Source organism: Diadema antillarum, unplaced genomic scaffold, assembly GCF_040938485.1.
Source record: "Diadema antillarum isolate AM-2024a unplaced genomic scaffold, OU_Dant_1.0 scf00000112, whole genome shotgun sequence".
Taxonomy (NCBI): domain Eukaryota; kingdom Metazoa; phylum Echinodermata; class Echinoidea; order Diadematoida; family Diadematidae; genus Diadema; species Diadema antillarum.
The window spans coordinates 2,582,500-2,870,857 of NW_027271001.1; the positions used below are offsets into that span (position 1 = coordinate 2,582,500).

The 288,358-nt window shown below is 38.5% G+C and overlaps 7 protein-coding genes across 7 annotated transcripts in view; 1 reads left to right on the forward strand and 6 right to left on the reverse strand.

Annotated features, from left to right (window-relative positions):
• Window positions 1–3,873: 3,873 nt before the first annotated feature.
• LOC139719648 (transmembrane ascorbate-dependent reductase CYB561-like) lies at window positions 3,874–6,817 on the reverse strand. The gene is made up of 4 exons (XM_071631053.1): window positions 6,521–6,817; window positions 5,550–5,770; window positions 5,023–5,180; window positions 3,874–4,231 (listed from the first exon to the last, which is right to left on the reverse strand). Exons 1-4 carry the CDS (start codon window positions 6,699–6,701, stop codon window positions 3,874–3,876), a joined length of 918 nt encoding a protein of 305 aa, XP_071487154.1. The 5' UTR covers window positions 6,702–6,817.
• A 6,043-nt stretch (window positions 6,818–12,860) lies between these two features.
• Window positions 12,861–27,781, reverse strand: LOC139719650 (transmembrane ascorbate-dependent reductase CYB561-like). The gene is made up of 5 exons (XM_071631055.1): window positions 27,738–27,781; window positions 21,028–21,323; window positions 19,334–19,542; window positions 15,178–15,314; window positions 12,861–13,888 (listed from the first exon to the last, which is right to left on the reverse strand). Exons 2-5 carry the CDS (start codon window positions 21,242–21,244, stop codon window positions 13,708–13,710), a joined length of 744 nt encoding a protein of 247 aa, XP_071487156.1. The 5' UTR covers window positions 21,245–21,323; window positions 27,738–27,781; the 3' UTR covers window positions 12,861–13,707.
• Window positions 27,782–36,688: 8,907 nt separating this feature from the next.
• Window positions 36,689–158,820, reverse strand: LOC139719581 (uncharacterized). The gene is made up of 48 exons (XM_071630993.1): window positions 158,754–158,820; window positions 152,823–155,767; window positions 152,114–152,213; window positions 151,219–151,377; window positions 149,850–149,941; window positions 149,567–149,580; window positions 149,448–149,457; window positions 148,315–148,477; window positions 147,443–147,686; window positions 146,693–146,831; window positions 145,931–146,236; window positions 144,529–144,937; window positions 143,732–143,969; window positions 143,028–143,217; window positions 142,233–142,330; window positions 140,647–140,693; window positions 139,594–139,935; window positions 138,839–139,041; window positions 138,010–138,137; window positions 136,271–136,380; window positions 135,590–135,730; window positions 134,990–135,083; window positions 134,393–134,439; window positions 133,768–133,878; window positions 132,458–132,574; window positions 131,341–131,463; window positions 130,536–130,685; window positions 129,273–129,451; window positions 120,021–124,640; window positions 117,859–119,652; window positions 115,251–115,258; window positions 114,756–114,916; window positions 51,589–51,732; window positions 50,054–50,212; window positions 49,380–49,547; window positions 48,415–48,655; window positions 47,476–47,601; window positions 46,316–46,477; window positions 45,441–45,652; window positions 44,427–44,597; window positions 43,462–43,629; window positions 42,444–42,574; window positions 40,963–41,138; window positions 40,346–40,392; window positions 39,885–40,058; window positions 38,313–38,632; window positions 37,591–37,648; window positions 36,689–36,969 (listed from the first exon to the last, which is right to left on the reverse strand). Exons 1-48 carry the CDS (start codon window positions 158,818–158,820, stop codon window positions 36,689–36,691), a joined length of 16,287 nt encoding a protein of 5,428 aa, XP_071487094.1.
• Window positions 124,774–126,140, reverse strand: LOC139719545 (uncharacterized). The gene is made up of 2 exons (XM_071630958.1): window positions 124,998–126,140; window positions 124,774–124,959 (listed from the first exon to the last, which is right to left on the reverse strand). The coding sequence occupies exons 1-2, from the start codon at window positions 126,111–126,113 to the stop codon at window positions 124,774–124,776; spliced, it is 1,302 nt and encodes a 433-aa protein (XP_071487059.1). The 5' UTR covers window positions 126,114–126,140.
• A 5,910-nt stretch (window positions 158,821–164,730) lies between the features above and the next one.
• LOC139719582 (tRNA (cytosine(72)-C(5))-methyltransferase NSUN6-like) lies at window positions 164,731–170,065 on the reverse strand. Its single transcript, XM_071630994.1, has 6 exons — window positions 169,911–170,065; window positions 169,452–169,612; window positions 168,473–168,670; window positions 167,651–167,805; window positions 166,556–166,681; window positions 164,731–164,910 (listed from the first exon to the last, which is right to left on the reverse strand). The coding sequence occupies exons 1-6, from the start codon at window positions 170,063–170,065 to the stop codon at window positions 164,731–164,733; spliced, it is 975 nt and encodes a 324-aa protein (XP_071487095.1).
• A 70-nt stretch (window positions 170,066–170,135) lies between these two features.
• Window positions 170,136–175,125, reverse strand: LOC139719583 (tRNA (cytosine(72)-C(5))-methyltransferase NSUN6-like). The gene is made up of 4 exons (XM_071630995.1): window positions 175,009–175,125; window positions 171,522–171,692; window positions 171,025–171,222; window positions 170,136–170,183 (listed from the first exon to the last, which is right to left on the reverse strand). The coding sequence occupies exons 1-4, from the start codon at window positions 175,120–175,122 to the stop codon at window positions 170,136–170,138; spliced, it is 531 nt and encodes a 176-aa protein (XP_071487096.1). The 5' UTR covers window positions 175,123–175,125.
• A 6,213-nt stretch (window positions 175,126–181,338) lies between these two features.
• Window positions 181,339–288,358, forward strand: part of LOC139719624 (uncharacterized) — a 233,238-nt gene continuing 126,218 nt past the window's right edge. Inside the window, exons 1-4 of the mRNA XM_071631032.1 lie at window positions 181,339–181,482; window positions 191,505–192,071; window positions 276,847–276,948; window positions 283,436–283,672. Of these exons, the coding sequence (XP_071487133.1) occupies window positions 191,787–192,071; window positions 276,847–276,948; window positions 283,436–283,672 (624 nt within the window). The 5' untranslated portion in view covers window positions 181,339–181,482; window positions 191,505–191,786. The remainder of the gene's footprint in view (window positions 181,483–191,504; window positions 192,072–276,846; window positions 276,949–283,435; window positions 283,673–288,358) is intronic.

Here is a 288,358-nt window from a genome sequence, read left to right on the forward strand (position 1 = left end):
TACTTCCCCATCATGGCGTGTACAATGGTTAATAAACCTGACATGTATGTATGTATGTAACATATGTAATACATACGAGTATGCATGAAATACAGAAATCATACAAATTGGCTGTTCTGTGTGATTTTGTTGGCTCGGTTCACTCCTCTTTAGTAAAGTGAGTCGTGCTGTGAAGCATTTTGTGGTTGCAACCCTCATGACAATTTCCCATGGATACCACTTGCATCATATTTATGCCTAATATTCAGATGGTGCAGATTTTGTGAAGATTAAAGTGGAATGAAACCGAAATAAGATTGTGGATGGAGTGAATGCAGCAATTTAAGTTGAACACACCAGCAAAGTTTGAGAAAGATTGGAGAGTTTATGTTCAAAAGTTATTAATTTTTAAAGTTTCAGTGTAGAGATTGCTGGATGAGAAGACTACTACAGTTGCTGACGTCATGTATAAAAACAATATAAAAAAAAATATTAAGAGAATTCCACAATATGTATTTGTGTGTGTGCATGTGTGTGTGTGTGTGTGTGTGTGTGTGTGTTTCGAAAGTGCACATTCCCTCAACTTGTTACTGACTTATGTTGCAGGTAATATTATTCCCCTTGCTTTCTGAAATAGGCAAGTCGAGGGATCTTTCATTGAGCTAGAAAAGTGAAAATACTGATTGTTCTTTATATTGTCTTCATGTCGTTTTCCGTACGTGGCGTCACAAAATGATGCAGTCTTCTCATCCGGCGATGGCTACACCAAAACTTTAAAAATTCATAACTTTTGAATGGATTCTTAATTTTTCCCAAGCTTCGCTGTTGTGTACTACTAATAATGCTTCATTGGATCAATATAATATTATATACATTATTTGGGATCCACGGTAACCCCCGAAGTTCAAGGGGGATTCCCCAATCCCTCAATAGAACTCTACCGACTGGTGAACAAGTAACTGCCGACTAGATTGGACAGGCTGAAGTACAAGTAACGTACATGTGCATATGTTATGGAAGTCGTCAATAGTTTAGCCTTTTGCAAAAGCAGCTCGCAATGGACTCGCACACAGCGATCGGAGCGAGCTTGCAAGCTCGCTCCGAACGCTGTGACTGCACGTCCACAAATTATTGGCAGCTGCCTTTGCAAAAGGATATCAATGATTAGGTTTTTAATCCCCTGTTGATAGCTGGGCCTGTAGCCCAGATTTATAATGAAACATTCAAATCAAATTTTCGAATAACTTTGCTCAATTCATATGGCAACGAACAAGTCTCATAAACTGGCTTATTGCTCTACTGTATTTCATCGAGAGGCAAGTCCTGGGGGCATTTCATGAAGCATTTTTGTCCGACAACTTGTCGGACAAATTTGCTCTCAGCCAGTCAGATGCAAGGATTTCAGTAGCTTTTTAACATTTTGTTAGACGAAATATCTGACAAAACGCTTCATGAAATGCCCCCAGGGCTGACCTTTTCCTCTTGTTTTTCCCTTCATGAATAATAGGAGGCCTTGTGTGAAGCAGGCTCTCGGCAAATTGAGTTGCAGAAAGCAGAACTATTCTTAAATCGAACTGAACAGTTACTGCCCATGCAGAAGTACAGAATGTGATCTTTTTTTTTTAAAGCTAAAGTATATCACTTCGCTGATCCCTTGTATTTACCATTAAGTTCATTCTAATATCCTTCGAATTTAGGTTTACTGGTATAATAGCTTCTGACCGCACGAACACTGAAAATTGATGGGGATTTCAGGGGTGAATATCGTATTCCGGCTTTCCATATGAGCTCAGTCGGTAAGAGCACCGGTCTAGCAATCCGGAGGTCCCGGATGTGAATCCCGATGGAATCCCGTTTTCTACGCCTATTTTTATTTTGATATTGTTTGACAGTACTATCATGTTTTAAGTTACAGTAATTTCTGTAAGTAAATACCGAAATGTGAAGTATAAATCGCTCGATAAAAAAAAAAAGATAAAAAGGGTTTACACTACATTGTGTATGCAGTATGTCTTTATTCTTCCACCCTTTTCCTCTTTCTCTCCCTCTTTCAGCCCTTTCTTTCGCTCACCTTCTTTCTTTCTTTCTCTCTCTCTCTCTCTTTCTACCTTTCGCCTAATCTACTTATCCAGTTATATTGACGAATTTAAGAAGAATCGGGAAAACATGACTCTCTATAGTATTATGTATATTTTGTATTTTCCTTTCATATAATAGCAAAGTGAAAATTAACAACGCAATGGTCGCAGTCGCACAATGAGTGTAATATCTTCAGACAAAAAACAAAAAACAAACTGCGTTTTTATCAAAAACATATACTCCTGGTAGTGGTATTGAATACCCTTTTTTCACTGCCGTGTCTTGTCAGAATTCCAGTCCAGTCAAAAGTTAGTCTGAAAGGAAAGTGTATAAAATTCTATACCCACAACAGAGAAAATTGTAACAAAATCGGAAACCAAATTTATAAAAGAATGAAATTGTGAAGTTTCGCTAAGTTTTGTAAAACAGCTGTCGAACAGTTTATAGGGATATGCAAATTTTTCCATTGATCGTGATTATGTCTGACAGAAATTCAATTTTCCGTTGTAAAAGTGTAAAACATTATCTTGTTCCTAGTTGAATAACTTCAAAATCATGACCTGTGAGAAATAATAGCATTTGAGACTACGGAGGATACTTGCTTTTGAACAAGAAAAAAAAAACCCGGAAATTTCAAGAATTTGTGTTCAAATTATATGGAAACTTATGAGGCAATGTCATCAACTCACTCAATATATCATTCCTATTGATTGTTCAAGAACTGTTTAGGGAAAATAGTCGACACTTCACAATTTCATAACATCCTTAGATTTTATCCCAATATGATCAAATTTTTACTGTTGTACTTGTTAACTTTTACTCTTTCTTTTCAGACTATTAACTGGAACGAAATTACGAACCAATAGTCCATTCACCATGACATAATATACAGGTATCAGCCGCCAATTTTTAAAGTTTTAAATATGTTTTGTTTTATTGTGTACTTGTAAAAGAATATACGTTGCAAGACGGTCTTAATGACGCAAATACTGCAAATGATGTGGTATACACAGTGGTTGAACAGCACAACGTATGTGTTATGGTCAGTTCACAAAGGGCATGCAGGTCACTGGATACCTTCCAGTCCTGCAGGGCGAATACATTTAATTCCACGCAAATCAAACTCTACTACAATGAAATAAGTGGTTCACTCTGTCATGGTGTTTGTTTTGGGTTTTTTTCTGTCATTTGTCTGACTGTGCTATGGCGGGGCTATTTCATGTACTGTATATCCGTCGACGAATGATCGTTTAAAGAGGCTACGAGAACGGACGAAAAAGCGAAAATAAAAAGGATAATGGGGAGGACTAGTTTAGGAAGGGCGGGGAAGTATATAGCTTCCACTGCCACCAGACAAAAGACTTCCGCAAAAGACGTGTCACCGCGCAGTAAGTTTTCCTTTTGTTCATAACATGACACATAATAAATGTATAATACTGTTTTTGACTGAAAAAAAAAAATGTGCCATCAACACTGCTCTGAACATCGTCATATCTCTGGTTCAGAGGTACATGCATCGTATCAGTTGCATCGAACCAGACTCGATTTATCCTCTTCTCCATCTGTAGCTTCTTTTCCTCATCCAATCCCAGCCACGATGCAGCCAAACATTGCTCCAGCTACGGATGATGAGATCCATCTCTTCATATAGGAAGAAGATGTAGTGTGATCATCTTCATCACGTTCCGTATCTAAGTTTTCTCTCTGAGAAACTTTTCACACTTACAAATCCTTTTTCATGTAGAATTTACACAGGTCTGGTTAGCGACTCTCATCGACATAATCAACGCACTTTTTCTAGCCATCACATATACTTCACACTTCATCGTTTGCGTCTTTTTCGCGCAGTTCTTTAAATGACGTCTGCTCCGTAGCTCCGTAAGTCGTGTGCGGTTCCGCGCCCGCTTCCTGGCTGAGTCGATCATGCTGATGGTGGTCGTGGTGATCAAATTTTTCCGCTGTGACCTTGCTCGACCCTGAGATGGAATATGCTGCCACTGCAGCGTGTTCGGATGTCGGCACCGCAGTGGTCCCCTCAGGGTGCCTCCTGCTCTCCGGTATCTGGAAGTCGGGCCTGTAGGCCACGAAGGACACGATAGCGGCAAAGACGACCAAGCAGATGCCATAGGCGTTGGCGAGGTGTCCCGCTGGTACGATCTGCTTGTAGCTCTCACTGCGAGACGAACAAGAACAAGCACACATATTAACAACGCAATGCAGCGGTGGCGAACCGTTTGCAATAATCAGTATGACCAGCAATGCTGCAAAGCAGATAAACGCGCTGAATTATCAGGTAGACTGCGGCTCCGTAAAGATCTGTTGCGGCTATCTACAGTTGATAGACTAGTGCGGGATACAAAATTGATGGCCGCTGGCCGCTCAAGACAGGTGGTCACTTTGCACAGTCTTTAGCATGGCATTCCTCTCGTGGGTTTTTCAGTGGCCGCATACGGCAGGTAGCCGCTAAGGTAGGGATGACTGTATTTAGCATTTCATATAATCTTTGGGTGAATTTCTACATCAATTTCAAAAGTGAATTCTAGGTTTATGCTCAAAGGCATATCTCCCTCCTCGTCCTTCTTCTTCTTCTTTCTCTCTCTCTCTCTCTCTCTCTCTCTCTCTTTTTTTTTTTTTGGGGGGGGGGGGGGGGGCAGCTGCCCTTGCTGCCTATATATATATACACAGCCCTTATTGATTGCTTATATTAGAGGAATTGTAAATAAAAGCACAATAATTGGAAACAATCATGTTACCCGTGGAAGAAAGTAGGCCTACAATACGAACAATCCAGCATAAATATTTGTACCACGGACCTCGGCTTTGTATTGACCAGGGTGGCTAAAAAAAGGGGGGAGAAAGAAAAGAAAAGGGCTTCGTAATAACTTTAAATTAAGGTAGAATGGAACATTGAGTAATATTTGAATATTGTGGTGTTACATATTACACGCTCGAATCGAAACTTACACGAAATATATGGCCATCTCATTGGCACCCGTCACGCAGGAGCCTATGGAGAGGGCAAATACTAAGAGTCCAAAGAAGGCGTGGTTGGGAAGCAGTCGATCCTGCCAGGAGCGATCCAGTCTCCTCAAGGCTACCGTCATCACAATCCCGTATATCCACTACAAGCAATAATAGTATAGATAGCAATTCAGTAATTCGGAGCAAACTCGACTAAAACTGTTGTTCTACATCTATTCAATGTTCTTACTAACATGTTCTTTGACAATTCATACGTAAAATGGAGTACTATACATACTGCAGTTCAATACTACGATCTCGAAATTCAGTGGTCTTGAGGATGTATGCCCTGAGCATTTTAAACAACAAAAATCAAATCATTTCTTCTTGATTTAATACGCCATTGTGGTATCACAGCGTAAAATCAACAACAACAACAACAACAACAATGATGGAAAGGATGGTGTCATAGATCGATGACAACATTCATTTCAAGCTGAGATGAAAGTTACTATATAGAGAAAACTTACCTGACCAAAGAAGAGAACAATGGTGCCCATGCCAAGCCAGCTGTGGAGTGAGTACATGTCCTTTCCCGCCAATTCCGTGGGTCGTGAGTCCTTGCAGACGAACGCCGCATGAATACCGATACCGATCAAGATGATCACGATTGACTGTATCGTGGCGTGCACCGCCTTCTCGGCGACATACGAAAGGCGAAGTCGGTGACACACACGGAACGACAGAATGCCTAGGAAAGAAGAAGAAGAAGAAGAAGAAGAAGAAGAAGAAGAAGAAGAAGAAGAAGAACAACAACAACAACACACACACACACACACACACACACACACACACACACACACACAAATAATATTAGATACGGGACTTTAGAGAATGCAAACTCTTATCGATTGATAATGTCTAAACATCATGTGCAGACGAGTTATTCAATTTTGAACTTTTGTCACGAAAATGACTGGTGAATTGACTGATGCTGGAGTCTGCTGAGAACTTGGGGTATCTTTTTGCTTTAAACTTGTTTTCTACATCGAGTTCTCGTTACGATAAAGGATTATTATCAAATGATAATATGATGGTAATAGAATAATAACGAAATAACTTATGAATATCCAACGTGATGTCTACGTTGTTTCAAGCGAATATTTGTTGACGATCAATCAAAACAAAGTAGTTCATCACAATAACACAGAGATTCAAATTGCAATCCAAAATCCATGCAATGTATGGGCCTATAAATGAACCATTAATAATCCAGGTTACTGTTTGCCATTTTCACCATCTGGGACATTAATAGACGCTGCAGTGTATAATCATCTAAAGCAGTATTCCGTCAACATTTTGGTTTTCATTCTTTTCCCACATTAAGCCTATGGAGTCTCTATATTATAGAGACTCTGACCCTCATTGTTCGGAATGTAAGCTGGTAACAAAACCATATTAAAGTGAAGATGAAAAGGCAGTGGTCAGTTCCTCGACTTACCTTCCGCATAGAGAAAGGCCATGCCGATGGTCATCAGGAGGTAATGGTAGCCCCCGATGCCGCTGCGACACTCCCAGTCGTAGCCGCCTCCATGCTCCGACAACCATGTAGCGATGAGAATGACCCCGGCCAAGCCCAGGACTTGCGACAGGAGGACGAGTGTCCAGAAAAGCGCCTCCATGGTGACGTCAGAGAGAGGTCAGCGGTGAGAGGTCAGAGGTCTCGTGAGATGCTACTATTTCCCGTGAGACTGTGTATTCCTTCATGAGCAAACACATGAATACACTATAAATCCATTGACTTAATTAAACGATTTACTACTTTATCCAATTGATTTTCACTTTTAAAACCACAGTGGCTTTGTACGGCAATCATAGAATTATACCCCAGACTTATGTCCGACTTAGGAACAGCTACAAATAGCAACTAATATTACCGGTTTCATTTTTAACAAATATAATAAAACGATATATATAACAAGATTTAACAATGATTAATTCATTCTTAAATCTATAAAAGCACAAGTAAACCAACCACTGGACTCTATTCAGTTACTAACTTCAAGAGCGGATATGTAAAGAGGAGCACCTTTATATAACTAAAGGGGGTGTAGGCACCTCCCCCCCCCCCCCCATTTTCACTTCTTTTGTTTTAACTGAAAATGAATGGGGCGCGCTAACACTAAGCAACGTCACGGTAAAAAAATTATTAAATAAAAAAGTTCTTGTCGAAGAGTGGCATGATATATATCACTGGATACATGGGGGTGTTTCATCAACGTTTGTCAGCACTGACAAGTGTCAGCGCTGACAATTTCAGCAAAATCCTTGGTTTTGACTGGCTGAGATGCTCTGGTCACTGACTGTTACTGTGGTGATTGTCAGCGATGACAACTTTTTGCGCTGACAAACGTTGATGAAACACCCCCCCCCCCTGATCAGTGATGCAACAAAGTTAGCACCCTTTAAACACTATTACGCGATACCCGCTATCGCAAAGGAAAGTGCAATGATTATGCATGATGTGTTTTTATTGTCTCGACACATGACGTCTCATTTCATTGTGATGTCATCACAACAGTCAACAGGAAATGGACGGTAGCCAGGTGCATACTACCTGCTCGTGTTGCCAAGTCCCTTTCTAAACATCCCCCTCATGTTCCCTTAGCCCTCCCGTAACCCCTCCCCCTCCAAACCCGGCGCCCTCATAAAACAAAATGACAGTTGCGCGAGTTCAATATCCCCTAAAATTATTTCGTCGAAACCTACACCTCTCGTTCATGACCCATTTTTATCGCACTGTGACCTGAATAACACGTCATGATGCCTCTTGTCTCAGCAGTACTCTGGAAATGCATGTGACGATACAGCCAACGGCCTATATAAATTGAAGATAAATTCCAGATGAATGGGTAGAAACAAAAACGTCTTAACTTGTCAAAAAAAAACCTTCCGTGTTAGTATCACAGAATCGGGAAAATCAGAATGTTATAAGTAGAACGTTCATTCGCTTTGGTGTTCCGTACTTTTACCATCCTATACTATAGGTCATGCCGATGACCATGTTATTTTGTGTTTATGTATATTACTCGTAAGACCTTTCTGCAAAATCATACCATAACGCAATGATTAGCATGTCCTGAAGGACAATTTGAGGCTATATAACAAATCGTACGCAAGAAATCAAGTACATTTCACTGCAGCATTAAATACAATACACATTTCACAACAAATCATTGTCACTTATTGATCCCTAACAAACACACTGATTCTTCATAAAATGGCCGAACCGCTTAAAGCAATGCACAAATTATACTGCTCTTGTTGTGCAGTTAGATGATAAAATCATCATTCAAGTATAGTTGAAGAGTAATAATTAAAATTCCACTGATGACTGATGTACTACGGTACACTTGGTCATGACTAAGTTAGGCCTACACTTTTCAGACTAATTCACAAACCGAAGTCATATTAAAGTCAAGATGAAAAGCTTCATCGGTACTGTGAGCATGGGGAGTTTAATCAATATCTACAATTAGCGTTGGACTAAACTAAAGAAGTTAATCCAACAGCTCAGTACGACATCACAATAACGAGTCGGATGAGAGTACAGTACTTTGTGTATCAACACTTACCCTCTGTATAGGAGTTTTACAGGCCGTGTGAGAGAGAGAACACGCACCCCTTTGTTGTGGTCGAGAGGAGTTTGAAAGGGCGGTTTCACAGGAAGTGTAGTGGGGCAGTCAGTGAAATTCTGTCGCGTTATCAGCTACAGGATTAATGCAATGGAACTATACTACACGGCAAGACGACCAATAGTCAGGTTAAATCCCTTGAAAACCGTTTCACACTCAGGGTATATAAGCCAGTGACGCATAGTGACAATACATGCTGGGTGTATAGAGTTCGCTTTGTTCCCGACACTGTTTCTCGGCAAGTATAGGTCTGCCTGTATCAGCGCGATTTATCGCAAAAAGTTAACCGGCGACCTTTCGTGATCCTGTCAACTTTTCCGACCGCGATCCCGGCGGAGTTTACGTGACGAAACTAGTGTTTCTAGTCACCAGAGAACGTGCAATAATGTCCTCGCTTTTGCGACTGGGGTTTCACTAACCCCGGAGCACTCCAAATTTCAAAGTTCATCCAAGATAAGGGTAACGTTCCCACAATAGTTCACAATTATGTAAAGAGCACTTCGGTGATGAAGTCTAGGAGAATGATCATATAGAGTCATACCTTTATGCCAATTATGGCAGATCATCTGCTTCGGAAGAATTGCGTAACATGTAGTACTGCGATCTATTTGTCACCTATAGCAGCAGCGAAGCTCCGAGAGCATTGAGTATTAGAAGGGAAGTGAATATACGAGCGCACGGAGCTGAGGGACAAAATGCGCACGCGTATTATTGCAATTTAAAAACTCTCGGTCAACAGTTCCCCTTCCCCAAAAGTAAACTTTGTGAAATTCACAGGGTACTTTTCTTTTGTCGCTAGTCGTACGTTATGCTAAACCGGTTCAAAAGCATGCTATAGGCCCAACTGTCACTGTATGAAAATCCTCTCTCTCGGTCGACAAATGATTTAGGCTTGGTGTGTGCTAATCTTGCCATCTAATATAGACTTGGACGAGCATTATCAAAAAGAACCTCTGTGGCTTTGAGGGGGAAACTTCAACGGAAGAAATCAGACAGAACCGTACTATGATAATGATAATAAAAATGATAATGATAATATGAAGAAACCTAATAAAAAGTGACACTTGTAGTTTATAGTAGTGTTTTTGAATTCCCAATTTTCTTTATCTGTTTTAGGTGCGCCGATTTAACTCCCTAGCTCTCTCCCTCCCTCTCCCTCTCTCTCCCTCTCTTATAATCTATCTATTTTTCTATCTATGTTATCTAGTGAATTTTCATGCATTCCCCATTTATGTGTAATGATATATGCGCAATGCTGTGATCAGGTGAGTAAAATTCAAAGTTCTAAAATCGCTCAGAAAAGGAAGGTTGTTAACTTGTATACCACTGAGTTTCATGACGAAACAGTACCTCTGGTAGCATGTGGCACGGGTAACTGTATCATAGTCAGAGTGGTAATAGTGCGTCCAACGTTTCCCATTCACTTTGTACACAAGTCTTTACTAATTAAGTGTCCTTGCATTCTAAAGGAACTCAATTACGAAAACGGTACATAATGATAGCATCAATCGTTCTAGACCTGCATGTGATAATTTGGCAATCAATGGCATCATTAAAAGGGTTGTAGGCCCAGTCTTAATCAGGGAGGTGAGAGGAAATTAAGGGTTAGGTTTCCTCTCACCTCCCTGTCTTAATACAGTGAACTCCCGTTATAACGAACACGGTTATTACGAAATTCTGTTTACAACGAAATAAAAATTCGGGAAGCAACATTACAGGCTTTTTGTTTTTTATTGGGGTTTTTTCCGGTTATTTCGGTTATCCCGAAATTTCTATACAATGTTAGAAAAAAATGCCGGTTCCGAGGACTTTGTTATAATGGGAGTCCACTGTACTGCACAATATCATACCACTGACATGCAAAGTTACGGAAGAGTGTATACAATAACCGTGTAGTCCCACATCAATGCAGAAGTGTGAAGTGACGACTTCGTCACATCCTCTTATTTTCACGTGTCTATTATGTTAGTTGCGCCTAACCTATCACTGCTTCTTAGAACCATGGTTAACGATGCGAAACAATAAAATTCCATAAATTTCGGATTTGAGTGCTTTAATGTAGCCTATACCATTTTAGTTTAGGCCTAGTTTATTTGTGAAAGCCAATTTGATAATGGCGTGGCATGGGGTTGCACTGGAAAACTATATCGAGAGGTCTACCTTTGGAGCACACACCTCACGAACTCGTTTTTACCCTCATTAATCAACTGATATTGTACCAGCTGAAATTAATTAGATTCTTTACCATTGATTTTGTATTAGTTCTTGTGAACACGGCTGGTTTGTCACGATTGCTAGCTCGTCTTATCTGTCTTCGCAGTCTACGGTTACATTTCTAAAGTTCATTGATCATCATTGTTTAGCTCTACATCTCTGTAGCGGCTTGTATGATTGTCATTCAAAGGACTTGCGGAGAATGTGTAGCATCTTGATAATGTCAAACATTTAAGTGTATATTAATGGTTTAGGATTCGTTAAGGTAGATGCCACTTCTGCTAACCAAATCAGATATCTCATAATTTCATTTCATTTATTTCATTTCCAACAAGAATATAATTGCAGTATAAGAGTTCACATATTCATATATAGTTTTAAGAAATCAGTGCAGCAGTTCATGTCATAATATGATAAAGGTAGATATTGTGTATAGGAAAACAATCATAAACTGTTACTTTCCTGTATCACAGAAAATAATACATGGCTGCAGGTAATAGTGAACCGTAGTTATTCCTTTTGGAGACGAACTTTTAAGCAAATGTATGGTCGAATGCATGAAAATACGTACGTTACATAAACTTGATTCAAATGGTAAATAACGACATTAGATGCACAAATGGGCAGAGTCGTGTGGAGATTTTCTTATTGATAGTCATGAAAACTGCACTCCATTAGTACTTGAGTAAAATTACCCTAAAGTTTACATTTGCCCTAACATCTTGTTGATGGTAGATACAATTCCAATAGGATATTACATATTTTGCAGCATTTAAGCCTATATTGATTGATAATCGCCAATAATTGTTCCCTCTCAGAACGAACTATTGCACAAGTCCACAACAATGTTTATTACATTATTACACTCATAGGCAAAATTATGTCTCTATAACAAAATATATCTGCTATATCAATTGCAGATTCCCAATAGAGTATCGTATTGTTTGTATGCCTTCTTCACAACACGCTTTGTATTAAAAAAAAAGTGCAAGAGAACGAAGTTGCTCATCAATATCAAGAGAAAAACGTAGTACTGTATTATCACATGTCACGTGCACAAAACGATCGCTTACATTAGTACTAACAAATACTATGTAGTATCAAACTTTGAACTTGCATTGATTCTCAGCTACGGATTGAAGCACGGCATGGTATACAAGCAAAGTCCAACATTATAAAATAAATGTTGATACCCGTCAATAGTTGTTCCTTCTTAAAACGAACTACCGAGCACAATGGGTAGTTGCTGTTGATAAACTTGTGCATAACTGAGCTTGGTCATATTATATGAGGCACATGGTATAATACTTTGAGCATTTAGTTGTTCCTTCTCAAAACGAACTATTGCACAACTTCACTGATTCACAAACACAGCAAACAGAAAACATTAACTGGACGTGATTATAGAAAACAAGCAAACAAATAAACAGAGATGACAGTCTATCAACATGAAAGGAAAATAACAAACTTATGTAATGATTTGATATCATGAGACAGGACTCTGCGTCACAAAACTCACACAAATAAGTTGCCAGATATATAAGAGACCTTTTTTGTCAAGATCAAAATCCGAAAGAGGAGACTTTCATGTTTGAAATGACATAGTGACGTGATTCTCCTAACTCATTAAGGCAAATAATGAAATGTGATACATGTAGGACTGCCTTATATAGGAGATTAAGCTAAGGGTAAATTCAAGTGTGCCGAGTCAACCTTGTGTGTGTGCTTGGAGAAAAATCGCGATTCAGAACTCCTTTGCAACTACTATTACAGAGATTATTAAATTAGCCTTTAAGATTTGGTATGTTAATAACGTAATTTTCGTGAATTCGACGAAGTATCAAAGTTACTGCTGAATGTTTTCAAAGTACCTGAAATGGCATTTATGCACACTTTCACATACTTTCAGGTTTGTGGGTGGCCATCGGAGAATTGGAACAGACATGGAAAATCTAGATCAACAAAACATGTTAAGCACGACATTCATTACATTCATTTTACGCATACAAACTTCTGAATATCAGAAAACACTGAAACTCCCATACCACCCTATATTGACCTAAATAGCTCTTTTCAGGCCCACTGGAAAACGAAAATGTGTGACTTTCGTGATTTTGTGACGCAGAGTCACAATAGCGACAGTAATAATAATAAGAGTCAGAGTGATGATAACATTAATGTTGATAATAATAATAATAACACTAACAATCTAGCTGTTATTATTAAATTCAGTAAGTACCTTCTTTTCATTGTAGGATTAGCCAACCTTCGGAGTAACACAACACAATGTTCGGAATAGTGAACCTTCGGAATAACGAATATTTACCGACTTGATACAACCAACTTTAATATGGTAAGGAATATATACCGCTGTAAAGAATGCCAGTCCCAAACTTACCACAAAAAAAGGGGGACTAACGATCATGAGTCAAACGAGACCGAAGTGTTTGCGTCAATTTGCATATAAGTTATTAAGAGTTAATGACACCCATTCTAAATATTCCTTCCTGATGAAAAAAGATCAACTGTGTTTCTTGAATTTTTTACCAAATTTCGATCATTGTTTACAAGCATCAGTAGGTATACGTATCTTTTTGATTTTTTTCTACATTCTTTAAGTTTCTTTGACTTATAAACGATAATAAACAGACAACAATCAGTTACCATTCAAAATGTAAAGGACATCATTCTGGGGTGATAACAATTTCTTTTATCTTTGGTGACTTTCATCAGATAAGAAAAGAGAACTATGGCAGACATTGAGGACTGGCCAACTTCTTTAGGCATCCCCAACGACGTCCTTGTTGATAAGGCTCTGGTTGATGGTTGGGTCTGGCCGGATGGCCTGGTATTGGTCCCTGGACAAGATGTAGATGACGGTAACCACGAAGGTGACCATAAAGAATCCAGCCGAGAGGTAGACGGCCGCTGGTCCGGTCAGGAGGCCGAAATCCGTGCTCCTGTCATCGCACACGAAAGTGACGAAGGAAATCGAAAAATTAGAATAAAGAAAGAAGGACAAGGAAGGGGAAAGAGAAGAGAGAGGGATTACAGGAGAGGTGGATAGAGGAATAGACAAAATGTGGAAGACAGAGAGAGAGAGAGAGGGAGAGAGAGAGAGAGAGAGAGAGATCTGTGGTGGTTAAAATGAAAATAAACACAATACAAGGGTATACTTTGATCTCTGAACTCGCGCTACGTGGAATGAGTAAAAAAAAAGAATCAAAATACACAGTTTTCTTGGCGCAGCATAAATGAAAATGAAATGAAATGATTCAATGAGGTAAATCCATTATATCACCTTCTCTTTGTGGGAAAGAACTTACACTACAAAGTTGGAGAATGAGGTCGCTATTTATGAATTTGACAGGTTTTTTCAGTGGCTGTTGTGTTTTGATTTTTAGGGAGAAGTATAGCAGCAGTCGTTAATTTTCATTGTAAAGGCCCTTGCCGTTTTCATATTTAATGTTTTAGGACTATGAATAGTCTAAATCTGCTCTTTTTGTATAGCGCCTCCTCTTTCTCTATTCAGTTCCATCTTCGCCAGTATCTTGTCGCCATTTTTCGTCATTTTCGTCCACCCAAGCTCCTCCTCCTTCTTCCTCTCAGCCCTCCCCCTTTACTATTGCTTCAATCTACTATTCTATTAGATTAGTATTATTTGTGAGGCTGATCATGTCATATTTTGCAAATTTGCAGAAGCCTGAACAAGTTGAGTGTACTTTAGTTAAGAAAGAAAATATTGTAACTCGTACTGGTAGAAAAATTAAGCATCCAGTGATACTCGATCTATAGTAGTTGTATGTTACGATTGTTTGGTCGTATGGTTCATACGATTAGTTAACATTGCTTGCCAATTTGTATATCATTGTATATATGTGTAGTAGGTATAGACTATTTTCTATACATCATTGTAATATATCACAAACATGTATTCTTTGTTAATGTAATGACCATATCTTGTATTTATGTGTTGTACTCTCATACCCCGGAATGGGGTCGGAAGAGTCAATAAAATCTTTCTCTCTCTCTATTCTTCTTCTCCTCCTTCTTCCTTTTCTTCTACTTCTACTACTACTACTACTACTACTACTACTACTACTCTTACTACTACTACCACCACCACCACCACTACTACTACTACTACTACTACTACTACTTCTACTAATACTACTACTACTACTACTGATACGACTACTGACTACACTGTATACTACTACTACTACTTGCCCTGTCAGAGCTAACTCACCACTGCATACCGGAGAATGACGTCGCGGCGGCTAGAGTGAAGGCTAGTGTCCCAAAGAAAGCGTGAGTTCGCATGTACGCTTTCCTTATCCACTGCGGCGACATTGGGCAGACAAAAATGGCGGCAGCAAAAATAAACTACAAAGGACATACAAAGGACATACAAAGGACATATAATTGAACTGAATTGAATACACATGTTGAATGTACAACAACCATGTCGAAAATCGTCACGTTTTCTGCACGAAAGTCATCTTTTGGCCAATGTCATGCACGCTATATATTTGTGCATTCAGCAAGATATTCTGCAGGTACGATAACGTAATTTAGTAAAGACCAGTCTAACATAAAAGAAGAGGAATTTCACGATATTTAACGACACATGACACGGAGAGAGGAGGCAGTTTAGAATGATAGGTCTACTTAGAAGTTGTTTCTTAAGACTATAACTTACGTAATATCTTTACAATAGGTTAAAGGTTCCGACGAATACTCTAGAACTAGGTGCACATCACGAGCTCATCGACACCCACGAGTTATACAGCCCAAGACCTGAACACTAAGTGAATTATGGCCTTCGAGCTCGACATCAGCTAAGATAGACCGACGAGCTATAGGCCTATATACAGTTCATGAGCTATACACCCTGGTTAAAATAATAAGGCCCATGAGCTCGACACTACGAAAACAAGGTTCACGAGCTCAACACAAGGGGAAAAGGCTCATGAGCTCGGCATTGCTTCTTAGGGCTTAGAGTACGTATTTCTGCTGATAGCGTCGACCTCCTGGGCCTTATAGTATTTGCCTGGTGTACAACTCCGATGGGCCTGTTTCACTAATGATAAGGTCTTCTTTATCCAGGGCAGCCTCTTCAGTGTTGCCACTGCTCTACCAGAGGGCCCTGTCATTATCATTACCCTAAAGTGTTGCCAGGTACCCATTTATACACCTTGGTCGAGAGGGACGTGGCGGGTAAAAACACATCTTGTCCAAGGACGTAAGCACTAGCCTGGAATCGAACTTGGGTCTTTCGAGTGGGAGTCGGGATTCTTATCCACTATGCCACAGCGCCCCCATTTACTTCATGGCTAGCTAATGGACCTGTTTTACTTGGTTTCGAGCTCGTGGGATATCGATGCCCCCCCCCCCCTCCCCTTCCCCTTACTTCCGGAAAAGAATAATTCAGATTGAAACAGAATGTACAGCCTTCATTTCTGTCCTTGAATTACGAATTGACAAGGCAAGGAGGCAAAAGGCAAGGAGAAGGAAAGAAGACAAAGAATAATAGTGGCAACAATAACACTGGTCAACAACAAATTTGTTGTCTGCGTTTTTTCAGCTGATTTAGGGTAAACCTGATGCGCTGAATCCAAAAATCACATTGGTTTTGCTCAATCAGGTCAAGTTTTTGAGCTACGGCCACATGTCGTTTTTTACGTTTTTGTTCACATTAACACATGTGTGGAGCATTTTAGAAAAGGTCAGTGGGGGTAAAATGCCATTTTGATTAATAGTTTTGATTGGAAATGTTTATTTTAATGACAAAAAGTATTCGGGTCCAATAGTTCTGGGTGATTATGTCGCAAAGGGATCAGTTTGTAGTCATAAAAACCTTGAAATCTTCCAAAAATTAGTGCAGCAAGGCATAAAGTTGATGCAGGTGAATGAGATGGCTTTAACCAGAAGATCGTGCAGAAATAAGCCCGACGTGTTCTGCTACATATGTGGAGAATACACCATTGCTCCTAATAGGAAGCCAGTCACAAGTTTCATAAGGCGTGCTTACCATGCTTATTTTGGTACTAAGCTTGGTGACCAGGATAAAGCTTGGGCACCACACATGGTGTGCAAGGCATGCACCGAGACTCTGCGTGGGTGGACCAATGGCAAGAGGAGTCTGAACTTTGGAATTCCCATGGTTTGGAGGGAGCCGACAAACCATGTCACTGACTGCTACTTCTGCGCTATTGATGTAACTGGGATTAACAGAAAGAATCGGAGCAGCCTCAAGTATCCTGATCTTCAATCAGCACGTCGTCCTGTAGCTCATTGTGATGAAATTCCAGTACCCATCTTCAGAGAACTTCCTGACATTAGTGACGAAGATGCCTCCAGTGTTGAAGGACATGAGGCAGAAGAACAAGAAGTGGTTTTTGAAGATGATGCTCCACATCCATTTTCCCAAAAGGAATTGAATGATCTAGTTCGCGACCTCAGCTTGTCAAAGGACTCTGCCGAACTGTTGGCATCCAGATTGAAGGAAAAAAACCTCCTCTCTGACAGTGCTCGCATCAGCTTCTTCCGCAACAGGCATCAAGAGTACCTCCGTTTTTTCTCTGAAGAGAATGACTTGGTGTACTGTGTAGATATTGCGCAGCTTCTACTTAAGCTTGGAGTGTCACAGTACGAACCCAAAGATTGGAGACTCTTCATTGACAGCAGCAACCGATCACTGAAATGTGTTTTGCTACACAACGGCAACCAGTTTGCCTCTGTACCCATCGCTCACTCAACTACACTGAAGGAGAAGTATGAAGCGGTGAAGTATGTGCTGGAGAAAATTGGTTATGATCAGCATAAGTGGTTTATTTGTGTTGACCTGAAGATGGTGAACTTTCTGTTGGGACAACAGAGTGGCTTCACCAAGTACCCATGTTTTCTGTGCATGTGGGATAGTAGGGATCGTGCTCAGCATTACACTAAGAAGGACTGGCCTGTACGAGAGGAATTGGTGCCTTGCAAAGAAAGGAATGTCATCAACGACCCTCTGGTGGACCGAGACAGAATACTCTTCCCACCGCTGCACATCAAGCTCGGCTTAATCAAGCAGTTCACTAAGGCTCTGGACAAGGATGGTGACTGCTTCACTTACTTGTGCCAGGCTTTTCCAGGATTGTCCATGGAGAAAAAGAAAGCTGGCATCTTTGATGGTCCTCAGATTCGTCAGCTCATCAGAGATCCAGAGTTCGAAAACTCAATGAATGAAGTGGAACTGGAAGCATGGAAAGCATTTGTTCTGGTAGTGAAGAACTTTCTTGGCAACATTAAAGCCAGAAACTACACAGAACTTGTCAACAACATGCTGACTGCTTTCAGAAACCTTGGCTGCAACATGAGCATCAAGATGCACTACCTATTTTCACATATGGACCGGTTTCCTGAGAACCTGGGTTCAATGAGTGACGAGCAGGGGGAAAGATTCCATCAGGACATGAAAGAGATGGAGACCAGGTATCAGGGTCGCTGGGACGCAGTCATGATGGCTGACTACTGTTGGACTCTGAAGAGAGACCTCCCTGATGCTGAGCATTCCAGGAGTTCGAAGAAACGGAAGTTCAAGCCCTGACGTTTGAACAATGGTGAAGCAACATGCAATTTACGTGTACTTACCTTTATCAATGCCCACCATTCAGTTTAGAGCAATTGATGTTTCTAAGATCAGGTAATCAATATATGTCGCTGGAAAAACATTTTTTTCTCTTAAAGATATATTTAGCGTGATATATGTGACAAAAATCAGCTGATAATACCACAAAAATGTAATCGATTTTGTCACAAGATCTATTTTTTTTTTTCAAATCATCTTAGCCTGTTGGCCACTTGAACCGAGTGGTCCCTGTACAAAGTCTATGGGAACTACAGAATTGAGTATTCAAAGGGTTAACACAAAAACTTGACCTGATGGAGAGAAACGGATGCCATTTCCTGATTCGGCACTACAAAAATACCCTAAATCAGTTGTAGAAATCAAGACAACATTCAAAAAGTTAAAAATTGTTGCCCAGTGTAATCAAAAGGGTGAAAAGTGGAAGAAGGAGATAGACGAATAGGCAAATTCTGTCCCTTTCATGAGATAAACTTTAAAGTTGGATTGATCATAATTTATTTTACTTTGATTTTTGATCAACAGCTTATAAAGGAATTTGGCTGTGAACACCGGCTGTTGACATAATGTACGGGTCATGGGCCAACGCTCTTTGTAATGCTCCATCTTCGATTGCCTTGTCGTGAGCGAAATTGTGTAGATTTTTAAATTTTCATATAGAATGAGAAAGTTCTGAAAAGAGGGCGTAGGAGATCAATTGATAAAAGAACAAGAAGAGGAGTGGAAGAAAAAATACATTAAAATGAAGAAGAAAAGGAACAAAAATATTTACCTGCAGACCGAACAGGGCTACTGTTGAAAGCCCAATCATTCCATGAAAACTGTTGAAGCCGCTGTAACCTGTCGAGTGCGCATGCGCCACGGCAAAATAGATGCCCAGTCCCGCGCAGACGGCCACTGCGAGCATCAGGGCCCCATGGAGTGCCTTGATGACTTTTCGCTGGAAGGAGAGTCGGCTGAGAACGCGGTATGTGATGAGCGCTATACGTGAGGACAGGATGGAGCAATATTGAGAATGTATCAATCTGCAACAAAACTTTGAAGAATATACTCCTACATGCGCTCTCAGTCAGCTGATTGAGTCATATAGTTTTATAATACAGGGGAACCCGGGGCAAAGTGGACCAAAAATTTCTGTCCAGCCAAAACGGGAATCCAAAGCAGAGTGAAGCATGAGATTTTTGGTTTATATTACCTTGGTACTGCCGCTAACAAATGGCAGTAAAATTTGGTTTTCAAATTATCAGTTTTATCAATTACTGTGACCTTAAAAAAGTATGAAAATTCCATTTTGCCCCAAACCACTGGGGCAAAGTGGAAAAGTGAAACACTTCTTCTAGAGGTTATAATCTTCTATGTAAAGACCTATTTACACAGTTTTGACATTCAAGAGTATCTGTAGGCCCTACATAAATGACCTTTTTTTTTTATGGGTGGTAAATTTCCATTAGATAAATTTAAGCGTTTTCTAAAACTGTACTTGAAAACACAATTTGTAATGATAATTCGAGGAATTATGCAATTTTCGTGAACTGTTATGTCACGTGACCAATCCCAGAATAGTGATTGATGACGTGTAAGCACGAAGTTGAGATCAGATTCTGCCAGCAATTCATTGTAGCAACTGTAGGAGAACATAGCTGCAGCAAGGCATGCGGCGTGCGGCCCTGCTGCACGGTGTCGAGGGTGGAAACGTACCAAACTTCATTTTACCCATAAGCCCATTAGTTAACATGATCCACCATGCGTAATCCACTTTGCTCCAACCATGTAATTTTCCCGACATACATCACTGTGATGTCGGTCAATATTTGCTAGCCCTGATACCACGATTTATGGCAGCTTAGACCCATGCATCGTTACCACTGTTTTCGAGATATTTCAGATAAGCATGATAATTTTGACATGAAATATATGATTATCAATTATTGGTTTTGAGGTATGAAAAACAGACATTTTCCCTAAAAGCGCACATACAATGACTTATCTACACGGCTCTAACATCAAAAGATGCAGCCTCCTTTGAGGGTCATTCGTGCATAAGCTTTAGATTTAAGACTGAATATCCATAGGTTTAGTGGGGGTGTTTCACTTTGCCCTGTGTTATTCTCTGCCCCCGCGGGTTCCCCTACATTTACTGGTATATTCACTGAATGTGGGTTTTCATTGATAATTTTGGTCGTAGTATTATGTAATGCCATACTTACAACATTATACTAGCCATTACAATCCTTCATGCGATGTACAATCAAATTTGCCTCAGTGGCCACCTATTTTATACGGCCACTGAAAGAAAAGAAAATCTCCCTCCCTGAGAGAAAAGCCATGTAAAGACTCTGTCTCTAGGGCCACCTTTTATAGCGGCCACTTTTTCCGTCTCTCTTTGGTGGCCGCTATAGACAGGTTTGACTGTATATTTGCCAGATTTATTATTTTGCATAATTATTTCATTTTGCTGCTTCTCACCGTTACCGAAGACAAAGACCATCCCGAGGGTCATGACGAAGGGGTGGAGGTTCATCATACCAGTCGACGTCCACTGGAAGCCGGGTGTCGAGTAGTATCCCGCCCATAGCGACGTCAAGATCAGGGCAAGCAGACCGAAGATCTCGGCAGCGATCACCAGGAGCAGCAACAACCGCCTCGATACCGCGTCCACGAATGATGGTGCCGGTGCGTCCATCGCGACGAGGGTGAGTTACGGGTTGTGCCTTCAATGGTACCTCTCTTTTCCTCTTAAATCCTGACTACTTTAAGAGAAACTGGGGAAAATGTAGGTGATGACAAACGTTACTATGTCGAGTATTACAAATGGTAATGCTGGTTGGATATATCTAGCGGTTAATGGACGCATACACTCATTGGTAGTCAGATAGACAAACTGGTGGATTATGTGTAAAATGATAGAAAAAGAAAGAGCTTCATTAAATAATAATGATAGGTACCACCCACAGGTTACCTGCTGGATTATATTATTTCCTTTGGAATCTCACAGTCTCTCAGTCAAAAAAAAAAGACTTAAAAGAAACCCAAACTCGAAGAGAAATGTGGACTGAGTGAAAGCAGCAACATTAGAAGAACACATCAGTGAAAGTTTGGGGAAAGTCGGACAATCGGTGCAAAAGTTATGAATTCTTTAAGTTTTGGTGGAGGAACCACTGAATGAGGAGACTACTAGACTACTAGAGATTGTGACGTATGTTCGGACAACAATATAGAAATATAAACGGAATTTAAAAAAAGATTACTTTTCTAGCATAATGAAAGAGCACTTGACTAACCACTTTCATGTAATAATTGCTACCCCTAACTATAGGTTTTCCCAGTCCATTTCATACTTTTGTCATTCAAATTTATGAATGTGCATTCAAATTCACACAGCGCACGAACGCGAAAATATTCGGGCATTCAAATTCAGAATCCGAGCGATCAATTTCATTGATGGGCATCCTATCTCGTTTTCGTGAAATCAAATTCACGATTGGGCATTCAATTTCAAAATGCGAGCACCGACTTTCCTACTCGTGCATTCAAAGTCATGCGATAGTCATGTCATAGTCCCAATGAGCTTGTTTGGAGCGTTCAATTTCATTTTTAGGCGATCAAGTTCCCATATATTTTGTGCAATCAATTTAACGAGGAAATGGAGTAGACTTATTAAGAAAGGAAAAAGGGACAACACAACCAATGAAGGCTTGCATATAGTGTAATCATGATTGTTTACTTTTTCTACATTGTTCTCTGTTTCATTTTCCATCAAAGAAGATGGCTGGATAACCCATATTCAGCTGCAATAGCTGGTCTTCCATGTGGGGCCAAGTTGGATGTAAGCCTGCTCTTTGCGATTAATAAATGAAGTGTGATCTTTTACGTGCATGTGTTGTGATTCTCTCACACATGGGACCTCCATTTTATGTCCAATCCTAGGGATATGTGCCTGTATATTCCTTTTCGCTAAGCGCGAGTTCAAAATTTTCACTAAACAGGTGGACCTCTACTGCAAAATAAATAATCATCATAAATCCCAATATATTCAAAGCCAAATGAAAAACACATGCATACACGGCCCCAAACTAACTAAATTCAGGACTTCTTTTAGATTGAATGCAGTTATTATTTTGGAACGTGGTTGTCTATTCACGAATTTGAATGACCGACGAGATTCCGTCGCCAGCTTGACATGAATTTGTATGCTCATTGATGAAATGCGTGCTTCTCTCTTTATTGTGAATGCTCCGATAGTGAATCTGAATGCTCCGACAGTGAATTTGAATGCTCGGGTAGTGAATTCGAATGACCGGACTTTGAATTTGATTGCTGATTAAGTGCTGCGAGCGTGGAATGCATGAAATCGAAAGCTCGGAATAGTAACTTGAATGACAAAAATATGAAATTGACCGGAAAAACCTATATTATGTCAGTATCAAGTTGATGGATTTTGTGGAATTCCCTTTATACTTTCTTTATATTGTTGTCCAAACATGACGCCTTAGTCCTCTAGTAGTCTTCTCATCCAGTAGTTCCAACACCAAAACTTAAAAATTCGTAACTCTTGCATCGATTGTCCGATTTTCCTCAAACTTTCACTGATGGTGTTTTACTAATGTTGCTGCTTTCACTCAATCCACATTTCTCTTTGGGTTTGGGTTTCATTTGATTCGCCCTATAACCCAAATCTCGACAAATTCGCTAAATCTGATCATGAGATGGAAATGGATATGGAAATCCTTGGTATCACATAAATTACTATACGGTACCGTGACGTGATTTTTACCCACATGAAGCAAAATTGCACGAAGAGAGTGATTGGTTCACATTATCCAAATGAAGTAAAATGGTAGGAAGATGAGGGGCCGGATTGGATAACAAGTGTAATATACGGTAAACGAATGGTTTCAAAGGTGCTGTCTTATTGTCTGATATTGTAATAAGCGCCATGACGATGAACCAGGTTAATTCCAAGCTTATTCCCGTCCTTGGCATCTTCCAGGGGACCCTTTTGTTCTCAATGTTCTCTTTATACCACCTTCACAATAACGTATGAGGATATTCAACTGCCCATTCAAAGATGTCAAACATGAATAATATTTCATTCAATTGCAAATACAGTTGGGTCCCCTGAAGTGCAAATACATGTTGATATGTGTTGATCTATGATACCCTCAACATCACTTTTTGCGATGAAACAAATATCTAGGAACATTCCATATATCTTTAACGATTTTTTTCTTCTATTTTTGTTCAGATACTTGGAAACGCCCACAAAAAAAAAAAACCCTTTCAAACCAATATTCCTCAGATGACCTCATCTGCCAATCATTACTATAGTACTGATATGCTAAGCAAAAGACATTGGCATGCACCCTTCCCTAGACTCAGCATAACTTGCATGTTTCTGTGATACTAAGCAAATAAGACTTTAAGGTTCAGTTTAAATTCTTATTCATTTCATATTTCCACTTTCTCAATGATGAGATTACAAAAATGATTGAAACTAAAACAAGAATACAAAATATATACAATCATGTCTTTTGATTGAAGAAGAAGAAGAAGAAGAAAAAAACCACACTGACACAAGTGCATAATCATGGTCATATCATATAAAGATGTCACAAAAAATATCAGAAATATGATGGGGCCTACATGAAAGCAACAACGCTTGTAAAACTGTAGGTTCCCGAATTCATAGGCATATAATAATACGGAGAACGGATATGTATGTCTTGACCAACTAAAATTATACCAGTACAAAAATCGATATAAAGAATAAACTAATGAACCACATGGATATCCAGACTGTATGCGGATCTCGCCGTGTTTGAAAAAGAATGTTATATATTTGATTTATAGGTACCGTTAAATATCTTGGTGCTGCGGACAAAGACAAAAGACTTGGAGTATTAAAAAAAATTGCTAAAAACTTGGTAGTGTGTATCCACTAAGTAATAGCTGTTTCAATTTGCGTTTGAAGGTGAATAAAGATAAGGAAGAAGTAATATCTTGAGGGAGGTCATTCCAATATCTGGGTCCAGTAAATATAATTGCTTTCTTTGCAAAAAATAGTGCGAGTACAGGGAAGGTGATAGGCGTCACTCTGGCGAGTGGGGTAACAGTGAATAGAGCGATTCCTTTTGAACATGTGGATAAAGATAGATGGTAATTCATTAGTTGTTAGTTTATACATGAAAATGTCGAGATTATGATAAAATAGGTCTGGAATTTTCAGAATTTTTTTTTGATGAAAAAAGCAGTTGGTATGAGAAAAATATCCGGCGTGGTTTATGATTCTTATTGCACGCTTTTGAATACGGAGAAGGGAATCTAATAATGAGTGAATTGCATTTCCCCACGCCAGAATTCCATAATCAAAGTGTGGAGATATTAAAGAAGAATATACACTCTACTCCGATATTTCTGGACAAGATTTTATTTTATTAACCTGCTTTAAACATAATATCATTTATTATGATTTTCATGTGGGACAACATTCAAAGAATTACTAAATACCATGTTGAATTTTTGCTACGTTCAAGGATAATTTGTTTGCATAAATACAGGATTGCACAGTCCTGAGCTCAGTATTCATCATATTAATTAATGTATTAGGGTCTCGATGTAAAAAAACAAGCTTGTGTCATTGGCAAAACAAATGAATTATACAATTTGCGATGATCTTTGAAGATCGTTTACGTATAAGATGAATAAAAGTGTGTAATTATTGTTTTCATTAGTGAGCGTTTTACTGATTTTTTAACCTTTGCGGAATGAGCAAAAGTCTTACATTTTGTCCTTATCGAGATTCTAGCATAACACAGTATGTAAATTTGTGCCAAATAGTGATATTTTCTTTGAATGAGAGAGCGACGTGTTGCAATATTTATTAATCTACTATGTGACCAATATGCCTTAATGCGGTCCTTCAGCACGTTACTTTAAGTTTAATAACATAGTGGAAACGGTGGAAGAGACGCTTGAACTTTTCATGAAACATTGAATTCAGGCCTACTAAGTATATCATGGGAATATAGGCCCTTCGTTACGTGAACAGACATTTAGCTGTTACTTTTGGTGTGTTTCTTTTTTAATTGTTGTGATTATCATCAGTTAGTTGGAATGTTTTCAAATATCTTATTAACATGCTTAATCAAATTTCATATTGTTCTGCATAGATTATGAACTTCCCTCGACTTGAACTTTGCCCGTCATATAGGATTCATTGAACCCATTGAATAGAAATCGCAGTATCACTGAGTAAATAATCCTCCGAACACTGTAGGCCTACTTCGTTGACAATGTAGCACGTGCTGATGGCGTGTTGCTTGATTTATATAGGGATGACCCCCCCCCCCTTTAACGAACTCTCTTTATAGCAAAACTCACGCCCTATTAACGCCTAATATACCCTCTGCAAAATGTCACCCGGAACAGAAAAGAAGAAGACAAAATAAAGAGAAGATAGACCATTTTGGTCTGACAGCGCCAGATCGACGAATCAAGAACAGTTGTTTTAAAACACCGTGTGTTTCCTTCCGGGAACGATATCCTGAATGTGACGAGGGTGAAACAGTTATTTGAAATGCCTCAGTAATTGAGATTATCCAACAACAAAATTTCTCTGCCATTAGAGGGACTGTACAGTACTTGTTTAGATGGGGATTCATGTTTTGAACATTCCTAAGTGAGATAATGAGAAACCTTTTATGAAATATGATAGAGCATCTAATTCTAAGAAGGATTCAACGTTTATTTGATGAAAATTGGTTTTCAGATGGCTGAGGAATATCAAAAAAGTAATGATAATAAAAGGCGACAGGCCAGGCCTGGATCTCTTTGTTTCACTTTGTTTGTGGATATCTCAGCCATTTCAAAACCGATTTTCATCAAATAAACTTTTGATACCCCTTAGAATTGCATGCTCTTTGACATCTCATAGAGTGGTTTCTGAAAACGTTAAAAGCTAAATCCTCACCTCGACAAGAACTGTAGACACCCTTTAAAGCCTAGCAGCGAGATGACCACACATAACTGATCTGGTGACCTTTGAGATGTCCATTCATTGTACCAGAGTAATAATCGCAATCGTAGATATACATCAAGCAGTGTAATAACAACGATGTGTCATGCGATTCAAGACTATCGCTGGGCTGTAGCTACCACTCTTGAGGAAAAACAAATAAGCTTGAGAAAATACGATTGACTGCAAAAAGGACATCGCTGAAAACTTACAAATCTAGATTTCTTGATACCAGGCATGTGTTGAAATATGCAGGTGGAATTATACGTTTGTTTGCTTGGATATACAGTAGTGGGATGGATTACAGGAGGAGAGTTTATAGCAGCTCAACTTTTCTCTGCTTCTCTCTCCTCCTCTCTCTCTTTCTCTCCGCTCTGATCTCTCCGTCTTTCCCACTCTCTCGCTCCTTCTCTCTCTGTGGGTCATCGGTCATCTCCGCTTGTTCTCCTAAACAATCAGTTTCCCTGTATTTCTTCACCCCCTTGTTTTCCTGCCTGATACCAGAGAGGTGAGTGACTGCTCTTTGTGTTCCGACAACTCGCCTCAGTGCAGAGCCTCTAATAAAACCTCCTATCATTGTATGCCCGGCGGAGTGCCTGATGTCTCGTTCCTCTCTCTACAACTTTAATTAGTGAGTAGGTGTTGTTGTGGAGTGTATACTTGCAGCAGTGCAATATGAACAATACACACAAACACATACATCTATATCATCACTAAAAGTTCGTACGAGAAAGAACTTAATATTTTTCAAAGCCACATTCCACATACGAAGATGGCAACATTCATCACTGACATGACTGAGGCCTAATTAATGCTATCATCTTTCGTACCCGCGTTGCTTCATATTGTCATCATTCTCCAACGCCTTTCAGCCTCCTCATCCATGTCATTTTCACATCATTTCGACCGCGGCTGCGTATTTTAGTCTATACAAATCTACAGCATCATAAATGCGCTCCTATCTCTCCTTACCCCCCATTGAATATACCCGATACACATTTAGTTCTAGATATATACGAATCACGAATCTTCTCCAGATTAAATTCTGGATTAAAACTCTTCGCGTAAACCTCACTTCACAGATGATGATTATGAACCATATTTTTGATTGATAAAATGCATTTCATTCCAGCAGACGACAATAATAAGGACAAAAACTTACCCGCCCATTTCCGAATGTGCGAGGACGCACCGTCTCAAGCTGGTGGCACCCCAAACACTGAACCGCGCATTCGCTTGATTGACTTCAATCTGTGATCGTGATAATTGTACATGATCGTATCCACAAATACGAACTGCGGGTGAACTTTAGACTTGTCAAGAATGTAGGCCTGACGGTGGCCCTCTTTATAGTATTTCATGTGCGCAGGTTCGCTACTGAAAACTGCATGGAACTTTATGAGAAGACATAATGATGGCTCATAATGTTGGATATTGGCAGCATAAAAACAAAAGAAGTCAAAACAATGTATATCATAATCTCATCAAGAGCCATTGAAGGTCTACCGACCTCGGTGGTAAGACCGTGGAAGTGTGTATATTGGCTATCATTGGCTTACGTTGTCGGTTGCCTGTGTGAATTTATGCATGTTCAGGTAACGAATCCACTTTTTACCTTATATACTTTTTCAAAAGCAATTGCGACTTTTTGTAGCCAAAAGTCTATATATGTGTGCGTGTGTGCGCCCCCTCCCCCATGTTTTATACCTATATAGTGTGTAATGTGTAAACCACGTGTCCTCTCACGGTCACATGCACTAATCAAATCATAGTTTTGAACCAGGGAGGTGACTCACCTCCCCGTTTGAACGAACGTTATAAATATCTCATATACAAGCATTTTTGTTTGCATTTCCTGACATCAGACAGTATAATTCTGTGTCATGAAATAGGCAAAGATCATACATTTGATCCGATGTGCATATACAAATAACGCTGTGATAAATTAGGAGTGGTGGGTGGTTCCGTGGTTCCAGCATCGTTTTTTTTTTTCTTTGCCAACCATGTCCACAAACTTTTTATTGTTTTGAACTTTCATCCGTGCAATAATGTTACACTGCTGGCAGAAGGGATGATTTCGTGTAACACTGACAATCCAAATAGGCCCTAAAGATAATTTAAACCTTACTTTACCATTAAAAAAATAGAACATCAGACAAAAGCATAACAACGCTATAGTGGATACATACGTATTATGTTGTTGTTGTTGTTGTTCGACAGAAAGAAGAAGAGGTATCCGTGTTCATCAATATCATATGAGCTCCCTCGTGGAGACTTAATGAGCTCCTTTGTTGAGACAATATGAGCTCCCTCGTGGAGACTTGGTACATTTAATATTCTAGTTTGTATATCTCTCTAAAATTTATGATGTTTGTTTTATGTTAAATGCTGTCTAGGGCAAATTATTTGTATAGGACCCCATTTTTTTCTCTTTCTTCTTTCTTTCTTTAAATTAACAACAACATTGTTGTTGTTGACGAAATCATTTTAATGCTTGTAAAAATCGGCCGAGTTGACAGAAGGCCAATCACAGGTCGAGGATGCCAAACAGAAGGCTATGTCATACGATGTCCAATGTTGAAACATTCGTCGCTAGAAATCCGGTAGCCAGCTAATGGAACAATGGCTTTCTTTCTAAATACAGAATAGATATTTCAGAAGTTGTCTTACAGAAGAGAGACAAAAGAAAATCCATATCATTCAAAACAAATCTTCATTTCGAATGTAAAGCGAAGAAAGAAAAGAAAAGCGAGAAGGAAGGCCGGGTTGACGCTCACGCTCAAGAGAGCTCCAAGATGAATGTTTTATTTTAATCAGAGGTGCTATTGAAGCTTTTTTTTTTTTAAAGAAAGAAATCAGAAATACATACATTTTCGGGGGATTTTGATACGTAAAAAAAGCAACATATGTACAGACTTAGAAGAAGAAGAAGAAGAAGAAGAAGAAGAAGAAGAAGAAGAAGAAGAAGAAGAGTAAAAAAGGAAATCAGATTTCAATCTACAGGATAGCATGCCTGTATGTAGGAAACTAGATGTTGTGCCTCTCTATATCAAGGTGCGTCATAATTATGTTGCAACTAGGCAGTACCGCTTACGGAACCCTATATGAGCCCTATAGCGAAAAAGCACTAACATATTCTATCATACTCTAGTATATACCCATTAAGGAATCCACAGACATTACTGTACAACCTATTTGAACTACTTCTGCATAGAGACAGAGCAGTGCGTAGAGCAATGCGCACCATATCCCAGAACCATCATGGGGACCTCGTATAAACTGGGGATAACTCCGCATTCCCTAACGAATGGTAAGTGTCGGATCTGATCTGGATGCATTTCGAAGGAGATGAAGGCAGGTTTTGTTGTCGTTGTTGTTGTTTGTTTTGTTTTGTATTTTGCTTTTGAGTCACACAAGCACTTGTCATAAACATCATTATCCTGTGCAGGTACAATGGTATAATAACAATAATAATACAGCTGTAATATGAACACTTGTAATGCGCCGGTATCCATCATGAATAGATACTCATGGGCCTCATGGCGCAAGAAAGAGAGGCAGAGAGAAAAAAACAGTGAAAAGGAGGTATGAGAAAAGGAATAAAGGAAATGTTTACAAAAAAGCTTGTCTAAATAACCAGGTTTTAAGCGAGCTCTTAAACTCACTTAGAGAGGACAGATTGCGAATGTTTTGTGGGAGTCTATTCCATAGGAATGGGCCAGCATACAGAAATCACCCCAATGATGCACAACAGTGTAATGTGTACCATTTCTATCATTAACAGGAGATGCTTTACTCATCAATAGTGCTCTGGCTTGTTGGGAATTGCTTCTAGGCACCAATGTTGGATAAAAATATACATTGCAATTTTTTTTTTAAAGGAATGACTGTGGTAAGCAGTAACGGAACAATTTATACTACATCAACTATGTAAATCTATACTGTATGATACTTTATCTATCATACACTACATACACATATATCCCTGACACATCTAATCACATATAATTACAGTGTATTATGTTGCCCTCCTCATTCCCCCATTTTGTTCCTGTATGACTGCATGTTAATCTACTGTGGACTGATACAATGTAAGTGTTATTTTATGTACAGATTTTGACATAATTTATGGGGTGTGGGGCAGAAGATCTGCAGGTCATGGTAATTAAGTTTACCTTTTCTTGCCCCTGGCAGCCCTGTTTTCTATGTCATGATCTATTTTTTTTTTCTCTCTCTCATTTGTGCTTTGTCTGTGTTATCATTTATTTTAGTTTTGTTATGCTGAATCAAATTTGTTTTGTGTTTACCCATGTACATGTGCAATGTCTGAAATGCTGAATAGAATAGTAGTAGTAGTAGTAGTAGTAGTAGTAGTAGTAGTAATAATAATAATAATAATAATAATAATAATAATAATAATAATAATAACATTAATGAAAATGATAATAATAATAATAATATTGATGATAATAATAATAATAATAATAATAATAATAATAATAATAATAATAATAATAATAATAATTTAGGAGAACTGGAGAAGGAGAACTGAAGAAGGAGACAGAAGGAAGAAGAAGAAGAAGAAGACAGAAGACAGAAGAAGACAGAAGGAGACAGAAGGACTGATCATCGCTGCCCAAGAGCAAGCACTGTCAACAAATGCTCTGAAAGCCAAGATACAGAAGAGAGATGTGGATGCCGCATGCAGGATATGCCGAGAAAGAGACGAGACAGTGCAACATATCGTATGTGGCTGTAGTAAATTGGCGCAAAAGGAGTACAAAAGACGACATGACAAACTGGCACAAGTCGTTCACTGGGAGCTTTGCAGAAAACATGAAATACCATGTGAGAGCAAATGGTATATGCACGAACCACAAAAAGTTTCTGAAAATGATCAAGTTAAAATCCTGTGGGATTTCGATGTTCAAACTGACAATGTCATCCAGAACAGGCGTCCGGACATCATCGTCGTAGAAAGGGCTCGACAGATGTGCACAATCGTCGATGTCGCGGTACCGGGAGACAGCAGAGTAGCCGAGAAGGAGAAGGAAAAGATAGAGAAGTACCAAGACCTTGCCAGAGAGCTTGGCCGCCTGTGGAATATGAGAACGAAGGTGATCCCTATTGTCGTTGGAGCACTCGGAACAACGCCAAAGCAGCTGCGACGGCACTTGGACGACGTTGGTGTGCCAGATCGAGTGCAAACGCTCCAAAAAGTAGCATTGCTGGGGACGGCACGAATCCTGAGAAAAGTACTGGAAGTCTAAGGTTCCAGGATGGAACTTGACGTGATATTAATCTCCAAGAGATATCTTGTGAAGATAGAGATAACAATAAATGATGATAATAATATTAATATTAATAATATTAACAATCATCATCATCATCATCATCATCATCATCATCATCATCATTATTATTATTATTATTATTATTATTATTATTATCAGTATTATTATTTTAACCACAATCATTATACATTGGTTATACAACTTCTGTTCCTGGAAAGGAAGATCTTGTTCACTTTACTCATTTTTGGGATACACAATTGGACCATTCGAGCAACCATGTATCTCCTGCCCATTAGAAATTCCTGCCATCGTGTGTTGGGCAAATCTGACCACGTACTGTAAAAACAAAAAGATGAAACTAAGTTTGACCACTGAGCTTCCCCCCAACTTGGTGTCACCTTTAATAGGTGCTTTATTTGGCTACCACTATCACTGTCATGTACAGCTGATGTCATTAACATCTAAGAATATGTATATCATCTGACCTGGCTGTATTGCTTTTTGGTCTGGAGATCTTTGATTTCACATTTTGGCCCCTGAGACCCTGAACCCGAATCTACAGCAGGGCCACTTGTTTCTATTCAAATAACTTTTTGTACTCCCAGCCAAAGGGAATAATTCCTGGTAAGATGGTTACAATGACCTTATGTTTACTGGAACATAAAAATTGGGAAAACCTAATGTAAAAAATGAGATGAAAAGGCAAAGACAGCAGATGTCAGGCAATCGATGGCCAGCAGCAAAAGGCCAGCAACAGGTGGCAGGCAGCTCATGGCAAACAACTAATGACAGACAACATATTGACCGATTCAGGTTCGTTGAGGGCAGCAGACAATTTGTGGCACTGGGCGCAGCCATTAGCTCAAATTGCAGTGTCCCAGCCGACCCCCCCTCCTCTCCCCCACCCCCCGGGCAACATGTTTATCACACAATTGTTACAAAGGTTTGCGCATTGAGCAAGCGTACGTGCACTCAGTACGAGACCCCTATTGGCTAAAGCAACCATGCATCAGTTTTTCATTCCGTGCGCGTGCTAATGTAGGGAGGGGGTGGGGGAGTGGAGAGGGGGGGGGGCCGACAGAGACACCGCAGTAATGGCGCTGCCCATGCCGATAATACATAAAGTGCGACACAGAATCGGTCAATAGCAGGCAGTCAATGGCAGACACACAATGGCAGGCAACCGATGGCCCATAACCAATGGCCAACAACGCAAGGCCAGCAGCTCATGGCGCACAATCTCATGGCAGATAACACATGGCAGGCAAGAAGTACTCACACAAACAAACACACACAAATGTGATATGATACAGAGAAATGCACAAAATGGCATTTTACATGCCATGCATCGCACACTGCACAAGTGCACAACAAAATATCAGCACACTAGCTTACTTCTGTTAACACATGCTCAAATAAATGACTCTGAGGCAGCATATCTTTTGATTGCACTGTTTGTTAATTATTTTAATAGACTCTGGTATGATGTACAATTACAAAGAGCAAGAAATCACACATTCAAAATACAGGTTTTGTACACAACTCAAATACAATTTAAAGGGATCGTACAGTTCTGGTTGAGACCTAATTTCAGGTTTCAACATTTTTAGGTGAGATAATGAGAAATCTCATATGAAATATGAAAGAGCATGTAATTCTATGAGGAATTCAACGTTTATTTGATGAAAATTGGTTTTGAAATGGCTGAGATATCCAAAAAAGAACGATCGTTACAAAGTGTGGGACCCACACTTTGTAATGATCGCTTTGTTTTACTTTGTTTTTGGATGTTTCAGTTATTCCATACCCGATTTTCATCAAATAAACTTTGAATTCCTCTTAAAATGGTATGCTCTGTGCTATATCATAAGTGTTTTCTTGGTATCTTGCAAAAATTTGAAAGCCTATTTCTCATCTCAACCAAAACTGTACTATCCCTTTAACATTTTGGGAACTATGCATGTCAGACCATTCTTTAAAAACACAATTCGGTACCAAAACAATACAGGATGCTGAGTTTACTGTAATGTATTCCTCATACCATTTCAATGTGAATTCAAATTACTGAACTAACTGTAAAAATGGACATTTTTGCAATGTTGAAATTTTCGTGCATTTCATGCAACCAGAAATTAGGACACACAAATATATTTGCTTGCCATATATTCCAGTAGTTGATGTCTTGATTCCGCGGAATTAAAAACACATGTAACTCATCTTACCCGGCTGAGTGTGAAAAATTAGTCACGCGAATATATCCACTTTTACAGTAAGTGACACTCATGAATGTCTTCAAAGAAGTTTTACCACGACTTTAATGTCATTGGTTATCTAACAGGCTTAGCGCAAGAATTGATGATTCCATTGAAGATATGCTGTCGCATGGAGAATGCAAGAACATATATCTCTGGTGTACTAAAGTGGGATCCACATCGTTTCTATTTTTTTCAGTCCTTTTTCTGTGAAATCAGTTGAACACAGTGATCCAAAGTGCACTGGAGCAAGCTAAAGTCAGGGGCATCACTTTCACAGTGTTACAGTATTTTTGCTCATACATGTGAAAAGAAGGCAATGAATCTTAATGGAATACTTGTTGCAAACATGTTTACAAGCTGCTGCAGTGAATTACTTTGAATCACGTACAAATGCTTTCTTGCAGCTATATGATCAAATCAAATCTAAGTCAACATGATTTTATATTCTTTATTTCTTATCTACTTCTTTTTTTTTTCTGATCCATGATGACATCTCACCAGAAACAAATTTCTGTGTGATTTTAGTTTGACTTATCAAACACAAATGGGGGATGTACAGTTTGGCTAGCTTTCATCAGATGTGATATGACACTTCTGTAAATATACCTTCCTGCCTCAAAGTATATAACAAATAATGCAAGGGTGAGAGGGCATGAGTGGAGATGCAGCACACTCGAGGGTATTTACAATGGTGTAACATATGTAACATGCACAGGGCACAGTCGACTGCATGTGGCACAACATTGTGAATACCCGAGAGTAAGCTGCATCTCCACTAATGTCACAAACTTAAAACCTGTGCATTATTTGTTTTATAAAATGCTTCTACGAACTATTTTTCATTTACCTTCATGGGTAAATATCAGTCAGCTACATGTAGAACTTTTTCAAAAGTCAAGATGTCCAAAGAAATGTTCCAAACACACTGTCCAAATGTGAACTTAAAAATTGTTAACACTGAAGAAGTGATTGAGCACGTGTGGTCTGTAAGTAATTGAGTGCGCACTGCTAAAGTATGCAATTGTGACGTCAGTGAGCGTATCTCAAAAGTATGTGGTCAATGGTCAAAATTTATGCCTGCTGGGCATGTTAGGCAAAATGAAAGACTGGTCATGTCATTGCTCTCAGCCAATCATTTGATTAGGATCATATATCACCATCTTATAGATTACAATGTCCCCAAGATCGTAAGCAGAGGGTTAAGCAGATATTGATATATAAAAAGTAATGCTTTGCACATCATTAGTGCATAGGCTCAAAAACTGAATGCTCAATAGATAAAGACATTGCAAGGCAAGTTCATAATGCTCTTTCGGTTCCAGGCCCTGAGCCATGACAACAGACTCCATCAACTCAATCAACGGCATGCCAGACTCAAATTGTGCTCAGTGGACCAGGTTTTGTAGAACAGAACAGACAGAGCTGGAACTTGAGCTGTATGCTAATCTTGATTATGTGGCAATATTTAACACAAGTCATTTACAAGCTTCTCCATCCACGAATAGCATTCTCTCATCCACGTGGCTTATAAAGGTATTCTAAGATTCTGAAATCCTTGTCTGATTTGTGTAGGACCCATTAGTTTCTCGCATGCAATGGGTTTAAAGAATAAAATAATGCATCATGAAATCTTCCAGCAGTATCATTGAGGTAGAGGTAGCCTGTTTACAGGCACCGTGACACCCATAAATTGGCGTGCCCACTCTTCTGGCACATTTCACTCAGCGATAATGGAATGTTCTGATGTAGATTTGGGAATGGGATTGCCTTTAAGACACCTCAGCTCCAGCTGGCAAGCCATACAACCCAACTAGATGATGCTGCCAGCAGATTATTGGTCTATTCCATCTGTGACAATGCAGGCCTGACAAATGTTTCCTTTATATTGGCAAATCTCAAACCACTACAGGATGCTTGACATTACCAAAGCCTTAATCTTAGCCTTCGCCAAAAATATCAACATCTGCTGCATTTTTCAACAGTATCAAATAGTACTTGTTCTGAATCAACTGGAAAGGATAACACAAATTGTGCAGGTATACAGCAATCATGGAAGTTAGTTACAGACGTATCAATTACATTTAATACCTACATGACTGTACATGTACTACCAAATCATAAATACTTACAGGTGTGTATGATTGCTCAATAGTAATTATTGATGACCAACTGCCACTGGTAATCATGAATAACAGTACAACTGAAGGACCATGTACATTGTAAAATCATTAAAATCATCCCTTTTATCTCCTCCAATAGATTCCCGTATCATCTTTTCAAAGAGGAAAGCACATCCTGTCTTTTTTGGACATTACAAGAATCATTGATAAGAGCTTAAAAGGACAAAATACCAATATTCTCACATCTGAATCCAGAAGTCTCCCTGACTACAAGAAAGTATAATGTGCACCTTCTCCTTGGAGACAAAGTTTCTCCTTAGACTTGGGGGGTAAAGACATAGTATGCAACAACAAAAACAAGACTGTGCACTGCTGACACAGTATCGTGGATGAAATATTTGAATTAACTACACTTTGGATCACTGGTTACAGCGGTCGTGTGACCTAGGCGGTGCATTCTGTTGCCATGCACTCGCAGCGCTCAATCACCGGCAGTCTGCCCACTACCGAGCTTCCGTCTGGACACTGGAGTTCGATCTCGCGCACCTGCGTTCCGACGATGCCACGGCAACAGCTGCAGCCCAGGTCCAGGGTCAGCTGATTGAGAATGATGTTGCTGGTGGATGGGCAGTGGCCCGCACACAGGGTCACGTTCACATCCGTCGCAATGCAGTCATCCAGAGTGAAGTTATGTGACCCACTGGTCAGCTGACACTGGTTGGGAGCTGTCATCAAATAAAAATTATACAGATTTCATTCATTCAGTTCTCATCAATCATTTTCATACATCCATTCCCATTGTCATTATGAACACTTTTATTCATTCACTTTTCCATCAAAGCTACTATTGGTTTGCTGCAAGATTACTTTACTATCTACTTCTGATATCACAGCTTTCCATAGATCGATTTAAGAAATTAATCATACAGTCATATTTACAACTACATGATTTCGAAATAAAAAGATTCAAATAGTTTAGACAAAAAAACTATTGCTGAAAACCATGTGTGAATTGTTAAGAGCCCCAGTGAACACAGGATGTTTGGCATAAGCAACAAAATTTTAACAAATGTAAGATAGCTATCAACTAGTCTGAATGAACTTTTCAGGCTGCACCTATGCTTATCAAGTCTCATTTCAACCAACCTCTCTTCAAAACAAAATTCATGTCCATTTATTTTCTTGATATCAGGCAAAGGGACATTGCAGTTCAGATGATATAACTAGAGTTCATACATAATTGAATACTGAAACTGTCCATGTTTAAAGCTCCAATGCATCAAGCCAATTCATTCTGTGCATTGGATTTGAACTGAAATCAAAGAATCACACTGAAGTAAACTTACTAGATATGTGTCTACACACAGGGCAGCATTCGCCATCCTCCTCCACAGCAATGTAACCCTGCAGTGGAAACAGGGTGAAAAAATATTTAAACTGGGAACAATATGGTAAAAAAGATCAAACAAGCAAAAAAGCAAGAAAAATATAGAAAGCATTGATGAAAAGAAAGACATTGGTCCACTTACCAGCATGTAAAAAAAAAAGAAAAAAAGAGAGAAAAAAAAAGCAAAAAAGAGAGGAAAAAAAAAAGAATGAATAAATCTGTATGCATGACCTGAAATGACATGGATTTTTGTTTACTGAATAAGAGACTCCACTTGTTTAACATACCTATTTGCAGAGTATACATGTATTTCCTCTGGCAAAATTTTTGCAATGGCTAGTAATTAGGGATAGATATTTGAAAATCAGAATGGATTGGTACTACCTGTAAATCCCCAGATGTGACACTTCAATACTCTTTCCCATTATCAGGTCCCTATAATACTTATGATCTCAGCATATACAGTGAAAGCTGGTGATACTGGAGATGAAAGAGAAGCCTTCCCCAAAGATTGATGTGCTGGTGATTGGTACAGTGTATATATCATTAACCCTTGTTATGAAATTTCCTCCTTTTAGTGTCTTATGCAGCATACATCGTAACTTGTCAACCCTGTCACAATTTCAAGGCACCTGAAAGCAATATCAAAATTAAACAGAAGCTAACAACAACGTTTCATACCTCCTCACAAACGATGGGCTCGCACTCGGTGTGGCAAACTGTGGCGCCGTTTTCGCAAAGGCAAGTTTCACACTGGCCTCTGGACCAGACCTCTCCAGCATTCCGCACCAACCCGAGGTCATCCAGGCACTCACAGTCAGATGGGAGTACACACTCGTCCTGGAGATTGCGGTAGTAGCCCGGGGCACAGACGCAGGCCTCCTCCAATGGAGATGATGGTGTCGGGCAGGTAGTATTCTGGTGGCCATTGGCCAGGTCAGAGCAGGTGACCATACCACAAATGGACGGTGGGATGGACCACACCTCATTGATGTCACATGCTGTATGTACAAATTGAAAGTTGCACATCTATAAGACACAGTATAAACTCACACACACATACACACACAAAAAAGACTACAATGAATGGACAAATGGATTGATGATGTGATCGATGGAGTTATGGTTCAAAACAGATATGAGGAACAAATCAACTGAAATTACAGCTTTCCTCTGCTTTTTCACAGTATGTACACAAAATAACAGACATAAAAATAGTAATGAGAGAATAGCAATTTTCATACTTTTAACACAGAGACTTGAATTATTTTTGGTCCATTCCCCCTCCCCCTCTTATTGAAGAAGAACCTGTCATATAAGCATGATGCATGAAAGAGCTTAGTATATTTCAGTCGAATGGCTAACCATTCTGGTGTCTCTGAAAGAGCCAAAATTGTCTATGGTGCCCTTCTGGGAGACGTATATGAGAATACTAGAGGTTTGTGATGACTGAAAAACACATCACTGGTCCATTCAAGAAAATTCTCTGTCAACTTGCATACTCTCACTACCGTACATTCTCATAAACTCTCCGATTTCTGCACTCTACAGACCACTGATCACTAGCAGGGACAGTGTAGCCTGGTAAACGAACTTATGCAATGCCAAAATGAATGAAATCCCAGTCTAGTTACCTCCGCCAAGGGAGGAGGTTATGTTTTCGTTACCGTTGGTTTGTTACCTTGTAGTTAGTTAATTAGTTTGTCCGTGTGCAAAATAACTCAAAAATTAGTCAATGGATTTGGATGAAACTTGCAGGAAAGGTTGAGAATGACACAAGCAACAAACTATTAACTTTTGGTAGTGATCCAAGAATTTTTGGGGAATTTATGAAGGATTTTTGATATTTTGGCAGGTAGGGTCAATGAACTTGGGAGTTCAGGCTGCACGTATTTGAGGTTTGCATGCACGCACTAAAGTGCGTGCTCTAGTTTCTGCAAGGGCGAGGTGTGCCGTGCAGCTGACGGTTTATGACGTAACAAAGGCTTCTATATTGGGAAATCGGGCGATTTTTCAGCATGAGTGGAAATCACGGATCTCTATGGAAGAGCCCAAGGAGCTTTTAAAATCTCTTTGGGAAGAGCAAGATCATCGGTGGAAAGTAGCTGCTTGGCGGAGGTCTGCGCTCTCAGAGTGCTTTTCTAGTTAATTCTTTTTCACTTCATAATAATTATATAAATAGCACATTCAATGTTATTCACAGGGAGAAACAGCAAAAACAAGAAAAGGAAAAGAAAACTGCTGTAAACTTACGACAGTCTCCCCTGTTGCAGTCGGCAAATTCAATGGTCTCCCCTTCACACTCGGCTCCTCCATATGCTGCTGGTGGGTTGTTGGCATAGCGCTCGCGGTAGACGCCGTCGGTCACATGACCACAAGTTTGGGGGCATTCTGACCAATCAGTCCATTCGCTCCATCCACAGTCAACTGGATTATAAACACAGGTGAGGCATGTGTCAGCCATTTGTTGTTGCAACATTGTTACCAATACTTCTTTGGGAAAACTCATACTTTGCCTTCTACACTCACCAACCCCCCACCATCTTTATGGACAAAGCCATGTAACAAGTCAAGCACAGAGTGGTATACATTAGCAAATCTGACATGAGGTTTCACATTTTTGATGAATTAACAATAGACCATAGAGAAAAACATCTACTGCCGGAATTAAATTAAATTCTATTTGGACGTACATAGGAAAGTGGTGTACTTACCTGCACAATTGACATCAGTACATGAGAATGTCCCATCTGTGCATGTGCTGTTGAAAGAATAGCCAAAGAAAAGCTTTCGGTATACAACAATGTTGTCAATGGGAAGAAACTATAATATACATGAATAATGTAGATTGTTAACATTTTCAGACATGCAGGGTTCAGTCTTCATTTCTAATACAATCATGTTTCAGTAAATATGCCACGAAATTACACAACACAGACACAAACATAATGCATATGCATTTGCCTTCCAAAATGAAATCTTCAGACTAGGTATCATCACTCCTTAGCATACATGACCCTAATTCAGCAAATTTTGCTGCGACAAATGATGGATATAATTTAATCTGTCAGTCTAAGTTTCCTTGATATATTGAACTCTATAATACTTCCATGATTTAAAACATCCATATCTCCACATCTCTGGATGTGTATTTGGTTATGCTCCACTCACACACAACACCACCATAACCACCATCACCACCATTACCACCACCATCATCACCATCACCACCATCACCACCATCACCACCATCACCACCATCACCACACGCCCATACCCATGCCCATTACCACCTCAACAGCAATGCATCCACAATAACCACAAGTCTCACCAATTGTTGCAGTCCTTGATGACTATGGCCCCTGTTGGGTACTCTACAATGCCGTCATCATCGATGACAATTGTTGATCCGTCGATGAGGATGATATCATCGGTGTCCATCATGTGAGAGGCATCCATTAGGCAGCGACACTCACTAGGGCTAACACACTGCCCATCTTGGAGGACCTGGATGAAGTTAAAAGCATGGGGGATGTTCGCTATGAAACCTAAGTCACTTTCAAACCATGCAAAGAATAACATACTATACAGACATGTCTTTTTAAGCAGGCCATTTAGGCTACCAAAGCAATCTGACTCTATGACAGACTTGGTTCTACCCTGTTCACCTTGTGAATACATCACATGACAATATGTGACCCTGCACCTCAAAACAAACAAAAAGTCGCCAGACATGAATTTTTAGTTAAGACCATATTCTGAAAGAGCAGACTTTAAGCTTTAAAAAGATGTATAACTCACGCCAAATGGACTCTCCTAACCTATCTAAATATTGGAAAGAAAGCACAAACCCAGGAAAAGTGTGAACTGAGAAAAGAGGCTCTGCAGTACAGTGTCTATTCAAGGGCTTAATCTTTACCAAACCGTGCTGGCTGTGCGATGAATGGGACAAAAAAGAGGAAGTAAACCACCAGAGTAACAACAATGAAGGGATTATCAGATTAAACTGAAATTAAGCATGCCTAATTAACACATTTTGTCCATAATTAATGCCAACTTTCAAAGCAGTAGCGTCGTCCTTTCAAAAGTTATTAGAGTTGAAAGTGAAGAGTGTGGACAAGGTTTTTCAGAAATGAAAAAAGAATTCTAAAGGCACACCTAATCACACTATTCTACCAAAAATGTTCGAGATAAACTGCTAAAAAAACGCACTTCCCTGTCCGTTTTATGATACCAAATTTTAGCATAATGTAAAAGAAGACCCGCTCTTTCAGAAAATATGAAAAAGTCAAGTTCGGCTAGGTTGACCCATTTCACTTATTTTCAGTCCTCACGCAAAATCAGTGTGTGCGACTTTATGTTCGTTTTGAGGTGCACGGTCACATATGATTCCCTATGCTCTGCCTTAAAACCAAACAAACACTGCATGCAGATTTGCCTTGCTGTCCTCTCATGCTGAATGATTTTATTTTTCCAGGCTGATGAGCCATTTTCTTTGACACAGAGTATCTCATATTAGTCCAGTGCTCCTCCAAACTGTAAAAACACTTACTTTTCTGGCTTTGCAAATGAACACAAAATTGGTGATTTGACTTACTACAGAGGTATGGAAAATGATTACATAACAGTGTTAAGGGAGACACAAGTTCCACACAACTTTGCAAACAAGTTGAGTTAGGATCTACTGAGTCCTTAGAAACAAACAAAAAAAGAAGAATAGTTTACTTAAGAATTTTTTTAAAGTGTTCCCCTGTCAATGACAATAAATGAACACATTGTGGTATGTTGTAGAAAGTTTTCACAAATGCTTACCATGTCATCTGGACAGGCGCACCCAGAGGTACAATTGTCCTGGATACACTCTGTGCCAGACTGGAGGTCAGCACAGGTCAGGGGGCAACGGTTGGCGCAATCACTGACCACCAAGTCTCCTTCACATATGGCTGCAAGATTGGAGGTACGGCAGTTACACTACAATAGGTCAGCTGAAAACCATTACTGTTAGCATGACTGTACAGTGTTGGGGCGATCGTTAACGTTTCAAAATCTGGGCCGTTAATGATTGCCCCGACACTGTACAGTCATGCTAACTTTGAAACATTGAATTGCACATTACTTCAATATGAGACCAATCTGAAGCAAATAATTTTCACACAATAATAGATATATAATATACTCTAAAATGAATCCCACAAGGACTGGAACAATTATCCCCCAGCATTCCCACTGATTCCCACTGATCAATTACTAGCCATCCCCATTAAAGAAGGACATCTAATTCTTTTCTTCTTTTCCCTCAGTTTGAAAAAAAAAAATCACTTTTGGATGTCACACTAAAGGCTAAACCAAGATCAACACAAATGATTAACACTACAACAAATGTTTCCTAATTGATAACAATGAGATTGTATCATTTATATAATTTCTTTCCTCTCAGAACAAAGTCTGTGAGGAATGTTGGAAATTGCTACCCTCACTGACATCAATTACTTAGTTTACTGCATAACAAAATTGTAGAAGCATGTCTCCCTGATTTGGTTTGCGGTTGTTGACAAAACTCGAATGTACCTTGGAGTCACTGCTTCCAATGACATCACCCTCCTGAGGCCGTTATAAAAAGCAATGTTTTCTCCAACCAATCCATAATACACAAGTCTATCACTGCATTAAAACAACACTTGTGTGAAACAATAGACGCAAATTTAATGCTGGCATTTTCCACCAATCCACTATAACCTTCAATACCATTGGGTAGTGATACTGCACAACATATGCATAGTATTTGGTGATCATGAGGAGGTTAGATATGACAAGTTCTGATTCTACTCACGTCCACAAGGTTCCGTGTTGCAGCCATGTGTCTCCAGAATGGGGCCACTGCAGGGCAGTCCACCATAGGATGCAGGTACTGTGATGTTACGATGTCGCCTGGTCACTCCGCCGTCACAGAGGGCACTGCAATTAGTCCACTCCGTCCATTCACTGAGAACACAGTCCACTGATGACAGGGAGTAACACAAAATTTTCCCATTACTGGCTGATTTATTTCTACTCCACTTCATCATGCACTAGATACGCACATCGCATTGCTGATTTTCACTGGCATTTATTCAGCCATCCACACTTCACCTAGTTGTAGATCAGCAAGCCCACATGGGTGTATCATTTACCAATGTGCCTTGGTCGAACAAGAAGGCAATGGTGGCACAAAACGGATTAGGGAATCTACATTCATTGACAAAGAGTTTCCGTATGTGCCAATAGGCAAAGAAAACACTCCAGAGAGCATGCCTTTTGGCAAGCAAAGCACAGTATAGGTTGATAAACTGAAAGAGGGTTGGAGCATTGGTCAGTCATACAATAAATGGATGCGTTTGAAAGTTAAGAGGTTAAGGTCAAAGGTTACCTCTCTGTAGTACTGATAATCTTACACGTTTGCCAACCTGCCTCCCTCTGAAAACAATTTTTAATAGTCAGCACAAAAATGTATTTATTTACGCCAATCAAAATGATTTTATTAAGCTAGCTATTTTCCATCACATAGCCTCAATATGATAATGATAATGATGATGACAATGATTATGATAATTATTATCATCATCATCATTCTCATCTCCCTCATCATCATCATCATCATAACACAGGTAATAGTAATGATAATAACAATTAAAATATTGATGATAATGGTACTAGGGATAGCATAAAGATGGAGAAAACGTAGAAGAGGAGGCAAAGAAGAGATTAAAATATGATATTAATGACAAAAAGATGTGCCCTATTCATGCATGTATTTACCTGGACAGGGAGTGTCATTGCAGCTTGCCGTCTGTCCAGCAGGCCCCTGGCACTCAGCCCCACCGTACTGGGCAGGGGGACAGTCACATACTCTGGTGCGGTTGTGGTAGCCACCAGCACAGGACTCTGTACAGTCACTCCATGGCTCCCAATCACACCACTCACCATCAACTGGGAAAATGGCAAAAAGGATTGAAATTTCAAACCTTTGCTAAACAAAGCACTGCTTTATTTTCTACTAATTAGATTTTCTGTTCAATCCCTATAGTTATTGGTATTATACTAGGGGTGTGTGTTTTACACTTGATTTCTTTATTGTGTACAAAGTTCCTATGTGCTACAAACTTCAACTCAATTATTTGAATTCTTTCATGCTAAAATTTGCATATTGTTCCCCCAAAGCAATGTTTGGCAGAAGTTCCCCTTTAAAAAGATAAGAAAGTCATTATGATTTCGAATATGCTCTAGTTAACCCGTTGAGGATTAGTCCCGAGTATACTCGGGCAGGTGTCTATGGGAAATGCGTGTTGTAGCAAAATCAAACCATCCTCAACAGGTTAAGAGTACATTAAACTTTACTTAGCAGGACAAAATCAAATGAATTTGCGCTAAACAGAAGTATACATTCTTTTTTTAACTTTTGCATCTTGTGTGTTGTTCCATGGGAATCCTGCAGAGGATTATAATCTTATCTTTCATGCCACCTGTCATTGAATTTTGTGGACCAATTGAAAGCAATTAAGTGGAAATGCTCTTATTCATGCATATGTATCAGATATCAGGTTCTGACATATATTCCTCATAGCACAATTATGGAACTTAAACTGTAATTATACAGCTGACCATTGCAACAACTGAACATCAGATAATACAGGACAAACATTTTTTACATCCACACTGAATTAAGTTTAAGATACAGTTGCTTTAGCCAGGAGCCGACAAAATCTAGCAGAAATGAGACATGTGATTGGAAACGGTTGTCCAATGAAAAAAAAAAAAAAAGACTCAGCTTACTTGGACATGGATCTGCATTGCAGTCTTCTACTTCTATCGAGTCCCCCTCACAGTCCACGCCCCCGTTGCTAGGGGGCGGCATGGAGCAGGCTCGGCTTCTCACGACCACACCCCCTCCACACGTTGCATTGCAGGAGGACCATGGAGACCAGGTGGACCAGTCTCCATCACAGGTGTTGTTGGAACAGACCAGGGAGCCGTTGGTGCAAGTACTGCACCCAGACAGGTGGGACAAAAAACAATGTCATACTCTCAAAGTGGGTCTCTTTAATTCATGCATCACACTATACTGAACATGGCATGCCAATGATATCTTGTTGCTGTACTTATCTACACTGTGAACTTGTACTTTATTGTCTCTAGAAGACACATTTTTTTTTCTTTCTTTCTCCTTTTTTCTTGGGGGGTGCATACACAACAATCAGTGTGTTACTGATGTACATTTTACCTGGAAAGTCTAAATCACAAGATCACAAATCATCACAAGCATTCAATTGTCATTTGCTTGAAAACAATGACAATGATGACAACAACATTTGTTTCACTATGAAAAAAAAAATGAACATAACAATAACAATAGAAATGATATAATGTTGGCAGAAATTTTGACACCTGCTCGTCACACTGTTGCACTAACTGTTGGCTAATGACTACACTGTACACTGTACCAGCCATCTCGCTTAAAATAAACCCACAAGTTCCTACAAAGATTATTTCCTCTCAGTTGAAGATAATCTGAAACATACAGCACTAGCTCACAATCAAATCTGTTGCATCCTCAATAACTTATAAACTACTGCTTCCAACCCAAAATGTCAGGCTTAGCATTGCAATGACAAGCACTGAAGCTAACAAGTCAGAAGACATAAGCTTACCAGCTGTTACACAGATCTTGTGAGACAACAGCACCCGTCTCATACATTGTTCCTCCCACAATGCAGTGGGTGGGACACTCTTCCAGGTCACATGACACCTCTTCGGAGTCCGGCCCCTTACACTCTTCCCCACCATTCTCCGCTGGAGGGTTGTTTGCTGATCTGCAACGCACCACATAAGAATGAATAGGAACAAGAATAGAAATTAGTAGACATTCTGTTTTCATTCCATGTGAAAGATATAAGATGAGTAACCACATCTTGTTCCAGAACAGAAGTAGCATCAAAGGTAGACTGAAAACAGCAAAATGTAGCTTGAATGACAATTAGAGTGGTAAATACAACAAGGAAAAGTAGAAATTACGCGGTGCGTAATATATGTCCCCGCCGGAAGTAGCATTTTGTAGTAAAATGTACAAAATAGGTAAAAAATCAAGGTCAAAGGTCAAAGAAGTCAAAGGTCAAAATTCTGTGTAGAAGTATTGAAGCCTTCACCTAGTGCCATCACATAAAGCAAACGGAATCGAAATCGGGAAATGGCGAAGGAGTAGCATTTTGTAGCAAAATGTACAATACAGGTCAAAAAAATCAAGGTCAAAGGTCAAAGAAGTCAAAGGTCAAAATTCTGTGTAGAAGTTTTGAAGCCCTCAACTAGTGCCACCACATGGCATTTTGTAGCAAAATGTACAATACAGGTCAAAGGTCAAGGTCAAAGGTCACAACTGAAATTCAGTGTAGCAGTTTCAAAGCTCCCATGTATTGCTCTCATATAAAGCAAACAGAATCAAAATCGGCTCATAAATGACAGAGAAGTAGCAAATTGAACATTTTGATCAAGCACACACGGACACACACACGTACGGAGCCCGTTTCATAGTCCCCTGCTCGAACTTGTTCCGCAGGGACAACAACCTCAGCATTCAATCTAAACATATGATGGAATAGTCACATTGAAAAAAAAAAAAAAATCAATTATTCAGATCTAACAAAAGGTGGCTAACATTGTCAGCATATTCTGGTACTTAATGATATACTGGCACAGCTCACTGTTAATGGTAGACATGAAAAGGGATTGCAGAAAAGAGATACATAATTTCATGGCCAACATTAACCTCTAATCTATGGTCACTTCTTTAATCCTATCATCCTGTTGAACTCACCTAAATCTTGTCTTTGTGCTGTCTCCACATGTAGCTGTGCAATCAGTCCAGGAGGACCAGCTGCTCCAGCCACAGTCCTGTGGACACGCCTCCTCACTGCATGTCACTGCTCCATTTACACAGGAACTAGCATAAAGAAGAAAGGTGCAGGGGCATGTATATCACATAAGACAAAGAAATTTAAAATCCATATTTAGATTACGTGTATAGCCAAAAAATGAATAATGGCGAAGATTAGGAGAGACTTATGATTTCCTTTCATTTTTGCTTCTCAGGACAAACACAACAGAGCTACCTATTTGATGATATATAATACACAGTGCATGGACTAATATGAGTGATCAAGACAAGTTTTTGTTTGGTTTTGCATTTTGCAAGGGTTTTTGACATTATTTATCAGTTTACAGCAAAGAGGCTCCCATAAGAAGTACAAACACAATCTGATGAATACCGACTCCCTTATGGACAGTTTGATCAACAGCAGAGCATTAACACGTCTAGCTGAATTTCACATGGAGTGCAACAAACAAGAACAAGAAACAAGCTCTCCAAAGATCAAGAGAAAGAATTAAGTGACAAGCTGAAAAAGACAACAACAAAGTCATGATGTGTTCAAGTCTACTTCTACACCTCACTTCAGAGAAGTTTAACCAAACTAAAAACAAACAAATAGACAGACAACTGTGTGATGGCACAAATTGTCTTATTGTAAGTCAACTGACTGGTACTGTAGAAACAGAATATTTGGCAACACAGAAATTTTGAGAATTTTGCACATGACTGAAGCATGACAAAAATGAACAAAACAGGACTTTCTTTTTGTAACTACATACTAACACAAAAATATTCTCACTCATATATTATAAATGTGAGAAAAGAAGCCCAGCATTTCAACTGATTAACTTTGAAAAGATTGCATTCTATACAGTAGTTTCTCACCAATTCCTGCAGTCTTCAGTGAAGCTGGATGCGGGTGGATACGAGGCACCAAACTCATCCAGGCAGTCACACTGCTGCTGGAGGACACACACCCCTCCCTGCTCCAGGGTCCCATCTGGACAGTGGCATCCCGCTACACACTCTTCCTCCACACACACCAGTCCCACCTGGAGGTCAGAACAGCTGGAGGGACATCGGTTGGCGCACTCCGAGTACACACGACCCCCTTCACATGATGTTTCTGCTCAATGAGAACGGCCCCATGTTATTTGCCTGTTCTGCTCGTTCAATGGTCAATGCTTGTGTCAAAATCATTTGAGCTCTTTGAAAGACTACACCCCAGAAACATTTCTGTGTCAAGAAAATTTCATGATCACTCCATGTAAACATTGCAATACACATTGGTTTCTAGTTGTGCTTCTGATATTGAATACTCCTCATTACAATAACCTCTGTTTCTACATTTCTTGTCCCAACTCAATTAACACAACGTAACTAACTAACAATCGGGCTAAAAAACTACACAGTATACTTAATAAATCATGCAAAGCTTATGCATGATGTACAGTCACATATCTTACAAACATATTTTCTCTTTTTTTTTTTCAATTTGATGTGTATTTCTGATGTTGCATTCACTTAGACCACATGTACATTTGGGGTAAATTCCCCTCTAACATAATCATCACATTCATATTCTGAATTGCACTACAGTGAGTCTTTACGATTAATTGGACTATGACGATGATCATAACCTTTACTGTTATCAATGCTGCTGTCATCAATATTGTCTTAAATATTACAAATTTTGTAATCACACATACAGCTTGTATTTGTATATTATTGATTTTCATAGATCAGATCTCTAAATCACACAAATCATCTGTGGCAGATTCACGGCTGTTGTCATCCTGTACATGCACTACACCATACAGCAAAGACTCAAACAGAAATCCAAGACCTACCACACTCCTGTGTGTTGCATACAATGGTTTGGATGGCCTCCCCTACACAAGGTGCTCCTCCATTCTTAGGCACTGGGTTGCTGCAGTTCCTGTACCTGAAGGCAGTCCCTCCGTTACAAGTAGCACTGCAGTTCGTCCATTCTGTCCATGGACTCCAATTACCATCCGCTGCAAAGTGAGAAAAACAAATCTTTAATGATTTAGTTCATTCAAGTAAAAGTCTTTAATCAGACATATATTGCATAATGCACTGCAACTTCAGTTTGAATTGTGTGGTATAGTTTTACAAATATATGATTATGAGTCATCATCTCATCCCATGTAGTAGCAAGTTAAATAATCAATTCCCCTGTACTCATGGTAATGCCCAACAAATTTGTATGACACATTTTCTTCCTTCAAGCAACTGAATAGCATTGATTGGACTCTTCATTCAAATTGTTCATGCCTGTCGAGTGGATTGGCACACATACATATCTCCTTTCATGGGGCTGGGGGCCAGGTGAAGAAGTGGAAAGGAAACAATAATGGCAACTCTTATTTTCAACAAACCATTTTTTTCTGACTTCAATTCCTGAATTTCATATAACATGGTGATGGTGAGGCAGATTCTATTACAAAATATGTTACAGTCTAGAAATTAAGTTTTCAATGTGAAATGCAGCAACACTCACTCGGGCAAGCATCTGTGTTGCAAAACTCAGATTCGTGAGAGAATTCATCGGAGTTCTGGCAGTAGCCGTTGGAGGTCCTATCGCGGTACCTGGTCCCAACACCACAAGTGACTGTGCATGGGCTCCAGGATGTCCATGGGTTCCAGGAACAGGTGGGTGCTGGGAAAAAAATAAAAAAAATATATATTTACATGGTACAAGAATGCTGCAAGCTTAATCGTTGTAACATAGTGCAATGCCCCTTGTCTCTAAGAAACATTTTTGCAATGAGCATCCCATAAATATCAGATGTTCCTAGCTGACATTCATTTCCTTTGTTTGTAGATTTGATATGGACTACTAATCAAAATACCACTGCCCAACACATGCCTATCGACCTCTTGACTGGAAAATAAGATTGAGTGTACATAGTTAAAATAGTTCCACTAGAAGTTATGTCTCTGTTCCTGAGCAAGTACTGTACTTAACAGTTAGCACTCTATGTTCTAACCTTTAGTCACTACTCATTATAGAATTTGTGAGCAGTGATATGGAGGAGAAAAAACACCCAAGTAATAATGAATTACTGGCAGTAATGCGTATTTAGTTATTATTCTTATGACCATTATTTCATCTAGAAATCGAATATTTCTGTTGGCCCATTCACAAATATTTTGTTTGTTTGTTTGTTTCATTTCCATCTGAGAAGATGACTGGATAGCCCATATTTAGCTGCAATAGCTGGTTTTCCATGGGGCCCAGTTGGATGTAAGGCGGGAACACTTAACCAAGTTAAATACCCTGCTCTTTGGGATGAATAAATGAAGCAGGATCTTTTAAGTGCGTGAATTGTTACTCTCTCACACATGGGACCTCCATTTTATGTCCTATCCGAGGGACAGAGTGATTTGACTCTTTAATTCTGGAGGGGACGGCATGATTACTCACATCATTGCTCAGTGGGACCCGGGAATTGAACCGCGGTCCTTTGGATTGTGAGGAAAGCTCGCTACTGACTGAGCTAACTCACTTTCTTGCTCAAGGAACATAACATTGCACTTGTTCATACCACAACACATGACTCCAACATCATTCAGATCTTACCTGTTGTAGTGACTGCTGCTGTTGTAGTGATTGCTGCAGTTGTAGTGTACACTGTAGTGAGTTCGGCCGTTGTGTAGCTTGCTGTAGTTGTACTTCCTACAATATTGAGGAGATCAGAGTTTAGGGTGTTTTTTTTTCATTACATATCATATTATCGTTATTACTCATCAATTTTAAAACTCAAGAAGAGAGTCAGCTGTGACAGCACAGTCAATACATACACTGTACATTTTTTTTTAAAAGGAGATTTTCATATTTCTGTGTCCGGATACAAAGATATCTGATTTTTCTAGGAGCCTCCTGTAGTACTTGGGAAGATGTGGTAGTCCTGCTTATGCGACGTATAGTTGGCAGTAAGATTGCCAGAGAAAGTATATTTTAGTATCAAAACTGACATACACAAATGAAAAGCATGTATAAGGAGATTATTGGAGGGAAACTGTTGCACCCACCACATAGCGCCTCATCTGAACAGTCGCCACAGTCACACGTTCCCTGGCACACAGCATCACCCGGTACACACGCTCCATCGTTGCAGGTAAACTCATCACTGAAGCAGTGGCGAGTTGTGACCGATGGAACTGTTGTTACACGACCTGTCAGTAGAGGGCAGTAGGCAAGAAATAAAGAGCTTGGGATCAGGTCATATGCACTGGTATCTTGAGCTAGATTAGATAAATCGGTGATACCATGCTGTAAAGGATAAACTAATTTTTAACAATCACATTAAACCTAGAGCAAATATGCACCTACTTTTTCCTGTTTAGCCTTGTCTTCCTGGTCATCAACACAACTCTAAAAAAATACGATGACCTAAATGATCGTCAGCAATGCCACAGCATTGAGATGAGAAGAAAGCAAGGAAATGCAATGTTTCATAGTCTTTGGAAGACAAGTCATGCAATCCTTAAAGTTTTATGGATGAAAAACAGGGAAGAAATCAAAGAAATACACTCAAGTAGGAATATTAATGATGTATAAATTAACTGGTCATATTTATGGCCGACCTCATAAACCTCTATCATTCTCCATCACTGTAATATGCAGAACTACTATAAACTGTTGCTTTCATTTGTAGGATTTCATCTTTCACCATACCTTCTACAGGGCATCCTAGAAGTTCCACCCTCATAGTTGCACGATTGTTATACTCAGTGGGGTAGAGGCGGATGAATCTCGCAAGAAGAATTACTGGGAACAAAACTTCCCTTTCTGCCCCTGCGTCAAAGCTACCAGTGAATTCCTTTACAAAGAACAATATAGACATACCAAATAAAAATCTGCTTGTAGCTGGAATGCACATAAAATCATCAAAGATGGCCTATTTTTGTGAAAATTTCACTGAGGAAACATGTTTGTTTCAAATATTGTTTGTTTATTTTTGGTAAAGAAGATTGTGACTAGCATGCTTTAAATCAATCTTGAATTAGATATTTGGTTCAATCAAAATAGTATGTATTTAGACTGTGAACCCTGAAATGTAAAACTTTAAAATGAAAATCCCAACAATCTGTGCTCCTTCATGGCTTTCACTATGTTATCCAAGACTGTATTTTGGGGGGTTTATGCTGGGAGCAACAACAATTTTGTTTAAAAAATATAACAAGTCATCAATAAACACCTCCTCAAAATTTATGACTCATTCATTATCACTCATTAGAAAGAGAAAAAAAAAGGTTATTCTTACCTGCAAGTTATTGGCTGAGTCAGAAACATTGAGGTAGTCCTCTCCATCTACACTGAAAGACACTGCAAACTTTGTCACATACTCATCACTCTGAGACCCACTTCCTTGCAAGATGACTCCCGACACCTGCATGACCTCCTTCAGGTCAAAGGTCACATGGGGCGAGGGGTCCTGGCCAGTGGGTGACCAGCCGACATAGCCATCAGAGTTTAGCCCACTGTTGAGGCGAACATTTACAGCAGAGCTGCCTTCATGGATGGATGAAACAGCGATGTCTTCTTCTGGAATCATCCCACTCTCGATTCCCAAACGGTCGTGGCAAACAACATTCACTATAGAGAAAGAAACAGTGAGAAGGGTGTAAGCATTTATCATAATCATAAATGGTACTTGATCACATGATTGCATGATACTCACAGAAAAGAGGCAACACATCTATGATGATAATAATAAAGGACATTTATACTGCGCAGCTATTATAACAATATACTCTACTATCTATGATACGCTTTCAAGGATTGTACTGAAATAATGCTAAAAAATACACACATACTATGAGTTAGGTGGGGACGCATTTAGTGAGTGTTGACCCTGTAGTGTTGCCCCTGTGGTGGCAGGCACACGTCAGGGACATAAAAGTTCACTCCCCATAGGATATAGAACAGATACGATTTAGGCAGATTTTCTCTATAGAGTAACAACTGGCATTGCCGATACCCACACACATTATCAATAGAGATTCCAAAAAATATCTCAGAACTGGACAGAAAAATGTAAATTGAGCACCAAGATAAATAGCTACCCCAGTTGTGGGACAGGATCTTAACCCACTGGGGACCAGTTCCTAGTACAATTTACAATTACAATGTGGATTTTTCCAAAAATGGGCCATAAAACAGGTTTTCTTCAATAAACTGGCTTCAAAATAACCTAAAAACTTGATTTTGACATCAAAACCAACATTGCCCCAAATTTGAGTACAGTTGCTTCAAATTTAAGGAAGACACCTTGGTGGGTACAAACGCAAAATATGTCTTGCATATAACTCCACCTCCAGATCATTATGCATACCAAATTTGAAATAAACTAATAAAATATTGTAGAAGTAGTCTACTCCAAAGGGATTTAGGGAAATTTTGGTTACCATGGCAACACTTTCTCGGACAAAAAAAAATAAACTTCTTGCACATCTACCTCAATGTCATCATGTATGTCAAATTTGAGTTCAAATGCTTTAAATTTGTGAATGTAGTTCACTCCACAAGATATCCAAGGAAATATGCCATTACCATAGCAACGCCTCATCTGGTACAAACAAAAAATGCGCCTTGCAGAACTACACCTATAGATAATTGTACATACCAATTCAGAAATAAATTGCTTAAAAACTGTGGAAGGAGTTGCCTCCAAAAGGCTTTGAGAAATTTTGGTTACCATGGCCATGCCTTCTCCAACAAACACACACACACACACACAACACACACACACACACAAACACAGGCTGATTCGTGTATGCGGGTATAATGAAAGGGTTTACACAGAGCTGGGAATGAAAGGGTTATAGAAATTGTACTGCCAAATGAAAGGGTTTACAATTAGCTGGGAATAAAAGGGTTATCAAAATTGTAATGCCAAATGAAAGGATCCCCAATTAGCTGGAAATGAAAGGGTTATAGGAAACTGTCTTGCCTACACTGTCTACACTGAGCTGGGAATGAAAGGGTCATAAAAATTGTACTGCAATATGAAAGGGTCTACTCTAAGCTGGGAATAAAAGGGGTTGTAGAAACTGTAATGGAAAATGAAAGGGTCTACTCTGAGCTGAGAATAACAGGGTTATAGAAATTGAACTGCCAAATGAAAGGGTTTGCACTAAGCTGGGAATAAAAGGGAAATAAAACTGTAATGTAAAATGAAAGGGTCTACTCTGAATTGAGAATGAAAGGGTCATAGAAATTCTTCTGCCAAATGGAAGGGACTACACTGAGCTGAGATAAAAAAGGTTATTCAAATTGTACTGCCAAATGAAAGGGTCTACTCTAAATTGAGTATGAAAGGGTTATAGGAACTGTCCTACCAAACGAAAGGGACTACACTGAGCTGGGAATTAATGGGTTATAGAAACTGTTCTGCCAAATGAAAGAGTATACTCTGAGCTGAGAATAAAAGGGTTATAGAAATTGTACTGCCAATTGAAAGAGCCTTCACTGAGCTGGGAATAAATGGGATATAGAAAATGTACTGCCAAATGAAAGGGTCTACTCTGAATTGAGAATAAAAGGGTTATAGAAACTGTCCTGCCAAATGAAAGGGACTACACTGGGCTGGGAATGAAAGGGTTATAGAAACTGTCTTGTAAAATGAAAGAGTCCACTCTGAATTGAGAATAAAAGGGTTATACAAACTGTCCTTCAAAATGAAAGGGTCTACTCTGAGCTGAGAATAAAAGGGTTATAGAAATTGTACTGCCAAATGAAAGGGACTACACTGAGCTGGGAATAAAAGGGTTATAAGAAAATGTCCTGTCAAATGAAAGGGTCTACTCTGAATTGAGAATAAAAGGGTTATAGAAACTGTCTTGCCAAATTGAGAATAAAAGGGTTATAGAAACTGTCTTGTAAAATGAAAGAGATCCAATCTGAATTGAGTATAAAAGGGTTGTACAAACTGTCTTGCAAAATGAAAGGGTTTCCACTGAACTGAGAATAATCAGGCAGGTCGATACGGTGCAATTAACTAGCCAAAAGCATTACATGTCGAAGCCTCATTTGGATAAAGTAGACAGCTTGTGTACGCAAAACCCCTGGGAAAGTGTTGCAGGACAATCGCAATATCTCACCTCAGAAGCCAACAAATGATTAAATCTATACAGCAAATTGACGAGGAAAGTATTCTCTCACTTGCGATGTTTGTTATTTTGAGTTTTATTTAGGATAAACCTGTGAAAATAACATCGAAACTTAGCTTCTAAAACAGAAAATTTTGGTCTTTAAAAAAAGTGTTATTTTTTTTTCACTTTTTCCTTCGTTGCTTCAAAATGAAACTTCCGTCTATGACTTAAGGTAGGATACTATACCCATACTGTGTTCAAAATATCTTTTGTGTATCATTTGGCGCAAGGATAAACGTTGTATGTCCAGAAAAAATTGAGATCATTGTCACTTGCGACCCATGCAAAATCCATGGCGTAAGCGGTACGCAGTACGATGTATCGGTTTTGGTGCTGTGTGAAACAGTTGAAGCACATTGCAGGGTTCCTCTCTTGCCTATTCACCACCCTGTGGACCGAAAACCGAAACCTGTCGCATTGCGCCCAACCTGACACCGCTGATTGGCTATAAAGCGTCCACTGACGAGAAGAGAACGCATGCGCAGGAGGATGAACTAGCTGTGCATGTCCAGTATATTCTCTTAAATTCTGTTGTCTTATTCTGTGCTCTTATTTTCACCTTACTACTAATTGCTTCAACACGAAACTTTGCAGATAGTCAGTCTGATGTATACAGACTAGCAATATGTTAATCAAATGCATATTCATGCAGGCGCAGCCTTATGTCCAGAAAAAATCGTAACCCTTTCTCACGGTCAACTCAAACAGAAAAACACACATATCTTGAAAGATACATCAGCACTTTCGCCCAAAAATCCTATGAGGGATGATATCCGTATTAGATATATGTCTGAAGTTTCAATGGATTTGGTGATAAGATAAGGAAGATACGAGGAGGTGAAGTTTCAAGATTTTTTTGTCCTTCCCTCCGCATAGTGCTCGATGACCGTTAGGAATTCAAAAGCTTTGGCCTCCTATCAGTGAGTAAATTACACCGTATCGCAGGGACTCTAAAAGGGTTATAGAAACTGTCCTGCAAAATTAAAGGGTCTACGCTAAGCTGGGAATGAAAGGGTTATAAAATTGTACTGTCAAATGAAAGAATTGTAGTGTCAAATGAAAGGGTGTACAATTAGCTGGGAATGAAAGGGTTATAAAAATTGTACTGTCAAATGAAAGGACCTACAACAAGCTGGGAATGAAAGGGTTAAAGGAAACTGTATTGCCTACACTGTCTACACTGAGCTGGGAATGAAAGGGTCATAAAGATTGTACTGCAATATGAAAGGGTTTACACTGAGCTGAGAACAAAAGGGTTGTAGAAACTGTAATGAAAAATGAAATGGTCTAATCTAAGCTGGGAATTAAAGGGTTATAAAAAGTGTCCTGCAAAATGAAAGGGTCTACTCTGACCTGAGATCAAAAAGATTATAGAAATTGAACTGCCAAATGAAAGGGTCTATGATAAACTGGTAATAATAAGGGTTATAGGTAACTGTCCTGTCAAATAAAAGGGTCTTCACTGAGCTGGGAAAGAAAGGATTATAGAAATTGTACTGGAACATCAACGGGTTTGCACTGAGATGAGAATAAAAGGATTATAGAAACTCTCCTGCCAAATGAAAGGGTCTTCACTGAGCTGGGAATGAAAGGGTTATAAAATTGTACTGCAAAATGAAAGGGTTTACAATTAGCTGGGAATAAAAGGGATATAGAAAATGTCCTGCCAAATGAAAGGATCCACAATTACCTGGAAATGAAAGGGTTAGAAGATACTGTCGTGCCTACACTGTCTACACTCAGCTGGGTATGGAAGGATCATAAAAATTGTACTGCAATATGAAAGGGTTTACACTGAGCTGAGAATAAAAGGGTTATAGAAACTGTCTTAAAAATGAAAGAGTCCACTCTGAATTGAGAATAAAAGGGTCATACAAACTGTTTTGCAAAATGCAAGGGTCTACTCTGAGCTGAGAATAAAAGGGTTATAGAAATTGAACTGCCAAATGAAAGGGTTTCCACTAAGCTGGGAATAAAAGGGAAATAAAATTGTAATGTAAAATGAAAGGGTCTACTCTGAATTGAAGGGTTATAGAATTGAAGGGCCTACACTGAGCTGAGATAGAAATTGTTCTGTCTACTCTGAATTGAGTATAAAAGGGTTATAGAAACTGTCCTGTAAAAGGGACTACACTGAGATGGGAATTAATGGGTTATAGAAACTGTTCTGCCAAATGAAAGGGTCTACTCTGAGCTGACAATAAAAGGGTTATAGAAATTGTACTACCAATTGAAAGAGCCTACACTGAACTGGGAATAAAAGGGTTATAGAAAATGTCCTGCCAAATGAAAGGGTCTACTCTGAATTGAGAATAAAAGGGTTATAGAAACTGTCCTGCCCAATGAAAGGGACTACACTGAGCTGGGAATGAAAGGATTATAGAAACTGTCTTGTAAAATGAAAGAGTCCACTCTGAATTGAGAATAAAAGGGTTATACAAACTGTCCTGCAAAATGAAAGGGTCTACTCTGAGCTGAGAATAAAAGGGTTATAGAAATTGTACTGCCAATTGAAAGAGCCTACATTGAGCTGGGAATAAAAGGATTATAGAAAATGTCCTGCCAAATGAAAGGATCTACTCTGTTTTGAGAATAAAAGGGTTATAGAAATTGTACTACCAATTGAAAGAGCCTACACTGAACTGGGAATTAAAGGGTTATAGAAAATGTCCTGCCAAATGAAAGGGTCTACTCTGAATTGAGAATAAAAGGGTTATAGAAACTGTCCTGCTAAATGAAAGGGACTACACTGAGCTGGGAATGAAAGGATTATAGAAACTGTCTTGTAAAATGAAAGAGTCCACTCCGAATTGAGAATAAAAGGGTTATACAAACTGTCCTGCAAAATGAAAGGGTCTACTCTGAGCTGAGAATAAAAGGGTTATGGAAATTGTACTGCCAAATGAAAGAGCTGGGAATGAAAGGGTTATAAGAAAATGTCCTGCCAATGAAAGGGTCTACTCTGAATTGAGAATAAAAGGGTTATAGAAACTGTCCTGCCAAATGAAAGGGACAACACTGAGCAGATCTGGGAATTAATGGGATATATAAACTGTTCTGCCATATGAAAGGGTCTACTCTGAATTGAGAATAAAAGGGTTATAGAAACCTTCCTGCAAAATGAAAGGGTCCACACTGAGCTGAGAATAAAAGGGTTATAGAAACTGTCTTAAAAAATGAAAGAGTCCACTCTGAATTGAGAATAAAAGGGTTATAAAAACTGTCTTGCAAAATGCAAGGGTTTACACTGAACTGAGAATAATCAGGCAGGGCGAAACAGTGGAAGCACATTGCAGGGTTCCTCTCTTGCCTATTCACCATCCTGTGGACCGAAAACCGAAACCTGTCGCATTGCGCCCAACCTGACACCGCTGATTGGCTAAGCGTCCACTGACGAGAAGAGAACGCATGCGCAGGAGGATGAACTAGCTGTGCATGTCCAGCATTTTCTCTTAAATCCTGTTGTCTTATTCTGTGCTCTTATTTTCACCTTACTACTAATTGCTTCAACATGAAACTTTGCAGATAGTCAGTCTGGTGTATACAGACTAGCAACATATTAAGCAAATGCAAATTCATGGAGGCGCAGACTTATGTCTAGAAAAAATTGTAACCCTTTCCCACGGTCAACTCAAACAGAAAAACACACATATCTCGAAAGATACATCAGCACTTTCGCCCAAAAATCCTATGAGGGATGATATATCCATATTATATATATGTCTGAAGTTTCAATGGATTTGGTGATAAAATAAGGAAGATACGAGGAGGTGAAGTTTCAAGATTTTTTTGTCCTTCCCTCCGCATAGTGCTCGATGACCGTTAGGAATTCAAAAGCTTTGGCCTCCTATCAGTGAGTAAATTACACCGTATCCCAGGGACTCTAAAAGGGTTATAGAAACTGTCCTGCAAAATTAAAGGGTCTACGCTGAGCTGGGAATGAAAGGGTTATAAAATTGTACTGTCAAATGAAAGGGTATACAATTAGCTGGGAATGAAAGGGTTATAAAGATTGTACTGCCAAATGAAAGGACCTACAACAAGCTGGGAATGAAAGGGTTAAAGGAAACTGTATTGCCTACACTGTCTACACTGAGCTGGGAATGAAAGGGTCAAAAAAATTGTACTGCAATATGAAAGGGTTTACACTGAGCTGAGAATAAAAGGGTTGTAGAAACTGTAATGAAAAATGAAACGGTCTACTTTAAGCTGGGAATTGAAGGGCTACAAAAAGTGTCCTGCAAAATTAAAGGGTCTACTCTGACCTGAGAATAACAGGATTATAGAAATTGAACTGCCAAATGAAAGGGACTATGATAAACTGGGAATGAAAGGGTTATAGGTAACTGTCCTGCCAAATAAAAGGGTCTTCACTGAGCTGGGAATAAAAGGGATATAAAAATTGTACTGCCAAATGAAAGGGGTCTACACTGAGCTGGGAATGAAAGGGTTATAGAAATTGTACTGCAATATGAATAGGTTTACACTGAGATGAGAATTAAAGGGTTATACAAACTGTCCTGCAAAATGAAAGGGACTACACTGAGCTGGGAATAAAAGGGTTATAGAAAATGTCTTGTAAAATGAAAGGGTCTACTCTGAATTGAGAATAAAAGGGTTATAGAAACTGTCCTGCCAAATGAAAGGGTTATAGAAACTGTCTTGTAAAATGAAAGAGTCCACTCTGAATTGAGAATAAAAGGGTTATACAAACTGTTCTGCCAAATGAAAGGGTCTACTCTGAGCTGACAATAAAAGGGTTATAGAAATTGTACTGCCACATGAAAGGGACTACACTGAGCTGGGAATTGATGGGTTATAGAAACTGTTCTACCAAATGAAAGGGTCTACTCTGAGCTGACAATAAAAGGGTTATAGAAATTGTACTGCCAATTGAAAGAGCCTACACTGAGCTGGGAATAAAAGGGTAATAAAAATTGTACTGTCCAATGAAAGGGTGTACAATTAGCTGGGAATGACAGGGTTATAAAGATTGTACTGCCAAATGAAAGTACCTACAACAAGCTGGGAATGAAAGGGTTATAGGAAACTGTCCTGCATACACTGCCTACACTGAGCTGGGTATGGAAGGGTCATAAAAATTGTACTGCAATATGAAAGGGTTTACACTGAGCTGAGAATAAAAGGGTTGTAGAAACTGTAATGGAAAATGAAACGGTCTACTATAAGCTGAGAATTAAAGGGTTATAAAAAGTGTCCTGCAAAATTAAAGGGTCTACTCTGACCTGAGAACAAAAGGGTTATAGAAATTGAACTGCCAAATGAAAGGGTCTATGATAAACTGGGAATGAAAGGGGTATATGTAACTATCCTGCCAAATAAAATGGTCTTCACTGAGCTGGGAAAGAAAGGGTTATACAAATTTTACTGCCAAATGAAAGGGGTCTACACTGAGCTGTGAATAATAGCGTTATAGAAACTGTCCTGTAAAATGAAAGGGTCTGCTATGAGCTGAGAATAAGAGGGTTATAGAAACTGTCCTGCCAAATAAAAGGGTCTACACTGAGCTGGCAAAGAAAGGGTTATAGAAATTGTACTGCCAATTGAAAGAGCCTACACTGAGCTGGGAATAAAAGGGTAATAAAAATTGTACTGTCAAATGAAAGGGTGTACAATTAGCTGGGAATGACAGGGTTATAAAGATTGTACTGCCAAATGAAAGGACCTACAACAAGCTGGGAATGAAAGGGTTATAGGAAACTGTCCTGCATACACTGCCTACACTGAGCTGGGTATGGAAGGGTCATAAAAATTGTACTGCAATATGAAAGGGTTTACACTGAGCTGAGAATAAAAGGGTTGTAGAAACTGTAATGGAAAATGAAACGGTCTACTATAAGCTGAGAATTAAAGGGTTATAAAAAGTGTCCTGCAAAATTAAAGGGTCTACTCTGACCTGAGAACAAAAGGGTTATAGAAATTGAACTGCCAAATGAAAGGGTCTATGATAAACTGGGAATGAAAGGGGTATATGTAACTATCCTGCCAAATAAAATGGTCTTCACTGAGCTGGGAAAGAAAGGGTTATACAAATTTTACTGCCAAATGAAAGGGGTCTACACTGAGCTGTGAATAATAGCGTTATAGAAACTGTCCTGTAAAATGAAAGGGTCTGCTATGAGCTGAGAATAAGAGGGTTATAGAAACTGTCCTGCCAAATAAAAGGGTCTACACTGAGCTGGCAAAGAAAGGGTTATAGAAATTGTACTGGAATATGCATGGGTTTGCACTGAGATGAGAATAAAAGGGTTATAGAAACTCTCCTGCCAAATGAAAGGGTCTTCACTGAGCTGGGAATGAAAGGGTTATAAAAATTGTACTTCCAAGTGAAAGGGTTTACAATTAGCTGGGAATAAAGGAGTTATAAAAATTGTACTGCCAAATGAAAGGATCCACAATTACCTGCAAATGAAAGGGTTAGAGGAAACTGTCCTGCCTACACTGTCTACACTCAGCTGGGTATGAAAGGGTCATAAAAATTGTACTGCAATATGAAAGAGTTGTTGTTGTTGTTGTTCATTTTCCATCTGTAAAGATGGCTGGATAGCCCATATTCAGCTACACTAAGCTGGTCTTCCATGGGGTCCAGTTGGATGTGGTGTAGGACCACTTCACCGGGTTAGACACCCTGCTCTTTGCGATGAATGAATGAAGCGGGATCTTTTACGTGCATGAGCTGTGACTCTCTCATACACGGGACCTCCATTTTATGTCCTATCCGAGGGACAGAGTGTTTTGCCTCTTGCTAGAGGGGACGGTATGTTTACACACAACATTGCTCAGTCCAGACTCGGGTTCGAACCCGGGCCGCGTGATCGTGAGGCAGACGCGCTACCGACTGAGCCAACTCACCGCCCTATTTTTTTATAACCCTTTTATTCCCAGCTCAGTGTAAGCTCTTTCATTTGGCAGTACAATTTCTATAACCCTTTTATTCTCAGCTCAGAGTAGACCCTTTCATATTGCAGGACAGTTTGTATAACCCTTTTATTCTCAATTCAGAGTAGACCCTTTCATTTTATAAGACATTTTCTATAACCCTTTTATTCCCAGCTCATTGTAGTCCCTTTCAATTGGCAGTACCATTTCTATAACCCTTTTATTCCCAGCTCAGTGTAGGCTCTTTCAATTGGCAGTACAATTTCTATAACCCTTTTATTGTCAGCTCAGAGTAGACCCTTTCATTTGGCAGAACAGTTTCTATAACCCATTAATTCCCAGCTCAGTGTAGTCCCTTTCATTTGGCAGTACAATTTCTATAACCCTTTTATTGTCAGCTCAGAGTAGACCCTTCCATTTGGCAGAACAGTTTCTATAACCCTTTTATTCCCAGGGAATAAAAGGGTTATAGAAATGGTACTGCCAATTGAAAGGGACTACACTGAGCTGAGAATAAAAGGGCTATAGAAACTGTCCTGCAAAATGAAACGGTCTACTCGAAGCTGGGAATAAAAGGGTTATAGAAACTGTTCTGCCAAATGGAAGGGTCTACTCTGAGCTGACAATAAAAGGGTTATAGAAATTGTACTGCCAAATGAAAGGGACTACACTGAGCTGGGAATTAATGGGTTATAGAAACTGTTCTGCCAAATGAAAGGGTCTACTCTGAGCTGACAATAAAAGGGTTATAGAAATTGTACTGCCAATTGAAAGAGCCTACACTGAGCTGGGAATAAAAGGGTTATAGAAATGGTACTGCCAATTGAAAGGGACTACAATGAGCTGGGAATAAAAGGGTTATAGAAAATGTCTTATAAAATGAAAGGGTCTACTCTGAATTGAGAATAAAAGGGTTATACAAACTGTCCTGCAATATGAAAGGGTCTACTCTGAGCTGAGAATAAAAGGGTTATAGAAATTGTACTGCCAAATGAAAGAGCTTACACTGAGCTGGGAATAAAAGGGTTATAAAAAAATGTCCTGCCAAATGAAAGGGTCTACTCTGAATTGAGAATAAAAGGGTTATAGAAACTGTCCTGCCAAATGAAAGGGACAACACTGAGCAGATCTGGGAATTAATGGGATATATAAACTGTTCTGCCATATGAAAGGGTCTACTCTGAATTGAGAATAAAAGGGTTATAGAAACCTTCCTGCAAAATGAAAGGGTCCACACTGAGCTGAGAATAAAAGGGTTATAGAAACTGTCTTAAAAAATGAAAGAGTCCACTCTGAATTGAGAATAAAAGGGTTATACAAACTGTCTTGCAAAATGCAAGGGTTTACACTGAACTCAGAATAAATCAGGCAGGGCGAAACAGTTGAAGCACATTGCAGGGTTCCTCTCTTGCCTATTCACCATCCTGTGGACCGAAAACCGAAACCTGTCGCATTGCGCCCAACCTGACACCGCTGATTGGCTAAGCGTCCACTGACGAGAAGAGAACGCATGCGCAGGAGGATGAACTAGCTGGGCATGTCCAGTATTTTCTCTTAAATCCTGTTGTCTTATTCTGTGCTCTTATTTTCACCTTACTACTAATTGCTTCAACATGAAACTTTGCAGATAGTCAGTCTGGTGTATACAGACTAGCAACATATTAAGCAAATGCATATTCATGCAGGCGCAGACTTATGTCTAGAAAAAATTGTAACCCTTTCCCACGGTCAACTCAAACAGAAAAACACACATACCTCGAAAGATACATCAGCACTTTCGCCCAAAAATCCTATGAGGGATGATATATCCATATTAGATATATGTCTGAAGTTTCAATGGATTTGGTGATAAAATAAGGAAGATACGAGGAGGTGAAGTTTCAAGATTTTTTTGTCCTTCCCTCCGCATAGTGCTCGATGACCGTTAGGAATTCAAAAGCTTTGGCCTCCTATCAGTGAGTAAATTACACCGTATCGCAGGGACTCTAAAAGGGTTATAGAAACTGTCCTGCAAAATTAAAGGGTCTACGCTGAGCTGGGAATGAAAGGGTTATAAAATTGTACTGTCAAATGAAAGGGTATACAATTAGCTGGGAATGAAAGGGTTATAAAAATTGTACTGCCAAATGAAAGGACCTACAACAAGCTGGGAATGAAAGGGTTAAAGGAAACTGTATTGCCTACACTGTCTACACTGAGCTGGGAATGAAAGGGTCATAAAAATTGTACTGCAATATGAAAGGGTTTACACTGAGCTGAGAATAAAAGGGTTGTAGAAACTGTAATGAAAAATGAAACGGTCTACTTTAAGCTGGGAATTAAAGGGCTACAAAAAGTGTCCTGCAAAATTAAAGGGTCTACTCTGACCTGAGAATAACAGGATTATAGAAATTGAACTGCCAAATGAAAGGGACTATGATAAACTGGGAATGAAAGGGTTATAGGTAACTATCCTGCCAAATAAAAGGGTCTTCACTGAGCTGGGAATAAAAGGGATATAAAAATTGTACTGCCAAATGAAAGGGGTCTACACTGAGCTGGGAATGAAAGGGTTATAGAAATTGTACTGCAACATGAATAGGTTTACACTGAGATGAGAATAAGAGGGTTATAGAAACTGTCCTGCCAAATGAAAGGGTCTACACTAAGCTGTGAATGAAAGGGTAATAAAAATTGTACTGTCAAATGAAAGGGTGTACAATTAGCTGGGAATGACAGGGTTATAAAGATTGTACTGCCAAATGAAAGGATCTACAACAAGCTGGGAATGAAAGGGTTATAGGAAACTGTCCTGCCTACACTGCCTACACTGAGCTGGGTATGGAAGGGTCATAAAAATTGTACTGCAATATGAAAGGGTTTACACTGAGCTGAGAATAAAAGGGTTGTAGAAACTGTAATGGAAAATGAAACGGTCTACTCTAAGCTGAGAATTAAAGGGTTACAAAAAGTGTCCTGCAAAATTAAAGGGTCTACTCTGACCTGAGAACAAAAGGGTTATAGAAATTGAACTGCCAAATGAAAGGGTCTATGATAAACTGGGAATGAAAGGGGTATATGTAACTATCCTGCCAAATAAAATGGTCTTCACTGAGCTGGGAAAGAAAGGGTTATACAAATTTTACTGCCAAATGAAAGGGGTCTACACTGAGCTGTGAATAATAGCGTTATAGAAACTGTCCTGTAAAATGAAAGGGTCTGCTATGAGCTGAGAATGGAAGGGTTAAATAGAAACTGTCCTGCCAAATAAAAGGGTCTACACTGAGCTGGCAAAGAAAGGGTTATAGAAATTGTACTGGAATATGAATGGGTTTGCACTGAGATGAGAATAAAAGGGTTATAGAAACTCTCCTGCCAAATGAAAGGGTCTTCACTGAGCTGGGAATGAAAGGGTTATAAAAATTGTACTTCCAAGTGAAAGGGTTTAGAATTAGCTAGGAATAAAGGAGTTATAAAAATTGTACTGCCAAATGAAAGGATCCACAATTACCTGCAAATGAAAGGGTTAGAGGAAACTGTCCTGCCTACACTGTCTACACTCAGCTGGGTATGAAAGGGTCATAAAAATTGTACTGCAATATGAAAGAGGTTACACTGAGCTGAGAATAAAAGGGCTATAGAAACTGTCCTGCAAAATGAAATGGTCTACTCTAAGCTGGGAATAAAAGGGTTATAGAAACTGTTCTGCCAAATGAAAGGGTCTACTCTGAGCTGACAATAAAAGGGTTATAGAAACTGTACTGCCAATTGAAAGGGACTACACTGAGCTGGGAATAAAAGGGTTATAGAAAATGTCTTGTAAAATGAAAGGGTCTACTCTGAATTGAGAATAAAAGGGTTATAGAAACTCTCCTGCCAAATGAAAGGGACTACACTGAGCTGGGAATGAAAGGGTTATAGAAACTGTCTTGTAAAATGAAAGAGTCCACTCTGAATTGAGATTAAAAGGGTTATACAAACTGTCCTGCAAAATGAAAGGGACTACACTGAGCTGGGAATGAAAGGGTTATAGAAAATGTCTTGTAAAATGAAAGAGTCCACTCTGAATTGAGATTAAAAGGGTTATACAAACTGTCCTGCAAAATGAAAGGGACTACACTGAGCTGGGAATGAAAGGGTTATAGAAAATGTCTTGTAAAATGAAAGGGTCTACTCTGAATTGAGAATAAAAGGGTTATAGAAACTCTCCTGCCAAATGAAAGGGACTACACTGAGCTGGGAATGAAAGGGTTATAGAAACTGTCTTGTAAAATGAAAGAGTCCACTCTGAATTGAGAATAAAAGGGTTATACAAACTGTCCTGCAAAATGAAAGGGTCTACTCTGAGCTGAGAATAAAAGGGTTATAGAAATTGTACTGCCAAATGAAAGAGCTTACACTGAGCTGGGAATAAAAGGGTTATAAGAAAATGTCCTGCCAAATGAAAGGGTCTACTCTGAATTGAGAATAAAAGGGTTATAGAAACTGTCTTGCCAAATGAAAGGGACAACACTGAGCAGAGCTGGGAATTAAAGGGATATATAAACTGTTCTGACAAATGAAAGGGTCTACTCTGAATTGAGAATAAAAGGGTTACAGAAACCTTCCTGCAAAATGAAAGGGTCCACACTGAGCTGAGAATAAAAGGGTTATAGAAACTGTCTTAAAAAATGAAAGAGTCCACTCTGAATTGAGAATAAAAGGGTTATACAAACTGTCTTGCAAAATGCAAGGGTTTACACTGAACTGAGAATAATCAGGCAGGGCGAAACAGTTGAAGCCCATTGCAGGGTTCCTCTCTTGCCTATTCACCACCCTGTGGACCGAAAACCGAAACCTGTCGCATTGCGCCCAACCTGACACCGCTGAGTGGCTAAGCGTCTACTGACGAGAAGAGAACGCATGCGCAGGAGGATGAACTAGCTGTGCATGTCCAGTATTTTCTCTTAAATCCTGTTGTCTTATTCTGTGCTCTTATTTTCACCTTACTACTAATTGCTTCAACATGAAACTTTGCAGATAGTCAGTCTGGTGTATACAGACTAGCAATATATTAAGCAAATGCATATTCATGCAGGCGCAGACTTATGTCCAGAAAAAATTGTAACCCTTTCCCACGGTCAACTCAAACAGAAAAACACATATATCTCGAAAGATACATCAGCACTTTCGCCCAAAAATCCTATGAGGGATGATATATCCATATTAGATATATGTCTGAAGTTTCAATGGATTTGGTGATAAAATAAGGAAGATACGAGGAGGTGAAGTTTTAAGATTTTTTTGTCCTTCCCTCCGCATAGTGCTCGATGACCGTTAGGAATTCAAAAGCTTTGGCCTCCTATCAGTGAGTAAATTACACCGTATCGCAGGGACTCTAAAAGGGTTATAGAAACTGTCCTGCAAAATTAAAGGGTCTACGCTGAGCTGGGAATGAAAGGGTTATAAAATTGTACTGTCAAATGAAAGGGTATACGATTAGCTGGGAATGAAAGGGTTATAACAATTGTACTGTCAAATGAAAGGGTATACGATTAGCTGGGAATGAAAGGGTTATAAAAATTGTACTGCCAAATGAAAGGGTATACAATTAGCTGGGAATGAAAGGGTTATAAAAATTGTACTGTCAAATGAAAGGACCTACAACAAGCTGGGAATGAAAGGGTTAAAGGAAACTGTATTGCCTACACTGTCTACACTGAGCTGGAAATGAAAGGGTCATAAAAATTGTACTGCAATATGAAAGGGTTTACACTGAGCTGAGAATAAAAGGGTTGTAGAAACTGTAATGAAAAATGAAACGGTCTACTTTAAGCTGGGAATTAAAGGGCTACAAAAAGTGTCCTGCAAAATTAAAGGGTCTACTCTGACCTGAGAATAACAGGATTATAGAAATTGAACTGCCAAATGAAAGGGACTATGATAAATTGGGAATGAAAGGGTTATAGGTAACTGTCCTGCCAAATGAAAGGGTCTTCACTGAGCTGGGAATAAAAGGGATATAAAAATTGTACTGCCACATGAAAGGGGTCTACACTGAGCTGGGAATGAAAGGGTTATAGAAATTGTACTGCAATATGAATAGGTTTACACTGAGATGAGAATAAGAGGGTTATAGAAACTGTCCTGCCAAATGAAAGGGTCTACACTAAGCTGGGAATAAAGGGGTAATAAAAATTGTACTGTCCAATGAAAGGGTGTACAATTAGCTGGGAATGACAGGGTTATAAAGATTGTACTGCCAAATGAAAGGATCTACAACAAGCTGGGAATGAAAGGGTTATAGGAAACTGTCCTGCATACACTGCCTACACTGAGCTGGGTATGGAAGGGTCATAAAAATTGTACTGCAATATGAAAGGGTTTACACTGAGCTGAGAATAAAAGGGTTGTAGAAACTGTAATGGAAAATGAAACGGTCTACTCTAAGCTGAGAATTAAAGGGTTATAAAAAGTGTCCTGCAAAATTAAAGGGTCTACTCTGACCTGAGAACAAAAGGGTTATAGAAATTGAACTGCCAAATGAAAGGGTCTATGATAAACTGGGAATGAAAGGGGTATATGTAACTATCCTGCCAAATAAAATGGTCTTCACTGAGCTGGGAAAGAAAGGGTTATACAAATTTTACTGCCAAATGAAAGGGGTCTACACTGAGCTGTGAATAATAGCGTTATAGAAACTGTCCTGTAAAATGAAAGGGTCTGCTATGAGCTGAGAATGGAAGGGTTAAATAGAAACTGTCCTGCCAAATAAAAGGGTCTACACTGAGCTGGCAAAGAAAGGGTTATAGAAATTGTACTGGAATATGCATGGGTTTGCACTGAGATGAGAATAAAAGGGTTATAGAAACTCTCCTGCCAAATGAAAGGGTCTTCACTGAACTGGGAATGAAAGGGTTATAAAAATTGTACTTCCAAGTGAAAGGGTTTACAATTAGCTGGGAATAAAGGAGTTATAAAAATTGTACTGCCAAATGAAAGGATCCACAATTACCTGCAAATGAAAGGGTTAGAGGAAACTGTCCTGCCTACACTGTCTACATTCAGCTGGGTATGAAAGGGTCATAAAAATTGTACTGCAATATGAAAGAGGTTACACTGAGCTGAGAATAAAAGGGCTATAGAAACTGTCCTGCAAAATGAAACGGTCTACTCTAAGCTGGGAATAAAAGGGTTATAGAAACTGTTCTGCCAAATGAAAGGGTCTACTCTGAGCTGACAATAAAAGGGTTATAGAAACTGTACTGCCAATTGAAAGGGACTACACTGAGCTGGGAATAAAAGGGTTATAGAAAATGTCTTGTAAAATGAAAGGGTCTACTCTGAATTGAGAATAAAAGGGTTATAGAAACTCTCCTGCCAAATGAAAGGGACTACACTGAGCTGGGAATGAAAGGGTTATAGAAACTGTCTTGTAAAATGAAAGAGTCCACTCTGAATTGAGAATAAAAGGGTTATACAAATTGTCCTGCAAAATGAAAGGGTCTACTCTGAGCTGAGAATAAAAGGGTTATGGAAATTGTACTGCCAAATGAAAGGGACTACAATGAGCTGGGAATAAAAGGGTTATAGAAAATGTCTTGTAAAATGAAAGGGTCTACTCTGAATTGAGAATGAAAGGGTTATAGAAACTGTCTTGCCAAATGAAAGGGTTATAGAAACTGTCTCGTAAAATGAAAGAGTCCACTCTGAATTGAGAATAAAAGGGTTATAGAAACTGTCCTGCAAAATGAAAGGGACTACACTGAGCTGGAAATTAATGGGTTATAGAAACTGTTCTGCCAAATGAAAGGGTCTACTCTGAGCTGACAATAAAAGGCTTATAGAAATTGTACTGCCAATTGAAAGGGACTACACTGAGCTGGGAATAATAGGGTTATAGAAAATGTCTTGTAAAATGAAAGGGTCTACTCTGAATTGAGAATAAAAGGGTTATAGAAACTGTCCTGCCAAATGAAAGGGACTACACTGAGCTGGGAATAAAAGGGTTATAGAAAAGGTCTTGTAAAATGAAAGGATCTACTCTGAATTGAGAATAAAAGGGTTATAGAAACTGTCCTGCCAAATGAAAGGGTTATACAAACTGTCTTGTAAAAGGGTTATAGAAATTGTACTGCCAATTGAAAGAGCCTACACTGAGCTGGGAATAAAAGGGTTATAGAAAATGTCCTGCCAAATGAAAGGGTCCACTCTGAATTGAGAATAAAAGGGTTATAGAAATTGTACTGCCAATTGAAAGGGACTACACTGAGCTGGGAATAAAAGGGTTATAGAAAATGTCTTGTAAAATGAAAGGGTCTACTCTGAATTAAGAATAAAAGGGTTATAGAAACTGTCCTGCCAAATGAAAGGGACTACACTGAGATGGGAATGAAAGGGTTATAGAAACTGTCTTGTAAAATGAAAGGGTCCATTCTGAATTGAGAATAAAAGGGTTATACAAACTGTCCTGTAAAATGAAAGGGTCTACTCTGAGCTGACAATAAAAGGATTATCGAAATTGTACTGCCAAATGTAAGAGCTTACACTGAGGTGGGAATTAATGGGTTATAGAAAATGTCTTGTAAAATGAAAGGGTCTACTCTGAATTGAGAATAAAAGGGTTATAGAAAATGTCTTGTAAAATGAAAGGGTCTACTCTGAATTGAGAATAAAAGGGTTATAGAAACTGTCCTGCCAAATGAAAGGGACTACACTGAGCTGGGAATGAAAGGGTTATAGAAACTGTCTTGTAAAATGAAAGCGTCCATTCTGAATTGAGAATAAAAGGGTTATACAAACTGTCCTGTAAAATGAAAGGGTCTACTCTGAGCTGACAATAAAAGGGTTATAGAAATTGTACTGCCAATTGAAAGGGACTACACTGAGCTGGGAATAAAAGGGTTATAGAAAATGTCTTGTAAAATGAAAGGGTCTACTCTGAATTGAGAATAAAAGGGTTATAGAAAATGTCTTGTAAAATGAAAGGGTCTACTCTGAATTGAGAATAAAAGGGTTATAGAAACTCTCCTGCCAAATGAAAGGGACTACACTGAGCTGGGAATGAAAGGGTTATAGAAACTGTCTTGTAAAATGAAAGAGTCCACTCTGAATTGAAAATAAAAGGGTTATACAAACTGTCCTGCAAAATGAAAGGGACTACACTGAGCTGGGAATAAAAGGGTTATAGAAAATGTCTTGTAAAATGAAACGGTCTACTCTAAGCTGAGAATTAAAGGGTTATAAAAAGTGTCCTGCAAAATTAAAGGGTCTACTCTGACCTGAGAACAAAAGGGTTATAGAAATTGAACTGCCAAATGAAAGGGTCTATGATAAACTGGGAATGAAAGGGGTATATGTAACTATCCTGCCAAATAAAATGGTCTTCACTGAGCTGGGAAAGAAAGGGTTATACAAATTTTACTGCCAAATGAAAGGGGTCTACACTGAGCTGTGAATAATAGCGTTATAGAAACTGTCCTGTAAAATGAAAGGGTCTGCTATGAGCTGAGAATGGAAGGGTTAAATAGAAACTGTCCTGCCAAATAAAAGGGTCTACACTGAGCTGGCAAAGAAAGGGTTATAGAAATTGCACTGGAATATGCATGGGTTTGCACTGAGATGAGAATAAAAGGGTTATAGAAACTCTCCTGCCAAATGAAAGGGTCTTCACTGAACTGGGAATGAAAGGGTTATAAAAATTGTACTTCCAAGTGAAAGGGTTTACAATTAGCTGGGAATAAAGGAGTTATAAAAATTGTACTGCCAAATGAAAGGATCCACAATTACCTGCAAATGAAAGGGTTAGAGGAAACTGTCCTGCCTACACTGTCTACATTCAGCTGGGTATGAAAGGGTCATAAAAATTGTACTGCAATATGAAAGAGGTTACACTGAGCTGAGAATAAAAGGGCTATAGAAACTGTCCTGCAAAATGAAACGGTCTACTCTAAGCTGGGAATAAAAGGGTTATAGAAACTGTTCTGCCAAATGAAAGGGTCTACTCTGAGCTGACAATAAAAGGGTTATAGAAACTGTACTGCCAATTGAAAGGGACTACACTGAGCTGGGAATAAAAGGGTTATAGAAAATGTCTTGTAAAATGAAAGGGTCTACTCTGAATTGAGAATAAAAGGGTTATAGAAACTCTCCTGCCAAATGAAAGGGACTACACTGAGCTGGGAATGAAAGGGTTATAGAAACTGTCTTGTAAAATGAAAGAGTCCACTCTGAATTGAGAATAAAAGGGTTATACAAATTGTCCTGCAAAATGAAAGGGTCTACTCTGAGCTGAGAATAAAAGGGTTATGGAAATTGTACTGCCAAATGAAAGAGCTTACACTGAGCTGGGAATGAAAGGGTTATAAGAAAATGTCCTGCCAAATGAAAGGGTCTACTCTGAATTGAGAATAAAAGGGTTATAGAAACTGTCCTGCAAAATGAAAGGGACTACACTGAGCTGGGAATTAATGGGTTATACAAACTGTTTTGCCAAATGAAAGGGTCTACTCTGAGCTGACAATAAAAGGTATAGAGAAATTGTACTGTCAATTGAAAGGGACTACACTGAGCTGGGAATAAAAGGGTTATAGAAAATGTCTTGTAAAATGAAAGGGTCTATTCTGAATCAAAAATAAAAGGGTCATAGAAACTGTCCTGCCAAATGAAAGGGACTACAATGAGCTGGGAATAAAAGGGTTATAGAAAATGTCTTGTAAAATGAAAGGGTCTACTCTGAATTGAGAATGAAAGGGTTATAGAAACTGTCTTGCCAAATGAAAGGGTTATAGAAACTGTCTTGTAAAATGAAAGAGTCCACTCTGAATTGAGAATAAAAGGGTTATAGAAACTGTCCTGCAAAATGAAAGGGACTACACTGAGCTGGAAATTAATGGGTTATAGAAACTGTTCTGCCAAATGAAAGGGTCTACTCTGAGCTGACAATAAAAGGCTTATAGAAATTGTACTGCCAATTGAAAGGGACTACACTGAGCTGGGAATAATAGGGTTATAGAAAATGTCTTGTAAAATGAAAGGGTCTACTCTGAATTGAGAATAAAAGGGTTATAGAAACTGTCCTGCCAAATGAAAGGGACTACACTGAGCTGGGAATAAAAGGGTTATAGAAAAGGTCTTGTAAAATGAAAGGATCTACTCTGAATTGAGAATAAAAGGGTTATAGAAACTGTCCTGCCAAATGAAAGGGTTATACAAACTGTCTTGTAAAAGGGTTATAGAAATTGTACTGCCAATTGAAAGAGCCTACACTGAGCTGGGAATAAAAGGGTTATAGAAAATGTCCTGCCAAATGAAAGGGTCCACTCTGAGCTGGGAATAAAAGGGTTATAGAAAATGTCTTGTAAAATGAAAGGGTCTACTCTGAATTAAGAATAAAAGGGTTATAGAAACTGTCCTGCCAAATGAAAGGGACTACACTGAGATGGGAATGAAAGGGTTATAGAAACTGTCTTGTAAAATGAAAGGGTCCATTCTGAATTGAGAATAAAAGGGTTATACAAACTGTCCTGTAAAATGAAAGGGTCTACTCTGAGCTGACAATAAAAGGGTTATCGAAATTGTACTGCCAAATGTAAGAGCTTACACTGAGGTGGGAATTAATGGGTTATAGAAAATGTCTTGTAAAATGAAAGGGTCTACTCTGAATTGAGAATAAAAGGGTTATAGAAAATGTCTTGTAAAATGAAAGGGTCTACTCTGAATTGAGAATAAAAGGGTTATAGAAACTGTCCTGCCAAATGAAAGGGACTACACTGAGCTGGGAATGAAAGGGTTATAGAAACTGTCTTGTAAAATGAAAGCGTCCATTCTGAATTGAGAATAAAAGGGTTATACAAACTGTCCTGTAAAATGAAAGGGTCTACTCTGAGCTGACAATAAAAGGGTTATAGAAATTGTACTGCCAATTGAAAGGGACTACACTGAGCTGGGAATAAAAGGGTTATAGAAAATGTCTTGTAAAATGAAAGGGTCTACTCTGAATTGAGAATAAAAGGGTTATAGAAAATGTCTTGTAAAATGAAAGGGTCTACTCTGAATTGAGAATAAAAGGGTTATAGAAACTCTCCTGCCAAATGAAAGGGACTACACTGAGCTGGGAATGAAAGGGTTATAGAAACTGTCTTGTAAAATGAAAGAGTCCACTCTGAATTGAAAATAAAAGGGTTATACAAACTGTCCTGCAAAATGAAAGGGACTACACTGAGCTGGGAATAAAAGGGTTATAGAAAATGTCTTGTAAAATGAAAGGGTCTACTCTGAATTGAGAATAAAAGGGTTATAGAAACTGTCCTGCCAAATGAAAGGGTTATAGAAACTGTCTTGTAAAATGAAAGAGTCCACTCTGAATTGAGAATAAAAGGGTTATACAAACTGTTCTGCCAAATGAAAGGGTCTACTCTGAGCTGACAATAAAAGGGTTATAGAAATTGTACTGCCAAATGAAAGGGACTACACTGAACTGGGAATTGATGGGTTATAGAAACTGTTCTACCAAATGAAAGGGTCTACTCTGAGCTGACAATAAAAGGGTTATAGAAATTGTACTGCCAATTGAAAGAGCCTACACTGAGCTGGGAATAAAAGGGTAATAAAAATTATACTGTCAAATGAAAGGGTGTACAATTAGCTGGGAATGACAGGGTTATAAAGATTGTACTGCCAAATGAAAGGACCTACAACAAGCTGGGAATGAAAGGGTTATAGGAAACTGTCCTGCATACACTGCCTACACTGAGCTGGGTATGGAAGGGTCATAAAAATTGTACTGCAATATGAAAGGGTTTACACTGAGCTGAGAATAAAAGGGTTGTAGAAACTGTAATGGAAAATGAAACGGTCTACTCTAAGCTGAGAATTAAAGGGTTATAAAAAGTGTCCTGCAAAATTAAAGGGTCTACTCTGACCTGAGAACAAAAGGGTTATAGAAATTGAACTGCCAATTGAAAGGGTCTATGATAAACTGGGAATGAAAGGGGTATATGTAACTATCCTGCCAAATAAAATGGTCTTCACTGAGCTGGGAAAGAAAGGGTTATACAAATTTTACTGCCAAATGAAAGGGGTCTACACTGAGCTGTGAATAATAGCGTTATAAAAACTGTCCTGTAAAATGAAAGGGTCTGCTATGAGCTGAGAATGGAAGGGTTAAATAGAAACTGTCCTCCCAAATAAAAGGGACTACACTGAGTTGGCAAAGAAAGGGTTATAGAAATTGTACTGGAATATGAATGGGTTTGCACTGAGATGAGAATAAAAGGGTTATAGAAACTCTCCTGCCAAATGAAAGGGTCTTCACTGAGCTGGGAATGAAAGGGTTATAAAAATTGTACTTCCAATTGAAAGGGTTTACAATTAGCTGGGAATAAAGGAGTTATAAAAATTGTACTGCCAAATGAAAGGATCCACAATTACCTGCAAATGAAAGGGTTAGAGGAAACTGTCCTGCCTACACTGTCTACACTCAGCTGGGTATGAAAGGGTCATAAAAATTGTACTGCAATATGAAAGAGTTTACACTGAGCTGAGAATAAAAGGGCTATAGAAACTGTCCTGCAAAATGAAACGGTCTACTCTAAGCTGGGAATAAAAGGGTTATAGAAACTGTTTTGCCAAATGAAAGGGTCTACTCTGAGCTGACAATAAAAGGGTTATAGAAACTGTACTGCCAATTGAAAGGGACTACACTGAGCTGGGAATAAAAGGGTTATAGAAAATGTCTTGTAAAATGAAAGGGTCTACTCTGAATTGAGAATAAAAGGGTTATAGAAATTCTCCTGCCAAATGAAAGGGACTACACTGAGCTGGGAATGAAAGGGTTATAGAAACTGTCTTGTAAAATGAAAGATTCCACTCTGAATTGAGAATAAAAGGGTTATACAAACTGTCCTGCAAAATGAAAGGGACTACACTGAGCTGGGAATAAAAGGGTTATAGAAAATGTCTTGTAAAATGAAAGGGTCTACTCTGAATTGAGAATAAAAGGGTTATACAAACTGTAATGCCAAATGAAAGGGTCTACTCTGACCTGGGAATGAAAGGGTTATAGAAACTGTCTTGTAAAATGAAAGAGTCCACTCTGAATTGAGAATAAAAGGGTTATACAAACTGTCCTGCAAAATGAAAGGGTCTACTCTGAGCTGAGATAAAAGGGTTATGGAAATTGTACTGCCAAATGAAAGAGCTTACACTGAGCTGGGAATGAAAGGGTTATAAGAAAATGTCCTGCCAAATGAAAGGGTCTACTCTGAATTGAGAATAAAAGGGTTATAGAAACTGTCCTGCAAAATGAAAGGGACTACACTGAGCTGGGAATTAATGGGTTATACAAACTGTTTTGCCAAATGAAAGGGTCTACTCTGAGCTGACAATAAAAGGGTTATAGAAATTGTACTGTCAATTGAAAGGGACTACACTGAGCTGGGAATAAAAGGGTTATAGAAAATGTCTTGTAAAATGAAAGGGTCTATTCTGAATCAAAAATAAAAGGGTCATAGAAACTGTCCTGCCAAATGAAAGGGACTACAATGAGCTGGGAATAAAAGGGTTATAGAAAATGTCTTGTAAAATGAAAGGGTCTACTCTGAATTGAGAATGAAAGGGTTATAGAAACTGTCTTGCCAAATGAAAGGGTTATAGAAACTGTCTTGTAAAATGAAAGAGTCCACTCTGAATTGAGAATAAAAGGGTTATAGAAACTGTCCTGCAAAATGAAAGGGACTACACTGAGCTGGAAATTAATGGGTTATAGAAACTGTTCTGCCAAATGAAAGGGTCTACTCTGAGCTGACAATAAAAGGCTTATAGAAATTGTACTGCCAATTGAAAGGGACTACACTGAGCTGGGAATAATAGGGTTATAGAAAATGTCTTGTAAAATGAAAGGGTCTACTCTGAATTGAGAATAAAAGGGTTATAGAAACTGTCCTGCAAAATGAAAGGGACTACACTGAGCTGGGAATAAAAGGGTTATAGAAAAGGTCTTGTAAAATGAAAGGATCTACTCTGAATTGAGAATAAAAGGGTTATAGAAACTGTCCTGCCAAATGAAAGGGTTATACAAACTGTCTTGTAAAAGGGTTATAGAACTTGTACTGCCAATTGAAAGAGCCTACACTGAGCTGGGAATAAAAGGGTTATAGAAAATGTCCTGCCAAATGAAAGGGTCCACTCTGAATTGAGAATAAAAGGGTTATAGAAATTGTACTGCCAATTGAAAGGGACTACACTGAGCTGGGAATAAAAGGGTTATAGAAAATGTCTTGTAAAATGAAAGGGTCTACTCTGAATTAAGAATAAAAGGGTTATAGAAACTGTCCTGCCAAATGAAAGGGACTACACTGAGATGGGAATGAAAGGGTTATAGAAACTGTCTTGTAAAATGAAAGGGTCCATTCTGAATTGAGAATAAAAGGGTTATACAAACTGTCCTGTAAAATGAAAGGGTCTACTCTGAGCTGACAATAAAAGGGTTATCGAAATTGTACTGCCAAATGTAAGAGCTTACACTGAGGTGGGAATTAATGGGTTATAGAAAATGTCTTGTAAAATGAGAGGGTCTACTCTGAATTGAGAATAAAAGGGTTATAGAAAATGTCTTGTAAAATGAAAGGGTCTACTCTGAATTGAGAATAAAAGGGTTATAGAAACTGTCCTGCCCAATGAAAGGGACTACACTGAGCTGGGAATGAAAGGGTTATAGAAACTGTCTTGTAAAATGAAAGCGTCCATTCTGAATTGAGAATAAAAGGGTTATACAAACTGTCCTGTAAAATGAAAGGGTCTACTCTGAGCTGACAATAAAAGGGTTATAGAAATTGTACTGCCAATTGAAAGGGACTACACTGAGCTGGGAATAAAAGGGTTATAGAAAATGTCTTGTAAAATGAAAGGGTCTACTCTGAATTGAGAATAAAAGGGTTATAGAAACTGTCCTGCCAAATGAAAGGGACTACACTGAGATGGGAATGAAAGGGTTATAGAAACTGTCTTGTAAAATGAAAGGGTCCATTCTGAATTGAGAATAAAAGGGTTATACAAACTGTCCTGTAAAATGAAAGGGTCTACTCTGAGCTGACAATAAAAGGGTTATCGAAATTGTACTGCCAAATGTAAGAGCTTACACTGAGGTGGGAATTAATGGGTTATAGAAAATGTCTTGTAAAATGAGAGGGTCTACTCTGAATTGAGAATAAAAGGGTTATAGAAAATGTCTTGTAAAATGAAAGGGTCTACTCTGAATTGAGAATAAAAGGGTTATAGAAACTGTCCTGCCCAATGAAAGGGACTACACTGAGCTGGGAATGAAAGGGTTATAGAAACTGTCTTGTAAAATGAAAGCGTCCATTCTGAATTGAGAATAAAAGGGTTATACAAACTGTCCTGTAAAATGAAAGGGTCTACTCTGAGCTGACAATAAAAGGGTTATAGAAATTGTACTGCCAATTGAAAGGGACTACACTGAGCTGGGAATAAAAGGGTTATAGAAAATGTCTTGTAAAATGAAAGGGTCTACTCTGAATTGAGAATAAAAGGGTTATAGAAAATGTCTTGTAAAATGAAAGGGTCTACTCTGAATTGAGAATAAAAGGGTTATAGAAACTCTCCTGCCAAATGAAAGGGACTACACTGAGCTGGGAATGAAAGGGTTATAGAAACTGTCTTGTAAAATGAAAGAGTCCACTCTGAATTGAAAATAAAAGGGTTATACAAACTGTCCTGCAAAATGAAAGGGACTACACTGAGCTGGGAATAAAAGGGTTATAGAAAATGTCTTGTAAAATGAAAGGGTCTACTCTGAATTGAGAATAAAAGGGTTATAGAAACTGTCCTGCCAAATGAAAGGGTTATAGAAACTGTCTTGTAAAATGAAAGAGTCCACTCTGAATTGAGAATAAAAGGGTTATACAAACTGTTCTGCCAAATGAAAGGGTCTACTCTGAGCTGACAATAAAAGGGTTATAGAAATTGTACTGCCAAATGAAAGGGACTACACTGAACTGGGAATTGATGGGTTATAGAAACTGTTCTACCAAATGAAAGGGTCTACTCTGAGCTGACAATAAAAGGGTTATAGAAATTGTACTGCCAATTGAAAGAGCCTACACTGAGCTGGGAATAAAAGGGTAATAAAAATTATACTGTCAAATGAAAGGGTGTACAATTAGCTGGGAATGACAGGGTTATAAAGATTGTACTGCCAAATGAAAGGACCTACAACAAGCTGGGAATGAAAGGTTATAGGAAACTGTCCTGCATACACTGCCTACACTGAGCTGGGTATGGAAGGGTCATAAAAATTGTACTGCAATATGAAAGGGTTTACACTGAGCTGAGAATAAAAGGGTTGTAGAAACTGTAATGGAAAATGAAACGGTCTACTCTAAGCTGAGAATTAAAGGGTTATAAAAAGTGTCCTGCAAAATTAAAGGGTCTACTCTGACCTGAGAACAAAAGGGTTATAGAAATTGAACTGCCAATTGAAAGGGTCTATGATAAACTGGGAATGAAAGGGGTATATGTAACTATCCTGCCAAATAAAATGGTCTTCACTGAGCTGGGAAAGAAAGGGTTATACAAATTTTACTGCCAAATGAAAGGGGTCTACACTGAGCTGTGAATAATAGCGTTATAAAAACTGTCCTGTAAAATGAAAGGGTCTGCTATGAGCTGAGAATGGAAGGGTTAAATAGAAACTGTCCTCCCAAATAAAAGGGACTACACTGAGTTGGCAAAGAAAGGGTTATAGAAATTGTACTGGAATATGAATGGGTTTGCACTGAGATGAGAATAAAAGGGTTATAGAAACTCTCCTGCCAAATGAAAGGGTCTTCACTGAGCTGGGAATGAAAGGGTTATAAAAATTGTACTTCCAAGTGAAAGGGTTTACAATTAGCTGGGAATAAAGGAGTTATAAAAATTGTACTGCCAAATGAAAGGATCCACAATTACCTGCAAATGAAAGGGTTAGAGGAAACTGTCCTGCCTACACTGTCTACACTCAGCTGGGTATGAAAGGGTCATAAAAATTGTACTGCAATATGAAAGAGTTTACACTGAGCTGAGAATAAAAGGGCTATAGAAACTGTCCTGCAAAATGAAACGGTCTACTCTAAGCTGGGAATAAAAGGGTTATAGAAACTGTTTTGCCAAATGAAAGGGTCTACTCTGAGCTGACAATAAAAGGGTTATAGAAACTGTACTGCCAATTGAAAGGGACTACACTGAGCTGGGAATAAAAGGGTTATAGAAAATGTCTTGTAAAATGAAAGGGTCTACTCTGAATTGAGAATAAAAGGGTTATAGAAATTCTCCTGCCAAATGAAAGGGACTACACTGAGCTGGGAATGAAAGGGTTATAGAAACTGTCTTGTAAAATGAAAGATTCCACTCTGAATTGAGAATAAAAGGGTTATACAAACTGTCCTGCAAAATGAAAGGGACTACACTGAGCTGGGAATAAAAGGGTTATAGAAAATGTCTTGTAAAATGAAAAAATGAAAGGGTCTACTCTGAATTGAGAATAAAAGGGTTATAGAAACTGTCCTGTCAAATGAAAGGGACTACACTGAGCTGGGAATGAAAGGGTTATAGAAACTGTCTTGTAAAATGAAAGAGTCCACTCTGAATTGAGAATAAAAGGGTTATACAAACTGTCCTGCAAAATGAAAGGGTCTACTCTGAGCTGAGAATAAAAGGGTTATGGAAATTGTACTGCCAAATGAAAGAGCTTACACTGAGCTGGGAATGAAAGGGTTATAAGAAAATGTCCTGCCAAATGAAAGGGTCTACTCTGAATTGAGAATAAAAGGGTTATAGAAACTGTCCTGCAAAATGAAAGGGACTACACTGAGCTGGGAATTAATGGGTTATACAAACTGTTTTGCCAAATGAAAGGGTCTACTCTGAGCTGACAATAAAAGGGTTATAGAAATTGTACTGTCAATTGAAAGGGACTACACTGAGCTGGGAATAAAAGGGTTATAGAAAATGTCTTGTAAAATGAAAGGGTCTATTCTGAATCAAAAATAAAAGGGTCATAGAAACTGTCCTGCCAAATGAAAGGGACTACAATGAGCTGGGAATAAAAGGGTTATAGAAAAGGTCTTGTAAAATGAAAGGATCTACTCTGAATTGAGAATAAAAGGGTTATAGAAACTGTCCTGCAAAATGAAAGGGACTACACTGAGCTGGAAATTAATGGGTTATAGAAACTGTTCTGCCAAATGAAAAGGGACTACAATGAGCTGGGAATAAAAGGGTTATAGAAAATGTCTTGTAAAATGAAAGGGTCTACTCTGAATTGAGAATGAAAGGGTTATAGAAACTGTCTTGCCAAATGAAAGGGTTATAGAAACTGTCTTGTAAAATGAAAGAGTCCACTCTGAATTGAGAATAAAAGGGTTATAGAAACTGTCCTGCAAAATGAAAGGGACTACACTGAGCTGGAAATTAATGGGTTATAGAAACTGTTCTGCCAAATGAAAGGGTCTACTCTGAGCTGACAATAAAAGGCTTATAGAAATTGTACTGCCAATTGAAAGGGACTACACTGAGCTGGGAATAATAGGGTTATAGAAAATGTCTTGTAAAATGAAAGGGTCTACTCTGAATTGAGAATAAAAGGGTTATAGAAACTGTCCTGCAAAATGAAAGGGACTACACTGAGCTGGGAATAAAAGGGTTATAGAAAAGGTCTTGTAAAATGAAAGGATCTACTCTGAATTGAGAATAAAAGGGTTATAGAAACTGTCCTGCCAAATGAAAGGGTTATACAAACTGTCTTGTAAAAGGGTTATAGAACTTGTACTGCCAATTGAAAGAGCCTACACTGAGCTGGGAATAAAAGGGTTATAGAAAATGTCCTGCCAAATGAAAGGGTCCACTCTGAATTGAGAATAAAAGGGTTATAGAAATTGTACTGCCAATTGAAAGGGACTACACTGAGCTGGGAATAAAAGGGTTATAGAAAATGTCTTGTAAAATGAAAGGGTCTACTCTGAATTAAGAATAAAAGGGTTATAGAAACTGTCCTGCCAAATGAAAGGGACTACACTGAGATGGGAATGAAAGGGTTATAGAAACTGTCTTGTAAAATGAAAGGGTCCATTCTGAATTGAGAATAAAAGGGTTATACAAACTGTCCTGTAAAATGAAAGGGTCTACTCTGAGCTGACAATAAAAGGGTTATCGAAATTGTACTGCCAAATGTAAGAGCTTACACTGAGGTGGGAATTAATGGGTTATAGAAAATGTCTTGTAAAATGAGAGGGTCTACTCTGAATTGAGAATAAAAGGGTTATAGAAAATGTCTTGTAAAATGAAAGGGTCTACTCTGAATTGAGAATAAAAGGGTTATAGAAACTGTCCTGCCCAATGAAAGGGACTACACTGAGCTGGGAATAAAAGGGTTATAGAAATTGTACTGCCAATTGAAAGAGCCTACACTGAGCTGGGAATAAAAGGGTAATAAAAATTATACTGTCAAATGAAAGGGTGTACAATTAGCTGGGAATGACAGGGTTATAAAGATTGTACTGCCAAATGAAAGGACCTACAACAAGCTGGGAATGAAAGGTTATAGGAAACTGTCCTGCATACACTGCCTACACTGAGCTGGGTATGGAAGGGTCATAAAAATTGTACTGCAATATGAAAGGGTTTACACTGAGCTGAGAATAAAAGGGTTGTAGAAACTGTAATGGAAAATGAAACGGTCTACTCTAAGCTGAGAATTAAAGGGTTATAAAAAGTGTCCTGCAAAATTAAAGGGTCTACTCTGACCTGAGAACAAAAGGGTTATAGAAATTGAACTGCCAATTGAAAGGGTCTATGATAAACTGGGAATGAAAGGGGTATATGTAACTATCCTGCCAAATAAAATGGTCTTCACTGAGCTGGGAAAGAAAGGGTTATACAAATTTTACTGCCAAATGAAAGGGGTCTACACTGAGCTGTGAATAATAGCGTTATAAAAACTGTCCTGTAAAATGAAAGGGTCTGCTATGAGCTGAGAATGGAAGGGTTAAATAGAAACTGTCCTCCCAAATAAAAGGGACTACACTGAGTTGGCAAAGAAAGGGTTATAGAAATTGTACTGGAATATGAATGGGTTTGCACTGAGATGAGAATAAAAGGGTTATAGAAACTCTCCTGCCAAATGAAAGGGTCTTCACTGAGCTGGGAATGAAAGGGTTATAAAAATTGTACTTCCAAGTGAAAGGGTTTACAATTAGCTGGGAATAAAGGAGTTATAAAAATTGTACTGCCAAATGAAAGGATCCACAATTACCTGCAAATGAAAGGGTTAGAGGAAACTGTCCTGCCTACACTGTCTACACTCAGCTGGGTATGAAAGGGTCATAAAAATTGTACTGCAATATGAAAGAGTTTACACTGAGCTGAGAATAAAAGGGCTATAGAAACTGTCCTGCAAAATGAAACGGTCTACTCTAAGCTGGGAATAAAAGGGTTATAGAAACTGTTTTGCCAAATGAAAGGGTCTACTCTGAGCTGACAATAAAAGGGTTATAGAAACTGTACTGCCAATTGAAAGGGACTACACTGAGCTGGGAATAAAAGGGTTATAGAAAATGTCTTGTAAAATGAAAGGGTCTACTCTGAATTGAGAATAAAAGGGTTATAGAAATTCTCCTGCCAAATGAAAGGGACTACACTGAGCTGGGAATGAAAGGGTTATAGAAACTGTCTTGTAAAATGAAAGATTCCACTCTGAATTGAGAATAAAAGGGTTATACAAACTGTCCTGCAAAATGAAAGGGACTACACTGAGCTGGGAATAAAAGGGTTATAGAAAATGTCTTGGAAAATGAAAGGGTCTACTCTGAATTGAGAATAAAAGGGTTATAGAAACTGTCCTGTCAAATGAAAGGGACTACACTGAGCTGGGAATGAAAGGGTTATAGAAACTGTCTTGTAAAATGAAAGAGTCCACTCTGAATTGAGAATAAAAGGGTTATACAAACTGTCCTGCAAAATGAAAGGGTCTACTCTGAGCTGAGAATAAAAGGGTTATGGAAATTGTACTGCCAAATGAAAGAGCTTACACTGAGCTGGGAATGAAAGGGTTATAAGAAAATGTCCTGCCAAATGAAAGGGTCTACTCTGAATTGAGAATAAAAGGGTTATAGAAACTGTCCTGCAAAATGAAAGGGACTACACTGAGCTGGGAATTAATGGGTTATACAAACTGTTTTGCCAAATGAAAGGGTCTACTCTGAGCTGACAATAAAAGGGTTATAGAAATTGTACTGTCAATTGAAAGGGACTACACTGAGCTGGGAATAAAAGGGTTATAGAAAATGTCTTGTAAAATGAAAGGGTCTATTCTGAATCAAAAATAAAAGGGTCATAGAAACTGTCCTGCCAAATGAAAGGGACTACAATGAGCTGGGAATAAAAGGGTTATAGAAAAGGTCTTGTAAAATGAAAGGATCTACTCTGAATTGAGAATAAAAGGGTTATAGAAACTGTCCTGCAAAATGAAAGGGACTACACTGAGCTGGAAATTAATGGGTTATAGAAACTGTTCTGCCAAATGAAAGGGTCTACTCTGAGCTGACAATAAAAGGCTTATAGAAATTGTACTGCCAATTGAAAGGGACTACACTGAGCTGGGAATAATAGGGTTATAGAAAATGTCTTGTAAAATGAAAGGGTCTACTCTGAATTGAGAATGAAAGGGTTATAGAAACTGTCTTGCCAAATGAAAGGGTTATAGAAACTGTCTTGTAAAATGAAAGAGTCCACTCTGAATTGAGAATAAAAGGGTTATAGAAACTGTCCTGCAAAATGAAAGGGACTACACTGAGCTGGAAATTAATGGGTTATAGAAACTGTTCTGCCAAATGAAAGGGTCTACTCTGAGCTGACAATAAAAGGCTTATAGAAATTGTACTGCCAATTGAAAGGGACTACACTGAGCTGGGAATAATAGGGTTATAGAAAATGTCTTGTAAAATGAAAGGGTCTACTCTGAATTGAGAATAAAAGGGTTATAGAAACTGTCCTGCCAAATGAAAGGGACTACACTGAGCTGGGAATAAAAGGGTTATAGAAAAGGTCTTGTAAAATGAAAGGATCTACTCTGAATTGAGAATAAAAGGGTTATAGAAACTGTCCTGCCAAATGAAAGGGTTATACAAACTGTCTTGTAAAAGGGTTATAGAAATTGTACTGCCAATTGAAAGAGCCTACACTGAGCTGGGAATAAAAGGGTTATAGAAAATGTCCTGCCAAATGAAAGGGTCCACTCTGAATTGAGAATAAAAGGGTTATAGAAATTGTACTGCCAATTGAAAGGGACTACACTGAGCTGGGAATAAAAGGGTTATAGAAAATGTCTTGTAAAATGAAAGGGTCTACTCTTAATTAAGAATAAAAGGGTTATAGAAACTGTCCTGCCAAATGAAAGGGACTACACTGAGATGGGAATGAAAGGGTTATAGAAACTGTCTTGTAAAATGAAAGGGTCCATTCTGAATTGAGAATAAAAGGGCTATACAAACTGTCCTGTAAAATGAAAGGGTCTACTCTGAGCTGACAATAAAAGGGTTATCGAAATTGTACTGCCAAATGTAAGAGCTTACACTGAGGTGGGAATTAATGGGTTATAGAAAATGTCTTGTAAAATGAAAGGGTCTACTCTGAATTGAGAATAAAAGGGTTATAGAAAATGTCTTGTAAAATGAAAGGGTCTACTCTGAATTGAGAATAAAAGGGTTATAGAAACTGTCCTGCCCAATGAAAGGGACTACACTGAGCTGGGAATAAAAGGGTTATAGAAACTGTCTTGTAAAATGAAAGCGTCCATTCTGAATTGAGAATAAAAGGGTTATACAAACTGTCCTGTAAAATGAAAGGGTCTACTCTGAGCTGACAATAAAAGGGTTATAGAAATTGTACTGCCAATTGAAAGGGACTACACTGAGCTGGGAATAAAAGGGTTATAGAAAATGTCTTGTAAAATGAAAGGGTCTACTCTGAATTGAGAATAAAAGGGTTATAGAAAATGTCTTGTAAAATGAAAGGGTCTACTCTGAATTGAGAATAAAAGGGCTATAGAAACTCTCCTGCCAAATGAAAGGGACTACACTGAGCTGGGAATGAAAGGGCTATAGAAACTGTCTTGTAAAATGAAAGAGTCCACTCTGAATTGAAAATAAAAGGGTTATACAAACTGTCCTGCAAAATGAAAGGGACTACACTGAGCTGGGAATAAAAGGGTTATAGAAAATGTCTTGTAAAATGAAAGGGTCTACTCTGAATTGAGAATAAAAGGGTTATAGAAACTGTCCTGCCAAATGAAAGGGTTATAGAAACTGTCTTGTAAAATGAAAGAGTCCACTCTGAATTGAGAATAAAAGGGTTATACAAACTGTTCTGCCAAATGAAAGGGTCTACTCTGAGCTGACAATAAAAGGGTTATAGAAATTGTACTGCCAAATGAAAGGGACTACACTGAACTGGGAATTGATGGGTTATAGAAACTGTTCTCCCAAATGAAAGGGTCTACTCTGAGCTGACAATAAAAGGGTTATAGAAATATTACTGCCAATTGAAAGAGCCTACACTGAGCTGGGAATAAAAGGGTTATAGAAACTGTCCTGCAAAATGAAACGGTCTACTCTAAGCTGGGAATAAAAGGGTTATAGAAACTGTTTTGCCAAATGAAAGGGTCTACTCTGAGCTGACAATAAAAGGGTTATAGAAACTGTACTGCCAATTGAAAGGGACTACACTGAGCTGGGAATAAAAGGGTTATAGAAAATGTCTTGTAAAATGAAAGGGTCTACTCTGAATTGAGAATAAAAGGGTTATAGAAATTCTCCTGCCAAATGAAAGGGACTACACTGAGCTGGGAATAAAAGGGTTATAGAAACTGTCTTGTAAAATGAAAGAGTCCACTCTGAATTGAGAATAAAAGGGTTATACAAACTGTCCTGCAAAATGAAAGGGACTACACTGAGCTGGGAATGAAAGGGTTATAGAAAATGTCTTGTAAAATGAAAGGGTCTACTCTGAATTGAGAATAAAAGGGTTATAGAAATTCTCCTGCCAAATGAAAGGGACTACACTGAGCTGGGAATAAAAGGGTTATAGAAAATGTCTTGTAAAATGAAAGGGTCTACTCTGAATTGAGAATAAAAGGGTTATACAAACTGTCCTGTCAAATGAAAGGGACTACACTGAGCTGGGAATAAAAGGGTTATAGAAAATGTCTTGTAAAATGAAAGGGTCTACTCTGAATTGAGAATAAAAGGGTTATACAAACTGTCCTGCAAAATGAAAGGGTCTACTCTGAGCTGGGAATGAAAGGGTTATAGAAAATGTCTTGTAAAATGAAAGAGTCCACTCTGAATTGAGAATAAAAGGGTTATACAAACTGTCCTGCAAAATGAAAGGGACTACACTGAGCTGGGAATGAAAGGGTTATAGAAAATGTCTTGTAAAATGAAAGAGTCCACTCTGAATTGAGAATAAAAGGGTTATACAAACTGTCCTGCAAAATGAAAGGGTCTACTCTGAGCTGAGAATAAAAGGGTTATGGAAATTGTACTGCCAAATGAAAGAGCTTACACTGAGCTGGGAATGAAAGGGTTATAAGAAAATGTCCTGCCAAATGAAAGGGTCTACTCTGAATTGAGAATAAAAGGGTTATAGAAACTGTCCTGCAAAATGAAAGGGACTACACTGAGCTGGGAATTAATGGGTTATACAAACTGTTTTGCCAAATGAAAGGGTCTACTCTGAGCTGACAATAAAAGGGTTATAGAAATTGTACTGTCAATTGAAAGGGACTACACTGAGCTGGGAATAAAAGGGTTATAGAAAATGTCTTATAAAATGAAAGGGTCTATTCTGAATCAAAAATAAAAGGGTCATAGAAACTGTCCTGCCAAATGAAAGGGACTACAATGAGCTGGGAATAAAAGGGTTATAGAAAATGTCTTGTAAAATGAAAGGGTCTACTCTGAATTGAGAATAAAAGGGTTATAGAAACTGTCCTGCCAAATGAAAGGGACTACACTGAGCTGGGAATGAAAGGGTTATAGAAACTGTCTTGTAAAATGAAAGCGTCCATTCTGAATTGAGAATAAAAGGGTTATACAAACTGTCCTGTAAAATGAAAGGGTCTACTCTGAGCTGACAATAAAAGGGTTATAGAAATTGTACTGCCAATTGAAAGGGACTACACTGAGCTGGGAATAAAAGGGTTATAGAAAATGTCTTGTAAAATGAAAGGGTCTACTCTGAATTGAGAATAAAAGGGTTATAGAAACTGTCCTGCCCAATGAAAGGGACTACACTGAGCTGGGAATAAAAGGATTATAGAAACTGTCTTGTAAAATGAAAGAGTCCACTCTGAATTGAGAATAAAAGGGTTATACAAACTGTCCTGCAAAATGAAAGGGACTACACTGAGCTGGGAATAAAAGGGTTATAGAAAATGTCTTGTAAAATGAAAGGGTCTACTCTGAATTGAGAATAAAAGGGTTATAGAAACTGTCCTGTAAAATGAAAGAGTCCACTCTGAATTGAGAATAAAAGGGTTATACAAACTGTCCTGCAAAATGAAAGGGTCTACTCTGAGCTGAGAATAAAAGGGTTATGGAAATTGTACTGCCAAATGAAAGAGCTTACACTGAGCTGGGAATGAAAGGGTTATAAGAAAATGTCCTGCCAAATGAAAGGGTCTACTCTGAATTGAGAATAAAAGGGTTATAGAAACTGTCCTGCAAAATGAAAGGGACTACACTGAGCTGGGAATTAATGGGTTATACAAACTGTTTTGCCAAATGAAAGGGTCTACTCTGAGCTGACAATAAAAGGGTTATAGAAATTGTACTGTCAATTGAAAGGGACTACACTGAGCTGGGAATAAAAGGGTTATAGAAAATGTCTTGTAAAATGAAAGGGTCTATTCTGAATCAAAAATAAAAGGGTCATAGAAACTGTCCTGCCAAATGAAAGGGACTACAATGAGCTGGGAATAAAAGGGTTATAGAAAATGTCTTGTAAAATGAAAGGGTCTACTCTGAATTGAGAATAAAAGGGTTATAGAAACTGTCCTGCCAAATGAAAGGGACTACACTGAGCTGGGAATGAAAGGGTTATAGAATCTGTCTTGTAAAATGAAAGCGCCCATTCTGAATTGAGAATAAAAGGGTTATACAAACTGTCCTGTAAAATGAAAGGGTCTACTCTGAGCTGACAATAAAAGGGTTATAGAAATTGTACTGCCAATTGAAAGGGACTACACTGAGCTGGGAATAAAAGGGTTATAGAAAATGTCTTGTAAAATGAAAGGGTCTACTCTGAATTGAGAATAAAAGGGTTATAGAAAATGTCTTGTAAAATGAAAGGGTCTACTCTGAATTGAGAATAAAAGGGTTATAGAAACTGTCCTGCCAAATGAAAGGGACTACACTGAGCTGGGAATGAAAGGGTTATAGAAACTGTCTTGTAAAATGAAAGAGTCCACTCTGAATTGAAAATAAATGGGTTATACAAACTGTCCTGCAAAATGAAAGGGACTACACTGAGCTGGGAATAAAAGGGTTATAGAAAATGTCTTGTAAAATGAAAGGGTCTACTCTGAATTGAGAATAAAAGGGTTATAGAAACTGTCTTGTAAAATGAAAGAGTCCACTCTGAATTGAGAATAAAAGGGTTATACAAACTGTTCTGCCAAATGAAAGGGTCTACTCTGAGCTGACAATAAAAGGGTTATAGAAATTGTACTGCCAAATGAAAGGGACTACACTGAGCTGGGAATTGATGGGTTATAGAAACTGTTCTACCAAATGAAAGGGTCTACTCTGAGCTGACAATAAAAGGGTTATAGAAATTGTACTGCCAATTGAAAGAGCCTACACTGAGCTGGGAATAAAAGGCTAATAAAAATTGTACTGTCAAATGAAAGGGTGTACAATTAGCTGGGAATGACAGGGTTATAAAGATTGTACTGCCAAATGAAAGGACCTACAACAAGCTGGGAATGAAAGGTTATAGGAAACTGTCCTGCATACACTGCCTACACTGAGCTGGGTATGGAAGGGTCATAAAAATTGTACTGCAATATGAAAGGGTTTACACTGAGCTGAGAATAAAAGGGTTGTAGAAACTGTAATGGAAAATGAAACGGTCTACTCTAAGCTGAGAATTAAAGGGTTATAAAAAGTGTCCTGCAAAATTAAAGGGTCTACTCTGACCTGAGAACAAAAGGGTTATAGAAATTGAACTGCCAAATGAAAGGGTCTATGTTAAACTGGGAATGAAAGGGGTATATGTAACTATCCTGCCAAATAAAATGGTCTTCACTGAGCTGGGAAAGAAAGGGTTATACAAATTTTACTGCCAAATGAAAGGGGTCTACACTGAGCTTTGAATAATAGCGTTACAGAAACTGTCCTGTAAAATGAAAGGGTCTGCTATGAGCTGAGAATGGAAGGGTTAAATAGAAACTGTCCTGCCAAATAAAAGGGTCTACACTGAGCTGGCAAAGAAAGGGTTATAGAAATTGTACTGGAATATGCATGGGTTTGCACTGAGATGAGAATAAAAGGGTTATAGAAACTCTCCTGCCAAATGAAAGGGTCTTCACTGAGCTGGGAATGAAAGGGTTATAAAAATTGTACTTCCAAGTGAAAGGGTTTACAATTAGCTGGGAATAAAGGAGTTATAAAAATTGTACTGCCAAATGAAAGGATCCACAATTACCTGCAAATGAAAGGGTTAGAGGAAACTGTCCTGCCTACACTGTCTACACTCAGCTGGGTATGAAAGGGTCATAAAAATTGTACTGCAATATGAAAGAGTTTACATTGAGCTGAGAATAAAAGGGTTATAAAAACTGTCCTCCAAAATGAAACGGTCTACTCGAAGCTGGGAATAAAAGGGTTATAGAAACTGTTCTGCCAAATGGAAGGGTCTACTCTGAGCTGACAATAAAAGGGTTATAGAAATTGTACTAGCAATTGAAAGGGACTACACTGAGCTGGGAATTAATGGGTTATACAATGTAGAAACTGTTCTGCCAAATGAAAGGGTCTACTCTGAGCTGACAATAAAAGGGTTATAGAAAATGTCCTGTCAAATGAAAGGGTTATACAAACTGTCTTGTAAAAGGGTTATAGAAATTGTACTGCCAATTGAAAGGGACTACACTGAGCTGGGAATAAAAGGGTTATAGAAAATGTCTTGTAAAATTAAAGGGTCTACTCTGAATTGAGAATAAAAGGGTTATACAAACTGTCCTGCAAAATGAAAGGGACTACACTGAGCTGGGAATAAAAGGGTTATAGAAAATGTCTTATAAAATGAAAGGGTCTACTCTGAATTGAGAATAAAAGGGTTATACAAACTGTCCTGCAAAATGAAAGGGTCTACTCTGAGCTGACAATAAAAGGGTTATAGAAACTGTACTGCCAATTGAAAGGGACTACACTGAGCTGGGAATAAAAGGGTTATAGAAAATGTCTTGTAAAATGAAAGGGTCTACTCTGAATTGAGAATAAAAGGGTTATAGAAATTCTCCTGCCAAATGAAAGGGACTACACTGAGCTGGGAATGAAAGGGTTATAGAAACTGTCTTGTAAAATGAAAGATTCCACTCTGAATTGAGAATAAAAGGGTTATACAAACTTTCCTGCAAAATGAAAGGGACTACACTGAGCTGGGAATAAAAGGGTTATAGAAAATGTCTTGTAAAATGAAAGGGTCTACTCTGAATTGAGAATAAAAGGGTTATAGAAACTGTCCTGTCAAATGAAAGGGACTACACTGAGCTGGGAATGAAAGGGTTATAGAAACTGTCTTGTAAAATGAAAGAGTCCACTCTGAATTGAGAATAAAAGGGTTATACAAACTGTCCTGCAAAATGAAAGGGACTACACTGAGCTGGGAATAAAAGGGTTATAGAAAATGTCTTGTAAAATGAAAGGGTCTACTCTGAATTGAGAATAAAAGGGTTATACAAACTGTCCTGTCAAATGAAAGGGACTACACTGAGCTGGGAATGAAAGGGTTATAGAAACTGTCTTGTAAAATGAAAGGGTCTACTCTGAATTGAGAATAAAAGGGTTATAGAAACTGTCCTGCCAAATGAAAGGGACTACACTGAGCTGGGAATGAAAGGGTTATAGAAACTGTCTTGTAAAATGAAAGGGTCTACTCTGAATTGAGAATAAAAGGGTTATAGAAACTGTCTTGTAAAATGAAAGAGTCCACTCTGAATTGAGAATAAAAGGGTTATACAAACTGTCCTGCAAAATGAAAGGGTCTACTCTGAGCTGAGAATAAAAGGGTTACGGAAATTGTACTGCCAAATGAAAGAGCTTACACTGAGCTGGGAAGGAAAGGGTTATAAGAAAATGTCCTGCCAAATGAAAGGGTCTACTCTGAATTGAGAATAAAAGGGTTATAGAAACTGTCCTGCAAAATGAAAGGGACTACACTGAGCTGGGAATTAATGGGTTATACAAACTGTTTTGCCAAATGAAAGGGTCTACTCTGAGCTGACAATAAAAGGGTTATAGAAATTGTACTGTCAATTGAAAGGGACTACACTGAGCTGGGAATAAAAGGGTTATAGAAAATGTCTTGTAAAATGAAAGGGTCTATTCTGAATCAAAAATAAAAGGGTCATAGAAACTGTCCTGCCAAATGAAAGGGACTACAATGAGCTGGGAATAAAAGGGTTATAGAAAATGTCTTGTAAAATGAAAGGGTCTACTCTGAAATGAGAATAAAAGGGTTATAGAAACTGTCCTGCCAAATGAAAGGGACTACACTGAGCTGGGAATGAAAGGGTTATAGAAACTGTCTTGTAAAATGAAAGCGTCCATTCTGAATTGAGAATAAAAGGGTTATACAAACTGTCCTGTAAAATGAAAGGGTCTACTCTGAGCTGACAATAAAAGGGTTATAGAAATTATACTGCCAATTGAAAGGGACTACACTGAGCTGGGAATAAAAGGGTTATAGAAAATGTCTTGTAAAATGAAAGGGTCTACTCTGAATTGAGAATAAAAGGGTTATAGAAACTGTCTTGCCAAATGAAAGGGACAACACTGAGCTGGGAATGAAAGGGTTATAGAAACTGTCTTGTAAAATGAAAGGGTCTACTCTGAATTGAGAATAAAAGGGTTATAGAAACTGTCCTGCCAAATGAAAGGGACTACACTGAGCTGGGAATGAAAGGGTTATAGAAACTGTCTTGTAAAATGAAAGCGCCCATTCTGAATTGAGAATAAAAGGGTTATACAAACTGTCCTGTAAAATGAAAGGGTCTACTCTGAGCTGACAATAAAAGGGTTATAGAAATTGTACTGCCAATTGAAAGGGACTACACTGAGCTGGGAATAAAAGGGTTATAGAAAATGTCTTGTAAAATGAAAGGGTCTACTCTGAATTGAGAATAAAAGGGTTATAGAAAATGTCTTGTAAAATGAAAGGGTCTACTCTGAATTGAGAATAAAAGGGTTATAGAAAATGTCCTGCCAAATGAAAGGGACTACACTGAGCTGGGAATGAAAGGGTTATAGAAACTGTCTTGTAAAATGAAAGGGTCTACTCTGAATTGAGAATAAAAGGGTTATAGAAAATGTCTTGTAAAATGAAAGGGTCTACTCTGAATTGAGAATAAAAGGGTTATAGAAAATGTCCTGCCAAATGAAAGGGACTACACTGAGCTGGGAATGAAAGGGTTATAGAAACTGTCTTGTAAAATGAAAGAGTCCACTCTGAATTGAAAATAAATGGGTTATACAAACTGTCCTGCAAAATGAAAGGGACTACACTGAGCTGGGAATAAAAGGGTTATAGAAACTGTCTTGTAAAATGAAAGGGTCTACTCTGAATTGAGAATAAAAGGGTTATAGAAACTGTCTTGTAAAATGAAAGAGTCCACTCTGAATTGAGAATAAAAGGGTTATACAAACTGTCCTGCAAAATGAAAGGGTCTACTCTGAGCTGAGAATAAAAGGGTTATGGAAATTGTACTGCCAAATGAAAGAGCTTACACTGAGCTGGGAATGAAAGGGTTATAAGAAAATGTCCTGCCAAATGAAAGGGTCTACTCTGAATTGAGAATAAAAGGGTTATAGAAACTGTCCTGCAAAATGAAAGGGACTACACTGAGCTGGGAATTAATGGGTTATACAAACTGTTTTGCCAAATGAAAGGGTCTACTCTGAGCTGACAATAAAAGGGTTATAGAAATTGTACTGTCAATTGAAAGGGACTACACTGAGCTGGGAATAAAAGGGTTATAGAAAATGTCTTGTAAAATGAAAGGGTCTATTCTGAATCAAAAATAAAAGGGTCATAGAAACTGTCCTGCCAAATGAAAGGGACTACAATGAGCTGGGAATAAAAGGGTTATAGAAAATGTCTTGTAAAATGAAAGGGTCTACTCTGAATTGAGAATAAAAGGGTTATAGAAACTGTCCTGCCAAATGAAAGGGACTACACTGAGCTGGGAATGAAAGGGTTATAGAAACTGTCTTGTAAAATGAAAGCGCCCATTCTGAATTGAGAATAAAAGGGTTATACAAACTGTCCTGTAAAATGAAAGGGTCTACTCTGAGCTGACAATAAAAGGGTTATAGAAATTGTACTGCCAATTGAAAGGGACTACACTGAGCTGGGAATAAAAGGGTTATAGAAAATGTCTTGTAAAATGAAAGGGTCTACTCTGAATTGAGAATAAAAGGGTTATAGAAAATGTCTTGTAAAATGAAAGGGTCTACTCTGAATTGAGAATAAAAGGGTTATAGAAACTGTCCTGCCAAATGAAAGGGACTACACTGAGCTGGGAATGAAAGGGTTATAGAAACTGTCTTGTAAAATGAAAGAGTCCACTCTGAATTGAAAATAAATGGGTTATACAAACTGTCCTGCAAAATGAAAGGGACTACACTGAGCTGGGAATAAAAGGGTTATAGAAAATGTCTTGTAAAATGAAAGGGTCTACTCTGAATTGAGAATAAAAGGGTTATAGAAACTGTCTTGTAAAATGAAAGAGTCCACTCTGAATTGAGAATAAAAGAGTTATACAAACTGTTCTGCCAAATGAAAGGGTCTACTCTGAGCTGACAATTAAAGGGTTATAGAAATTGTACTGCCAAATGAAAGGGACTACACTGAGCTGGGAATTGATGGGTTATAGGAACTGTTCTACCAAATGAAAGGGTCTACTCTGAGCTGACAATAAAAGGGTTATAGAAATTGTACTGCCAATTGAAAGAGCCTACACTGAGCTGGGAATAAAAGGGTAATAAAAATTGTACTGTCAAATGAAAGGGTGTACAATTAGCTGGGAATGACAGGGTTATAAAGATTGTACTGCCAAATGAAAGGACCTACAACAAGCTGGGAATGAAAGGTTATAGGAAACTGTCCTGCATACACTGCCTACACTGAGCTGGGTATGGAAGGGTCATAAAAATTGTACTGCAATATGAAAGGGTTTACACTGAGCTGAGAATAAAAGGGTTGTAGAAACTGTAATGGAAAATGAAACGGTCTACTCTAAGCTGAGAATTAAAGGGTTATAAAAAGTGTCCTGCAAAATTAAAGGGTCTACTCTGACCTGAGAACAAAAGGGTTATAGAAATTGAACTCCCAAATGAAAGGGTCTATGTTAAACTGGGAATGAAAGGGGTATATGTAACTATCCTGCCAAATAAAATGGTCTTCACTGAGCTGGGAAAGAAAGGGTTATACAAATTTTACTGCCAAATGAAAGGGGTCTACACTGAGCTTTGAATAATAGCGTTATAGAAACTGTCCTGTAAAATGAAAGGGTCTGCTATGAGCTGAGAATGGAAGGGTTAAATAGAAACTGTCCTGCCAAATAAAAGGGTCTACACTGAGCTGGCAAAGAAAGGGTTATAGAAATTGTACTGGAATATGCATGGGTTTGCACTGAGATGAGAATAAAAGGGTTATAGAAACTCTCCTGCCAAATGAAAGGGTCTTCACTGAGCTGGGAATGAAAGGGTTATAAAAATTGTACTTCCAAGTGAAAGGGTTTACAATTAGCTGGGAATAAAGGAGTTATAAAAATTGTACTGCCAAATGAAAGGATCCACAATTACCTGCAAATGAAAGGGTTAGAGGAAACTGTCCTGCCTACACTGTCTACACTCAGCTGGGTATGAAAGGGTCATAAAAATTGTACTGCAATAGGAAAGAGTTTACATTGAGCTGAGAATAAAAGGGTTATAGAAACTGTCCTCCAAAATGAAACGGTCTACTCGAAGCTGGGAATAAAAGGGTTATAGAAACTGTTCTGCCAAATGGAAGGGTCTACTCTGAGCTGACAATAAAAGGGTTATAGAAATTGTACTGCCAAATGAAAGGGACTACACTGAGCTGGGAATTAATGGGTTATAGAAACTGTTCTGCCAAATGAAAGGGTCTACTCTGAGCTGGGAATAAAAGGGTTATAGAAACTGTTCTGCCAAATGGAAGGGTCTACTCTGAGCTGACAATAAAAGGGTTATAGAAATTGTACTGCCAAATGAAAGGGACTACACTGAGCTGGGAATTAATGGGTTATAGAAACTGTTCTGCCAAATGAAAGGGTCTTCACTGAGCTGGGAATGAAAGGGTTATAAAAATTGTACTTCCAAGTGAAAGGGTTTACAATTAGCTGGGAATAAAGGAGTTATAAAAATTGTACTGCCAAATGAAAGGATCCACAATTACCTGCAAATGAAAGGGTTAGAGGAAACTGTCCTGCCTACACTGTCTACACTCAGCTGGGTATGAAAGGGTCATAAAAATTGTACTGCAATATGAAAGAGTTTACATTGAGCTGAGAATAAAAGGGTTATAAAAACTGTCCTCCAAAATGAAACGGTCTACTCGAAGCTGGGAATAAAAGGGTTATAGAAACTGTTCTGCCAAATGGAAGGGTCTACTCTGAGCTGACAAAAAAAGGGTTATAGAAATTGTACTAGCAATTGAAAGGGACTACACTGAGCTGGGAATTAATGGGTTATACAATGTAGAAACTGTTCTGCCAAATGAAAGGGTCTACTCTGAGCTGACAATAAAAGGGTTATAGAAACTGTCCTGCCAAATGAAAGGGTTATACAAACTGTCTTGTAAAAGGGTTATAGAAATTTTACTGCCAATTGAAAGGGACTACACTGAGCTGGGAATAAAAGGGTTATAGAAAATGTCTTGTAAAATTAAAGGGTCTACTCTGAATTGAGAATAAAAGGGTTATACAAACTGTCCTGCAAAATGAAAGGGACTACACTGAGCTGGGAATAAAAGGGTTATAGAAAATGTCTTATAAAATGAAAGGGTCTACTCTGAATTGAGAATAAAAGGGTTATACAAACTGTCCTGCAAAATGAAAGGGTCTACTCTGAGCTGACAATAAAAGGGTTATAGAAACTGTACTGCCAATTGAAAGGGACTACACTGAGCTGGGAATAAAAGGGTTATAGAAAATGTCTTGTAAAATGAAAGGGTCTACTCTGAATTGAGAATAAAAGGGTTATAGAAATTCTCCTGCCAAATGAAAGGGACTACACTGAGCTGGGAATGAAAGGGTTATAGAAACTGTCTTGTAAAATGAAAGAGTCCACTCTGAATTGAGAATAAAAGGGTTATACAAACTGTCCTGCAAAATGAAAGGGACTACACTGAGCTGGGAATAAAAGGGTTATAGAAAATGTCTTGTAAAATGAAAGGGTCTACTCTGAATTGAGAATTAAAGGGTTATAGAAACTGTCCTGTCAAATGAAAGGGACTACACTGAGCTGGGAATGAAAGGGTTATAGAAACTGTCTTGTAAAATGAAAGAGTCCACTCTGAATTGAGAATAAAAGGGTTATACAAACTGTCCTGCAAAATGAAAGGGTCTACTCTGAGCTGAGAATAAAAGGGTTATGGAAATTGTACTGCCAAATGAAAGAGCTTACACTGAGCTGGGAATGAAAGGGTTATAAGAAAATGTCCTGCCAAATGAAAGGGTCTACTCTGAATTGAGAATAAAAGGGTTATAGAAACTGTCCTGCAAAATGAAAGGGACTACACTGAGCTGGGAATTAATGGGTTATACAAACTGTTTTGCCAAATGAAAGGGTCTACTCTGAGCTGACAATAAAAGGGTTATAGAAATTGTACTGTCAATTGAAAGGGACTACACTGAGCTGGGAATAAAAGGGTTATAGAAAATGTCTTGTAAAATGAAAGGGTCTATTCTGAATCAAAAATAAAAGGGTCATAGAAACTGTCCTGCCAAATGAAAGGGACTACAATGAGCTGGGAATAAAAGGGTTATAGAAAATGTCTTGTAAAATGAAAGGGTCTACTCTGAATTGAGAATAAAAGGGTTATAGAAACTGTCCTGCCAAATGAAAGGGACTACACTGAGCTGGGAATGAAAGGGTTATAGAAACTGTCTTGTAAAATGAAAGCGCCCATTCTGAATTGAGAATAAAAGGGTTATGTCCTGTAAAATGAAAGGGTCTACTCTGAGCTGACAATAAAAGGGTTATAGAAATTGTACTGCCAATTGAAAGGGACTACACTGAGCTGGGAATAAAAGGGTTATAGAAAATGTCTTGTAAAATGAAAGGGTCTACTCTGAATTGAGAATAAAAGGGTTATAGAAACTGTCCTGCCAAATGAAAGGGACTACACTGAGCTGGGAATGAAAGGGTTATAGAAACTGTCTTGTAAAATGAAAGCGCCCATTCTGAATTGAGAATAAAAGGGTTATACAAACTGTCCTGTAAAATGAAAGGGTCTACTCTGAGCTGACAATAAAAGGGTTATAGAAATTGTACTGCCAATTGAAAGGGACTACACTGAGCTGGGAATAAAAGGGTTATAGAAAATGTCTTGTAAAATGAAAGGGTCTACTCTGAATTGAGAATAAAAGGGTTATAGAAAATGTCTTGTAAAATGAAAGGGTCTACTCTGAATTGAGAATAAAAGGGTTATAGAAACTGTCCTGCCAAATGAAAGGGACTACACTGAGCTGGGAATGAAAGGGTTATAGAAACTGTCTTGTAAAATGAAAGAGTCCACTCTGAATTGAAAATAAATGGGTTATACAAACTGTCCTGCAAAATGAAAGGGACTACACTGAGCTGGGAATAAAAGGGTTATAGAAAATGTCTTGTAAAATGAAAGGGTCTACTCTGAATTGAGAATAAAAGGGTTATAGAAACTGTCTTGTAAAATGAAAGAGTCCACTCTGAATTGAGAATAAAAGGGTTATACAAACTGTTCTGCCAAATGAAAGGGTCTACTCTGAGCTGACAATTAAAGGGTTATAGAAATTGTACTGCCAAATGAAAGGGACTACGCTGAGCTGGGAATTGATGGGTTATAGGAACTGTTCTACCAAATGAAAGGGTCTACTCTGAGCTGACAATAAAAGGGTTATAGAAATTGTACTGCCAATTGAAAGAGCCTACACTGAGCTGGGAATAAAAGGGTAATAAAAATTGTACTGTCAAATGAAAGGGTGTACAATTAGCTTGGAATGACAGGGTTATAAAGATTGTACTGCCAAATGAAAGGACCTACAACAAGCTGGGAATGAAAGGTTATAGGAAACTGTCCTGCATACACTGCCTACACTGAGCTGGGTATGGAAGGGTCATAAAAATTGTACTGCAATATGAAAGGGTTTACACTGAGCTGAGAATAAAAGGGTTGTAGAAACTGTAATGGAAAATGAAACGGTCTACTCTAAGCTGAGAATTAAAGGGTTATAAAAAGTGTCCTGCAAAATTAAAGGGTCTACTCTGACCTGAGAACAAAAGGGTTATAGAAATTGAACTGCCAAATGAAAGGGTCTATGTTAAACTGGGAATGAAAGGGGTATATGTAACTATCCTGCCAAATAAAATGGTCTTCACTGAGCTGGGAAAGAAAGGGTTATACAAATTTTACTGCCAAATGAAAGGGGTCTACACTGAGCTTTGAATAATAGCGTTATAGAAACTGTCCTGTAAAATGAAAGGGTCTGCTATGAGCTGAGAATGGAAGGGTTAAATAGAAACTGTCCTGCCAAATAAAAGGGTCTACACTGAGCTGGCAAAGAAAGGGTTATAGAAATTGTACTGGAATATGCATGGGTTTGCACTGAGATGAGAATAAAAGGGTTATAGAAACTCTCCTGCCAAATGAAAGGGTCTTCACTGAGCTGGGAATGAAAGGGTTATAAAAATTGTACTTCCAAGTGAAAGGGTTTACAATTAGCTGGGAATAAAGGAGTTATAAAAATTGTACTGCCAAATGAAAGGATCCACAATTACCTGCAAATGAAAGGGTTAGAGGAAACTGTCCTGCCTACACTGTCTACACTCAGCTGGGTATGAAAGGGTAATAAAAATTGTACTGCAATATGAAAGAGTTTACATTGAGCTGAGAATAAAAGGGTTATAGAAACTGTCCTCCAAAATGAAACGGTCTACTCGAAGCTGGGAATAAAAGGGTTATAGAAACTGTTCTGCCAAATGGAAGGGTCTACTCTGAGCTGACAATAAAAGGGTTATAGAAATTGTACTGCCAAATGAAAGGGACTACACTGAGCTGGGAATTAATGGGTTATAGAAACTGTTCTGCCAAATGAAAGGGTCTACTCTGAGCTGGGAATAAAAGGGTTATAGAAACTGTTCTGCCAAATGGAAGGGTCTACTCTGAGCTGACAATAAAAGGGTTATAGAAATTGTACTGCCAAATGAAAGGGACTACACTGAGCTGGGAATTAATGGGTTATAGAAACTGTTCTGCCAAATGAAAGGGTCTTCACTGAGCTGGGAATGAAAGGGTTATAAAAATTGTACTTCCAAGTGAAAGGGTTTACAATTAGCTGGGAATAAAGGAGTTATAAAAATTGTACTGCCAAATGAAAGGATCCACAATTACCTGCAAATGAAAGGGTTAGAGGAAACTGTCCTGCCTACACTGTCTACACTCAGCTGGGTATGAAAGGGTCATAAAAATTGTACTGCAATATGAAAGAGTTTACATTGAGCTGAGAATAAAAGGGTTATAAAAACTGTCCTCCAAAATGAAACGGTCTACTCGAAGCTGGGAATAAAAGGGTTATAGAAACTGTTCTGCCAAATGGAAGGGTCTACTCTGAGCTGACAATAAAAGGGTTATAGAAACTGTCCTGCCAAATGAAAGGGTTATACAAACTGTCTTGTAAAAGGGTTATAGAAATTGTACTGCCAATTGAAAGGGACTACACTGAGCTGGGAATAAAAGGGTTATAGAAAATGTCTTGTAAAATTAAAGGGTCTACTCTGAATTGAGAATAAAAGGGTTATACAAACTGTCCTGCAAAATGAAAGGGACTACACTGAGCTGGGAATAAAAGGGTTATAGAAAATGTCTTATAAAATGAAAGGGTCTATTCTGAATTGAGAATAAAAGGGTTATACAAACTGTCCTGCAAAATGAAAGGGTCTACTCTGAGCTGAGAATAAAAGGGTTATAGAAATTGTACTGCCAAATGAAAGAGCTTACACTGAGCTGGGAATAAAAGGGTTATAAGAAAATGTCCTGCCAAATGAAAGGGTCTACTCTGAATTGAGAATAAAAGGGTTATAGAAACTGTCTTGCCAAATGAAAGGGACAACACTGAGCAGAGCTGGGAATTAAAGGGATATATAAACTGTTCTGACAAATGAAAGGGTCTACTCTGAATTGAGAATAAAAGGGTTATAGAAACCTTCCTGCAAAATGAAAGGGTCCACATTGAGCTGAGAATAAAAGGGTTATAGAAACTGTCTTAAAAAATGAAAGAGTCCACTCTGAATTGAGAATAAAAGGGTTATACAAACTGTCTTGCAAAATGCAAGGGTTTACACTGAACTCAGAATAAATCAGGCAGGGCGAAACAGTTGAAGCACATTGCAGGGTTCCTCTCTTGCCTATTCACCACCCTGTGGACCGAAAACCGAAACCTGTCGCATTGCGCCCAACCTGACACCGCTGATTGGCTAAGCGTCTACTGACGAGAAGAGAACGCATGCGCAGGAGGATGAACTAGCTGTGCATGTCCAGTATTTTCTCTTAAATCCTGTTGTCTTATTCTGTGCTCTTATTTTCACCTTACTACTAATTGCTTCAACATGAAACTTTGCAGATAGTCAGTCTGGTGTATACAGACTAGCAACATATTAAGCAAATGCATATTCATGCAGGCGCAGACTTATGTCCAGAAAAAATTGTAACCCTTTCCCACGGTCAACTCAAACAGAAAAACACACATATCTCGAAAGATACATCAGCACTTTCGCCCAAAAATCCTATGAGGGATGATATATCCATATTAGATATATGTCTGAAGTTTCAATGGATTTGGTGATAAAATAAGGAAGATACGAGGAGGTGAAGTTTCAAGATTTTTTTGTCCTTCCCTCCGCATAGTGCTCGATGACCGTTAGGAATTCAAAAGCTTTGGCCTCCTATCAGTGAGTAAATTACACCGTATCGCAGGGACTCTAAAAGGGTTATAGAAACTGTCCTGCAAAATTAAAGGGTCTACGCTGAGCTGGGAATGAAAGGGTTATAAAATTGTACTGTCAAATGAAAGGGTATACAATTAGCTGGGAATGAAAGGGTTATAAAAATTGTACTGTCAAATGAAAGGGTATACACTAAGCTGGGAATGAAAGGGTAATAAAAATTATACTGTCAAATGAAAGGGTGTACAATTAGCTGGGAATGACAGGGTTATAAAGATTGTACTGTCAAATGAAAGGACCTACAACAAGCTGGGAATGAAAGGGTTAAAGGAAACTGTATTGCCTACACTGTCTACACTGAGCTGGAAATGAAAGGGTCATAAAAATTGTACTGCAATATGAAAGGGTTTACACTGAGCTGAGAATAAAAGGGTTGTAGAAACTGTAATGAAAAATGAAACGGTCTACTATAAGCTGGGAATTAAAGGGCTACAAAAAGTGTCCTGCAAAATTAAAGGGTCTACTCTGACCTGAGAATAACAGGATTATAGAAATTGAACTGCCAAATGAAAGGGACTATGATAAACTGGGAATGAAAGGGTTATAGGTAACTGTCCTGCCAAATAAAAGGGTCTTCACTGAGCTGGGAATAAAAGGGATATAAAGATTGTACTGCCAAATGAAAGGGGTCTACACTGAGCTGGGAATGAAAGGGTTATAGAAATTGTACTGCAATATGAATAGGTTTACACTGAGATGAGAATAAGAGGGTTATAGGAACTGTCCTGCCAAATGAAAGGGTCTACACTAAGCTGGGAATGAAAGGGTAATAAAAATTGTACTGTCAAATGAAAGGGTGTACAATTAGCTGGGAATGATAGGGTTATAAAGATTGTACTGCCAAATGAAAGGACCTACAACAAGCTGGGAATGAAAGGGTTATAGGAAACTGTCCTGCCTACACTGCCTACACTGAGCTGGGTATAGAAGGGTCATAAAAATTGTACTGCAATATGAAAGGGTTTACACTGAGCTGAGAATAAAAGGGTTGTAGAAACTGTAATGGAAAATGAAACGGTCTACTCTAAGCTGAGAATTAAAGGGTTATAAAAAGTGTCCTGCAAAATTAAAGGGTCTACTCTGACCTGAGAACAAAAGGGTTATAGAAATTGAACTGCCAATTGAAAGGGTCTATGATAAACTGGGAATGAAAGGGGTATATGTAACTATCCTGCCAAATAAAATGGTCTTCACTGAGCTGGGAAAGAAAGGGTTATACAAATTTTACTGCCAAATGAAAGGGGTCTACACTGAGCTGTGAATAATAGCGTTATAGAAACTGTCCTGTAAAATGAAAGGGTCTGCTATGAGCTGAGAATGGAAGGGTTAAATAGAAACTGTCCTGCCAAATAAAAGGGTCTACACTGAGCTGGCAAAGAAAGGGTTATAGAAATTGTACTGGAATATGCATGGGTTTGCACTGAGATGAGAATAAAAGGGTTATAGAAACTCTCCTGCCAAATGAAAGGGTCTTCACTGAGCTGGGAATGAAAGGGTTATAAAAATTGTACTTCCAAGTGAAAGGGTTTACAATTAGCTGGGAATAAAGGAGTTATAAAAATTGTACTGCCAAATGAAAGGATCCACAATTACCTGCAAATGAAAGGGTTAGAGGAAACTGTCCTGCCTACACTGTCTACACTCAGCTGGGTATGAAAGGGTCATAAAAATTGTACTGCAATATGAAAGAGGTTACACTGAGCTGAGAATAAAAGGGCTATAGAAACTGTCCTGCAAAATGAAACGGTCTACTCTAAGCTGGGAATAAAAGGGTTATAGAAAATGTCTTGTAAAATGAAAGGTTCTACTCTGAATTGAGAATAAAAGGGTTATCGAAACTGTCCTGCCAAATGAAAGGGACTACACTGAGCTGGGAATGAAAGGGTTATAGAAACTGTCTTGTAAAATGAAAGAGTCCACTCTGAATTGAGAATAAAAGGGTTATACAAACTGTCCTGCAAAATGAAAGGGACTACACTGAGCTGGGAATAAAAGGGTTATAGAAAATGTCTTGTAAAATGAAAGGGTCTACTCTGAATTGAGAATAAAAGGGATATACAAACTGTCCTGCAAAATGAAAGGGTCTACTCTGAGCTGAGAATAAAAGGGTTATAGAAATTGTACTGCCAAATGAAAGAGCTTACACTGAGCTGGGAATAAAAGGGTTATAAGAAAATGTCCTGCCAAATGAAAGGGTCTACTCTGAATTGAGAATAAAAGGGTTATAGAAACTGTCTTGCCAAATGAAAGGGACAACACTGAGCAGAGCTGGGAATTAAAGGGATATATAAACTGTTCTGACAAATGAAAGGGTCTACTCTGAATTGAGAATAAAAGGGTTATAGAAACCTTCCTGCAAAATTAAAGGGTCCACACTGAGCTGAGAATAAAAGGGTTATAGAAACTGTCTTAAAAAATGAAAGAGTCCACTCTGAATTGAGAATAAAAGGGTTATACAAACTGTCTTGCAAAATGTAAGGGTTTACACTGAACTGAGAATAATCAGGCAGGGCGAAACAGTTGAAGCACATTGCAGGGTTCCTCTCTTGCCTATTCACCACCCTGTGGACCGAAAACCGAAACCTGTCGCATTGTGCCCAACCTGACACCGCTGATTGGCTAAGCGTCTACTGACGAGAAGAGAACGCATGCGCAGGAGGATGAACTAGCTGTGCATGTCCAGTATTTTCTCTTAAATCCTGTTGTCTTATTCTGTGCTCTTATTTTCACCTTACTACTAATTGCTTCAACATGAAACTTTGCAGATAGTCAGTCTGGTGTATACAGACTAGCAATATATTAAGCAAATGCATATTCATGCAGGCGCAGACTTATGTCCAGAAAAAATTGTAACCCTTTCCCACGGTCAACTCAAACAGAAAAACACAGATATCTCGAAAGATACATCAGCACTTTCGCCCAAAAATCCTATGAGGGATGATATATCCATATTAGATATATATATGTCTGAAGTTTCAATGGATTTGGTGATAAAATAAGGAAGATACGAGGAGGTGAAGTTTTAAGATTTTTTTGTCCTTCCCTCTGCATAGTGCTCGATGACCGTTAGGAATTCAAAAGCTTTGGCCTCCTATCAGTGAGTAAATTACACCGTATCGCAGGGACTCTAAAAGGGTTATAGAAACTGTCCTGCAAAATTAAAGGGTCTACGCTGAGCTGGGAATGAAAGGGTTATAAAATTGTACTGTCAAATGAAAGGGTATACGATTAGCTGGGAATGAAAGGGTTATAAAAATTGTACTGTCAAATGAAAGGGTATACGATTAGCTGGGAATGAAAGGGTTATAAAGATTGTACTGTCAAATGAAAGGGTGTACAATTAGCTGGGAATGAAAGGGTTATAGAATTGTACTGTCAAATGAAAGGGTGTACAATTAGCTGGGAATGAAAGGGTTATAAAAATTGTACTGTCAAATGAAAGGGTGTACAATTAGCTGGGAATGACAGGGTTATAAAGATTGTACTGCCAAATGAAAGGACCTACAACAAGCTGGGAATGAAAGGGTTAAAGGAAACTGTATTGCCTACACTGTCTACACTGAGCTGGGAATGAAAGGGTCATAAAAATTGTACTGCAATATGAAAGGGTTTACACTGAGCTGAGAATAAAAGGGTTGTAGAAACTGTAATGAAAAATGAAACGGTCTACTTTAAGCTGGGAATTAAAGGGCTACAAAAAGTGTCCTGCAAAATTAAAGGGTCTACTCTGACCTGAGAATAACAGGATTATAGAAATTGAACTGCCAAATGAAAGGGACTATGATAAACTGGGAATGGAAGGGTTATAGGTAACTGTCCTGCCAAATGAAAGGGTCTTCACTGAGCTGGGAATAAAAGGGATATAAAAATTGTACTGCCAAATGAAAGGGGTCTACACTGAGCTGGGAATGAAAGGGTTATAGAAATTGTACTGCAATATGAATAGGTTTACACTGAGATGAGAATAAGAGGGTTATAGAAACTGTCCTGCCAAATGAAAGGGTCTACACTAAGCTGGGAATGAAAGGGTAATAAAAATTGTACTGTCAAATGAAAGGGTGTACAATTAGCTGGGAATGACAGGGTTATAAAGATTGTACTGCCAAATGAAAGGACCTACAACAAGCTGGGAATGAAAGGGTTATAGGAAACTGTCCTGCATACACTGCCTACACTGAGCTGGGTATGGAAGGGTTATAAAAATTGTACTTCCAAGTGAAAGGGTTTACAATTAGCTGGGAATAAAGGAGTTTATAAAAATTGTACTGCCAAATGAAAGGATCCACAATTACCTGCAAATGAAAGGGTTAGAGGAAACTGTCCTGCCTACACTGTCTACACTCAGCTGGGTATGAAAGGGTCATAAAAATTGTACTGCAATATGAAAGAGTTTACACTGAGCTGAGAATAAAAGGGCTATAGAAACTGTCCTGCAAAATGAAACGGTCTACTCTAAGCTGGGAATAAAAGGGTTATAGAAACTGTTCTGCCAAATGAAAGGGTCTACTCTGAGCTGACAATAAAAGGGTTATAGAAATTGTACTGCCAATTGAAAGAGCCTACACTGAGCTGGGAATAAAAGGGTTATAAAAATTGTACTGTCAAATGAAAGGGTATACAATTAGCTGGGAATGACAGGGTTATAAAGATTGTACTGCCAAATGAAAGGACCTACAACAAGCTGGGAATGAAAGGGTTATAGGAAACTGTATTGCCTACACTGCCTACACTGAGCTGGGAATGAAAGGGTCATAAAAATTGTACCGCAATATGAAAGGGTTTACACTGAGCTGAGAATAAAAGGGTTGTAGAAACTGTAATGAAAAATGAAATGGTCTACTCTAAGCTGAGAATTAAAGGGTTATAAAAAGTGTCCTGCAAAATTAAAGGGTGTACTCTGACCTGAGAACAAAAGGGTTATAGAAATTGAACTGCCAAATGAAAGGGTCTATGATAAACTGGGAATGAAAGGGGTATATGTAAATGTCCTGCCAAATAAAAGGGTCTTCACTGAGCTGGGAAAGAAAGGGTTATAAAAAATGTTACTGCCAAATGAAAGGGGTCTACACTGAGCTGTGAATAATAGCATTATAGAAACTGTCCTGTAAAATGAAAGGGTCTACTATGAGCTGAGAATGGAAGGGTTAAATAGAAACTGTCCTTCCAAATAAAAGGGTCTACACTGAGCTGGCAAAGAAAGGGTTATAGAAATTGTACTGGAATATGAATGGGTTTGCACTGAGATGAGAATAAAAGGGTTATAGAAACTCTCCTGCCAAATGAAAGGGTCTTCACTGAGCTAGGAATGAAAGGGTTTTAAGAATTGTACTGCCAAGTGAAAGGGTTTACAATTAGCTGGGAATAAAGGGGTTATAAAAATTGTACTGCCAATCCCACAATTACCTGGAAATGAAAGGGTTAGAGGGGAAACTGTCCTGCCTACACTGTCTACACTCAGCTGGGTATGAAAGGGTCATAAAAATTGTACTGCAATATGAAAGAGTTTACACTGAGCTGAGAATAAAAGGGTTATAGAAACTGTCCTGCAAAATGAAACGGTCTACTCTAAGCTGGGAATAAAAGGGTTATGGAAACTGTCCTGCCAAATGAAAGGGTCTACTCTGAGCTGAGAATAAAAGGGTTATAGAAATTGAACTGCCAAATGAAAGGGTTTTCACTAAACTGGAAATAAAAGGGAAATAAAACTGTAATGTAAAATGAAAGGGTCTACTCTTAATTGAGAATTAAAGGGTTATAGAAATTGTTCTGCCAAATGGAAGGGCCTACACTGAGATGAGATAAAAAGGGTTATACAAATTGTACTGCCAAATGAAAGGGTCTACTCTGAATTGAGTATAAAAGGGTTATAGAAACTGTCCTGCCAAATGAAAGGGACTACACTGAGCTGGGAATTAATGGGTTATAGAAACTGTTCTGCCAAATGAAAGGGTCTACTCTGAGCTGAGAATAAAAGGGTTATAGAAATTGTACTGCCAATTGAAAGAGCCTACACTGAGCTGGGAATGAAAGGATTATAGAAAATGTCCTGCCGAATGAAAGGGTCTACTCTGAATTGAGAATAAAAGGGTTATAGAAACTGTCCTGCCAAATGAAAGGGACTACACTGAGCTGGGAATTAATGGGTTATAGAAACTGTTCTGCCAAATGAAGGGGTCTTCTCTGAATTGAGAATAAAAGGGTTATAGAAACTGTCCTGCCAAATGAAAGGGACTACACTGAGCTGGGAATTAATGGGTTATAGAAACTGTTCTGCCAAATGAAGGGGTCTTCTCTGAATTGAGAATGAAAGGGTTATAGAAACTGCCTGCCAAATGAAAGGGACTACACTGAGCAGAGCTGGGACTTAAAAGGTTATAGAAACTGTTCTGCCAAATGAAAGGGTCTACTCTGAATTGAGAATAAAAGGGTTATAGAAACTGTCCTGCCAAATGAAAGGGACTACAATGAGCTGGGAATGAAAGGGTTATAGAAACTGTCTTGTAAAATGAAAGAGTCCACTCTGAATTGAGAATAAAAAGGCTATAGAAATTGTACTGCCAAATGAAAGAGCTTCACTGAGCTGGGAATAAAAGGGTTATAAGAAAATGTCCTGCCAAATGAAGGGGTCTTCTCTGAATTGAGAATAAAAGGGTTATAGAAACTGTCCTGCCAAATGAAAGGGACTACACTGAGCAGAGCTGGGACTTAAAAGGTTATAGAAACTGTTCTGCCAAATGAAAGGGTCTACTCTGAATTGAGAATAAAAGGGTTATAGGAACCTTCCTGCAAAATGAAAGGGTCCACACTGAGCTGAGAATAAAAAGGTTATAGAAACTGTCTTTAACTAGAAATATCACTTAAGGTGATTAATACCCCCGCCCCGTGACGACAGTCTTACCCAAGGAATGATCTTTCCTTGATCTTCTGCCATTTAAATGCCGTTACCATGGCAACGCAGCTTCCGACACGTCCGAAAAATATGTCTTGCACATCTTCCCACCAAGACTATTGTGTGTGCCACATTTCATAAGCTTTTGTCCAAAACTGAGGAAGTAGTTCAATCCACAAGATCTTTCCTTGATCTTCCGCCATTAATATGCCGTTACCATGGCAACGCAGCTTCCGACACGTCCAAAAAATATGTCTTGCACATCTTTCCACCAAGACCAATGTGTGTGCCACATTTCATGAGCTTCAGTCGAATACAGAGGAAGTAGTTCAATCTGCAAGATCTTTCCTTGATCTTCTGCCAGTTATATGCCGTTACCATGGCAACGCAGCTTCCGACACGTCCGAAAACTATGTCTTCCACATCTTCCCACCAAGATCAAGATGTGTGCCACATTTCATAAGCTTTGGTCAAAAAACTGAGGAAGTAGTTAAATCCGCAAGATCTTTTCTTGATCTTCTGCCATTAATATGCCGTTACCATGGCAACATACTTTCGGGTACTGTCAAAAAATGCATCTTGCACATCTACAACCAAAGGCACACATCTGTACCAAGTTTCATGGAAATTGGGCAAAAACTGAGGAAGTAGTTTGCAACACAAAATTTTCCATCATTTTGGCTCATAATATGTGAGCTGTTACCATGGCAACATACTTTTTGTAACTGTCAAGAAATGTGTCATGCTGACCTATATCCTAAGACAAACATTCAATATGAATTCCATGAGAATTGGAAGAACACTGATGAAGCAGTTTTGCCATGAAGCATTTTGCCCTATATTTTACCAATAACATGCCGTTACCATGGCAACGCACTTTTTGCCACTGTGGAAATATGTGTCTTGCACATTAACATATTCAGATGAACATCTGTACCTAATTTCATAAAAATTGATCAAAAACTGTGGGAGGAGTTCGCGACGCAAGATTTGTACCCATTTTTGCCCATAATATGCCGTTACCATGGCAACGTACTTTTGGGTACTGTCAAAAAATATGTCTTGCACATCTACAACCCAAGGCACACATCTGTGCCAAGTTTTATGGGAATCGGTGAAAACTGAGGAAAGTTTGCGACGCAAGATTTGCAACGGACCGACTGCCCGACCGACCGCCCGACCGCCCGACCGACCGTCCGCTGATTCCTATATACCCCCTTCAAACTTTGTTTGGCGGGGGTATAAAAATGAAAGAGTCCACTCTGAATTGAGAATAAAAGGGCTATACAAACTGTCTTGCAGAATGCAAGGGTTTACACTGAACTGAGAATAATCAGGCAGGGCGATACGGTGCAATTAACTAGCCAAAAGCATTACATGTCGAAGCCTCATTTGGATAAAGTAGACAGCTTGTGTACGCAAAACCCCTGGGAAAGTGTTGCAGGACAATCGCAATATCTCACCTCAGAAGCCATCAAATGATTAAATCTATACAGCAAATTGAAGAGGAAACTATTCTCTTACTTGCGATGTTTGTTATTTTGGGTTTTATTGAGAATAAACCTGTGAAAATAACATCGAAACTTAGCTTCCAAAACAGAAAATTTGGTCTTTAAAAAAGTGTATTTTTTTCACTTTTTCCTTCATTGCTTCAAAATGAAACTTCCGTATATGACTTAAGGTAGTATATCATATCCATACTGTATTCCAAATATCTTTTCTGTATCATTTGGCGCAAGGATAAACGTTGTATATCCAGAAAAAATAGAGATCATTGTCACTTGTCACCCATGTAAAATCCATGGCATTAGCAGTATGCAGTACGATGTATCGGCTTTGGTGCTGTGTGAAACAGTTGAAGCACATTGCAGGGTTCCTCTCTTGCCTATTCACCACCCTGTGGACCGAAAACCGAAACCTGTCGCATTGCGCCCAACCTGACACTGCTGATTGGCTAAGCGTGCACTGACCAGCAGAGAATGCAAGCGCAGGGGGATGATCTAGTTGTGCATGTCCAGTATTATCTCTTAAATCCTGTTGTCTTTTTGCTCTTATTTTCACCTTACTACTAATTGTTCCAACACGAAACTTTGCAGGTGTATACAGACTAGCAATATGTTAATCAAATGCAAATTCATACAGGCGCAGACTTATGTCCAGAAAAAAACATAACCCTTTCCCCATGGACGACTCAAACAGAAAAGCACACATATCTCAAAAGATATGAAGGATGATATATCCATATTAGAAATAGGTTTGAAGTTTCAAGGGCTTTGGTGATAAAATAATGGAGATACGAGGAGGTGAAGTTTCAAGATTTTTTTGTCCTTCCCTCTGCACAGTGCTTGATGACCATTAGGAATTCAAAAGCTTTGGCCTCTTATCAGTGAGTTAATTGCACCGTATCACTGGGGCTGTAAAAGCATTATAGAAACTGTCCTGCCAAATGAAAGGGTCAACACTTAGCTGGGAATGAAAAGATTTAGAAATTGTACTGCCCAAGGAAACCGTTTATACTGAGCTGAGAATAAAAGGGTTTTAGAAACTGTCCTGCCAAATGAAAGGGTCTACTCTGAACTGAGAATAAAAGGGTTATACAAACTGTCCTGCAAAATGAAAGGGTCTACTCTAAGCTAAGAATAAAAGGGTTATAGAAACTGTCCTGCAAAATGAAAGGGTCTACACTGAGCTGGCACTGAAAGGGTTACAGAAATTGTACTGTAAAATGAATAGGTTTACACTGAGATGAGAATAAAAGGGTTATAGAAACTGTCCTGCCAAGTGAAAAGGTCTTCACTGAGCTGGAATGACAGGGTTATAAAAATTGTACTGCCAAATGAAAGGATCTACAATAAGCTGGGAATGAAAGGGTTATAGGAAACTCTCCTGCAAAATGAAACGGTCTACTCTGAGCTGGGAATAAAAGGGTTATAGAAACTGTGCTGCCAAATGAAAGGGTCTACACTGAGCTGAGAATAAAAGGGTTATGGAAACTGTCTTACAAAATGAAAGGGTTTATTACACTGAGCTGGGAATAAAAGGGTTAAAGAAATTGTCCTGCAAAATGAAAGGGTCTACTCTGAGCTGAGAATAAAAGGGTTATAGAAATTGTCCTGCAAAATGAAAGGGCCTACTCTGAGCTGGGAGTAAGAGGGTTATAGAAACTGTCCTGCCAAATGAAAGGATCTACAATGAGCTGATAAAAGATTATGTGTATATGTGTTTCTGTGTGTATGTGTGTAGTACCTTGTGAGTACCTTATGAGTTTGACAGCTCACAATTGTGAAAGTACTTCACTCCACAAGATTTTCAAGAAAAGATGCAGTTACCATGGCAACACCTTGTCAGGTACAAACACAAAGAGTGTCTTGCATAACCACACCTATATATCATTACAGACCCTACATACCAGGTTTGAAATAGATTGCTTAAACACTGTGGATGAAGTATGATGACCTATATAGGTTGACAGTTCATTAGTTCTTAGATAAAATCTCTGTCAATTTATATCACATACCTATTAAAAAATTAGTAAGTGTTTGCAAGAACTGCTATACGAAACATCTCAACACACTTGTAACTAGGGGAATTCGATTCTTTGGCCTTGGAAATGGTGGTTTCGCTCTATATCACTTAAAAATTGAGATACATTAACAAAACATTATTTATGGCGGCCATTTTGAAAAATCCAAGGTGGCGGTCATAAATGTCTCGGGATAAATGGAAACATTGTTTGTCTGATTGCTTCTACTGTAGCGTTTCCAAAAATGTTTAGTTTTCATACTCTCCACAAAAATTCAAAATTCAAAAATGAGGACCCTGACTATGTGGAGAAGTATATAACAAGTAAAATCTTGACAGAAGCACACCAGAGGTGACGTTTGTAGTAATAATGGACAAGGGAACAAAGAAAATTCAAGGTTTTACCTTGGGTAGTTTCATGGGCTGAAGTTGTCAATGCCGTGGTTGGCTTGATGGTGGTAGATGTAGATGTTGTGGTATACGACAAACTTGGAGTGGTTAGCTGCTCTGATGTTGTTGGGTGCACGGCCACTGTTACTGTCACTGGAGTAGTCTGCTTGGTTGTTGTTACCATTTCTGATGTGTACATTCCACTTGTGGCAGCCATTGTTGTAGTGTGATATGTTGCGGGTGGGGTTGTTACTGTATGAAGAGTACAATTAACACAAAGATTTTGATATATAAGTATGACGAAAGTGGTAAAAAATATGCAAGGACATGTATGAAGTCCCATCAACTTTAAGACACCAGATTTGCTTGCAAAATCATGACACACTTGGTTCCATGTTATTTTCCTTTTCTCATTACAGATTCTGCCAACAGAGAGAGCAGTGAACATTTGCTCATTCATGAACTGCAGCTACACTGTACTTCTGTCTTGGCTTGTCAAGCACTCACTGGTCAAGTTGAAAACCCTTATCATGACCATTCCTGCAATGCACTGAAAACAATATCATCAACACAAGGTTCCTAGAGATTGTCTTCATACATTTGTATGTGCCTATGATAGATATGATAGATCAAAGCAAGGACTTCCAGTGTTAAGAGAACTTTTGTGACCACAAAGCTCTCAAACATCATCACTATCTATCAGCTCATGTTCAAGTCACAGCTCCTCGCTGGGTTTTGCCACATATGTCATCCCCTTTTGTTCCTGCAAACAAAAACACAAAATGACTTGCATCCAGTGCTCTTCCCCTCGACAACCAAATCCTCACCGCATCCTCGTTCGTCTGAGAAGTCACCACAGTCGTTGACGCCATCGCAAAGCTGACCATGAGGACCACTCTGCACACAGTTGCCATTGTCACACTGGAACTGTCCAACCTGACATGTCGTGGGTTCTGTTCCTGTCATTGTGATCACTTCAGTGGTAGTACTCTCTGTGGAATGGCGTGGAACATACATGTATCAGCATTCTTTTTTTTCCACATGCCCAACTCAGTTGACGGCTTGTCAACTTTGCATATTTTGCTCAAATGCATATTTTGCTCAAAATGCATATTTTGCTCAAATGCACATCTGAAGACAAACTGATCAAATAAATTGCAATAAGTCGCATACTCTGAATGCATTGCCTATGATTCTATTCTTCATACATATAGCTTGTGGTGCATGATGATGGAATAGCGGTGTTTCGTAAGGATTTTCAAGTTGTGATTGTCACTAATGGCATGCAAGCATAAGACAAGATATAAAAACCATAGGGGTGCATTGATTTCTTTTCAAGGATCACAACAAAGCACACTTGTAAAACACTTTCAAGAAAACTCCCAATTTGTGTTCAAGTTGACTTTGAAAGGTCTGGAGTACTGTTTGTCAAACAGAGGAGTATGTTCATAAAAACCACACACAGTAAGAATACCACAGAATTTCAAATTAGAATTATTTTTGCATAAGAGTGATATCCTTAAAGATCACATAAGAAAATTAAATGATGCAATGATGAAAAAAAGGTATGAATAAGCTTCAGTTATTGTGTAAGAGGACATAGGCAACACTAACACAACTACTGACAATATCAGAAGTCCTCTAAATTCAAATTCAGTTCTTCCATTTACAGACAGAAGTAATGACTATTTAGGATTCATCAAACTGCCCAAAAGAAAGAGTGTAAAGTAAACTTGGAGGTGCCCAGAGAACTTCTTTCTTTCTGTTAATTTCTGTGAGTGTATGCTAGAATACGATTGAAATCTAAGGCACTAAAACTACAAAGGGTGACCATACAAATCTGAAGGAATACTCCATTTTCCCAAGCCTTAAAGGGAGAGTATAGTTTTGGTTGAGATGGGGGATGCATACTTTAACTCTTTGCAGGATAAATAGAAACCACTTATGAAATATGAAAGAGCAATCAGTTTTACGTGGAATCCAAACTTTATTTGATGTAAGTCAGTATTGAAATGGCTGAGATAGCAAAAAAGAAAAGAAAAAGTAAAACAAAGCAGACCTGATAAAAGGTGAGTCCCACCTTTTATAGGACCTCTTTGTCTTGGGGTATCTCAGGCATTTCAAAACAAATTCTCATCAAATAAACTTTGAAATCAATTTTAGAGATGCATGCTGTTTTTTCATTTTCCTGACAGGTTTCGCATTACTTCACACAAGAGGTTGGAAACCTCAAGCCCAATCTCAAAGAAATAACAAAACAACAACAACGACAACATCAACAACAACAACAACAACAAACCCACTATATATCATCCCTTTAAATGCTGTACATGTCTACATTATTCAAATGTTGAGAAGGCAAAAGTCTAAAGAAAACAAACCTGACACAGTTGTGTAAGACAGAGGTACTGTGGTAATGGCTGATGTAGAGGGATGCACAGTATAATAGCTGGTCACTGAAGGCGTGGTAAAAATGGAAGATGTCACGCCAGGTGTAGTGGCAATTGGAGTAGTCATGACTGGCGTAGTCACTGCTTCTGTTGTTAGTACTGGTGATGCTACTGCTTGAGTTGTCACTGCTGGTGTAGTGACAGCCAGTGTGGTCGTTGCAGGAGTGGTCAATGCTTGGGTGGTCACTTCTGACGTAGTTACAGCAGGTGATGTCACAACAATTGTTGTGGTAATGGCGGGAGTTGACAAGGCAGTTGTACTCATTTCTGGAGTCGTCTCTGGTCTGGTAAAGATAGGTAAGGTGGTTGTATAACCATTCTCAAGAATCTCTGTTTGGCTTGGTGGAGTTGTTAGAATAGTAGATGTTGCTGCACTGGTGGGATACAACTTTGATGTCAGTGCAGGTGTAGGTGTTTCTGTGCTAGACTCTGTGCTGACTGCCTGTGTTGTTATGTAAGAAATGGGAGATGAAGAGGGGGAGTAGTATCCTGTTGTTGACTTTGGGGATGTGGTCATTTCAGGTGAAGTAATTGCTGGAGAAGTAACTGCAGGTGTGGTAACAGCTACTGTGGTCATTGCTGGAGTACTTGAAGATGTTGGTGTAGTCAATTCAGACGTAGTCGCAGCAGGAGAAGTTACTGCTGGTGAAGAAATAGCAGGAGTGGACACAAGTACTGTAGTTGTTGCTGGTGTAGAAAGTGCTTCAGTTGTTAGCACCGGGGATGTTACTGCCTGAGTTGTCACTGCTGGTGTAGTGACCACCAGCGTGGTTGTTGCAGGAGTGGTCAATGCTTGAGTGGTCATTTCTGACGTAGTTACAACAGGTGATGTCACAACAACTGTTGTTACTGCTGGACTAGTAACAGCCTGAGTAGTCAGTTCAGGTGTTGTTATTTCTGGAGAAGTCACTGCAGCTGTTGTCACTATTCGAGTAGTTGATGCTGGTGATGTTACCGCCTGAGTTGTCAATGCAGGTGTAGTGACTGCCAGTGTGGTCGTTGCAGCAGTGGTCACTTCTGATGTAGTTACAGCAGGTGATGTCACAACAACTGTTGTTACTGCTGGACTAGTAACAGCCTGAGTAGTCAGTTCAGGTGTTGTTACTTCTGGAGAAGTCACTGCAGGTGTCGTCACTATTCCAGTAGTTGATGCTGGTGATGTTACCGCCTGAGTTGTCAATGCAGAAGTAGTGACTGCCAGTGTGGTCGTTGCAGGAGTGGTCATTTCTGATGTAGTTACAGTAGGTGATGTCACAACAATTGTTGTTACTGCTGGACTAGTAACAGCCTGAGTGGTCAATTCAGGCGTAGTCACTGCCTCCGTAGATACTGCAGGTGATGTAACTACTTGAGTGGTCAGTTCAGGTGTTGTAGCTGCAGGCGAAGTCACGGCAGGTGAAGTGAATACTTGAGTGGTCACTGCAGGTGAAGTCACTTCCTGAGTTGTCATTGCAGGTGTAGTCACAGCTTGAGTGGTCACTGCAGGTGTGGTTATGGCCGGTGAAGTAACAGCAACTGTTGTCATTTTTGGAGTACTCACTAATGGTGTTGTTACCACTGGTGTTGTAACTGTCACTGCTTCTGTTGACACTGCATTTGTTGTCAAAATTTGTGTTGTTCCTTCGGGAGTAGTCAAGGCAGATGTGGTAATGGCGGGAGTTGACAAGGCAGCTGTACTCATTTCTGGAGTCGTCTCTGGTCTGGTAAAGATAGGTAAGGTGGTTGTGTAACCATTCTCAAGAATCTCTGTTTGGCTTGGTGGAGTTGTTAGAATAGTAGGTGTTGCTGCACTGGTGGGATACAACTTTGATGTCAGTGCAGGTGTAGGTGTTTCTGTGCTAGACTCTGTGCTGACTGCCTGTGTTGTTATGTAAGAAATGGGAGAGGAAGAGGGGGAGAAGTATCCTGTTGTTGACTTTGGGGATGTGGTCACTTCAGGTGAAGTAATTGCTGGAGAAGTAACTGCAGGTGTGGTAACAGCTACTGTGGTCATTGCTGGAGTACTTGAAGTTGTTGGTGTAGTCAATTCAGATGTAGTCACAGCTGGAGATGTTACTGCTGGTGAAGAAATAGCAGGAGTGGACACAAGGACTGTAGTTATTGCTGGTGTAGAAACTGCTTCAGTTGTCTGCACCGGGGATGTTACTCCTTGAGTTGTCACTGCTGGTGTAGTGACCACCAGCGTGGTTGTTGCAGGAGTGGTCAATGCTTGGGTGGTCATTTCTGAGGTAGTTACAGCAGGTGATGTCACAACAACTGTTGTTACTGCTGGACTACTAACAGCCTGAGTAGTCAGTTCAGGTGTTGTTACTTCTGGAGAAGTCACTGCAGGTGTCGTCACTATTCGAGCAGTTGATGCTGGTGATGTTACCGCCTGAGTTGTCAATGCAGGAGTAGTGACTGCCAGTGTGGTCGTTGCAGGAGTGGTCACTTCTGATGTAGTTACAGCAGGTGATGTCACAACAACTGTTGTTACTGCTGGACTAGTGACCGCCTGAGTAGTCAGTTCAGGTGTTGTTACTTCTGGAGAAGTCAATGCAGGTGTCGTCACCATTCGAGTAGTTGATGCTGGTGATGTTACCGCCTGAGTCGTCAATGCAGGAGTAGTGACTGCCAGTGTGGTCGTTGCAGGAGTGGTCATTTCTGATGTAGTTACAGCAGGTGATGTCACAACAATTGTTGTTACTGCTGGACTAGTAACAGCCTGAGTGGTCAATTCAGGTGTAGTCACTGCCTCCGTAGATACTGCAGGTGATGTAACTACTTGAGTGGTCAGTTCAGGTGTTGTAGCTGCAGGCGAAGTCAAGGCAGGTGTAGTGAATACTTGAGTGGTCACTGCAGGTGAAGTCACTTCCTGAGTCGTCATTACAGGTGTAGTCACAGCTTGAGTGGTCACTGCAGGTGTGGTTATGGCCGGTGAAGTAACAACAACTGTTGTCATTTCTGGAGTACTCACTAATGGTGTTGTTACCACTGGTGTTGTAACTGTCACTGCTTCTGTTGACACTGCATTTGTTGTCAAAATCTGTGTTGTTGCTTCGGGAGTAGTCAAGGCAGATGTGGTAGTGGCAGCAGTTGACAAGGCAGCTGTACTCATTTCTGGAGTCGTCTCTGGTCTGGTAAAGATAGGTAATGTGGTTGTGTAACCATTCTCAAGAATCTCTGTTTGGCTTGGTGGAGTTGTTAGAATAGTAGGTGTTGCTGCACTGGTGGGATACAACTTTGATGTCAGTGCAGGTGTAGGTGTTTCTGTGCTAGACTCTGTGCTGACTGCCTGTGTTGTTATGTAAGAAATGGGAGAGGAAGAGGGGGAATAGTATCCTGTTGTTGACTTTGGGGATGTGGTCACTTCGGGTGAAGTAATTGGTGGAGAAGTAACTGCAGGTGTGGTAACAGCTACTGTGGTCAATGCTTGAGTACTTGAAGTTGTTGGTGTACTCAATTCGGATGTAGTCACAGCTGGAGATGTTACTGCTGGTGAAGAAATAGCAGGAGTGGACACAAGGACTGTAGTTATTGCTGGTATAGAAACTGCTTCAGTCGTCTGCACCGGGGATGTTACTGCTTGAGTTGTCACTGCTGGTGTAGTGACCACCAGCGTGGTTGATGCAGGAGTGGTCAATGCTTGGGTGGTCATTTCACTGCTGGTGTAGTGACCACCAGCGTGGTTGATGCAGGAGTGGTCAATGCTTGGGTGGTCATTTCTGATGTAGTTACAGCAGGTGATGTCACAACAAGTGTTGTTACTGCTGGACTAGTAACAGCCTGAGTAGTCAGTTCAGGTGTTGTTACTTCTGGAGAAGTCACTGCAGGTGTCGTCACTATTCCAGTAGTTGATGCTGGTGATGTTACCGCCTGAGTTGTCAATGCAGGAGTAGTGACTGCCAGTGTGGTCGTTGCAGGAGTTGTCATTTCTGATGTAGTTACAGCAGGTGATGTCACAACAAGTGTTGTTACTGCTGGACTAGTAACAGCCTGAGTAGTCAGTTCAGGTGTTGTTACTTCTGGAGAAGTCACTGCAGGTGTCGTCACTATTCCAGTAGTTGATGCTGGTGATGTTACCGCCTGAGTTGTCAATGCAGGTGTAATGACTGCCAGTGTGGTCGTTGCAGGAGTGGTCATTTCTGATGTAGTTACAGCAGGTGATGTCACAACAACTGTTGTTACTGCTGGACTAGTAACAGCCTGAGTGGTCAATTCAGGTCTACTCACTGCCTCCGTAGATACTGCAGGAGATGTAACTACTTGAGTTGTCAGTTCAGGTGTTGTAGCTGCAGGCGAAGTCACGGCAGGTGAAGTGAATACTTGAGTGGTCACTGTAGGTGAAGTCACTTCCTGAGTCGTCATTGGAGGTGTAGTCACAGCTTGAGTGGTCACTGCAGGTGTCGTTATGGCTGGTGAAGTAACAACAACTGTAGTCATTTTTGGAGTACTCACTAATGGTGTTGTTACCACTGGTGTTGTAACTGTCACTGCTTCTGTTGACACTGCATTTGTTGTCAGAATCTGTGTTGTTGCTTCGGGAGTAGTCAAGGCAGATGTGGTAATGGCGGGAGTTGACAAGGCAGCTGTACTCATTTCTGGAGTCGTCTCTGGTCTGGTAAAGATAGGTAAGGTGGTTGTGTAACCATTCTCAAGAATCTCTGTTTGGCTTGGTGGAGTTGTTAGAATAGTAGGTGTTGCTGCACTGGTGGGATACAACTTTGATGTCAGTGCAGGTGTAGGTGTTTCTGTGCTAGACTCTGTGCTGACTGCCTGTGTTGTTATGTAAGAAATGGGAGATGAAGAGGGGGAATAGTATCCTGTTGTTGACTTTGGGGATGTGGTCACTTCAGGTGAAGTAATTGCTGGAGAAGTAACTGCAGGTGTGGTAACAGCCACTGTGGTCAATGCTTGAGTACTTGAAGATGTTGGTGTACTCAATTCGGATGTAGTCACAGCTGGAGATGTTACTGCTGGTGAAGAAATAGCAGGAGTGGACACAAGGACTGTGGTTATTGCTGGTATAGAAACTGCTTCAGTCGTCTGCACCGGGGATGTTACTGCTTGAGTTGTCACTGCTGGTGTAGTGACCACCAGCGTGGTTGTTGCAGGAGTGGTCAATGCTTGGGTGGTCATTTCTGACGTAGTTACAGCAGGTGATGTCACAACAACTGTTGTTACTGCTGGACTAGTAACAGCCTGAGTAGTCAGTTCAGGTGTTGTTACTTCTGGAGAAGTCACTGCAGGTGTCGTCACTATTCGAGTAGTTGATGCTGGTGATGTTACCGTCTGAGTTGTCAATGCAGGAGTAGTGACTGCCAGTGTGGTCGTTGCAGGAGTGGTCATTTCTGATGTAGTTACAGCAGGTGATGTCACAACAACTGTTGTTACTGCTGGACTAGTAACCGCCTGAGTAGTCAGTTCAGGTGTTGTTACTTCTGGAGAAGTCACTGCAGGTGACATCACCATTCGAGTAGTTGATGCTGGTGATGTTACCGCCTGAGTCGTCAATGCAGGAGTAGTGACTGCCAGTGTGGTCGTTGCAGGAGTGGTCATTTCTGATGTAGTTACAACAGGTGATGTCACAACAATTGTTGTTACTGCTGGACTAGTAACAGCCTGAGTAGTCAGTTCAGGTGTTGTTATTTCTGGAGAAGTCACTGCAGCTGTTGTCACTATTCGAGTAGTTGATGCTGGTGATGTTACCGCCTGAGTTGTCAATGCAGGTGTAGTGACTGCCAGTGTGGTCATTGCAGGAGTGGTCATTTCTGATGTAGTTACAGCAGGTGATGTCACAACAATTGTTGTTACTGCTGGACTAGTAACAGCCTGAGTGGTCAATTCAGGTGTAGTCACTGCCTCCGTAGATACTGCAGGTGATGTAACTACTTGAGTTACTTGAGTGGTCACTGCAGGTGAAGTCACTTCCTGAGTCGTCATTGCAGGTGTAGTCACAGCTTGAGTGGTCACTGCAGGTGTCGTTATGGCTGGTGAAGTAACAACAACTGTAGTCATTTTTGGAGTACTCACTAATGGTGTTGTTACCACTTGTGTTGTAATTGTCACTGCTTCTGTTGACATTGCATTTGTTGTCAAACTTTGTGTTGTTCCTTCGGGAGTAGTCAAAGCCGATGTGGTAATGGCGGGAGTTGACAAGGCAGCTGTACTCATTTCTGGAGTTGTCTCTGGTCTGGTAAAGATAGGTAAGGTGGTTGTGTAACCATTCTCAAGAATCTCTGTTTGGCTTGGTGGAGTTGTTAGAATAGTAGGTGTTGCTGCACTGGTGGGATACAACTTTGATGTCAGTGCAGGTGTAGGTGTTTCTGTGCTAGACTCTGTGCTGACTGCCTGTGTTGTTATGTAAGAAATGGGAGATGAAGAGGGGGAGAAGTATCCTGTTGTTGACTTTGGGGATGTGGTCACTTCAGGTGAAGTAATTGCTGGAGAAGTAACTGCAGGCGTGGTAACAGCTACTGTGGTCATTGCTGGAGTACTTGAAGTTGTTGGTGTAGTCAATTCAGATGTAGTCACAGCTGGAGAAGTTACTGCTGGCGAAGAAATAGCAGGAGTGGACACAAGGACTGTAGTTATTGCTGGTGTAGAAACTGCTTCAGTTGTCTGCACAGGGGATGTTACTGCTTGAGCTGTCACTGCTGGTGTAGTGACCACCAGCGTGGTTGTTGCAGGAGTGGTCAATGCTTGGGTGGTCATTTCTGACGTAGTTACAGCAGGTGATGTCACAACAACTGTTGTTAGTGCTGGACTAGTAACAGCCTGAGTAGTCAGTTCAGGTGTTGTTACTTCTGGAGAAGTCACTGCAGGTGTCGTCACTATTCGAGTAGTTGATGCTGGTGATGTTACCGCCTGAGTTGTCAATGCAGGAGTAGTGACTGCCAGTGTGGTCGTTGCAGCAGTGGTCACTTCTGATGTAGTTACAGCAGGTGATGTCACAACAACTGTTGTTACTGCTGGACTAGTAACAGCCTGAGTAGTCAGTTCAGGTGTTGTTACTTCTGGAGAAATCACTGCAGGTGTCGTCACTATTCCAGTAGTTGATGCTGGTGATGTTACCGCCTGAGTTGTCAAAGCAGGTGTAGTGACTGCCAGTGTGGTCGTTGCAGGAGTGGTCATTTCTGATGTAGTTACAGCAGGTGATGTCACAACAATTGTTGTTACTGCTGGACTAGTAACAGCCTGAGTGGTCAATTCAGGCGTAGTCACTGCCTCCGTAGATACTGCAGGTGATGTAACTACTTGAGTGGTCAGTTCAGGTGTTGTAGCTGCAGGCGAAGTCACGGCAGGTGTAGTGAATACTTGAGTGGTCACTGCAGGTGAAGTCACTTCCTGAGTTGTCATTGCAGGTGTAGTCACAGCTTGAGTGGTCACTGCAGGTGTGGTTATGGCCGGTGAAGTAACAGCAACTGTTGTCATTTCTGGAGTACTCACTAATGGTGTTGTTACCACTGGTGTTGTAACTGTCACTGCTTCTGTTGACACTGCATTTGTTGTCAAAATCTGTGTTGTTGCTTCGGGAGTAGTCAAGGCAGATGTGGTAATGGCAGCAGTTGACAAGGCAGCTGTACTCATTTCTGGAGTCGTCTCTGGTCTGGTAAAGATAGGTAATGTGGTTGTGTAACCATTCTCAAGAATCTCTGTTTGGCTTGGTGGAGTTGTTAGAATAGTAGGTGTTGCTGCACTGGTGGGATACAACTTTGATGTCAGTGCAGGTGTAGGTGTTTCTGTGCTAGACTCTGTGCTGACTGCCTGTGTTGTTATGTAAGAAATGGGAGATGAAGAGGGGGAGAAGTATCCTGTTGTTGACTTTGGGGATGTGGTCACTTCAGGTGAAGTAATTGCTGGAGAAGTAACTGCAGGCGTGGTAACAGCTACTGTGGTCATTGCTGGAGTACTTGAAGTTGTTGGTGTAGTCAATTCGGATGTAGTCACAGCTGGAGATGTTACTGCTGGTGAAGAAATAGCAGGAGTGGACACAAGGACTGTAGTTATTGCTGGTGTAGAAACTGCTTCAGTTGTCTGCACAGGGGATGTTACTCCTTGAGTTGTCACTGCTGGTGTAGTGACCACCAGCGTGGTTGTTGCAGGAGTGGTCAATGCTTGGGTGGTCATTTCTGACGTAGTTACAGCAGGTGATGTCACAACAACTGTTGTTACTGCTGGACTAGTAACAGCCTGAGTAGTCAGTTCAGGTGTTGTTACTTCTGGAGAAGTCACTGCAGGTGTCGTCACTATTCGAGTAGTTGATGCTGGTGATGTTACCGTCTGAGTTGTCAATGCAGGAGTAGTGACTGCCAGTGTGGTCGTTGCAGGAGTGGTCATTTCTGATGTAGTTACAGCAGGTGATGTCACAACAACTGTTGTTACTGCTGGACTAGTAACCGCCTGAGTAGTCAGTTCAGGTGTTGTTACTTCTGGAGAAGTCACTGCAGGTGTCGTCACTATTCCAGTAGTTGATGCTGGTGATGTTACCGCCTGAGTTGTCAATGCAGGTGTAGTGACTGCTAGTGAGGTCGTTGCAGGAGAGGTCATTTCTGATGTAGTTACAGCAGGTGATGTCACAACAACTGTTGTTACTGCTAGACTAGTAACAGCCTGAGTAGTCAGTTCAGGTGTTGTTACTTCTGGAGAAGTCACTGCAGGTGTCGTCACCATTCGAGTAGTTGATGCTGGTGATGTTACCGCCTGAGTCGTCAATGCAGGTGTAGTGACTGCCAGTGTGGTCGTTGCAGGAGTGGTCATTTCTGATGTAGTTACAGCAGGTGATGTTACAACAATTGTTGTTACTGCTGGACTAGTAACAGCATGAGTGGTCAATTCAGGTGTAGTCACTGCCTCAGTAGATACTGCAGGTGATGTAACTACTTGAGTGGTCAGTTCAGGTGTTGTAGCTGCAGGCGAAGTCACGGAAGGTGTAGTGAATACTTGAGTGGTCACTGCAGGTGAAGTCACTTCCTGAGTCGTCATGGCAGGTGTAGTCACAGCTTGAGTGGTCACTGCAGGTGTGGTTATGGCCGGTGAAGTAACAACAACTGTTGTCATTTTTGGAGTACTCACTAATGGTGTTGTTACCACTGGTGTTGTAACTGTCACTGCTTCTGTTGACACTGCATTTGTTGTCAAAATTTGTGTTGTTGCTTCGGGAGTAGTCAAGGCAGATGTGGTAATGGCGGGAGTTGACAAGGCAGCTGTACTCATTTCTGGAGTTGTCTCTGGTCTGGTAAAGATAGGTAAGGTGGTTGTGTAACCATTCTCAAGAATCTCTGTTTGGCTTGGTGGAGTTGTTAGAATAGTAGGTGTTGCTGCACTGGTGGGATACAACTTTGATGTCAGTGCAGGTGTAGGTGTTTCTGTGCTAGACTCTGTGCTGACTGCCTGTGTTGTTATGTAAGAAATGGGAGATGAAGAGGGGGAGAAGTATCCTGTTGTTGACTTTGGGGATGTGGTCACTTCAGGTGAAGTAATTGCTGGAGAAGTAACTGCAGGCGTGGTAACAGCTACTGTGGTCATTGCTGGAGTACTTGAAGTTGTTGTTGTAGTCAATGCAGATGTAGTCACAGCTGGAGAAGTTACTGCTGGTGAAGAAATAGCAGGAGTGGACACAAGGACTGTAGTTATTGCTGGTGTAGAAACTGCTTCAGTTGTCTGCACAGGGGATGTTACTCCTTGAGTTGTCACTGCTGGTGTAGTGACCACCAGCGTGGTTGTTGCAGGAGTGGTCAATGCTTGGGTGGTCATTTCTGAGGTAGTTACAGCAGGTGATGTCACAACAACTGTTGTTACTGCTAGACTAGTAACAGCCTGAGTAGTCAGTTCAGGTGTTGTTACTTCTGGAGAAGTCACTGCAGGTGTCGTCACCATTCGAGTAGTTGATGCTGGTGATGTTACCGCCTGAGTTGTCAATGCAGGAGTAGTGACTGCCAGTGTGGTCGTTGCAGGAGTGGTCATTTCTGATGTAGTTACAGCAGGTGATGTCACAACAACTGTTGTTACTGCTGGACTAGTAACAGCCTGAGTAGTCAGTTCAGGTGTTGTTACTTCCGGAGAAGTCACTGCAGGTGTCGTCACTATTCGAGTAGTTGATGCTGGTGATGTTACCGCCTGAGTTGTCAATGCAGGAGTAGTGACTGCCAGTGTGGTCGTTGCAGGAGTGGTCATTTCTGATATAGTTACAGCAGGTGATGTCACAACAACTGTTGTTACTGCTGGACTAGTAACAGCCTGAGTAGTCAGTTCAGGTGTTGTTACTTCTGGAGAAGTCACTGCAGGTGTCGTCACTATTCGAGTAGTTGATGCTGGTGATGTTACCGCCTGAGTAGTCAATGCAGGAGTGGTCATTTCTGATGTAGTTACAGCAGGTGATGTCACAACAATTGTTGTTACTGCTGGACTAGTAACAGCCTGAGTGGTCAATTCAGGTGTAGTCACTGCCTCCGTAGATACTGCAGGTGATGTAACTACTTGAGTGGTCAGTTCAGGTGTTGTAGCTGCAGGCGAAGTCACGGCATGTGAAGTGAATACTTGAGTGGTCACTGCAGGTGAAGTCACTTCCTGAGTCGTCATTGCAGGTGTAGTCACAGCTTGAGTGGTCACTGCAGGTGTCGTTATGGCTGGTGAAGTAACAACAACTGTAGTCATTTTTGGAGTACTCACTAATGGTGTTGTTACCACTTGTGTTGTAATTGTCACTGCTTCTGTTGAAATTGCATTTGTTGTCAAAATTTGTGTTGTTCCTTCGGGAGTAGTCAAGGCCGATGTGGTAATGGCGGGAGTTGACAAGGCAGCTGTACTCATTTCTGGAGTTGTCTCTGGCCTGGTAAAGATAGGTAAGGTGGTTGTGTAACCATTCTCAAGAATCTCTGTTTGGCTTGGTGGAGTTGTTAGAATAGTAGGTGTTGCTGCACTGGTGGGATACAACTTTGATGTCAGTGCAGGTGTAGGTGTTTCTGTGCTAGACTCTGTGCTGACTGCCTGTGTTGTTATGTAAGAAATGGGAGATGAAGAGGGGGAGAAGTATCCTGTTGTTGACTTTGGGGATGTGGTCACTTCAGGTGAAGTAATTGCTGGAGAAGTAACTGCAGGCGTGGTAACAGCTACTGTGGTCATTGCTGGAGTACTTGAAGTTGTTGGTGTAGTCAATTCAGATGTAGTCACAGCTGGAGAAGTTACTGCTGGTGAAGAAATAGCAGGAGTGGACACAAGGACTGTAGTTATTGCTGGTGTAGAAACTGCTTCAGTTGTCTGCACAAGGGATGTAACTGCTTGAGTTGTCACTGCTGGTGTAGTGACCACCAGCGTGGTTGTTGCAGGAGTGGTCAATGCTTGGGTGGTCATTTCTGAGGTAGTTACAGCAGGTGATGTCACAACAACTGTTGTTACTGCTAGACTAGTAACAGCCTGAGTAGTCAGTTCAGGTGTTGTTACTTCTGGAGAAGTCACTGCAGGTGTCGTCACTATTCGAGTAGTTGATGCTGGTGATGTTACTGCCTGAGTCGTCAGAGCAGGTGTAGTGACTGCTAGTGAGGTCGTTGCAGGAGAGGTCATTTCTGATGTAGTTACAGCTGGTGATGTCATAATAATTGTTGTTACTGCTGGACTAGTAACAGCCTGAGTAGTCAGTTCAGGTGTTGTTACTTCTGGAGAAGTCACTGCAGGTGTCGTCACTATTCCAGTAGTTGATGCTGGTGATGTTACTGCCTGAGTCGTCAGAGCAGGTGTAGTGACTGCTAGTGAGGTCGTTGCAGGAGAGGTCATTTCTGATGTAGTTACAGCTGGTGATGTCACAACAACTGTTGTTACTGCTGGACTAGTAACAGCCTGAGTAGTCAGTTCAGGTGTTGTTACTTCTGGAGAAGTCACTGCAGGTGTCGTCACTATTCCAGTAGTTGATGCTGGTGATGTTACTGCCTGAGTCGTCAGAGCAGGTGTAGTGACTGCTAGTGAGGTCGTTGCAGGAGAGGTCATTTCTGATGTAGTTACAGCTGGTGATGTCACAACAACTGTTGTTACTGCTGGACTAGTAACAGCCTGAGTAGTCAGTTCAGGTGTTGTTACTTCTGGAGAAGTCACTGCAGGTGTCGTCACTATTCGAGTAGTTGATGCAGGTGATGTTACTGCCTGAGTCGTCACTGCAGGTGTAGTGACTGCCAGCGCAGTTGTTGCAGGAGTGGTCAATGCTTGAGTGGTCATTTCTGATGTAGTTACAGCAGGTGATGTCACAACAATTGTTGTTACTGCTGGACTAGTAACAGCCTGAGTGGTCAATTCAGGTGTAGTCACTGCCTCCGTAGATACTGCAGGTGATATAACTACTTGAGTGGTTAGTTCAGGTGTTGTAGCTGCAGGCGAAGTCACGGAAGGTGAAGTGAATACTTGAGTGGTCACTGCAGGTGAAGTCACTTCCTGAGTCGTCATTGCAGGTGTAGTCACAGCTTGAGTGGTCACTGCAGGTGAAGTCACTGCCTGAGTCGTCATTGCAGGTGTGGTCACTTCTGATGTAGTTACAGCTGGTGATGTCACAACAATTGTTGTTTCTGCTGGACTAGTAACAGTCTGAGTGGTCAATTCAGGTGTAGTAACCGCCTCTGTAGATACAGCTGGTGATGTGAGTATTTGAGTGGTCAGTTCACGCGTAGTTACAGCGGGTGATGTTACTGCAAGTGTAGGAGCTGTAATTTTTCTTGCGGTAACTGCTGGTGTTGTAACTGCTTGAGTTACCACTGGTGTTACCGAAGCTGCAGGTGTATTCTTTTCTGTAGTGATATGTAGATGTGTAGTTGGAGCTTGAGTGGCCTCTGGTGTTGTGATATTTGGAGGCAACGTGCTGACACTTGGTGTAGACACATGTGTAATTACAATTGATGTGGTAGTAGGATTATTTGTGGCTTGTGTGGTGACTTTTGTAGTTGGAGGAATTGTCAGCTGGATGCAACCGATTTCATCCGAGGCAAATGCACAGTCAGCAACACCATCGCATCGTTGAGTGGCATTGATGCACATTGTTGAATTAAGACACCGCCACTGACTATCCAGACAGTTTGGTTTCACTGTTGATGGATGAGGATGTGGTGTAGTGCCTGAAAAAAAAATATACATGAGCTGTTTTAATGACACAAATGCAGATAGACCCTTCCAGAAACACATCCTCATGTATGAATAGGAATTCTGAGACCAGATTTTTTTATTGTTATTTAAACCTAGTGAAGTATGCATACATTTTTCAAGTTTGACAATCTACTGTTATTCATCATTCCTATCATATATAATCTTAATTGATGCAATGCTGGTATCCACATCCCAATGCTTCAACACTGGACAACTTCTGAAAGGTCATGAAAGGGCAATTCCACTCAATGTTCATGTGAACTATAATGGTGAGAAGAGAAGACTTTTATTAAAATCCAACAAAACATGATGAAGCTATTGAACATTTAAATTTTCTATGATTTCACGAAGCCACAAAATTAGTCACAGCTCTCCCAATGGTTTGTACACACTAACAGAAGTTGGGAAATTGGAGTTATTATGCAGAAGAGAAAATTTTGACATCTTGATCCCTATAGTAACCTGTCTCTTTAATTTCACACCATGAACAAATCACTTTCTCCACTTTCATGAGAATCTAAATGCAAGGTGGCATGGTTGTCCTACTTCCTAGATCTAGAGATGAATGCCTGAGAAATAGGTTTAAACATGTTGGGCCCTGACCTTCGGGCTCTATGGGGGACATCAGAACCTTTTGATTTTTCCAATCCCTGTCCTCACAAATGATTGCTGCCATGTTTGGTTGAAATCAGACCATGTGTATTTGAAGATGAGGAAAATGTTATAGTGCAAAGGATAGCCAGGCAATGCACAACCGAAGACCGAAAAAAGTGATAGCAACAGATGTCAAATCTTGGAGAAGAGCTACAAATAATCCAGTTCACCTTTCTGATTTCTATTTCGAATATCTTAAGTATCATTAGAATACTTTAAGCTATTCTCAGGAAATATCCTGGTGGCAAACCATTAACATGTGCAGCTGAATGAATGGCTATTCTGAAAACATATAACCTTTGGCACCATAATGTGTTACAGGCATACAATTCACAGAAGCATGATATTCATTGTCTTGCACATAATTATGTCTGAGAAAAAGAATTGATAAAAAGTGCATACCACAGTAGCTTTCATCGGACATGTCTCCACAGTCATTCACTCCATCACAAACGACACTGTTGTTTCCTCCGGGGACACACTTGCCATTGTTACAGGTGAACTCACTGGGAGCACAGGTGGCATTCCTGGGTGGTGTTGGGCTTGGAGTTTCTATTTCACAAGCAGAGGAAAGAATGCTTAACAGAGTTAATACCAAAATGGGGAGGGGGGTCTGAACACAGCATGTCAAAGCAAGCTAAAAAAATCACACAGTGAATCAAAATCTGTTGAAAAAGAACAGGAAGCATGCTACAGCCATGCTTGTATTTTGCCAAGGGGCTGGCATATGAAAACAGGCTCATTATGGCATATATACATTTTAGTGTTCAACATCACAACGTCAACTGCTTTGTCTTTGTATGTCACATTCAATATAATTCTGGGAGGTGTTGTATTTCAGTTGTGATGCAGGGCCCCTTGGCAGAGCAGTTCCGAGTGAGCTGAAAGGGCTACCCTGATAACAGAAAACGGAATAAATAAATAAATAGATAAATAAATAGAAAAATGAATTCTAGTGTGTTCTGAAATAGCTGTATCTAATTTTTCCCCTCATTGTTGTTTTGTGAATGATATCATTTACAAAATGGGCATGCTGCTGACCCCTTTCAGTTCGCCCCCAGGTGAATAGCAATAGTCAGCAAACAGTATCAACCAGGCACATTGTGACATACAAAGAAGGATTTCTCCCTGTGTCTGTTGACATGGTAGATCCTGACACCTGCCACTAAGACCCCCTATTAAACAGCAGTGCTATGACATTCCTTACCACATCCTTGCTCATCACTGTTGTCTCCTTCACCACAGTCCACATCACCGTCACACACAAAGGATTCTGGGATACACACACCCTCACTGCACTGGAACTCACTGGGACCACATGTGACTGCAACTATAAGTAAAAACATGAGGCAAAATATACAGATCTTTACTTGTTCCCATCCTGGGAAAAAGAAAGAGTGAAGAAAAGAAAAAAGCTGTTCAATTCTGACATCTAGTCTCCAACACAACTGAGCATACACTCTTGCAATAAGAAATTGTCTGCATGTAGGTCCTTCTAGTTAATGGCTTTTTGGCACTGAAATCATAGTATGTGATTTCGAATACTTAGTAGCAAAGGCATTGGAGAGATTGGCAGATTAAAAGTTGGGTATGATCCATCCATTACATCAGAGAGATGATCATATCTTTGCTTGGGGGTAAAAATATCAAAATCTTCCTCCTTCGAGTTCTTTGTTTATTTTTGTTTATCAAATTGGACTTCAATCCAAGCAGGAAAGTTCTTATTTTCTATGCAGTAAAATGAGTATTGACCACCAACAGTGGGGCATGGTTAACTGTAAACCCAATCTTTGTTATTGACACAACCGTGCAGACCTCCACCTTCAAAGATCTTCTGAGGGTCGACCATTTTACTTAATTTACAAAATCGACACTTTGCACACATTTCCAATTTCTCTAGACCTTTTACACAGAATTGGGACAAGGACTGCAAGATTACAGATTAAGTAGCACATGAAGTACATTGTAAACATTTAGTTTGTCAATTTTTTGTATGTAAACAATTAAGTGGATTCAGTTTATTAGACATCAAATTAACATATTGATATGCCTACAGTTACTGTCGTAAGTGGGTCACAGGCATACAAAGATCTAAAGTTTTTTTAAAAAACAAATATACATCCATAAGTTTTGCTTTTAACTTTTATGGAGCGGTTCCACATGTTTCCATTTGCTGTGTGTGAACCTACATATATGGGGTACACTCTTCTTTCAAAATGATAATCTAAATGCCACATTGGGAAGTTTAATTCAACAGGATATTTTGCATTATAAACTGGTACCATCTGTTCAAGTTTGCAGTAAGAGACTATGAGACGACATACCACAACCGACTTCGTCCGAAGAGTCCGTGCAATCTGGCGTGCCGTCGCAGTAAAAGTCGGCATCAATGCAGAGACCACTGCTGGCACACTCAAACTCTTCTGGATCACACTCGTATGCTGGTTGAGAGAGACAAAAGGGGGTGATGCAGGAGACATATTGTGCATTGAAGCTGTAGACTCATCAACACAAGTGTGGTTGTGAGGTCTGTTTTACAACAGTCCTGTATATGACTTATAGAATGAGAGGCCTAAACAAATTCATCACAAATAAACACAGCAACATATGGTTACATTTTAGTATAACAATTATGCTAAAAATGTCCACAATACATATTTACAATTTGCGCTCATTATGCCAATAGTCCTAAACTAATGTACATCATACCACATATCTCTAACAGTTAATAAATGTAAGTTTTAAAACCAGACCATATTTTCACTTGATTTTCTAGTGAAGAGCATGCAGTTCTCAATCTAATTTAGATAATAGGGATGCTACAGTTTTGGTTGAGATGGGGCTTTAGATTTTATTCCTTTTGTTTATGTGTGAGATAATGAGAAACTACTTATGAAATATGAAAGAGCATACAACTTGAAGAGGAATTCAGAGTTTATTCGATGAAAATCGGTTTTGAGATGACTGAGATATCCAAAATAAAGTGGTCCTAATACAAGTGGGACCCATCTTTTGTTGGGACCACAACCAAAACTATACCATCCCTTAAAGTATGTAATCATCATTAAGAACAAAAAAATAAACAAATAATCAAAATGACAACAGTCTGGACGAAGCTTCTGTCAGGATGCATTCATTTCACAATCATATTTGTGAATCTAAGACGGTATGGTCTAGATCATATCACAATATTTAATTTTCACAAAGACATGGTCATATGATAATCTCATTTCTTTATACACATATGCAAAGGGTTTACAGGACATGTCATTTAAAAGATTAAACAAGACATATGAATAACGATCAAATACATATATCTTTGACTCAATTCCAATTTTTAAGGTTTGACCTTAACCTCAACATCATGTCTGCCAAAGTTTGCTAGATCGAAGCTCCCCTGAAGAAAAACTGCAGAAATATTCATTATTTTACATCTTTAGACTACACTCCTTCCCTAACAAATATTTCTGTACTAGTACATTGGTCCAACTAACAGGACCTGACGCACATGAAAATCAACAGCTGCCTGTACACAGAGAAGCTAAACATTAACGGACATGGTGCAAAAAATGTAAAAAACATAAAATGTCTTCTTTGTCATTCTTCATGAAATTAATACAAAATGAGTTCTTACTGCAGTCGGTCTCGTCTGAGTTGTCACCACAGTCATCCAATCCATCACACAGCCAGCCTAGTGGTACACAGGCACCATTGTCACACATGTACTCCAGCGGTGCACATGTTTCTGGAAAAAAAAAAAAAACCCACACGAACAGTTTACTGTAGATACGATGCAGAATGCAATTCTTCCACCACTCATCGAGTATATGCACTAGCTGTTTGCTTCTATAGACAGCATTTGCATTAAATTCTGCAGATTCTGCATTAGATTCTGCATTCTTTCTTTGCCATTTTGGGGGTTAATAATAAATGAAAAAAACGAAAAACAAACAGCCCAGCAAATAGAAGGCTTAATACAAACGTGAAGCACAAATCAGGATGTATATCTATGTGCAAATGTCGGAAGTAATGATAATGATAATGAATAACACTAATATAGCGCTCGATACTGACCAGGCAGCCAATAGCTATCAAAAATACATGACAAGAAGAAGTTTGTGTGATTAACATCAATGATAACAATTATGTCATCAAGGTCACAAATATTGATCTTCACCCCTGCAACATATCATGTTGACTTGAAAGCAATGGCAATATTACAACACTAAATATCATCAAGAGATGCTTAGGACTCCTACCTTCACAGACTTCTCCAACACACTCCAGTTTTCCTGCGTGGCAAGTGCTGAAAAAGATAAACATACACATAGGATAGTTACTTGCAATTTAAGCTACACAATGTATCTACCAGCAACACTTTAGCTGGTTGTACATGCTCATGTCTCTCACACTTTTCCTACATATCATGAGAAATATGTGATTACATTTCAATGTACTTTTTATTTGAACTGATTTGATTTATTCACAAAATGAAAATATACATTCATACATACATATGTATGCTTTGCACATGAAATAATCATTTACAAGCTATATAAATTCATGAGTAGATTGCCATATGCAATTCAAGTTTGACTGGGGTGTCCATCAGATATGAATTATACATCTATATACACAAACGATATACAAAATACTGTATTATGCATGTTGAGTAAGTTACAGAAAATATTGAAGCATATGGTAGAAGGGGAGAGAAAGATTATTGCATGGTTTATGTTTGTAAAAAGAAACTGATATAAGTCATCAATGTAAAAACCTGTCTCATTAGCAAAAACTACAAAAAGCAATGTACAGGTCATGTCTGTGATTTTAAAACTTGATTGTCGAATACTCACCAGTTTTGACAATTGAGACTAGTAACAGTGCCAGCTGTGTATTCGACTCCGCCAAAGTAGCAGGGACACTCACTGACTTCAATACACTGTCCATCTGAGGAGGAAGTGAGTATCAAGGTGTAAAATTTGACTGGTGGCTCAAAGAGACTCACCAAGGAGTGTCAAGTTCACTCTCAGGGCATGCTCTCAGAATGGGTTCATCTCACACTCGGCCTATTCTACAATGCCTCCCAAATCATTACCTTGTCATAGTCTGAACTACTTGGGGGGGGGGGGGGGGGGGCTTTTAATGCTGCTGCATGATACCTGATATCTGTAAGCAGTTGCTCAGGCTACTGACAACCAATATAAAATGGCATGACAAAATGGGTTTGCCCATCTGCATGATATGCAAGAACTTCAACAGCAAGAACAGCACACGCCACATAAACGCCTTTTGACACATTGATGATATATCATATAATCTACTAGCAAGACAGACTGACAGAGACTGACAGATGTACAATCGTAATCTTATTTTGGGGATAAGGCTGAAGTACGGCATAAAAAAGAGACCAGATGGACAAAGTTTTCAACATGTATATATGCACGCAGTCTCACCTTCTGATAAAGTACCATTTGGACAATGGCAGCCCTCAGCACAGTTCCCAAAACCAATCTGATCGCGGTCAAATGATGCACACGTGTCTACAGCAGTTGAGCCACATCCCTGGTACTCAAACCCACTGTCACACTGAACGGCTGGGATCAGAGATGGGGGGGGGGGGGGGGTGAGACAAGCAAGAGACACACATGAATAAATATACATGGTACAGTGGGTAAAAAAATACATTTCATTGCAGGATTTCTTGGTGAGAGGGAAAAGTAGGCTACGCTCTTGAAGATCTTACGATTCTCACACAGCCTTGGTTAATAAAGACATTGCTTCCAGGCAAAAGCAGTCTTCTACTGTTATAATTTAAAAACAACATACATGTAGATAGAAAGTATTCTTATTTCTCATCTTCTCTTTTTGTCAAGGTAAATGAAATGTAGCTAGACCTCAAACAATATGAGAACATTTAGTAACAGTTCCCACATATGGGTACTTCACTTGCTAAAGCAAATATTTACTGATTTCACATATCTGCACCATCATGGTCAATTTCATACTGCAATTCTACTGTGTTTCACTATCTTCCAACTCCCTCTCTTCTTTCTTTAAGGAGTCGAAGAACCAAGTATCATCTGATGCAGTTGATTGTTGAAGCCTCTGTGAAATGCTCACAGCAAACAGCTTACCACATAGTTCTTGAGATCTCCACATGATGTCAAATCCATGCCTGGAGCACTCCATGGCATAGGCAGCAATGGCAGTACAAAGACATTCACAATCCCCACCAAGATCACAGCTGCAGGGAACACAGAGAAAACCAGTGCAGCTACTTGTATAGTTGACAGCAACAAGTTAAATATTCAGTACAGACGAGGAGACATTTTGGAAGATACCAAAAATGTATCCTTTATGTGAAAAAAAAAACTGTGCGAAATAACAGAACATATATGTCTCTTCTCATTACACAATTTTTAGACAGATTCACTCAGCAGATTAGAACTGTTGATGCCAGATGCATAAATTTTATTTAGTTCTTTTTCTTTTGAACAATGTAAATGGGGACACGCTACTTTGATGTTGATTTAAAGAAGAAATTTTCAGAAAGAACAACATTTCTGAATTTCATCTATTTGATACACATAACACATTCTTAAAAATCAAACATCAGTAATGTTAGCAAACATAATTTATGAGACACATACACAAAAACTGATGATGTAAATAATATGGTCCTAGTTACCCAGGGTAGTCCTTTCAGGGTATCCCATCCGAGACAGCCCTACCACAACCCCTTTAATAACTCAGCATTGCCAGGTGCATGTTCTGGTTAAAACATCTCGTCAAAGACTGGAATGCATATGACACATGTTGAACACTGTAACTCATCCAGTAACTCTGAATATCCACTATCATATTCCTCACAATTTATTTCTAGTTCATTGATTGGTCAAGAACATTGAAAGTAGCAAAACATAATTCCACTATAAAAATCAGTTTCCAACTATTTTCCTCAGGTAATCGAAATTTTGAAGCAAAATGATCAAAGGAAAGACCAAAAACTAGCGTTTTTCTGAGCCATGTTTTTTGGCGTTTCAACGAAGCACTGGTTCGAAAATTTGGATTGAGCGCCACAGATAGGTTCCGCCCCTAACAACGACCAGAGTGATCTCATTGGTCAGTTTGCTGCTTGCTGCTAATCGAAGCATGAAGCTCGCACACTGCCCAGTCGACTGGTGCATGTGCCGGCGGGGCGCGCCATGCTCAGCCGCTTCTCACATTCTGGTCACTGATTGGTTGGTGAGGAGACCGCCGACGCTGATGTGCTTGAATGAACTCTTCGGGGGTTGCTAGGGCTTACCTTCTATTGTCCAGAGGTGAAAACTAACTTGCGTGTCCGTGATCGCGATTGCGTCGAAAGGAAGACTTTAAGGGCGCTTTTTTCAAAACAGTGATTTTCCAGACGCCTCGACATGCTCTCTTTTAAACATCGATATCTCAGCAGCCAATTATTGTTATAAATATAACAAACAAAAACAAAACAAAAAACATATACCTACTGCAGGGCTCCACACTAACTTTTATTTTTGGTGGCCCAAAGGCAAACATCCGACCTTTTTTGGTGGCCCGATCAGGCCACCAAATGCTTCATTTCTGAAATTTTGGTGGCCCGACGTGCGTTTTTGGTGGCCCCGGGCCACCGGGCCACCGTTAGTGTCGAGCCCTGCCTACTGACACTGGCCCTGCCAGTCCTTCCCCCCCCCACACACACATACACACACACTCACACATAAACATTTTTGCAACACAAGAAAAATCAGGAAAAATATATTACTTATTTATACAGAAAAATTGCTTTCCCCGGAACCCATCTTCTTCTTTTTTGTGTGTGTGTTTGTTTGTTTGTTTGTTTTTTTGTTTAACTCACCCACAGGAGTCATAGATACAGTTGGCCAAGTAGGAGTCTGGGTCGACCACTTGGTGGCAGGGTTCAAACAGCCGGGAGCTGATGATACTGCACCTCCTCTGGGCCCAGGCCTCTCGGTGACTGTGGACCTGGAAGGCCGTCACATGCAGAGAAGCAGCAGCTCACATCAATGTTCACACATAATCTAAAGTAATACAATACTGCTCTGATATTGTGTCTGGAGAGGCAGACCAAAACTCTCAGCTCTGGGAAAGCATCCTTTCCCCTTTGTTCAACCATTCTAAAACAACTATGTTTATCACACAAATTTAAGATAAAAGTTTTGCATCAATCATACATTCACATATGTGTAACACATTTTTACAAACATAAATATTATCATTTTAAGCACCAGCATCAAGCTAAAGGCTCTTTACATTTTAGGATCTTACAAAAAGAAAAACAACAACATGTCTGGAGCAGCTAAAAATGAAAAGCTTTGAGAATTCTTTACAGATACTCTAAAATATAAGCAATGGAGGTATTAAGAGATCAGTCTTTCTGCTGATTCAACTGAGGCATCATCAGTATTAAGGCCTTCAATTATCACTCAATGACCACTGGAATCAGAAGTATAACAAATCTAATCCAGACTACATAAACTGACTACCCCGAGGATACATCATATTGAGCTTTCAAGACTCGGGAATATACCTGCTGAATGGCTCTCTACAAATCTTTGAATTACTGGGTGTCATTATAGGTAATTCTGGTTATTAAAGGCTGATAGGCTGGTAGTTTCATGATGAAAAAGAAAGAAATGAAGACAAACCATGATGGTGACACTGACCCTGCATGGATGAACCAGATCCTCCTTGTACAGCTCTGGGCAGCCGCTGCTGACTTTCCAGCTGTTGGCAAAGTTATCACTGCTGTGCTCCACAGCTCCATTCCGTGCCGTGAAGTCGTTCTCCTGGTCGCCGTCAAAGTTTCCACACAGACCGGAGAGACGTCCTTTGTATTCTGGGGTGACCGACACATACACTCTGGTGCCTGGACGTTGGAAGTGACCACAAATGCATTTACAATTGTACACCATCAATTAATCACATAAAAAATAAGATCATACAAATTTTAATTCTTGCTCCTTTAAAGTTTAAACACTTTGGCACACATGGTTATGAGAAGAATAAAGAAAAGGGGGTGTAGAAATTGTATTAATTGAAACATGAACTCTATCTTTGAAAAATGATAATCTTCCACTGATCAGTGTCTGTTGTAATAGACTATTAAACTGGACAAAATGAATGAGCTAGTGCATTTATGACATTCACCAGCTGCTCTGTAAATCAGAGTCATGAATGGGTTTATGAATTTGATCAACATAAATGCTTGCATTTATCTTTTCCTCTAAATAATAAGCAACCTGCCAGAGAGAGTGTTCTCAACTAGGAGGCGGTGACAGAGATTGACCAAGTAGCACATATGAAGCTATCAATTAATCATGGTCTAAAAGTGGAAGTTGTAGTGAAATGCATGATTCTGCAACAGTTACTTTTACTCCTAGAGATTGACAGATGACATGCTAACTTCCATAACAATTACCTCCATCCCAAAGAAGCTCCAGCCCAAAGTTGGCAAATATCACATAGAAGAACCCAGACCGTTCGACGCTCCAAGCTGAGTAGTACTTGGGCAGTTGGATGGGGACCCCATTGATGGTAACATCTCCACCGCGCACCAGGAAAATGGTGGTGTCTCCGTCAAAGATGAGCTCAATGGCACGGGTGCAGGTTACCCCGCTAGAGCCACACTGGACATTTTCTACCTCGATGGAAAAGGTTCCGTTAGAGTCGCTGGCAAGTGTGTAGCGACAGTCCCCGGTGAAAGAGTATTTCTTGCCATCGAAGGTAGTGTAATGTCCCTCACCGACAGCAGAACATAGTCCTGTGGCAAAGTGTAATATAACATGAAATGGCCATTTTAAATGTTGGAGAATAGTATTAAGTGACTATTATCATAAAATATTCATTTGAATGATTTTGTAATATCTACAGCAGAAATGTTAAAAAAGAAGTGAATGAAATCTGCATCAATTTTCTTCACATACTATTTTACATTCTAATTAAAATTATGTTAACATTAGTTTACTTGTTTATGCATGGTTTTTTTTTGTGAAAATTAATATGAATGAAGGTATTTACATCAGCCCCATAATATCTATAAGCATTCATATCAACCAAAGAAAATGCTCGATATTTAACAAAAATTTATTTGCAACATATAAATAAGCAACAACACAATAATTGTGAAATAATTAACATTTTCTATTTGTATCCAAGAATGAATTTCACGTTTTTCCTTTTTTTCTTGTTTAGGTAATGGTTTTCAGCTTTATTATATTCATTGTCATAATCACTTTAGCATGTCGTGGTAGGCAATGTTAAACTGCAAGAAGTTACTCAGCAAGAGAGCTTCTTTTTAAGTGAGGTTTGTTTTTATACATGCTGCTACTAGAGAATAGGAAATATGCTCCTTGTAGTACTAGATACAAATAGTTAATGGAGCGGCTTCAGTCCAACCTAAATAGCAAAATGACACTATAAGATGTCATATAAGTGTGATGATAAAACTCTTCCAAACTTGACAAATGATTACCTGGACAGTCATTTTCTGTACAGTGCCATATGGATCCATTACAGTAGCTAGAGGAGGCAAGCAAATAATAGAAGATTACATTGTCATCAAGATGCGTATCGTTGCTGGGGGCGACCTCATATCTGAAATTTTGGTGAAAATTACTTTTTGGGATTAATGGTCAGATAATCGGTTAAGTGATGTCCTGTCCAAATCCTACCTGTCTTACCAAAAAAAAAAAATAAGCCATCATGGCATTTTTAAAAAAGGAAATGCTCTTCCATTTGATGCAGTGCTTTGGCTACCATGTTTTTTTGCTCTCCTAAAAATTTGACATTTTGTAGATACGAGGTCTTGTCGCCCCAGCGATGATATACAAATGATGCACAGGATAGAGTGTGTTAGTGTAGGCGTAGAGTAGAGTATTTACAATTGTGAATACCTGAGAGTGAGCTACGCCTCCACTAACGCCACGAAATAATCCTGTGCATCATTTGTTTTATAAAATGGGTCGAAAATTCAAAAACTAACAGCATTTGTCAGCGTTTTTCATGTACCTTTGTGGGTCAAGACGTCCGAGGATGTTCGTCCCAAACATTTACGCACGTCGCACTCGGAAATCCCGCACATGTAAGTACTGTACGTATAAGCGTATACGTACGCCACATGATTGTTGTGCACAAGAAAGGCCGGCTGGCAGCCCGAACGAGAAGTTGTTTACAGGATTGACAGCGCGTATCGTAGCGCGCGACGCACTTGTAACAACTGATTAAGTGCGCACTGCTAGTGTAAACATTGTGATGTCGGTAACTTTACGCTTTTTTGCAAGGCCGTGCATGATAGTAAAAATTAATGCACGCACACGTGACTCATTTCAGCGCTTCCAATTGGCTACATTCTTGAACCCATTTTATAATATATATCATAAGTTGCACCAAGCAATACATAAAATGAGGAACATATTGATACTATGGGACCCTCGTTTTTCAACTATTCAACTACTCACTTATAACCCCAGAATCCAAATATCATTTGATACTTTCCAAATATTTAAATCAGAAACTGTTCCATTCATCAAGCACATACACACATACAAATTGAATCATGAATGACTACAGCTTCATGTAATGAAATTCCTACATTGAATTATGGATGACTACCGCTTTATGCAATGAAAAGTGGTGTAGGAACTGGGAAATCTAAATGTTATCACCAAGAAAATTATCCTGACTTATCCTTCATACATGACTTGAGTAAAAATTGAAGGTTTGATTGTGACCTTTCACCTCTCCTGTGGCTAAGGCTTTCAAATTATGTTGTAAAAATCCCCTGTTATACTTCAGCCTCTAACAAAGTGTAAAAAATGTTAAAAAGAGAGAGAAAAAAACAACAACTGATAGTTCATGGGTTGTTGGGTTAAGATATAAAATGAAAACTGCGGGATTTCAAGGCATAACGCTCTTTGTATAACTGTACTTCAAAACACTTGATTTAAAACATGTACGGCTTCCATCATTTTATCCTAATATCACTGAGCAAGACCTCAGGCATCTGATTTCCAAAGCTGTAAACATGTAGCACTGAAAATAGTATACCAGGTAACTTACCATTCATTACAGGTGTCTATCTTACAGATCTCTCCATGTTCATAGCGTCGGTCACCATGGTAACAAGGGCATTCTGAAGGCTGCACACAATTCTCCCCCTGCATGTCATCAAAAACAATGAAATTAGATTTCTTTCCCACTTGAATAAAAAGCAAATAGAATACACAAAAACCATTTGCTGATACTGGATTCATACCTATCTTACAAGTACAACTGAAGCATAGGTATTGCACCACACAAAATGAGCAGCAGCAGAATTCACATGCCGCATGGGATAATTCTTTACTAGTATCTTCATTTTGATTTATCTTACACTTCACTTTTGATACCACAGTTCAGAATACAAGTGTGCATGTGTGTGTGTATGTTTGTAAGCCCTTTCTAGAGCTTTCTAGAGCTTTCTTTTCTGAAGCTAAAGTAAGAAGAGGGCGGGCATGATACTGTAAAACCAGAAATTTTTGCACACATGAAACTTTTACAAATTTCATGAGGAGCCAAGATTCACAAACAAAGTTTGTAAAATGTATGTGAAAGTTTTTGTCTACACAATGCACTGAACGCCGGTGGTGAAAAAGGCTGTTGGCTCCAATGTGCCTACGTTTCATGCTGCAAGTGTTTCTGGTTTTATAGTAGTTCATCTAGGATGGCTTTAGGGAAGCTCCTACTCTGCTTAGTAAGCCCATACACATCAAGTATGACAAAAAAGGCAGGAACAGTTGTTAAGTGTAGGTACTCAAAAAGTATTTGTGCATGTGAGGCATGCAAAGACACAAGCATGCTATGCAAGCGACTTACATCTAGCAGATAGCCATCAGGACATGTGCAACCGGGACCGTCCTCCACTGCACAGCTGAAGCCATGGGCAATGCTCTCACAGGTCAAAGGGCATCCTGGGGCGAGGTCATCGTAGAGCTGGTTGCTAGGACACATGTCACTCACATTGCATCGCTCTCCCTCACATTGGAATGTGCCATTAAGGCAAGTACTGTGTAAAAATCAAAACAAAACAAAACAAAACAAAAAATTTACATACTCTTATCAGGTGTATTTGACTACACAAGATGGTAGCTCCTGGTAAAGTGAGGTTAATATTGACACTAAACAAGACCAAAAAATAAAAAATAAAAAAAATATACATATATCACTCTATAACCATCATTCTCAGCTCACTGACAGGACAGGGCTGTGATTGGAGAGTACAGAAATCTGTAATCATAAAGCTTCTTAGTAACCATTTTACAGTCAAACCTGTTTACAGCAGGTCTGACTATATTTGCAATTGCTATTCTACTCTGGTATGCACCATCCTTTCATCTGTCAAACAATATCAATTTCATGAAATATGTTTCCTATAGTTCAAACATATAGAACACTCAAATGTTCAATTTGATATTGCTTCAAGATGTTTTGGTTGAACTAATTATAAATTATGAGACATCCAATTTGGGCTTAAAGGTCCCTCCCCCCCCCCTTTTTTTTTCTTGGAGATGTTTACATACCATTCTTGGCACATCTGTTCAACTAGAGAACCAGGTGGATATGACTGCTCCTGGTAGTGGCAGGGGCAGTTGCTGGGGGAAATACAGTTCCCCTCGTCATCCAGCACTGTACCAGCCGGACAGTTGCAGCCCTCGACGCATTCATTGGTCTCTGCGCAGGTCACTGAAAGGTCGCGACACGTCCCACCACAGGTCGATCCGCACTGCTCGTAGACCTGACCTCCTTCACATTGGACATCTGGTGACAGATGTAAGATTTAGAGATTATTGTCAAAAATATGATTTCCTAGAATTCACTTGCATTACAATCTTCATTAGAGATAATATTCAAATAAAAAAGTGTTGGCTTGGATTCAGGTATATGATCGAAATTTATCCATCAAGTTGACCAAACTGGTCCAAGAGAGATTTCTTCTTTTTTATAAGACAAAACAATTATCGTTTGAATTGAAACTAATGCCTGGATGTGTTTGAATATAAATCAAAAGCACTTGACAAAGACAATAAGTGACATAAGCTACAATGTTGTTTATCATTTGAATTGGTTGAGGCAAAAAAAGGGTGTCCTTTCTCACAAAGACATGAAAAGATTTTGATTAGAAGGAAATGACTGGTATGCATGCTTGCATGCTAAGATGAATAAAAGTCCATGAATGGTGTGATGCCTGAGCTTGTCCTGTCCAAATATTTCATCACTTCCATGTGTCTCTGAAGTAGATGATCATTCTTACAACGCTGGCTGCTAAAAACCACAGCGTTTGTAATTCTGACTTGTCATCATTGCTCCCAATACTCACTGCAGTAATCTTCAATGGCAGAATGGGCTCTCCAGTCAACATAGATGCCCTCATTGGCACAGTCGGTGGCATAACCAGCGATGACCTCACACAGGCACTCAACGGTGTGCGCCGCGTCGCAGCCACACACGTCATAGAGGCACATGTCGTAGTACATGTCGGGGCTGACGCTGCCGTGGCAGGGCCTGAAGACATCGCCATTGATGACGCCGCACTTCTCCGCCGCGAAGGTCTCCATGTGGGAGTTCAGGCTGCAGGGGGAGAGGGGGAGGGTAGGCTCCGTCTCCTGGCAGTCCGGGTCCACAGCAAACTTGTTGGCAAAAGCGATCACGCTCGATTCAATGTCGCCAGCTGGTGTCATGAAGTCATTGTTCTGGTTAGAGTCAAAAGTTCCGCATAGACCTCGCACCTGAACATCGAAAAGAGAAAGAAGAGATTAGTCACTCACTGCCTTGCATCTGCAGTTTGGATATAGGTTTTAAAGATGCAAACTATTACTTTCAGATTCTTCTTCATATTGAATCGATAAGTCTGTCTTTGTTCCTCATCCATAGTGCCCCCAAAACTTGCTCTTGGTCCTCGTTCTTATAACTGCTCTGGAGATCATAGAGCCTTCCCGGTTTGTGCCCCTAAACTATGAATAACCTCCACAATTAAACTCAATGGTCCCAAATCATGGAAACATTTCGCATTTTCTATATCAAGCACTTTTCTATATCAAACATTTTATACAGAATGCTTTAATATCATTACTACTGATAATCACAGTTATCACTATCATGACACATGGGTGTATTTATCAATACAATTTAGAATACACCAAGCTGGCATCTGCAAGGTTACAACTATGCTGTTGTTTAGAATAAAAACCAAAGTTCCTATGGAGAGTCAATAATAGCAGAGATTTATCTTGGAGATGTACAAGCACAGCACATATTTGAAAGAACAAAAGTCGCAGCATATCATTCAGTGGCCCAACAATTCGTTGCAAGTCAATATCTGCGCAATGCAGGATTAAGACCAGGAGTTTAAGACGTTAAAAACTCATCTTTTGAATAATACTACTTAGATTTGAGTTATGCATGTCATGACTATTATCTTGTAATGGGCAGTAGAGTATATCATTACTGTAGCTGCGCAATATAAATCGTCTGTTGAGAATGATAAGGGCGTTACGTTGTCACTAAACCCATAGTGTTCGAGACAACTTAAAGCCCTTCTCATTCTCAAAAGAAGAAATGTCCTTTATTACTATCATCATCATTTATTGTTACAGTAGCTCTCCATTTTAACAATGATGAGAGTGATAGTCTGATGCCAATACCCCAGTCATATCAACATATCTATGGCAAACATCTATACAATCATTGGTGTATTAACTTTGATATAAAAGCAAACATACTCTGTGCATATACTCTGGATAGAGTGTGATATACAGTCTGTTGACGCCATCCCACTTCACAAGGAATCCGCTGCCCTCGACGAAGACAAACTTGGAAGAAGCTCTGCGTACGATCACCTCGCCATTCGAGTACGGGAGCAGAACCTCCTCACCGTTGACAAAGACGGCTCGTTCCTGCTTCAGGTCAATCGGCGACGTACCGTTTACAATGACAGTGGCCGACTTGGTGCAGGTGACTGTTCGTGATGAGCGCATGTTGCACTCAACATTTTCAGCTAGAACAGTCAGGTATTGCTCAACAAAGTCCTATGGTGAGAGCAAGTTGAGAAAAAAGTTACAAAAGAACGTTCTTTTATCCCCTCTGAATATCTAGGATTCTCCTAATTACCCTCATGCAAAAAACAAAACAAAACAACGAAATTTACTTCACCACATGCATTTTTCACAGTAACCATTATTATATCATGATAGTGCATATCAATACAACATACTTCAAAATTAAAAAAACAACTTTACTCATTGCTTTTTGCTCAGTAGCATCCTGGACTACTGGATTGATATCAAGGCCAAATACGTGTGGTCTATAAAAACATTGTCAATTTGCAATGATGGATTTGACATGCATACATTGTTCTTCAACTTGGTTGCAACGCAGCAATGGGTGAGGAAGGCATTCAACCTTTAAAATGATCACACTTCCATTCTGAGGTCTTAAAGATGTACTGCAAACTGAGAGAGACAATTTCTCAGCATGGTGTGTACCTCAACGAGAATGTAGCGACAGCCTCCCTGGAAGTTGTACTGCTTCTTGTCAAAGGTCAGGTAGTGTGGATCACCGACAGACTGACAGGTCGCCTGGCAGGGGGACTGGTCACAATCCCAAATCCCTCCAAGACATGTGCTGAAAATAACGTGATAAGCTTTCATTGTTTCTCAATGAGCACTTCATCAGATTTCTTTTCATTAATTGCTTTCTTGCTAACATGTTCACATTATTGGTATAAATGGAATGTTTGTTGTCAAAACTTTTATAGATGTATAACATTGAGAGCACAAGGTGCATTTGAGATATACATATTGCAGTGTACCGAGTTTGAAGATGCTTATGGAATCAAATTAATAATCATTACAATAATTTTGGGATTACATATTGTTTTTCTTTGCATTAACACGACAAAGTACACAATGTAATTAAGCGGTAAAATTATTAATTACCATGCTTATGAAGAATACAATATGATGGGTAGGAGATTCATAACTCTTACAAATCTTAAGACAGCATTGGATAAAATCAAATTTTGAGATGAACTTCTTTGGAAACTCATCGCAATTCAAGTTTGCATTTGTTAAATGTGACTGTTAATTGTTTCTTTATGGTAAGATTTATGTACATGCAAACATTTTGCAATGTACTCATATCTTCCTTGTAACTCGAAAAAGATTGTTATCAAAAGCATTAGATTTTTCAACTATGAACGTTTCATTACACATGGATTTCTAAAAAATACTAACCAGAGGTTACACTTTGACCTGACTGTTCCTCCTGGTGGATACTTCTCCCGATTGTGCACACAGGGGCACTGGTCAGTGGTGATGCAGCGGCCATTGTCCAGGACAGTGCCTTCTGGACACTGGCAGCCGCTGACACAGTCCGCTGGGCAGTGTTTGGCCATCTCCACTGGGTCCTGGGCTTCACAGGTTACAGGACACAGTGTGCTGCAGTCACTGTACTCCATAATGTCTGGACACTGCTTGGCTGGGATGGGAAGCAATGCCAGGTTCAGAGTAGCAGGGTACTTAATTTTCATCTCATTTGCATAGAAAATTTCATTTGAATGAAGCAAGTACTGATGAGGTATCTTTGTATCAATTACATTTATTGAGCTGATCAGAGTTCAGTTTCAAGAAATCAATATTGAAATTAATGGGAATTAATTACAATTTACATACAGTAAAACTTATTTGCATGACAGTTTTGAAGGGAAACACACTAACTGCAGCTTAAAATGACTACCATTTACTGAACAAGTAGAGCATTCACTTCAGGGTCACACAGTGTTACTTTTAACAATCCACAATAACAATGAATCTTTCCCTCCTTAGGTATATCTCTGAGGTGTACTACTGTAAGATTTTATACACCATGATGGTTAACATTATTCTTCAATCATGCAAAATTTTGTGATGTTTGCAAGAGGGATATATGAAAACCATGTCATCAGCTAATGGTAAACTTTCCTCCTTGTGTCTGATTCAATCATACAGGTAATCATCTTGACCAGTTGAAGACTACTGGTAGTCCCAATATACTCTGACAAGCATCTATCAGAAACATGTACTATAGCTATAATTTAAACCATCTTGTCCTCAATGAGGTAACTTACGGCAGAAATCCTGTGTCCTCCAGTCTAGGACCACACTCTCCATGGCACACTGACGAGAGTAGGCATTGAGGGAGACACACAGGGCATCCATCATCAGGTCATCTGACTCCCCAAACTGACACAGATCATACTCACAGCTCTTCACAAACACTGTCGGGTCATACTGTGTTTATGCAGTAAAGTAGGAAAAGAAAAATAAGCATTTATCAGGAAGTAGACACACAATATCTTGCATCACAGAGCCAACAAAATGTCCTTGCATGAGATTTATGGTTGTTGTTGGTTTTTTTTTTGCTTGTTTGTTTCTGTGGCTTGTCCGTTTATTATTTTTTTAGCTTTTTGTCCAGTCGAATTTGTAATAAACATAAACTTAAATAACCTGTTTGTTTTTTTAAGTAAACAAAACAAAAAAGTGATAAGAAACAGTGCAGCTTCAAATAATAATTCTTCATATCAAAGAATCTACCAAAGAACACTTTCGATGTTATTTGTACTGTGAATTACTCAGCATTAAGCCAGACATCAGAAATCAGATCATACTTATAAAATTTTTTGGGACTGTTGTAAAAAACAACCATCTATAGGCCAATATCTGATGAGTCATTAAAGACCCGTCGCACCAATGTGGTATTTACTATATAATCACTCCTAAACACAATATCAGGAACCATTTTCAGTCACACTCTTTTTGGAGCTCAATCTACAGAGAAAGGTTGCATAAAATATACATCACTGGCATATAACTCACATCAGCATGACACTGTTGAAACTCGACAGCTTCATTGAGAACCTGACACAGACTCTTGGCGGTCGCAAGGCGAGTTGGATGAACGTCACAGGGGTGTGTATCAACAATCGCCTGGCATACCTTTCAAGATAGCAAGTGATATTTTAACATATCAAAAAGCTGCTGCTCAGAAAATGTAATGGTTGAAACAAACTAACATTGTGATCCTGTTAACACCATAATAATATTATTTGATGGAAATGCAGTCATTATGATCAAAGCCCCTGATATTTCTAACCAATGAATCAAACAGACAGATATTTTGTCTTCTTTACAACAATGTGCAATTTTGCAGGATCTGCAGAAATTGTGATTTCGAAAAAGACTACAGCTTTGAAATGAAAACATAGATCCTACTTGGAATATGCTAGAGTACGTAACAACAAGTTTAGTGTCTCCAGGGGAAAAAAAAGTGCTGGAAGACTGAACTGGACACTGCCTGCACAAGAACTGCAAAGAAAATACACAAATTCACACTTCTCCTTTCCATGGCACAACATGTATTTTTGTACTGTTCATAGATTACCCAGTATTGTTGGTCATTCATTACCAGGCTTGAACCACAAAGGGTTGTTATCTCTGGCCCATTTTCCTGTGCATACATGAGACTAATAAAATTCACATGGTTTGCATTCTCTTCTTTCATGTAGAAGTGAAGTGGGGTTTGTTGCACGCAAACATGAATACCATAAACATTAATGCTGTGTGTGCAGTGTTTGTTTTGGTTTAATCTTCCACAAAATGGTACCTGTCTTACCTCTCCTGGATATGGAACTTCCCAGGATGTTGCCAGCTGGGCAGGGTAGGAGGCATAGTCTCCACTTCTCATCATCCAGTCATCTGTTGTCATATACAAAGTGTGCAGAAAGGAGTTATGAATATCATTTCCACTTTTTAACAGTACATTATATATACTCGGCAAAATCATCCTCACAACTGAAAAAACAGCTATAATAATTGGAAAGGAGAGTTATTCATTGGTCTTGTCATGTCTTAGAGCATGTTTTGTACTTACAGCTCATATATACAGGATACATGTATATTACATGTTTACAAAAATGTTTTCATTCAAAGCACTCCCACACCTACATTGTATTACAGATATGTAGTAGTGTGCTAATCTTTCATTGTGCTTGCTTTATACTTTGATGGGTATTGCAGATCTTTGTAGGCATTGTATATAGTTATGCAGTTACAAGTAAAATGCAGGAGATCACTGGACAGTGTAATTTCTATTGTCTTTTTTCCCCCCCTCCTATTCATGAAAGTACTTAATTTAGTACATATCCTAAAAAACTTGTTTGGGCTACTGCATTTGGCATTAAATGCAGTAAATAACTCCAGCTCGAATGGGACTGTAAACTTGTGGAGAATACAGGGATAATATCATCATACATGTCGCATGAAAAAAGGAGGTGCAATTTCTTTGACACATTAGCTACAAATGCAGCATTCTGTGTTTGAATTGAGTCAGGTTTGACCCATGTAAATAAACTGCATTACCACCAAATTCATTACAAAAATAGAGAAGCACTCTGAGAGTGCAGACCTCCACCAGGCATGCAGATCATTTCCACCACTGATCTTGTTCTTCCATAGAGATTTCAGTGATTTCTACCAATACATACTTATAGCTTTGTGTGCCGAAAGTGGCCCGATTTCCCACTATAAAAGCCTTTGTTACATCATAAACCCTCAGCTGCACGGCGCGCCTCGCCCTAGAAGAAACCAAATGTAGAAACCAAAGATGCTTAAACTACAGCATGCACTCTAGTGCGCGCATGCAAACCTTAAATACGCACAGCCTGAACTCCCAAGTTCATTGACCCTACATGCCAAAATATCAAAATCCTTCATAAATTCCCCCAAAATTCTTGGATCACTACCAAAATTTGATCACCTGCTACTTGTATCATTCTAAACTTTTCCTGCAAGTTTCATCCAAATCCGTTAACTGCTTTTTGATTATTTCGCACAAGGACAAACACACAAACACAAAAACCAACAGTAAAGGAAACTTAACCTCCTCCCTTGGCGGACGTAACAAATGATTCTCTGTAATCATATCTTGTTAACTGTTACAGATCTACATGCATATAAAGAGACATAGAACATACTCTCTGGATTGTCATCATACATTCCACAAAGGCCAATTGTGGACTCTTTCAGCTCAGCTAGCACAGTGACATACACCGTCATGTTGCTGTCCCATCGGGCCAGAACACCAAGGGTAGACTCCAGGAAAGTGAATTCTCCTGCCTTCTTCAGTGAGATGCCTGGAGGAAGAAAAAAAACAGAATGAGAACTCATCCTTTAAAAGTTGTGCATTACTCTGGCCTCTGCAGTCTGAGGTATGTGCGGAAACATTTCGTCACTTAGTATGCCATCTCCTTCAAACTATGAGATGATAAGTAGAGGTAGAGTAATCAATGTGGAGGTAAAAGCTGCTTATGAATACTTTCATCAATTTCAGACGCGAGTGAAGGCACATGCCAATTTATGACTGCATCGACAAAATTTACCTATCAAACATAGATATACATTCACCCTTCAAAGACGTCATTCTATATTTTATAGGCACATGTGCATGAATACATCTGTATGTGTGGAGCTAACTGCACGCTAGGAGGCTGCAACTTTGCTCTGGGCAGATTTCGGATAAGACTGGAATATATACAGGGATGAAACTGGACAACTAGTTGACAGTAAGAGATAGTTTAGTACACAAGTGATTTATGCAGTTTGCAGTGACATTAAGCCGTTCCTTCAGAAATGCAGTCCCTAGCATTTGTCACAGGGTATTAAAATGAGCACATGCATGAAGTAAACTTGCAACATGAGGGCCCTGTTGCATAAAAGTTCAGATCAAACACACATAAGTCAGAAAATCAAACACAAGTCTCTGAATAATCGGTTATGATTGGCTGATACCTGACTTATGTTTGATTGTATCTTTTTATACAACAGGGCCCTTGATTGCTGAAATAGGTGCTTGACAAAGGGCAAATTTACCATTTTCCATGAAAGGAAATGAGACCATTGGATTGTCATTGATGGAGACCATGTTCAGCTCTACTGTGATGACATCTAGCCCAAGGATGAACTCCAGACTCTGTCATAAAAGAACATTATACAGCGAGGAAAAGAGAGCATAATGTCAAGACACATACAAAGACACAGAGACTGGGACATTCTTCATACTTATTGACATACAGGTTCAGTTGGAGAGAGAACATTATTGTTCAATTCACATGATAATGTCTCCGTAAGTTGGTATGGACATCTTGAGCAGCATCTATTTGACACTCCATCTTCTCTGACTGAATTTACCTTTGGCTCATAATAAACACAGTATAATGCAGAGGAGAGGGCATACAATGATGCAACAAGGACTCATATATTTCACATGATATGTAAATATAATAACCATCATGTCAGATGCATTTAAGTACTGTAATCACTTCAAAACACTACAAAAATATGCAATTTCACCCAAGTCCTGTCATCATTCAAAAATGCCCAAATGTCAGAATCTGTAAATGTCATTTACTAACCTTGGGGAAATAAGATCACAGATAAGAAGAAAATGCAAAGATGAAAGTTCACATGAAAAGGGTCATGAAGCTAATTCAAAAGCTGTTGTGTACACAGAGGCTCATAGCAACATACATACAGCCAGACCATTAGGAATTTCATTTTGCCCACATCTGATTAAACTTACCTTGAAGCATGTAGAAAGGACATCACAGTCCTTGTTCCGGATCGTCACTTGCCAGGTCCCATCCAGGGCTGCAGCCAAGGTGTAGGAACAGGTTCCAGAGAAGCTATAGAATGTCCCATCAAAGGTCATGAAATGATCACCACTCCAGGAGGCACACGTTGCTGATGTTCGTAGGGCAAGGGAGTTGTTCACTGCTGCAGCAACCTCAAGTTGATGCTGGTGTGGATCAGTAAATGACCATGTTGCCGGCGGCGGTTGGGTTGTAAAAAACTCTGGCTCACCAACGTATGTAGGGTAGTCAGACTCCTCATCTTGGGAACCTCCTGCAGATGAGTGGAACAGTGAGATCCTGCTTGGTACAGACAGCTCTGATGCAAGGTTTATATCACTTTTTGAGGTGGATATGCCTGAAGTTGGTTTAGACTCTGTCAGTGGGGGGTTTGCAGTTGTGAACAATTCAGTGGGGACGACAAAGGGAGACCACATGTCTATCAAAGACCGATAGGTATTTTGGTTGCCTTCAGACACTGACTCTTTTGGTTTAGAATGACTTCCAGGTGAAGAGACCTTTGAACTCTTTCCTGATGTGTTATTGCTCTTCTTAGCTGACTTTTCCTTAACAGAGCTAGCACTTGAAGACTTCTTGGAGTTAGATTTGCTTGCCTTGCTTGTTTTCTTGGAGTCATTTTTTCTTCCCTTGGAAGAAGAACCTTCAGATTCTTTAGACTCATTATTACTGGCATTAGCCGAGTCTTTACTATCCTTGGACTTGTCTGTACCCTTTTCCTTTGAATCACGTTTTCTCCCTTTGGAAGAATTGTCACTCTCCCCAGATCTGTTCTTGTTAGATTCCTTAGACTTGCCCTTGCTAGATTCCTCGGAGTCATTCTTACTGCCTTTAGAAGAACTTTTACTTTCTTTAGTCTTGCCCTTACTTGATTCATTTGAGACCTTCCTCTCTTTGGAGGTTGAAACTTTTCTCTCCTTGGATTTGTCTTTGCTTGACTTCTTGGAGTCATTCTTCCTTTCCTTGGAAGAAGAACCTTGAGACTCCTTAGACTTGTTCTTGCTAGACTCCTTAGACTTATTCTCACTGCCTCTGGAGGATGAATCTTTATCTTCTTTGGACTTGCCCTTGCTAGATTCCTCCGAGTCACTCATATGACCTTTAGAAGATCCTTTACTTTCTGCAGACTTGTCTGTGTTCGATTGTTTTGAGTCAGTCTCCCTCTCTTTGGAGGATGAATCTTTACTCTCTTTGGATTTGTCCTTACTTGATTCCTCTGAGTCATTCTTTCTCCCCTTGGAAGAAGAACCTTCAGATTCATCAGACTTGTTCTTGCTAGATTCCTTAGATTTATTTCTACTGTCTCTTGAAGTTGAGTCTTTGTCTTCTTTGGACTTGCCCTTGCTGGATTCCTTAGAGTCGTTCTCACTGCCTTTGGAAGAACTTTTACTTTCTTTAGTCTTATCTTTACTTGATTCCTTTGAGACCTTCCTCTCTTTTGAGGATGATACTTTTTTCTCCTTAGATTTGTCTTTGCTTGACTCCTTGGAGTTATTCTTTCTCCCCTTGGAAGAAGAACCTTCATACTCCTTAGACTTGTTCTTGCTAGATTCCTTAGATTCACTGTTACTGCCACTAGAAGAGCCTTTACTTTCCTTGGACTTGCCCTTGCTTGATTCCTTTGAGTCGCCCTTTCTCCCCTTGGAAGAAGAACCTTTAGACTCCTTAGACTTGTTCTTGCTAGATTCCTTAGACTTATTCTTACTACCTCTGGAGGATGAATCTTTATCTTCTTTGGACCTGACCTTGCTAGATTCCTTGGAGTCGTTCTCACTGCCTTTCGAAGAACTTTTACTTTCTTCAGTCTTATCTTTACTTGATTCCTTTGTGACTTTCCTTTCTTTTGAGGATGAAACTTTTTTCTCCTTAGATATGTCCTTGCTTGATTCCTTGGCATCATTCTTTCTCCCCTTGGAAGAAGAACCTTCAGACTCCCCAGACCCGTTCTTGCTAGATTCCTTAGACTTATTTCTACTGTCTCTTGAAGTTGAATCTTTATCTTCTTTGGACTTGCCCTTGCTAGATTCATCGGAGTCATTCATATGATCTTTAGAAGCCCCTTTACTTTCTTTGGACTTGTCTTTGCTTGATGCTTTTGAGTCATTCTCCAGCTCTTTGGAGGATGAAACTTTTTTCTCCTTGGATTTGTCCTTACTTGATTCCTTTGAGTCATTCTTTCTCCCCTTGGAAGAAGAACCTTCAGATTCCTTTATGGACTTGTTCTTGCTAGATTCCTTAGACTGACTATTACTGCTGCTAGAAGAGCCTTTACTTTCCTTGGACTTGCCTTTGCTTTTTTCCTTTGAGTCATTCTTTTTCTCCTTGGAAGAAGAACCTTCAGACTCATTAGACTTGTCCCTACTAGATTCCTTAGACTTATTTTTACTGCCTCTGGAGGAAGAATCTTTATCTTCTTTGGACTTGCTCTTGCTTGGCTCCACAGAGTCATCTATGTAGCTTTCAGAAGGATCTTTTCTTTCTTTAGACTTGTCTTTGCTTGATGCTTTTGAGTCATTCTCCCGCTCTTTGGAGGATGAAACTTTACTCTTGTTGGATTTGTCCTTGCTTGATTCCTTGGAGTCATTCTTTCTCCCTTTGGAAGAAGAACCTTCAGACTCCCTTGACGTGTCCTTGTTAGATTCCTTAGAGATATTCTTACTGCCCTTGGATGAAGAACCTTTACCCTCCTTAGACTTGTTCTTGCTTGATTCCTTCGAGTCATTCTTTCTCCCTTTGGAAGATGAACCTCTATCCTCCTTAGAGCCTTCCTTATCATGAGAATTGCTTTTGCTATGTTTACTTTCATTTGAGTCAATGTTGCTCTCACTGCTTTTGCCTCGTTTTTCGATCACTGACATAAGATCTGAGCGTTCAGCATCTAGATTTAAACATACAAATCATGACAAACACATGAAATTATTGAATGATTTAGAGTGATGTAATTCTTTGAATTTAAAGCGATCTCCTTTCAAAAGATGACATTTAAAGGCACCATCTTCACTACTTTTTTTTTCATTTTCAATGCAATATATTAGAATTACCCTGAGTGTAACCTTATTTATAGTGGCACTACAAAATCTACTTGTATCAGGGTATGATCTCAGTAAGTTGGTGTTGAGCAAATGCCAAATAAAGTAATAATAAAATATTCATTTTCTCATACAAAACATAGTATGATTGCCCACAATGATTTGAACAGAGAATCTATGCTTTATATAGCATTTGTAGCTGACCTCATAGTGAATCATCTTAAATAGAACTCCAATACATCTGTGGCTAGATATTTGTGCTGTTTCATTTCTGATGTATACAATTTCTATAGGCTGACTGCATGATTGTCTCTCAAGAATGAAAATACACTAAAACTGAGCATTGATATGAAGTGCTAGTGTGAATGATAAAATGTCTAAAATGCTGAATGTTTAACTATACGAAGACACTATCATTACATTTTGTAATAACATAATGAGCCATATGACATACAAAGCTCGAGGAGTGGTAACATCTATGCATGAATAAAACCTTACATGCATGTGGGAGTCTGTGTATGTATTGAACTTTGGTTCAAAGATAATTTAAAGTAGCAATCATTAAAATAATATTCATACATCATGTAATGTATAGAATTCTGCTTTAACTTGTTTCATACTGAATTCCAAAATTCCCATAGACTTAATACATGGGCCACCAGAGATTACCACCAGAGTCAACAATTTTGAGATGAACACCATGGGAACTAACACTTAACAAAAAGCGGGAAGTATGCATATTGGGTTTATCATGACAAGTAAGCAGATGATTGAAAATGAAATAAGAGGGTTCAAGAGGGAAAAATGGTTCAGAGAAATAAGAGGGCAAAGGGAAGAGAGAAAGAGGATGAGAAAGAGGGAGAAAGAGAGGGAGAGATATATGACTGGACACAAAAAATAAAAAGAATGCCAGTTTAGGATACACAAGGAAAACAATTAGCACAGTGGGAAAAGTAATAGCAGTTAAGAACAAAATACATGAAATAGAATATAGGAGGGTGAAATACACACAGACATTCTACATGTAACATAAAGGCTGAAACTAGAGAAGAAAGTAAACCTAGGGTATCAATATCTTAAAAAAACAAAAACAAAAGAGCAAAACAAAAAACAAAAGCACTGAACTGTCACAGTAAGACATCCAAGCTGTTGCAGATCTAATATTGACAGAGCTGCCACCTTTCTGCCTGTTTTTCATTCAAAGGTCTTCAGCCGTACTACTTAATTAAATTTTGGATACAGTACACACAGTGTTTACTTACTCAATGGCTGATGTGCAAATATTGATAATTAGATTTTGGTAGTAATTATAGGTCAAGGTCATTTCTCCTGGTCCTGTCTATTCTGGTAAATTAAAGATTATTCTAAGCTAAGCTTTTGACCACTGATTTAAACTCAACACAAAGGAGAGGCCAGGAGACATATTAGTTTATGTTGATACATGACTTTAATACCAAAATTGTTTCAATCAACCCTCAAGAATGTACAGAAATGCAAACTCACAAGTCAGAAAATGCCAAGGACATGATGATGAATAATGTTTCTACAACTTACATTTAACTTTAAAATGGCAAAAAGAAACAACTTTTTCTTTCCAGTCAAATTTAGTGTTCTTGCCCTGGAATCAGAATGTCTGTCATTGGAACAGGGGCAGCCAGTTTGTGTACAAGGACAATGTTATCTTGAGTTGGTGTTGCTTAAAGGGTTCAAGAATGGACAGGCAAGCTTTCCAGTATCAATTACTAAATCTGCATCAGTCATGAATGCCTTTAGTACTGACAGCTTGCTGGATGATCACCATAAAGACAAAAATATATAATTTGTGGATAGTATTTATTAGAGATTATTTACCTGTTTGTGTTTGGAAGCATCAGGCCTCTCATTTGTTATGTCTATTCTCATAGATGTCTACTCTTAATAATCACATATTAGTTTCTTTCAGGAGAGGTATATTCTCCACTCAACGTTTAATTTCCTCATCACTGTTTATCACATTACTGCTGTTTCAAAAACCTTTATATCCTTTTTTGATTTTGGTAATTGCTTACACTTAAACATGGAATATAAGTTTCTGAAGTAGTAGTCAAAAATCTAATCTAAAAATGTACATAATGCAAAGATCATTTGGCAGTGTAAAATCTGTTTCTCTTCTCAGGCACTACAATGATATGATAGAAAATAGGACAGATGATATAGAAGTCACAAATACATTTATATTGGACATCAATCTACCCCAGTGATCCCTACACCATACAGAATCACTACATCACTGTGACGGTTGTTCCTGCATTGTCCTATATACAGGCTTAATATTCCATTTGTTTGCAAAGGAAAGTGATATGCTATCACAGACGTGTAAAAGAGGAAACTGCTCTGTGAAGCTCAAAGTGTTTATTTAAAAAAAAAAGGATGAATACAAAAGATGAAGATTGAAATCATGAAATTATGAATACCAAAATGGCAACAGAATGTAGAATGGTAGGTTAGTTATCCACAGCTGCCCTCTGCACCTACATGGCACACACCATACATGGTGTACACACCAAAATGATAGTTCTTGAATTACACTCTTAAAGTGCAATGTAATAATTTATGCTTAAGACATACTTCACCTAAATGGATCTGATTTACATCATTACCTCTGTTGACTATTTAAAGTGCAAATTTGATTACAAGTAAGGAAAATGGAAGGCACAGAAAAGCCTTCTAGGTAAAATATTCTGTTGTCCTACAGATTTAGCACAGAAGGTAATTACACAGCTGTTGTATCATTCCAAGTTGAGCTGTGAGAACTCTTATCAGCCTGCTATCTTCAGTGTTGACATGGCAACTCACCATCCTCATGGTGATCACCTTCCTGGCCTCCACTCCTCTTCTTGACACTGAAGAGCTCTTCCTTCATGGCCCCAGAAAGCACATCTAAAAAATCACAGAAGTAAGAGGTGTAGGAACAGGTGACATTAATATGTGAACTCACATGCTTTCTTACATAACAAAACTCACACAAAACTGCACAAGTCAATTTCCAAGCAGATCTCAAAATGTGCATTCTGGGGCACCAATGTTAATTTCTGAATTTTTGTATTTTCTGAGTTAATGGTCCTTCCTCTATACAAATTCAAAATTTGAAAGTACAAAGCTTAATGAAAGTACGAGATTTTGTTTGTTTGTTTGTTTATTTATTTGTTTTTGCAGACACTATTTTTTTTTTCTATATGATGTTTTCTTCATTGCTAATGCAGGAGGCACACGAAAGCGTACATGATGAATCTACACAAACTCTTTCATAATAAAAACGGGAAATTCATTCTTGGCAGTGGTCATAGATACCTAATAAACAAAGTGGTCCTAATGAAAAGTGGGACCCATCTTCTAATAGGACCTACAATATTTGGGCCACTTTGCTTTGCTTTGTGTTCGGATATCTCAGCCAATTCAAAACCGATTTTCATCTCACAAACTTTTAAATCCTCTTCAAATTGTATGCTCTTTGATATTTCATATTAAGTGGTTTCATCTCGCATGAATACAAAACCTGAATCCCCATCTCAACCAAAACTATACCATCCCTTTAATTCCATCCTTATGCCATTGCACGACATCTTGTCATCAGATCTTGACCTTCAGGACTAACCTTAAATTTGCTTGGTCCTAAAATGAGACCAGTAAAATGCTTCATCAGTTTGTGATTGTACTAAGCTTTGAGTGAAACTTAGTAATTCTTAATCTTTCCTCTAAATCTGTTATATATTTAAAATTTGACCATTCATCCTTAATTGCAACTTATATAAAATATTGCCATATCATATAACTTTGTACATACGACTCAGCTTCATCAAAGAACATCATACACTGTAACTAAATTTGATGAAAATCTAAACATTGTTTAATGGTCATGCCCATTACATATAAATTGTACACAGTTCTTCATTTCATGTTCTGTTGGGCTACATTCCTTGGGAAGTGATGAGCAGGCAATTTACTACACATTTCACTAGGTAATCATTCAAAACATTACAAAACACTCTTTACATCTGCATTCACACTTCATCTAAAACTTTACATTAATTCAGTCACACTTTACATGTGCACCCCATTTTCAAGATGCAAGCAGTCATTTGCACTCATTATTTATTAGTAGAGAAGACTAACAGTTTAATAGCTCTCCAAAACTCTAAGCTCCAAGACTAGTTTAAAGTAAATGATTGGGTTTAACTTCACCCACGAACACAGACTACTGACATTTTCAAATTAGAGTATGACTAAGAAGGATTCCTGCCATCTTGGCCAGAGCAATGCACTAAAAACTTTTGGCCCCTTCTCACCTGTAAAGTACTGGCATCTTGCCCCCTGGAATCCAGCTGGACAGGCACACTGCTCAGGGGCCACACATGTCCCACCATTAGCACAGCCCAAGGTACACACAGCTGGATTGATACATGAAATGTATATATGTAAATAAGGCAAGTATGTATACATTGCAAATGTACACACAACTAGAATTCAAAGATAATATGTATGTATGTATGTTTGTATGTATGTACAAAGTATGTATGTATGTGCATATGTATGTATATGTATGTATGTATGGAAACACCCAGAGGATAAAAGTCTATCAGAAGAGTTGATGTCATGTATCTACCATACTGAAAACAAATCAACAGCATAGACTTTGCTTTTCTTCACAGATAACCAATTACTGTCACTTGAAACCAACCAGAACTTCATCAGAAAATGTATAATTTATGGAATCATGTCATCTCAAAACCTACTGCATGCAGGTTCTGAGACAGGTGTGACATTAATTTTGCTCCTGATTAAAAAAATAATAATAATAAAGGAATTACATGTTTCTATATGATTATTGAGAAAAACTTGGTCTTTTAAACCTCATACCAACAGTTGTTTATATATTTTCTATAAAAAAATGGTGAAATGAAGGGGAAAAAAACAAATCTTTATCTTAAAGGGACAATACGGTTTTGGTTGAGATGGGGAATTCAAATTTGAACTTTCTACGAGATAATCAGAAACCACTTATGAAATGTGAAAGAGCATACAATTCTAAGAGGAATTCAAAGTTTACTTGACAAAGATCCCTTTTGAAACGGCTGAGATATCCAAAAACAAAGAAAAAAAAGTTGTCCCAATAAAAGATGGGTTCCACCTTCTTAATAAGACCTCTTGGTTTTTGATATATCTCAGCCATTTCAAAACTGATTTTCATCAAATAAACTTTGAATTACTTTTCGAATCGTATGCTCTTTCCTACTTCATAAGAGGTTTACTCATTATCTCATAACAGAGTTGGAAACCTGAAACCCCATCTCAACCTAAACTATACCACCCCTTTCAGTGGTTCCTCAAAACATGCAGAGGTTTACGCATTCAAGTGAGTGAGCAGATGTACCTTCATCACAGAGGGATCCCTGGTAACCCGAGCAGCACTCTACAGTTGGGACAATAGTCTCCTTCTGACCAGTCCTATTCACAGGGGGCAATGGACAATACATGATATCATTTCATGACTTTTTATCAAATACCAGCCACTGATTGGACAAGCATGATGATCATGTGATGATGAAACATCTGATATCAAATAATGGAACAATGATATCACAGTGCAATTGATGTAACACATACTTTAGTCCATGCAATGCTGAAAAAAAAAGATGATAAATTAGAAAAAAATCAAACAACCAGAGCCCCAGCAAGGTTAAAGATGTATAGCATTTCAATCATTCAAATGTGACATTCTGCAGACTCCCTCCCCCATCAGGTTATATCAACTGGCGCTATTTACATCTACTCTATGATAATCCCAATAGGGTGTTCACTTCTAAAAACATTGTTGACTATGGAAAGAAAAACAATTTATAAGACAATGAAAATCCAAAGCCTGGTAGAATGAACAAAAATATAATGTTATTTTTCAAATTTATGGGCATCTCCAAAGAGTCGGGGCCCTGCAACATAAAGTGACCTGTAAGTAATCCTCTAATACTTCATTCCAGCCATTTATTTGGGCAGTGACGATTGATCAACAGTTTTCTGACACATATTTGATGATCTCTGTTCAAAACATCTAGTATTTGAGGAGGGGACATGCTGGATAAAGCTTACCGCATGACTGGACAGAGGGTCACCCCGTCCACTTCATATGGGGTTGTGTCCTTGTCCAGGATCCAGCCCTCAGATTTGACCTTGGGGTCACGGAGGTCACTACAGGGTAGGAGGCTGCGCTCGGTCACTTCCTGCTGGACCTTCTTGGAGCCTTCACAGAATCGTGACCTGGATAAAATATAGAATCCAGTATGGTTACCAGTCATTCCAGACAAGGCTCACTGGATGTCATGAGCTAATAATAACATAATACATACAATTTCTATGGCGCCGTTTTCCACTCTGATTAAATGCTCAAGGCGCTTTACACCAAAGCAAAAAGACTGACAATATATGCACCATAAAAGAAGAAGATGAAAAAAAAGACATGAAAGTCTGTCTCCAAAACACACTGTGAAATAAACAGGATTTTACGTGGGAAAGATTGCTTCTTTTTTGTTTTCCTGGAGATATGTAATGAGACAATCATATGTTATCAAATTGCAAACATTTCACTACTCTCTGACATCGTTTAAAAAACAGCTATACTCAGGTGACTGTTTTAGCCAAAGTATTTATTGTGTAGAAGAATAAAAAAGAAAAAGCAGAATTTGAGGAGCACATATCTTTATCTCAATGTTCAATATGAAACATGTGAAGCCCTTGACTTTCAGCTCTTATACACAAATTCTTGATAGTTGGATTACATTTACACATCCCAAAGGTCTGGCTACAAGCAGTATACCAAGTTGACAGCTAATAATATGAAGAGATGTACTGTATAAGCTGTTATGTTCATGTACAGATATTTTCACAAATGAGTTCATGGACATTTTCGCGAGATGCCGTTTCCATGCATTGACACTGAGGCTATGGTAAGTGCGCTATTACCCTTGCATGTGGCAACATTTTCGAGTGTTGTTAAATTCACAGTCCAACAGTGATTCGAGAAATTCGCAAAAATTATACCTTCCTGAAAATAACAGCTACTACAGTATTTATCATAGTTACTGATATTCTGCTAAATTCAGAAGAACAGCATTGAACTGTGGAAATCACAAAATCAAAGTCATCCAAGAACAGACACTTACTCTGCCTGAGCTTGTGGGTGACATCCTCCGAGTACCAGCATGGCGATGGCCACTGGTACACACCATTGCAGGAAGGACATTCTTCCAGTACACTCGTCACTGGCACCTGCAACTTTTCTCTTCTAACAAATCTCATACAGTTTCTGGCAGTGTTTGTCTCCAATATACTCGGTGAAATACTTGCTCACAGTGACCACAGAAACTCCTCTTGTGTGCGGAGTTGTCTTCACAAATGATTGCAAGTTGCTCCTACACTGCTCTTTTATTATCCAAAGGGTTGAATAATATCTCCAATTTGTGCCATTGTTCAAGCCGGATGTCAAAAACATTATTTACACACAAATTGATTAGCTTTGCCCTTTTCTGCATGTTCTGAATTCAATCAATTTTCAAGGCTCTTGGTGATTCTTAATTAGACTGACAGATTGTTGAATGGTGACAGCTGTAGTCAGAACTTGGTTTAAAGGAGTTTTGTGCAAACAACGTAATCACTGCTGGCTGTGCTTTCGTAATGCGACATATGGTGTGATGTCAATTGTGACATTTCAGAAGCTGACTCTCAAAAGTTTGTTTCAAACATGAAAACAATGGGGTGTCAACAAATATGTTCAACTTATATCACAAGATTATATGATGCAGCAAATTGCATTAAATCAATGACCACACTAGCTCCTCCCAGGACATGTAACCACAAACTTGCATAGCAAATATCAATTATTCAATATTTTCATTATCAGTTATTTAGTATAATTCATATTCATGACAATCTATCATTACCATCATTCTTTGAATATTCTTTTTGTGCACTGTTTAATTAACTTAGTGGTTTGTCAGTCAGCTTATTCAATCAGAGTAATTTGGGGTTACAACTGCAATAGTAGTATACATCATTTCCCACATTAGAAAACTTTAGGGCCAACCTCATTTCCTATTTCATCCTCTTGTAATATTTCAGCATTGAAAGAACGATGACAATAAATATACGGGTATACAAAATGGCACCTAGGGTGATGCAATTTTCAGTGAATGTCTTTATATCTATTCCAAATAAGTACATATTTTAGAGTTTCACACACGGTTCACCCTAGAAAGCTTTCTAGCAGGAAAGTGATGATATAATACTTCATTAATCAATTCTGATATATACTTTTGTCACAGTTTGCTAAATAATCACTTTGCTGCTTAAGCTTCTTTTGTGGTCTAAGTTCATATGATCACATCATCTTGTTTGAAAGATGCTAATAGGATATTGATAGCCATTCTACAAGTCCTTATGTATTTCTCTCACAACAGCCACTTCCTAGCAGCTAGCTTTGACTTGGACAAAAAGTCTTTATACATTGTAGTGTGATACCCACAAAGAATGGTTAATTTCTATGTCAGTCTCAAAACGTGTGCAAATTATCACATTATACCAGCAAAATATAAAATTCTGCAAGGATACTAATTTATTGTGAAAATTCTGCAGCCTTGTTCATTCATTTTTGTTCCATGATGATAGAGTTAAGCACTAATCACTTGGACATTATTTCTTGAAAATACACTGCCATACTCAAAAGGAAACTAACAAAATCAAAGGATTTTCAGACAGATGCCATTGCAAATGAAGAAGCACAAGGTCATCTTCCTGATGACTTAATGAACTTGGCAATGAAGAATCCTATTGTGTCATTATCACATGACACACTGTCCACACATGTTTCTGTCATGCTAGAGGAGGGCCAGAAGCGCTGGACTTTGTGTCGGTCATCCTGGCTCAAATCAGCAATCGGAAGGCCATGACCTCCTATATGAGGCTCCTGTTTGGACAGACAGAGTAAGGAAAACTAGTGAACACACACACACACAAGTTTACATACAACATAACACGTAAAACATCATTCATAATCTACTAAGCATCATTCTATTATTGTATGTCAGCAATATCTAAGTACACAAATAGAGATGTAAAAATAAAGGTTTTACTTGCCTACGTTAGGTCATGGATGTGAAGACACACGTATTCACAACCAAACTTACACGAGTGCATGAGTGATATTACAGTCCGAACTCTCCTATCCGGACATGTCGGGACCGGCGCTCATCCGGATAAGGGATTTGCCCGGATATGGGAGACTCGATGCTTATTACATGCAGCTGCCAACCAAATGGTAGCTATTCATGTAACCTATTGCATGTAGAGTACACTGGGGTGATTTGCGGGCAGTGAATGTTTGGATGCATTTTATTTAGATAAAAATTAAGATGTGGATTTATGTTAATCATATTTGGTTTAATACATCTAATTCATATAGGTTTAAGTGGAGTTTTGTTTGAGTTTGAAATCCCACATGATTATTTGATTGGAAAAAAAAAGAAGAAGCAAAGATGACATCCGAATAATAGAGAGATCCGGATAAGGGGAGGCCGGATAGGAGAGGTCAGACTGTATTTTGAATAGGCTGTTGGTTGGTTGATTGATTGGGGTAGATCATGAGCAACCTCATCTGTCACCTTCAGCATCATCTTTGCTCATGCTCTCCTGAAATAATAGCACCATCTTCAAAAGGCATTGGTCCCGTGAGCAAAATGCATGCATCAGCATCCTTATGACTCACTGTGCAACCATATCAAGGGGCATTCACATTTCTACAGCCACTAGAAATTTTATTGGGATCTACATTTGCTTGTGAGGGGCTACTTACTCTAAACTCAAAATCTGATTGAATTACACCTAGAAGCATTCACAGGAAACTCAAGACAGAGATAACATCTGTGCAGAAGGCTTATCCATGATAAATTTGCAACAAAGCATTTCCTTGCAATTTTTTCCATGCTCAAATCCCACCAACACAATAAGCCAATATCTTTTTTCAAATATTGGTAACCAGTAGCCAATAGCTGCAATGGGACATTGCAAGACTTTATATAGACATAATGAACTGACACATGACATCTGTGACTGTACATATGAACAATTAAACATAACATTAAATAAAAGAAAACAAAGCGAAACAAAAAACTGGCACTATATACACCTCTTTGATTTTTACTTTCTGGGGTCAAATGGGTGTAAATGTTTTTGCTTTGTGAGCTCAGTAAATTCATTGACCAGTTTTCTGTCGAGATTTATCAAACCCATAAAAATGAGAAAATTTGAGATGGGCCATTTTGACAAACAATGGAATTTTGAGAGTTTTTAAGAAGCTTTTCTTGGATTTTTCCAATGCAACACAAATTACAAGAGAACACTCACTAGCAATCTTGTAATTTACCATTTTGTATTTGGCACTCATGTGGGTTGTGCTACAAATTTGGAAAAGCAATATCTCTTGAGGTTTTAATTCACACAACATCTGACATGTCTGCATGTATTACAAGACAGAAAGGAAAATACACGAGGAGGGGTGTAGAGGGGAGACTGTATAAAAGGCGATAAGCCTTCAATATGGATACTCTGCTTACCTGCAAAACTAGTCTCATTTCAGGATGATTCTTCAATGCCCATGCCACCAAACCTTCATTCTCTTCCAAAGTGATCGTGCAGGTGCTGTACACCAGGGTTCCTTCGTCTTTGAGAAGCTGCACAGCCTAGACAGAGCATTAACAGGCTTTCAATACTTTTTGCCAGAGTGAATATCCCATCAATTCAGCCACACAGCTTCACTAATTTTTCAAACCACTGGTGTGATCAGTTTACAATACAACTTTTTTTGGTACAAACAATTCTTGGTGCAGTTCTGCCTTGTGTAATGGGGATGTTTGAAACAAAGCCTCTAATATCATGTATTAGATCATATTCCATCTTCATATCTTTAGAATGCTATCCTTGCATGGTCATCAACGTCATCATGATCAAATAAGTCATCTAGTGATCTGTCTACATGATAGCGATTATTTCAGCTATCTCCCATACAATACAGAGGTTAAAGAATAACTGACAGAAAACCCTAATGCTGAAAGTGTCTTCCTTATTTGGTACAATTTTTGAAAAAAAAAAATCGTAGAGTTATTCAAACTAATGAAATCTTGCATCAAGTTGTTTTTATCATAATTGACTGACAAATTGTCCTACACTGATGTACAATACTAGTAAGCCATACTTATTCGGAGTTCCAGTAGTAGCCATGATAAAGATATGACGCCTGTCTACTAATCAAGTGATCATTGGTTCGAGGAAAACTTGTGTATATGTATGCCCATATTTTTTTTTTTCATCATGGCTACTACTAAAACACTGAATACTGTATACGCCGAATATTTCGTGAGGTTTTTATTTTCGCGAATTTCGCGAGTCGGGTGCTATTCGCGAAAATATTGACTCTGATCCCGATGACGATGTGACGTACGCATGTACATTTCTCCGTTGAGTACAGGACTCCACGATCGCGAATTTAACCACTTGCAAAATCGTCGGAAATTCCCGATTCACGAAAATTTAGACTCGCGAAATATATGGCGTATACAGTAATTGGTGCCAATTTTACTCGATCGAGGGCAATTTGTCAATCAGTTGCAAATCAGAAACTTTTCATAATCAAAGTGTCTCTATGCACTTACTGTGCTGAATAGTTGTCGTTGGTAGGAAGGATAAGATTTCAGCTCCTTCAGACTCATTTTGTTATAGACTTGAGGGCGCTGTCCAAGTCCACTGCAGGGGGCATCCAGCAAGATTCTATCAAAGGTCATTGGAGCGAACGGGGGCTGCCAAATGTCTTGAAGGACAATGAGAATTGTGAAAATGTGTCTTCCCATTTTAAACTGTCTATAAAATCAATGAAACAATTTTAAGCTTCATGCTCTCTATAGGTCAAATTCCATATCAGTTTAAAATATTTAGTGACACCACAACTTGTTACTTTTTAGCTTTTCAAGCGTCATATTCAAAAGGGTTTTCATTCAACATAGAAAAAAATTTAATTCTCAGAAGAATTAACAATTTCAAATGAGTGTAAAATAGAAAATTACTACAGTAAAATTGGAAATTTTTGTACATTTCGTGCGACCAGAAAATAAAAACACGCAAACATTTTGCACATCATAGTGTCTCAATTCCATGGAATTAAAAACATGCAAAATTCACCTCACCCAGCTGAGCGAAAAATTTCTCACACGAAAATAACCACTCTTACAGTACATCAAATAATGTATAAAAACAAGTGTGTTACACAAATTAAACTTACTGAAATTTGTTTGCTGTATTTTGCCATTTTCCCCCTCCATTAATAACCTCTTGACCTGTCATCCTGTTTCATGATTTGATTTTAATGTCTTGTTTTAGACGGTTTGACACTTTCACTGATCTCCCACACAGCGTTAAGCCTGTATTGTAGTTCAGACCCCACAATAAGACCAACTCAAAGAGTCTTTTGATTCTCTTACCTTCCACTGCTGTAGGAACCACACTGTTGGTTGATGCATTGGCAGCCTTTCTTCCATCAAAGCAAAAAGCCTTGATACATGTCAGACCCAGGCTGCTTGCATTCTCCTTAATTTTGCTGATTTTGGCCGAGGCCTTGTCAAGGGCCACCACAGTTCCCTCATCTTTCATGAGGGTTGCTATATGAGTTGTCTTGCCACCTGAGGAAAGAGAATACAACCACAAACCTTGCACAAATTAGCAACAGTAATTTTCTGTGAGAGCAGCAAAAGGAATGGAAATCTTATGAAAACTGAACATGAGTTCTTCACACATGCATAAAGTCAACAGCAAAACAGACTTTCCATTTTTCAACTAATTAGAAGCAGAATTCTAGTTTCTCTGACAAGGGAAGGGCCTACAGCATTTTGAAACAGAGAACCATAGTCCTTTATAGGTACACATGGACTTTGTAGTCATTTAGAGAAAATAACATCAGCTCATATGAATTGACATTAAGATCCTGTCACCTGGAAAAAGCTTGACTGTTTTAAAAGACACAAGGGCCTGAAGCTTTGTAAAAGCATGCATTCTTAAATGTGAGAACCGTTTCCATTTTGTTTCACTTTTCATGATTTGATGGAAATCCAGCCAATGCTTTTGGTTCAGTCTGGGAAGGGGGGGGGGGGCAAAAGCAGAAGACACAACAAATCCAATGCTCTGGCAACTGGCACAAAAAGGCCAAACACAGATACACTTGACAAAATGACAGTTCCCAATTTTTGGGTGTTTGATTGGTGAAAAAAAAAAATTAGAAGCAGTTCTTGCTGTGGAAATCAATCGTAAACAAAAAGTATTGCACTTTAATAGAGAGTAGATACATATGTATGCCAACATCATCACCAGTAAATACTGATCAACACATGCATTACATTCATATCTGTGAACACACAACACAACATTGATCATATTGAGATGCTCATATTTGCTTAGACACCATACCTGGGGCAGCACACATATCCAGGACAGCTTCACCAGGCCTAGGGGAGAGGACATGGCCAGCCACTATTGAGGGCAGGTTCTGCAGAAAGATCTGGCCTGGGAGAACTCCATTCAGGCTGGGACAGTCAAAAACAGGTTCAGTCATCACCACTGCTGTTCCACTGCGCAGAGGGAGGAAAGATGAATGCAGGGGTCAAGGGTCAGAGTTCATCTTGCCAGTTGTCTCTTTTGTTTTTATCTGAAAAGGACTGTACACCTTTCACATATTTCTGTAGCTTCAAAAGCATGTTCAGGTTTGTCCTAATTTACAGTACAATTTACAGGTTTAGATATTTGGACATAATATTACAATAAAACAACCCCCCAAAATGGTCAAGACTGTTGGTCAACAACACCTATGGTTTTTCAGTATAATGAGTAAATTTGCAAAACTAACTATCTCTGGAGTAGTGTACAAACCTAGGTGTTGCTGTTGCCACAAAGATATCATGCCTGCTCATTACTGCAGTGCCATTGCCCAGGAACATCCTGTCGCCATCAAATCTAGTAGTCAGTCCACGGCGACACAGTCCCTTGACATCTGAGTACACAGCCACTTTGTCTCCTCTGTTCATTGCTAAATGTAGACCAGAGAAAATGAATAGGGGTCATTGAAGATGGAAGGAACTTTAGCCATTCAAAACATCAGACACTCTCCAGCACAATGTTCATACATGACACCACTGGCACACCCTATAAAAGAAAGAATTACAGGGCACCATCTCAGGGTAGAAGCATGCAATGAACTCATACATACAATGCACTTACAAGCTTATGTTGTAGCTACGAGAAAACATTGCACAATATTAAATGGGTTAGTCAAATACTGGTTAGTGATTGGCTAAACACAGTCACGTGATGGAGGCACATTGGTTATGTTCGCCCATGGGCAGAACATTTTTGTAATGTTCTCCCATAGGAAAACATTTTCATGTAACAAATGACAAATGATACCAAACGATTGAATACCAACCCATAACAGATGACGGTATTTGACTAACCCATATGATATAACAGATGATGACTTTTGTTGTCGGGAACATGTACGAAACGTTCCACCCTCAGGGTTTGAAATGCTATTTCGGGAGGCTATAAGTCCCTCGACTTCGTCTTTGGACTTATAACCTCCCTCAATAGCATTTCAAACCCTTCAGGTGGAACATTTGGTATGTTCCCTCCCCCGCCAGTCATCATCTACTAGTATATATTATCTATCATCAGTTACTTGCCCTTTGTGTTACTCCCGAATAATTTTCCCATCTTGCTCTCTACCCCCTCCCTCCCATCCCCCAAACCCCCTAAGAAAAAAAAAAAAAAGTTTCTTAAGACTTTGATCATCCACCTTTCATGTTTTTCTTCTATATATTTGGAACGGAAGGGCATGTGGTAATGCATTATTTGTCAGCAAACCTGCAAACATTTCCCTCATGTAGCATGCTAGATTTTTTGCTTTATAAAAGAAATGATATAGCTTGTGTTTGTATCACTTCAATGCACTGTACATAACAAGAGGTTTGTACTTCAACGTACCCACTGGAGCTGCCATGACCCCAGGAGCAAATATCTCTGCCCCTCTGAGCACTGCCATGCCACACAACAGGTCAACAATGACTTCCTTGTCCACTGGGGCTACCTCTGAACTGTCTCGACATGCACTTGGTATTATCAGAACATCAGGCAGGACAGGGTGAGGAATAATCTCAGGAACAGGACAAATTTTCTGCTCATATTGCTGCAAATGTAAATTTAAAGAAAAAAAAAGTCACATCTCCAGTTCATATCCCGCTTAATCCAATGTTACAACTTTTCCATTACTCTCTTAACAGTCAAAAATTCTCGAGGAGCTGTGTGTTTATAGTATACACTGAAGCTTAAATTATAGACTGTAACAAGCATGCGGAGCTTCAAAATGATGTCAAAATGCACAATGCGTTACGTCATTGCAAAACACAAAAGCCCCCAGTAAAGAACAGCATGACACAGTCGTTCTCATTGCTAGAAACCAATGACCATGACAGGGGACATGCTTACCTTGTCAATGCACTTTTGAAGATTCTGTTGAACATCTTCTCTGCAGTGATGCAGATCATTAACCCGGAGCACAGTGAAGGCTGGAGGAATGCTGAGAGTCTGGAGAAGGCTGTTGAACACAGAACCTGTGACGCTGACATCCTGGCTTGCTACTCCATCACTGCCAGTAGGCTGAAGAGACAAAAAAAAAAAAAAATGTTCATAATGTGGAATGAGTGGAACGAGTGTGGAATGGGGAAGACATGAAAAGAAGAAGGGGAAAAAAAGGATAGGGAGGAGTTAGAGAATACAATGCACTGCTCCCCCTTTACTCATGGCTTGATTTGCAATGATAAGTTGGAAAACAAGACCAATATTACACTAAAATATTTGTATATGGCAACATTTCACAGATATTTCCTTGACTACTAAAAAATGTGACACACATTAATGTCACTGCAGAAATAACTGTAAGTGTTGATGGATCTCTGTAGCCAATGTATTATAGCTTTCAGGAAATATCATTTCCAACTTGACACCACAACTGTACATATCATATGTAGCATAATATATAATACTTTAAAGTTACCCGAAGAGAAGTAACCTCTGCCACTTTGAATACCCAGTACACAGAAATGCAAATAATAAGTTTAACATCTTGTACTTCTAAAGGGTCATTACAACCAACAGTATTTTACACTTTGACAGTTTGGAATTTCAATATGCTTTGAATAGCTTGTCAGTAGGCCTGAAAAATCAAACACACATATGCACGCAAACAAATACATACACGTTTGGGTTGGTGCGTGTGCGTATGTATGTTCATGTGTGTTTAGAAACTGCATTTCTCAACTGATTATGGCCTATGTGAGTGGGATTTCATAGAATTTCAGTGACAAAATATGATTCAAACATGCATAAATATTAACTATGACGAGGTGCGGGTCACTCAACTATAAATTTGAGGTAAAATGTGAATTTACATACATTTTTACATATTTAATACCATACCTGTATACAGGTATGGTATTACCGGACAGCATGGTAATTCCAGACATGCACATTTTTGCGTACTAATGACATTCTGTATGCGCGAGACTTCGTAGATTAGCCTCACAGAACTTTGTGTGGACCGAAATCGCAAAAAACGTGACATAAAAATGTAAAAACACAAAGAAATTCACATTTTACCTCAAATTCATTGTTGAGTGACCCGCACGTCATCATAGTTACCGGGTAATATCTATGCATGTTTGAATCACATTTCGGGACTGAAATTCTATTCCACTCACATACAGGAAAAATGCTGAAGATTCCAATAGAACCACAAGTTCACTGATCGATATCGGAAATTTGCAGCTATCGTCCTCAAACGCGAACGATGAGGAATAGTTGAGCACTAAGGAAGGGGCCTGCAACTCGTCACCCACGCATGCAGCTCCCATAGACAAAGCACGTAAAATAGAAGTTGTCCATTTCTCACAAGATTTATTGCGTGAACTGTTTGAAATGTTCAAGATAGACATTTTACTGTCTACAAAATTTGAGCGCCATTTGCTCGGTAAGAATGTGTACGGTGATTCGTGGGATGAATTGTGATTCTGGTGCAACTGCAAGGACAAGGTGCGAAAGACCTTGAATTTTCCATTACGAAAATCGTGTCCGGAATTACAATGCTATTTTGCACCGCGCAAAAAGACAACTTTTTTAAGAGTGTAGACTATGTTTGAAGCATATTTTCTAAAAAATGGAGCAAACAATTGACATAAGTTGGCTGAATTCACCATAAAACAAAATATGGATTGTCAAAGTGTTGTATTACTTTCGAATCCTTGTGATCTTCTACTGAACAATTTTCTTAAATCCAAAAGAGTTTCAAATTTTTGTTACCCATACTTTGTAAAGAATCATAAAACCACACTTTCAGAGACAGACCATCAAGTAAAATGGGAAACTGATTTACTGTTGAACTTACAAGATTCTTTGTTATGGAAGTCTCGATTTTCTTTGATCTATAGATCATCGATAGAGAACAGAATTCGTAATTTTCAATTTAAGTTCGTACATAGAAAAATCGCTACTCAATACTATCTATGTAAAATAGGTATCAGTGAGTCTGCACTTTGTAATTTTTGTGACTCTCATCCACAGACATTATTACATTTATTTCTGAAATGTACCCATGTGTCATCCTTCTGGTATGAAGTATTTCTTTGGCTCAAAGCTAAAAATGTCTGCAATGTTATGTTCACAGATGAAGAAATCTGTTTTGGAACTTTGCATGTTGGAAGGGGACATTTCGTGAATACAATTATCTATTATGCAAAATATTTTATATTTTCTTGTAAAATCAAAAATATCATTCCAACTCTAAATCCGTTTCTGTTTTCTATGAAGCATTTGGAAAATACAGAACGCATCATAGCTATGAAAAAGAATCGTCTAGATTTTCATGTGAGCAAATGGCAAGCTCTTATACCATAGTTTTCTATGTTATACATGTATGTTTTTTCCATAATGTACTATTCATTATTTTGCATGTATTTGGTATATGAAGCAGCATGTGAATTGGGAAAATAAAGTTGGAAAAAAAAAAAAAAAAAAAGTTGGCTGAATTCGTAATTTCCAGAAGTCTGTGAATAAGTGGTGTTATTTTTAGCCGAAATTTCATCCTCTGAGTACGGAAAAAAAGCGTCCGGTGATACGATCTACTCTCCTATACCTCTAACAACTACGTTACACAGGGTGGTCCACAACTTGAAATTTTAGCATGTTGCAAGCTCAGAATCTGAGAATATTGCAGAAATTGAATATGCGCGGAGCGCACACGATGAGTACGTAGTACGCAATATTTTGCTGCTTATCTCTCTTTGTGCTGCTTACATTCAATGTTCTCTCTCATGTTTTGCACACAAATATCTAAAGTACCTGGTAGTTTGATGTCTCTTATGTTATGCACATGTTTTGCACATTATTGAATACTTTTACTTTGAGCTTGTTGCAAATTCTTAAGGATGTTGCATAGCATGTTGCTGGCTTTTTAGGATGTTGCACAAGAATTTTAGCATGTTGCAGCGACATGCTAAAATCCCTCGTGGACCACCCTGGTTACAGATATTGAGGGCGGTGATTAAGCTCCGTCGGTAGCGCGTCTGCCTCCAGATAATATTCAAAGGACTCGGGTTAGATCTCCGAGTCTCATTAAATTTAAACAGTGTTGTGTGTAATCACAGCCTTTCAATTCCATGCCCATGGAATCCCATCATGCTAATATTACATGTAATTGTTGTTAGTGGGACTTCAGAAATATTTCCTGCTCGAGTGAGTTGGCAGCCTAACTAACATATTAAAGTAGTGTTGCATGTGCAGCTGGAATTTCTAGAACACAACAAATATGTTAACGAATGGGACTGGCTTACAATTGCATCGACAGACATAACACCGAAGATGTCACTTGTCTGTCGTGATCTATTACATGATTCTGGATACACATCAGATTATTTGTTACCTTGTTTTCAAGCGTTCCCCTGAGATGATTACCAATATCATGCTTAAATTCGGTCTTCCGGCCAAAACTCGTTCGGTAGTTCATGGTGCGATGACCAAACACGCGAGCATACATCGACAAACGCATAGCACTCACCTCCCTGGACTGTGCGATGCGTGTAGTGTGTGTGTTGTCGTCTGCATAAAACACCTTCGCCTAGTTTGTGCGAAAGCGTGCCTCTTTCACCGACCACGTATCATGTACCACACACACACACACAGTTGTAAACGGTTATCTGTGCTAGCCTTCATGTCGAAGAAATGTCTTGAACTTCTACTTTTGTGTGTATTAAAGATACTGTTTAAGACATTTCAATTTGCCTTCATTTTTCTGTTAAAAAAATAAAAAGGAGAGAGTAATCCCCCTTTTCACATATTCGACAATATAAGAGCAGATTGTTCTATGAATCTACAATTTTTCAAGTTCGTGTCTGAAAAGAGAATAGGCAATATGGGTGTCAACTTTTATCCAATCATAACCCGTCGAGAAATTTTGGCGCGAAAAGCAAAATTGGCGCAGGAAGACCAATTGAAAGAGTGGCATGATATTTCATGTACGCAGAATCTGTGCTCACTCTAGTTTATACCATGTGCTGTGTGACGTGATAAGGCGATGTCATCACATCACAACTTTTTCATGCATAATATATTTGTTTGTATGTAGGCCTATGCGTGTATGCAGACCTATCATATAATACCATCTCTAGATCCGCATTAGCTGAAGTGGGAGTGATACCCCACCTCGTGATCTGTGCCCAGTAGTGTCCACAGTAAAAATATGGCATATTACATTATGACCACACGTGGTGTCAAACCTCTTTTCAAATTCATTGAGGAATGCTGGCATAAATCTAGCGATTAGTGGAAAATTATGATCATAAGGTACATTTCGACAGTGCAGCTAATAATAATATATATGCTACACTGTACTGCACTGCAATAGGAGAGTGAGAGTATGTATCAACAGAGAAAATATATGTGATAATTATTCTCTGTTACAAAAATGCGGAAGACATTTACGAAAAAAAGGGGTATGATTTAGAATGATGAATGGAGGACATGATTGTTAGATGCACATTAATGGAGTTTGATAAAAAAAGAACGGTCAATCTGTTTATTGAATCCACATATATCTGAGATTATTTCCCCCTTAAGCAGCATAATGGACCATTTCTATCCCTCTTCCTGATATATAAAGGGACTACCGTGACACAGCGATGAAGACGGCAGATTCTCAATGGTGCAGGTCACTGGTTTGAATCCACTGATGGCAACGGTTGTACCTTATTCCGGGATCTTATTTTAAACAATAGTCTATACTCCTTCTGAGTGCAAGGGACTTAAACCGTTCGTCCAGTATAATAGCTTGCTCATAAGCATTTAAGTGCTTTCTTAATCATCATATATATACACAAGTAATCCAACCAAACAAGGAGACGCAAGCTCTGTCACTGTTATACTCCGTCCGAATCTCTTGCACTCTAAAAAAAGCATATAATAAATCCAACATTTTAGATTCTGTCACTCCTCGAACCTTTTGTAAATGTTAAATTTAACACTCGAAATGTTGGATTAGCCGATTTTTTTTTTTTTTTTTTAGCTAAATGGTAAATCCAACATTCTGAGTGTCATGTTGAACATTTACACACGGTTCGAGGAGTGACGACATTTAGAATGTTGAATTTTACTAGCATTCCATTTTTTAGAATGTGCCCAATCGTCCGCGCATCCATAGTCAAAGTACACTTCGTGATTATCGTAATTGTTTGTCTGAACAGACTGTGGCTAACGTCTGTGTTTGGCTTTGTGTGCTTCCACATAATTACTTTCATACTAGGATAAAGAGATCTGAATTGAATTGAATTAATCCCTCTTTTATTTCTCTTTTTTTCAGGACAACAACCGAATGAAACACATAACTGGATAAAAAGAATATAAAAATCATCAATATTCAATTCGAAATAAATGAAGATAATCATACCATGGCAAATATTCGCTTTTATCGTCGTCATTATACAGTGTCAGATAAACTGCAAATCTTGGTAAGCTGCTTGGTTTAGTTTTATTTATGTTTTTTCTCTAAGTACTGTGACAACTTAACACAAAGTATGTAAAAATGTGAAAGATACAAATCAATATACGAATTGTAAATTTCATAACAACACTGTCCCTGATAACATAATATCTATAGGGAAAATAGCGACATTGCTTTCCATGCAACTTTTTTTTTTCAAATAGAAACACTAAAATGTAATGACAGTTGCACTTTTCAACATCTATTTTTATGCAGAAATACACGTTGAACCAACACCTTTCGGTGTTAAATGACCTCTTAATCCCTAATTCCAACATTCATTCCTACCCAGCTCTCATTTTGACTGATTATCATTTCAAAAACCCTATTCGATTCAGTTCAATTCATTTTTTTCATTCTTCTTTTTCTAACAAGACATAAGACAGAATAAATCAGGAATTATATCATAAACGTGTATACATTCGACTTTGCAAAGGATAAATGATACAGATAAAGATATATGCATGCATTATACTGGCAAAAAAATACAGTCATGCTTCAGTTGAGAGAAAAAAAATGAGAGGTCCACTAAATAGCAATATTGTATATTGTGAACCGCTCAAAGAAAATCCTTATGAAATACCTATTTGCAAAATTAATACTGAGCACAAATATAATTTAAGCCAAGACGGAACAAAACAGGAGAAACACAACAACAACAATGACACGACTTGACAGAATAGATGGAAAGAATGGAAGGAAAAAAAGAAAAAAGAGATCATTGTCTGAGCAAAAAAACAAAACAAAACAACAAAAAAAAACGATAACAAATCTTTGAAACATCATGTGGAATTCATGGAATACTTTGTAAGCTGGGTGCATGTAACGATAACAAGTGGGTTTTTTTTAGGATAAAAGTAAAGTATAACTACTTTAGTTAATGAAATGTTCTAGACATTGGGTTCGTCATGTCTGCTTGATTTCCGGGCTAAAACGATTTTGGGTAATTCACGAGGTGATATAGTAACTATTATGTCGAACGGCAAGTTTCTGTATATGTGAATACCGAGATTTCCGAGTCTAAGCGGTGCTCACTGATAATTTTCATGACTACATCAGAGCCACAATAGCTTAAGCATCATGAACACTACTTGAAGAACACAGTCTTATAGATAGATCTTATTCATTAAGACTAAATTAAAAAGCATATAGATAGAAAAATGCTTTGGAAGTGACACCGCACTTAATCAAAAGAAACACTCCTCACATTATCGTTTACAATTTACAAGGAGAATCTCTACAGTTCCGGCAACCGATGAATATCTACACTGTGGTAAGCACAACTATAGTCGTCGATGGTGGCAGCATTGCCTTTTCCCCTCGCACATCTTGTGTATTTGTCATTTACTACTGCAATGTTGACAATCACGTGCTTCATTTGCTTGTTGTTACTTTCATCTTTGATATGCTGAATCTTCCAAATTTCTTCATGAAAAACGGAATTGAATTAGTTTAAAAAGTATATGTGTTCTTATTTCTTGCAACGATTTCTCTGTGAAATAATAAAATACAGGGTGATACAATACAATTTTTACAGCGCGAAATACCGATGATGTTCGTTATTCCATCTGAATCACATAAATTCCGTGTACCGATTCGTTCGTCCGAAATAAAAAATTTGAGGAGTTATTCAAAAGGTTCGTTAAAAGGTTCGGACTGGCGAACCTTATTTCATGTTGGGACCATTGAACCTTCGAAATATTGAAATGCCAACAGCAAAGAACATACCCAGTGATAATTTGTTTGCTTTTACTTGAACAGTAGGCTTATAATGAAATGTACTTACCTCAAAACAAACAGCATTCAAGCATGTAGATATTAAAGTATCGTAATAAAGGTGTCACAATATATGTACACACACACACACACACACACACACACACACACACACACGCACACCCTTTTTTATTTTTCAGTAATCTTTATTTGATTTGTGTAATTTCACTATAACAACATTCATCTTGAATGTGTAAACACAATGTACAAACAGCACACACAGACACAAAACAAACAAAACAAAACAAAACAAAACAAACAAACAAACAAACAAACAAACAAACAAACAAGCTAACAAACAAACAACCTATAGAATTAAGTGGCCAGACAAAGTTTATGTGCCTGTATAATGCCATGGCATCGTTGTTACGGCAATTAGAATAAAAATCGAATCATTATGAATTCAATGAAAATCGCAGATCGTGCGACAGGATTTGTACGAAAGTTTCAGGTTAAGGTCAGATATCGATTGTAAGTGAATGTATGACTTGTTTTGGATAACATATCATAATCCGATCATCTCCCTGATAAAGAAATAGTCTTATTATACATACAAGGGAGAGTTTCAACGTTATATGCTACGAGACAGATCTTGAAGATTACTCTAAAGATACTTGGAACATGTTTAGGCCTTTATGTTATAGGCCCACATATCTTCTCCTTAACGAGTTACATAACAACACAAATTGTAATCTTTATGGGGTGCTGGCAATATTCCGGAACTGTAGTTTAGAATAAAATGATTTTAAAATATTGAACGATAGACTTGTTTACTGTCACCACTTGCATATAATAGCGACATAAAATCCAGTTTACATGCAGGGCTCTATAGATTGGTTTGATTCAGGGTATAAGAAAAGTTCCCTCTTGGATTTCGAGATTGAAAACTAACATGTTCATTCTCTTACAAGAATAAAAAAGATCTTTTGGAAAGTATATATATATATATATATATATATATATATATATGCATATGTATATATGAAGAGTTTGTTCGCAAAAACCGATAAGTCCATATTTGCCAAATGGAGATATTTGCGATTAAAGGTCAAGAAAAATAAAGAGAATAGTAAGAAAATTTTTGCTTCTTTTGACCATAACTTAAAAAATGTACCTTTATGTAGTGACCAATATATCATTTACAAGGTATTATTTTGTACCTTATGACAGAGACCGTACTTCAAAATCTTCAAAAATGGTCTTATCGGTTTTTGCGAACAAACTCTTCATACATTTATAAATATTTTTTTAAAGCATAAGACAAAATCTCCATGCGTGAGAAACTATCATTGATGTGAGACCATAATAATTGCTTCTGAGCATCGGAAGCATTTTTTTTTTTTCACTGCACGCGCATTAGACCTGGAGGATAGGAAATCATATAGGCGACATATCACCCCCAGACGTGCTGTGTGTTTGCTATTGTAATCTAGGATATCGGTTTTGGCAAACCAACTATTTCAATATTGTTGACGATTAGATGGAGGGGGAATATCCTTTTTTATTTGCCTAATCTAATGCTCTTCGTGGCTAAGAGAAGAGATAAAGGCAGAGGCATAACTCCCACATGATGCTTTCTGCCTTCTTATTTTGATGGCAGTGTTGTTTGTATAAATTCAGTTTGAGTATCACATAAAGCTTTCAGTGCTCCTGCTAAATAGTTCAGATGATCGACATTACTTTGCTCTTCAAAAGCACTAACTTGAATAACTGAAAATTGCTTTTGACTTTAGCCTCTGCTTGTGAAAGGCCTTTTTGTGGTACACAGTACTTTCCTTCGTTGTTTTTTTTCCGCAACCACCGATTAGTAAAAAAGAAATGTAGCGATAAGGTAATTCACCATTCACTTTCTTTATATTTGGAGCTGATTTTATTTGACTTTTCTCTATCTATTTAAAGTTATTTACCTATATTACCTATACAACATTTATATGTTAATGTCATGCTTGATTTCAAGCTTTATTTTTTACGCAGGTACAAATCATGACCATGCCCTTGTGTGCCTTTTGGTGAGTCATTGATCTTATAATACGTAACCATGTTATCCCGACTTTCTAAAAGATTTCTGTTCTTGTTCAAAATGAGCAGATTGAATGAACTCCCATCAAAGCGGTAATAGACGCTTGAATATAGAGCAAGGGAACATTATTGATTTGAATATTAGTTTTTATAATGTTTTCACCAAACGAGGGCTTCCTACGTTAATTTTTCTACCATTTTTTTCGTCTTATTTCATTCTATTCATTCGAGTTTGTTTAAACTTATTTTTTTTTTTCCACTAAAAAAACCACATTCATGTCATGCAAGCGAAGATATTGTCCTATGTATTAGGTGTCCAGCTACCAGCGCCCTCACGCAGTCTGATTTAGTTAGTGTTATTATTTCACGCGCGGCTGGGCAAGCCGGGTACCTCGCTAAAAGTCCCTTTAATTTTAACGTATCTGCTCGTATGTAGTGGTTTTTAGCCTTCTTTACCTCGAAGTAACTGTGTTGCGAGTGATCTCTTACAAACAAGAGTATTTCATGTACACATAAGGGACAGGCGACACTTTGGAAAGCCCGATCTCGTGTTCCCGACAACTTTTGGTAAGTTCTCGATATCATGTTCGATTACCGTCGCTGTTCTCGAGTGACAGCGAGTTTCCCACGGCCCCCTGGCCTGGCGGCGCAGAGGGCTGGCCTTGCTCGCTCGCTGACAGTTGCATTTAGAGGAGTCGTTATAACACACGTTGCACGAGTGACGTGAGAGTAGCACGACGCTGCAACGACAACGTTCAAAGTTATTCCTTCTTTTACGCAGTTTTCCTCAGACTAGGTTGTTCTCCCGGTAGAGACCGTGTCTGTCTGTTCAGTCCCTAAGTTTGTCGACAGAGCTGTAATTTGTTGACTGGCATAGTCTAATCCAGTTTTACTTCTGATTAAGATTGGTGGGAGTGACGTTTTGGAGTGCTATTCAATTAGATCAAGGGACTTTTGATGCGTGAAACGCAATACAAATGTGTGGTGGGTGTTGTCAGTGGGGCGCAACATGGGGCCTCACTGTAGCTAGCTTGTTCATCATGAATATTTTACTGTTTATGAAATTGTATGACATTTAGAAGGAAATACTAGTAAGAGATAGAAGTTCTAACCTGGGAGTGGTAGGCATTAAGATTGGTACAATTAGTATTATTGTTAAACAGGCACAACTGAATGATCAAGTGCTATGAAGTAGGCCCCCACTACCAAGGCAATGGTAAGCACTGAAAGACAGATCACGTCTGGATTCTAAATGTATACTAGCACTACAAGTAGAACTCTCTAGGCAGTGTATCAGTACATGAGATAGCAGTGGGCTGTTGTAATGGGCTGTGTGCAAAGTGTGTCAAGGAATATGAATTCGACAAATAGGAATTCTAAATGAGCAGCATCAGATTTTTAGTATGAATTGATCTAAATGAATTGCGAATGTGATCATGATGTTGCAGTGCAGTATAACTTGCTCAAAGCAAGATCAAAGCCCTTTTGTGACCCCACAAAATTGTTAATTACGTTCAGTTCGATTAATGTATGCCACAGCCCCTAACTTTGTTTGCTACGAGTCACTTCTTGTTCATGAAGTCGTGCAGTACGATACACATGCAGGGGCTGTGCTAGGTCATATCAGAAAAGTCTGGCCTCACTTGCATAACTGGCACAGGCCATGCAACAGCAAAGATCACGGTGCCCTGTAATTGACCTTTCCAGAGCCTGGCTGTGAACTATCACATCGTAACAAGTCCAGTGCAGTGTATGGCATCTATAGGCATATAGCAGCATCCTGCTCAGCTCAGCGCTGCTCTATACTGCTGTTCAGTTTCTCTGCCTTTCTCTCTCTCTCTCTCCGTCTTTCTCTCACTCTCTACACTTCTCCTTCCTACTATCATTCAGTCGGCATCTCCCAGTATCATATGCGTGTTTGCACTCATGTATTGGGAGTATGTATTGCATGTAGACAGCGTACACATGTCATATGACAGCAAACATTGCATACATGTAGGTAAATACTGTAGAAGACTGTGTAGTAGCAGTTAGGGGAATGTGTCTTTATGCTCACTTTGCTGTTAGACATCAGAAGAGACCTCTTCTTCCTGAAATTCAAGGATTACAGTTGAAAAAAATGAAGATATTTCACTGTGTTATTATTGCAATAGGCCTATTTTGTTCACATCTTTGTGACATTTGGAGTGCTTTAAAATTGTTTTGATGTTCAGCAGTACTCAGTGCAGATAGTCACCTTTCTTCCCAAAAGGTAATGATATGTGGCTACTGGCAATAAACGTTGACATTTCTGCCAACATTTCCTTCACCAGCAACTCAGAAGAAAGTACAGAATTACTGGACAGGTATGTGAGAGGTACAGTAGTCAAGGTTACCGGGTTATTCAGTTTTTATCATCAGACATATCTCTTCCCATTGCATTTTGGAAATTGATTTATACAGTGTATTGAGCAACATGACTTTTAAAAAAAAGCATAAACCCATGAAATTTTAGTGCAGTGGTTAAGTATATGTATATAATTATGATTTGTTGAATGTTTGTAAACCTTCTGTAGCCCCTCATGCACAATTTGTTCATATCCATTAAAAAAATGAAATCATGTTAGTTGTGCCATGATTGCAAACTTTACACCACATATGTCAAATGATTGAAGTTTTATATTTCATAAAGAATGATAATGTCATCTTATTCCCTCTTATCCATACATTTAGTGGCATATCAAAGGGGATATGGCCTACCGCAAAGATTTTTTGTTTATTTATTATTTTTTTTGAATAGTAGTTTTGCAAACTTTTCACTTGGCTTGTCTATTCATGCCAAGGCTAGAAAAGGGATATCTTTCCTCCCTGAATTTACTATGCAGTCATTTAGATCACGTTGTAGACAATGTGTATTTAGTTTGTAGCATGTGCAAAGCTCATTGGGTAGTGTGTGGTGCAAGTGTGCAAATGAACATAATTGTAAAAGTTCAGGATTCTGTTCTTAAACTTTGACCATTGCTGCTCACCTGTAAAATAAAGTCTATTATTGCTTCATCAGAATGGTGCAGTTTATGTACAACTGTACTATGTGTTTTAGATATACAGCTTGAATCGATGGTTTGACAAGTAAAAAATATTGTATTACAATTGATATCATGTCTAATGGCTCTGAAGACCTTGACCATGAGTGCCCCAGGGCTTGGCCTCCTGTTGAGCTATTCACAGAGGTGAGGTCTTGTGTTTGTTTTGTTTTGTTTTTAGACTGTATGTGGGTGGATGAGGGGTTGAAGAATAATTTGGAATTCTGGGGTTGGGGGATAGAATGTGGTACTGATGAGAGAGATTTCTATGAGTGTAGTTTATGCTGGTTTACAGTATGTACCAGTTATTAGTAACTACATAGAGAGTGTGTGCATAAAGTTTCTCTCATAGTGCAATATACCAATACATATGATATCTAGAGTATGATGTCAGGCTGTGTGAGAAAGGACATTATTAACCAGTTGCAGACTACAATGTAGTCTTGAGTATACTGGAGCAGGTGTCTATGGGAAATGTGTGTGATTATAGCAAATCAGCCCATCCTCAATGGGTTAAGCCTGGCTAAGGAGGCTAAGGTAGGCTAAGGAGGCTAAGGTAGGCAATAGATGCAAATGTCCCTTGGGCATACTGTATTTGTCTTGTATACATTCATTCAGCCAACAGTACTCGTTACTCTGTTTATCCACATCCCAAGGGTTTACTGTTGCACCAGTAAATGGCATTCTTTTGTGATGTACAATGTACTCCCAGGTGTACATGTATACCTAGTATGATGCCGAGATTTGGCCAGTTTTGTTCCAATTCTGGTTCTACTGTGGGGCTTTCACATAGGAAATTTCAGTTTGCAATGGACTTTGCACAGTAGAATAGTCAACTGCTGAAGGATGTGATAGTTAACCAGTTACAGTACTAGGGGTAGATGTGAATTAATGTTACACCACTGAGACGTTGCATCAATTGTGTTACTGTATAAGTGGCTTCTTTCGCGTACAGAAACTTTCGCGGTTTCCATCGGTGCGGACTTTTTCGCGTGTGTTTAAATTCGCGGTCGGTAATGATAGCATTGTACAAGCGACGAGTTCAAAACATTTTCGCGTGATGTTAAATTCGCGGTTCAACCTCAAAGCGCGAAAAGCGCGAAAATAAAACCACCGCGAAAGAAACCACTTTTACAGTATGCAGACATTAAACACTGTAGGGTTACTATAGTATTGTAATATTTAATATTTCAAACATGACTGAATTTTGTAACATCTTAAAAGTAAATTCAAAGTATGGCAGCTATCATTTTCTGACACTACCTTTAGACCAATTCTCTGCTGTGATAGTTTCAGGAATATGAAATGTCTCAAATCCTGAGTGGCGAACAAGTGATTTTTGTGTTTTCAGTATGAAAGCTTGACTTCATTCATCAGTCTTTGTAAGGCTGGAAACCCTTGGCAGGTCTCAGACAAGAGCTTGGGTTGTCATGGATACAGCTCTGGGAAGGAAGTCTGCTTGGATTTTGTGTGTATTGATAAACTTCTGTAATGTACACACACACACCTACATGTGTGTGTGTGTGTGTGTACTTAAGATTCTGTAGGTGACAGGGAGCTTCATAGCATAAATTACATCAAATTTTGGAGCAATTAGATGTTATTTTCATATGATACTACTGGTACTACTTGATTAAGGCATAAAACCCCCAAATATCACAACCTATGTCAACAAGTGTTGGATTAGAAAAAAAGAAAAACAGCCAGCAACAGTAAAGTTGTTCAAGCATCAAACAAAATATTCCTGTCATCATAGGAATGTGAAACCCCTTAATGCTGTACAACTGTGTAGACACAGAACCCAGAGAAGGGCGCATACTTGTATACTGTTCAATGCCTTCTTTGATTTGGTTGTTAAAAATTTACTAAAGTTCTAAAAGACTCTGCCAACTGTGGTAAAACTGGGCGTGGCAAACCTCACAGCTATGATGAACATGCTTTTCTTTTTAGAGGACTTTGATATTTTGCACAGATTTTCTACATTTGACAAAACACAAGGTGATTTTTAAAGGGATGGTACAGTATTGGTGGAGATGAGAATTGGGCTTTTAACTTTCTGCGAGATGCCAAGAAAACACTTATGAAATAGTACAGAGCATAACATTTTAAGAGGAATCCAAAGTTTATTAAATGAAAATTGGGTTTGGAATAACCGAAACATCCAAAAACAAAGTAAAACAAAGTGATCGTAATAAAGTGTGGGTCCCACAATTTATAAGAATCGCTCTGTTTTGGATATCTCAGCCATTTCAAAACCAATTTTCATCAAGTAAACGTTGAATTACTCGTAGAATTACATGCTCTTTCATATTTTGATATAATGTTTCTCATTATCTCAACTGAAAATGTTGGAAACCTGAAATCAGGTCTCAACCAAAACTATACGATCCCTTTAACCGAAAAAGGTTTTATTCATTATATGTACACACACACACACACACACACACACACACACACACACACACACACACACACACACACACACACACACACACATGTATATTGTACATTACAATTCTCTTTTCCTCTTTCTATTAAGGTACATAAACATAAAGATAGATAAAAGAGAGCTAGAGAGAGAGTGAGACAGACAGAGACAGACAGAATCTGTCTGTGTGAATAAGGAAATCCTTTGGGGGGCTCAGAAGACCTGGAGGAATTTCCCAAAGTGTGAATCAATACTGCCACAAAAGCAAATCCGGACCAGGCCTTTGTGGGGTAATCCTCTGAAGTATTGACCTATTTGCCCGGTATCCATTCATGCAGTGGAAGTGGTTGGCCAGTGATTGAGGGCAGGGTCTCCTCTTGTCCCAGGCACTGTTACCTGGGAGGGGTGGGGCGGGGACGTCTCACTGACCCTTTGTAGGTGTGGGGGACCGTCACTTTTCAAGAAGTAGGTCTGCTTCGCCAGTCAACATTTTGACAAACTTTGACGCCATTGAATATTCGAAAAGGAAATATTTCTGCTGAAAAAAAAGGACAATCATATTGCACTGTGCTATTAACTCCTTGCACAATGCTTGGCAAGCAGACTAATCAATATTCTTACCTGTGAGTATTGGTTTCTTTTCACACTTTGCAAACTTGTCTTGTTTTATCAAATGGAATCCGTTGGTGACAGTACTACTATTGGTACTCAAAATAGACGTTCACAAGTACAGTACCTCTTAAAGTATAGGATGGGGGCAGGGAAATAACAAATTCACTTTTCCTAGCGAAAGTAAAATGCATGCAATAGTACTTTTCTACACAGTGCATGGAATGCCAATGGCAGTTTACAAAAGTTTCATGCCACAAAAAAGGCCATCGGCTCCCATTAGCAAAAGATTCATGCCGTGAATATTTTGGCTTTACAGTACATATATGTACAAGTAGGTACTACAATGGTTTGTTAGACCTTCACTAGTAAACAAACTTACATTTTAACAACTTTTAAAGAATCAGATCTCTGTTTTCACATCACATTACCTGTGTTTTGGGCGCTTAAAAATAAACAGACTAAATAACTAAAGTCTTGCATTGCTAGATTTAGGGAAATGAAGAAGGATTTTTGACTTTCGGATATGGATCTGAAAATATCTAGTGTTAAATATTCCTCCATTTCACCACTACTGCAACTTCACCTTTGAAAGGAGATACAGACACATGATACCCATCACCATGCACTGGTTTAGAGGCTAGTGACAAAAGTTTGAAACTTCTGTACCGAACCCTCACAAGTTTGTGGACATTCCAGTGTATGGGCAGCACCTCCCACAAGTGACCAAAGGCCTTCCTTGTGCAAAACTTGTGAGGTAATGATGAGAAGCAGAGAAGGCAGAGAGATATATATGCAATGTGGTTTTGCAGAACTTTGCTATCATTGGCAGCTATATGAGAAACCATCAATATTGAACAGACTCACAGTAAATAAGCCTCTCTGAGTGTAATAGTACATGACCCCAGAGTGATGCATGACATATGACCACACATATGTACACCATTGTTTCTGGTGAGAGCCTAAAGGGCATTAACACCATTTACATCCAGTTGAGTGAGTGTTCTTCAGCTTTTCAATTGAGCATGTCAAACGTTGTGTTATCCATTCAAACGAATTCACTATATTGCACATTGGGTGGGGGTGGGGGGGGGGGGGGAGGGTGGGTAGGCTTGTGAATGTAACACACACCGATCAGCCGCTTGTTTCAATCTATTCTGAAGTCATTATACTTGTTCTGACTGATCAATTCTGAAAGGCAATTTATTGCTACAGTCTGTACGAGCTCACTATCTCATGATGTTCTAAGCCAAAGACAAGAGGAAATGATGAGACATTGAGACTGTTCCAGTAAGACAGAAGAGATGTAAACAAAGTAGATAAGATGCATACACAGGTTCACTGCTCTTGCTTGGAAAAAACACAACCACTTTCCCCATGTTTGAGGAGATCTGAAGAAGATTTAAGACTTTAGAGAAATTGTCAGTGTTTGTTTTCATATGTATTGGATACAGGGTGAGGTAGTATACTTATTTTCACTGCAAGTGAAATTCCATTGTGTCGAAATAACTGCATATTAAGTAGGTGTTCTTACTCATGGTATGTATATCACCCACAGGCCATTTTCATATCAACATGTGAATCAGAACTTCAGACTTTGCCCGTCAAACACAATAGAGAAAATATGTGTCTCATTATCGCTCATTGTGTCCCGGGAATGAAAAGTAGCTTCTGTAGACTTAATAGGGACCCTTTGTCAGGTGGTATCTTTGATGAGCCACCAGTAATTGCTCGTCAAACAACCGTTTATCGTTCACAGGTTTCAAAAGTTCATATAGCCCCCTTTCCTCTCCTCTGGAGGGGAGTGTGTGAATAATGTGACCAATTTTTTTTGATTTGCTTTGAATCAAAGAAACAAAGATAAAATACATCCTATGATTGTTTTTGTTTTTGTTTTTGGTTGTGTGTGTATGTGTGTGTGTGTGTGGGGGGGGGGCTGGTTTGTCTTTTTCTTGTATGTGTGTGTCTGTGGGTGTGTGTATTTGTGTGCTCAAGGTAAATATAGCAGAATATTCAAAAGAAGTGTAGATCCAAATAAAGCGCAGTTGGCATGAGAGTTCTGTGTCTTCCTTGGAAGAGCTTTTAGAAGTGAGATATTGGACTTTTACTGCATTATAGTGTGGTATGAAAACACAAAGTGTAGGTTGAAAGTCATTCCCTGTCCTGTGTTTTTTGAACCAGAAGAGTGTGCATTTTGCTTTAAATAGGAAATTGGGAAGTAGTTATGCTTTTCAGCACAATTTTACTTGATGCTGATGAGTATTCGACAAGCAATGATTACCTGTGGTACTAATGTGTCTGTCAGTGCCGTCACATGTTAAACATGTTCTGCGATATTGTATGCTGCACAGCTGCGAGCTCCCCACTCCCTTGTTCTTACGCCGTCTTTTAAAACCCGTTGAGGATGGGCTGAAACATGCATTTCCCATAGACACCTGCCCAAGTGTGCTCGGGACTCGTCTTCAGCGGGTTAATCCGCATGCAGAAAAGCGTGCTCAGTCTAACAGCACAGCGAGGCAATGAAAGAGAAGTGAAACATCAATAAGTGCTTTATACATTTCCCTCGATCTGTCGGTCTGAAAGGGGGTGTTATGAAGTGCTGGAGCTGGCAGACAGGCCAAGTTCACTTGACTCCACACTCGAGAGGCAGATGGCTGGAGGAAGAAATATGCATTCAGAGTCCTGCAGTAGTGCTGCACAGTTGCCTACTTTTGGTTTGATTCTGTACCCGAGATAGAACTGGCAGAAATGTGCAGGTACCACATCTGGTATGGTGAAGTAAAGCTGGTGATTAATGGGGATTATGTCAGTCCGTTACCATGCTTTCACCATGCCAGCACTTTAATACTCATGGTGCTTGCCAATCTGGCAATCAATCATATGGATGGATGTGAAAAACTTTGCTTCAAACCACATGACTTGCTGCAATCCTCCCACTCATACTTGTACAAGTCATGCTTGCATAGGCTCTCCAGTTGTAATTGCAAAAAAATAAATAAACACCTACAGCATAGGATCTGACATTGATAAACTGAAAGAAGGGCCTACATGTCATTTGCTGCTGTTCATTAAATGAAGAAAGTGCTTAGAGGATTTATGAGCGAAAATTCTCAGGACATTTTATAATACTTTTCTTCGTAATGGGTGTGACTTGGATTAATAGCTCTGGTTTGACTGAGAGTTGCTTCCTGCTACATCTTAGGAAGAATATATGATTCTATTAGGAATGATATATAGGAAAGTGCACCATATCCTGGGACATTTTGGAAGCACATTCATGCATGTTTTAATGTTTACATTTAGAAATTTGAAGCCAGAGGGAAATAGATGTATGACATGACAATTAAATGGAGAAAAAAGAGCCTACCTAACAACAATGACAAATCAGTTATACCTCCTGCTGAAATGGAATGTTTTTGATTTATTACTGAAATGAATTTCATGTCAATGTGAGCTAATATACAGATATCCCTATGATTTTAGAAAATATGTGGTAGCTAAGCAAATTTTTCAAAATGTATGTTCTGAAATGCGGTTGTTTCCCTTCCAACTGCACGTCCCAACCCAGCCTCAATATTTCATGGCAGACCTCAACTATTAGAAAAACCTGATGCAGTCACACTTTTCTACGAGGGTACATTTTAACAGCAAACTCATGTTATGGCACCTGATACGGGTTTGCATGTGCTTGCAGGTTTTGAAGCAGCCATCAGAATACAATGCCCCCCCCCCCCCCCCCCCCCCCCCCCCCCCGAAAAGACGGTAGAGCTGCATTCATTTTTTTTTTCTGTGTTTGCCTTATCCAGAAAATGATACAGTATAAAGCGAGTGAGACCGGTGATCGTTAGCTAGTCATATAAAAGCCCCAATTTATTTTTCACGTGTCTTCCCTATAGCAAGAAGTAGAAAAAAAAAAGAATCAATGTAGGTGCTTGAGTGTGAGTGAAGCTACACGTATTCTCCTGCCTCATGCCCAATATGGCAGACTGAGACAATAACCAAGCAAAAGTAAACAAACAGGCCTGACCAGAAAAAAAAAAAGGAAAATGCAAATGGAAATTCTCCCTGTTAAGAGGTCTTTGCTGCCCTCACAGGGCAGCTGGAGGGGGTGGCTAGATTTTGTGAGAAGGTGAAGTAAAGGAGGGCTGGCCCAGCAAAGAAACGAGAATGACTTGATGTTCCCAGTCTGCGGCATGACTCGCGCATTTTGATTGGCTCGTTTAGAGCAGGAGTCCCAGAGTGCAAGTGACAAGTGAGTAATGATCGGTAATTTTTCGGAGTCTCTGCCTCGCGACTTGCGTGCCTGGCACATGTTGCTCTGTAATGCTGCTAATTTTCCGGAACTGCTGCAAGAAATGTGCAAGGAGACATGGCAGTATCATCGCTCATGCTTACATATGTCTAAACTTCAACAACTTTTTTTTCCTCTTGTAGTTGTTGAAAACATTAGCACGTGTTCATATTTGTATGTATTTTCTTCGCTCCTGCAGATCACCCCACACCAACGGATTTATTGGATTATACTAATCTGGATCATTTTGCTGGGTGGTGCTTGGATATATTGAGGTCAGTGTGGATTGCAGAACATGTGTAATGCATGCAAGAGATTCGCCTTGATTGGAGAGGGGCAACCGTGAAGACAACACATACACCATACACTGTCAGTATTATTCGGATCTTGCGGATCAACGTCGGTACAAGACCTATCAAATCCAGACACGGACACTCTTGAAACATTTTGCAGAGGAGGTTCGATTCCGCAATAGAGAGCCATGAGTAACCAGCCACCTCAGCAACCCCACCCTCACCAACACCCACACTCACCCCATGCCCCACCCCCTACCAGCTCCCCTGCACCTGATGGTGTGGGGAAACCCCCTCCAGGTGTAGGGGGAGGTGGTAGTGGTGGCGGTGGTGGCAGCGGTGGGGGTGGGATGGGGGAGCCCCTGTCGCCACCGGACATGGCAAGACATAATGGTGGTGCATTGTCCCCAGACAGGGGCCCACTGCCGACAGGGGAACATGGGTACGACCCAGACCGAGCCAGGAAATTGGAGGTAAGACTGTTTAACCCATTGAACACTAGCTTTATGCGGTGGTGTAATAAACCTTTGGCTGTAGTACCTCCCATGGAAAGTGGTTGCCATATTTGCTGTCATAGCTTGTCAGAAATTATACACTGCGTGGTCCAAAACTATTTCTTAGGTATTCATAAATGGTGATATGATGAGGTATATAAATTGTGATGTGCAAATATAAGTTAAGAATTATGAGTTGTGAAAATTTATGTCAAGTTTCAGTTCTCTTATTTTTATTTTTGTTTTTTTGGTGGGGTTGAATTTGTCATGTTCAATCTTAAAATGGACAAGAAGTGATAGCTGAATATTAACATTCACACTGGTGACATTAACCTTTCTGTTTGTATTTGAACTCATATAATGTTACTGTTTTACAATCAAATTTATGCAATAGTTTGGTTTTGATGTAAAGACAGATTCCTTTCATTATCCCAAAATGTTATTTGAGCTATGAAAGGGACACTTCGTACAAATGGGCCAGCATTTCTTGGTGCGGGTAAGTTCTTGTATAATTTGTGATATAACCATTGCAGTGTTTCTCACAGTAAGCACCTGTATGGATTAGCTTGCTCACTAAAGAGCCAATGCCATGTGACGGATCAGCTCGTAACCGCTCCGTGACATGTGGTGCAAAAAAAAAAAATGTTTTAGTGCCCCGCATGCTTTGGGAATTCATGTGCCGCAGATTGACGACGTTTGCAGCGTGTGGCTGCAGTCGTCTCCCTGTGTCATGATCGTGTGGGAGAGTGTGTCTGGTGAGGCAGGCGTGCCCAGGTCTAGCACACTTAGCACCGTCTGTGCCCAATGACTGGTGGTCTGGCGTGCAGCGCAGGACTGTCACGTTGTAATCCAATCAACGGGTGAATTTGATTAATGACCTTCTGATGGCCATGTCCACATTAGGACAGTCTCAACAAGAGGCGCAGATAATTGTTTATTTGGTATGGGATACATGCAGGCATCTACTGTATACCATACTTACGTGCGGCCTTAGGGAGTACGACTTTCGTTAACTTTTTCAATACCGGTACTTCTCACACTTTCCTTGAAGAGTTGTTGACGTTGTAGGTGAATGCAAACTTTGATATAGAACTTTGCTGACACAAGTTGTGTGCAATAAAACTCGAGTACATGGTATGAAGATTATAGTGTACTTAAAAAACAAAACAAAACACACACACACTCAACCCAACACTCTAAATAATTGGAAAACAAGTCTATTTTCATTTTCTTTGTTGCACTGTGTCCCTGTGAATTTTGTATATGTGTACACACACACACACACACACACACACACACACACACACACACACATTGTATGTCTAATAGTTTGTTTATACACAAGAAAGAAGTAAAAAGAAAGAGAGCAAAACGTGAAGCTGACTTGGTAGGACTTGAAGACTTTACAAGTAGAGCTAAAAAATGGCCCGGACCCATTTGGAAATGAAAGTAAAAGAAATTTATGTAATGAATTAAAATTCTTTTTTTTTTTAAATTTTAAAGTAGATGATGATGAGATGATGTGTCAGATTTTGAATAATGATGCATTAAATGGTATGTATCTGCAATATATAATTATATGCTTTTGGAACTCAGTCAAACCTGTCTATAGCAGCTACTCAAGGGAGACGAAAAGAATGGCCGTTATAGACAGGTGGCCACTATAGACAGGTTGTCCGACATTTTGTGTGTATTGCACACATGAACATACGTGTATTATCGTTGTGTATACATGCACACACATCTTTACATTATATACACATGTTCCATGCATTGATCGAGTTGTCGCACAGTAGCGTGTGTACAGCAAGTGAGCTGCACGCCTGAATGACAGTTGACTGCAGCAGTGGCAATCACTGTACTGCTAGCCACAAAAGCAGAAAGACATGCTAAATTATCAGCTTCCCTATGGCCCGTACGGGTCTGTGGCCACTATGGACAGGTTATAATCTACCACGGGAAACAAAATTGGTGGCTGCTGGGTTAGACAGGTGTTCGCTATGCACGGGGTCTTTAAGGTGGCTTTTCTCTCAGGGATTTTTCAGTGGCCGCATACAGCAGGTGGCCACTATTACTTTAAGGCAGGCATGCAATATAAATATAAACTGTACATGTATACAATATCAAATGGGTGCCACCTCCATTCTATGAAATTTAAGATAAAAGAGCTGTGGCAGAATAAACAAAGTTTTGCACTGTTTTTGCATGTAAGTATGCATGGATTTGTCATTTTTGACACACTTGCATTATAAACCGAGGTTGTTATTGGTCAAGGATGACTTGGAATCTGTAGATCTCCTGTATTTTCTAAACTTCAGAATGCTTTTTGTGGTTTTTTTTTTTCACCTTATCTATGGTTTATCCATAAATTTCATTTATCATATTTTGTAATGTTGACATATGTACGTACATGTATATCTTATGTAAAAAAATAGCATTTACAAGTTTTGTTGGAGATGGGAAAATGAATGAATGAATGAACAAATCGGTTGATAACTATCAGAATGAAGCAGACTAAGAAGTACTGGACATAGCATTTCCATTACTCTGTGTTAAAGCTGCTTTTGTGCAAAAATGCACAAATGGATGGAAGCAAATGTGCAGAAACTTTTGAAATGCTTAGACTTGTCTGAAAAGTATGTAATCACTCAAAAAGTCATTTTTAAATGTTGAAGCGTTTGTACAGTGTTTGTACATTATATTGCATACACTACATGTGTGCATCATTCAACAGCCTGAGTAATGATATGCAATATGATCACACATAACTTAAAGTTTATGCCACTTGAAAGTCATACAGGTTATGAAGATATGATCAATACTTGGATATCTCAAAATCACAAGATAACACGAAGATGATATTAATTGCGTGAGTGAGTGCAATGAAAAGCTTGTTGCAGTTAAACTTAACTAAAGTCATATGACATGACCATGTTCAGTTTCATGTAACTTGTTCATGTAACTTTTTCTGATGTTGTGTTCGCACAATTTTACAGAAAGAAAAAGTAATTACATTAAAAAAAGAAAGAAAGACAGAAAGAGAGATTTTGACAAACCATGCAGTGGATGATGTGCTACTATAGCATCGCAGTACCGGGTACATAATAATGTACAACTGTACCGGGATATCTGAATCCTACAATCCTTTTTAAGTTCTATGCTACATGTACTCTTGTACATTGGATGTATGTAAATGAAAGATGTGCTACTAAAGTGTAGAAAGCAGTGACAATGTCAGTGTGTAGTGGAGACTGGACAGTGTCTTCATCCCATGTACTGTATTGTGCAGCCTCGAGGAGAGAAATTAGCCGGCACACTGCCCTCTTGTTGCCGCTGAACTCTGACATTTTGCACAGTTGCCCTGGTTCTGTGGTCGATGACTGACTCTCATCAATGACAGGTTATGGGTTCAAGGCCGATGAAATGATAAGAGACAACGCAGGAGGGAATCGAGGGCTGCAAAGCTTTACTTCATGAGATTTTGAGGTGCCTTCTTTTGCAGACAAGTTAAGAAAGAAGGGTTGGTCAGAAGAAATCTAATTTACCATAATTGATGATGAGCCAGTGACTACCCTGATGATTAGATCAAGTGCAGATTCTTTCTTCATGTGCACTAGAAACAGCTGCTGAAGTCTTGCCGGTGGTGCCTTTAACAGTGCACGCAAAAAGGGGTCATTTTTTTAAAGAGTTTGCTCAGGAAGCAAAGAACTTTGTATGAAAAGTGTTCATGAAAAATTAAGGGCATCCTGACTCCAGGTTTGAGTTTACTTTGACTTTGGGAAAGATAGAGTACACATTCACCTACATAGTTTGAGGCATCTACTACTGCAGATGTACAGAGGAAGAATTTATGTATCTCCTTTACAATGTTATCATTGTTGTATCATCTGTGACTCTTGTGCATTGTCATATAAAGGATATAATTGTTTTTGAATTTTTATCTGAAATCACATGAATTTATAATGACTATTAATTTTGAAGCAAATGGGGGAATTGTGTGGCATATGTATCACCTCATCTATAATGTAGATTTGCATGTTTATGTATGACTGCCACTGATACTAATATTCTGTGGAAATGTGTGAACTTTTGTAACTTTTGTAATCTGAAATTATCAGAGTTAACATGATTATGGAGTAAATCTTTAGTTGATAGTGTTTGAATCATGCTGCCATAGTGAGAGTATTTTTTGTTTAAAGGGTCATCTTTTTGAGGGCTACACACACATGGTGTCTCCGCAGAGCTTTCTCCCTCATTTACTTCACCATGCAAACCTTCAAGCAACACATATTTTTGTTTTGTTTTGCTTTGTTTTGTTTTAACATCAATTAAACCTGTGTTCTTGTAAAGAGCTATTCGATAGAAGAGGTACAATATTACCCAGATATATATATTATATATTATAATATTATAATATTACCCTGAGCACCCATTCAACCTGCTTGCTTTATGCAGGGAGTACATGTACACTGTGTTGTTTGTGGCTTTGAGATGGAGGCAAGTCAGAAGTTGCTCATACAGTAGGAGTACAAAAGAATGAACATAAAGTGATTTTAAGCAGTAGAAGCCACAAATATTGCCAGGAGTTGTTACTTCATGATAGAGGCAAAGTTTGTTTGCCATGGCTGTAATTCTTTTTGCTGTTCAACTGTAAAACCAGAAATATTTGCATCACAAAACTCCTGTGAATTGGTGCTGACGGCCTTTTTTGCGGCATGAAATTTTTGAGAATTGCCACTGGCATGCAGTGCTGATTGTGTAGGCAAAACCTTCGCATGCATATGTATCACTTTTGTGAATCCTGGCTCCCCGTAAAATTTGTGAAAGTTTCATGCTTGCAAAAATTTCGGGTTTTACAGTACTCCAGCTGTGTGTTCATGTCTCATTGGTACAAAATGTAGTTTGTTGAAGTTGGAAGGAAACTTGTACACATTATTTGAGGATTAGCTATACGTTTTTTTTACCTTGTATTTATCTCTATTTTACGTAAAAGGATAGATAAACAAGAGGTGCTTTTTATGAAAAGTAGAATAGGTCATTGATTCAATATTTTTTTTTTTTTAAATTTCAACTTTGTACAATATACAGTTTAACATGTACAATATGTACCATGGTGTCCCTTGCTTCTGGGCAACTGCAAAGTTTTATTCCTGTTTAGTAGGTGTCATTTTCATGAGATTCTATGCTCAACCACTACATTTGTATCATAAAATGGTGAATATTGGATATTTGATTGTCAGTATAAATTGAATTTGACAATACAGCTAGTTTGACAGGAGGTGGCATTATTAACCTGCAACTATCATCCCATCATGTGCCACGCTGATGGTGAGACAAATCTTCCAGTGCCGCGCCGTGTTTGTCTGCAAATAAGTCCCATCGGCAAATTGTTGTATGTTTGATCAGGCCAATGATACGAGTTTGGAATTGACTATGATGGGTTGATTTCTCCTGAGGTACATTCACATCTCAAACAGATCTTGGGGGTGGGTGTGTAGTCTTGCTGACAGACCCACGTGTGGACTCCACACCCCATCTCATGTACCTATTTAATGTAGGAGATGCACCAGGACAGTGCCCAAAAAAGCCTTCAATAATAGCTGCATGTAAATGCTAATAGTCTTTTCAATCTTTTGTTTGATTGTATAGGAACATCATGTGTGATGTAATCATGATATATAAAGAATTCTTGAAATGTGTCTGGTGATGGAGACTACAGTGATGAAGAACAGTCACTTTTACAGACAACACCCCCAGGTGACTTTGATTAGAATGAAATTTTCAAAAGACTCCACGGAGAACAGAGGGTTGTCTGCATTGTGTGAATAGATCGCACATCACATAAAGAAATTTTGTAATTGATTAGGGACCTGGGAGAGGGTGACATTTTACTGCAATCTTCTTTTCGGAAATTGATGGACTGAGGAAACATACTTGACAGGATACATGCTGCTTTATGAGTGGCTGTCAGTGCAGAATGTGCAATACCGTATTCATTTGCTTTTGTTTGAAACATGTGCATTATATCAAAATTTCTCTGTGTTTTGTGACTGTGGGAAAGTGGAATGAGGGGTCAAATCCAATTTGCTGCATATTTTTTAATTCTTAATTTTATTTTTTTATTTCTTAATTTTTTTTTTTGAAGACAGCATTTGTTAATCTGGGACATTTGCTGTTTGGAATGAAATGCTCTCTTGCAGCCAACTTGGAAGTGAAATGATACAAGATTTGATCATATGCTCAGTGGTTTTTACCATATATTCACTGTCATTTATTTATCTATATATTTTATATGTATGTAATTATTTATTTATTTATTTGTTCATTCATTTCTTTCTTTTCTTTTGAGGGGGGAGGGGAGAGACATACAGACTTCAGTGGAATGTGATTGTGAGAAATCATTAAAAAGTTAAATTGTATTTGTCTATGTACATGTATATTCAGATTGGTGTTGCCGATGTGTGTGGCTAAAACCATTTTTTTTTTTTTTGCCACTGTGATTTTAATGTGTGGAGCAACATTGCTATGGCTTGAGTAATCCATCATGCTTTATCCTAGCATCTACTTCATTGCAAGTTCTAGAAGACCTTGCTGCCCCAAAGTTAAGATGAATCACTCTTGACGTAAAAACTTGAATGTGATTGGATGGATTCGCAACTTGGCATTATGCATTCGGCAGGCAAATTATCCGAGACATATTGTGCAGAAAAGTTGTCCACCAATGTCCTTGTGAGGCAAATATAGTCCATTGTGAGTTTTCACATAAATGTCGTTTGGGGCCACGTCTATATACTGTACTTTATTGTGGGGCTTCAAGGAAGTCCATATTTGATATCCTTTGCTCCCATGTCATGCAAGGTAGTGCTCAGTGTATCCTTAATCATCGGCCCCATCACTTTAAGCAAGATAGAACTAAACATTTGTAAATTCTGACAGCTTGTGTAGTTTGCTCGTGGGCAAATTCTATTTACACTCATGCAACTTACAATGCCGCACACTTGTTAAGTTTTCTGCAACAAATGGAATATTCGTAAACTGAATAGTAATAGACATAGACTGAAGGAGAATTTCTTGTGTTTCAACCAAACAAGAATAATTCGTCACCATCCCCAAGGCAATTAGGATGGGGCAATAATGTCATCACCTAAGAACTTTCCTGTGTGAAGAAAGATGTCATGAAATCAAGTTTGTGTGGTTGATTCCAATTGCCTTTTGATCTCATCAGTATCTTTATGCAATCCTGCAGTGATTTGATGTGACTTTTAAGAAAAAAAAATCATGTAAAATAGGAAATGTAGTGGATATTGATATGTGCACTGCAGGTCAAGGAAAAGCTTCTTGACAACAACACTATCACCTCATTGTATAGATCTGGAAATCATGTGATTGTGACCGTATCATGAATTACATTGAACATTAACATTCTGCAACTTTTTTAATGTTTTGTTTGATCTTATTGGAACTTTACTAATTCTGTTTGTTACAGTCAACTACTTGTACTTTACTTCAGACTCTCTCCAGAGAGAGGGTCCTTCCCCTTCTTTTGCTGCAAGTGTAACATGTGCTTTGTCAAGGTTGTATTATCAGAAACAAAAATAACCAAAGCATTTATTGATCTATGTTTTTCTCCACTGAATACTGAAGTTGAAATGAGTTAGCCTCATTCAAAAGCTGTGTTGTGTATTTTGTCCCTTTTCTAATTCCACCGAATAAAACAAGACTCAGTAAACTGTCGATACAACAATTTATACTCTCAAGTTTATACACTACATGAAGAGCTTCACTATAAATGGGGGAAGGGGTACTAAGTTTGGTAACATTCAACTATTTACCTCCTTCAGTTTAAGCTTGTTTTCCCTAGTTTTCAACTAGAAAAAGAAATAAAAAATCAGGCTGGACCACAGGCCTGGGAGAGGTGTCTACAGATTTGATTACACGAAGGAGCCAGGCTTTCAGACAAAGTGGCAATTGTGTCAGTGCGTTGCATCCGCGTGCTCCACTTTGAAAGATTTACAGAGTGCACGCTTTATCTGTCACAACAGTTAAGTAGGTGTATGCTTGCCCCCTTTTCTGTCATGAGATGAATTTCATACATAATGGTGCAGAATCTGTGTGTAAATCTTGTTTTTCCACTGATCCTTGGCTTACAATTGTGGGTGATATTAGTCATGTATTATAAACAATTTTTCCAATTTTACCCTTACATCAGACATTGTAATGTACTATTTAAATATGTTAACAAGGGAATATCCCATTTGTTGTAGAAATTTGTTCCAATTCAGTCAATTTGTTAAGACATAAATGTATTGTATGTGACCTGCTAAAATCCTGAACATTAAATCTTTAGCATTAGGATTTTTTCAACAGTGAATTGTCCAGATTCTATGTTTTCCATTGATTCACAGTTTGTCTTACTTTATTCCCCCATAGAATTTACCTCAGAACTGAAGAAAACCAGCCACCAGATGTAAGCAGTTTAGAGAAAACAGACTTTGCAGATAAAATACAGTCAAGTATGCAGAAGCTTATACCCCTAGAGTTCAGTCACTCATGCATTTTTGGCCAGCTCCTGGCCCGTGCTAATTTGGCCCGCACCAAGCAGTAAAAATTGCATTCAGTAACTATAGCAGAGCCGTGCTACTCTTACGATGACCCATTCACAAACTCCGCCACGTAAGGGATAACTACCTTGGTATCTGAACGCGCGCTCTGGCAGAAGGCACGGCCAGGTAACTGTGACCTTTGACTGTGCAAGGAATTTTGGCCCGAGCCTGGCGCTGCTATCGTTCATGAACTCTTCAATTGGCACCAGGTCCGAGCATGGCCTGCGCCTGGTACTAGCTTCAGCAGCGCCAAAATAGCCCGCTCTTGGCGCGGGCCACTTTGGGCCACTTTGGCCCGACCCATTCATAAACTAAAAATTTTACAACTTAGCTCGGGCCTGGTCTGAGCCAGAGGAGTTACTGAAAGGAGTATGAGATACTCCAACAGAATAGATATCACCAAATTGACAGTTTTAAGAAAAAACATACCCCAAACTTGCATTCCAAAACATTCATATACTTTGACATATGAGATGGAAGGTTGTTGAGCGCCAAACTTTTGATTTTGAAGTGAACCTTAAAGTTTGTATAGTTCTCACCTGCTGTAGATCACCTCATTTGTTCTTTTTCTGGGCTTTAAGGTTTGTAACTTTGTAAGTATAATGTCCTCAGTTTTCAACAGCAACAGTAGCAGCAGCAACAACAACAACAACAATAATAACAGCAATAACAACAACAACAGCAACAATAACGTCACAAAACCAGCTTAATTGTCAATGTTTCAATTCACAAATTACAGAAATAAATACATGTCTGAGTTAAGATTGGTGGTCTTTGGCAAATTGAATGCATTATGAGTAAGTTCCCAGAAGAAAATCCATGAATTTTCAATGCATGTAGTTAAACTTGCCTATCACATGCCATCTGATTTACTGTCTATTGCAGTGTAGGCCTACATTAGATACGATTGTATCTAGGCCCTGTCCTTCCTTGTGCTCTGTGGATACTCCCTGTGTAACAATCCCAATACTGGGCCTCTTCTGCCGTGACCTTGATTCTTCAAAAGGGAAAGAGCCAACTTGGACTAATTCCAATAATTCTCTTTTGCCCTGAAATGTGTGCACCTCAGATTGCAGGTTCAACAGCGGCAAATGTGTTGATATTGCCACTGCAGGTAGAGATACCAAAAAGTTTGCTCGGCATCAGAAAAGATTAAACGTGTACAGTGTTTGATAAGAATTGCAGCATTCTAAATGTGGACTTCTTTTACTGTGTGCCATTTTACAAACATTTACTCATGGGCATTCTGTCATGAGGGTCAATGTTATATCTGCATGTGCTTATCTGTAAAAAGGCTGATCCTCTCAAATTGTCCTTCAACAAGTCCCTTATTTGCTCACACAGAAGGCCTACTGCATGAAAAAATCTGGCATACATCCACTGTAGGCCTACATAGTAAGGTTACTTGGTTACTTGAATGATCATAAATGCCTGTTTCCTTCACACAAGTTTTCTATATAGCAGACATTTTCTTCCCTTGTCCTTGCTTGCAGTATAACTGGTGTTTTTTCAGAAATTAAGAAAATTCAGCTATGGACATTGAATATCACATGTAGGGAGAATTGCTTACAAGTACAGCTGTAATAAGTGCGCAGTAAGCCAAAAACATGTATTAGCATGGAAGCTTAAAGGAAAAGTTCACCTTAGTATATGTGTGGATTGAGTGAATGCAGCAATATTTCTAGAACACATCAGTGAAAGTTTCAGGAAAATTGGACAATCTGATCAAAAGTTGTGAACTTTTAAGGTTTCAGTGCTGCCATTGCTATTGAGAAGACTACTACAGTTTGTGATGTCACATGCATGAATGATGTAAAGAAAATGTAAATAGAAAGCCACAAAGTTATTCTTTTTGTTGAAAAGTACACATTCCCTAGACTTGCTACTGATGTACAGTGTATGTTATAGGGTTCATTCCCCTGCCTTCTGAAAGAGGTACAGTTGTAAGTCAAGTGCTCTTTTATTATGCGAGAAAAACGAAAATATGTTGAATTCTTTTTATGTTCTCTCTAAGGTCTCGTAAAGGGACTGTACAGTAGTGGTTGAGGTGGGGATTCATGTTTTGAACATTCCTAAGTGAGATAATGAGAAACCTCTTATGAAATATGAAAGAGCATGTGATTTTAAGAAGGATTCAACGTTTATTTGATGAAAATTGGTTTTCAAATGGCTGAGATATCCCCCAAAATAATAATAATAAAAGGCGACATACCCCACCTTTATTAGGATCTCTTTGTTTCACCTTGTTTTTGGATATCTCGGCCATTTCAAAACCGATATTCATCAAATAAACTTTTGATACACCTTAGAATTGCATGCTCTTTGACATCTCATAGAGTGGTTTCTGAATATCTCGCAAAATGTTAAAAGCTAAATCCTTACCCCGACCAGAACTGTACACACCCTTTAATATCGTTCCAGGCATATGACATCACAAACTGTAGTAGTCTTCTCACCCAGCAATGGTGGCACTGAAATCTTAAAAGTTCATAGCTTTGGAACAGATTGTCTAATATTCCTCAAACTTTCACTGATGTGTTCTACTAATATTGCTGCATTCACTCAATCCAAGAAGGAGAACTTCTCCTTTAAATGTGCTGCAAAAGGCAGCTTGTTGAAACTAACCTTGGAGCCTATTTATTAGGATGAGAAAATGAGAAGGCATATTGGTAAAAGTTCCTCAAATCTTGCTCAGAAGTTGAGAAAGTGCCTCATCAAAACTTGCCAAGTTGCCTTGTTGTCTCTACATGGTGTCCAGGCGAGATTTGAGGAGTTGCAGTCTTGCCTTGTTATCATGAACAAAGCACCTGTATGAGTTTTATCTTCTCAAATACTCTACTTAAACAATAGGGCATCTCTAGGCGAGTTTCAGCATAACTCTCTTTCTCAAGTCGTTGTCCTAAAGTGCCTATATAAGTGCGGACAGGTCACCTTCCTGTCTGAAAGAAGGGTTCCAGGTAAGTTTCAACAAGTTGCCTTCTTGCTGCAACTTCTAGCTTTCATATGTGGGTAATTTGACAGATTTAGCAAACTGCCTAAAACAGACTAGTTTCTTGAAATGTTGATTGGGTTCATGACAGATTTCAAGCCCTATGCCAAATAATGACATTTATAATTTTACAAACTTTTGCAGTTAGATGTCTGTTTCGCTGCCATATTAAAATCTGGCCCTGAAAACAAACATTTTGACTCTTGGCTGGGGACACTTCAGGCATATTATAGGTCAGATGTTCTCTATTGTAATGACATAAAAATTGAAACTTTAAACTCGTTATCTCATAGTTCTGACATTGACACTGTGTCATTATTATCAATGAAAAGATCAATGAAGATCATAATAGTCATATTCTTCCTCTGTATGCATGAAAGACAACCAATCACATTGAATATAAACAGCATGGAAACCTTCAGAGACAATATCCACAGTAGAACAATGGCACAATTGTCCTTCGAACTCATCAGAAAGACACATTTTTAAAGTTATGTCCCTCCTTTTGTGAAGCCTGCCAGCTACCAGTATCGGTTTCATGCTCCGACAAGTCAGAATGTGGAGTGTCATCTTTGCGTGGAACTATGAAGTTCACCTTTCGCTGGAAGTAGGTCTTTGCCAATTGGGAATTGTTGTTGTTGTTGTTGTCTCTCTCTCTCTCTCTCCCCTCCCTCTCTCTCTCTCTTCTTCTTTTTCTCTTTCTCTCTCACTTTGTACCAGAAGGTGGAACAAATAATTGTCAATCTGCCAGTGCTGTTAAGTGAGGTACAATATTCCATTACGCTGCAGCTTGTGCTGCCAACTGTGCATGGAGCTTTGAGTTCACAGTATACCTACAATACATCCCAGCTGCTATGCCAAGACAGTCGACTGTCTACGACTTTGACTCCCGATATGATATAAAGACCTAGCCGAAAGTCAAGTAGAATTTCATTAGGCCTGCCTTATGGGGCTGCCTGTGTAGACACAACAGATTCCAGTCAGAGATAAAGGCACTATGATTCATACTGCATAATCCCTCCACATTGACCTTCTGATTTCAGGCCTAAATCCTCCCCCCTGCTTAAGTTTTTGGGGATGTCAAAAGTTTCAGGGTCTAAAACGGCACGTTCTTAGATATCTCTGCTCAGATGATATGGGCATATTGACTGTGCACACTCCAATAGGACTGTGTGTTTGTGTGTCTGAAGTCATGTTCAGCTGTATACATGTAGGTCACTATATAGTGAGATACATAGCTACACTGTGTAGTCCATAAGAGAGCAATGTGTTGAGTCACATGTCATTATTTTCTTTGAAGTGTGCAACTTTTATTCTTTCATTATGCATTAACACTTTTAACAATCATTTTACTTATTAAAACTTTTTTTCCATGCTGCCTAGCATGAATGGAATGGTAAGGCATTGAAGTGTAAAATATTCAAATGTGTACGACATCTTAATGCAATTATTTTCTAGATGATTGCGAATCATTAAAGAGATTTTTTTTTTTTTTTTTTTTTTTAGTATTGAAGAATTTTCTTAAAATCCAATGTGGCAAATCAAACAACTTAAGCTCTCAGTTTATCAAAGGCTAATGTAAGACTGGATTTCAACAACTATGCACAAGAGAAGTGGAATAGGTAAAAGAGCAGGTACATTGTACAACAAAAGGTATCACAACAGAAGAACATCCAAGAATTTGAAAATCTGGGTACAATGACCTGTTGAACAAGCTTTTCACTTTTATTCTTTTATTTCCATTCAATTTAGCTAATTGTATTTCCATAAATAGATTGTGACTCCCCTGACTGATAACAATGAATTCTGCAAGGTACGGTCTGCATTCCACATTCAACAAGGGTGAAAATGCACAGGCTCAGAAGAAGGAAAGTTTGTTGGCCTGCAGATTGCCATGTGACTAACAGTCATGAATATAAATGTAATAATGATTTAGAGTGTATTTCACGTGGGAATGTGTTTTACAAAAGCAATACTCTGGAACTTTGTGAAACGGTTGATAAGCTCTGTATATGCAGGATTTGAAGGTGAACTTGATAAAAGCGTTCATGACTCGTATTTGTGTACACGTTGCTGTAGATGCTTATTTTGATAGCTACGTGTAATTAGGTGATGGGATATGTGTATTTGTGTGATGGGATGTATTATATATTAGTGGGAGGACGTAGGAAGTTTGGAGATCTATTATTAGAAAGACGCCGACTGGGTCATTGGAATGAATACAACAAAGCTCAATTGCTGGGAGAGCAATGTAGAACATACATGGTATTAAATGTGATAGGAAAATATTGTTATGATATGGGGGGTCAGTGTACAATGTAGGTCAAACATTACAATAATAGACTTTTTTTTCTGTATGTGCCTTTTCTAGTTGAAGATGGGTGGAAAAAGCAATGACAAAAACATCCTGAAACCCCACATATCTTCAGCAGGGAACACATCTGTGCATTTGTGATAATACATTTTTGTAGAGGGAGCTTGAAATTAATGATGTACATATTAAAGTTCTATGCTAGCTAGGTGTAGGGCTTAGCCAGGTACAGTGTATGTTAGAAAAAGAACTCTGTATTTTCATGTTGAAATACCATTTCGCTAAAACTACCCCTTCCCCTCCCCTCTCCCAGATCTTAAAGGCGTAATTTACCATTTACAAATGAAAAAAAAACCCAGCATTAGTGCTTTAAAATAGTTCTAAGATGTGAGTTAGGGACAGAAACAACCACTGTAAAATATTGAATATGTATTATCGATGTTAAGTATTGTTAAATATACAAAATGTGAGCAATAGTTATAATAGAGATGTTTCCAGACTAAACCGTCTACAGTTAATTGTTTATTAAGAAAAATACTGATATCTCCTTATATTTTAGGCTTTATTGCGAAAATCTTATGTGGTAGGATGTTTTGTGATACACCAGACCTACACATATGCATCAAATGTGATATCTTGAAAATTTTTAAAATCACTGCTCCCAAAGGTAAACTAGACCTTTAAAGAGTTATTCATGGTCAATGAATGTACTTTATTAAACCAGTATTCTCAAGAGGGCATTTTCTATGGCGTGGTAGGAGGTAGGGTGTGTGTGTGTGTGTGTGTGTGTGTGTGTGTGTGTGTATGGGGGGGGGGTATTTTGGTAAGGAAACCTTATCAGCTGTGACTGCATATACCAAAGGCCCATGTGATTTTACCACTGATCATGAATTTCTTGGTTTGGTGGGGGTGGGGGGGGGGGGGGGGGTGGAGTGGGGTGGGGGCGGGGCAGAGAATCTTACCAGCTCAGACTACTGAAGACCCACTTACTGATGGTCTCGGACAATAAGGAGGTCCAAGTGACAGAAGAAGGAGACAAATCAGCGGCATGATGTCTGAGTCATGCCAAGAAAATGAAGTTTAAATGCAGCATTGTCGTTTTTCATTCCCTTTAATACTGAGTGCTTGTCTCCAGTGGAGTTTGAAAGCAAGTTCAGTTGTGACCGCAAGAAATAATTTTACTTCTCAAATTTGATTAGCAGTTCTGATCAATGGAAAAATCCTTTCAACAAAGTTTTGTACAATCCTATGTAAAAAACCTGTAATGCACAAGAAATTTTGTATAGAAGTCATATAAAAAATGCATAGCATTCTATAGCAAATTGCGATGCGATACCAGGAAAATTAGGTTCCCTGGACTATCGCCTATTGCCTTCTGTAGATACATTTCCACATTTCAAGGACTTCTGAGCACATATTTGTTGCTAACAGAACATTATACTGCCAGTGAAATTAATGAATATGTGATATTAAAGATCAATTTTTAATAATTAAGCCATATACATGTTTACGGCCAATGGAGGAATGCCAATTTGACTTAATCATATAATTTACAGAGTGAAGAAAATACACTGAGCAAGATGCCACTGAACAGTTCTGGGAATGTCTAAGCTGCATTTATATTATTTATGTTTTGTTTGTTTGTTGTTTAATTAGCAGAGTAGGTAGCAGCCCTGGAATATGAGAACTTTATGAAATTTGTCCTCATATCATCTTTTAATAATGCATTCTTATTGACTTTGTTTTAAATCACATACGTACATGTACATGTACATTGTATGCAGATGCGCCGCCCTTTATTCACCTTTTGAAAGATATGATTTCATAGCCTTGCCAGGTGGATCAAGAATTTTCCAACTCCCACTACTTTGATCTTGAGACTAATCTGACATGTCAGGGAAACTTAGGCAGACTCTTTGATCTGTTGCGTGAGTCATACCTTGTTTGAATTTGTCTACATAGTCACTTAATAGTCAGGTGGATGCCTCAGGGCTCTAGCATTTAAAGGGAAACACCACTCTAAGTGTAAGGATACTATTTTGTTTAGGAAGAAGGAAAAGCAAGTGGGACTGCTTCAATTCCATTAGAAATTGATTTATGATAAAGTTTTTAAGGTTAAAACTTCACATGATTTTAACACCTCAGTGATATCACTCTTTGTGACATGCTCAAATTAGATCAAATTATTGTGTCATTCCTTCACAAGTCTGCCATAAGTTTGTCCAGGAAAATGTACACATCAATGATTTGGGGGGCAATAATTTAGCAGTTGTGATCACCAATCCATGGAGAAGTCATCACACTTCAAGCCAAAGCCATGTCTATTCTGGAATGGCTTTGAGCAAAGGATGTATTAAAGCATTAATTGTAACAGTGTGTGGAGTATAGCTCTTTAGAAGACTTTTGTGGGCATAACCTCTCCACCCACTATAATCAGATGCAGCAAAGATGTCATCGCTGGAAAAACCTTCAGATGGTGTCATGCACAAAAATGTCATATATACTCAAGATAATCATGTTTGTTGTTGATAATTCAGTATCTACAAGTATAACCAACCCCTTGAAAGTTGTCTCTATTAGGTATTATGACACTATGAGGATTTGAAGCGAACACAACTTAATCCTTTTGATTTCATACCCCCCAAAAAAGAAGCAAATATGTGCACTACCATAGGAGAATTCTAAATTTAAAGGCACATGTGCTACATGTATGAAGGGGCTTTAAATCAGATTACATTTTGAGTGGAATAGTCCAGTAAGCTAGTGTATGACTTGTCAATGTACACCTGTGTTAGAAAAGGAAAGATTTCAAGCCCGAACTTCGTTCATGTGACTTACCCTCATACCCTCCCCCCCCCCCCCACGCCCGTAGTGATCTACTTATTCTTTTGTCCCATTGTACACATGACATGTATAAATGTCACCCACACTTTTTGTTCATATGTGCTAGACTGAGCACTGTATTAAGGTGCAAAGTTTCTCTTGGTTTGTCAACAACAATCAACACTTCCTGTATGGGCCATATGCTTCTATAAAGTGTCTTTGTTGTTGTTATTGTTGTCAGAAAGGGGCAATCAGTGAGATGTGTATGTACACTGTAGTTTATACACTAGCTTGCTACACTGTAGTGTAGTCTCAGGAAAATTTTTGTTTTAAAGGTAACCAAATCATAGCAATGAAGTTTGCTTGTACATGATTAGACAAGCCATTGAATGTCATCTAGATGGCTCTTGTGAAGTGCTACAATATTCATCACAATAACAGAGTAATGGAGTGCATGTTGCAAGACTGTTGGTTTCAGCAGAGGTGGCGTGAATGAGAGTTATTAGTGTCATTCACACAGACAAAATAGCGGGATGTCAATCACGATCACAATATTGAGATTTTTTTTGCCTGTTCAAATGGACAGAGATATGCTAATCGCTGATCATGATAATTTGTCAACCAAACTGCACATGCCTGAAATCTTCGGAAATCGTGACACTTGCCCTTGTGTTCCTGCACTGTTGTGATGTGTGTTTTGAATGATGGGATAAAATGATAATCCCAAGGTTAATGGCTGTAGTATTCACACACTTGCAGCAGTGCAAATTATCACACTATTTCTCAAATAATCACGATAATTTCAAAATAATTGCAAGATTTCTTGGGATATGGATCACAATACTAATTGTGTTATTTAGCGAGATTTTTATGTTCACACTGGCAAAAATCTTTCAACTTGGATCACGATGCAAATCTTGAGATTTGTATCCCACTACATAATTTACGTTGAGAGTGTGAATCCCACTATTGCTGCTAAAAATGGTAATAGATTACAAGCACCCTTCAGTGTGCTTGTGTCATGCAAGTGATCAAAGTAGCTTATTTTTTCAAGTGTTTTAAAGTTGAAATTGTTAGAGATGGCAAAAACACACTATTCACAACCTGGATGATATTAATTGCTTATATTTGGATGCATAGTAAAGTGTAAGTAGAAGGTACAGGTGGTATCATGAATGGGTTAAATAAGTTTCCCTCTAAAATTCAGGAGACGTTCCCTATCAGAACTTTGCCATTTGGCTCTACTGTATGACCCAGAGTTATCAAAACCCACTGTACTGTAACTACGATTGTGCTGCAGTGAAGGTAGTTTTACACAAGGGTGTGTAAAACTACCGTTCTCTCTAGTGATGAAGCGAATGAGAATAAATTACTAAAAAAAATTGATTCCTCGTGGTGAGCATCCAATTGTACAAGTTTAACTTTTTGATGACTAGTATTCATGTGCATATAGTAATGCTAGGTTGGTGACCATTTATTGAGTTGTATGAGTGAAAATGGGAATGTCTTGGCCCAAAGATATTTAAGGACCAATTTCATTGACAATGAAAAATGCAGTAGGTATGTAATGGGACACATGTGATTGCCATTGCTGTCATCAAATGAGCCTGGCACTGGGAAACTTTGTCCGAGTGTGCTACCACCTTAAAGCATTGTGATATTCATATTCTGTATTCAATTTTCCTGCCTCTTGCCTCGTTCAAAGTTTATGTTCTGCGGCAGATTTTCCCAGCGACCACAACAAAAGGGATGATTGCCCTAAAGCGTTTGACCTTACACAACTATCCAAGCCTAGCATGTGGAAAAGAAAAACCCCTACCTCAAAAACCGCAAATATGCGGGAGTCTTCCTAAAACTCCAGCTGATTTTCATAGTCTCTTTATTCCAGACCAAGAATTTATGACAGAATCACATTGAGGAAGGTGATGGGCCCACAGCATCAACTTGACTACCTCAAAGTGCAGCTGGAAATGCCCTTCTGACCCTTATTTATAGGGTGATTTATCCAAAAGATATATTTTGAGTTCACTGAATGCAGAAAGATCAATACAACGTATCAGTAAAGTTTGAAGAAATATGGACAAAGCATTCAAAACTTGAGAATGACTTCTCTGTAAATTGTCAGTGCAGTCTAACAAATCAACTGTTTAAGTTGTCGCAGTAGTGCAATGATGTAAAGATTGATCGAAAGGTATTTTTATTGGGTAACATCCACAGCAGCCCGCAGGCTGAAGTGCAGACATTTTATACGGTGTATGAATGAGTATGAAAACATCGAAACATATGAAAAACAAAACAAAACAAAGAAAGTACATTGTAAGAGATGAAATTTTACAAATTTGATTTTATAGAAAATGTCCATATGGAGTGATATGCTATGAAGAATAGAAAAGAAAGTAGTTAGCTTTGTAGTGCAAACTGAAGAACTATTATAATTTTATCATGTACGTCAAACAGTATTAGAGTCACAATACAATGTTGTAAGTAATGTTATCTTATGCATCCTAAGGGATGCCCTTCTAGTTATCCTCCTGACATTCAACAATCATGTCTGTTTAAACTGGTTTTATTTCACTTTAAAAAATGCACATATAGGCCTATATCTATATCATTCTCTTGTTCTTTTTCTGTGGAATTATTTTTTCTTCAATCACATGTGATGTCTTCTTTTGAAGACATAATCCACACATTTATTCAACACTGATTGAGTCATTGATAATGTCACATGGCTGTAATTCACTTTCTGTAATCATTTTGCATCATCATAAATAAAGGTCTGTGCAAGTGAGACTAGTAATCTTCTAAAGCTCTACAGCACTGAAAAGATTTCCTCAAGAAGAAAAGAACAAATGTGAGAATCACTGTTCTAGCAATCGAAAGTTTCCTCTGCAGGTGGAAGGAGCACTTCCTAATGTTTCCAATTCTTTTTTTTTTTGTTCCAAATCATATCAAAGAGGAAACTGGCCCACATCTCCTACTGTGGGCCTATAATTAGTGTCCGACCAATTTAGACTGGGAATTTGAATGATAGTCTCCCTACCAGTCCTAATTTTTACTCTGTGCCCCGCCCCCTTAAAGTGAAGATCCATGTTTAATTTGACAATAATGAAAAGTGAAATCGAATGACTGTAGCAGTGAAAGCTTCATTGAGATTGGACAATTTACAGAATGATTTTACAATTTCTCAGGTTTTCTCTGAACAGGGCTTGAAGTACACTGTAAATCTTCTCAGGTTTTCTCTGAACAGGGCTTGAAGTAACAGAAATGTAGGCCTATATGCATATTAAAGGACAAGTTCACCTTCATAAACATAAGGATTGAGAAAATGCAACAATATTAGTAGAACACATCAGTGAAAGTTTGAGGAAAATTGGACAATCGATGCAAAAGTAATGAATTTTTTAAATTTTTGTGTTGGAACCGCTGGGTGAGGAGACTACTACAGCTTGTGAGTCATATGCGTACAACAGTATAAAGAAAATGTAAAAGAAATTTCAACATATTTTCACTTTTTTCGCATAATAAAAGAGCACTTGACTTGCCTCTTTCTAAAGGCAGGGGGAATAATATTACCCATAACATTTGTCGGTAACGAGTCAGGGGAATGTGTCCTTTTTTCAAAAGATGGAATTTTGTGAAATTCTCTTTATATTTTCCTTATATTGTTGTACGCATGTGACATCCAAGTTATTCATACACTGCAGTAGTCTTCTCATCCAGCGGGTACTGCACAAAAACTTCAAAAATTCATAACTTTTGAACGGATTGTCTGATTTTCCTCAAACTTTCAATGATGTGTTCTACTAATATTGCTACATTCTATCAATCCCTATGTTAATGAAGGTGAACTTGTCCTTTAAGGTGTTCATGTCATAAATTTACATGTCTGCGATTCAGGTTTACAAAAATTTTACTAGATTTCCTTTCTGTTTAACATGAATCTTAGAAGGAGAATTACAGCCTTCCCAACTGATTGCGCATAGAGTTGTGACAATCAGTTTACAAACAAAAGAGAAGGGTAACAATTTCATCATGAATGAAAAATAAAAAGAAACGTGGCGGATAATAATTTAAATCAAACTTTCACTGTCCTTTTAGTTTGCCTCTATTCTTATTGAAGTCAGCTTAAACAAAATATGGAGTTTCTCTTTAAGTCATGAGCTAAATGTACCATAAACCAACATTGCTTTTTCGTATTGATGCTAAATCAATAAAAGAATGAATGAATAGTAAATCTATAGATGAAAGAGAGTTAATTTAAGCCCTAAAAATCTCAAAAATTGGAATGGGGTCAAGCAGCCTATGGAACAGTAAAGAATGCTTAAAATCAATAATAGGGAGCTTTAGATTTTGACACGCAGACGTTTGAGATGACGCTTGCGCTGGACGTTCTCCTCTTCCCTGCGTCGTGTTGAAAAGTAGCTTTAGATTACGCTGGGACGCAACGTACAAAAAATAAAATGGCACCCCCATATGATCGGTGCATGAAGTAGTTCTCTACGTTGCAAACTGTGTGGACGTAAAGATAGCCCAGTACGAGTAGTGAAAAACTCAGGTGACGCAAGCTATAAATAGATCGACTTGACGCGCGCTTTTGCGCATGCTCAGAACATGTTTTTTTCCTCTGAACGTCCCCGTCGCGAAAATCTAAAGCTCCCTAATATTATAACAAGTGATATGAAGTAAATCACCACTGAATGGAATCAATCAGATGATTAACTGAATGGAGTGAAAAAGTATGAAAGAAAATAATCAACCAAGATTTATTGAGGCATACTGTACGAGCTGAAATTTTTGTGTACAGATATTTTCGCAAATTGCTACTTGAAGGACATTTTCGCGTGTTGTTAATTTCGCGGTTGCGAGGGTCTATCTGAACTTACTTATTAGTGCGTTATTTTTGGGTGTCGTTATTTTCGCGGTTCAAAGGCACTTCGCGAAATTCGCGAAAATAAAACCACCGCGAACATTACAGCTCGTACAGTATTCATTTTAAATGAGTTTGTGTGGGCTTTCATTGATGAGACAAAAATGTCTTGAAAGACATCAGTAAGCTTTTACAATATTCTATATCTCTTTCATGCTAAAAATGGTAAATTTTGGTAAATGATATTTGCTGCAGGGAGTAGATGTTTGTTCCTCTTCAGTTTCTTTGTACAGAGAAGAGGACATTTCAACATTTTTAGGTGTTAAACTCAGTGACAATGGTCCTTATCTTATGATTTTCAGTTTTTATACATGTAGTTTTCTTCTTGTGTAGTTGGAGAGATTTATGATAACATTACGGGATTGATAGGATTTTAGCCCTTGTCCCAACCAGATTTTTATGTGTCATCTTTCATGTGTTCTGTATGATCCTCTAATTTGACACACTAGAGATTCATGGGATTTAAATGAAATTCAGAATAGCAAAATAGCCTTGGCAGCCTTGAGCCAAGACTATATAGAAATGCAGCTAGAAAGCTCGTCAAGTGAGTCACATCAAATGCTTAAATGCTTGTTCCTACCAAGAACGTAATTATGTAGGTCAGAAAGTGATTTCACTTCAGGGTTTGGGCCAGTGAAACAGTTGGTTGCTTAATTTGAAAAACAAATGTCACTTCCTCTCTGATAGATAGTTCTATCTCATCTTCATGAATAGTAACTTAAAGGACAACTTTCCCCTGACATAAATGTTTTTTCAGAGAATACAAATTTAAAGGGATGATATAGTTTTGGTTGAGACCTAATTCCAGGTTTCTAACATTTTTTGGTGAGATAATGAGAAACCTCTTCTGAAATATGAAACAGCATGTACTTCCATGAGGAATTCAACGTTTGTTTGATGAAAATTGGTTTTGAACTGGCTGAGATATCCAAAAAAGAGCGATTCTAATAAAGTGTGGGTGATCGCTTTGCTTTACTTTGTTTTGGATGTTTCAGTTATTCCAAACCCGATTTTCATCAAATTAACTTTGAATTTCACTTAAAATGGTATGCTCTGTACTAAATCATAAGTGATTTCTTGGTATCTCGTAAAAAGTTGAAAGCCCTATATTCTCATCTCCACCAATACTGTACCATCCCTTTAATACAAGAATGCATCAGTGCGTGTTTTAGTCTAAATACTATTGTGGGCAATCCATTCAAAAGTATGAATTCTTAAAAGATTCTTGTTAAATTATTATTATTTATGAATTTATGATGTCACAACAGAACAACAATACTAAAAAAGTTATAAAATGAATGTCACCTACTTTTATTTGATAACATTTCACACCTATGATCAGGCAAAACGGGATTTGAGAGAGACATTTTGGGGAAACATGCGTTATGTTTGCATTCAGACTTACAAATAAAAATCCCAGTCAGAAGAAACAAGTTATTTGGAAAGTGTGAAAGCTCTCCACCATTACCTCACCTGGCCCGATTTGTGGAGTCACTGGATTGGACATGATGCCTTCAAGGTCAGCTGCAATCCGACACCTGTTGACTAATTTGTCCCGACTCCGTGTCAGTATGATGAACCGACACCTGCAGTACGCCTCCCTGACTTGCTGTCGTATAGCGTCAGTCGGTCTACAGTCAGCAAGCTTTGATAGGGGATTTTGTGTGGCCCATGTTGGCAGAGGAGGTGTAACTCATTAGGATGAACAATGTAAATCAAGGGGCTGCATTTTGAAATACATTCCTGTCATACGCTGTTAGGAAATGTGTAAATGAAACATAAGCATTTATTTTGTGGTGACTCATGTTTAAATTTTCTCTTATTGCTCTATGTACAAGGAAATCTGTTAGGTTCCCAAGTTTTAATACATAAAGTTACATCTTTAGGTTATGAAATGCTTTGCAGAATTTTGTGTGTGTTTGTCCTTTATCTCAGAGTCCTTACCAGCAATGGTAAAATCTAATTACCACTATGCTGTTCTCTCAAAGCATTCAACAGTTGGAACTACCGTGAGGCAACTTGTGTTGAAATTCTTTGAAAAAAAGTGCTTTTTACATAAGAATATCGTAAAAGCTTACATTCATGGATAATTTAACTACTTTCTTATCAAAAAGTGGATCACTACAATTTCTGAATGATGTAAATGGAAAAAAAATTTCTTCATTTTACAGTAATGTCGAAGAGAAAATTTAGTGAATATTTCATTTTTATTGCTTGACACACCACATAGTCTAACAGGATGATATATATTAATAACATTGAAGGGATCGTACAGTTTTGGTTGAGACCTAATTTCAGGTTTCTAACATTTTTTTGGTGAGATAATGAGAAACTTCTTATGAAATATGAAAGAGCATGTGATTCCATGAGGAATTCAACGTTTATTTGATGAAAATTGGTTTTGAAATGGCTGAGATATCCAAAACAGAGCCATTCTAATAAAGTGTGGGACCCACACTTTATTACGATTGCTTTGTTTTACTTTGTTTTTGGATGTTTCAGTCATTCCAAACTCGATTTTCATCGAATAAACTTTGAATTCCTCTTAAAATGGTATGCTCTGTACTATTTCATAAGTGTTTTCTTGGTATCTTGCAAAAACTTAAAAGCCCAATTCTCATCTCCACCAATTCTGTACTATCCCTTTAATTTACATTGTATATAGGCTTGTAAGTACAGTGGAGATGTGCTGGTGACTAGATGAACAATGAGTTAAAGTGTTGATGCTAGTTGTGGAATGCAAGTGTTAGTTTGTAATAACAGATTGAACAATTGACAGATGGAAGAATTGTGGAAGTCTACATACGTTTTACAATAATATGCAAAAATATCGTACATATTTTAGTACCATAAAGTGTTTGTGTTTGTCTGTAATGCACAGGCTGTAATCTTGTGAATATATCTGAAAGTCAATGCCACTGGAACACCACGTTTCAACAGTACCCATATGGATGCCACTTCCACACACTACAGTATTCCTTTTGCACTGGAAGTAATGTTGCCAGATCCAAAGTACAGACGCTGGAGTGATACGGTGCAATCAGCAAGTGATAAATGGCAATGATCCTAATCTTACTAACCCAAAGGTAAAGATTATTCATTGTCTGTTCAGAGCTAAAAGGACACAGTTACCTTCTCTTTGTGTGTGTCCAGTGGCCGAAGTAAGTCAGTGGCGTTTTTTCTTTCATAGTTCTCGGCAGAGGAAATGTGGGTTCGTGCTTGTTAAATTATGTGTATGATTTTATGTCAATTTACAAAATGACTGACAAGTTTAAAAGCTGGGTCAATACAAGCTTCTCAGCATGTGTCACCAGTGAAGTAATTTTTATGACACTTTCTCTGGTACACATACATGTAGAATATTATTCGGAGTCATTCAGTGAAATATTTGGTCTTATTACAGCATTGTTACGGCACATTTTGGTAAATCGGCACATTTTGCCGTCACTATGTCACGGCACATTTTGGTAACTGCACATTTTGGTAATTTACCAAAATGTGCCGATAGTGCACCTGTACCTGACGGGATCAACTGTTACCAAAATGTGCAGTTAAAAATGGATCTGCCTGCCCATTTTGGACAATCTGCACATTTTGGTATAAACTGAACTAAAAACCCATGGATGGGCTTGAGATTTATAATACGGTCAAGGAGTTGAGGTGATATGGTCCTGCAGTAAAGACAGGCAAGACACTTATTTAGCTCACCTGAGCTGAAGTAAGCTATTGCGATTGCTTTTCGTGCGGGTATGGTGACCTGCGTGCCAGGTGCGTGGGGCTGACAACTCAGTGAAGGAATTCCTCTGAAGGAATGGTAGAAGTACCACAGACTGTCATTAATTTGGCCGCATACGGGGACTGCGAAAAACATGCGCGGGAGTTGCCTGCGAGTTGCTGCTGCTAAGGGCCTCCCTACTGGCATTCTGTGTGTACCTCTGCGGGCAATTCCCACGACTCACCCGGAAAAAGTTTTGGTCATGCTGTAAACTTAGCTGCGAGTAAATCGGACTTGCATGCACACCTCCGGGCAAATACAGGCGAGATACGCGCCAGGTACTGTCAGGTGCGGACCAACTGCGGAGAGCGCCGGGTAGCAAATTTGCTTCCCCGCAAGTCAAACTTCCCCAGATACGGTATGACAAGGCCTTGAGCGTGTTCAAAATATGTTCCGAGTGAGTTGCGGGGGTAAGTATGCAGAACACCAGTAGGAGACCCTTACTGGCAGCACTTGCAGACAACTCCAATGCAGGTACTTCCCAGTACCCGTAAGTCACTCGTAACAGAAAACGGATCGGTTACAAAAGTTCTCACGCAGGTCAAACGGAATACACGCAAGTAGAAGGTAAGTAGCACGCGTACAGCAAATAAGACACAAGTGCGAAACTCGTAAACATTCTTGTCCGCCCGCAGAAAATTTTCCTGCATGCTGAAACATCCCTACTCGCAACAAGCCCGCGTAGCTTGCCCGGAAGGTGTCACATCTTTTCGGGCAAGCCTTGCGTGCGACTTGCGAAGAACAATTTTTACTATCCAGAGGTCCCCGCAGATGACCTGCACGTAACAGTACCTAGCACGTATCTCACCCGTAGTCGCCCAGAGGTGCGCACGCAAATCCTTTTTACCCGTAACCATGTTAAGGCCTTGTCACACCTTTCCGGGCAAGCTACGCGGGCTTGTTGCGTGTGAGGATTTTCCAGCATACCGGACAATTTCTGAGGGCAAACAAGGATTTAGGCAAGTTGTGCATGTGTCTTACTTGCTGGATGTGTGCTACTTATGTTCTTCTTGCGGGTATTCTGTGTGACCTGCGTCCCAGGCGCGTGGGGGCTGACAACTCAGAAATTCATTTGAAGGAATGGCAGAAGTCCAACAGAAATGACAGAATGTCATTATCTGGGCCGTGCTGACCGCATACGGGGACTGCGAAGTACCTGCGTGGGGGTTGCCTGCGGATAAATCGGACTTGTGTGCGCAGCTCCGGGCAACTACGGGCGAGATAATTTTCCTGCGTGCTGGAAAAACCTTACTGGCAACAAGCCTGCGTAGCTTGCCGGGAAAGGTGTGACACGGCCTTTAGGCTGCCGAACTCATTCGGTGGGGACAAAAACCAACTGCACTTACAATTTGTTTTTGTGATGATTGTGTAGGAGCAGAAAGTTACCAAAATTTTCTTTCAATGTCCTGCACATTTTGGTAAATTTACCAAAATGAGCAGTTACCAAAATGTGCAATTTACCAAAATGTGCTGTAACAAGCATCACTTTCAAAAGTTTTAAATTTCATTTATCTAAAATACAATTGTTCCTGATACTTAAAAAAGGCAAGGTCATTGACACATTCAATGGTTAAAAAAGATAGAGAGTGAGAGAGAGAGAAAGAGAAGGAGAGAGAATAGAGAGAGGGAGAGAGAGAATCTAGAATAGTATTAACATAAAGAGACAGATAGGAGGACAATTGGGAAAGAACTAAGTAAAAAACAAAGAGACAAAAATGGAGACTAACAAAGTCCACTTGACACAATTGTTTTTCTCTCAAGTTAAAGGACTGACAAATCCGGAGGAAAGAAAAATAAAGGAAACCTTGAGAAAAAAAAGTGTGAGTGAGTTAAAGTCAGCTCCTATGACTGAATTTCAAATGTTATAACATATTTTCTCTCTCAGCCATGTGCACAGTGGCATTTCCTTGATACATGTACAAGTGTATAGAAGGATAATGATGATGCCCACTAATCATGCTGTGTGAAGACAGCCTACAATGTACAGGTTGTACACAAGCTGCACGCGATTTCCCATAATTTATAGAGCTTGTGGTAATAGGTCTTTATGACGTCATAGATAAGATTCATAAGTTATGTCCATCCTTTCTCTCTTATAAGCATAAAGACAAAAGATATTTGTTGAATATAATTAGTCTTACCTGAAATTTAACCAAATATCTATACTGCCCACAGTATCTTTCATCTTCCTGCCATAGTTTGTATGTTCTATTTTTGCCTCTTTGGTAAGTGTATCTTAAAATGTACATAATCAATCTCAAGTGGGAGCCCAGTCATAGAAAGGCCAATAGCCTCTGCTGGCTTCTCCATTTTCTCTATAGCATTTTATTAAAAAAAAAAATCTTTTTCTCTCTCATTCTATCTCTTAAAGGACAAGTCCATCTTCATATAGATAATGATTGAGAGAATGCAGTAATATCAGTAGAACATATCAGTTAAAGTTTGAGGAAAATCAGGCAATCCGTTCAAAAGTTATGAATTTTTTTTTTGGGAACATGTATATCGTAACCAATGCAATGTTATCGCTCTTACCTTGTTCTTTGCATTTTAATGAGAATTTGGAAATAAATGAAATGAAGGGATGTAAGTTACATGTAAAAGGGAATGGTGACGTGGCTGCCTCATGTGAAGTTTGTTGAGAAATGGATTAAAACCAGATTAGATCTTCAGTAGACTGTGGGCAACAGGAATGTATTGTGAGACAAAAGTGTACCTCAATATGCTCTCTTTTTGGTATGTATGATTGATAACACACTGATTGCAGTTGTCCATATGGTTTGGGATTTGATAGCTGTGATAAAAACAAATTTCAGTACTTCCGAAATTGCCAGAAACCATATACTCATGATGGCTTAAAAAAAAAAAACCCAAACAGACAAGCGAACAAAAAAAAACAAACAAAAAAAAAAAACAAAAAAAGCAAACCCACACACACAAAAAAACCCTAACAGCAACAATTAAGATGAGGAAATGTATAACAAGTGTTTGTAACATTTTTGTAAAAAGGTGTTATTTTATTAGATAATAGCAAAGATTTTTGCCTACTAATAATTTGTGACTTTAGCATTCTTTGTATTCAAGGCTTATATTCTAATGTTTTGTTATGTAAAAACTCACAAATGTTGGTTGTAGGCTATTATCCCCCCCCCCACATCAACATGTATTGTTTTCAATTTGTTAGTTGTATTTTCCATTAAACTGAAACATCAGACAGTGCTGGGTCTTGCCATTTTGGAAAATTTAAAGTACTCCTTTGAAACCAAGCCTCCACAACACTCAGTCAAGGTCAAGTTGAGTCCAACAGGAAATCGAGAGAGAAAAGTGGAGGAATATGCTTTGTAAGAATTAAACGACCTTTGAACCCCACTTCAGCTATCGAGTGTCCTTGGCTGAGTGAGGTTGACTAGAGAAGAGAACCCAGGGGCATTCCAGCTTACCTGGGAAAGAATGTGACCTATGACCCCGAGAGCAGCCAGCACAATATTGACCCATTTCCTCGGCCGGGTACATACCCAGTGTACCTCCTTTGATCCCACATTACCTACCTTTCATTGTGGGATTTTCTGCTGATCTGTGTACTTCCATACATTTGTATTGCAGGAAAGCACACCAGAAACTAGCTCAGATGAATTTCACCACTTAGCTCTAGCTCTGTATGTCTGTAAATGAGAGATAGATCAAATGTGGTAGCTGTGTTTGTAAGGATCATATGTCCTGAGATTTTCATTGTGCAATGTGCATCTCAGGACATGGAACCTGTTTTAGATTTTCATGTCAGCTTTGGTTTCTTCTTCCAGTTGCAAAGTCACAGAATTTTATTTTTATGATGTTGTTCTGTGGGGAAAAAACACCTGATTTTCTCTGTCCAATAATGAGATCCTCTGTTGACAGAACAAATGTAGGGCCTGTCAAAACAGAAATAGATTCTGATTTGTTTCTCCCTTTCTTTCTCCCTTTCTTGTCAAAGTTTAATTCTTTGACAGCCCAATTACATGAATGAACTACTGTAGAACATGATATATTCGCGGCATGAATTTTTCACGAATTAAAACTGACAGCCTTTTTCGTGGCATGAAATTCTCGCGAAGTGCCACTGGTGTTCAATGCATATAGTGTAAACAAGGACTTTCGCGTGCATTTTAATTTTGCAAATCTTGGTGCTCGCGAAAATTCCTCGTTTTACAGTATTTCTGAGGTATAGGCTTGAACTTCTGAGGCTGCTAAGTGCTGTACCGTAGAATTATACAGAGCCTGTAGTGGGAGAACTGTACCCATGTGTATTGTCAGGAGAAAGGGGGAAAACTAAAGTACTGTTGCCATGTGCATTGTATTACACAGTAGGCCCTACTTGACTACAAGGAGAGTCTATGGAGTAAAAAAAAAAAAGAAGAAGAAGCAGTTTCAGTCTTTTATTAGTCTGTTTAGATCCCACCAATGCCTGGAATAGTCTTATACAGACACTGCATCTGTGTTTGAAGAAACCAGTTCTGTTCAGTTCAGTTTATTTCAGTTAATCATGGCAATTTGCTTCAGCAAAGCTGTTCCTTCTGCAAATCCATGAACAACATAAAAATAGCAGAAATACATGCGAACTACATATACAATAATAAAGAAAGGAGCAAGAGTCAGGTAACAACAAAATACAATGAAATATCAAAAAAGTAAAAAACAACAACAACCATTGTTATGCAGTTGCCATTCTCAAAATATTCTTGAAGGACTGTAGTATCTGTCATAGGCTGATGCAAGCAGAGTGAGCGTCCCTCAAGTTTTTCTTGAAGAGAGGCTAGTTGGATGGAGAGGAAGGGATGAACTCTGGCAACCATCAGATGGCTCAGTGGTCACTATCCATCCAGAAGAGTTGCTGTCCAGAATTCAGGATATCCAGTAGTCTGGGAAAGCTTTGATAGTTGACTTGTCAAAATGTCAGTCCCCATGTGACAGCTTGACTCTCTCCACCCCCAAGAAAAAAAAAAAAGGAAAAGAGGATTGATTATTTTTTCATACACACATGTATGAATGTCAGTAGAATTAAAAGAAAAGACAGTGGTTTCTGCACACTTGTGCATCTTCTGATTACCTGTTATCTCTGCTTTAATTATTATGATATAGTCTGTTTTGTAGGTGACAGTCGCTCCTGAAAGAACTAAGGGTTAGGGTTAAGGTTATGCTTGTGGGTAGAATTTATGTTTGGTTAAGCATGCAGATATTTCATGGGAGCAATTGTCGCAGGAGCAAAATCAGAATGGTCTAGAACCCTCTTGTTAACCCCCCCCCAAAAAAAAAAAAAACAAAAACAAAAAACAAAAACAAAACAAAAAAACAGTTGAAGAAAAATCCAGCAAACAAACAAACAAACAAGCCAGTACTTACAAAAGTAAGTAGGCTTATTCATTTAGTTTCATCATTTCCAAGTAGGTAGTGAGACTGTATGATCAGAATCCTCTAGGTTTTTGATTTTGATTTTTTTTTTTTATCACCAAATAATATCAATAACAGGTCATCACCTGCTCTCATAGAGTCTCATAGGTTTCAGAACATACAACTGACATCTGAGCCATCATTCACATTATAATTACATTGTAAAGGTTTTCTGGAATTGGGACTGCCCCTTAGTTTGGGTTTTCTATAATCTTGTGTGTTTTGAATCACAAGTTAAAAGAGGGGAACAAGAATAAAGAGGGAATTCCGGACAAGAGAGACATTTTGAAACCACAACAGCGGAAATTTCATCAAATTCCGATAGAAATTAAGAAAGTTATAAAATTGTGATATTTTGCTAAATTTCACCAAACATTTCTTTAAGACTCAATATGAATATGCAAATAAGTGAGTGGATGTCATTACCTCACAACTTGCCTTATAGTTTGTACATAATATCTTAACATTTTTTGTTTTTTCATTTGCCCCAGTCTCAATTCCTAATATATTTGACTAATTATTGTTTTGAAATTATTTAGCAAAGAATAACATTATGTTTTATGCTTTGGTAGCAGAGTTTCCCCTTATATGATTATTGGAAAATTGTGAGGTGATAACATCATCAACTCATTTGCATATTCGTTACAAGTGTTTGATAACTTTTTCCAAAATTTGTGAAACTTCTCAATTTCATAACTTCAGTAATCTGTATCCCATTTTGATCAGATTTTCACAATGGTGCTTATTAAATTGTACTTTTTCTTTTTAGAGTAACTTTTCACTGGTATGGAATTTTCCTGTAAAGATATGGAGAGAGGTGAGACTACCAATAAGTGAATGATATGATATGATTGTAATGACTTATTATCCAATTGAAGTGAATTTAATTGAATTGAATTACTGAAACTGCACTGGTCTTACACTCGAGACACAGTGAACAGTTCCAGCACATTTATTTTCCTATTTCACTTCATATCTGTACATGTATTAAAAAAAAAAAAAAAAAAAAATACAAAAAAAAAAATCAAACAAACAATTAGCAAGATACAAACTATAATATAAAGCTGGTCATGACAAGAAAGTGTGTCAGCATATGTACCTAAAAAACAATTCTCTATAACATGTGAAATATGAAGGAACCACAAAAGCAAAGCTTGTGATTGTGGGTTTGTCAAAGAGAAGACAGAGCTGAGAAAGAAAATGGTTGAACTTAAAGAAGGGAGTGAGAAAATCAGAGAGAATCGAGTAGACACCATAGTTATGATTGTCATATCATTCTGGTCATGAAAAGAAAAAGAAGAAGAAGAAGAAAAAAAAAAAGAGAAGGCCATTCGGAAGGAAATGTTGCTCAAGGCAAGACATGAGATCACTAGTGTCGGCTTGAAAGAGAAATAGGAAACTTGGAAAGTTTGTTGAAGTTGGAATCAGTACCTAAGGAAATTAGGAACTTTCCATGACCAATTCCCTTTATGTTTTGTAGTACAGTGAATGGATATGTTTTTTTCCCCTTTTTTTTGAGAGAAAAAAAACTACAACTAATACACAAAATTTATCAATTTACATGAGTATGAGTAAGAGTGAAAATGTGAGATGAGGCATTATTTTATGAGACATTATTTTATGAGACAAGCTAATTTACTTTATTTAAACTGTCCTCTTGTGAAGTGATTTAGACAAAATTTAGAATTGAAACTCCTAGCAACGAATATGAAACCAGGGAACAATCATGACATGAATGCAATGTAATGATATAAGAGAAATGACGTATCAACTGTATGACTCTAGGCAATATTAGACATACACATTCATACAGTTATAGCTTCAGGTATTTTGAAGTCATTTTGTATGAATCAAATTCTAACACGACCGTTACGGTGCTGGTGTAATTGTCCTCCATGATTTTAGTGTGAATTGACAACAATTCTCGTTTCCTGGAGAGATGTCCTCACATATTCAACATATGCAACTAAAATGTCATATTCTGCAGAACAAAGGAAGCTTAATACTCCTCCACACAAATGCATAAAAAACAAAAACAAAGTGTCAATGGGGATTCCTACTCGAGTGTTATTATGATAATGTGGACAAAATTGTCACTTTAGGTTCCCGAAGGGAGCTACATTATAGATGGCCTGTTATCAGTCAGATTGAAATTGCTTTTGCTATTTTGTGGCTTGTTGATTCTCATTTGAAAGATTTCATTTCTGTGGTCATTTGATTGATTCTATATCTATTATCATGTATATGTTTTATTTCTTGGGGGTATATTTCTGCCCCTACACAGGCACTTTTTCTCGTCCATTGCTATAAGTAAGCGACTATCTTAGACTGTGTTTGCCCTTCTCTATCACTGATTAATCAACACTCGGGATTAACAGCTGAGACCATGCAGACAAAAGATACATGATTTGTGGCTTTTGTTGTTCTTGTTGATGATGACGCCTGTGTAGGAGCAGAAAGACATTGAATAGATGACTTTGCTGCTATGATGTAACACCATACTCTTCGTTCCCTGCCAAGTTGTCTCTTTGCAGGAAGAGCGATTTCAAGGGCAAACTGCCTTTTAAAAAAATGGAAACATCCGAATTAATGAATGTCTGCGTGACTGCAATGCACACACACACACACACACACACACACACACACACACACACACACACATACCAATATGCATGCACCCTTCCCCCCCCAAAAAAAAAAAAAAAACCCAAAACAAAACAAAAACTTACCCCATAGAAATATACATTGAACATCGCTGGACAAATTGTTATCATGAATAGCCAATTCCTGTGAGCATATCGTCAGAACTGCTCCTTTATTTACATAAATTAAGCTCAACTCTCCAAGGAAAACTCTCTCCTTCATCGAGACAAAGAATGCCAAATTTTCACTTATTCAGAGCCTTACTGCATATCTGCAGCAATATCAAACAAATGGATTTAGTTTCAAATCCAGGAAAAATGTGACAAACAGTAGATTTCTCAATATGAATTGTTGTAAATATCTGTACTAACAGACCTAATTTGAAAAACATTACACCATACACCACAAACCTGAACCAGTAGTACTTTTGAAAGCATTATCATTTAAATAGTAAGTTTTACCGAATTTTCACATTTTACTGAACTCATTCAAGCACTTTCATGAGTATTTACTTCAGTGACATGGAAAACCACCCAGGCTGTGTTTTTTCTGTCTTTCTTAACTGTGTGTGACCCAAGTGTTTCCAGTATGGTAGGTACTTTAAATTCTTTCTCTAGCATCACGCCTTTCCTCTAACAGGGTATCTGACATACGTATCTCGCATTTCATGAAACGGTAGCACTCAGCAAAACATATCTGGAAAGGAAATTGAAAGGATCCCCCCAGCCCGTTTGGTGGTCCTCTCTGCGCCGGAATACACATATCCTGCTGAGAAATCACGGCTGGCTTCGGCCCAAACTGTTTTCCCTCTGGAGACGCTGGCAAGAGGGGCATCGGTGAGTGCTACGTTAGCTTCTCCCCGAGCCAGACGATAATTGACGAGTCCAACAGTGGCAGTTCCCCAAACGAATGCTGCTGAAACCAGTAGCTCCCTCGTACATGACAAGGAAATTGTGGGGACAAGACAGAAACGGGGAATGGTTGATATGAAAAGAAAGAAGGTATATTTTGTTAGGAGAGAACTTAGCGGATGAAGTCATGTATAACATTGACTAAAAAAAAAAACCCCAAACAAAACACATATCTAAAAATAATGAAAAAAAAATTCATGTCATAGATGTGAGATGGTCTCAGGAAAATCTTGGTTTAAAAAGTGTTTCCCTGAAAGTTTGTATAATTTAGGTTTTGAATGAAAAAAAAAATGTTTAGAGGAAGAAGAAACAAATGATGGAAAATTAAAACTGACATACTGAAAAAACGAGAAATTATTAATAGTTTTGGAGAATGGCATACTTATCAAGAAAGTTATTGAGACATTTGAATGCCAATTTAATTTATATCATGGAGTGATGAGACTCCTTGCCTATTTTGTCATGGATGTAATAATATTACTCGACTTTATGCTTATGAAGAATGACTGAATTTTGTGTGAAAGAGCTATCATTCTCCCAGGGGATTTGTAAGGAGACCAGGACAATTTATCTATGGCAATGTCATGGAAAGTATTATTATTTTAAAAAAATGTGATCATGTGACCATGATCATGTGACACATTGAACACCATGATGGCTGACTCAATGACATTCAAACAGCCATGACTTTCAGTGCTTACTTGATTTCCGTCAGAGCTCTACTGATTCACATGCTCTTGTTTCACTTTGCCGAAATTCAACGCAACATGTCTCTGCCTGCCGCGTGTTTGCCTTTAAGTAATTTGAATCGGAGAGGAGTGATTAAGAGCGGAAAGAGTGATTCTACTGATGACGGAAGGAAGTGAGCAATCTGTGAAGGGCAAGATGTGGTGGAGAAGTTGTATGCCACGGGGAATTCTAGTGACTTTGATGATGCCAATGGAGATAACACGAAGCAGATTCCGAAAGCTGGGATGATTTTTGAGGGGATTAAAGAGGGACAGAAAGAAAGAGTTAAGAGATAGAGAAAAAAAAACCCAGTTTTTTTAAGAAAAGAGGATGCTAATGTATGCCAAAGTCTGCTATTGAAGTGATAGTAGATAGAAGTTACCATGATACAGTGGCGGATCCAGGGGGGGGGGGGGATGCACCGGGCACGCCCTCTCTTTTTTTTTTTTTTGAACAAAAGAAATAACAAGAAAAAAAAATGGGGGGGGGGTGGGCGCATGCACCCCCCTTTAATTTTGTAAAGACTCTTTCCCTTTACGGAATTCTTGGATCTGCCCCTGATGATATGTGATGAATGAGAAAGTATAAGGAGCTGTGATCTTGGTAATTAGGATGATACTGTGGTCCTGAGGAGTGGTATTAATATCAATTATAACAAGAGACTTGTGATTAGATACATTGTAAGTGCTTGTGTTGATGGTTATAGTCATGGTCAACCTGCTGATGTCGGAAGTCAAGTTTGTGATGAGGAATAGAAATGTGGATTTATGATTTTTTATATTTTTTACAAATTCTGATTTTCTAGACTTAGCAGGACATGTGTGTCTGCTTATTGTGTGAGAGTAAGCACTTCATGTAATGATTCTATGATATACAATAATATAAAAGAGAGAGGATAAGATAAATAGAGAGAATGAGAATGAGGAAGTTTTTTTGTTTTTGTTTTAAGTTATGAGCATAACTGCATAGAAAGACATCAGAATTTCATTATCAACAATGCAGCAAAAAGGAAAATACACTACAGAGATGATCAGCCAGCTTGTCAACCTGTTTCTACATGTTCCTGCTGTTACCTAACTTGTTGCTGCTATTACTGCTACTTCTACTACTGCTATCACAGTATGTACATCTGCTTATGTCCATTTTCTGCATCAATTTGTAATGCCCATACCTACTGATAATTTATAACCCCTTTCACAGTTATCATTACAAATGCTACTGTCTCCGGATACTTCAACAACATATTCCCGTAAGCCATCTGGTACAAATGTATCTGGAACACACTACCAGCTGCAGCGGTGTCAACAACCTTTGTAAAAGCTTCCCAGAACGTGGCCAACATGTGATATGGACAAACACACCATACATAAATTAGTGTGATATATTGGCTTGTCCGTGGAGTCAAGGTACAAATAGGAGATCATTATCCTTTATACATGTATCTCTATGTACATAAGATCGGAATTAGAAAATGCTGGGCCTGTTAAGTACACAAAACATATGACCCACATTGAGAGAAAAATACCTGTAGATTTGAAAATGGATGTGACATAGGAATTGTATGCATTGCGTAATGGAAAAAAAAGATAAATCATGCTGTTCAATGAAATCCATGTGAGTATTACCATATCTGATTTCATGCCTGTTTTAGCATGTTTTATTCTCTCTGTGCTCCTTCTATATTGTTGGTAGCTTTTATCATTTGGTATTTTAAAGTTAAAGTTGCAATATGTGTATGATTTGATTTTAAGGATACATTCTATTTTAATAAGCCTGTGGCTTTCACTAATTTGTACCTGTTACATTTTGCAAACATTTTATACTGTAAAAATCCCAATGATTCTTATTACTGAATAAATGTATGAATTAAATTATAAGAAAAAAAAAATCTTTATCATTCATGCATTTCTGAGTAGATGCAAACTTCTTGTTCCTGAAAACCAGCTACTCCTGTTGGAAATTGCACTGCATTAAACAAGAGATCTAACTTGATGATTTCTTAGGGATTATCGTAGATATAGACCACAAGCATAACCCAGAGTTATCTCTGATATATCCCTGACATACCACAGACCTGCCTCAGACTTTTCCCTGACTTATGTATAGAAACTTTGTACCACAGATATTCTCATTAGTTATCCTTATGCTATAGTCACACACGGCAGGGTCACAAAACAGATTTGATCTGGGTGAAAATGAGCCGGATTAGTCCTGGAATGGAGGACAATTTATGCTACCGTCACACACGGCTGGATTTCGAACCAGGTCCATAAGGAATTAAATCCGCATCGTCCCGGTTTGAGTCGTAGAGACCCGTATCGAGCAGTATAAAAATCTGCTTTAAAATCCTTAACTGAATCCTTTTTGACCCCTATCAACCCGTGTCAACCCGCTTCGACCCGTACCGACCTGGATGTAAACCGTGTCATCATCCGTTGCATGAAGGCAATGCGGTATACGGCAAGGGTCCATACGGTTTTACACGCTGCGGGTTGCAGCGGGTCAATGCGAGTCAATGCGGTTCGAACCGGGTCAATTCGGATATCAATACGAAATTGAAATCCGTGAGAAATTTTGAACATGACCAAAAATGTTTCACCGGGTCGATACGGTTTTAATTCCTTATGGACCCGGTACGAAATCCGGCCGTGTGTGACTCTAGCATTAATACTTGCCACAGACTTACCTATGACTTACCTATGACTTGCTCTAAACTTCTGTTTGCCTTACCCTAAACTTATCCCATGTTTACCCAAGACATTCTCATGGCTGGCATAAGACCGACTCCAGATCTTTATACTTGTCTTTAACCAGACTCTCCCTTGTCCTACCCCAGAGTTAAGGGCTTTTTACACTTGTAAATTTTTGCTTCGGCCTTAGCCCCACCGTTGGTACGGGACTATCCTTAGCCCACTTTCTGTTTACACTCGTTTTTGCCAAAGTGGGCTAGCCCCACCGATAGTCCGGTACTATCTGGCCCTGCAAAATAGCAGGGTTAGCACCGCAATTGCGGTGCCAAGCAAGTGAGTGTAAACAGAACGAAAAAATAATCCGGGGCTAAGCGACGGAGATGATGTCCGACCCCCACTGACCAATCAGAAAGGAGGTAATCAAATGCTGGCGGTGCATGCGTGTACGTGTACAGTGCACAGCGTAATCATGAATATTCATGTGGTTTGGAAAGTCCGGGGTTAAGAAATACGAGTGTAAAAAGGTCAGTTTTCTCCGTAGCCCCGGACAAGAGATAGTATGGGACTAATTGGCCAGTGTAAAAAGCTGAAAAAATTGGTACGGGACTAACGATAGTCCTGGGTCACAGAAAGTCCGGGGTTAAGAAACACAAGTGTAAAAAGGGCTTATGTCTAGACTTATATGCCAGCTATTTGGAAGTAAAATATTTCCAAAGTTATGTCATATTTTTTGGCAGGCTTGTCATAGATTGGCTCGCGATTTGCTATAGTGGAGTCTAAAAGCTACATTTAGGCAAAAATCCTGAAATATTTGATTTTTGCTACCTGTCGTCAAGACTGTATTTTTCAGTTCCACAACACAGAGTTCCGTGATATTGCATGTCAGATGAAGTTAATAATATGTATGTTCTCATGATGAAAATTTTGAAATTTGGGTAGCAATCAGGATCACATCTTTTTGATTCATTGTTCTCACTATAAAAAATTTCGAAACTTTGGTCACAATCATTTGCGAAGAGCTGACCTGCATGTACAGTTCATAAATATGGTATGATTACTACAGGCCTCGAATTAACCAACTGCCACCGACGGCCATGGCCGTCGGTGCCCCTCTCGTTGGCCGCAATGCCTTTTGTTTTTTGATCAAAGTTACGGCCAAAAAAAATGTGCCCTTTTTCTTGGGGCCGTGGTGCCCTTTTAGAACGAAAGTTATCATTTATGACGTATAATATGCCCTTTCTCAAAGTCTACACTTTAATAAGCTTGAACAACTTTCCTGATCTCAAATATCATACCTTCAGTTCACTCGCGTCCCAATATATCTGATTTAAACTCAAAGTATCTTTCCGAGATACGAGACGCTGTGTACGTACATGTACGCCTGACCGGCTTTTACCGTCCTGACTGCCTCCACAGCGCAGCGGCCATAGAGTTACTAGCTAGGCAGCGCATATTCAGATGGAATAGTACAGAGTGAACACCAAGTTCACCAAGAAAAAAGAAAAATCCCACGATGCCAAGGTGTGCCAGACTGGGGAATTGGGAGGGGTGGAGAGAGAGAGAGACCAATCAACAGAAGAAACCGCACACTGTACGCGCGTGCAAATTCCTTTGCCATGTGGTTTTGCCAGCCAGCTGTCGGAATGTTCTTTGAAGTTACATGGCAGCCTGGCCTGGCTGGCCTGAAAAGGTGTCGAGTTTCAATCAATACCTACTGTTGTTTTATTCATGTTTTAAAAAATGTCGTTTCACCTGATAGAAACGCGGAAATCGGGAATGTGTTACAGCCGTAGGGAAGAGGTTTTTGTTGTGTGTTGCACTTTGTGTGTGTGTGTGTGTGTGTGTGTGTGTGTGTGTTTGTTTGTTTTTCTCGGTTTTTTTCTTCTTTCTTTTTTTTCATAAACACCCAACATGCCCTTTCCAATGTGGCCTTGGTGCCCCTCTGACTGACCTAAGTGCCCTGGCCGCTTGGAAAAAGTGCCCTTTTCTAAATGGCCTTGCCTCTCCAAAATCCTATTTCGAGGCCTGTTACTACATACAAAGACTACACATAACATGCCAATTCAATATACAGCAGCCTGCCACAGCTGGTAAAATAGCAAATAGCAACAAGTGCGGCATATTGTACGATACCAGTTTATAATCTCTTTTGGTGGTCTGTTCAGATTGTACATCTTCGTGTCTTTTTGCAAAAAAATCACTCAAATTATTGCAACTTGGATCACAACCCAAATCATGTGAACTAACACATGATTAGGGTTCACTCTGTACGTTTTGAATTTTGGGTCATGATCATGAGTCTGACCCAAAATGATGTGTTAGCTTGAAATGCAATGAGAATGATAATTTTCTGTCATGACTTGTGAAATAAGTTGGAACGCAATGAGAATGGTAATTTTATGTCATAAATTGTGAAATCCTGATGCACAGAGTGAGTAGGGCATGGACCAATCTATGCTCTGCAGGTTTCTTTTACATCTTACTGTAACAGCGTTTACATATACCATACTACTCTACAAGTCAAGTATTACAGTGATGGCTATAGAAACACAGCTAGTTATGACAGTCGTGCTGGTATATGATTTGAATGATATCAGTGCATGGTATACTAGCATGAAACTCATTTGTTGAACTACACAGGGCACTGTAGGAAATAATGCCTGTGTATATGCATGACTTAAGCCAAGTGAAATAGAAGCGTAAAGATGTGAGTTCACTCATGCCTCTTCCATACTGTGATACTGCAAAATGGAGTGTGTGTATCTTTGTGATTATCCATTCTACTTGCCCATATGGATTTCAGTTTAAAGGGGCAGGTGTAGACCAGGGGAAAAATTCACATATCGGTATGAGGGAATGTAATGTGTAAGATTAAAGGCAAACGTAGTTCTCAGAATGGCTAAACATTCATCTTTCACCATTTTGAATTTGCTTGCAATACATCAATAAGGTCTGAAAAAGAAAAAGAAATGTTTAGGTGATGTGATTTGCCAGGATAATGAATTATTTTGGAGTATCGTGAGATCAAGAGAGATAAATGATTTGGATTATATGCATATAACTTTTATTCTTGAAGAGCCTTTCCCAATCAGTAGTTCGTATTAGATAAAAGTGGAACGTAAGATAATTGATTATGCCCTAGCAATCATATTTCCCGGCAAGCTACATGTGATTCACTCTTGTGCAGAAGGTTGTTTCATACTGATCACTGTGCTGTAATTTGTTATTTATTGATCATCAGTTATGAAACATTCGGGAGCAACCACAGTCTGATACAGTGTACCTTTTTGGCTAGTATTTGGCATTTTTATTTTTACGAAACTGATATGGTCATATTTCAGCATAATTTTACTCATTTCTTATTGATACTGTATGTGCCAATTTAAGAGTATTAAAAAATCAACACTGTGTGCAGGTGTATGGAAACTATGTTTCTGAGTTTGTAAAGGTAGTGGTGTTATTGGTCTAGACTTGTGATTAGACCAAGGCATGATATCAAACTCCCACAGGAACATGGGTGATGGTATAATAAACTGCTCTAATTCATACTGTGGTCTGAAAGGGATAGTATTGGTTGAGGTGAGGATTTAGCCTTTAACTTTTTGTTTTTGTTTTCGCAAGATACTTCAGAAACCACTGTATGAAATGTTAAAGAAAATATGATTCTAACAGCAATTGGCTGAGATATCCAAAAACAAAGTAAAACAAAGCAATCCTAATAAAGGATGGGTCCCACCCTTTGTTAAGAGAAGATGGGTGACAGCCCTGTCTTTCTGATTTGGACAGGTCTGTGATAATTTCACTATTTCAGATCCTTGATTACAGAGTAAATAGCCACTGCTAAACTTTGATGTGATTGAGTGGATGCTATCACTTTATGAGTCATTTATATTTACAAACTTCTAACATGCAAAGCTTCACTATAAACAAATACAGAGATTTATATAGCCTAATACTAGGAAGACATTAAGTCATTTCTTTTGTTGATATTGTTTGAACATTGAATACAAATGAGCTGATACAGGGAGTTCTTAGCAGGTATGTTGCTACTCAAGCATGATTTTAGTTAAGCCTACTTATTAGGCCCTACCATTTGCTATTTTTGTCCCCGCCGAACGAGTTCGAGCAGGGGACTATGAAACGGGCTCCGTACGTGTGTGTGTCCGTGTGTCCGTCCGTCCGTGTGTCCGTCCGTCCGTCCGTCCGTGTGTCCGTGTGTCCGTGTGTGCGTCCGTGTGTGATCAAAATCTTCAATTTGCTACTTCTCTGTCATTTATGAGCCAATTTTGATTGTTTGCTTTATATGATAGCACTACATGGGAGCTTTGAAACTTCTACACAGAATTTCAGTCGTGACCTTTGACCTTGACCTTTGACCTATATTGTACATTTTGCTACAAAATGCTACTCCTTCGCCATTTCTAACCCGATTTCGATTCCGTTTGCTTTATGTGATGGCACTAGGTGAGGGCTTCAAAACTTCTACACAGAATTTTGACCTTTGACTTCTTTGACCTTTGACCTTGATTTTTTGACCTATATTGTACATTTTGCTACAAAATGCTACTCCTTCGCCATTTCTAACCCGATTTCGATTCCGTTTGCTTTATGTGATGGCACTAGGTGAGGGCTTCAAAACTTCTACACAGAATTTTGATCTTTGACTTCTTTGACCTTTGACCTTGATTTTTGACCTATATTGTACATTTTGCTACGAAATGCTACTCCTTCGCCATTTTTAACCCGATTTCGATTCCGTTTGCTTTATATGATGGCACTAGTTGAGGGCTTCAAAACTTCTACACAGAATTTTGACCTTTGACTTCTTTGACCTTTGACCTTGATTTTTGACCTATATTGTGCATTTTGCTACAGAATGCTACTCCTTCGCCATTTCTAACCCGATTTTGATTCCGTTTGCTTTATGTGATAGCACTAGGTGAGGGCTTCAAAACTTCTACACAGAATTTTGACCTTTGTCTTCTTTGACCTTTGACCTTGATTTTTGACCTATATTGTACATTGGCTACAAAATGCTACTCCTTCGCCATTTCTAACCCAATTTCGATTCCATTTGCTTTATGTGATGGCACTAGGTGAGGGCTTCAAAACTTCTACACAGAATTTTGACCTTTGACTTCTTTGACCTTTGACCTTGATTTTTTACCTATATTGCACATTTTGTTACAAAATGCTACTTCCGGCGGGGACATATGTTACGCACCGCGTAATTTCTACTTTTCCTTGTTGTGTTTTATGTCAACCCCGATTTGAAGCAGTGGTCCTGATGAGGTTACACATGATCTTGTCATGCTGCACTTGTTAGGTTATAAGAGAAGTAGATAAAGCCCCTGGGCAATTCCACGGTAACTAGGACACAGGTGCCAAAAATTCAAAATGATATTTGTTTCAAACACCATACATTTTCAGACAGTACTTGAGTTGAAGTTTTAAGAATCATTATGTTTTTTGATAAAAGCGGCCATTTTGATTTTCAAAATGGCTGCCAAAATATGCCTATAACTCAGTGGTGAAAAGAGTGTATTGTCGCATCACTTACTCTCTGTATATCCACTTTATTAGTACTCTAAACAACAATCTTTCATATGTATGCAGTTACCAGAGAAGTCTTTTACCACATGATAGAAAAAAAAAGCTGGTAGCTTTAAAGAATTTGATAAAAACTGTTAATTACTTTGATAATGATGGATGTAACGTCAGTTACCAAAAACAAGGAATTTTTAAGTTTATTCATCAAAGGAAGTGAGCTGTATGATGTAACTTGGGATTTCTAATGTATGCCCATATGCCTTTATTTTAATACCAGAAATAAGGATACTTGGCATACTGGAGAGTCAAAATGAACACTACAAAATGTGTAACGTCAGTTACCGAAACGTCATACACGAGTATGTAACGTCAGTTACCATGACAGAAATTATAACTGAGGCAAATTTTTTGACTTTTGGCCATTTTAATACATCTGGGAAGTCAACTTACAACAAAGAGCACCAATCCCTTTCATAGGAAATGATGTCATTACCATGGTATGTCCATGGATATTTTTTTTTAATTATGTCTAAATTCATTTATTCATTCATTTACCATGATTATCTTTTTTTTTTTTTTGGGGGGGGGGCTTGAGCTTTCGATTTTTGATTCAGCACAAGTTTAAGGTTAAATCATCTGGAAGTTTAGTTTGCCACATGCAGTATATGCACTCAAATTAGTACATTCCCAGCCCTACGGGATGATAAAGCTACCAAAGTTTGTAGGCCTAATCAGTGACATGATTGCATGTTAACCACATTTTCTGTACAAAAAACTGGAAAAAAACAACAAACTTCTGCACAGCTGTATACCAACAGTTTAACAATCTTCACCAATGTTTGCTTTTGCTGGCATTTTTCTTTTTTTTTCAGGAAGCTTAGTCAAGTTTCTACCTCAAGGCAAATGCACAAACAGATATTTCTTCTCTTGCACTTAAATGTGTGGTGTAGTTAACATGGCTCATCTTGTATTATGGTACGTAAGGCATGTACTCATTATTGTTTGAAACTTAACACTGATGTTGCTCAAAGTGAGAGAGGATTCTATAGGGTTTTAAAAAAATTGTTCATACAGTGTGTATTTGTTGATTACTTTATTCTATTCATGCAGGGACATTTTGTAATACAACACATGATAATTATGAACAGGAAGAGTTTTTTATATTGATTTTAGTATTCTTTCGTTGCAAAGTCCGATTTCTTGGTATCTTGAATGTATTTGCAAGCCGTGATATATCAGTGAAAAGGAAAAGAAAAACAGTTAAATTACTTCAAGCTAGGAATAAAACAATAATGCTCTTTTAACCAAAAAAAGCATTTATTTTTCTTCTTCACAGAGAAATATTAAAAGTGCGACACTTTTCATTTAAATCAATTGATGATGGTGATCATCAGGAGTAAAATAAAGAAAAGAAGGCGAAATAAATCACAATAGATTTCATACATATTATGCATATTTATGAGTTGATACATGTTTTTTTCCCCAAGATATTTTGATATTTTTTTCAAGCACAAAAATATCCATGTTTTGTGTAGTACAAGGTATTATGGGTGGAGCACTCTATATACAGATAAAAACTTTCCTGTTCATTAAAAAACAAACAAACAAACAAACAAACAAAAAAGCCCTTAGTCATGTCAATATATTTATACTTGGAACTGCTTAATCTACTAATGACTCTGTGTAATCATAAATGTTGAATAAAAATTAAATCTTCAGACAAATGTCAAGAAATATCCTCTTGTGCATTTACATTATTTTTGCCCAACTGTGCTATGGCATGGGGGGGGGGGGGTGCCCCTAAGGGCCCACCCAATATTATTTGTGTCTTTAGATTTTGTTTTAATTTGTTGCTGTAGTTGCCTGGGATTGTCACTGGTACATTGCAGCAGTATAATAGCCTGTTAAATAAATTAGTTCTCTGTAAACCCTACGGCAAAGTATGTGTAACGTCAGTTACGTAACGTCAGTTACTGACATATTTACCTTTAAGTTTTCATAGAACACAAAGAAAATGGACTACTGTTTCATTTCATTGTGTATTTATGACTGATGAACCAAGGTATGACTCCATATCAACTAAATCATTCTGAATGGTCAGAATTATGAAATATCACATAGCTATTCCCAATCATGATTTTGCATGTGTAAACCCTATGGCAAATGTAAGCGTAACGTCAGTTACGTAACGTCAGTTACCGTCATGCCTTCACTGAAATTGGCATGGTGGTAAAAGGAGGCAGCTAAAGTGCACATTATTTTGCACACCTGTTCCTAAGAACCTAGGTGTATTGCCATATTAAACACATAAAGGCTAAAAGTCAGGGACATGAGATATTTCCATTTACATCTACACCATAATTTCCCATGTCCTTTTTCCGTAACGTCAGTTACCGACACATTTTCACTTGCTATGTGATAAGAAATGCAGTTTGAGAGAAAAACTTTCCACCTATTTCTTCATTCTCATGAACCTATTCATCAATGCTAATTGCAAGCCCAAGGTGCTTTCATTCACAAAACTACAAGGTAAACAATTTCATGAAAATCCTTACGTGTAACGTCAGTTACCGTGGAATTGCCCCCCTAATGAATGTAATGTATGAGTCTAAATGTGACTGCATTATCCACCAGATAACCTAATCCTGCCAGTAATCCTCCCCAATCCTGCCTACGTCTGGTCTCCCCCGTACCCCTTATCATTCCCTGGAAAACGCTTTGTATAGTGGCTTATCATTTTAATGTTTATTTTGTTGCCAGATACTTCCACTGAAAAGACAATAGATGCATACAATGTTGGCCTCTTGTTTTACTCAGTGATTTCAACAACTCATATTAATTGTTAAACTTTTTCTTGTTGGTAATGAATGAACCAGGCTACGTAATAGTGTACGATTGCAACTGGTATTAACACAGTAGATGTGTCTGAAATAAAAGACTACTTCCTCTACAGGTAGGTGAGCACAGCTTTGAAAAAATAATATTCATGTGAGTCTGGAATGTGCCTCCTGACAATTTGCTCAGATTCAGATCTTAATCTATCATTCAAGCCCATTAACTGGTCAGGAACACACCCTGCTTCAATGCTGCAGCCGTGACCTCAGTAAGGTCAAAGGTCACTTGAGGTCTGTCTGGTGTGAGTCTGTGGTTTGACCTTGGATCCCTATTAAGAGTGACAGACAGCAATGGAAACCTGAGATTTCCCCCAGCTAGTCTCAGACTACATCCTATGCCACTGCTGTGGAGAAGGCAGGGAAATGGGGCAATTTCTGTACGAAAGAGCAGCAACTTTCTGTACCTTCGTTATTTTTGCTGCATGAAAGGATATTCGCATGATAGTATATTTCCTATATGCAGGTGTATCATTGCTGTATTTTGTAATACAACCTGAGGATCAGTGTTGCCTGCTATGTTTTTAAGATGATTAAAAGTGTAATGTAATGCCAGAAGGAAAAAGGCAAGCAGTGTACTGGATTGCAACAGTTTTGTGAAGAAAGGAATCAAGATGAATGTACACAGATTCACTGTATGTTGTTATTACAGCTGTTACGTGTAGTTCAATACTTGAGCTGCGTACTGCATGCTACCAGGGAGGTGGGTTTCCCATCTCCCTGATGCTACACACTGCATGCCATGGGTCTGTGTAGGTTAATAGATCAACTTAGCAAATTGTTAGGAAAGTGAGGAATATAATGGAATGTTGAGAAATGCCGAGGATCATAAAATGTCGTAGATTAAAATACTGAAACATGGCATTCCAAGCCATACACATGTAGCTCTTTATATTGTACTGTTTCCACTCAAAGCAAGGTCTTGAGATAAACTTACTCTCACAGGGCATTCAGACGCAAAAAATTTATACTAGAACGGAATAGCTATACCAAAACGGTATAGCTATACGATGAATTTATACGTCTGAATGCTGACTAACGAAACGACGTATAACGAAACGATGTATAGCGAAACGACGGTCAGAGCATTGTTTCGAACTAGAACTTGATAACGAATCAGCATTCCATCGTGTGCATTGTGCGTCTGAACGTATGGCGACCATAGAACGGTATAACTGGGCGGGGCTTAATGGGAGCGAGCACGAAAGGTGACCTTGTACCTGTCACTCATGACCATAACAACATGCGCAGTGAGAAACTGCACATCCTATACGACGTTTTTCCGGAATGGTCGAAATCACCGTCTGAACGGTCTATCGGCTATACGATGATTCTTTATACGTCATTTCTTTATCGAGTTTTGGTAGAAGCTGGCTTGCGTCTGAATAGGGGGTCAGTCCCTCGATCATTATACCTTGCTATAACTTACTGCTCTGTTTTATTGTCACTCAGTTGTTTCTCCCTAAAACTTGACCGCAGTGTCAGTCACACACACCCACTCAGGAGTAATGATGCCATGGATTCACAAAGTTCTGTAATACAATAGGGATTAGTCCACACTGGGCCTTGTAATCTCAAACATTACTTGAATGTAAATTGCCAATGAATAGGAATGATCTGTTCTTCCTAATTCTTGCGTTTTCTCATAAAATGTAGGTTCGCGTAACTCTTGTCAGAAATTAAGGTACTGTTTGACAACGTTTCCAGTTTAAAAGAGCTCAGCTGTGCAGTCCCAGACATGCGACCAGAATCTACTACCCAGAAAACAAAGTTTTGCTCAAGCTTCTCAAATGATTTCTTGTATTTCAAACTAGTTTATTAGTTTAACCCGTTAAGGACGGGCTGATTTTGCTAAAACACACATTTCCCCATAGACACTTGCCTGAGTATACTCGGGACTCATCCTCAACGGGTTAAAGTAGCCACATTTACCAGCAAGGAATGGGGGGGGGGGGGGGGGGAGGAGGGAGGATGGTAAGACGTTGTCTGGGGTATGGGAATCTGCAAGGTAGTGACCGCTCTGACCCATAGTGAAATGACCTGCTTTTTTTCCGCGCCGCGCTCTCTCTCTCCTGGAACATCCTGCTGGACACTTTTAGTCTTTCTTCACTTTGTAGCCTGTTTTTTTTTTTCCCCACTGGTCATCTGTCTTTTTTTTTCCCACTGGTCATCTGTCTTTTTTTTTCATGTATTTATGCTTTTCCCTTTTATCAAGCTTTTGGTCTGTCATGGCCTTCATCAGGATCTACCTAGATGTACTGCGTATACTTCACAATAAAACACCATGCACATTCCGGTCAGGATTAATATTTTATATATTTTTGTTATATGATGTTGCTGCTGTTTTCTTCTTGTTTACACTGTCATCAGAAAGAGAAATAGCTGATAATGAATAAGAGTCTGCCAAGAAAAGTAAAAGTGTAGTAGACCAGTAAGCTCAGATTGATAATGAGAAAGTTACTTGTAGGACCATCACATTTAATATCAATTGATGAGAGCACAATGGTATAGTGGATAAGACTGTGGATTTGTAAAATGGATCTTGGTTTCCAATCCTGCTGGTAACATTCATCCATGGATGGGTATGCCTCAATAGTCCCATATGCACACATATTGGATATTGATTTTTCTTTTTTGAAAATTGATTTTTTGCTATTTAATGCAAAGCCCATTCATTCTTGTGTGTAGACACACACACACACACACACACACACACACACACAAATGTTAACTTGATTAAAAAAACACAAAGCAAACTCTGTTTGTTGCATTCTGGCCTCAGCTTCAACAAGTTACTGTAAACTTTGAGGAGTTTGTTTTTCCAATATTGTTCTATTGGAAATTTACAAAAATCTTTTACTGTGACAGATACATTCCATATTTCCAAGCAAATAAGCCAATTTTATCATAGAACTTAAAAATGTTTTTACTTTTGCTTTAGAATGATACTTGCATTGTGATAATGAGGTCCTTTTTCAAGTTAAAGTAGATGACATGGTATTTTGCTCCCCTGTGACTTCTACTTGAAATCTGAGCAACTGATAAAGGGTCAACCCCCATCCTTTGCCCGTGTACATTGTATAGCTTCGACCATCATGTGAACCTGATAGTGGAAGTACTCTGCGATTAAGTTTCACAGAGTTCTAGGAATAAGAGATCGAGACAGAAAAGAGAGAGATGGGTGACAACATACACACGTCATGCAAGACACAAAGCTAAAGAATGATCTTCAGTGAAGGCCATGGGATAGTGTTCCTAATGCCGTAAAATGAGACCTCTGACAAGGGGGAAATGGAGACTTAGTATGATGCTTGTAAAGCAGAAGTTAGAAGTTGGCCACTTTCACACCGGTCGAGAAACATAATTGCAATGCTGACTTACAATTATGATTGCAATTACAATTAGAGTCATTGTCTTTACACATGGCCGAGGAAAGCTTTGTAGATTCTGCGTTCTGAATTTCAGAGTGGGGAGAGGAGGTGTGGCTTTTTTTGGAGTTCTTATCAATCACTCTTAGGGTTGTGATAGGGTTTTAGGTTTAGTTTGATTAGTGGATTAGGATTAGGGTTAGAGTTATGTTTGTGGGTACAATTTACGTCTGGCGTAGTGTGCAGATATTTCATGGAGCAACTTTCGCAGGAACAAATGTCATGGAACCGTTTCTGAGACATTTAGGGTTTCCACATATTCATACTTATTTGGCTTGGTTTATTGTTTTATTTCTGCTTTTTTTCCAAGCACAAGCAAAATCATACATAAGAATGCTACTTCACTAACGTAGCATATGCTGAAACATAAGTGAATACAACGTATGCAATACAATCTGATTTAATGAAATAATAAAGCAATATAATTCTATGCTGTACAAATAACGTTGCAAAATTTCCATGTAATCATTCCATTAATATCTTGGAGATGATAATTAGAAAATATTTGAGACCATCATCAAAAGCAGTTGCTCAATTCAAACGGTGGCCTCAGGAAAAACAAAATGTATGGCTTTCGAGTAAAAAAGGGAAAAATACAATTTCATGCTAATCAAGCTTTTTGATTTTTGTGTAAGTCTGAAAGTAAACATCAATCATGTTTATTTAAAATGCATGTGCCAAATCACTTCTTGGCCAGTTTGAGGCCTCTAAGGTTTTTTTTCAAATCACTACATTCACACTCCGGAGTTATTGGTTTTTGCATCATGATGCACAAATTGATTCTATTTGCCACCCTTCACACATACTGCACAGGGCAAATGATAGGGAGAGTAAAAAAAAGAATCAATTGTGACTTGAACATGACCCTGGGGATCCGAGTGTGGGGACCTACTGTGGTGAGTTGCATTATGGAATTAAAAAAAAAAATTGACAAAGTCTCCGAGTGCCATTCACACACACCACACAGGGCAAATTATCATGATATATGAAAAAAAAAAGTCAAGCTGGGCTGATTTTCCCATTGCAATGGAGATGAAGATTGTTAACACTATATATTTATTTTTTTCTTGTTATACCCACACATGAAGTAATGGCCTTTGCATTGCATTGCATTGCATTGCAAATGATTAGTTTTCAAAAGCCATTTATTTTTTGTTTTTTTGTTTATTTATTTATTTATTTATTTATTTATTTATTTATTTATTTATTTATTTATTTATTTATTTGTTCATTCATTTATTCATTTATTTATTCATTTACTTATTTATTTATTTATTTGTGTGTGTGTGTGTGTGTGTGTGTATGAATATAGCCATCAAGATTGATCTGTGCATGTGTTTGAATGGTTTGACTTCCCAGACATGATTGAGGAGTTGGAGCCTATCAGGCCGTGGTGCATACACATTCTCACGTACTCTTGCATGCTGTATACCAAGATTGTGTGTTAGAGTAGTAGCCCATGAATTTGTGACAGCCTTTAGATATCGAATGTCTTGTTAAAGATTTTGCTTTAGTGAGAAGACACTCTCCATTGTCTAAACTTTGGTAACTTTAGAAGGGAATAGAAATGCATTTCAAATACACTATTACAAGCATACAACTTGGTCTAAAATCTTTGGATGTGTTCAAGGAGAAATCATACTTGGTTGAAGAGCAATTGATTCAGTTGATCTCTTATGAATGAATGTTTAGCTATCACACCCCTCTCAGAGAAGAAGAAGAAGAAAAAACTATCTGCCTGTTATAACAAGAAATATCAGTTGATGACCCCGTCAATGGAGTTTATATTCTGCCTTGAGCTGTGTGCTTGATAGCATTTAAAGGACAAGTTCAGCTTCATAAACATAAGGATTGAGAAAATGCAACAATATTAGTAGAACACATCAGTGAAAGTTTGAGGAAAATTGGACAATCGATGCAAAAGTTATGAGTTTTAAAATTTTTGTGTTGGAAACGCTGGATGAGGAGACTACTACAGCTTGTGAGTCATATGTGTACAACAGTATAAAGAAAATATAAAAGAAAATTCAACATATTTTCACTTTTTTCGCATAATAACTGAGCAAGTGACTTGCCTCTTTCTAAAGGCAGGGGGAATAATATTACCCATAACATTTATCGGTAACGAGTCAGGGGAATGTGTACTTTTTTCAAAAGATGGAATTTTGTGAAATTCTCTTTATATTTTCCTTATATTGTTGTACGCATGTGACATCTAAGTTATTCATACACTGCAGTAGTCTTCTCATCCAGCGGGTACTGCAAAAAAACTTCAAAAATTCATAACTTTTGAACGGATTGTCTGATTTTCCTCAAACTTTCAATGATGTGTTCTTCTAATATTGCTACATTCTCTCAATCCTTATGTTTATGAAGGTGAACTTGTCCTTTAACATTCTGTTCTTGCTTATCAGTGAATCAGATACGTTCATAGACACTGTATTAAGAGAGGAAACGTAGCTTACACATCACGTGAGTGCCCCAGGATACGACGTGCAGTCATGCGTCGGATGTTTCTAATGTTTTCTAGATATGACAGGGCAGTATGATTCTCAGTAGGGTTTGCTCTTTGCTTTTACCAATTTTGTACATTACTTTATGTATGCTCCTTTGATGTTTGGCAAAATTTCCAGAGCATTCAAGGTAATAGACGAAGAATACGAACATCCATTGGTGTCTTTATCAAGTGTGAAAATATATTTAGATTAGTATTATCAGATAATTTTGTAGTCATATGTGTAAGATTGCAAAGTTCAAAGGATTTTGTGCATGTTGTGGGAAAGGGGAGTTCAAACTCTTGAGATCAAGATTGGGAAGGGTTACTAGCCTAATGGTGAAGATCACCAACCATCTGTGGTAAAAGTTGGGGTTTAAAAAGGGGACAAGCCCAACTTGAGCCAACTTGACAATTTGCACAAGCTGGGCAGTGCCAAATTTTTTCGCAGAAATTGCACGAGGAGGAAACGAGGGGAATAGCGACCCCGGCAAAGGAATGACAGTTGTGGTGATGATGACACTGAAATTCTGCTAATCAGGTTAGTCTTTTACTCCCTTTTGTAAAAACGGATTTTGCGTTCATTCTTTTAGACATCCATGGAGAGTAGTCTTGGATAAGCAGACAGTTTTTTTATTCAAAACATCAAGATTGTCATGGATTACTATTTCTTACATTCTGGATACAGCAACATACATACATGTAGCTAGATGGATGAATGCATTTGTATAGTATTCTGTTGGTCTTGTAAAGCTTCAAATAAATCAGCAATCATTAGATTCTTTTGGGGCAAATTATTTGATGTATAGGGCCCCAATTTTTCTCTCTTTCTCTTCTTTCTTTAAAACAACAACAACAACAACATAGATTCTTTTGAAAATAATGATGATGATTTTAGACAGACAGTTACATGATGACCTGTCTTGACATTATTGATGCATTGTTGCTGATGTGCCTGAAGAGTATTTTGTGGGAAATTGAAGAGTATTTTGTGGGAAATGGCATTGATATATCATTCACTTTGATACACTGGAAAATGACGATTTTCAGTTGATATCAGCTGAGTCAAATGGCTAGTCTAATGTGCATCTGAAAAATACATACTCAAATCACTCTCGTTAAAACTGTATAGAAGTAGGCCTCTGTGTAAGTATGACCTCATAATTTTTGTTGTTGTAAATAATCTGATAGATGTTGATTTTTATTTCCTTTTGAGTAGAGTAAATTTCATCCATTCATCAAATTGATGAGTTCACTTTTTTCTAGCATTCATTAAGCCATCATGGAGACAACACACATATATACAATGTATGCAAGTGCCATCACTGATTAATTGAGAAGACCGAGCTGAAGATGTGCTGTACATACTAGACACATCCACAATGAGAGAGAGAAAAAAAAACACAAAACCCCAAAACAACTACCCAAGTCTTTGGACTTGTTTGGATTGAAATTGTCACATTGAAAAGTATATATTTTATTATGTGAGAAAGGGGTCTAAATGCTGAGACAACTGCGCGTACTCCAGTGGTGACAGCGAATTGTGTGCTAACGAGCCTGCCTCGTCTGGGGTCAATAACGAGGAAGTCTCCGATTTCCGGGCTGGGATCTGCCGATGGGGGGCCCCCTTCGTGAAAACCAACTCCCCCCATTCCCTTCACTCATTTATACCTCCTCCTCCGCCTCCTCCCCCTCCCTTTAAACGCTTTGAATGTCACATGGATTGCAGCTAGAGACGTATGATGTGTCTTGTAATCAACCGTCTACTCCAGATCTCTGTTTGATTTGGTAATGTCATACAGGACCAGGCATACCCAGTAACATAATTATGAATATAATAATTTCATTCCATACCTCTACCCCCCTCCCCCATCACCTACTCCATATACTAAGTACATGTACCCTCCTTTCTTTTCATTAATGATACTGATGTGGCATTTACCCCTAAGGCAAATATACTTTGCATAGATAACAACTTTTCTGCTTTTGAAAAATGGGGAGTGCAGAATGTCCTGAAAGACAACAGTTTGACATGGAGTTATCCTCCACCCCCCCCCCCACCTTCTTTGCATTGGCAGCCTTACTCTTTCTTCTTAACAAAAAAAAAAAAAAAAAAAGAGAGAGAGAAAGAAAAAGTAAGAGGGGAAAAAAACCCAGCATGTAATGTACAGCTCCCACATGAATGTCTGGCACCACATGTTAATAAGCAGCACTTCCGCTGTATAGGATATCCGTACATGTGCACACATTGCCAAGGGGGGAAGGACTGTTGCCTCATTCATTGGTAATTTAGAAGCCCTGCCATCTTTAACCCCCTCTGCTCCCCACCAGCCCCCCCCCCCCCCACACCGCCTTCTAGACTGATTAAGTTTTTATTCATTTCTTTGCAGGATGGTATTGATGGATGACTTCACTTCTCTCTCTGTTCATTTTGCCCTTTAAGCTTGCCTAGGAGGAGAAGAGAAGGGGGAGGGGGAGGAGGAAGAAGAGGGGGAGGAGGAGGAGGAAGAGGGGGAGGAGGAGGAGGAGGAGGAGGGGGAGGAGGGGGAGGAGGGGGAAGAGGAGGAGGAGGAGGAGGAGGCAGAGGAGGAGGGCAAGGAGGGGGAGGAGGAGAAGGAGGAGGAGGAAGAGGAGGAGGAGGAGGAGGAAGAGGAGGATGAGGAGGAAGAGGAGGAGGAGGATGAGGAGGAGGAGCTATGAGGGGTGGAGCTTGACAACTACCGTTTGAAAAGTTTAGCTTAAGACTGAATGGGCAAGAACTTCATTCTGTACTTTGTGGGACTGGTTGTCCTGCGTACAAATCGTAATTTGTTCAACAAGTCAGTCTACAACAAGAAAATGTAGGTCCGAATTCACAAATTAGTCTAAATTAAATCTATGGCTTAAATCTACTCCATGGACCAAAACAAGTGCAAAATAGGCATACCTTTCACGTGCACGTATCAGCTTGCATCCATTATTACATGTCAGTTGGCATATGGGATATCTTATGCACATTTACACAGGCAGAATTTTCATATTCCATGGGCTGAAATTAGACTACAGTACGCGCAATAGAAAACGCCCGACGAAAGTGCGTCCAAATTTCGTCCCAACGCTTTTTTCGTTGTTGATTTCGTCGGGGACGTTTTCAACGCTTTTTGCGTCCAGACTTCATGGACGGATTTTGGACGAATTCAACGAATTCAACGAAATCCCCGAACGCTTTTCCGAAGCTGTGGACGCATTCAACGCTTTCAACGCTTTCAACGCTTTCAACCCTTTACACGCGATCACACACACACAGGAAAGTTAGCTCTAATCGCGAATTGCTAGCTCTTCTTTCGTCGAAGTTCTCTAGGTTTCCCGTCCATTTCTCTCATTTTCTCTCTTTTGCTTTCGTATCATTGTATCCCTTTCTTTTCAGAGTACAATCATACTTTAGAGAGTATTTTTTCTCATTTTTATTAAGTGATTACCGTGTTTGCCACAATTTGGGGTGAGTTTTTGTTCGAGTGTTTGTTGAGTTTTTCGATTGAACGATGTGTCGATTATCTTCGTGTGTGCGAGAATATCGTACCCACTCGTTTGTTTCCGTGTAAGTATTTTTACCGTAAAGTGTCTTCATCGTTCGTCTTCACGCATCGGGTTTTCACCCTAGTTTTCCTCATCGTAGTTTTCCACATCCATTTTTTTTTTCCGGTGCAAGATACTCTGTGTATTTTCTGCTACGGTAAAATGCCATCGTCGATATTTTTTGAGTATTCATCGTAGTTTTCCACCTCCATTTCATTTTTGTGTGCAAGATGTGTAGCTAGGTCTGCGATGTCTGAATCGTTTACAGATGTGTTTTGTGAGAGTATTAACCACGATGATTTTGAGGATTTTGAGGGTTTCGCGGTGGATGAGATCGACTGGAATGATAGTGATAATGATAATGAATCTACACTATCTAGTGGTGTTGATATAAGAGCTCTTATGATGATGCAATTTATTTCGTGTGACCGACCATCATGACGTTGGCGATGACGAGTACGAAACGAGTAGCCTATACATGTACAATGTAGGCCTGTAATGATCTGAGACGAGAGTGACACTGACGACATGGCCTGGCCCTGGGGGCTGTTTTAGTGTTGCCTGCTGAGTAGGTGTTCCATTCTATCCTTTCAGTTATCTTTCTATCACTTTCTTCTTTTGACCCTGGATGGAAAAAAAACCCTATCTTGCCATGTAAAGACAGAACACATACCATCATGAAATATCATGACATTACTAAAGTAATAAAAGAAATAAGTAAGCGATGAAAATTCTTGTTTGTAAAATCATAAATCAAAGGTGATTTCATATGAACCAGCTCTTTGAAACGTATTTAATTTGCCTATTGATACTTGCTTTGCAAGTATACATTTTCTCTCCCATGGACTTCGTGTCCCCCCCCTTTTTTTATGTGCTTTAATGATTATTCTAATTTGTTTTGTCAATATCATCATTATTGCTGTATTAATATTACCATACTTTGATATGGTTAATTGCATTTGTTGATTGACTCTAACTTTCATTTTGTTGCCTCCTCTTGGTACTTGTACAGATCCTTTCTAGGGCTTGCTGTTTGCTCACCCCCCCCCCCCCTCCCTTTGCTGTTGCTATTTCACTCTTTACCTTTCTTTGTCTCTCTGTTGTTCCTTATCTTGTTTGATGTTGCCTCCATATTCATCCTTTTCCTTCAATGGTTGCCCCCTGGCCCTCACGACCATTACTAACCTTCCCCTGCCTTTTGTCTGTCCATCCTCCTGCTCTAATCCCCCTCCCTTTACCTGTTGGGCTCCTTGCCCATGACATCCTACCCTCTCCTTTTTAGGTGATACGCTATCAGCGTATCACCTATTGTGATTGTCAAAATCTCTCTTTATTTCTTTTTATTCTTCTTTCTTTCTGGACAATTTTGTGTCATCAATATCTCAAGAATGACATTACGGAATAACATGACATTTTCAGGGAACATGTCTCATGACAATATCTAGCCACAATAAGGTTTTCATGACAGTAACATATCTATGACGTCGTCTAGGCGCCATTTTGTGATTTTTGGACCATGTTACATGATCGATCATAACTTCATAACTAAAGGTCATTTCTGTATCATTTTTTGTGGACATAAAGTTCAGGTCACGTTCTATCTTACTTCTTTTGATGCTAATTACCTAGGACATCATTAAGTGCGCGTAAGCGCGCGTCAAAATTTTAAAAGGCTCAAAACAACTTTCCAATGGGAAATCTCGAAGTTTCAGACAATTTTATGCGTTTCAAACAATTTTGCGCGTGCGCGTCCGTCCGCGCATTTTCGCGCGCACAGCGCGTCAGCAACATGAAAATACACTTTTTTTGACAGATTTGGATTCCTGATACTTTGAGCAACAATATCCATTGATTTCTAATCGATTCCTACAAATAACAAAGCAATGCACTTGCGTCAAAGTTCAAATTTCGCGTGCGCGTCTATGTGCAAATATAGTGAAAAAACATGTCTTTGTTTATTTCGCCATAGCTCTTTAAAACGTCAGGTGACCCTATGTTTTTATTGCATATTACAAAAGCATATAAATTGGACATGACGTTTCAAGTATCATTATTTCCATAATTACATTATGACGTCATCATATCGTCATCTGAAATCAAAAAAGTGGAATTAATTTTTTTGAGGTACTGTTTCTGACATTCATTTGCTCGTATCTCTGTTGTTTAAGCTCAATATTATCCCAAATTCAGATATGTTGTACTTTGAACATTTGCCTTTCAAGTCCATGTCATGGTTTTGAAATTTGATGACGTCATCATGCTTTAAATTGTGTTTAAAGGTAAAGACGCAAAATCGGACAAGTTTACGTGTTATGTCTATGGGAGGTGATTTTTTTAGAAACCATGCATTGACTTGACAACGTTTAAGCACCTTTATCTCAGCTGATTTTGCTTCATTTCCTCTGAAACTTATTTATGTTGTAGCTGTGACAATAAGCTGCAGTAATCATGCATTTTATTCTTTGAAATCTCCTCATGAGGTTGACAATTTTGCAATTTAAAACTGAAAATGAGAATGGAATGCGGACCAAACGATTCCTGATTCATCTTTCACGTACATAAGCTTACGTTCCTCTAATTTTCTCGTCGAGACGTATGGTCGAGTGGTTAGAGGCGTCGTCTTAGAAACGTGAGGTTGCACACGTACGGGTTCGATCCTCACAAGAGCACGAAAGAAAATAATATATTTTTTTTACTTTTTTTCTTCAATAGAGTACTACACCTTCGTCCATGTAGAAATCACGTTTGCATGTAAACACACCTATACGCACACACTCACACAGTATACCTTTGTTTTGCGTTGGAGACTGCATTACTTCGACTGCTGCAAAATTATAGTTTTGCAGGTTGGGCTTTTCAAACTGATATAGTATACTGTCACAACATGAAATTTGTTCATATTAATTCAGTAACACAATGTAGTCGTGGTTACTTTGTGCTGATTTATACATGTAACAAGCTATACATTGTAAAAAAGGTATTCAGTCTTCTGTATTGATGATTATTTGTCAATTAGTGGTTTTTGTGGAGTTTCAGATAGTGATAAAAAGTATGGATGATAAGTGCAGCGATAATTCCTATAGTTAGTTCAAAGCTGTGTTACAGATGTTTGATACATACATTTAGCATTGTGTGTGTGTATATACGTGTGTATACAGGTTGGCCATATGACACATGCTAGACAATTACTCTTAATTGATTAGCAAACGTGATCAGCTATGGAACTGAATATGGTACTAATGTATGATGTTAATGATTCTGATTAAACTGTGACGAGTTTAAAGGGATAGCGTAACTGTGTGTAAAAATAAGGCAATTATAAGGATATTTTAGGGCAATTTGATAACCATGCCTATAATAATTTCATACAGGTACTAATGCCTGCCTCATATTCAAGTGATAGATCGTCATGTCAATAGCAAACTGACAACGTACGATGAATGTGTTATATATTGAACAACTGTCTTTCAAGTCCATAACGTTCCCCATATTTTCCCGTCGAGACGTGTCGCCGAGTGGTTAAAGGCGACGTCTCAGAGACGTGAGGTTGCGGGTTCGAACCCCACAAGATCACGAAACAAAATAATTAGCTACTTTACTGTTTTTTTTTCTTCAATTTTGTATTACATATTCGTCCATGTAGAAATCACGTTCGTATATAAACGCACCTATACACACACACAGACACACACACACGCCATATCCCTCTTTTTTGTGTGTTGGAGACCACATTGCTTCGACTGCAGCAACATTTTGCAGGTTGACTTTGTCAAACCGATCATAGTATGTAATGACGACGACTGAGGTGTTGTACTTTGAACAATTTTCTTTCAAGACCATGTCATTGTTTTGTAATTTGATGACGTCATTACACTGAAAATTGTGATTAAAGGCAAGGTATCAAAACCAGCCGATTATAGGTTTTATGTCTGCGGGACGTATTTTTCCCAAGTTGCCAGAAATGGCATAGCGACCTCAGTCGTTACAAGGCCGCTTTTCCGTCTAGCAATGCAATTATAGATGTTCACACGGCCACGTTAGTTGAGTGGGCATTGACTTTCCCCCCGTTATATCTATACATTGTTGTTGTTTTTTTGTCTTACCATTTCCGTGGATGACCCGTGGTCGAGTGGTTACAGATACGGTTTCGCATGCACGCTCAATATAACTTCAAGGTGCCTATATCACATTCTTTTCTTTGTCGATCACAGATGACTGTCATCTCATGACCACAAGCGTATCACCTAACTCGTCCTCAATGTGACGAGTTTTCATGTCTCGTGTTTTCTTTGTTCCTTGTCCCTTGCCTGTTCCTGACTGTTCTTGTTGTGTGAAGTCGCTTTACATGTGTGTGGTTGCTTTTTATGCCTATTTGCCATTTTGCTTCTGACGAAGATTCTGCTATGATCGAAAACTTAGGTCCCTTTTGACTCTATCCTAAAAACATTCATGTACACTCCCAAAACTTGCTGGGCTAGTAATGAAAACTTCCATTATCTAGCAGGGGAGAGGGAATGCTTTCATTTTCTCAAGAGAGCTTTTGTGTGAGAGAATGCAAAACTTGATTGAGTGTTGCCAAGTTGTTTTCAAACTTCTTCATTTTATTTGATCTTAAGCATAATCACTTTCGTAAGTACATGTACAGTATTACGATTTCTTCTCCCCTGACTGTAATCGGAAAGTTTGCCATAAGGACGATCGCTAATGTGTTTGGATGTGCCGATATGCGAAACACGTGGTTCAGAAGAATGCACCATGTGCTACTTACAGTTGTACTGCCTTAAAGGTTACTGCAAGTTGAATGGATCGAATGCGCCATAGGCTTAGTTACGGTAAACAGTTTACGTTCGATGCGAATAATTATTACGTCTTTCAGGATCGAGGAATAATACACACAAAACATGCAAACAAACAAATCCACGAACGAGTGTTGATAACCAAAATTCATATGAAAAGTAATAGGCAGTTTTGATGAGCGTGAAATTTTATTGTCATGATTTTGCCGTTTAATCGGGTGGTGGCTGCATCACATAGGACATCTCAGTGAATTTGTCTAGGCATATGAGACTTTTCATATAAATCTGTGATTGCATTTTTGAGTGATTAATCAATTCCTTTTTACAGTTCGGGAACCAGAACATCAGAACATCTTTGCAATGATTCCTTTAACTCAACTCACCCGCGAGTTCTTGGATCGATATACTACACCAAATGCGTGCATTCTTTCGTCTGGCACCTGGGGTCTGGCACGCACCTGGTTTTGTGGAAATTTCCACAAAGGGAGAGGGTGGGGTTTTTCCAATCCCAAGAGACCGCATTATACACAAGTAGACAATCTCGTCGCTTCTATCATTTTCCGTCACTCGTGTTTTCCCCTTATTCTTTGCTAATAATGAACATTTCGATTGAACTTAACGATGGTTTTGTTCACACGTGGTTCCTTTTGTTGTGAGGTGTAGGTATTTTCTTTTTTTATCATTCTTGGGAGGGGAAAGAAGAGTAAAAGAGGGAAAACTTATTTAAATAAACGAAGGGCACGTACGCTCAGCATCCACAGCAAGCCGTCTTTTACATCAGCATCGTTGATTATCATCACTTGCACTATCATCAGGCATCACTCGGATAATTTTGTTCTTTTTTTTATAAACATTTAGAAACACGATCACCATCACTCGAGATAAACACGTAGCAGTGGCAGATCCAGAGGGGGCGCATGAGGCGCACGCCCCCTTTATTTATCGTGGAAAAAAAAAATAGAAGTGAAACCCGGAAGTGGCACCAGAAATATTAGTTGCGCCCCTCCCCCCTCCTGTACAGAATTCCTGGATCCGCCCATGCCTGTACGAAAATAAATGTCAACAGACAAAGTATCAACAACCTCCCTGACAACCACATAAACATTACCACAGAGCACACCGAAGCGGCTGGCATCAAACACCCTTCGAAATACTGCAGCAAAGCGCGAAATCGCCGTTACGAAAATGCATGTATATATACACAGTGCGAGGCAATTGAAAGATTACCTTTAAATATTTCAGAATATGAAAGGAACAAATAAAGTGATATGAAACGAAAGAAATCGTACACCAAACGAAAGGTATAACGACCTCCAATAGGCCCTTAGCCGCAGCATATCAATAAACATGACGTAAACCAAAGCACACGGAATATGCGTGTTTCGGATTCCTCCCTTCTATATTTCTTTCCTGAACTATTCCCAATGCCCGAATAAAATAATGACTAGTTTGTTACACTGATTTCTTCTTCTGAGGTAAGGAAGTTCGTTCGTCCGAAAACAAAAGGATTGACACTCCGAAGGTTTGCTAATCGGGCAATGCCCCCCCCCCCAAAAAAAAAAAAAACAGCCCACAAAATGCTCGTTAATCAAAACATTGGTTAATAAGGTTAAAGACGATAATAATAATAATAATAAAAATAATGATAATAATAATAATAATAATAATAATGATAATAATGATAATAATAATATAACAATAGACAGAAATAAAACAATATATGGCCCCCTATAGCAATTACCCGCAGCATGATTACATTTTCGAATCAACAAACATGGATCGGCACAAGGAATATGCGTGTTTCGGATTCGAAATAACGCCGTAACCATCGGAATAGCGCACCCGTTTTCTTTTTTTCGGAATAATGAACACCACGGAAATGAATAAATGATTTCAAACTAAGAATCCATCGTAATTCTTGCCTTAAAGATTTTCCTCCCTTCTATATTTTATTCCTGAACTATTCCCAATGCCCGAATAAAATAATGACTAGTTTGTTACTCTGAAACATGGTGTTGTGAGTCAAGGAAGTTCGTTTATCCGAAAACGAAAGGATTGACACTCCGAAGGTTTGCTATACCCATCGAACAATGGGGGAAACAAAATAATAGTAATACATTTTATTTTCAAACTAGGTACGAACATCTACAAGGTGTAGGGAATTTGCGTGTTACGGAACATTTTATCACTTTCGCATCAGCGAACGTTACGTGCATTGGGTACTACAAAAATGCCTCCCCCCCCCCCCAAAAAAAAAAAATGTATATATAATTACACCAACGCTTGAGCATAACAACAAACAAGCAATCGAACAAACAAATAAACAACTTAAGATTTAATCTCATAGCTGCTTTGAATATTTCACGTTCCGTCTGCATGACTGTATATATACTTCTTTTCAGAATTATCTCTCGCTTCCCGCTTCACAACTAGGAAATAAACGATGTCAAACTACAGGTATATAAGAATTAAACTTATTGTCTTACTCTGAATATAAAATTCATTATTTCAAAAGTTCGTTTATCCTTGAATACAACAGGCTCGATACTACAGTACTCCGAAGGTTTGCTAATCCGACAATAACGCACCTATCCAATCACAAACATTCGTGCATTTTCGAATTATGAATCATAATTTGACTATCACATTTACGAACATCTATTTTTCGTGTAGGGAAGTCGCGTGTATCTGAATGTTTCATTTTCGTCCTAATGAACCTTATGGGTGCATGGGTACAACGAACATGAACCTCAAACCCCCCCCAAAAAAAAAAATAAAATAAAAAAAGAAAGAAAGAAAGAGCCAAGTCAAACTAAGAATCAGTCTGAATTAGTCGCTTTGAAAATTCCACGTACCGTCTGAATTATCTCTCTGTCCAATAAAGAAATAAACGATATCAAACTAAGAATTAAACTTATTGTCTTGTTTTGAATATTATTTTTTTTTTTGCTTTTCTGGGGCCCGTTGCATAAAACTTACCATTGAATTTCAATAGTAACTACCGTCAGCATCAATGATTATAAAATTTACCGCTGATTTAAGACTTACCGCATAGAAAGGAGCGGTAAGTCCAGCGGTAAGGGTTTTATGCAACAGGGCCCTGATTCAATAAAAAAACGGGCAATGTAACGCGCAATTGCTGAAGAAAGAAAATATATTTAATGACCAAATAACGGCGAACAAATCCTTCTATTTTCTTTTTTCCTCTTTTTGGGGGTTAATTTTCTTTCTATACTCAAATGGATTTTACGTACACGCAATTTTAGTGAAACCATTTTCTTTTTGGTCGGCATTCTACGATAAGGTTCCTGTGGGTTCCTGTGGGTTCACCCTCGCCAAAATTGCGTGATTTCTCTTAAATACTATGAACCCGAATGATCTCTGATTGGTAATTTAGTCTATTTCATGATCAACAGTTGTTTATTTTCTGCTTGTAAAAAAAAACAACAACACGTGAACAATTAGTAGGCCTTATACTGGGTCTTGTCATGTATCGTACATCTCTGTTTCGTTCAGCCGAGCGAGCCATCACATGGCAATTGCGACGCACATACGGCGCACTCGCCTTTCCCACACGTGCACATTCCCTGGTTACATGCAGCCCGCATACCAACATGTGATGTATCAGGTGACTTACAAATGCAGTGAATAATCTGCTAACGGTGCCATACTTACAGCTAGGGTAAGGGAAACTAAAACTTTTACAAATTGCTTCAATGAAAACGGCATCGATGTATGTATACATGTTACCATTCTTAATAGTATTATGTGAATCAGGTGAATTCCACGCCTGTCTACTGTTCTCATTCCCGACCGCTGTGCTACTACTAGTACTTGTTGAGTCTAATCTTGCAGTGATTCTTGCCGGCTAGCGGCTGTGGATGTGGCCACTACACACACACGTGTGTACTGTATTCCATGTGCGCCTTGGATCACGGACGCTTTTAACGAAATTTGGACGAAACTGCCGAGCTCCGAACACGCATTTTCCGAACGAGCAACGCATTTGCCGAACGAAATTGAGCGGGCGGTCGTGCGTGAAATGCGTCCACAAAGCGTCAGAATCGTTGCTACTGGATCGATAACGAAATTTCGTCCAAATTTCGTCCAAATTTCGTTGCTACTCGATCGATAACGAACTTTCGTTGGAAAACGAAATTGACGGAGGCGTTTCTTATTGCGCGTACTGTACCTTTGTGAACTCGGGCCTAGGATGTTAGAATTGCAAGCTGACTGTCTATCCATGTGTACTGTATGTCACTTGTAATTGTAGTTAAAACTCACTCGATTTTAATAGTGATCTAATTCACATTCTAACAATGAGATCATTGAATGAATGCTAGACACAAATAGTTTTTGCCTCAATAACAGGTAAAGTTTTTAATCCATGAAATCATGAACGAACACAAGGCTTACTTCTCCTTTTTTTTCCCCTTGCACCAAATGTCATTTGTTTAAAATTTTCCTTGACAGTGTTTTCTCTTTTTCTTCCCTCTTTGAAGTCGTACCTAAAATATAATGGTCACGCATGATTTCCAGGTCATGCAAGTTTTCCAGGTCAGACACAGCATTATATTTAACACAAATATATAAAGTTTATTGAGGGGATATTCTCTAAGTAATGTTGTAATAACTTTCTACCCAATCAGCAAGTTTCATTTTTTAATCCGTGTTTCTTCACTGCTTTATAAATTTCTTACCTTCTCTATATCAAATTAGTCAGCACAACCCAAGACCCGCTCTAACATGGGAAATTTTTCAAGAGTTGATATCAAAAGTAGAAATTTGCAATGTTTGACCTTTCCTTTCACACTGTAGCAAAATGATATGGCACTTTAAAGAAATAGCATAAACTTTATGCCTCCTCAGCGTGCATGTGCAACTTGCTTTGCAGTATACTGCACAGATACCCTGGCTGTACAGCTGGCTGTACATTTTATATCTGGTTGCAGGGAGTAATGTGAGTATGGATTGGTAGTCATGCGACAAACACTACAAGTTGTATGCCAGGAGAATTCACACTACAAATTGTCACAGCAAACTTCCATGTGAAGATAGAAAAAAAAAGGTTGCAATCCAACCTTTTATTTTTTATTATTATCATTTTTTTTTTAAACCAATGATTCAGGTATGTTTTTTGTTTTTGTTTCACAGTCACATAGCAACTTTCACAGCAGTGTAACAACTTTTCTTTCATGTTACACTTTGCTATTTTCAAAGTGAATGTCTCTTATATTGAAGTGATATAAAGTTATGACTAATCAGAATAATAGCTAAATGAGAACTTAAAACAGGGAGAAAGACGTGAGGAAAGGGAAAAAGGAAATGTGAGAAGAAAGAGATGAGGTAATTTGATGCTTGACGAGAAGAGAAATCCTAGGGCTGATTTTTGTTATGAGTCATAACTTTCCTGTAGATTCTAGTTTGGTTAATTTCAATTTTGAAATCATCTTCTGGAAGGTTTTAATAAAAAAAAATAGTATAATAGTAGACATTATTCAAAAGTTACAATCAATGTATTTCTTCTTTTAAAATATAGTGTATGCATTCTTACAATGTACAAATAAGTGAAGAGTTTGAATGCGAAAACCTTTATATCTATTTTTATAAACTTGAGATATTTGCAATTGAATCTGCTTGAAAACAGAAAATGAGAAAATGTGATACTGTCAATGATAGATCCTTCTTTTTTTGCTTCTTCTTCTTGTAGCGTATGAAAAAGAAATATAATATTTTCAAATATATTTCCTGTTTTGTAACGAGTGCAGCATCATTGACAAGATTTTCCTTAATGTGATTATAACCTTACTTTAAAACTTTGAAAATGGCATTTTCTATTTTGCATTGAAACTCTACATACAGTGGATGTACCCACAGTCAACTCTAATAGATAAGATAAGCAGGATAGCAATGATATTGAATCCATTTACAATGTACCAATAGGATAGCATACACTGTATTTCCTGTAGGTGGTATACTCTAAATGTAATGCTACAGCTGGTCCTACCTATCATCTTGCAGGGATTAAGTGTGTTGCCAAGAGCAACTGGTTTTAACTTGTTGAGGACGGGCTGACTTTGCTACAACACGGGACTCATCCTCAGTGGGTTAATTGACATTACATTGTTCATCCTGCATTCTAATTGATCAGAAAGTTTTAGATACTGATCAGTTTTGAATATTATATATCTTATGATAGCTGTGTATAATCTATTGCTTTGGGTCTCCATCTTTAGGTAAAATGAAGTCTTCTTTCATGGCATTTGAGCAAGAATATCTCTTTGAGCATTTTTAAGAAAAGATTGTGAAACATCTGTGTGTTGCCTAAATGTGCAAGAACTCTTACTACCTGGGGCCCGTTGCATAAAACTTACCATTGAATTTCAATGGTAACTACCGTCAAAATTAGGCGTTACAGCCAATCAGCATCAAGTATTATAAAATTTACCGCTACTTTGAAGACTTACCGCTAGGAAGGAGCGGTAAGTCCAGCGGTAAGGGTTTTTATGCAACAGGGCCCTGGTCTTTTTTTGATAATCATAAAGAGTTTGCAACAGAAACGGCGAAGAGTACAGTGGTTTAAAGGTGCAGTTTCCAAACTTTGGAGTCACGATATCCTGTCCTTAAAATGCAAGTGTTGCCCGGCCCCTCCCTCCCCCCACGAAATGAAATGTATAGCAGAGTCCGATACTTCCTGCGAAGGGTGGGGAAATCACCTGTCTCATCTGTCACAGGGAGTCCAGCGTGAAGGGGTGAGTCATCTCCCAGACTGAGGGGCAACTCCGCTCGCTCCGGTGCGCCGCGCTGACGGGCGATGATGTAAGTCAGCCAGCAAAGTTTGCCAGTGATGTCACTGTGCTCTCCCTCAGCTTATAGTCGTTGAGGGTTGAGGGAGGGGATGCTCAAGGGTAAGGGGCAATGGGGGAGGGAAGGTGAGGGGGTCTAACTTGGGAAGTTTTTCTATCCACTTGCTCCTTTCCTTTGTCCCCTTACCTTGGTGTTCTCCATCTGTCTCTCTCTACCCCTTAGCTCTCTCTCTCTCTCTCTTTTTGTTTGTCTTGACTCAGAAAGTTTGTTTGTACTTTTCTTAAAGGCCCAGTTTGCCTTCAGTAATTGAATGAACCAAGAGAGCAATAATAATACCCCAACTGAAATAAATAATGCCAGTTGATATCAAAGTTATGTCTTTGAGTGTTGGAAATTCGTTTGAGTTGATACCAGTCTGGTGGAAAATATCCATTTTGACATTTTTGAAATTGCACAATTGGAAAACGTTTGTTGACCAGTCCTTATAGATGTTTAAATGGGTGAGTTGATAATTTCATGCCCTCACAATTTGTCATGTTTGTTATGTATGAAATTCTGAAAAAAAAAATTGTTATTTAGTAGCTTAGTACAGGTAAAAGCATAGTCCCATACCAAAATATATCAGAGGTAACATTTGTTCTTTTTTATTTTGGGTGGTTTCAAGGCAAGTTTTATATTAATACAGCTGAAATATGATATTTTTGTCATTTTTGTATATGAAATGAGTATGAAACTGGGAGAGCATGGCATCATCAACTTGCGAATTTGAATATTCATCAATACTGGTCAATTTTGGAGTGGATTTCTTCTGTTCAGATACTAACTGTTATAGTCATTTGATAATTCTGGATCCACCTAGAATTTCTTGGGATTTCTTTTCATCCATTCGACAAAGTAATGTGACTGTCTCGTAATTGCTGGTACCATTCCATTTTGTGACAAATAGTATGAATAGATATTGAGGTTTGAACAGGAAGTTTCAAGATGCACATTACAAAAGAGATATGAGTGATGTGTTGGTATGAAACACATGATGTTCTACATATAGCTGCAGTCTCATTGGGATATTTCTGTGTATCACCTCATACTAAATTTTCTGTTTGTCACTTTGTGTACGTGTTTGTGTATGTGTAGGTGTACATGTTTGTGTTTGTGTATGTTCGTAGATTACATTCAGCCTATTCGGAGCATGTACATGTATTATTGTGTACAGAACTATATGTCAAAAAAAAATACAGTCGGATTTCAGCATTAATAATTGAGAGTATGATTATCCTGTCTGAATGCTATTTCAGGGTCTAAAAATGGAACATCTTACCTATATTTTGCAGAAACCCCGTTCAATTTGGTTAATTGGTCATAGAGAAATGTGGATCTTCGTTTTAAAAGCATATCTGTATCTTCCAACGTTGAATCGCATATTGATATGTGAACACAATAGACAGAACTTGGAGAGAAGGGATTCCTGACATGCTCTACAAAGATCCTTATTTTTCTTTGACCACTGAAGCAAATCGGATAGGGCTTTCTGTAAGATGTAGGAAATAAGTTATAGTTTTATACCCTGAAATTATATTTGGATTGACTTACTATTTTTAAAGTTATTGTCGCAGAGGGTCCCGTTGTAATTTTGGGGGGACATACGATATATACCAAAATGAATTCATGGAATGAGGGACTCATGATGGGAACATAGAAAAAAAAAAGATGTTTTACCTCCAGCCTCTGAGTGCCCTTTGAAGCATGACAGAAATAGCAGCTAGATTCGCCCTTGGCCCAAATATATGAAATTGAATTAGTTTGAAGCTGTACATGAAGTACATATGTATGATTGTATGTACAATCTGTATGTGTGTGTGTTCGAAAGAGCATTTATATCTCTCATTAGATACAAAGTTATTAGAGATAGAATGTAACAATAAACACGATTAGATTTCCTGTTCTCTCTGATGTCCTTCTGTCATGTGATTTCTTTTTTTTTTTGTTCTGTTTTGGAAGTTATTATCTGTTGCACAGTTGGTCTCTTTATGTCACAGAAAGTCAAGAAAGTCAACTCCATGAAATGTGCCCTTTTGAATTATAATATTAATAATGATAATAATGATAACTAGAGAGGGGCCGTCAAAGGCGGCAGACCCACGCCTAAGTACAAAGTCGGAGTAAACATAATGTGCATTCGGTCATCTACCAGAATTCGGCCACTTAATTGCCAGTGTGCTTTATCACTAGCCAGTGAGTTCTACCTAAGATCGTACACTGAAGTGTACGATCTTTGGTTCTACAGTCACATCACACGCAAATCACATAATTACACATACGGTATTAACACTCATTCACGTACAGGAAAGTCCTTAAGTCTCCTCCAAAAATCCATCGAAAATCCCAAATTCCACCGTCAAAAGTGCAGAATCGGAACTTTTCCAAGCGCGCGCGAATTAAGTCCAGTTTTAAGAGTATTGTCTACGCGACGGGTCGCGGAAAAAGCGCTAAAAATCGAGAAATACGCCGTTTTCTTGCGGGATATTTTGATTATAGCAAGCCGAGAGTGTGATGATATCAAAGGTCGTATGAGTGTACGATCTTTGATGGTATCCACAAAAGCAAAAAAGAAAAACAAAATTTACGTACCCCCTAGGCAATTACCCCTATGATTAGTGTCTACGGGAATTATTCAATGCAAGGGTTGAATGCAAATGTCTACTGCACCAGTATTCGGCCACCAACGAGCGCCGCAACGTCCCCGGTGCAATTTTGCACCAACAGTGTAGAGCGCGATGCATTTTCAGCGGCCTTGCACACGCATTGACATTGAGCACGCATATCGTGCAGTGTGACTGCGACCGAGCAAAATGCTCCTCCAACGAAAAAAACAATCAATGTTAATTTGAAAAATCATCAAATATCAAAGGTCGTATGAGTGTACGATCTTTGATGGTATCCACAAAAGCAAAAAAGAAAAACAAAATTTACGTACCCCCTAGGCAATTACCCCTATGATTAGTGTCTACGGGAATTATTCAATGCAAGGGTTGAATGCAAATGTCTACTGCACCAGTATTCGGCCACCAACGAGCGCCGCAACGTCCCCGGTGCAATTTTGCACCAACAGTGTAGAGCGCGATGCATTTTCAGCGGCCTTGCACACGCATTGACATTGAGCGCGCATATCGTGCAGTGTGACTGCGACCGAGCAAAATGCTCCTCCAACGAAAAAAACAATCAATGTTGATTTGAAAAATCATCAAAATACGGGCCAGTTTGTGATGACGGAGAACGAACTTTCATAAATCTAGAAGGACATAGTCCCTCAAATAGGCCTAAACGTAAATTTCGGAATTCTTACGAACATTTGAGCAGCGAAGTCGGATCGTTGGGGAGTTTATGTCTTCGTATGGTAGCGGAAAATCGCAAAGTGAGAAACGGGAAATTTTCGGAATGGTCACTATACCATGGGGTCAAAACTTCAAGGTCACACAGAATTTGCAAGGGTCAACCGATTATCACCAAAATCTAATCGATTCTTTCCTGTCATTATCCAAACATTCCCTGAACATTTCGTGCAAATCCGTTTACCCGTTCTCTTGTTATCTTGTACACAAACAAACAAACAAACAAACAAACAAACAAACAAACAAACATACAAACAAACAAACAAACAAACAAACAAAAAAACAAACAAACAAACAAACAAACAAACATACGGAACCCTTTACATAACCCCCTGCCAATTTTCATCGGCGTGGGTAATAATGATAGTGATAATGATAATGATAATGATAATAATAATTATTATTATTATTGCTATTATCATCATCATCATCATCATCATCATCATCATCTCCATCATCTCCATCATCTTCATCATCATCATCATCATTATTAAATTTTATTATCATTTAGAAATGTGTATTGGAGCAGGGAATGGTGAAGTAGACCTTCTGTTTATTGTAGGTAGTGGTAAAGAGTGAAAAGTTCTTGAGTTGAATTTTTTTGTCCAAAGATAAAGTGCGTTGTCTGTTAGGTTTGGTGTAGATTGAGTAGGTTTGTAGCCTTGCATTTTTTTTTTCATTCTTTTTCCATTTCTGTGTGTGTGTGTGTGTGTGTGTGTGTGTGTGTGTGTGTGTGTGTGTGTGTGTGTGTGTGTGTGTAGGAACAGCTGAGGGAAGTGCCTGTACTGAATGTGGAGTCCATGGTAATATCATTACAACTTTGTGATGTCATAAGGTGGCCAAATGGCAAACCCAATAGTGCGATGACATGCCAATTTTTGGTGCGGATGGGGCCAATTTATTGCTGGAGGAGGGCAGGGCCACGGGGGCATGCTCGTAATGCTCAAGGAATGTTGGTCTTGACAGAAAAATGCTGCCTCACCTCCAGATGTAGGACCTATGTTTCACCAGTGCTTCAGAAGAGCTGCATGCTGCAGTTGTCTCATGCTAGTAAAGATGTAATTATCTCACATTTTGTGATGAGTGATGACAGAAACAAATGTTTCCATTCTTCCCCACAAGCTGATGTTCTCTATCTAATTTGGGTAACGTTTTCAATCTATTCAAATCAGATTCAGAGCTTAGAATAGCAAATGTCAGTGTCTAATTTAAACGGCTACTTCCAAGTCTAGAAATGAGATAGAGTGGGACAGAGAGAGAGGAAGTAAGGGATAGATTTTAGCAGATTTTATTCAACGAGCTTAGTATTTATATCATGCCAATATTACATGTCTACCAATCCCACTTTGAAATTGTAACAACTTTGATATCTGTAATTCTGAACTGAAGGCCCCCCTTTTTTTCCAGCAACTTTGTGAATGATGTGTGACACATTATGGGAGATAACTGGTGCTATATGAATGCTGTTTCCTCATCATTATCATTATCATTTATAGCATTAAATTACCTTAAATAAAATGCCCATCTATATTGGGAGTGGGAACGGGAGATAATGTGAGTGAAAAAGAGAGTTATTACATAGCTATTGTTTATTGTAGCTGCTAATGACGTGTTTTTACAACACAGTCTATTTTGATCAAAATTCAAGCCTCCAGCTAGGATCTCATGGTATCCCTAATCTCCAAGATTCACTAATATTTCGACCTTGATGATTTCCCATAGTTTTTTTAGGGATGTGAGTCCACATGACACCTAATCTTAAAGATTAACCTTTCCAGCAAGAGTCCCACTTGATGATACATGCAGTGCTAGCAATAAACCAGATGATATGCGATGATACAGTAATGTACAACAGCCACTGGAGGTTGACCCGGAAGCTAAGGGGGAATAAGGTTCACGGAGAGGGCACGTGGACTTTCAAGGTCCGTTGGATCATGGACCTTAGGTCCATGGTTGGATTATCCTGTCCACACAACACTAAACTACAAGTGGGGAACCCCCCCCCCCCCCAGCTTGTTGATAAAGGTACATATGTAGCAACCCTTGCTTTCTCATGCAAGATGCCATCTTTAAACTGTCTTGTTGTACATTTTGTAGATATGAAAGTGTGTTTGTGAGGGCTACAACAGCCGGAATTGATTGGGGCATTGTTTGTTTGTCTTTTTTTATAAGGATATTAGTGATTGGCCATTAGTAGAGCATGTGATGACCATGAATCTATGTTGTATGTGGTAACTAGGGACTCCTCACTTCATGCTCATGAATTGTCTTTAACAAATGAAAACTCTTCACATCGTTGAAAAGATGATGCATTAAATATAATATGGAGAGGAGTTTTGCTGCAGTTGCAAACTTTTCTTTAAAGACCGACATTAATTTCCAAACCCGAGAATAAAGACAGTGCAACAAATTTGTAAATATTTGAACAAGTCAGACAAATTGTGACAAATTTGTGACATTTCGCATGACAGGAAAAAAAAAAGTATGTCTGGAGTGACTTCCTGTAGATTGGATGATACATAGAGAATATTTTCTTTGACCTACTTACAAGTACCTCGAGGACAGTCCTCGAAAGTTAATCCCATGTGCATCAAGAGAATGTGAAATCAGTAACATATCTTTCACAAAAATATGAAGGGTGAGTCTGTTATGGTTTATATAGGATACAATTTAGATGACTTATTGGCATTCAAAGAGACCACTATTTCTGAAGATCTCTCTGACAGCTCCGAAATCTTCTTTGAGTTGTTACTTTTATTTTTTCGTAAATTTAATGCGTATAGTGTTCACAAGTTTCATTATATGCCCCCCATCTGAGACTAACAAAAATGACGCACATAAAACTTATTTGCAGTTACATTTCTGAAACTGTTTTTCTAAACATATTTAGAGATTTTTCTAAACATATTTAGAGATAGGGAGTGTGTAGTCACTGAAATGAGTCCCCTCATGAATGCTAACTGCAAACAGCATTCCATACAACAGCTGTGTAACAAACTTTATCACCTGCCAGTCACAAATGACAGTCTTTCATCACTCTCTTGTAAGAGTACATTTATGAATATATTCAGTGAATGTAGTAAAATTCAGTAAAAGTGAATGCAGCGTCTAGCTTAGCTCCCCCATCTCAGTCATGTTTTACAGATCAAACTGTGTAGACTTACACAGTATACAAGTATAATGTACCAAGAATGGAGAAAAATTCGAGTAGAAAATATGCAAAGAACATTGGTGGTCAAATTTGACTTGGGGAATATGTTTTGGAGAAATATTACTGTCGTTGCTTTGTATGAAAACAGAAAAATCAGAGAAGTATAAATCAGTAAAGCTTTGGGGGAAAATTGGACACATAAGAAGTTATGAATTGTACAAGTTAGGAGAGTAAGACGAATTGGCAACTCAGTGTCATCTAGATGTTGAGCACCTCTCTATTTTTTTTTTCGTGAAAAGATTTCACTAATTTTGATTATTCACAAGTATATTTGGGCAATTTCACTAATTTTAAATCTTTACAAGTATTTGGGAAAAGTCAGAACATATCTGCTTAGTAGGACTTGCAAAAATGTATTTCTCTTATATGTTCACCAAGAACAGATTTGAAGAAAATATTTCTCCACAATCAAACTCTAGTTTGACCTGTAATGTCATGCTGCAGACAAAATTATGAATGAGAGAAAGATTGGCAACTATCTACTCTTGAATCATAATTTATATCAACTTGAAGCAGACTCTGCAATTGAGAAATGGACTGTCTTTGGTCTTTGTCTGTAGTCTCAATATGAAATGAGAAATACAGAATTTCCTGATGCAGGTGCGATATAATGATTATGAAGCGAGCAAGCCTATTTGTCCAGCGACTCCTGTTATAACGAAGTCCTCAGTACCGACAGTTTTCTTTTGTCATATTGAAATTTCGTTGTAGCCGAGCAGTAAATTGTAGAAACATATACAGATGATAAATTTGGGGACCTTAATTTTTACTTTGTTGTAATGACTGTTTTATTGTTACCATGTTCGTTATAATGGGAGTGCACTGTAGGAGTATTTAGTCTGAGCTTCAGCATCCTTGCGAACAAGATATAGGGAGCGGTGATGCATACAAATGTATGCGTAGGTCAGTTGTTTCACAAAACATCCTACCATATAAAAATGTTGCAATAAAGCCTAAAATATAAGGAGATATCACTATTTTTCTCAATAATCCATAGCTGTAGACGGTTTATTCTAGAAACAATTTTATTATTTCACTATTGTGGGCATTTAGTACATCTATTTACTTAACATTGATTATACTGATTGACATTTTTACATTGGTTGTTTCTATCATTAACTCACATTTTAGACCTATTTTGAAGCACTAAAGCTGGATTTTTGTTTTATCTGCAAATAATGGTAAAAATGCCTTTATTATGGTACTCTGTGATTAGGAAGTGTCAGTTTAACGTGCTGTAATACGACCATGGAAAAGTCATTGTGATTTTATCATGCTTGCACATCACTTCACCTTAGACAGAGGGCTATATTGCTAGTGTTGCTATGACAAACAAGCATTTGCTGGGAAAGATACACTTATGAAAAAAAAAATAATATGACTTTGTTTATCTTAATGTTGATGACAGTTTTAATTACACACCGCAAAATGACATGTGTCAGGTGTATTACAGCTTTCATGATGCTGCACAGTGTAACACAGTCACACCAGAGCAGTATGACTCCAGTTGACTAGACTAGAATATTGCTGCTGTAAATATTCTTGTTATTCAGATGAAGTTCAAAGATTATAACTAGCAATCTAAAAGATTGACCTTTTCAAGCAGAAATTATTTCTTAATTTATCTTTGTATTTTACCAAATTGTATTCCTTTTGTACTTTCCTATTGCTATGTAGTGTACTTCCCTGAAATGTGGCTGAAAAAATGACCCTCTTTAACCTGTTGAAGACGAGTCCCGAGTAAACTCGGTCAGGTGTCTATGGGAAGTGGGTTAATAGCCAAGAAAACTTAATGCCACAAAAGAGACCATTGTTTCTGATTGGCGAAAATTTCATGCCGTGAAAATATCTTACTTTACAGTAGATGGATAGAAGTAGTTGGAGATGGAAGGAGAAGGAGAAAGTAAGTGAGATGACAGAGAGGAGAAGAGAAAATAGGTGTGGGTTTCTATCTTTGCTGGATTGTATGAAACTGAGAGCTCTATTACAGGTGCTCCATGTGCCATACACCAGAGTGTTGTTGATGCCTGAAGCACACAAGTTTGGTTTAATGACTGTGTTCACTTGAATCTCTACACCTGTGTGAAACATTCTCAAAGTGCAAACAAAAAGGTGAGAGTGCAGCCTGTCAAGTGACAAAATATCTTTCTTCTTTGCCCACAGTGGGATAATCTGTTCTCTCCATGTATTCTTGAGGATAAGGAGAGGGTGTCTATATGTCCATGCCAATGTGACACACTGGTGTGAGTGTGTGTGTGTGTGTGTGTGTGTGTGTGATATTTGTTGTTTTGTTGTTGTTGTTTTTTTTTGGGGGGTGCACAGGTACACTTCTGAAAATTTGGGTTGAGGCAGAAAACTTTACAACATGTTTCCTTTGCTCACAGGGCTGTGATTTTCAGCTCAGATTGTTATTTTTTTCTTATAGACACATATTTTGATAACATAGAAATATGTGTATCAAATATAAACAGGTGAATGACAGAGGAAGTATAAAGAGATGAATAGAGTTAAACTACCCATGTATAGTATTTTAATTTTGTATTTGTGTTTGATTTAGTTGTTTAAGATTATTTCAAGTGCATTTTTATTGTAATTGTTATTATTATTATTAGTATTATTATTGTTGTTGTTGTAATTGTTCTTATGACTATCAATGTTATTATCAATAGGGGTACTTCATAATTGCTGATTGTTGCAAAGTTCATTATTTTCATTGTTATGATCTTAGATATTGTCAATATCATCAGTCAGTATTACTGTCATAATGGTCCAGTAAGTGACTAACTTGTAGCTCAGCAAGCTTCTTAGACAGCTGCCATGGTTACCAAGGTGTGATTGGTTTGTTCACATTCATATTCTTCCTTTAAATGCAGTTAAAGAGGGAAGAAAAGTTATGTTACAATTGCTACCCATACATTCAATCTTATTTTAATTTCATTATAATTTGTTATCATTGCAGAAGTTTCATGTGAATATCAGTCAGGTAATCAAAGAAAAATGCCACCTCATGCTCAAATTTGCAGCCTTATGTAGAGTAAAACTGGCAGAATGTCTATATAGTTTTACACCAAATGCGGACATTGGTTTAGCAAATTGTGGGATATGAAATTTTGGCATGTTTGGTCAGCACAGTATTGTCAATTGCAACTGCTTAAGCAAACTAGATGATGTGATGATATAATTGCCCAGCAGCTCTCCCTTGGTTTGTGAGAAGTTGTTTTAAAATCACTTTTTTTTTTTTTTTTTGAGGGGGGGGGGATAATTCCACAACCTCAGCTCCTCAGTCATAAAGTCATTACTGTGTATTTTACACACCTCAGTGATGACATGATTAGGGCCATCATCAATCCTGGTTTTATCATAAAGAAAAAAGAGAGATTTAGGTTAAGAAGTGTGTTTAGGTAGATTGGAAACTTGTGGGGCATTGATACCAGAACCTCATCTAATTTGCATAGATGTTTGTTACCATGATTACTGTTTTTATACACATATGAAACTTTTCATAGTTTGTGTTCAATATCACTTAAACTTTGAATATTCTGCTGGTTAGATTGTACTTGTGAGACTTAAGATGAACATAGTGTGGTATACTGTAGTACACTTTAAATCGTTTGGTCACTAGTGTTGTAACGAAATTATGAACAAAATAAAAGAATACATAATGTACTACTAATAGAAGTACATGATGATATATGTAAAGAAAATGTCAAACAATAAATTCCTAGATCCTTTATTTTCACTCTATAAGTTCTGAACCTTGCTGTGGGTTAGAAATATATTTGAAAGAGCCATTTTCTTAAAGGAAAAAAACCCAAAAAAAGATAAAAAGTTAGGATCACAGATGCAAAAGACAGATTCTACAAATTACAGTAAATATCCATCACCTGCTTGGATTAGTTAGGTTTCAGTCATGTAATTAGAATGTTCCCCAAATATTATGATAATAAGTACCAGTCTGTTCGTTCCTTTTCCCAAGTTAAAAACTTTTCAAAGCATGAATTATTGAAACAGGAGTTTTTTTCCTCTAACTCTCCATTTGCCAATTATATAGACAGTATCTCTTGCTGGCTTGCCTTAAGGTAACTGAAGTCGTTGTGTGGTATCCTCAAGTGAAAACCTCAAGTGAAAAAAACCTCAAAAAGAAAATTTACTGCAAAGTTTGATCCATGGTCATATTGCGAGATTTCTACAGCCTTTATCCCACAGACAACCTGTTATAAGGTGAAATGAATAGAAAGTAAATGAGGTATCGGATAGCCTTTTTTTTCTTTGCATCTGCAATGTTCAAACTGTTTATAGTGACCTTAGCTATAATGTGACAAAGTGTATATTGCACTTGTATTGTTTCTTATATGTATTATTTGTATTTCACTTGCAGATAATTTGAAATGTTTTAGCTTGAAATATTGGCATTGCATAGAATATAAGTCTACTGAATGTAAAGACAAAAGAGTTTGCAGAACTTTGTGTGCCAAGTTCCTATCATAACTCTTACATTGTTCCAATTCTGCATATATATATGCATCTTCATTTTATTCAAATGAATATAAGATGCCATGATTAAACACACTTGTCAAATTTGTTCTGTGCAAAAGGAAGCTTGTGTGCTGATTGTCTTTTTTATGAATAACATCAGTATTCATATGTTTTGTTATCTTTCACTTTGCTCTTGTGTTACTTTATATCCCATTTTACCATATTTCAACTAACATAATTTAGAGCCATATCTTTTTCTCTTTATGAATATGTCAGATTGAAAGACAAACAAACCAAAAGAAAACCATTTAATAGTAATACCAGTGCACCTTTAAGAATAGATAGAAGGTTTGTAAATTGCCAATTTCCCAAACATTTGAGACCTTCAAATGAATTGAATTGAAACTTTATGAAATGTCATGATTGGAAACTGTTACCTTCAGGTTGATGCAATAACTCTGGTGCCTTTGCCCATTCTAAATCTGTATGTTTATGGGATACAAACTACTCAGAGAACTGAAATGCAATATGTGTCAAAATGAGGATGTTAAGACGATGATTGCGTATGAGTGTTTGAGATGTAGAAAGAGCCTTCGCAAAATAGACATTGATATCAAGAGATTCATGAGAAATACTTTGCAACTTGAAACATAATGTCATAACTTTGCAACTGTGGCAGTGTTTTAGAAGGGATATTGGTACTTGATATGAGTGTTGCAGTATTTAAACAACTGACAAAAATAGTATTGTTATGAGCAAATCATAAGATGTAGTACATAACTCATACCCCATTTATACAAAGCATTTAGAGTGTTCTAAACTTCGTATGAAAACACAAAATTGTTTGAAACTTATGCCCCTCTCGAGGTTAAGTTCAGGAGCACTGCTGAAGGGCTCCAACTCGTGATAAGTAATGTCTAGAATGCTCCGGAAACGGTATGCTGCGGGCGCTGTGCATACAGTTTTATATGTTTGAAGTTTATATTCGCGAAGGTTACCATGACAGTTATACTGTACCTCTTTCAGTCACTTCGTGTGTGGTGTCGGTGGGTGGTGGCTCTTTGTATGAACAAACTCAGCAGGGCATATTCTCAAAGCACCTCAGGAGCATTCCTGTGCCCGACTATGTGTATAAAATGAAAGTATGTGGAATTCCCTACATACATTCTGCATCGTTCCACCGCCGTGACATCACAAACTGCTCTAGCCTTCTTGTATGTGGCGGTGATGGCACATGAATTTAACAAATACTTGTAATTTTAGATTTTTTGGACAGTTTGCCTGAATTTCCTCAAATGTCACTGACTTTTTTGTTTTGTTTTGATTTTTGTTTTTGTTTTGTACTTTTTTGGCATTCACGGAATCCGCATATTTTTGGTAAATTCACTTTTAAACCTTTGAAATTGATAACTTCTGGGCGGCTTGTCCAGATATCTTCAAGCATCTCTGATGTTTTCTCATTAACTTTTCTGCGTTCCCTGAATCCACATACATGTGTATTTGGGGTAAATTTGGGTTAGATTTCCCCTTTACACTAAAACTTAAAAAAAACCCCCGTTAATATCACTGTGATTACTCAACAGTAGGGACTCGCGATTGCTTGAAAGTCCTCATTAAAAAAAAAAAAATTCTTTGATGTAAGTACCAATTGATGGAAAAGTTGTTTTAGTCGACACTAAATGGTATCATGTGACCTACAACACACCTCAAACCTCGGGACAGTAATACATGGAGTGTTCAGCCTGCCTGCTGCATTGACTAGTGTAGGGGAAATACATCCTGACACCTTGTGGAAGCAGAAACAGCTTTACTTATGCTAATTAAGGAATACCGTAAGTAGCATTCATCTCACCATGTACAGGACAATTAGGAGGACATGATTAACCAATTTGTGACCGAGTGTTCGAGGACAGGAGGTTACCGTTTTAAATGAAATTTGCATGTTGTTCAACTCCACGATAAAAATGACTTGTCCGAAGTGAGTGTCTGTTACAGCTCTACTCCATTAGATCATCGCTGGAATTTATGAGTAAGGGGAAGCATTTGATGATGTCACTGGCAGCGCCAAATTGATGACCTCAAACCTGATTTTTATGGCTCGCTGCCTTGACTGGACCCCGAGGCAACATTAGTGAGGTTCACGGTCTACGCTTTGTAGCTGAACTTTGAATTAGCCTGAAGTTTATAGTTTACTTTGATGACTGCTGAGGCCCCAAAGGAATTATACTGGTATAGACCCTATGAATGCTCTCCTCGGCTAGCTGCTGGTTGTCATCCACACTACCAACCACAAGATATCTTGTGGTTAAGTCAAAGCTGGGTGATATGAACACTCCCTGCAGAGTGTTCTAGTTAGGGCCCATGTGACCGCAATTATCATTGAGCTTGTGGTTAGGTTCGACCCATTCAGTGCTACAGTACTCAGGGTATCATACATGACTGCTTGAAATATTAATTCAAAGGGAAATGAAACACAAATGTACAGGTGGATTGAGTGAATGCAGCGAATACTACTAGAACACATCAGTGAAAGTTTGAGGAAAGTTAGACAATCTGTTCAAAAGTTATGAATCTTTGAAGTTTTATTGTGGCCATCACTGGATGAGAAGACTACTACAGTTTGTGACATCAGTATATGAAGAATGATAAGAGAAGAAAAGATGATGGAAATTCAACATATTTTCACTTTTCTAGCATATTGAAAAAGTTCTTGACTTACTTCTGTTAGAAAGCAGGGAAAAATTATATTACCCTTAACATATGTCAGTGAACGTATTGTCCCATTTTCCTCAAACTTCGCTGATAGTGTTCTACTATAGTGCTGCATTCACTCTATCCACATATATTTGGGTTTGATTCCCCTTTACCCCTCTCAGTCCCATAGGTAATATGCTTATAAACAGGATCAATAGAATTTTAGTCTGATGGTGCTAAAACAGTTAACATGAGTTTTTATAAAATGGGTTCTCTGAGTGTAGCCAATCAGAAGTGCTGAAATGAGTCATGTGCGCACTCTGTATTTCTTCGCTAAAGTGTACAAGAGTGCAAAAAGTGTGCAGCAAAGGAGCATACATGTAACTGCGCTATGCATTATCCTATAGATGGCGGATTTCCGAATACTCTGTGCGCATGGCATGATCCCAAACAATTGCTTTGATTCACATGTTCGTCTGCACTTACGCCTGTATGATCGCCTGCATGGCTGATTGAAGAGTGGCCCAATTTGTATTGCAATACAAAATTCTGCCAGAAAAATAGTTCACAGACCCATTTTCTGAAAGAAGTAATGCACACATTTCAAAACTTTGTGATGCTAGTGGAGATGCGGCACACTCTTGGTATTCATGATGTCATGCAACATGCACTGTGCTTTACCTTGTGCAGGTTGCACCACTTTAAATACCCTTGAGTGTGCTACATCTCCACTAACCCACTCTCACTTGTGCATTATTTGTATGATAGTATTGGGTTCTGTCGTGAATACAGCTTGTTGTTAACCACCGATAGAAGCTGCACTTTCTTCTTTTCCTTTCAAAATGTCATGTTTATATGCCCTATTTATGACATGGGGTTGTGGCATGCATCGTGCTGAACCTTTGGATTTTATCATTTTGAGTGGTGCACATTGATAAAAACACAGGGAATTATCAGGCATGATAAGCCCCTTATGAAAGGGGTTTCTGTTGCTACATTGTAAGGAACAATTTCACCTGTCGTTGAAGGTACAATTAATGTACCGGTAGCTATCATCAGCTGTAAGGTAAAGTGTGAATGTATCTGAGGTCTTATCCATCTGGTTTGGTGGCTGTTCATTCCCATGGCACTCTGTGCGGATGTCCTGATTACATGATACACTGCAGCGATGACATTCAGCTGTAAATCTTTCCTGTCAATGTTTGCTATAACCGGAGAAACGTGTCTAGGTACTACCGGCAAAAACAACGAACAAATGAGCTGGCCCATATTGTGCCTGCAATTATCATGTTTATGGTAGAATATGATTTATGGGAATTTGACATATGTGCATAAATGCAAAGGATGGTGGTGAAGCTGCGAGTACGGATGTACATCACAGCACTGCCCCACACATAGAGATAGGCGTGAGCATTAGTCACAGCTATGGACTCACATTTCTCTATTGAATGTTGTGGCAGCATTCATACTGAGTGATGGTCCTTCACTTTCACTGTCTGTTATGCCAGCCGCTCTGATGTAAATTTGCGAGCCAGCTTCACTGGATCAGACCAACTGTCAAATGATTAGGGCTCCCTCTGTTGTTTGCATCCATTGTGCCTAACAGGGACCCTTGGAGGTCTCGCACCAGTAAATCATTTCCCATAAAGACAGGTGTTGAAAGTAAATTTTTCAGACTGTCTGTTATAGTAATACTGAAAGTTCAGTGTATTATGTGTTTTGTTTTCAAGTGAGCCACCTTGTCGCACTTTAGACGTGAAATTGTCAGGTGGTATGTCTTCTAATGAAACTCTTCTCAGAGGTCATTAAAGAATACAGTGTAGCTGCAGTTTATTGACTAAAAAGTTGCTTATGTATACATGTTATGAAACAAATATTAGTAAGTCCCTTCAAATTCAAAGCAACTTGTGTTGAGTCTTCAGCTGAGGTGAATTTAGGAGAGAAATTCATCCCCTACTATGTACTAATTACTTTTCATCAAGCTGCTACTGCAGATTTTCATGAATTTTCCCCAGTTTGTAGAATGGTATCTTCAGTAGAAGACTTATAGCATTGGAGGTGGGGGATGATCCATTCTGTTGACAGGTGTTAGACATGAAGGGAGGGACTAGAAGAAGTGTCCACTATCTCCTACTCCAGCCTAAGCCACTGGACTACATCACTGACAAGCAGGGTCCTATGAGCAAGCCTCATTCACCCAAACCCTTCTTTACCAACACATGTATACCATTTGTAAAAAAAAAAAAAGTGTCACCTTATCAGAGGAATTTCACACCACATTGAAGCTTGCTTCAAAATTCAAATGTACAGGATGTTTAATAGGGGTTTCGTCAAAATCAAACCAAGACATAGGATAGTTATGGAATTCAAACTGTCACATGCTATAACAAAACAATGATATTAGGAGTAACTAGACCCACAAATTTGAAGCTCCCATTGACCTGTTCATAAATCTCCAGGAAATGTTCACATTCCACATGAGATCAGCAAGAATAAGTTGTATCATTCCAATAGATTTTACGCAGTCTTATTGCAACTTTTAAAGGAAGGGGGCTGTAGTTGCAAAATTTGACTACAAACATCAGCTTGACAATTGAGTTGTTACAGGTGATGACATCCTTTCCTATCTATTATCCTTATCCACTATTCAGGAATTATGTAACCTTAAAATTCTGTAACTTCATTTTTTTCCCCGCTAAATTTGATTATACTTCTGCCATTCTATTTAACTGATCTCCCTCATTGTATGACAGTGATACTTTCAAAAAATAAATAAATAAAGGCTCACCTACAATTCTATTTGAGGAGTAATGTTGATGAATATGCAATTTATGAATTTCTTGAACTGATATTTGACTTATGCATTGTTTCTTGTATGTTACATTCTTATATATCTTGGACTGTAAAGCGCTTTGAAACATTTTTGTAATGGGTTATAAAATGTTTTCATATTTTTGTTATGACCATTTTGGATATCAACTTGAACACAGAGCCGAATTGCACTTACAATTTGTACAGATGTTTGAACTTATCGGTTTTCTTGTTAAAGTCCTTCCATTATGTCACAGTCACAATGTCTTTCTCATTTGATTTTTTTTTTCTTACCTGCTGTGTGTGTTATAACTATCAAACTGATGAATTTATTCCATGAAATTATGATTACTGATGATCAAGATGTATGGGTTGCTTGATAGTCTGTTACTACACGTGTAGTTGTTGACTTGTTGGGCAAGATCCATGGTAAACAGGAGATGGACATTGCAGTCTCAATATAAATTTTTAGTACTGATCAATGTTTGCACAGATTTAGACTGCACATCATTTTAAAACAGATTCCACTAAAATTTCATTCTGATGAAGGGACCATGGAGCTACGTAGCTCCATGAAGGGACCTTGGTATCAGGAAAGACACATGATGTCACAATTTCAAATTTACTTAAAAAGTAGAAACAAGTCTGCAAACCTTCTTCTGGTTAACACCCCCTATTTTTGGTCCTTGGAATCAGTTCATCTGGGAGGAATGATTGTTCGTACTATTTTCAATATCAACCAAGGACTGGTGAAGGTTACAACTGAATTCTAGAACCCTTTAAAATAAATTCTTAAACATGTCTTTCCTTGCTTTCTTTCTTTTATCCAGCATCAGATGGCACAAAATAAAGTAGGGTATGTACGACAAACGAGGAGTCCAGCACAAGTAGTTAGTCCCACCGCCTTCACTGCCAGATCACCTCAACCTCAGGTAGGTATTGATCAATATCTATCATAATCAATTGTCATGGTAACCTGAGAGAAAAAAAAAGAAGATTTGTGTGTATTCTGTCTGTCTTTGTGTAATGAATAGTATCTGAACTAGATCTCTGGTAAAGGATTTTTAATTTTTCTGCCCCCAAGGATGTGAGAGGTATCATCCTTTCAGGCTGTCTGTCTGTCCATCTGTCTGTCTCAGATCTTGTGTTTCAGTGGATTATCTTTGTGTATGGCCCAGGTATGCTTCAGTGCTAGTCATAATTGTAGATTGGCTGATTGAAGTTTGGGGGAAATCCCTCTAGGTCAAAGGTGAAAAGTCACTGAACTTTGACTTGAAATAGCATTATTCATCTACTAGTGTAATGTCATCTCGGGATATTCGGTTGTACTTCAGATTTGTGTTTGATTTGCTCTTTACTTATGGATGTAGGATTGAATGATATTGCTATGGAGTATGAACCATAAGGGTAATAGTCATATTGTGTAATTCTGAAATATATTTGACATCAATGTAATTCTATAATGTATTTTCTGCCTTATTGAAAGGGGGGGGGGATGTGGTGGCCATTATTACAGTAGGGGTGATGATATCATTCACCATAATAATATTCAAGATCCAAGTGATGTGTATGATAATGCCGATAAAGATGATATTGTTGCCTCTATCACTGATAAAATGACAATGATAATGATGCTAATGATAGTATTAATGATTATAGGTAAATTAACCGCAGTAAATATGCGGTAATGATAATTATTCTTATCAGTTCAATTTGATTCAAATTTATGTCACATCTCTTCAGAGTAACTGTAATCACAAAGTATAATTACATACAAACAAGACAAGCAAACCAACAAAACACTTTAACCCAGTAAATGCAGTGGATGCAGGGGACTAGCAAAGGCCCTTGATATGTCAAGGCTGGTTCCAAGTACAACTACATTCCATAAACATGAACAATTACATTAATAAAAGATACTAAATTACTGACTGATAACATATACAACAAGTTATGAATTACTTATACTTTTTAAAGGAAAGGTATTTAAAGTTTTTATGAAAAAATATTTATAGTTAACTTTGTTTCAATATCACAGATAAGGTATCCCAAAGTTTTGGCCCCGTAAATTATATTGAAGTTCTTGGAAATTTATATATAAATAATGATGCATTAAGATTATAACAAAACCAGATTTGATAACTATTAATATCCCTATCAATTGTAAAACCATCAATAAGGATATAAGGAAAAAAACACTTTTGAATATGAATACCTAAAAGAATGCAATTTGAAATCAATTTTGTAAATATCACATATATTTTAATAGTAAATGCAACTTTTGTGTATGTACTAAGTAATGAGACTTAATGAGAATAGATAGTAGTAAAGATGGTACCGTGGTAATAACAACAACAATCATTCTAAAATTGATTGTAATAACAGGAATGATATCTAAGTATTCATGCCCCAGACATTTTTGGAAATCACAAGGATATTAAGCAATTTGAATTATTCTGCATTTTCTATCTGTGTTCACTTTCAGTTACTTTGTTTGTTTTCCTTTAGTGACCAGTTGTAAGTGTCACATTTGTATTCTTTTTTTTTTCTGAAAGAGAAGTGAGATTTTGACTAGTTATGTCAGAATTTTTCCGGACGTGCCTCCCCCGGCCTTGCTGCAATACAGGGTAGAAATGCACCTGTCGAGGTGTATCATGGGGGTATGCTTGTTGTGGCTTCTCCATGCCTGTGTCGTCTTGTCACACGTGGAAATCTGATCAATTTCTGACCAATTTGTGTTGGGGGAATCTGGGTTATAAATTCAGGGGGAGGAAGAGTTGCAGAAACCAAATTGCAGTGAAATGCAACAAATTAGGCCATGCTTCCTCCTGCCACACAACCTACAAAACACACAAGTCAAAGTTGGAAAACTTCATGTAAAAGCAGAATGAGAAGTATAATGGTGAAAACCAATGGGAAATAAGTATTCTATCCTACCAAAACATAGCTAGTTATTCGACCGATGAATTGAATCAGTTGTGTCAGATTTGTTGCTTTGCAGTTCAGTGCAGCTCAGTTTGTATGCTTCAACTGGGATTAGTATGTGATGGATCTTGGGATAGATTCAAGAACAGAAATTTATGTCTGACTTGTCTACTGGTGAAGATAACTTTATATATTATGATGATCAAAAAGCATTTCCCTGACCATTCAAAATCATGTGTGATCTCTGTCAAATTGTTGCAATCACTCCGTTGTAGCTCAAAACAAGATACACACACAATATGCATGAGGTGGGACTAAGGTTGTGCAGTGCAGACTAATGGGACTGCTGTTAAACGAATGTTCGCATGTATTTTAATTTCGCAAATTTCGTGAGATTGGCGAGAGCCAAGATTCGCGAAATCAAAATGCATGTGAAAGTTCTTGTCTACACTTTACACATTGAATGTTAGAGGCAACGCGCGAAAATTTCATGCTGCGAAAAAGGCCGTCGGCTCCAATTCACGAAAATTTCAGGCCACAAAAAAATTGTGGTTTACAGTATTTTACTGTATCTATGTGCCGCCCTTTGTGATGTTACCACAAAAAAACTATTTTCCTTTTGTGACATTCCTGATTGACATTCGGCAGAAATCATAACTGTTAACAACTGTCAAAACCATTGTCGATCTCTGCATATCAAATATTTGCCTGTATTGTAAGGGCAGGTATAGATGTTGACAAGTGTTTACACGAAGTAGTAGCTGTCATTTCATATCTGCATTATGTGACAGTGTGTACTGTAATTATTCCATGACAGTAGTGAACACTCAAAGTTGATGGAGAAAAAAAAATCCCTCATGCTTCAGGCAGAGGCCTAAAATGAACTAGAAATATTCCAAAAAAACAGAAATAGAATTGATATTCAGAGAAACTGAAATCCATTCATTTTGCACATGCACAAGTCAGTTGACAGTTTATGTTTGATGTGAGTTATCAGTAGATGTATACTGTTGGAAATTTCAAGTAAATTTTACAAATGCATATCATCTATCTACAGATGATGTAAACAAACATTGTAGACACTCTAGAGGATCGTTGTGGAATAGTAGTCAAGTCTCTGTACTTAGAAATAGTAGATCACGAGTTCAAATCTTGCCTTATGTGTATGTCCTTAGACAAAAGATGCTTCGCCCACAATGCCCCCTCTTGACCAAATGTATAATTTGTTATCTTAGGGGGCTAGGGTAATCATAATGACAGATTTTCCTGGAAGATTGTGGTAAGTGATATCGATACACTGAAGACGCTACCCTCAGGAAAAAGAACAAAAAAACCCAAGAAGTGACCTCATAGATAGGATAGATTAACATACATGTAAAGCCATAAGTGTACATGTGTATATATAAGTTTGCGTGTGTGTGTATGAATTTACAAATGAGTTTTATCGCAAATTGAGCTAACTCCATTCTTGTAAAGTTGACATATTTGTGATTAAAGCTGCTAAAAAACAACAAAAATAATAAGAAAATACAGGATAGTTTAATCATAACTTCTAGAATATTCCTTGTTATGTCACAAGTGAGGCATTACTGGAAAGGTTTAATTTTGCTCTATCTGATAATGGACTAACTGTGAAATGTTTGAAAATGGCACTGAGCTCATTTTGCAATAAAACTCTTCAAATGTTGGTCAAGAAATAGAATCAATGCCCAAACCACTGATAGTGCAGTGGTACTGGTTCTTCTCATGGCCTGTGGGAGCATCAACATTGTCCTTTGATTTAAAATGTGATAGCGCCATCTATTGTTAGAGTGCCACAGCTTTGATCAGTATTACTCCATTCTGCACTAGCAGTTAGAGGGCATTTTTATGTGCATTCCTTGCTGTATATTATTTATATCCAATACAATATTTGGTTAAAAAGGTGGGGGGGGGGGGAGGGCAGGGGCAGTGGTTAAGATGAAATGCCCCTTCATGTTTAAGTTGACTGTGATAGTAAGAAAAAAAAAACGACACCAAGGGAAAAAGACAAATTGTAATGAACATGGGAAAATCACTATTGAGAACTATGATATTATCATTTTTCAAGTATCAAAGTTAGCAATTTCCCACTAATCATTTCAGTGAGTTGCTGATTACATTTATACCTGTTGCTTTGTAGAAATACCCCTGACTGAAACCCTGGCAAAATACTTAATGTGCATCTATAGACTTTGTGTTCTTAAGAAATTATTGAGTTGTCCACAATCTACAAGCATCGCTTTTTAGTTGGCCTCTCAGTTCTCTTTTCCCCCTCTAAACATGATTTTATATTTTCCGGTATGCATACATAATTTATCTTTATTAGTTTATTTACTATCGTTTATTTTCATACTTTGTAATGTATATATGCTTATGATAGAATTTCTAATTTACTTTGTGTTAACTGTTATGTTTTGTTGGAAGAAGAATGACAATGAAATAAATGACTTGAATTGAATTGAATTGAATCTCTAACTTAAATAGTTGTGATTAGGAACAAAGGTGAAAACTAACATATGAATATAAATTAAGGTTCAATGTCCATATCAAAGTAATGTTTATTGTAATTGACCTGAATGACACCAAAGACAGGAAAAAAGACAGTCTTCAGGATTGCCTGCAGATGAAATGATTGTAGATAGGTATAAATGTCTATGTGTGCAAAGATGCTTGGCTAAATGTGGTCACCACACATTATTATATGATAATATAACCTGTATCTGTTGTGCCTTACCATGAAGTGGCAGTAATAATAAAGCATTCCAGGCAATCTGAGGTCATTCAGATAATTTGGCCCATACAAAAAGAAATATCTTTTGTACTTTGATGGATTAAAAAATGTATGACAATTGATTTTTTTGTTGGTATCTGGACTTTATGGATTCCTCAAACATTTCTTTCCATTGAGTGATTCTACTAAGTTTGTATACCATGAAGTTATGATAGGAGATTTCATGGGTTTTTTTTTTACTTATTAATCTCTTTTTTTCTTAAATGCAGATATTATCATTTTTAGCCTTTTTAACTGAAATAAGGAAGTGGTAAAGGACACAAAGACATATATATATTGAGAGAGAGAGAGAGAGAGAGAGAGAGAGAGAGAGAGAGTTTGAAAGAGAAATGTTAATCCATGTATATAATGATTTATGCAGACATACTATAAGTACAGTTATTCATATGTTAACAGATATATGTTGCCAGACTGATTGGTAATTACAGATTGGTAAACAGAAAAAAGGGGGTATTCTCCCTTATGATATATAAGTTTTTGGAAGATGTTTAGAAATAGAAAGGAAATTGAGGTGATTGAGTGGTAATGACAGATGTAACAGTGGACACAAATTTATGATATTTGATGCTTTGTAAACCAGCTGAGAGAAATACACAAAAACAGAGTTTGAAGCAGAAATGCAGAAAAAAAAAAGAATAATGACTACTGCACACATATGAAATTGCCTGTCTTCTTTGGACTTGCTGCTCCCCATGCTCTTTAAATGCAATTGCACAAAATGTCAAAGAATATCAAAACTATACATTCTCCAGAAATACTGACATTGGTTACAAACAGATAGGCAACACAGGAGAAGGGATGATATTAGTGTGTCACAAGGCTTCATCAACCAACATGCAAATCTTTTGCTAAAATTCCCTCTTTTTGAAATGAAGTCAAGTGGTAGAGAAGATCACTGTCATTACCTCATCCAATACAATTGCATTTGAGAATGTACCCAAATAACTTGAACATTTTAGTAAGAAATTTTACAGTACTTGTGCAACTTCAATTACATTTTTAGTGTTCTTTCAGCTTGAAGATGGTATGATGTTTTGCTCCAAGGATGAATAAGTCATATTCATAAAACTAAAATTTTAGTGTTTAGGTGAATGCTCTGTTTTTTTAGGATGTTTTGATAAATGCATACAAATACAATGTCATGAAAGCAGAGTGATCAAATGCAGATATAATCAGAGACAAAACTAACTGCTCACATATCTACATCCTTTTATCAAAGAAAGTATATGAAGTATATTAATGCGTATCATATCAATTCATGATGAGGGCACACTTGTCCCAAGTTCTTTACTGCTAGACAGGTCCCCCCAGCATATTCACATTGATTGCATTATTGTGTGTACTATACATATATTTGCTGGGAGTAAATGTCACTGATCTAAAAAAACTGAATTGAAATTAAGATAGCCAATCTTGTTATGTAAAATATATTACGAATGTACCCAGGGTATGTAAATGTGAAAGTCCAAATGGCTATACATGTTGGAAAAAAAAAAAGCAAACTTATATAGCCCATCTTCTGATGGAAAAATGTATTGTGAATGTTAAGAGCTGCTATTGCTTTCAATCCCTCATCTTGCATGTAATGTTGTTTGTGTGTGATGTTCCCTTCTCATTATATTTCCCCTGTCTACCACCTGTCCGCATTCCCTGTTCTCCCTCGACCGCGCCCCCCTTTGCAGCATCCACGCCCTGCCTTCCAAGTTGTGAGGCGGAACACCACCTCTCCTCAAGCCCACCACCACGGGGTGTGGCCCAGTCACAACCTGGCCTCGCCCCCACCAGGCAGCCAAGCCCCTGGCTGGCATCAATACTTCCGGCCGACGCCCGTCAGCCCCACGGGGATGCAGAGGTACCCCCCTCAGCAGTCACACCCACAGCCTTACCCTGCCTTCTCAAGTCCGCCAGTCGTCAGTCATGTGAGTTTATATGCTTTTCCCTTTGCTTCACTTAAAGCTGCTGTTGTCAGTGTTTTCTTGTTTTGTTATCATTTATGTCATCAATATTCTTATTCATATTCAAATTATTATTATTATTATTATTTTTATTATTATTATTATTATTATTATTATTATTATTATCATTATTATTATTATTATTATTATTATTATTATTATTATTCTTATTATTATTATTATTATCATTATTATTTCTATTATCATTATAATCATTGTTATTATTAATATCATTAGCATTATTATTGCTTGTATTGATGTATACTTATAATTGACATTATTGTTATTGTTGCTCTTGCTCCAGAGCTGTAACTTGACATCACAGAATGCAACCACACTGTCATTCTATTTATTCATTTATTTATTTGGTGTTGTTTTTTGGAGACTCAGAGGGACATGAAGTGACTCTGTTTCTTTATATACACCAGTGGCAGATACTCACTTCTTTAAAAACATGTGGCATTTGTTTGTTTGTTATAGTTTTCTGCTGTATGTGTGTGTGTGTGTAATTTTCTGTGTGTTTGTTTGCTTTTGTTGTTTGAGTATGTTTAGAAGGGGTGGTCATGTGTTTCTATCTCTTCCATGTTATTATGACCACAGTCAGCCATACTACCTTGATTAATATGTCCATACAAAGAATTTAAACCTATACTTTGATAAAGCGGCTTTGAACTGATTATTTGTCAAGTGCTAAGAGGACACAGACCTCTCCTGATATGATTAGAATATCTTTCAAATGACTGCATGATGAATGCCCATGCATAACACTGTCAAGAACATGGCAACAGAAATATCATATGCCAAACAGACAATCTACAATTGGAAATTCAATTCGAAAGTGGAGCAATTCATTTTTTATTTGTCAAATATTTAGGGTGTAAATTTTTTTTCTTTGCTCTGGCCATTGCATGATCATACCGTACATACTGTATAGCTGTACATATCCTCCATCTTCCTTTCTGTGCTGATGGCAAATGCATTTTCAGACACACTTCAGAAATTCATGGTAGGAGGGGAATTCAGTTTTTGTTTATAACTCCTCTAGTTGTATTTTTTTTTACTAGATAATTGCCCAAACAGAGACTTATTCCATCTGAAAAAGTGCACAAGACATGCTATGAAATTTTTCTGTGTGATTAAAAAAAAATCAATGCATGGTTTTTCAACCATTGTATGTAGTGGATTGAGTAGTAAGAGGGGAGAATTTCATGTTTACATATTAATTTCTGCGATGTGGCTATTGATCTTTTGGAAGCTTCAACTCTGCTGTTTTTGATTCATCTATTTAAGTACGTGTAATTTATTGTCTGGGTTAGTGTTAGCACAGATATTGAAATTTTATTCATTCATATTTAATCAAAATTGGTCTTTGATTTAATTTGTAATCATTCAAATTTTAATGGAGGTGCTTATGTTAGAGATGATTGATGTGTAAGTCATTTTATGATTATTAATTCCTGAATGTGTAGATTGTTACATTAAATTTAATCAGCAATATTTTTTATTTAAAATGATTTTGATCACAATTTGTTTTCTATATTTTCTTTACATTTCTTTGATATGTTTCAACTTCATTTTTTGTTTTAGTGATGAGGCAGAGCTATCCTGATCCAAACACTGAAAACCAGCGATTGAGTGATTAATTGATTTTTACCCCCTACTGGCATAAATGTATACATAATCTCTAGCAGAAACCTGTATTTGATATCACTGACATTCAAACGGTACATTCTTCATTATAAGAAATTTTGAGAGCCAGACTAAACTGGGTAGGTGCCAGTGAGGTTGATGTCCAAAGCATCACATTGGTCCCACGTTCAGCTTTCTATGTAGTGGTACTATTGGGGTAGCAGAGCAGAGGAAGCTTATCTTGCCGTCCTCTTTCCTTGATCACTTCCTGTTTCCTGATGGTGGTGAGAAAAAGTTGAAAAAGACAAAGAAAGAAGAAGAAGAAGAAGAGGAAGGAGAAGAAGAAGAAGAGGAAGGAGAAGAAGAAGAAGAGGAAGGAATGCTTCCACATGCTGAATGATTTAAAGTCTCTGTGTGCTACCTTATTCTGAGAAGGCAGCACATGAGCGCTTTTGGAAAACAGTCTGATTACATTTTATGGAAGCATTTATGCTAGAAATGCAGTGCCGCAAAATTGTGGCGAAACTGCACATTTTGCTATAATATATATTTCATGACAAAGCTAAGATGTTTTCAATGCACTGTCACATAATGGGAGTTATAGATAGTGTTGTTGGCTGTTGTATGCTTGAGCAAAGTATGCAAAGTTGGTAAGCCATGGACTGAATCCGGTATGTGAATGTGGCACACAAAGAATTAAAGTCTTGTATAAAAACTGTTGAGTTTTAAACTGTAGGGCCAGAATTTACAGAGGTTGTTGCAATCATTTATTTGATTCAAACTACCATTGAAAATTTAGACCTAGACTTTAAAACAGTCCTAAAATTTGTCACTAGTGATTTTCTTTGTGTTTGATCAATCTTTTGAGCTGCTGGTAATTTTGAATATCTAACACATCATTTGCCTGTCAAGCTGGTATGTTTCTTTTATTTGGTTATTTCTCCCTCCCCCTGTCTCTCTGTCAGTCTCTGTCTGCCTGTCTGTCTGTCTTTCTGTATTTTTCAAAGGACATTATGTTAATGATCAGGGAGTGAGTCAAAGTTAAGCACTGCAGACAAATGACATCACATACTTGGTTAGTCCTCAAGTGCCTTGCTTAGTGCCAAGGACCCACACTTCAAGTGTATGCAAGTGATCACTACGTTTGGGTATTATGCAGTTATCTATTAAATTAAGACTGAGGCTGTCTTCCAGTTAATCACAACTTATTGTAATGTGGGCCTTGACTGATCTGAGTACAGGAACAGTGCATTTCATACCCATGAAGGCATGAACTCACCTCAGCAGTGAACATTGACTTTACAAGTCTAGTGGATGCTGTAATACCAGAAACATTTTCGGCATTAAAATTTTGCAAATTTGAAGCCGACCATGAAAAATTCACAAGTATACTACATTTGCGAGTAATACAGGAATTTTTTTAAATTTTTGCATGCATTTTGCTGTTATGAATCTTGGCTCCTTGTGATATACACAAAAGTTTCATGCACACCACAGTTTCTGGTTGCACAGAAGTTCATCGGTGTAAAGGTACAAGGTTATAGTACCATGACTTCCTAGGCTTTTCTTGTGCCTGGATTGACTGTGTTAGCTTCGAGAGGAGGTGTCTTTAGCTTCTCTTTTCGGGGAGGACTTAACTCTTTTCTCTATCCTCAGACTGTGTATTATTACACTGTTTTTCATGTACTGAATCTAAAATTGCTGAAATCATATTTCACATGTTGTGCTTACTTGCTGAACCCATGCACAAGTGTTCCCAGTGTGCATGGTATACTCAAAATGCACAAGCAAACTGTAATGCATGAAAACAGTAAAGAGAACAGGTAAATACACAAGTCATAAGCTGGTTTAAAGGTCAGTGGGTACATTGGGGTAAAACTTATCCCTTTTACGTTTAGAATGAAGGTAATATCATCATGGTCCGTTTGTCCTTCATCAGCTCTCTTTCTGCACTTTGCACTATAAAAAAAAGTCATGTTTTTAATCCTTGATTTACAAGCACCACATCCTTGTAAAATGCTACCATCTTTTGATGCGAATGATCGAATTTATTTAAATTTATTTAAATCACTTTTATTTGATTTCAGGGATAGATATCTAGTGGAGATTTCTGTGCAGGTTAGTCAGAGATTTTTGAGCCAGTGACATCATCACCTCTTAAAGTTTGTATAGAATATTATTGTGATCAATATCAAATTTTGAACATTTTTTTTGGAATAAAAAAGGAAAAAGTTATTACAGTAAAACATGAAATTTTCATGTGCATGAAATTTTCATGAATTTTGTGGGGAGCCAAGATTTGAGAAATTAAATGGATACAAAAGTTCTTGTTTACACTTTTATGCATAAAATGCCAGTGGCAATTTGTGAAAATTTTATGCTGTGAAAAATGACGTCGGCTCCAATTTGTGAAAGTATCATGCACATGAAAATTTCTGATTTTGCAGTGATAACTTTTTTCCAAGCTTTTCCTTCTGATTTTACAGTAATTTGAGGATCAAAAGACTTCTGTAATTTGGTTATTTTTGTGATTTGACCCCTTGACTCCAACCGATCTGAACGTAGAGTGGTTTTTCACTTTAATCGATAGATGAATGGTATGGCAATTTTAGTCAAGGTGAGATCCACAACATTGTTCTATTACCTTGAGTTTGATCTTGTTCTGTTTGTAAGGGCAAAATTCCTGTCATTGTGTTCACATGGACGGACACTCAGCATTCACTTTGTCTTTGGATAATGAAATGCATGACATAATCGTTGTTTGTTTGTTTGTGTGTGTATATGTGGGTGCGCGTAATTATTTCATTGTGAATATGATCTCCGTATCTTAAGACAGAATTTGAGTGAAGAATATGAAAAAAATATGTATGCGTATGTTTGTGTGCACGTACGTGTGTATGTGTGTGTGTGTGTGTGTGTGTGTGTGTATGTGTGTGTGTAAGTATGCAGCCTTTGGTGTTTTAGTTGTGGTATAAGTGAATAAGGACTGAACTTAGGTGAGGGTAACATTTAAAATCTGAA

Excerpts from the sequence above, each read along its gene's own strand:
- LOC139719650 (XM_071631055.1), bottom strand. The coding sequence starts at position 21,244 with ATGGACGCACCGGCACCATCATTCGTGGACGCGGTATCGAGGCGGTTG. Across the intron at positions 19,543-21,027 it reads GGTCTTTGTCTTCGGTAACG|CGCTCATCACATACCGCGTT; the intron begins GTGAGAAGCAGC and ends CCTCACGTATAG. Across the intron at positions 15,315-19,333 it reads TAGCCCTGTTCGGTCTGCAG|TTTATTTTTGCTGCCGCCAT; the intron begins GTAAATATTTTT and ends TGTCCTTTGTAG.
- LOC139719582 (XM_071630994.1), bottom strand. The coding sequence starts at position 170,065 with ATGAACAGAGGAGACAAAGTGGCTGTGTACTCAGATGTCAAGGGACTG. Across the intron at positions 169,613-169,910 it reads GTGGCAACAGCAACACCTAG|TGGAACAGCAGTGGTGATGA; the intron begins GTTTGTACACTA and ends CCCTCTGCGCAG. Across the intron at positions 166,682-167,650 it reads AACGACAACTATTCAGCACA|GCTGTGCAGCTTCTCAAAGA; the intron begins GTAAGTGCATAG and ends TGCTCTGTCTAG.
- LOC139719581 (XM_071630993.1), bottom strand. The coding sequence starts at position 158,820 with ATGAAGGAAGAGCTCTTCAGTGTCAAGAAGAGGAGTGGAGGCCAGGAA. Across the intron at positions 149,942-151,218 it reads GTATGATGACAATCCAGAGA|ATGACTGGATGATGAGAAGT; the intron begins GTATGTTCTATG and ends ATATGACAACAG. Across the intron at positions 131,464-132,457 it reads TTCGGACGAAGTCGGTTGTG|TTGCAGTCACATGTGGTCCC; the intron begins GTATGTCGTCTC and ends TTTTACTTATAG.
- LOC139719648 (XM_071631053.1), bottom strand. The coding sequence starts at position 6,701 with ATGGAGGCGCTTTTCTGGACACTCGTCCTCCTGTCGCAAGTCCTGGGC. Across the intron at positions 5,771-6,520 it reads GGCCTTTCTCTATGCGGAAG|GCATTCTGTCGTTCCGTGTG; the intron begins GTAAGTCGAGGA and ends CTTCTTTCCTAG. Across the intron at positions 4,232-5,022 it reads GAGATGGCCATATATTTCGT|TGAGAGCTACAAGCAGATCG; the intron begins GTAAGTTTCGAT and ends TTCGTCTCGCAG.
- LOC139719583 (XM_071630995.1), bottom strand. The coding sequence starts at position 175,122 with ATGTATGCTCGCGTGTTTGGTCATCGCACCATGAACTACCGAACGAGT. Across the intron at positions 171,693-175,008 it reads GGGGAACGCTTGAAAACAAG|CCTACTGGCAGTGATGGAGT; the intron begins GTAACAAATAAT and ends TTGTCTCTTCAG. Across the intron at positions 171,223-171,521 it reads TTCAAAAGTGCATTGACAAG|CAATATGAGCAGAAAATTTG; the intron begins GTAAGCATGTCC and ends TTACATTTGCAG.
- LOC139719545 (XM_071630958.1), bottom strand. The coding sequence starts at position 126,113 with ATGACCACCCAAGCATTGACCACTCCTGCAACAACCACGCTGGTGGTC. Across the intron at positions 124,960-124,997 it reads CTGCAGTGACTTCTCCAGAA|TCTAGCAGTAACAACAGTTG; the intron begins GTAACAACACCT and ends GGCTGTTACTAG.